A 288,358-nucleotide genomic window follows, 5' to 3' on the forward strand; every position below is an offset into this window, starting at 1 on the left:
CTGACCTCATCCCCATTCAGTGTGAATGACATAGGGACAGCATACTGCAGCGTGGCCCCTTTGACTGAAGGGTTTATAAGCAAGAGAACCTGCTGACCTTAGAGATTGCCTCCTCTGAGAAAAATGGAGATGTAGTACTGGGAATGTGGAACAGCAGTCATTAGAGAATTAGCACATCATTGTCTCTGGTGTTTGTCTCATATTCTTTGGTTTCATCAGCTGGGCCAGTAGGAAATTAATTAATCAGGAAAATCCTCCTCCCTACTATATGTAAATGTGAATTGAACTCCAGGAGGGTGGACCTGCCAGCACTTAGTAAACTTTCTGATGGAGAGTGAGCCTAGATTTAAGACTAGATGAGTAAATCTGGTAAAGTGTCTAGAAGAAGACCAAGCTTATATTCCATATGTATGTGTGTGTATAAAGAAATTGCTGTGGGTCAATATTCACTTGGGAGAGGGGGTGAGTAGTAAGGAGAGAGAAGCCACAAGGAAGCATCAAGCTGGGATGTGGGGCTCCAGTGCTAGAGAAATCCATAGAAAACAATGGAACAAGGGAATTTATTTTAAAATTGAATTAGCTGAAAAGCCTAGGCACACCTAGTTAGTCTAAGGAGAAATCTTTCATAAGATTTAACTCTTATTTACCTAGCAACACTATTTTTGTTATTTCTGCTTATTATTCTTCCTAATGACTCACATCTCTACAGTGCTTTAATGTATACAGAGCACTTTCTCCCATCAGTCCTATGAAGTTGGTTCTACAGAGTATTATCTCCATTTTACAGATATAAAAAGAAAATTGTTGGCAATCAACTGTGACAGATCTCTTAGCCCAGGGATCCAGGAGACTTTGGTCATTTGTGGAACTTGAGTTCACAGAACAGTAAAATTTAGAAAGGAGTGAAAGGGAGAAGACCCTGGGACCAAGGGCAAGGTCCTTCTAAACTGACTATGGTGAGCAAGGTCAAAGGGTCAAATCTTACACAATAAATAAATTTTGGGTTGTATTTTGCAGAGTTCTGAACCCAGCATGAGTTTGTGAGTTCTCAAAGCTATTTCCTCCAAATTCTTGCTCCAAAGAGAATGGGGGAATAAAGTAGCAGAGGTGAATGGGGGAGGCAGGGTAAAATCTGGGATGAGTCATGGCTAGGGAAGCCATGAAAAGGTTTTTTAATTTCCAGTTGACTAAAGATTATGAGGAAATTAAATTCAAGGGCTTCTCAAAACCTAGTGGGGAAGTTTCTTACAGAAGGTTCCCTCCTTACTAGAGGTGAGAACTTGGAGGTATTAACTTGGAGCAGAAAGTGTGTGTGTGTGTGCGTGTGTTCATCGTTTGTTGCCAAAGAAGACCATGCCGTCAGAGAATTGATGACATGACTTGCACTTGACTTTGTTTTAAGTGATAGAGGGCTGTGCAGGTCACCAGCCTCATTTCTCCTCCAGAGCCATCTGGGTCCAGTGACCAGATATTTATCAGGATGACTGGAGATGACCCAGGATGAAGCAATTGGGGTTAAGTGACTTGCCCAAAGTCACACAGCTAGTGAGTGTCAAGTGTCTGAGGTGAGATTTGAACTCAGGTCCTCCTGACTCCTGCACTGATGCTCTATCCACTGTACCACCTAGCTGCCCAGAGCAGAAAGTAGGTCTGGAATGGAGTTCCTTCCCTTCCTGGTCCTAGTACTCAGAGCACTCCATTTGTGTTCTCTGAGAACCCTTCTTGACTTTCCCTTGCTCTTCCTGACTTTTGAGGGGAGATCATCTGTAATTTGAAGTGAGGGATCATAGAAAGTTGGATGGGGAAGGCACCTAAAAGATTGGCCCTCATTTTATAGGTGAGAATGTGGAGGTTATGAAATCCAAAGGAGGGCTGGAGATTTTCCAAAGGTGCTATGTCAAATCCTGGCTGTGTCCAGACTCTCTCTCATGATCCACTCTGCACCCCCTGGTAAGAGCATAGGACATTCTCTTCCACTGTTTGTTGGATTTTATTGTTCGGCACTTCAGAATCTTGTGTCCAACATGGAAGGATAAAGGGTAGAGTGGATGTGTGGGTGGAGGGAGAGAGATTATATTGTACTGGGGTTTTCAAGGACCTGTTATCTGCATTACAGAGGATGTTGATGTCTTCACACTGAGGAAGAGATGCTGGCTAAGACTTCCTTTGTACAAATGACCTGCTTCCCTCCCTGGGCTCTTTCTCCTTCACATGGAATTTTCTCAGTCCAGTAGATCTCTGACCCTTTTAGTTCAGTCTGCTGTGAAGCCTTTGAGACTTGTGATCTTTCCAAGGCCCTGGTTCCTGAGTTCTCAGAATAAGATGGAGAATGGCCACCTAGTAGAGTCCTGACTCTGATCTCGTTACAGTGGATTGCCTCTGCTAGGGCCCAACCTTGTTATAATCAAAAGTGGAATCTCCAGCGTTCACAAAACCAAAGAGAGAGCTTGGAGTATCACAAGCAGCTAGAATTGGATAGGTCATCTCTCCCAGTTTTTACCCAAGTCACAAATCCTGTCCATAATATCCCCAATAAGAGGCCATTTGGCCTAAGAGCCCATGTCACTCTTTTCCTATGATTGAATTGAAATCAACACTTTCTATAACTTTTACAGGTTCTAGATCTAGCTAAATTTATTCCACGGAATAAAGTGTTGGACTTGAAGTCAGGGAACATGGTTCAAAGCCCAGCTCAGACATTTACTGGCTGTGTGACCATGGGCAAATTATTAGACTCTCTATAATTCACGTTCCTCATCTAAAAAGTGGAGCAGATAATATTTGCACTTTCTACTTCACAATTGTATGAGGGAGGCACTATGTAAACATGTAATAGGAGGTTTTTATTTAATGTGAGTCATTATTATCCCTGAGGACCATTCTGACACTCCCATCCCGTGGTGAGAATTGATGATTTCCAGACCCTAAGACAAGACTGGTCATCCAATGCCAAGTGATTGGTTCAGACTAGGGACTTAGGGCAGTGATACAGTTAGTGCTTTTAGCTGGTGGGACCATTTCCAGTCATCCTGATGTATATCTTGCCATTGGATCCAGATGGCTTTGGAGGAGAAAGTAAGGACGTGATTTTGCACAGCCCTGCCTCACTTAAAGCCAATTTACTTGCAAGTCATGGTATCATCTTCTTGATTTCATGGTCCTCTTTGAGAACAAATGACAAATAACAGCATCTTTTAGCTGATGTGCAGAGATGGAATTCCCAAGAAAGTGTCATTCAAGCAAGGTCATCATGGAGAGGTTGGTGGCTCCTATATGATGCTCCCCTCCAAGGCTGCACCCAGGGTGATTCTTCTAAGTGCTTTTCACCCTGCTTTCCTACTCATGCTACTGTTGGGGATCGAGGCTTCAGTTTTCTTGACTACATGTCATTCCCCTTAGCTAAAGTTTGACCTCTTACCCCCAAATGACCTGATCTCAATCTATTAGGCTCCCCCTCTTACCTGTATCCCTTTTTTCCACTCCATCACCATTCAATTCTCTTACTTTTCTAGTTCTTCCCTTGCCCCTCCCAGTCTGAGTTAAAAGGAGCAACAAGAGTCCCAAAAAATAAAATATGGAGTCTGCCAACTTAGCTGCTTGGCTAGATGACTTCTGGTCTCTCTTGACTTACTTCTTTCACTTTGGTCCCTAAGCCTTGAACCACCCACCCTCTGTCCTGCTTTGCCTCCTCTGTAAACACATACTTCTCTCCTGATTGCCTCCAGGTAAAGTCCTCATATTCTGGATTTTTCCCCTTTTTGCTTCCTGTCCACACTCAGTTGTCTAAATTTTTAAAATTTTAGTTATCCAGGTATTTGTATGTATGGATAACCCTAAAGTAATTTCTATTCCTAATTTCTATTAGCATTTGGGCTGTTTTTATAAACCTCCCCCTCACCTCCAAAGAAAATTTGCCTTCCTAATTTTATTTTATTCAGGCTAAAGCTAAAATTATTTTTATTCTCTGAGTATATTCTTTTGATGGCAAATTGGCTGGGGGAAGGGGACCTGACCACTCTCAGGGCAAAATTGACCACAAAGGACTTTGTGATAGCTATATTTGTTTCTTGACTTTTGGGTTAGGTTTCTGAACAGCTCCTAGCATCCTCTTAAGAACTCAAACTCAGCAGACGCTGTTTTGACCACAGCCATGTTTAAACATGCACACTTTGTGTGCCAGCAGCCAGAGCCGCAGTGACAGCAGGAAGGAGGCAGTGAATGAATGGAGAGGAAAAGGGGTGGGGAAAGGTGGGCAAAGGAATAATAATGAAAACTAGCAAAACCGAGAAGTCTTCAAGGATGCCATGTTTACCACTCTAAGGTTTCCAAAATGATTTTTCTCATTTGATCCTCACCTATGAGGTAGGTCTGTCACCCCATTTTACAGAAGAGGAAACTGAGACTAAGAGAGGTTAAGTGATTAGCCTGAGGTTAATAGGCCAGTAGGTGTCTGAGACAGAATTTGAACTCAGATCTTTCTGTCTCCATGTTCAGTACTCTATCCACTGTGTGTACAAGAACCATAGGGAAGCGAGTGACCCTCCCAGGTTGGGTGGCCCAGACCTCGCAGCTTCCCGAAGCTGGGGAGGGAATTGCTTCATTAGGAGGCCTGACTCCCTCAGGCTCGACTTGCTGCCAGGGCTATGTCTAAGAAGGGTGTTGGGTAATCCTATTGTATGACCCATCCCCACTTCCCTGTCCTGGCTTCTTAACATTTTTATCTTAGTGAAGCTCTATTAAAAAGAACATTCTCTTGAAGGGGAGAAGAAGGGTATTGCAAGAGGACAGCATGCCATCTAAGGACATATGGAGGAATGGTTGTGGTTTTTAGGCAGTTAGCCCCCACCTTGCTTCCTGGCTTGTGCATGTATCAGCCTCTCTGTCTCTGAGTCTGTCTCTATGTCTGTCACACACACACACACACACACACACACACACACACACACACACACACACTCACTCACCTAGCCACTGAAGGCAATTATCTTGATTTCCTCTACCTTGGGGACAACTCTGGCCCCAAGCTCTCTTAAGGGATCCTGCTCCTCACCCCAGCCTCCACCCTAGCCCTGCTTACTTCCCAAATGGAGGACTGAGACGACCAATGCTCTGTCGCCAAAAAAAGAAAAAAAAATCTTTCTTAGTAGAAGCCAAGATTCTAGAAGAGAGCCCACTCTAGGGAAATTGCCTGCCAAATTATTTCAAGGAAATGGCATTTCGACAGCAGTCACAGGAGGTTTTCTTCCCACTTCCTGCCTTCTATTTCAATCTCTCTCACTCTCTTCTTTATCTTCCCGTCCTACCTTTTCCCCCCATTTCTATGGCGTGCTCCCTCCTCCTGAGTCAACTGAACCATTTCTTTCCTATTGAAAATTCCCAAGCCTTTAGCCATTTAAAATTCCTCCCACATACCCTGCCAATTGCAAATTCCTCTTATTCAGGCTCCTGATAGGACAAGGTGTGGAATTCTGGAAGCTAGTGGTGAGTCAGGGAAGGAGAGCAGCTGAACTAGCAGCCCCAGGGAGGCCTGGAGCACCATTCCTCATATCCCCCCAACTCAGAAGGTCAGGGAACCAATGAAGACTGACTGAGCTGAGGAATCAGGACACCTAGATTCTTAATCCCAGCCCTGACACAACTTAGTTATGTGACCCTGGAAAAGTGTTTGTGCTTCTCTGGGCCCCATTTTCCTTATCTGTATGAGTAGGGTTTGGCTATTATATTTTTACTTCTCTTTAAATCCACAGCACTTAGCACTTTATAACTTCTTGTGGACTGACTGACCAACTACATGAGTTGGAGAACCCTTTCTGCTCTAAAATCCAATGAATTTATGATTTCTGCACTCCCCATATGTACATTTACTCCACCTTCCCACCCACACACACTCACACTTCAGTTTCTCTGTGTATTGTCTCACTCCATTATATTGAAAGCTCATCGAGGACAGGGACTGTTTTTCTATTTTGTGTATTTGTCTTCCCAGGGTTGGCATGGTGCCTGGCACCTAGTAGGTGCTTAATAAATATTTATTGACAACTGATATATATGTATGCATTGGTGAGTACAACACAATAAACCTATGTACATAAACAAAAACCCCAGGACACATGTATACATGACTCATGAAAGCCCATTCTACCACAAGACCCAAACAAAGTTCCAGTTACTCAGCTAAGAGCTACCCAAACCTACTACTGAGTAAGATCACAGAGCCAGTCAGGCAGAAATTGCCTGACATACAATGTCACAGGAGCATATCTCACAATATCATAGGATCATAGATCTAGAATCTAGTCCAACCTTCGCATTTTACAGAAGAGGAAAATGAGGCCCAAGTTGATGAACTCTCTTGCCAAAAGTCACAGAGGTAGATAATCAAAAGTGAAATAGACCCCAAGGAACTTTATGAAATAACATTTGTGAAGTGTTTAGCATAGTACCTGGCATATAGTAGGCACTTAATAAATGCTTGTTCTCCACTCCCAATCAAGGTAAGCAACATTTGTATAACCTTGGGTCCTCTCTACCTCCAATCACCTTGTATCGGATGGATAGATAGATGATAGAGAGAAAGAAAGAAATATAGACAGATAGAACAGATACAGTGATTGGAGGTAGGGAGGGTCCAAAGTGATATGTGTGTATGTATATACACGTGTTATTTACATACAGAGAAGTATATATTTGATCCTACAGGTAACATAGGTAATAGTTTTAGAGCCACTAAAATTTAGTATGAAGGGACATGGTAGGGTCAGACCAGTGCATTAAGAAAATCACTTTGATAGCTGTGTAGATTGGAGAGGAGAGAGAGACTTGTGTCAGGTATACCAGATTAGAAGCAATTGTAGTAGTGATGGATGAGGGCCCCAGCCAGAGTGGGTGAGTGAAGAAATGGGATTGGATGAGAGAAGTGTTGTGGAGGTAGAACCAGCAAGATTTTTTAACTGATTACTGTGTTTAATAAAGGAGAGTGAATGGCTGAGAATGACAGTTTGAGAACCTGTATACCTGGAGAGAAGAAAGAAAAGATGAGGAGCTCCTTTTAGGATGTATTGAGTTTGACATCCACTTTCAAAAAGTCCCATCAGTAGTTCTTGATGGGAGAGTGGAGCTCAGGGGAGAAATTTGGGTTGTTTACATAGATCTGGGAATCATCTAAATAAAAGTGATAATTAGATCCATGAGGGTTGATAAGATCACTGAGAGAGTGTGCAGAGAGAGGAGAGAAGGAGGCCCAAGACAGAACGTTAGAGTAAAGAGACTGAGGCAGAGTGGTCAGATAGGTAGGAGGAGAACCAAGAGAGAGCAATGCCCCCAAAACCCAGAGAGAAGGTAATATCTGGGAGCAGAGGGTGGTCAGCAATGTCAAATGATGCTGAAGAGCCTAAGAAAAGGTGATCAAATTTATCAATTATGAGAAGTAAGTAGCAAAGGCACAATTCAAGTCCAGGTTCTCTGACTACAGATCCAGGACTCCTTCCTCATGAAGTACACTTCAATGTCCCTGTTTGGGTTACATCTTAAACCTACACTTAACTGATAAACTTGTAGTACCCACCACTTGTCTCATGAATTTTGGCCCCTGATTATTCCTAATTGTGTATTTTCTTATTCACTGCCCTGCATATATTTGAATATGCATCTTATCTTACAACCTAGACTATCAGTTCTGAAAAGCATTGTATCTCAAAATCATATGCTTCTCTAGCCTCCCAACAGCTGCCCAGCGTAGTACCAGATTCATGGTGGCTCCTTAATATTTATTGCTGAGTTGAATTGAAGAAAGCTGTTAGTTTTAATTTCATTTTGTCTCAGTAGAAAATTGTCTTTCATTATCATTGTAAATAAGATTTTGCTTTTATGTTTCAAAGAGCAAAGAGGACCCCTCAGATGGCCTAACACTAATCTACAGTAAGAACACCAGATTAGGAGAAGTGGGACCCCAGAGGATGAATTCTAGTTCTGTAACTTACTGACTGGTTGTCCTTTGAAAAGTCATTTCAAACCTCTTAGGTTAAGAGCCTTAGTTTCCTTATTTGTAAAGTAAAGAGGTTGGACCAGTTGACCTATAAGGTTCTTTCCATCTCTAATATTCCCTGTGACCTTAGGCAAGGGAAGCATCATCTATATGATGAGAGAGTTGGGCTAGATGGAATCTAAGGTCCTTTCCAGTTATAAATCCTATAGGAAAGTGTCATGGGTTAGCACAGGGCCAACATCCCTGGAGGAGGTTGAAAAGGGATGGGCCAAAGGCTCCAACAGACAACAAATTGAGGTGATTTGCTTCTTCTGTCTCTAACCTGAGGGACTCCAGAAGGGAGACATTCAAGTGACATGAATTAGACCAGCAATTTACTTTAATGTACTGTCAAGTGGCCAGGCTGCCTCCTGGAAAAGCCAACCTGTTGATGAGAATACCATCACCCTCCCTGTCAGACACGTGCAGCATCTATCCCCTTTCCAAGCAGGGTCCCAAGCCAGGGTGGATGACCTCAGTCACTTCTGGGCAAGAAGGGCTTCTTGATACAATAAAGTAACAGAAGGTGGGACAGGTGTCGCACTGGATTGGAGTCGAAGGTTAGTGGAGGGAAAGTGATGTTCATCAGAAATATCTCACTGGGTATGGGTAAAGGGAGGGAAATTCCCGTTTGGGAATGTGATCGGGATAAATCCTTCCTCGGTGCCCTACCTAGCTAGACAAGGCTAAGATTTCAGCTGTCAACTCTTCAGTTCCAGCAGTTTTCAGGTCCAAAGGGAAATTCCCTTATGAGTGACAATACCGGTTGTGCTAGATCGCCTTTACGTTGACGATTGAGTAAAAGAACTAAGCATGGGATCTGGGAAGAGGGGAGCGAGGAGCGAGGGGGATGGGAGGCAGAGATGAGAAAGGCTCTGAGTTATTTTTACCAAAACTTGGGATCTCGGAACAGAAGCCTGAGAGAAAGACCGAGACAAGAAGACAAAAAGTTAAGGGCTGAAGCGGGAAGGAGGCGGGGGTGCGGGGGTAGGCGTGTGTGGCTGTGTGCGCCTATGGCTCGCTGTCTGACTAACTGGCCCCTTTCCAAGGTGATTTCCCATAAACCACATGCTCCGAGAGGCCGCTTTAAAAGGCCGAGCCCGCCTGGGCGAGTGGCGCTCAGCTCGGCTCCAGAAAGTGAAAGTTGGACTCGGGTCTCCGGCAGCCCGCAGCCCCACCGAGCCGGGCCGAGCGTCGCTCCTGGATTAGCCCTCTCCTCTGCTTCCCCAGAAGCCCTGGAGCCCGGTCTCCGGTGCTCCGCACGACTCAGCCAGGCTCCGCTTGCTCCCACTCCGGCCCGGGGCACAGCAGCCCTGATGACCCCACGGGGCGCAAGCGGGAGCTGCCCACTCACGGTAAGCGCCCCTCCCGAGAGCCCCCCGGCCACGGAGCTCCCGCTGGCCAAAGCTTACTCGCTTCGGGCTTGCCTCCCATCTTTCTCCTCCCGCCCCTTCTTTCTTCGTTTTCTCTCTCCTGATTTCCCCCGATTCTGAGCAGCCACTGGCAGGGAACATGGGGTACTTCTGCTGTGTCCTCCTCCACCCCAGACCCCTCCTGCCACCGCTATTTGCAGTGGTTTACGTTGCCTGTTGGTTGATCAGTTAGCTGCAGGGGTGGCTTCAAGTTTGTGCCAAGTCCGAGAGACGCAGGGAGGTATGTGTCTTAAAGATGCTTGTTCTGGCCGTTCCCCTCAGAGGAAGACGGTGGCATCAGCGCAGTGGGTGAGGAGGGCCTTTGGCTAGACTTAGGGTTGGAGCCCCTCCGCGTGGTTTGGACTGTGCCACAGACCACTGCTAAATAAGATGGGGGGGGGGGGGGCGGCGGCTCTCTCTCCTCTTTTATCTGGCTTGCTGCCTGGTGCCTTATCTTGGGACTAAAGAAGCCAGACCGTTAGAAGGGGGACAGGGGCAGAAGGCCACGGTTCTTGCAGCTGGAGCAGCATTTGGTCAGCAGCCAAGTGAGTGCTTCCTAGCTCATAGGATGCCCAGATCGGTGCCAAGCAACCCGACTTCTGTAGCGAATAGAGGAGAGTTCAGGCAGAGAACTTCGTACAGGCAGGCAGGGACATGTCTCCAGAAGCTGACTGGTCTGAGGGCGATTGGGTCTCCTTGTGGCCCCGAGAGCTTGCCCCCTGCTAACTCTTTGAGGGAACAGAGATCTTTCATGGGACAGCTTAGCCTCCCTCACATGAGTTAGGTCTGGAAGTGGCTGGAGAAAGTGGGAATAAATGTTGCTCCAGTTAGGCTGCAGTTTAAGGCAAAGAGTCAAGAGTATGATTAGAGTGGGCCCCGTTTAAGGATGTGCCAGAGAGAGGTTCTCCCCCCCCCCCCCCCCCCCTCCAAGGCTGGTGTCTGTAGATAGGTCAGCCTAGCTTAGCTCTGCAAGCAGTGGGTTCGCAGAACAGCATCCCAGGATTGAGATGGAATGAAAAGCTCCCAGGCTTCTCGTAGATTGGAGCATAGGGATGCTTAAATGTATGAGTTCCTCGTGGTTTGTGAGAAAACTCTTTCCCCCATTATTCTGATGGAGTTCTCTCTGGAGCACCTAATACAAAGAGGATACCAATGGAGAACTGGGAGGGAAAAGAACAAGGAAGATCTGATAATAAATGGGAGAAAAGGACTGAGAATCAGCATCCTGCCTGAAAACACAAAGATTGAAAGAGAAAGAGATGGAAAGATGGGGATGGGATTGGAAGAGGTGAGGGGCAGAAAGGAGGGGTGGGATGACATTGGTGAAAAGAAGAGGAAAGAACTGGAACGGGATAGAATGCAGAGAAGCAAAGAAAGGAAACAGAATTAGGAGGAAAGGGAATGGGAAGAAAGAACCCGAATGAAAGGTGGAACGTCCGAGATTTTGAGGAGAAAGGTTGAAAGAGAATAGGCTAAAGGCTTCTTTTCACTTTGGCCTCAGCTGGGCTGCAAGTTGCTGTTCTGAAAGGGTGGGTAGGGATACAGCTATCTGAGCCACTAGCCCTGCCTGTAGCAAAGATTCCTTTCTGAGAAAGGGAGGTTGGGAGGGGAGAGGGAAGAGAGCTGGCCAGATGCAGGCTAGAAAGTTAACCCTTGGGTGCCCATTCACATTTTAGTAAAGGACAAATGCTGAAGGGTAGAAAAGTGCTGGGGCTCCTTCAAATACGTTCACTGCTGACTTCGTTAGCAAAATCACAGTTACACTTAGGGCCAACTCTGGCATACAAGAGGTAGTTGATTGTCTGTAAATATGGAGGATGCTTATGGAGGTTGCTTCTCTATCCAATACACTGCCCCCCCATTACCACTATTGTATAAATTTCATCAGAAGCAGTTCATTCCATTGAATTAAACATTGCCCTCTCCCTGTAGTCCTTTTCTAAATTGCAAATACTCCTTGGAAGTAGAGAATGAGTGCCTGGCCTGCCAGTGGGACAGAGTATATCACAGAGAGGGAGTGTTTTGTGGCAGATAGAGCTCAGGACTTAGATTCAGGAAGACCCGAATTCAAAACCCACCTCAGAACCAGTGACCCCAGCCAAGACCCATCTGTGGGCCTCAACTTCAGCACTTGTAGAAATGAGGGAATTGGACTTAATGACCTTTGAGGTTCCCTCTAGCCCTAAATATTTGCTTCTATGATTATTCTGGGAGATAAGATATAGGTTTAGAGCTCTGGGGAGCTGAGGTGGTGGTGGGGTAGTATCTCTCCTCTAACATCACGGATCTTTCAAGGGTCAGTTCTGATTGCCTTATCAACCATCAATATCTTGAGTCTTTCCATAGCAGGGCATAGCCTTGGTATTCTGAAATCTTGAACAGAAATGTATTCCAAAACTTCCCTTCTTTCCAGTTCCACTTTAACCTTTACCAAGTTATTAACACTGATAGTGATATCCCAGATTCCATTGATACTCTGCCCCTCCATAGAAGCATCCTTAGCCTGGGATAGGGTCATGTTGGCCAAGCCTTCTGCTTGTGGTCTTACTAAAGCAAGCCCTGAGATTTCCAAATATCAGATCCAAGATACTGGTTCCAAAACCTGAAAAGGGGCATAAAGGGAGATTTGCTGGATCAGTCCCTGGATTCTATTTTACTCCTGATCTATAGGATCATAAATTTAAAATCTGAAGGAACCTCAGAGGCCAACAAGTCTAATCCCCCTTTTTTATAGATGAAGAGACCAAGGCCCTGAGAGGTTAAAAGGCTTGTCTAAGGTCACACAGCTAATAAGTGCTAGAGATGGCATCACCTATAGGCTATGTGACCTTACTCTAAATGTCCATGCTATCTCAGGATACCAAGTGATTGCCCTTCTCCCCAAGGAGTACCCTCTCTTCTTCTGTTCTGGGGTTGTCACCAACATTTATCACTATACTTACCTCTTCTCTATTTGAATCCTACACATCCTTTAAAGACCAGACCATGTCCTGTTTCCTCCATGAAGTCATCTTGTTACTTCCAGTGCATTCTATTCTCTTTCTTCCCTAAATACCCACAGCACACAGTGAACCATATATTTGAATACTTTTGGGAAAGTCATCCTATGCTAGGTTTGCATAATTCTCTCTATATTTTTCTAACTTTCTCTAGTTGTTCTAGGTGCTTAAATTTTGTCTCCTCCATAGAGCTGTTGTGAGGATTAAATGAGATAATTTATATGAAGAGTGTTGCAACTTTAAAGACTATATAAATACTGTCTGCTCTTATTATCACCTACGTTATAAACTCTAGCCTTTTCTTTCATTCTCTTTTCCCTTCTTTGCTTCCTCTTTTCTTTATCTCTGCCCTTATTTCTTACTGTCATATCTCCAGATCCTTCTTTCATCACTCTATCATCTTTATCCCTTCTTTCAGGCCCTTCTTTCCATCTCTCACTCCTTCTACCTTCATCTTTTCCTCTAAGTCTGGCTTTTGGTTCTCTGTCCATTCCTTCTGCCCCCATACCTTATGCATTTCTTGTATCCCCTACAGCATATGCACTGTGCTGCACACATAGCTGGGGAGGGAGGAAGAGACCTGTCCCTGAGCTCCAGGAAAGTTCTCTGTTCAACCCCCACATTTTATATTCCTGGGGTGGGAGAAGTGGGAGCGATCAGCTTGCTAGTTGTCAGGAAGGCACACCAAAGAACCCAGGAAAAGCCTTTGTGTCTCTCCTCCCAATCCCTATTTGGAGAAAGTGGAACCCAAGATAGTAGGGGAGGTGGGGAGAGATGTCAGAGATCCAGAGAGATGAGAAGACTGTGAGGAACAGGAGGATGTCAGAAGTTCTTTGTCTCCTGCCCAACTCTCATGGAGCATCTTCAGAGACTTGGAATGTAGGGCAGGTGAGAACCTTCAAGAAACATGCTAGGGAGAAATCTAGGAGTGATAAGAAAGGAAGCTCAACATGATAAATGGCAGCTAAAGAAAAGCCCAGGGAGCCTGGCACCTCTGGTTATGATTAATCTGTTGGGTTGGGTCTGATGGCACACCCATTGCCCTGGGGTCTCTGGCAAAGGGGACTGACTGTACAATGAAACTAATTCTGGACAATAATATTTTCCAGGGGAAGAGCCAGAGGCTAGCCTGAAATGGGCAAAGTAGAGAAAAAGAGAGGAGGGTTGGTGTGGGAAAATACTCCAGGTTCTCCAGGTCAGAAACTAGAGTAGAGCTGGGGCATCTGTCAGTTAGTGAGGTCACAAAGTTCCTAGCCTTATTCTAAGTGGTTTGAGAACAAAATAAAGGATAGATACAACTCTTGTCTTCAAGGAGCTTATAATGTAATGAGAAAGATAAGATAGGCTAGTGTTGCCATTGGTAGAACAGAATGGAATTAAGCACACTTGGACTAATCTGAACAATTTGATTTTGGAACTGTAGTTAAGAAGGGAGGACACATGTGACATGGATGTGCCGAGTGAGGCTACAAAGGCATGGGGAATTTGGATTTGTGGGAACCAGATATTTTGGGGGTGGAGAAAACAAGAAACTGATCCTACAGTTGACAGAATCAAGACTATTGTCACTCGATTTCTGAGGAAGACAAAAGGGGTGACCAAGGAGCAGAGGTGAAGTTGGCCCCAGTGTCATGGGATCCCTTCTTGAATCTCCTTTGGCCTTCTTTATTTCAGACATGGCTGGGATCTTGGCTTCTGCTGGCTTGTCTCCTAGTAGCCTGGAGTTTTCCCTCTCATGGACCAGAAACTTGTAACCGTCTTATTATGGAAAGTCACCTAAGGATGCTACAGGAGCTGGTGAGTATATGTCCAGGTTCTCACCCCTACTCCAAACTCCTTCACCCTTTCCCTTGGGAAATTGGTGTAACTGTAGGATCAGGGGTTGGGGGAGCAGGTTCAAGTGAAGAGGAACTCTAGGGTAGAGAGAGGCAGGTGAAGACAAGTCCTTACCCATCCTCCCTTTCCCCTTGAAGTATGGGAAGGGAGAGGAAGGCATTGCAGCAGATAAGACATGCCTGGGTGTGAAGGTGGTAGGTGCCAGAGGTACAGGAGGTGAGAGAATGCAATCTATCTGTATGTTAAGGCAAAAGTCCTAGAGCCATAATTTAGGTGGAGGGACAAACTGGGCTTTGTCCCAGGGCTCCCAATTTAGGGAGTGCTGACAGCACATGTCTGTCCTCTACATAAAAACAACAGAGTATAGTGCCTGGTTATTGAGAATAACTAGTTAAAATAGAAAGTTACCTCCCTCAGAGTGCCCTTCCTCACCCCTTCCCCACTATCCCTAGCATCTGTCTCCCCCGACCTGTCATTTTCTCAGCCACTACCTCCAAGTTCAAGAACTGAGAGGACCAAGTTTGAGATCTTTGGGCAGGTTGCAAAAAGTTCTAGTTACAACTTTAAAATGTCAATTTTTTGTGGTCCTTGACTTTCCCCTGGCTATGAAGAGGACCAGAGGGAAGAAGGGAGCCCTGGGCATTGACTTCCCATGTCCTTATGTACAATGTTCTGAGGATTCTCTGCCCCTTGCCATGACCTTAGTTAATGATTGCCCAGAAAAGTAACCCCAGGACTTCAGCAAACATTTCTGGTCCTCTCTCTGTCTCAGCAGGATGTCTTCCTGGAGGGAACTTCCCAGGGCCTCCAACCAGTAGTTACTCCACACTGATTAGTGCATGCAAATGTTGACCCCAGGATGGACCCAAATGTACCACTGGCCTGGTACTGCCCTAGAAGACATAATTTTTGATCTGTGATGAAAGGGAAGGAAGAATGTAATATGGATTTCAGGAGGAGAGAAAGCTCTCAGACCATACTTCTAGAGGAATATGTATATTCTAGTAGAAATACACTGATTCTAAAGCCAAAGGAGCTGAGTTCAAATCTTGGCTCTCCTCCTTCTTATCTCTGAGACTTTGGGCAAGGCCCTTCATCTTTTGGGGCCTCAGTTTCCTCATCTCTAATATGAGAGGTTCAAATGAGATGATTTCTAAAGTCCCTTGCAAGATGATCCCAGGATCTTCTCTCTCCTCCCCAGCTCTCCCCTTGAGTTTTAGGGGCCAGGCTATCTCTCTATAATCCAGAGTCCTCTCCAACTTGTTCTTGGGATTTAAAGGACCCTCAGAAATCATCTGGTCCAACCAATGGATGATGAACAAGAATTGGGAGAGACAGATGTACAGCCAAGCTGTCCCTGTGGCCATAGTAGGACTTCTACAGGGCTCAAGGAGCAGTCCAGAGGGGGTATGTGGGCACTGTTTATGAAGTCAGGCTCCAGACCACCGAGAAGGATGGCGTCAGGCTGGGTCTCATTTGTACCATTCCACAGGCTCTTTGGATCTGACTTCCCACAAACTCCCTCTTCTGCATATCTTCCCCCTCCCCAGGATTCTATGCTTTCCAGGTGATGCCCAAAGAGACTTGTTCTCTGGGTCTCCAGAGAAGCTGCCCCTCACTCCTAGATGTGGGAGATGAAAAGAAAGAATTTCTTGTCCTACTTTTCTTCCCCAAGAATACACATAAACCTGAGGGGGAGGCCTTCCTACTGGTTCAACAGATCAGCCTCTCTCTTCTTGACTCCATTTTCCCAATGGACTCTTCTGTATGTTCAGTGAAGTTTCATTGATAGGATGATGCTAGCTTCCTCAAGAGGAAATTCTATAGTGCAGAGAAGATGGCAGGGAGATGCCAAAATATCTTTCCCCCCTACATTAACCCTTGAGTTCCTATATGCAGATCCCCTGAAAGACTAGGAAGGCCTCTCTCCTCTCTTGGCTCAGCCAATGTCCTATTCCTCCTCTCTGGGGTCTTCCAGACATTGATGAGGAATCATGGTTGAAGACCTTCTCCCTTCACTGCTCTTTTCCCAAAAAGATGGAGTCCTCCTCTTTTCACCTCTCCTTTCCTCACCCATATGCACACTAAAATGTATTTATAGGATTGGATTTAGAGCTGAAAGGAACCTGAGGAATAATCTGTCCTACTTCTCCCCACTAGGGGTGTGTGCATGTGTATGTGTGTGTGTGTGTGTGTGTGTGTGTGTGTGTGTGTGTGTGTGTGTGTGTGTGTGTGTGTGTTTATAGTTAAGGAAACTGAGGCCTAGCATGGGTTAGCATCCTGCTCAAGGTCACACAGGTAGTAAGGAGAAGGATTTGAACCTAGGGTCTCATTCATCTTCAAGTCAATGGACATTTATTAAGTCTGTTCTGTTTACCAGGTATTATGGGGATGCAAAGACAAAAATGAAAGTATCTCTGCCCTCAAGAAATACAATATTCCATAGGGGAAGGCCTCATGCACACAATATAAACAAATAAACATCCATAAAATAAGCACAACGCAATTTAGAGGGGAGAGAGCAGAATCTGGGGGGGAGGGAAGAAAGAGGAGGAGGAAAAGGGTCATGAAGGGCCTCTTGGAGGTGGTGGTGTTTGAGGTGGACTTCAGAGGAAACTTGGGATTTTAAGAGGGAGTACTTTCCTGGCAGGGGGTATGGTCTATGCAAAGGTACAGAGATGAGAGATGGAGTGCTGTATGTGATCAAAGAATTGGGGGAGGGGGCAGTAGCCACTGGGGGGGATCAGAAAATGTCTCTGGTTAGAGATAGCATTTGGATTGAGCCTCAAAGGGATCGGATGCTATTTGTATTCTACCCTCCTGCCTTGGGGGGTTATACTCTGGACCTCCTCCAGTTACTCAGGGACAGACTGAGATCTGATCTGCCGGCTCCATCTCTTTCAGATTGACAGCCAGATGGAAACGTCCTGCCACATTAACTTTAAGTTTGCAGACCAGGACCAACTGGTGAGTGATGAGTTGGCTCAGCCTGCTGAAAGTTGGTGAAGAGCTCTCCCTAATCTTGACCTTCTGTAGTTGTCAGAGCAGCAGAGCAGCCTAGGGTGGGGTGTCTCTCCCCTTCAGCAGGCTTGGCACATCCCCAGAGTCTAGGGCTGTAGGCTCACCATCAGACCCCTGTTGTTCCCTCATCTCCTCAGATACTAGAAAAGAAACAAATGCAGGTTATTCTCTAGGCCATGAAAGGGGGCTGTGTTGCATTCTGAGAATAATTTCACGTGAGCCTAGAGGACTAGAACTGGCCAAGGATTCAAGAGCTGAGGAGTTCTTGAGGCTCTGAGGTCTGAGGAAGATAAACCCCTAGACTGCCACATTGGAATCCATCTAGAGGCTGATGATTTTTGATCCTGATAGGGAGGGGAAAAGACAGAGTAGGGAAAAGAGAGAGAGAGACAGAAAAAGAGAGAAGGAGAGAGGGATAGAGAATAGAAAGAGAAAAAAAGGGAGGAGAGAGAAGGAGGGAAGAAGGATGAAAAGGGAGGAAGGGAGACAGAGAAGGATGGGGGGAAGGGCTGGGTTTTGGGCTCTGCTTTTCCCAGAAACAATTTTCAGACTCCTGTTTTTCAGAAAGATTCCATCTGCTACCTTAAGAAGGCATTTCCCCTGATCCAGGATATTTTTGAGGAAATTATTCGCTTCAAGGACAATTCTCCCAATTACAATACCTCCAGGAAGCTGCACGAGCTGTACTTGAGGCTGAGGGATGATGGATGTGTCACCAAGGAGCATGAGAAGAGAGATGAGGTTGGAGATGCAGCCTGTTCCATGTTTTCATCATCCCTCCCATGCCCCTTCACCCTACCCCCAAGTAGTAGAACAAGCAAGGGGGAGAGAAGGAGGGGAAGGGGAAAGGCCTGAGGATGGAGAAGGTAAAATGCAACCCAAAAATCAAGAAATGAGGGCTTGCAGGGACTGGCCATCTCCAAAGGAAAGAGATCCCTCTCTGGGATACAGGTCCAACTTGGTTCTTGGCCTCATTGAAAAGGGAGGAATGTTGGGGATCTTCTGGTAAGCAGTCCAACTCTGCGTCCTTGCTCTTTAAGAGTGAGGTGATTAAAACTTTGGGGGCAGATACTACCTAGCTTTCCCTCCCCACCGTGCTCCTCCTTCAAGCACACCAATCCCCTGCCAGGACCATGCTCCCTCCCCTCCCCAATGTTGTACACCTGTGGAGGATACTGGCAGAGGAAGGAGAAAATTAAAGGGAAAAGACACAGAGAGAAGGAAGTAGGTCCCTGCTTGGGCTCTTGGCTCTTTCCAGGTCTTGGCCTCCTCTTCCTCCTTCCAGCTGGTAGTGTTCCTCTGTGCCCTCTTATTCCTCACATTGGGGGAGGTTGCTAAAGCCCTGGGGCTCCTCAGCCTGCAGCTGTAGGGTGGTGGGTGAGCTCAGGTCCTGGATGCCTCCATCCATCTCCCCTAATACATAATCTCCAGCCTGGACAGCCAGTGACGTTATTTCCCTCATCCAACTAATAGTCCCATTTCAATTCAGAGAAACAGAGGCAGGCAAAACAGGACCAAGAGAGAGGGGAAGATCTCTGTCCAGCACCTTCATCAGGATGTTCCTTTTCTCTTCTCTCTCTTCCTTCCCCCAGGCCTGCATTAAGACTTTCAATAACACCCCAGTCCAGATATTGGAGAAGGTCCAAAATATCTTTGTAGAAACCAGGAGACTGCTTAATAATGACTGGCGTGTCTTCAACCGGGATTGTACCAGTAGCTTTGACAAATGTGTCAACTCAGGTAAGAGAGGGCTGGGGGATGCCAGAGGAGGGGGATGGGAGATGGGGCCTCAGAGGGGCAAGGGGATTAGGGGTCCCTATGGGGGTGGGAGCAGCGCAGAGCAGTCCCTGGATGACTGAGGTAGCCCTGGGACAGTGACTCTGCCTGAGCTCATGTGTGTGCATATGAACATGTGCTTGTGGGGGGATGGTTTTTATGTGCTCCTGGGCATTAACAGTCAAATGTGCTTTCCAGTCTGTGCACACACGCACACATGCTTGCTTGTCTGTGCATCTACAGATCTGAGGGGCCCAGGGAGTTGGAATGTTGAGACCCAAATGTAGAGGGGGTAGGGGATACACCTGGGCACCAGTGTGTACCCAGAAGCCTTGTGCAGGTCATGGCTAGAGGTGCCTGGATTTAAGACATGGGGTTCAGGTGAGAGCACGTTCCAGGAGTCAAGGTCCTTGCCCTGGAAACCCTGCTAGCAATTCTCTGGGATGGAGATGATTCTGGAAGACCTCCACCCCCACCCCTGCCCAGGGAAGCCTTTCCTCCACCTCCCCAAGCAGGTGTTAGCTCTAGGGGCAAGATCAGGATGAGGGGGGAGTATCACTTTGAACTCCAGCCCCTATGCCCAGCATACATGTGCCCTCTCTGTCCTCGTCTCCATGTCCCAATGTCATGCGTGCCAGCTTACCACACCTGTCCTCATTCCCTGTCTCAGCCAGTGCCTCTCTGATCTCTATCAGAGATGGGCACTGACCCTTACTACTCCGCCAGATTCTAGGGCCCCTTCCTAGGAGTGGCCACAGCCTCACGCTTCCTGGTGATGGCTAAGCACATGTCACATTGCTCCAGCGGGCCTGGGCCTCAGGCTTTCTCACTTGGGCTCTGGCCTGTCCCTTCATACTGACTGGCCAGCCAACTCTCCCTCTCTTTCTCTCTCTCCCCTCTCATGTTGCCCCCTGGGTTCCATGAGCCCATCTCTCTGCTCTCTGGTGTGCATGCAGTGCTCTGGGCTCTGGATGTGAGTGCCTGGCTTGGAGAGCATTTCCCAGCCTCCCTCACCTGGCTGCCTTAAATCTGTGATCTGGGACCTAGAATCTCAGGGTGGCTATGGTCCTGTGCTAGATGTTCCCATAACACCCCCTCACCCCTTAACCAACTCCAGCCTTCTTACTGTCTTACCTGTCTCCTCCAAAGCCTGCTTCCCTTGCTCTCTGGTAACTGGACTTAACTCTTTCCATCTTTGTTTCTGGATGGGCCATATCCAGTTGGCATCCTCTTCCCTTTTCCCTTCTCAGTAATCTAGATGCTGAGTAGGGGGTGGTGGTGAGGGGACCCCCAGCTTTGTTCTCCCTTTCTTGGCACCCTTTGGGAAAGCTGTGCTATAGGCTGGTGACTCTATCTCCTCTCCCCTCCCTCTCTCTCTCCCCCTTTCTCCCTGTGGTTCTTTCAGATGTGGTGACCAAGCCTGATTGCAACTGCCTGTCCCCCAGAACCACCCCTAGCAGTAAGCTGGCCTCTGTCCCCATCCATAGCTCCCTCTCTCCCTCCACAGCCCCAGTGGCCAACTTGGCCTGGGGAGACTCTGAGGGGACAGAGGGCAAACCCCTCCTGCCCAGTGACCTGCCACCTCAGACAACAGCCCAGGGCAGTGCCAGGCGCCGAGTCCCCCGGAGCACCTGTGGAAGCGTGGACTCAATGGAGACTACGGGCACGCTCTCTGCTTCCCAGTTCCCAGTGGGATCTGAGATGGAGGCTGGGAGCAACAAGTCTCCCCCTGACTTGTCCGATTCCCCTAGGATAAAGGGCCTTCTCAACTCTGAACTCGACACTGACTCAGCTCTAGGGGATGCCTCAGGTGATGTCAGCCCTGGGTCTCAAGAAACAGAGGCTCCCCTTTTCCTTTTGGGAGGGGGCCCTATCCAGACAGGGACCACAGATCCAGATGAGCTCCTCGCCACTCCCTCGACGCCTGTTCTTGCACAGGGACTGCTGGCCCAAGTGAGGAATGACCACCTGCAGGATGAGGGCAGTAACCCATTGGCTGGCCAGGCCAGAGATTATTCATCAGAGGAGATGGATGGAGGTATCCAGGGTCTGGGCTCACCCACTACCCAGCTGCTGCACTCTGAGGAAACCCAGGGCATCTCCAGCTTATCCACTCAGCCTGGTTTCCCCAGAAGCCTCTCCTGGGGCATTCCCCGACCCCAAGAGGAGCTGCTGGGCAAGAGAAACACTAGGGTCCGGAGGAGCCCTGCCAAGCTGGAAGGAGGAAGAGGAGGCCAAGGTTTGGAGAGAGGCGAGGGCCCAGGCGGGGCCCACAAGGGCTTTAACTCGCTTCCTTTGACTGACACAGGCCTCAAGAGGCAGAATGTGGGAAGCCCTGAACTTCAGCCCCAGGGTTCTTTCTTCTCTGTACTGGTATCCAGCATCCTCCTAATCCTCCTAGCAGTGGGCGGCCTCTTGTTCTACAAAAAGAGGCAGCGGGTAAGAGAGAGGAGGGCTGTTTGGAAGGAGGGAGGGGATGGGGTATGTGTTTGAGTTGGGGTCAATGTTAGGCTTGAGGTTAATGTTTAATGTGGGATCAAAGCCTGGATTGGAGTTAAATATTCTTCTCAAGTACAGGACTGAACCTTGAGAGGTCATCTTGAAAGGGAGATGGGGTATGGAAGGATATTCATAGAATCATAAACTTAGACTGGAAAGTGACATTAGAGATAAGAAGAGGAGAAATCTATGGAGTGACTAGACTGATAAATCAACAAGCATTTATTAAATACCTACTGTGTGACAGGCACTGTTTTAGGGATACAGACACAAAGAATGATATGATCCCTGCTTGCAGGAAGCTTATACTCTAATAGAGAAGACAAGTACACATAGAAGAAAAAGAGGAAGACTTCCTCAAAAAAAAAAAAAAAGACCACCTCAAATGTCAAGGATATGAGGGTGGTCAAAACTCAGGTATGGCAGGAAATTCAAAGACATTGAAGACAGAGAAGAAACAATTGGGTTTAAATGAGAGATTATTAAAGGTCTTAGTGGGTACAATTTTTATGGAAGCATGGAAGAAGAACCTGGACAATAATAACAGCTAACATTTATATAGGCCTTTAAGGTTTGCAAAGCACTTTATAAATATTATATTATTTTATCACCAAAACAACCCTGGGCAGTAGGTGCTGTTGTTATCCCCATTTTACAGAGGATAAAACTGAGACAGAGTTTAAGCAACTTGCTCAGGGTCACACAGCTAGTTAAGTCTCTGATACTGGATTCGAACTCAAATCTTCCGGATTCTGGTCATTATCTACTATGACTCCTAGCCACCTAATGAGGGAATTCAAAAAGAGTTGGATAGGCAGCTCCTCTAAAAGGGTTTGAGATGATTAGTATGAAATAGAGGAAGATCAGGAGGAAATGAATGAGGGTGAACTGATCTAAGCATGTTGATACTCTAGTAGTATAGCAGGGGAGATAATAGCGAGAGAGAGAGAGAGAGAGAGAGAGAGAGAGAGAGAGAGAGAGAGAGAGAGAGAGAGAGAGAGAAAGAGAGAGGAGAGAGAGAGGAGAGAGAGGAGAGAGAGAGAGAGAGAGAGAGAGAGAGAGAGAGAGAGAGAGAGAGGAGAGAGAGAGAGAGAGAGAGAGAGGAGAGAGACAGAGAGAGAGAGAGACAGAGAGAGAGAGAGGAGAGAGAGAGAGAGAAAGAGAGAGAGAGAAAGAGAAAGGAGAGAGAGAGAGACAGAGAGAGAGATGGCATGAAAATTGGAGTTGAGATCCTTGATATGGGAACCAGCATAAAATGGGAGCTGGGGGTGCAAAGCAGGATGGAAAGCCCAAACTGGGGTCAGAGAATGAAAGGACAGGGACTACTGTGAGACTGTCCATCTGTACAACTTTTGGACACTCCTCTGGCAGGCAGGCAGGCAGCTTTATGGCCTAGGTAAGTGGGATTAGATTTCTGACAAAACCTTTGAGGTCCTTGTACAAGAAGAGTCTGGGAGGGATGACATTGGCGTGGAAAGGGGCACAATGTCCAGGGCTTGTCCAGGTCGGAGTTCATCCTATCCCCCTCCCCATATGAGCTGGTGTGCTGGATGGATGGTGGGAGGAAACTTGGGAGCTCTTCATCTAGTTCTCTTAGAAGATGGGGAGTGGGAAGGGAATTCTCTTTCCCTTACTCTACCATTGTCCTCTACCCTAAACTAAGCTTGCTATTTCCTTTCCCCAGAACCGCCAGGAGTTACAGCCAGCAGAAACATCTATGGAGCAGCCAGAGATCAGGTGAGTTTGGACATCTCTATGACTTGGGGTTGGCCACTTAGAAGAGCCCTAGGTATATTACATGGGGGAAGGGGGTTATCCAACTATTATTTCTCTAGATTTGGAGGAGAGGCCCTTATCTTGAATTCTGTTGCTATTCAGGGAATTCACTTGTTTGGCTTTGAGTACCCCCTGTTCAGTAACGTTAAATGGTTCGCGTATTGTGATGGGGTGGGTCAGGGAAGAGGGAGACCATACTATGCTGTAGTTTCTTGGCCAGGAGTCTGCAGCTTTTTTGCAAACTGTCCCCAAGGATGTCTCAATATCCTGGGTCCTTTGAAACTAATAATGCTAGTGAGAGTGATTTGTTCAGTAGCTTGCCTACTGGGCCCGCTGTCCCCCTACTGGTGCTGAAATGTCATCCTATCTTTTTCTTCTGCCAGAAACCCCCTGAACCAGGAAGAGGACAGACAGGTGGAGTTGCCAGTGTAGAGGTCGTAATGAGGTGAGGACCTGGCTTTGAGTTCATCCTATCCTCGCCTCCCCTCTCCCCATATGAGCACTCACACACAACTCATTATTATCAGTGGCACCCCAATCCTTTCCCCACATTTTTGACTCTCCTTTGTCTCCCTTTGTCTTTTTGTTTCTAGTCTATGACCAAGTTCTGCTGAGTCTTTTAAATCTTCCTTTTCTCGTAGCCATTATCCTAGGCACTTTCATTATTGCCTCTTGCATGAATCATTGCCAGAGATTCCTCTGCGTTCTTTTGGCTGACAGTTCCATTCCCCATTCCCCATTTCCTATTCCCTCATATCCAAACAGCAGCTAAAATAACATTCTTCAAGGACTACTTCCATCACATTATTGCCCTGCTTAGGAGTTTCTGGCAGCTTCATACTGCCACCCTTATGAAATCTTTGACTGCCTGTAGATATATCTCACCAACTTCATTTCTCCCTCCCTACAACTCTACAAAATTCCTCCACTTCAATCAAACTCATATATTTGTATCTGCCCACATGTGATTTGCTCATTCCCAACTTCATGCCTTTAGAATCATAGCAACTTAAAGCTGGAAAGCACCTTATAGGATATATAGTCTAACCTCCTCCCCTATGCAGGTATCCTTTCTCCAATACCCTTGACAGATGGTCATGCAGTCTCTCCTTGAATACTTCCAGTGACCTGGAGTTCACTACTTTGCAAGGCAGACCATTCCATTGTTGAATAGCTGTAATTATTATGAAGTTTAAAAGAAAGGGTTTTTTTTCTTAAATTAAGCCAAAACCTACCTCCTTGTGACTTTTCTTCCTATAGGCCTAATCCTGCCCCCTTTAAAGCAGTAACAGATAAATCTATTCTGTCTTCTAATTGATAAATCTTTCAAATATTTGAAGACAGTTATTATATTTGTTCCCTCCTCCCCCATTCAAATACTAAGTGCTATTCTCCATGCTAAATATCAATTTTCTCAAACATTTCTTATTTGATATGGATTACAGACTCATCTTGGCTATCCTTCTCTGGACATAGTCAATGTGTACCTTAAAATGTGCCACCAAGAACTTCACAAATGTGATCTGATCATTTCAAAATATAATGGGACTACTGCTTTTCTTGATCTGGACATTATCCTTCCACTCAGGCCACATTAAAAAAAATACAAATTTTTAAAGCAGCTATGCCACACTATTGGCTCATCCTTGACTACTGGTCAACTAAAACTTTCTGGCTTTTTTCATATGAACTGTTGTTAAGATAGGCCTCCTTCATCCTACATTTGGGCAATTAATTTTTTTAGCCTAAATACAGAACTTTACATTTATGTCTATTCAGTTTCATCTCATTAGTTTCAGCATAAAGTTTTGAATTTTGATTCTATTATCCATCTGGCCAGCTCTGTGTTTTCTGCAGATTTGATAAGCTTACCCTCCACATCTTCATCCAAGTCTTTAACAAAATGTTGCACTTCCTTTCCTTCTACATGACTCCCCTTTCTGTTTCCAATCTGTGTCTCTCACCTCCTTCAAAACCAGATTTAAAATGCCCCTTCTCCAATAAAATGTCCTTGTTTGAACCACTGACACCGATTGTTCCTTTACTTCATGACCCCTAAGAACTTATGTATTCAGTTGATACTGTATTAATTTGCTCTTATTTGGATGTTACTTTGTAAGTGTTTTGTAATGGATCTTCTATATGTAATATTTTTCTATCTCTTCAAGTAGATTGTGAGCTCCTTGAGGGTAGAGTCTCTCTTTTCTCTCTTGTTTTTTTTTGTACTCTTTCTGACCCAAGTGCCTAGTACAGGGCTCTACACTTAGTGAACACTCAATAAATGTTATTGACTGAATAATCTAGGGCAAATCACTTAACCTCTTTGGGCTTCAGTCTCCTCGTCTGTAAAATAAGGAGGTTGAACTAAATAATGCCACTCAGCTCTAAAGTCCTGTGATTCTATGACTGGCTCATTGACTCACTGACTGGGAGCACCCTTTGATATTATGGACATGTGCCCATGTTAATATCTGAGTGTGGACGGTCCAAGGGGATAGCACTAGAAATGTTGGGAACATGGAAAATGTTCAAAGCCATCGGGAAGGAAAAAAAATAGCCAGTGAGGGCATCCTGTCCATGGTAAAATTATGTGTTCCCATGATCCTCCTTTCCCATCTCTTTCCCTCTCCAACAATAAGGTGGCAGTAATAAGAGGACTGAAGGTGAATGGGCAGGGATCTGGGGGGGATAATGTTGCTCAGTACCTGCCCCCCAACCCTTCTTAAACAGCCCTTTAAACCTTCCTGTTCCCTTGGTTTACCAGCTTGGTTTTTCCCTACCCCATGTCCCAGCCCTACCTTTTCTGAGCTATCACTCACAAGATTCTGTCCCTGTGGACTCAAGATAAGATTTGGGGTGGGGTGAGGGCAGCATGGGAACCCTAGCCAAACCCTCCAGCCAGTGAATCTTTCCCTCAGGTAATTCTTGGGCCCAGTGCCAGCATCCTCAGGGACACTCAGTGCTAGCCCCAACATGATCATTTTTATCTTCTTGCACAGTCTGTTTCTTGGTCTCAAAACATTCCAACCATAAGGGACCTTGAGACTGGGGCATGAGGAAGTGGGACTTACCCAATATATCAGACCCCCAGCAGTGTTGGTATCCTGGCATGATCTTAGTCTGGCTTTTATCCAATTTATGATATCACTTGGTTTCTAGTGCAGACCCACTTGATAGGGAGAGAAAAGGGGATGGGCAGACACTGTGGTCCCATCTCTCCCCTCTTTAACTCCCCTTGAAATACAAGAGCTGTGTCAGCTGAGCCTGAGACCAGTTTGAGGGTGAGGCTACAAGCTGGGTCTAAAGTCAAACGTTTGGTCAGAATCCAGGGGATTTCTGCTCTGGGAACAGAGTGCTCTGAGAATGCTGGGCCTAGCTATTGGACAAGGGGAGTTGGCAGGGTGGGGATGACATGGAAGGGAGGTGAGTGCCAAATCCCTCTGAGCCCAGAGAGGCCTTGACCTCTGAGTTCTAATTCCATATGGGAAAATGAGAATTTCCCTGTTTGGGCCCTTCTGTTGCACTTTTCGATTCAAAGCCATGGTCTTTTTATCTACACATTCCCTGTATTCCTTCATATGCAAAGATGGCACTTTCTAGGGTGCTAGATACCTGAGGGAAGGGGTGGAAAGCAAAATTCCCTTTCCCTCCTGGAAAGAACATTTAGTAACAGAAAGAAAGGAAAGTGAGGCACCTAGCAACAGAAATAATGGGAACTCATTTTGCCCCTTCCCTAGACCCCCAGTGGGCCAGTTGGAAGAAGCTTCCTTCTGTCTGATAAGTGACCTTCCCCATTGCCCCTTTTGTCTCCAGTGGCTGGAGCCTCTACCAGTGCCTGTCTGTTGCCTTTTCCTCTCCTCTGGCCCCTGGTTTCCTTGGTGGAGACAGGAGATGAAGCCATTCTGGGAAATCGGCAGTGGTCTGGTCTCCTGCCAAAGAATCTGGGCCCTTTGTGGTGACTAGGGTGGCTTGGAAGGGGAGGGAGTGAGGGGAAGGAAGTTCTTTCCTGCAACAGCCATTAATGTCCCACAGGAACGCAACCCCCATCCCCATACTACCCCATTGCCTCCCTCCACTGGTGTCCCTAGAGACCTCTTCTTCTTTCTTTACCTCCACCCTGCTCCATGCTGACCAGCCTTTTTTCTCTCCCCTGTAGCTGGGCCCACAGGACAGTCCCTCCATGGGAGGAGAAGCCATGGGGGCTTCCAGACACCCCTCCCAAGCCCGTTCTCCCAGGATCTCAACCTGCCCACCACGGAGTCCCCCGGCCTGGACTGGACAGGACAGGAGCAGGCGAGGGGGGAAAGCCCTCTACCACTCGTTCTCTGTCCTCTTACTCTTTATTGACTGAGAGAGGGAGGGAGGATGCACAAAAAGCTACAGATATTTATTATGCTGATGATGATTTTGGCCCTGGAGGCCATTCATGCTTCAGGGAGTGCCAGCAAAGGCATGCTCAGAGCCTTCTGCCCTCAGAGACTGACCCACAAGGCAGCCTGGGGAGGAAGGGTGACCTTCGGCCCCCTCTCTTCCTGCAGTACCCTCCAGAATCTGAGCCTGGACCAAGGGAGAAGAGGGCTGTTGGGTGGAAAACAGCCTTTACGTAGATGTTTTGGGGGGGAGCCCTGGCTGATGTTCCTCATTGCTGCCAGGAAAAGAGCTTTTCAGGGAAATGTGCACCCATCTTATTTATGAAGCGCCAAGAAATCCAGACTCCCCAGCAAGCCAGAGCACATCCCAAGAAGAAGGAGTGCCTCAAGGCTCCCAGCTTAGACTTCATTTCCCAAGAAGGGGTGCAACCATCAAGATGGGAGGAAGAGACACCTACACCCTGCCATGGGTCTACACAGAAAGCTGGGGAAGTGTCTTCACCCTTCCTCTGAACCAGTGCTCTCAACTCCCTTTGAGTGATAATTTTGGGGCCATAGCTCAGAATAGCTCCATGTCCCTTTGAGTCAGGGCTATTCCCCAAATCCTGACACCAAACAAGATCTGTGTAGGAAAAAAAAGACCAGAAATCACCGTGTCCCAACCTACTCCCACCATGCCCTGGGCTGTGCTTCCATCTTCCCTCACAATTGTTAGCTGGGTCCTAGAGTGGCCCTGGAACAGCTGGGTAGGAGGAACCAGCCCTCTGATGAAGGAAGTCTTTGCACTGTGAATATTGAATCTTCTTGCTGTACTGTCCTGACTTCTCCCCATAAGCAACGTGTGTCAGTCCCTTTTCCCTACTGTTCTTTTGCCTTCTGTGCACATGAAATTGCTGAGCTGGTCTCATGATGATGAAGGGATTATTCCCCCACCCTTCCCTGCACTACCATCTTTCAGTGTCCAAACACGATAGGTACCATGGGCTGGCTCCCATGGATTCAGGTTCCCTGGAGAGAAGGAAGATGACACCCATCAGTCTATCTGTTATAGACTTTGTCTTCCTTCTTGGAGGCCTTGACTCCTATCTTACATTTTGACATTCCAAAAAGTAAAAGGATAGAACATTTTTTTTTTTTTAATGACTGAAGTGGAGGGAATTTTGAACCTGTGTGTATGTCTTTGGAGGTGGGGATTGGAGCTGTATCCTTGCTCAATCTCTTTTCCTTGAACTGTCTCCCATTTGACCAATCTCCTTGTTTTCTTATCCCTTTGGGAGAACTGAAGAGCAGCCCTTCTGAATGGTTAGATTTCCTCTCCCTGCCGATCTCAATGTGATGGGTTCCTCAGTCTTGTTTTCCCCTCAAACCTTCCCTCCTGAACTCAGCTCTTCATTTTCTCTCTTTCCTCTACCCCTTATCAACTTTCTTCCCAGTCCTTCCTGTTTCCCACTCCTCCTCACAATCTCTGCTTTCTCCTCCTTTGCTTCCATGTTCATCTCCATTCAGACTCCTTTCAAGTTGGGCCCTGCCCACCTGGCTCATCTGACGCTCCCTCCCCAGGATCAGTCCAGTGTCTCGGCAGAGTTAGGGAAGAGTTAGCTTGGCACCCTCTTGGAACTTGTTACAAAACTCCACCACTGGTTTAGTGACTTGGAGCCTCAGTTTGTTCATCTGTAAAAGAAGAGTAACCTCTGCCCTTCTCCTCTGCTATGTGGGAAGGGGTATGAAGTCATTAAATATTGGAGAAGTAATGAAGATGGGGGGAGGTGGTGTCTCTTATGTCTTATTCTCTTTTCTTTATTCCTCCTCCCCTCACCAATGCCTTACTTGTCCTCTGTCTGTCATTTTGCTAGGTTTTATACACCCTCAGAGTTTTCCTAAGCCTTGTTAAATGGGAATCTTCAGTGTCCTTTCACCCCATTCATGCTGCGTCCCTAGGGCAAGGGGAGCTGGATTCCCTACCTACTACTTGGGGTGCAGAACTACATCAGAGACCTTCTAGAATCCAAATCCACCCACTGGGGGTGGTGATACCTCTGCCCCAAGAGGGAGCTCTGGGAAGAGGGTTGACTGTGAGGACAGAGCCAGGCCTACAACAAGAAGAAAGCTCTCCTTGGGCCTCAGTTTTCTGTCCTCAGCATTTTCTTTTTTGACATCTATTTACAACGAAACTTTGAAGACATAGGAAAATATTTTTGTTTTCTTTTAAATGTATACTGTACAAAAAAGGTCAAAATAGTGAGCCCAACATTCCAGATGCTCTTAGTCCATTGGCAGGTGAGATGAATGGTTCCTCCTCCAGACCTCAGTATATCCCTCCCTCTGTCTCTTTTGTCCTCCGACTGAACCCCCACCCCACTTCCATAGGGAAGGCAAGAGGAGCTGGGGCCTTGCACTGTATGGTTGTTTTTATACTTGGAAATGGTGAATTATTTTATATATAAAGTCATTTAAGAATTTATTTAAAATAACTAGGAAGCTGCTTGTATATTTAATAATAAATGCAGATAAAACCATGTATGTGTCGTGACAAGAATTCAGTTTGAAATACCAATGAAACCTGGGGGAGTGAAAAGGAGCAAGCAGTGACTTCTGGGAAGAGACACAATGCCGCAAGATTCCTCTATTGCTTATGAATTTGGGTCAGGGAGAATGAGAGCACTGTTTCTCTAAGATTGCAGGCACTTTTATCAAGTGCCAAACATAAACACATCTGTATCCTAAAGTACCATAACACATGCATCCATAAAAATGGATGGAAACCAGTGGGGGCCCTAAACGTGCTGTCTTGGAAGGTAATAAAGTCGTTGGAAGTGCTTTATATACATATGTGTTATGTCTCTATACACACACACGCGTGCGCACACGCACATACATTTGGACTAGCTTGCCCTGGAAAAATGATTGGTTATATTCCACCCCAGTATCCTTATGAGGGCTCTAGGAACCTTCAAAGACTCCTTCACTTTTGGACCCTGTTCTCCCAGTGGCTCTCAGAGTTCTGGGCCTCTATTTGTTGAACAACTGGAGCAAATTAGTCTTGGAGCTAAGAGAAAATCATTGGCAATGCCCCTGAAGACCCCCTAATCAGGGGGAGCAACAAGGAGTGGGCAGAGCCAGTTGGGAGAGACATGAGGGTACAGAAGACTAGAGGCTAAGGTTTCCAGAATTCAGTTATAAGGACACTGGTTCTCCATGATGAAGGAAATGACTTAGGTAGAGTGTGGTACAAGGGTGAGAAACCTGCCTCATGTGGCCACATGTGGCCTTCTAGGTCCTTGGGTATGGCTTTTCAATTGAGTCTAAATTTTACAGAACAAATCCTTTTATTGAGGGAATTTGTTCTGTGAAGTTTAGATTCAGTCAAGGGTCACACTTGAGGATCTAGAGGGCCACATGTGGCCTTGAGGCTGCAGGTTCCCCACCCCTGGTGTGGTAACTTCCCCAGGACAGACCAAACCACACACCAAATGCTGAGCTGTTTGAGGGGGTCAAGAAACGGGGCCAACCACACGCACACATACATAGAGGCAGAGTGCACAGAGTGAATTGAAGAGGATGGGATCATATCTTTAAAAAAAAAAAAATGAAATCAAGCAGTGAGAGAGAAATATATTGGGAGGAGAAAGGGAGAAATTGAATGGGGCAAATTATCTCTCATAAAAGAGGCAAGGAAAAGACTCATTAGTGGAGGGATAAAGAGGGGAGATGAGAGAAAAACATGAAGTCTACTCTCATCACATTCCACTAAAGGAAAGAATAAAATGCACACTCATTTTGGTAGGAAAACCTATCTCACAATACAGGAAAGTGGGGGACAAGGGGACAAGCAGGGTGAGGGGGATGACAGAAGGGAGGGCATGGGGAGGAGAATGCAATTCGAGGTCGACACTCATGGGGAGGGATAGGATCAAAAGAGAATAGAAGTAATGGGGGACAGGATAGGATGGAGGGAAATATAGTTAGTCCTATACAACACAACTATTATGGAAGTCATTTGCAAAACTACACAGATTTGGCCTATATTGAATTGCTTGCCTTCCAAAGGGAAGGGGTGGAGAGGGAGGGAGGTAAAGAAGTTGGAACTCAAAGTGTTAGGATCAACTGTAATGTTCTTACCACTAGGAAATAAGAAATACAAGTAAAGGGGTATAGAAAGCTATCTGGCCCTACAGGACAAAAGAGAAGACGGAGACAAGGGCAGAGAGGGATGATAGAAGAGAGAGTAGATTGGTCACAGGGGCAATTAGAATGCTTGGTGTTTGGGGGGGGAGGGGATAAAAGGGGAGAAAATTTGTAACCCAAAATTTTGTGAAAATGAATGTTAAAAGTTAAATTAAAAAATTAAATAAATAAATAAAAAATTAAAAAAAAAAAAAGAAACGGGGCCAACTCTGGGAAGTGGGTTGAGAGTTAGGGACTCTAAACTTGTCCTCAGCAAGAGGGTAGAGTGAGAAGCAATTACATTTTCCCCTTTGTACACCCATTGCCTTTCCTCAGTGGTGTTTCTTCCTACCATATTCCTACCAATGTCCTCACATCTTTCTCCTCATTTCCTCCTACTAAATCTCCTCTCAGAACAGAATCAGATCAGATCATTGACCCCAAGATGTAAAGGTTAGCTTGACTTCGTGTGATCTCTACCAGGAGTATTTGCTAAAGTAATGAACCTCTAATGTAACTATACTAATAGTACAGTTTTTTTTAGTAACTACATTTAGGGGTATGTATAGGAAGCAAAGTGAAATCCATTTGAGGAGTAGTGGGGCAGTGGGGCCTTCTAGAAGTCCAACACCAGATGGAGCTGAGACCCTAAAAGGAGTTATCCCTCTGAGGGAAGCCTTAACCATGTGGCAGTGGGAAAGGTCAGTGAGCACCTCCTGACAGAGATAAGACAAAAAAATTTTGGAGGGTCATGAGAGAAGAATCCAAGAGGGCAGTGCCAATCTAAGCTTAGAAAGTCCAAGTTTGGGTCAGGAAGGACATACTGTTATACTCCTGTCAGGTCTAGGGTATGGAAGAGATTGGGGTTGAGTTAGCAATCAAGCTGCAAAAAGAGCAGGATCCAGCAGGGACATTTCTTTTGGGAAAGAGAGCAGAACCCACAAGTTATTTGCAGGACAGTGAAAGGTTCGGAGATGTTACAGGGAAGACTGGGGGAAGGGAGTAGTAGGGAAACTAAAGGGAGAAAAGAGTTCCTGCTCAGCTTAGTCAGAAATTCTGGAAGAGTTGTTGGTTGACAAAGGGTATTTGGGAGTCCCTGGCTTCATGCCTGCAGGCAGAGAGGTTAATCTAAACCCTAGACCACTATCCGGCCAGAAGTAGGAATGGTGAATCAGAGGGGGCCAGGGAGAATTCTGAGGTTAACCTCACACAGACTGAGTGCCCTAGAGGGAAGGCATCCGGGACAAGAAACATTGGGGTCTGAGCCTGGCATTATGGGATGATTGAGAAATAACAAGCAGAACCTGAGAGGGGGTGTGTGAAATGGGAAGTCAATCAGTCGAAAAACATTTATTAAGAACCTACTATGTTTCAGACATTGTGATAAGCACTGGAAATATAATGAAAGGAAAGGTACTGACTAGTTCACTACTTCTTAGATACTAAAATGCACCAGTCCAACCCACCCTCCCCCACGAGAAATGGTAGGTAAGGTCCTCAAGGAGTTGTCAAGGACAGAGTAGCATAGGGGGTGGGCATCTTCTCAGGAATATACATGAGAAAGAAGTCATATCTTTTTCTGGACAGTCATTTGATAGAACAAGAATTTGAAGGAGTAGAATTTGGCTTCCTTCTTTCCTTGCAAGGCTTGTGGGAGGTGGGAATGATTAATCTTTGTTGCCCTGAGCATTGGGCATTGTATCACTTTCCCAACAGGAAGTAAAGCAAGAACCTTTGCCAGGTGACCACTGGCCTGGAAATCCTCATTCCAAACTTTTGAAGTCAAGGAGGAATGGGGCAACATCTCCAGGCCATTTTGAGAGAGGGACAGATATGGCTTTGGTTATAGCCTAGTAGGTACTAAATGCAGCCTGGACACATTCACTGTGTTTTGTATGTCCCTACTTGCCATCATTGATACTGGTATCATGTAACTACTGCCATCATGGTGTGTGCCATGTGCTACTTCAGCTTCAGAGAAGTGAGAACACACTTGGACAGATATATAAATGGAGGAAAAGGGATCAATGGATTAATGATAATGGATTCGTCACTTACTAGGTACCAGCCACTGTGAAAAGTGGAGGGAATACAAATACCAAAAGAAAAATAATTCTTGACCTCAAGAAGCTTACCTTCTAATAAGAGAAGATAACCCATTCGAGGGGATGGTGGCCAGGGAGAGGGAAGTTACAGTGATGGTGACTGGAGTCACAGAGTAAGTGATGGCCATGTACTTTCTAGAAATGGTCATGCAAATTTGATTTCTATTCCTAAAGGGATTTGTAGAAAGATAAGGGGAAGGGAGGGTATTCAGGTAGTAGCTTAGAAGGAAAGTGGCCAGAGAAAAGGAGTCAGCATGATGGGGCTGGGTCAGGATAGGTATGGAAGGCTTTCATCAGTTAGGAGCACAAGCCCCTAGGTACAGAGCTAGAAAGTTTGGTTATAAGAATGGCATGAAGGTATTAGGAGGGAGGCAAGACTCAGAGAGCCAGGGCGGAAAGAGAACTTAGAGGTCATTTAGTTCAACTGCATTATTTTAAATATAACAGGGTTTTCCTGTGCATGCCCAAATCACCTAAGATGGAAGCATGTGGGACTGGGAACAGTCCATTCCTATTGGTTGCATAACTATTGTTGGTGCAGTTGTAAACTGATCCAGCCATTCTGGAGAACAATTTAGAACTGTACTCAAAGAGCTATAAAACTGTACATACCCTTTGATCCAGCTAAATGGGACTAGGTCCATATCCCAAAGAGATCAAAGAAAAGGAAAAAGGACCCATTTGACAAAAATATTTATAGCAGCTCTTTTTTTTGGTGGTAGAGAATTGGAAATTGAGGAAGTGCTCATCCATTGGGGAATGACTGAACAAGTTACGGTATATGGTTATAATGGGACATTATTGTGCTGTAAGAAATTATGAAGGGGATGGTTCCAGAAAATCCTGGGAAGACTTATTTGAACTGACTCAAAGTGAAGTGAGCAGAATCAGTAGAACATTGTACATGGTGCCATAGTAATGATAATCAGCTGTGAAAGATTTAACTATTCTGATCAATACATTGATCCATGGCAATTCCGAAGGACACATAATGAAAAATTATATGCATCTCCAGAGAGAGAACTAATGAACCCTCAGTACAGATTGAAGTTTTTTTCCCATATTTTTATATATTTTTGCTTTTTTTGGTTTTTTGCAAGATGGCTAATTATAGAAACATGTTTTGCATGACTTCACATGGCCTTCTCAATGGATGGGAGAGGGAGAAATTTGGAACTAAAAATAAAAAGTGAATGTTTAAAAATTGTTTCCCTGTTTGTTTGATCCATGTCACCAACACTAAATTCACCAGGAAATAAGGTAGAGACATCTCAGGGTGTGTGGCCAATGGAGAATGTAAAAAGGCAGCTCCAATTTCTGGCCAAGGACAGAAATCTCTTCTCTGGAAGTTTTGTTTTTCCATTTTTTTCTGTTTTCTTTTGGTTTCTCACCATTCTCTTTGTTTATTGTAGGATCTAAGGTGGTCCCTGATGTGTTTGCTTTGTTTTTGTTTTTTCTGTATAGTAGACTCTAGAAGTCTACCACTCCTCTCACCTATGCAGTGAGTATTGGCCTAGGTAAAAATTCTACTCCCCTGTGTCTCCATGCTGGCAAAGTTTTTTGGCATCATTCTTACTTTTCCTGACCACAAGCTTCTTGGATAAAACCATTGGGAATCTATTTCCCATGCAACTAATTCAAGGTTCAATGGAGTCTAACCAGGTCCAAGGGAGCAGGAAAAGCACCTAACTTAGCGTATGCCACAAGAAATCAACAGACTCAGGAGAATACAACAATAGGTCTGGGGAAGGAGGTGAAGGGGTAGAGCTTGTGAGCATGAGGATTACGGGGAGAGGTATTGAGCTTGAACAAGTCAAATGGAGATGTTGCATTATTGTTGTTTGTCTTTCATTTTAGAAGAGGACCATGGCATCAGGAAGGTGATGCCATGACTTGCAAGTGAACTGGATTTCAGTGAGGAGCACTGGGCAAAGTCACCAGCCTCACTTTCTCCGTGAAACCATCTGGGGTTCAATGGCAGGATGTAGATCGGGATGACTGGAGATGGCTCTGGATGCAATAGGAGACCTTGACCTTTACCCAGGTCTCAGTTTGACTGAGGCAACAACCATTCAGTAATTAAGGCTGATAAGACTGCGGTAAAAAAAAAAAAAAATGACCTGTTTCATCTAGCCAAAAAAAATCAATCTAGGAGGGGAAGACCCTCAGGGTTTCTGGCCAAAACAGAAACAATTACTATTTACACTCACTCTGAGCCATCAGGGCCCAAATAATGACCAAGGGAAGTTTGGTCTGGGACCTATTGCTAGCCCATCAATGAGAGCCAGAGTGATTTGGGTTTAAGTCGTGGTCCTTAAGAAGCAAATCTAGCCAATAAACCCTAAGATACCTCGTGAGGTTTCAATGATCAAAATTTACATTCCTTTGGGCAGAACGCCTGCAAGTAAGGGTAGGATACCCTATCTGGATAGAGGGAGAAAGGAAGGAAAAGAGAGAGGGAGGGAGGAAGAAAAGAAAGAAGGAAGGAAGGAAAGGAGGAAGGAAGGAAGGAGGGAGGGAGGGAGGGAGGGAGGGAGAAAGGACTTTTTCCTATTCTTGAGGAGGAGTTAAGAATTCAGAGAAGTCTGGCTGGAACACTTAGCCTATTCTGCTATCAACAGCATCATTATTCCAGGGAAGCCCGATTCTCTTATACTTTGGTATGGTACGGTAGAATCACCAATGGACTTGGAGTCAGAGGAATGGAGGTCAGACCCTAGCTCCATCACTGACTGTGTGACCAGGCTTAAACATCCACATCTATAAAATGAGGAGCTTAGACTAGATGACTAGATGACTTCCATCTCTAAATGTATCATTACCTGCGGGCATTGCTTCCTTTCATGCCGGCGCCTAACCCAGGCCATCCAATTCCACAAAGGTGTGGGACAAGGAACAGGAAAAGGTATTTATTATACATAAATGGGATGACATTTGTAATAATGAAATAACATCGTAATAAATGTAATGATAGTAACAATGAACATCTATATAGTTCTTTATTATTTAAAAATACTGATATGAATGAACAGAAAGTATTAAGTACTTATCATAAGCTATGTGCTGTTCTAAATGGTAGGGATACAAATATAAAAGCAAGACATTCCTTATCCTTAAGGAGTTTATCTTGTAGCTGGGGGAAAATGAATACTAAAGCATGATGGCTAGGGAAGGGTGTTTTAGGGAGTTATAGGGGTTAGTGAGTGGTGCCATAGGAGAGCCAATTGACAAGCCTTTTCCAGGCTTGATTTGATTACTGAACTCCGAAGAAGATGGAAAGAAGTGAATGCTATGGTAGTGGTATGTGTGGGGCAGCAGAGTGGATGGCAAGGAGATGGCTTGGTGGATAATGGGATGGGATGTAAAGCATGATCTGGGATGTGGGGCTATCTAGACATAATGGCTAAGAATTTAACAAATACTTTTCATTCAGTCAATCACTCATTCATATCAAGTGTTTTTTAAACCATAAAGAACTATACAAATGTTTATGTGTACCTGTCCTAGCTTCCCTAATCGTCACAGCCCCAGCACAGTAGACTGGAAAAAGAAGCTGGATTTGAAATCAGAAGACCTGGTACAAATACTCATTCTACTACTTATTATCAGTATGACTTTGGACCAATCCCTTAACCTTTCTGAGTCTACCTATAAAATGAGAAAGTTGGAAGAGGTGACCTATGAGACATCCCTCCCAGTACTAAAACTGTTTGAAAATGTCTGCTCTGCTTCTCATTGGCCCATCAGAGTCTTCGCTACAATACATGTGACAACTTCAAAACTTGGATGGATCTGTGATTTCATCTAAGAGGAAGATCACCCACCACACCTTTGTGTCTTCTCATCTGGTCCATGCCCTGTAAATCCCTCACAGAGGATCTGCCCAATGTTCTGAAAATCTTCTAGGTCATTCATTGTCAAAGTATGGTTCTAGGACCTCTTTGAATCCCTGAGATCCTTTCAGGGAGTCCTTGAGGTCAAAACTATTTTCATAATGATACTAAGATTTTACTCACTTATTTAAATACTACTTCCTTTTTCAGCTACATATCTCTATGAGGACAAATTTTCTTCAGGTATTTCAACCATAACAATATACAAAGATAGATTGAATGCAGAAACAGATATAAGAATCTTCTATTAATCTAGACATTAAAGAGATTTGCAAAAAATATACGAAAAGTGCCACTCCCAAATATTTTTTTGTTTTGGAAAATGTGGTTATTTTCACAAAAGTATATCATTTATGGTACCATGTAATGGGTTTATTATTGTTATTTTAAAATGATTAATAAGTAGATATTTTTAAATTCTATCTGTTTTAATTTCTAACATGCTAAATATTGATAGATATAATCACTTGTATGTTAGGTGAAGCTGGCATGTACTGACTCTGGAGGGCCAAATGTTAAATCTTCAGTGTGAGTACTAATATCTCAGAAATCAGCAAACACTACAAATTAGAGCTTGATTTATTGTTTTGTTGACCATATAGACTAAAGAGAATTATGGAGATGTCAGTAATGTAGATTAAACTTAAAATTATGTTGGTCATGTATATATACATGTGTGTGTATTTTTTTTCCAGAGCCTGATCTCTGTTATTAAGCATTTACCAGCCCATCTTTGAACATAACCTACAAAAATAAACCTGCTTTGCAATCCTTTGCAGTGTCTCTGATAGAGTTTTTATGATTCTTCTTGCAAACAGATCACTATCATTAATACTCTATACACTTCTCATGCCCGCTATGGGTCTCTCCATTGTCCTCTGTGTGACTTGAAGCTTTAATTCTTTGGAAACTAGAGTATTTCATGCTTCATTGACATATATTATCCTCCAAATGATGAAGTTAAAAAGATAAGCTTTCCATTGATTGGGGAATGGTGAAACAAACTATGCTACATAAATATAATGGAATATTATTGAATCATATGAATAATCAATATGAAGATTTAACATGAACTAATCTAGAGTGAACCCAAGAAGCAGGAAAATAATATACATACTGACTACAACAATTTAAGCAGAAAAAACAAAGACCCAACCCTGAATTCTGTGTAATGGCAAATTTGACCCCAGAGAAGAATTGAGAAAATGTACTTGCTTTCTTGTCCTTTTTGCAGAGGTAAGGGATGATAGGCATGGAAATATTACATATAGTGTCAGACACAGTTATTGTTTTGGTTGCTTTTGTTAAACTACTTTTTTGTTCTTTCATTCTGTTAAAATTTTATTTTTTTTATTCTAGACAACAACTAGAATGAATATTTACATTTACAAAGTAGAACACAAAAAAGAGAATTGTATATGAGGATATGAATTTCTCTCATACACACCTTGTTTTTTCCTTTTAAATGTATAATAATTTTTTTTAAAGTTCCTAATGTTACTTATGAGATCAATAAATTTTTGCTTTCAGTTTTGTTAATCTCTTTTTTCATTTTCAGAATTTCAAATTTGGTATTTAGTTGGGGGCTTTTGATTTGTTGCTTTTCTAGATTTTTTTAGATTTGTGTCTAATTCATCAATCTGGTATTTCTTTCTTTTGTTGATGAAAATATTTAGATAAATACCTTTTCTCCTAAGGACAGCTTTAAATACATCTCAAAAGTTTTGGTATGTTATCTCATTTCTTTTATTTTCTTTGATGAATTTTTCTATTACTTCTATGATCTGATCTTTGACCCACCAATTTTTTAGATTAAATTATTTAGTTTTCAATTAATCTGTACTCCTTTCTTCAAAAGGCCTTTTATTGAATAGAGTTTTAGTGTGTTGTGATTGGCAAAGGATGTATTTAACATTTCTGCCTTTTTTGCATTTGTTTGCGAGGTTTTTAATGTCCAAGTGGTACATGGTCAATTTTTGTAAGGGTGCTAGATTCTGCTTAGAAATACATACCCTCCTTTCTGTTCCTATTCAATAGTCACCAAAGATCTAGCATATCAAACTTTTCTAAAATTTTATTCAAGTCCTTAAATTTTTTCTTGTTTAGCTTTCTGTTAGGTTTTTCTAGGTCATCGAGGCAGCCCATTGTCACAGTTTTATTGTCTACTTCTCTACAATTCCTTTAAATTTTCCTATAAATATCTAAATGCTATGTTGTTTGGTACATATGTGTTAAGTATTGATATTTATTCATTGTCTATAGTGCCTTTAAGCATAATATCGTTCTTCTATTCATCTCTTTTAATCATGTCTGGTTTTTTTTACTGTTGCCTTGGTCTGAAATCATGACTGTTACTGTTGCCTTTTTTGTTTTGCCATATCAAACAAAATATGCATTTAAAATAATTTTTTTTAAAATGGACTTTTGTTTCATTCAGAAGCTTAATGTAACTACCTGGTTCCAATTAATTTGTAATACTTTCTTCAAAGATCTTTCATTGAATTCTTTCTTTAATTCCAAAAGACAATCCAATCTGAAGTCTTCCTCTATTTCTGTTCTGGAATCAGTGTATTATCTATCCTTAATGTCATAATTTATGCAATGATGGAGCAGCTCAATAGGCTGTCTTTCCAACAATGTGTCATAGCTTGGATGAATCAAGTCAATAAGTATTTCTTAAGCAACTTCTATTTGCCAAGTACTGTGCTCAGCACAGGAGATTCAAAGAAAGACAAAAACAAAATAGAACTGTTCCCACTCTCAGAGAACTCAGTCTGATGGAAGAGAACACAGACAACTATGTGCAAACAAGGTATGTAACAAGATAAAATGGAGATAGTCATGGAAGGAAGGTACTAGCATTGAGGGACACCTATCTGGTTTTTCCTACTTACATGATTCCTTAGGAAATTTCAGAGAGTCAATGAAAATATTTGGTGACAATAATTCTAGTAAAAATAGCAAAATAAAGAAATAAAGCCCATAGAGAGCTACCTTTTTTTAGGATATTACTAAAAAAAAAAAAACCAAGGAGCAAGATATGGAAAGAGAAATTACGTTAAAAATAACCACAAAAGGCACAAAGTATTTAGTTATCAACTTATCAGAGCACACAGAGGAATTAGATAAATGTAGCTACAAAACATTTAAATAAATGAAAACAAATAATTAGATATTCATTTTTCTTGGTTGGGCTTCACCAGTATAATAAAATTATGATGCTATCTAAACTCATTTACAAAATTTATCAATTTAGCGCTGCATGAGTCATACTGCTGAAGGGATACTTTATATAACTAGACAAAGTAATGAAATTCATTTGGAGAAACAAATAAAGTCTCAAGGGAAATCATTATTAAATGATTGAAGGAGCAATGAATATAATTTGAGAATTCTTAGATCTCAAATCAGTAGTCATCAAAACTGTTAGGTACTATTTTTAAAAAACAGAAAAGGAGATCAATGGAATGAACTAAACAAGACTCAGAGCAATTGAATACTGTAGTCTAGTGTTTGATAAACTCAAGGACACAAACTTCTGGGGAAGAAGTTTCTACAAGAAGTGGGAAAACAAGAAAATAATTCTGCAAAAATTAGACAGACCATCATGTTACACTATGTAATGCAATAATTTCTTACTGGATTTGTGACTTAGATATAAGAGGTCACCTTATTTTTTAAAAAAATTAGAAGTTAATGGAAGGAACTTTTTGCCCTTTAAGGTTACAGGGAGAATTTTTAAACAAGTAACAGAAATAAACAGAAATGTCTCCCCATCTTCTCTCAGGCCAGACCTCTATCACTGGGTTATACCTCTGCAATTTTTTTCATCACTTATCCTTGTATATGTGGTTTGTTTAGTTGCACATAGTATGTATGTAGTTCAGTTAAGACTACTTCCCCCAAATCAACTTCTCCTTCCTCCCATCTCTATCCAACTCCCCCCCCCTTACTTCACTGCATTACTATCATGATAATTTCTGTCCACTTATTTAACTTTCCTAGTTCAACCCAGATAAAGAAGAGGTATATGAGATCCCCAGTCCCTCAGTAATCTTCTCAAGTCTATCAGTACTCTCTCAATTATACATCTTTAATTCTTTGTAGTCACTCACAATGATAAAGCATCATCAGAAAAACACCAATTTTTTAGAAATGTTCCTTTGATTCAGGAAGAAGCTTAGTCAATGAAAGCACTATACAGTTCCCCAAATATAATCCATCCCATTCTCTACCTATTTCATTATGTACCCAGTAAGTGTCCATTCACTGTCCCTTTCTAATCAATCAATTAACAATCACTTATTAAGTATTGATTATGTGCAAGAACTGTTACAAAACATTGGTTGGTTGTCCATTGTTAGGAGGACTGAAATGACATCACTATATTAGAGTCAAGTTATATTCTATCCAATCAGAACAAAACAAGCTCAAAATGCTCTACCACAGGTCCAGCACAAATAGTCCCTGTGAACATTTGGAGTAGATTCCCTAAGTTTGCATATTTTTTGGTTTCTTTTGAGCTTACTTCAATTCTGCTCTGCTCATAGAGCCCAGGTATCCTATTGCCTCCTGGGCCATCTCCAGTCATCCTGATGAATATCTGGTCACTGGATCCAGATGGCTCAGGAGGAGAAAGTAAGGCTGGTAACCTGCACAGCTTTCCCTCACTCAAAACAAAGTCAAGTGCAAGTCATGTCATCATTTCTCTGATGTCATGGTCCTCTTTGAAAACAAATGACGAACACAGCTTTCATTATTAAAAAAACCATTTTTTGTGTGATTGTGGATCTTAATTAAAAGGTGCTTCAATACCGCAGGGCTTATTTTATTTTAAATGTTTAAATTTATTATATTTATCATTAATTTATTGTATTTGTATTTATTATATTTAATTTTTATTTATTATTTTTATTATATTATATTATATTATCTACAAGGAGGAGGATGTGGAAGACCTTACTTTCTGTAGGGAATCTCTATTCCATTTGTACTCTCTGCTCATCTTCCCCATCATGGTTGCAAGTACCTCTGGCCACCATATCTTTTTTAATGCCAATTATGATGTTAACAATCAGAGGAGAATTCAAAAAGTTATTTCTGTTTTTGCATCTTTCAAAGAAACATTCATGATTTTTAACATGCAAAGGAGTCATCATGTTGGAAGATAACCTATAGGACAGTATTTTGTTCTACTGAATCACAATTTCTTTTTTGTAATTAACAAACATTAAGCACTGTGAGAGCTTGTATTTTCTACCTTTTCAGAAAGTTATGTAACTGTAAAGATGTAGTTTATGGTAGAATATGGTTCATAAAAAAGCCTTCCTGCTCCCATCTCATAACATCTCTAGGATATCTTCTATGTTTGCAGATTGTTCTCATAAAGTTTGCATAGAGATAAAAATGTAGGCATATAGATCGATAATCACTGTTTTCCTCTAGACTGTTTTCCCCATTGTTGTAATGACTGCTATGGTTTCCCCCAATTATTCAGTATCTTCCCTTCTTTCAGATATCTCGAGAATCAAAGGACTTGATATGTAGTAGCCTATATTCCATGGGAAAACTGGATTTTCTGTCACTAAAAACATTTTTTATGATCTATAAAAAGTCATATTAAAAGTGTCCCTTGTAGTCTCTTGTCTAATTAATCTGAGGTGACTCTCTACATGACCTATCCATTTCCTTAGATCTTAGTGTGCTCTAAGGTTAGGGCAGGAGAGGATAGAGTTTGGACAAAAATTTGATGGCTCTTATGCTTTCCCAGATGTGACATAACTAAATTACACCTCTTCCCTACTTCAGTCCAGAGCAATCTAGACAATGTTTGGAATACATAAAGATGAACCTGGATGCAAGAGACAATTTATAAGGTAAAGTCTCCTTCCTATATTCATGTTGCCATCATGTGGCTAGGGCAACATATGAGTTCAAAGGGTAGAAATAAACGTAACATAGCTTTAATGGTCAGCGCAGTTCTTTAGCTTATGGGTCAAAGAATCATAGATAAAAGCTCTTGAAGGGACCCCAGCAGCCATTCTTAGTCAGATCATTACTGGTCCGGAATCTTCAACACAACATCCCCCAAATTGGTCATCCAGCCTCTAGTAAATTCCCTCCAGTGTAAGGAAACCCACTACCTCTCAATGAAGCCCATACTTCTTGTTTTGAATTGTTCTAATTATTAGGATTACAGTCCTTTAGATGACGTCAAAATTTTATCTTTTAGGGACTAACCTATTACTCTGAGTTTTTTTTTACCTCAGAACAAACAGAACAAGTATAACCACTCATCCATATGATAAACCTTCAGATGCTGGAAAACAGCTATTAAGTCCTTCATTGACCTTTTCTTATGTAGGCTGAACATTCCTGATTCCTTCAACTTATCTTCAAATAGCTTTGTCTCTAGTCCTCTCACCATTCTGCCTGTCTTCCTCTGGCTGAGCACCAGCTTATCAATGCTCTCTTTAATTGGATCTGTGATTTCATTTATTTGGATATTTCCTAGATCACAATTCATCCATGCCTGCCCATCCTGGGTAACTGTCCATGTCCTCCCAAAAGTTCCCCATAGAGGGTCCACCACACATGCTCTGATGCCAGAAACACAAACAAAGGACGAACACAGCTTCCTTACTTTCTTTTGATATTATGAGCACACAGGTTGACATTCATAGTTGTCTACTATACAGCTATATACTACTATACAACTACATACTACTATACAACTATGAGTGTCTACCTGTCATCCCTAACCTTTGTCATGTGTCCAACCCATCTTTTCTTTGTGCTATACTTGCTCAATAATCATATACTGAGGTTCATTTATACCCACTATTTGTCTTTCTGTTTCCCTCTGTTATATGTATATATATACACACATATACACATACATATATACTTACATATATTGTATAATATGCATGCATATGTTTAACATGTATATATGTACATATTCAATTTAATATATGCACATATGATATGTACATGTGTATATTGATATATATCTTCAGTTTTTATATATGCATGTATGTATTTATACATATTCAATTTTGTTAGAGACTATTGTGCTCCATATCTTACATTCATGCAACAGCAATGAAAGAATATTGGTATTCAAAAGATAGGCTTTTGTTTCTGGGAGAAGCTTAGGGTCATTAAGGAAGCACTGGAATTTCTTGAAGGTGATTCGACTGCTTCCTCTTTGTTCCTGTTTAATTATAGGCCTAATTTGTCCATTTGTACTATCTGTTCCAGATATGTGTGTGCATCTGTATACTTATGAACAAGTTTTATAGATTATCTGTTCTGCTGCATATCATAATCTAAGTAATAGACATACTTCATCCACTTGATCTTTGCTCTGTGGATGGTCAAGTCTAACTCTTTTTTAGGGGGACTTTTGCTCTCTTCCAAGAGGCTCTGAAATGTTCTGTGACTTGATACAATGGGCATAATTTTCTGGGTAAACTGGAGCATTAGGAAAACCTCACTATCTACAGGGAATCCCTCTTTAACTTGGACTCTATGCTAGAACTACTCCATCATGGTGACAAACATCTTTGTGGATCATACTTCTGTCTGTTTTATGTCTCACTTGCTGTTTATAATCATAAGGTTGTTGAATAGAGTTGTGAAAGGATCACCATCTATTAATGCTCTCCCTCTTCTACACACACACACACGCACGCACGCACTCACACATGCACACACATGCACACACACACAGAGCTAGTTTTTCCTTGAAGAGTAATAAAGCTATCCCAGCAGAGACTTGGCCTCTGGGACTATGGCTTAAGCTATGTTTTCCTTAATGCAGCTTTCTGGTGAATGTGTTGATGTGGCTTCCTGATCACATAAGCACATAAAAAGGCCCACCCACAGGGATCTGGGGATCTTCAGACTCTAAAGATGTCTCCAGAACATGGGAATTATCACATTCTGCACAGTTTGAACAGATGTGTTTCCATATGGAATATATGTTGAATATCCTTTCTGTGCTATGACCAAGTAAATCTACTTTTGTTAACTATTGGATGACCTACAGATACACCAAACCTAAGTTCACAGGAGATAGGCCTGAGTCAGGGGCACCCATGGCAAGTGCTGCTTTGTTATAACTTTCAAGTAATCTTAAATGATTTTGACATATATGTAGGAGACACCTTGTCAGGTCTATCCATACTCTTCCTAAATGTGGTGCCTAGACTTAATATTTTCATTTCACAGAGAAGGTAGATGAGTTCTAAGACTCAGAAGGGAATCTTTAGTGGGTTTACTTGTGGGAGAAGTCTCTTCACTCCCACCCTACCCCCATGCCTTTTTCTTATTGCAGGAGTCCAAAAGACAGTGTTCCAGAAAACCCATTGCGTCTGACTCATTTGTTTTCCAGAAGTTTGTTTCTGAGGAGGCGAAGATCCCCAGCTGTCAACAGCCTGGCTAGGTATTTATTTCTCCTGTTGATAGCTCCTATGATTTCATTTATATCCATATGGCATATCACAATGGACCTGGATAACACAATAAAAATGACGGCTAGCATTTATATAACATTTCAAGGTTTGGAAAGCAATTTATATATATATATGTATATGTATATATATATATATATATATATATATATATACATATGTGATATCTTTATATATATAGACACAGAGAGAGAGATCTCTATATATTTACATATACATAGAGAGAGATCATTTGATCCTCCTAACACTCAGTAAGGTAGGAGCTATTATTCTCCACATTTTGTGGATAAGGAAACTGAGACTGAGAAATGTTAGGTGATTTGCTGAGTTCCATACAGATAATAAGAGTTGGAGGCAGGATTTGAACTTATATCCTCCTGACTGCAGGTCCAGTACTCTATCCGCTGGGCTAACTTGCTACCTCTTGCCTTGTTTCTCCATGAAGCTGAGAATGATGAAACTCTCTGAAACTTCTAAGCCTACTCTGCTGGAAATTGGAAAATAATTACGGACCTGAAGTATAGTTAGTGGAGTCTTATGACCTCAGTAAATATTATCACAAGCCTTGGACCTCAAATGTTCCTAAGTTTCTAGGTTTTCCCACAAGGGGAAATGGAGGCCTCTCCTGAACCTCCTTCTTCCAACAGTCTGACTGCTTGAAATTGTTGGAGGGCGAAGGTATGGTAACCCCATAGCCCACAAAATTTCAGTGTGTTTACAGAGTTTTGATCAAGTGTAAGTCAGTTTGATGAGCTGAAAGAAGAGAAAAGAATATACATACATACATACATACATACATACATACATATGTATATATATTTCCACTGCAGTACTTTCTTTGTAACACTGAATTTTTTCCTTCTCTGAGTTATTATGTGATTTACTGGGGGCAAACAATCTACAAGCATTTATTAAATACCTATGGCATTGAGAAGGGAATAAACATTTATTAAGTGCCTACTATGTGCCAGGCACTATGTTACAAATACTATATCTTGAACCTCATGATGACCATATCAGGTTGGTGCTATTAAGATCTCCATTTTATAGTCTAGGAAACTGAGACAGAGGTGAAGCTATTTGCCCAGGGTCATACAGCTAGTAAGTGTCTGGGGCCAAATTTGAACTCCTGACTCCAGGCCCAGCACTGGGGATACAAATACAAAAGAGAGGCACCCCCCTTGCCTTCAAGGAACTTACATTCTAATAAAGTGACATGATACATATAAAAAAAGAAGTGGTCAGGGAAGGGAGTTTAGGTCTAAGGATTCAGAGAGATTCTAAGAGACAAACTGAGGCCTGGGAAAGACCTTAATTTACAAAGGCCAAGGTCTCCCACTGCATCCTGGGCCATCGATAGTCACCTTGACTTTTGTCTTGTCCCAAGACTCCAATGACTCTGGAGGAGAGAGTGAGGCTGATGACTTTGCTAGTTCTGCCTCTTCACTTGCAGGTCAAGACATCACCCCATATCCCCATCACTCCCATGACATCTTTGATCCTTTTCTAGAAATAAGGGTAAAGAACAACAGAAGCGCAGACTTTGCCATACCCTTCTCAGTACCAAAGGTAGTATGGATTTGATTACAGCTAAGTCTGATTAGTATGAATAATGAATCTCTTTTAAGTGGTCTCATTAGTTGAATTCAAATTCACATTGCATATTTCCACTGGGCTGGACTGAATTGCCGTATTTAATTATAACTTGGAATCTCTTTAATTTGAATAGGTGAGACCACTTCACAGGATTCATAATTCAAACTAATTGGGACTTTGTTGTATTGTTTGAAGAACATGATAGAGAAAAGGAAAGAAAGAAGGAGGGGGAAGGAAGAAAAGAAGGAGGGGGAAGGAAGAAAAGAAGGAAGGAAGGAAGGAAGGAAGGAAGGAAGGAAGGAAGGAAGGAAGGAAGGAAGGGAGGGAGGGAGGGAGGGAGGAAAGAACAAAGGAAGGAAAGAGGGAAAGAAGGATGCATTTATTAAGCACCTACTATTTGCCAGGCACTGTTCTAAGTGCTTTACGAATATTATCACATTTGATCCTCACATAAACCCTGGGAGGTAGGTGCTATTATTATACCCATTTTATCACCGAGGAAATGGAAGGTGAGGGAGTGGGAATTATGCAGGGCAGAAGGCATCCTGTGTCTGAGTGAATGGTTGGATGGGTTGCTCTAGATACAAATCAGCATTCTTAACTTGATATCTGCAAACTTGTGGCAGATCTATATTCAATACAAATGTTTTCCTTTGTGATCCTATGTATTCTATTTTATATGTCCAGAAATATTATTCGGGGAAGGTTTTGACAGACTGCCAAAGGTGTCCATGACACAAAACAAGTTAAGAACCTCTGACACAGAGAGTTGAGGTGAGTTTTTACTAGTCAGGATAGCTCAGTCCCAGGGCAGATGGAATCTGAAATTAACTCTCCTGAGCAAAGAAGGATCTTCTCTGCAGTCCATTTCTAACCAAAATCCCCCTGCTTGTCTTTGAGATCCAGAATTTCCAGTAAGGCAACCACACCTGGTAAGCTCATTTAAGACTTCTTGGATCTCAGGTTTCTACTCTATATTACTTTAACTTTCATTTCCTCATAGGCATTATCTGCAACGAAGTATGATGCTAAACAAAGGAATATGAAAAGTGGAATCAACTCCATGGGATATCATAGCTTCAGAGGGAAGATTCAGAGATCAAGCCCCTTGTTTTACAGATAAGGAAATTGAGGCAACAAAGACTTTCAGCCTCTCATTTCAGAGCTAATTCTCTTTTCACTATACCACGTTTACTCAGAATTAAATTTCACCAGCTCTTTGAGAGCCTACTGTGTGCCAGGAACCACACCATTGATATCACAGATTGGTCATGTCTTTCCTTCACCCATCATTTCCTTGTCTATTATATACTTTATGTACATAATAGACAAGGCAGGCTCATTGTGAAAACCAAGAGACATTTGGAAAGTGCCGGACACAAGACATATGATATACTCTATGTGCATAGATGTGTGCCCATGGGTCACCCATTGTTTTATGTTTACTCTATGGAGGACACATTTTTTCCTAGTAAAATTTGTTTCACTTCCAATAAAACAACCTCTCCAGAATATGCTGGACTCACATGTCAAGCTTTGGTTGTTTTTAAAGAAATCATAAAAGCCCCATAAACATGTTATTTGTTTGCAGGCACTTTGAGACTAGGTTTAAAATCTCAAGCCAGCTGGAGGTTTTCACAGAAAGGACTAGTTACTAATGGATTAGTTGACTGAGTGAATTGTGTGTGTTTGTGTGTGTGTGTGTGTGTGTGTGTGTGTGTGTTAAGTTGACTGGCCATTTTAGTCACAAGATTATAGATTTAGATATGGAGCCTTGACATCATCTCATGTAATCTCATTTAACAAATGAGAATACTGAGGTTTAAGTGACTTGCACACAGGTAGCAAATGACAAAGGGAAGATTTGAATCTGGGACCTCTGACTCCAAATCTATCATTCTTTTCAATAGATGATACTGCCCAGGGTCCTCTCACTCCAAATTTCTTTCTATAACATCACGCTGCTTTCTGTGGAAATGCTAAATCTGATTTGTCCCCCAAACCACAGCCTGAAGTAGTATAACTAGTCTAAATGTCCAGCAACACTGAGTCATTTTTATGATCATTACCAGAGAGTTTAAACCTCCTGCTCATGGGCTGAATGCAGCCCCTACATCACTCCTAAATGTATCTCAAACCAAATGAAAATGTAATTGGGAAATATTTAACAAAATTAATAAAAAATGCAATAAAACTGATGGTGCTATATTTTAAAAATAAATCAGTAGAGATCCTTATGTATGTATAGTGGCTCCTGTTTCCATTTGAGTTGGGTAGTAGGAGGCTCTGAATATGACTGCCCTTTCATATTCCCTGTACCCACACCTAAGAATGCTGAACTTAGAATCAGCCTAGGTTCAAGTTCACTTCACTGCTTATTGGCCTGTGACGTTGGTCAGTCTCTACCAACCTATTTCCTCATCTGAAAAAATCAAGAGAATGATATGCTATTTACCTTACAGGGTTGTTCTGAGGCTCAAAGGACATGCTGTGTGTCAATGCAATACAATTCATAAAGTATTCATTAAGCATTTACTGTGTACCAAGTTTTATACTTGTGTGGTTGTATGTAAGATATACCTACTAAATGTACAGGTGCAGCTCATAAGTAGGTATGGATGGATGTGGTCTGAGGACTACTCCTCTTTCTCTGTAAAGAATACTGATTTCTGTCTTGAGAGAGAGCAGGAAAAGGGTCAATGTTGGGCATTCTTTTCTCTGATCTGAGAGGGGTACCAGACTATAGTTTAGCTATCAGCTCCTACTAAATACAACTTTGGGACATAAGGTTTAGTGCTCCCTTAGCCTGAATGCCTTTGTCAAAACTCCCAGACTGATTCTTTTGACGAGGCAAACTAGGCTATCTTTTGCCTCAGTTTTTACCTAGCCTTTAATCACTGTATGGGTGTTGCTTCAGACAAACTGAGACCTAGGAAAGACCTTAGCTTAAAAAGACCAGGGTCTCCCACCGCATCTGGGCCATTGCCAGTCACCTTGACCTCCGTCTTTCCACTGGTCTCTGAATGACTGTGGAGAAGAGATTAAGGTTGATGACTCTGCATAGCTCTTCCTCACTTAAATCAATTCACTTGCAAGTTAAGACATCAGCCTCCTGATGTCATCAGTCCTCTTTGAAAATGAAGAACCAACAGTAACAAGTTCAGACCATTCCTGATTCAGGATTTGAGAGGTAGCAGCATTTAGTGAAGAGTCCTAGCCTTGGACACTTGTACTTCTGTCATAAATTAGCTGTGGTGTTACATTATTTCAGTCTTGTCCCACTCTTGGTGACCCCATTTGAGGTTCTCTTGGCAGAGATACTAGAGTGGTCTGCCATTTCCTTCTGCAACTCATTTTACAGATGAGAAAACTGAGGCAAGCAGGGTTACATGAGTTGCCCAGGGTTACACAGTTAGCAAATGTCTGAGGGCAGATTTGAACTCATGAAGATAAATTTTCCTGATTCCAAGCTCAGTGCTCTGTCCACTATGGCACCACCTAGCTGCCCTAATTAGCTGTGCAGCAATCAGCAAGTCTCAGTCTCTCTGAACCTCAATTTTCTCATCATCTTCTTTTTCTTCTTGGGGCTCTCTATTTCACCCACTCTGGAAGGAAAGTGGTCAATTGTGGGCCTAATCTGAATACTGATCAGCTTTAACCTGTTGTTTTTCCAACCTAGGCTGATTTGTCCCTTCTTAGGCATCCTGGTGGCCTTATACTCTTGGGGACTCACCATATTCATGCTAGACTTAGTGGAATATTTGATTGGCTTTATCACTATTCTAACTGGCTGCTTACAACTCCTAAACTCAAGAAATTCACCAACTTCAGCCTCCCTAGCAAAGATAAACTACAGGAATTTGCCCAACCTGCATCTAATGCTGTTCTAATCTGAGTTGACATTTATGTAATTAACTACAGGAGAAATTTATTGTCTTCCACTATTAGCTTCTATTCTCTGGTGACACCAAGCCACCTTCTCTGACTACCTGTGAAAGTCCAAAAATCCTAGAGCTTATGGGTATCTTGAAGAACTGGAAGGTTCACCTGTGCCACCTAGCCTCTGTGTGGCTTAAACTCACTCCTCCTTACTTAACCACAATTCCCTGGTAGATTTAGAGTCCAAAGATCTGAGTTTGAATCCTGACTCACCTGATAAATAACTTCTTCAGATACCTGAGCAAGTCATTCAACCTTTGTCTGCCTCAATTTCTGCAACTGTAAAAAGGTGATAGTAATAGCACCTATCTCCCAGGATCTCCCAGTGCTTTGTAAGTCTTAAGTGCTACATACATTAGCTATTAATTTTAACCATTAATTTCCAGACCCCATGTTTGCATTCTCCCTATATTTCTGGATCTCTCTGAATTCTTTTCTGTCAATGCCTAGCACCTTGCTGCCTGTGACATCAGAGATGGCAAACCAACCAGGCACACATGAGTGAGAATTGCCTTTTCCTCCATAACTCCATGACCTAAGCAAACCACACAACATTGTGGGAGTGACGGAACTCCACATGTCCCACCCATCAATTAAAGAGAGTGACAGAGTTCCCCAGCTGTTAGAATGAAGGATATGGTGGGGAAGGGGACTCAGGTTCTCTCTCACCTGGTTAACAAGAAGGCACAGGAGTATGAGGTAAAGCTGTTTTTCTCTCAGTTGGATGTATTCTTAGGTGAAGTATTAGAGATAGCTATGACCTTGAGATCTTCAAAATTTGATTACCTCACTTAAATCCAATTCACTTGCATGTCATGGCATCACCTTCCTGATGTCATGGTCCTCTTTGAGAATGAAGAACAAATAGCAGTAACAGCAAACTTCTAGAGGTCCAGAAACAGCCCATTTCAGAGTTTGATAGAAGTCAAACCTGTACATGCTAAAGTCCCGAGGTGTGACCTGCTTGACTCTACCCAGCAGCAGCTCAACAAAAGGAGCAAAGATGCTGGGTGTGGCAGCAAAGGAACAAGTTGTCTGTGACCATGCCGGCTCTTGCCAGCTCTCAGCTTTCCATCTGCAGCTCTTTTTGGTTTGAACTCCAAGGATCATAATGCCATACTTAGGGTAAGTTGATTACCTGGAATCTCCTCATCATGCTGTTTAACTCAGCTTTGGATGCTCAGTCCCCTCCTAACTTCCTCAACTTCCTCTCTCCTGAATTGGAGGGCTGGGGTGTTGAATGCTTAACTCTTCACAGAGCTTTCCTTCATAGAGGGCAGGGACCTGGACTTTCTAGCTCACTCTCTACTTTCCACCTGCAACTCTGTTTGGTTTTGAACTCCAGGGAGCATGATGCCCCTGAATCTGCTTGCTAGCTTCATTTTGCATGTTGTCTATCAGACTGTAATCTCCTTGAGAGCAGAAATTGATGTTTTCTTGTTTGCATCACCAGCACTTAGTAGAGTGCCTGGCACGTAATAGGTTCTTAATAAATCTTTACTGAATTGAATTGAACTTGTTGATGTGAATGTTTCGTAGCAACAGTTTTATATCTAAGCCTTATTCCCCCTAGGGATGAAAGCAGTAGAAGGGAGAGCATGCCTCTGATTTGAGAGGGTGATGTTTTTATACTTTGGTTTGTACTATATCTTTTTTTTTCTTTTTTTTAGCAAATATCTCTTTTCATCTTAGGGATGGGGAGGGGAGGGAGGTATAGAATTTGGAATTCAAAATTTTTTTAAAATATTAAAAAATGCTTTTTGCATGTAATTGGGGAAAATGAAACATTATTTTAAAAGGTGAAAATGAATGAATGATTAAACAAATAAACAAACAAGTGATGGATAGATTAATGGAGTGATGGAACATTTGGCAAAACTGTGCCCCATTCTAAGGTAGCCTCTCTGGAGGGCTGCTACTGATTCCGTTCCTTTCTGACACAACCATTCCACTTTTCAACAACTCTGATGGTTTGGGATTTTATCCTAAATGGAAATTAGATTTGCCTCTTGTCATTTTCCCACCCATCACTTCTCATTCTGTCCTATGGGACCAAGTAGGCTAAGTCTAGTTCCACTTTCATATTTCAGAATAAGGTTAATTTTCTACATTTGGGTTAAAAACAAAAGCCAAATACAGGTTTTGCTAAAAGACTGCAGTTGGTAAGAAACAGATGTTCAGGCTTTAGGAGACTGCAGTGGCTTCTAGGTGACTCATGCTAAGTCAATATGAATCAATTCTGTGTGTGTATGTGTGTGTGTGTGTGTGTGTATAAAAGAGAGAGAGTGACAGAGACACACAGACAGATAGACAGACAGACAGAGAGAGACAGAGAGAGAGAGAGACAAAGAGAGAGTGTGTTAAATAACTAATGAGGTTACATAAATGTGGCCATAGAGTGTCCAGTGATAAGACTCCGTTCTACTCAGGCTACCTCTAGAGTATTATGTCTAGGATTGGGAGTTATATTTAAAAAATTTTTTTCAGGGGTGTTATATTTTAAGGATGATGACAGGCTGAAACATGTCTAGAGGAGGACAACCATGATAGTGAGTCACCATCAGGGACCATTGAAAGGATTACAGATATTTAACCCAAAGAAGAGAAGCTTTGGGGAGAACATGATAGTTGTCTTCAAATATTTAAAGGATTGCATGTGAAAAAAGACTTAGATTTATTTTATTTGGCTCAACAGGACTGTGATGGGAGCAATGGATGGAAAGTCATTTCGAGGCAGATTTTGGCTCAATGTAAGGGAAAACTTCCTGACAATTTCAGCTGTCCAAAGGCAGAATGTTTCTAGATAAAGTTAATTCTCTGCCATTAGAAGTGCTTAAGGAAAGGTTAGAGGATTGTTTTGTATGGGATTTATAGGTTGGATTAGGCTAATTCTATTGACAATTTATTGTGATTTTAGTTCTCAGCTTTTACCAAGCTAAAATCCCATTTTCTTTTTGACTTGTACCCGGAGGTCTAGGTTGCTCTTGGATTTACGTTTACCTTTATGAAAACAGCCCATTTCCCATCCCCACACCCTTGCCCGGGCTGTTGTCAGTAACTAGAATTCAATATCTCCTCACTTCTCTTGGAATCCCTCATTTTCTTTAAAACTAAGCCTGAGTTCCACTTGATTCATGAGGCTTTTTTGATCACAAAGTAGCTAGTCCCCACCCCTCAAAAAATATTCTGGATATCAGATCTTTAATCAGAGAAATTCACAGCAAAGATTTTTTTTCCAGTTAACTGTTGCCCTTCTAATTCTAACTGACGAAACACTCAAGAAGGCCAAGCAAAAGGAATACTGCCCAATTTCCCCCACAACTGCTCTAACAAAATTCTAAATCTAAGGAGAAATCACAGTGGTGCATCTTTGAAGTCCAAGACCATAAATTCATACCACAGCAGAAACTGTGAAGCAAGTGTGGGCCGAGATCACAGACTTAGTCCCCAGGGTTCCAAACAGGCAGCAGGCAAGGGTTTCCCCAACAGATCAAAAGCTTAGCCTCAGGCCTAGAATGAAACTAAACCCACAGTGTGGACTGGGGTGTTAGGAGGCTCAGATGAGATAGGGATGTAAAGCATTTTGCAAACCTTAAAGGGTTATAGAAATGCCAACTCTTGCTGCTGCTGCTGCTTCTGTTGATTTTAACTTATAGCACCCAGTCACCAGTCTGATGATGACTTCATTCCCTGAAATTTTTGGTGCACTCCTGGTGAGCTCAAGTCATATTTATAGAGCACTATAAGGTTGAGCTAATAAAAGTTTAACAACTGGGGTCATGGGTGGAGGGGGAGGAGTATGCAGTACACTTTAAAGACAAAGTGCTTTCTTAAATCTAGACAATCAACAAAAACCCTATTTTGTAGTGATAGCTGATTTCTGAGGTGTAAATGCTCACACTGAAAATTTAACAATTAATTCTTAGAAGCTGTCTCCAACACACCGTTAACTATGGATCACCTAGTATGTATCTTGCAGAATAAATCTGAGGCTCAACCAATAGTGTTAGATCAGTAGGGTGGGTTGCCTAGCCCAAGTTCCCTAGAATGAATTGTGGGTTCAGCCCATGGCTCAGGTTAGCAAGGAGCATGGAAGTGTCCCAGAAAGGCTAGATCAAGGACTCAGTCCCAGACCGTCTGTTTTTTCCAAAAAAGGAACAGAAGAAGAAACAGTCTCTAGGATTGGACCAGCAGCCCAGGGTTTCCCAAAGCAGATCAGAGATTCAGTCTAGGGGTCAGAGTGGGGTTAGATTAGCAGTATCCCCATAGTCTATTGGGTACTTAGCCCTGGGCCTAGAATAGGGATCAGCCCCAGCTTCAGTCACACTGAATGTGATGAACCTTTCAGCTAACCAAAAAGGGGCTGAGGCCAACAGTAGTTACAGGATGCAACTAGACAGTAGTCTAATGGAGTGCCACCCAGGGGCAAGTCTGTAGCTATGTTACCTGAACACAAAGCAGTCTATAGCCTGGAAAGTCCAAGAAGGCAGAAATTTAACAATGCCCTTGATCTGACCACACAGGGGCTGCTGAAATATTAATTACTAATACTAATTTGTTCCCAGGTCAAATCATTGCTATGATTCTTATAATGAGTAAAACTCAGTACCTGAAGAATGTAGCCTCAGATTAGACTGGCCAAGATATACAGGCCACAACAGTTCTGCCAGAAGTACACAGAGTCTGATCCTAATAATACAAAGGCCCAACCTGGGAAATAAGGCTGGAAGAATGAGTAAATAACAAGATAAAAAGATATTACAATGCCAAAGATGATGAAGACACAAACCAAGAAGAGTCTAGCCCTCAAAACACAACTTGGTCACAAGATCAAGTAGAATTCCTACCATAAAGGAAGTCAAGGTTTTTAAAAATAACAATATAAGTGAGAAGAGAATGATAGAAGAAAAAATGAGATAAGAGGTAAGAGTCATGGAAGAAAGACCTAGAAAGAGAATGAGCTTATCACAGAGATATAAAACCTTACCCAAGTAATAGATTTTCTGAAAATTAGAAATGGCCAAACAGAACTTATTGACTCCATGATAACAAGAAATATTAAATCAAAGTTGAAAGATGGAAAAAATAGAAGAAAATGTTAAGGAATCTCATATAAAAGCAACTTACTTGGGAAAAAATTATGAAGAGATCATTTAAGAAAAATTGGACTCAAATATCTAAAAGTCATGACACCCCCCCAAAAAAGAACCTGGTTATCATCTTTCAAGAAATCATAAAACTATACACATTAGAACAAGAAGGCAAAGCAAAAGTAGAATCTTGACTACCTCCTGAAAGAAACCCTAAATGAGAACTCCCAGAAACATCACAGACAAAAATCCAGATCTTCTAGGCCAAAAAGCAAATTAAAAAAACAAAGAAAACGCTGCTGCAGATTGCCAGAAAGAAAGCGTTCAAGTACAATGGAACCGCATGAACACAAGACTTAGCAGCTGCCACTTAAAAAGGAACAGAGGACACGGAACATGATATTCCAGAAGGCAAAAAATATGGGCTTATAACAAAAAATGATTTATTCAGCAAAACTAAGTATAATCCTACAGGAGGAAAATTTAATAGAGAACTTCAAAAAGTTCCTGATGAAAATGTAGAGCTAAATAGTAACTTTGAAATATAAAAATATAAGAGTAAAGAGAAATATAAAAAGGTAAATTGTGTAAGTGAACAACTGGAAAAGATTTGATAGGGATGAAAAATTTACATTCTAATGGGGTGGGCAGGGCATGACACAAATGGTAGGTAGCTAGGTGACCCAGTAGTTAGAGCACTGGGTCTGGAGTCTAGAAGACCTGACGTCAAATCCAACCTCAAACATTTAATAGGTTTGAGATCCCGGGAAAATCCTGTTTTTCTCAGTTTTCTCAACTGTAAAATGAGGATGATAGTAATAGTACCTACCACCTAGAATTGTTGTGAGGATCAAATAAGATATTTGTAATAATGCAATGTTGCAATATTGTTCCCTAGATAAAAAGTGCTATTTAAATGTTAGCTATTAAGTATCCTCTCAGAACCTTGATGTCAGCAGAGAGCTAAAGAGAGATTTAAATAAAACAGAAGGACTTTGTTACGTTTTAACGATCTTAAAAGAAGAAAGGAAAGAGAGGACAAACAGAATGCACTGGAGAGTAAAGGAAAAGTAAAGGGGTGGAGCTTAATACTTTATATAATCAGGGGATGCAAGAAAATAATGATAGAAAAATGGCAGGAGTCTGTAGAACAGATGTCACTTGAATCTCACTTCTATCTAAATTAGACAAAGGAGAAAAGAATAATAACCTCAACTCAACAGAGAAATGTAAAAGAACTAGAGGAGTAAATAGAGAGAAAGAAAAGGAAAGATAAATTTAAGGAGGGATTACTCATAAGCAAAACAAATCCTCAACTCAGAGAGCGGGGCTTATAAAAAGGATTTAAAAGGACAGAAAAAAGAGCTAAGAACCTCTGATTGAAGTCTGAATGAAGTGAAAGAAACAGGACACAGAAGCAAGATGTTATTGTAGCAAACAGTGGTCTCAAACATTTGGAGGTTCAGGATCCCTTTACTCTCTTAAAAATTATTGAGGACCCCAAAGAGCTTTTGTTTGTATGAGATGTACTTATTGATATTTACTGTGTTAGAAATGCTTTTATTACTATGAGAATAGATTTGACTTCCTGGATCAAGCAGAGGGCGTACTTCTAAGCCACAACTGTTTTCTTCTTTATAAAGAGGTCATGGGAAGCAAAGAGATGTGAAAGGCATAACAGAATAATATAGAGGGAAATACAAAATTGATAATCATAACTGGGAATGTCAGTGGGATAAACTCACCCATAAAGCTGAAGAGGAGAGAAGAATGAATTAGAACTGGGATTGGCAAGTGGTCCAAAGGTGAAATATAGGCTGCCACCTGTTTTAGTTGGGTTCTCAAGATAAGAACAATTTTTGTGTTTTTAAATAGTTTTATCATATCTAAAAATGTAAAAAACTATTCTTAGCTCACAGCCCTTACAAAAACAAAGGGCATAAGGGATGTGGGAAGATGGGTTTGGCCCACAGTCCATAGTTTGCAGACACCTGGATGAGAAAGCAGAATCCAAAAATATGTTGTTTATAAGAAACACACCTGAAACTCAAGGACTCCCACAGGGCTAAAAACTAAGGGACTGGAGCAAAATTTATTCTGCTTCTGCCAGATTGAAAAAAAAAAGCAGGAGTAGCAACCATGAGACCAGATGAGGCAACTGGAAAGATAGACACATCCATTTTTATCCCCTGGTTATCCTGCTTATCCTTAGTTTGGTCAAGGATGCTTGCCCTGTCCATGGTTATGAAATGTAGCTTTTTCCCAATTCCTCTAATTTGCTTATGATTATATGATTAGATAATATATATTATATAGCATACATATGTGCTTATGATTATATGATTCTAATTCTTATATTAGTGAACAAATGCTCTGCAACATCTGTGAATCTCCAAGTTAAGACTTAAAAACCTAACTTGGTGATTTAAAAGTTTATAGCCCAAAATTGTCCCTTTTGATACTTCATCTTTCATAATTAGGTTCCAAACTGTAATTAATCCCCTCACCCCACCCATACACCCACACCTATATGACTTTTTTTCCTTTCTGACAAAACATAAATCATTTGAACAATTGCCTTTTTGTCGAGGTACCAGCACCCTGATAATTCTAGAGTTGCTTTTCAGAGAAATGTAATTTTGATTTGAGACCCCCTGCAACGATCCAGAACATGTATTTGACCAGTATTTGACCTTTAGACTTCCAATAGGCCTTAGATATTCTTCCCCAAAATAGATATAATAACTATCTTTATTTGATTAGGCCAATATTGGTTATGCTGCCATCAATGTGATTTATAAATGTATAGTTTTCTTTGTAGTATCACCGGAGACATTCTTAGTTAGCCTGCCTCCATTCTGGAATAGCATAGTAGAGCTGAGAGGGGTGTGGGATATCATCTTGCCCCACATTCTCATTATACAGGGAGCGAAATAATAAATCATATCTATATAACACTTTAAGATTTACAAGATGATTCTGTGAGGTAAGCTGTATGGGTATTATTTCACCCTGGTGACACAGAGATGTTGTTTGAAGTGGTTTGCATCTTGAGGAAGGTGAGGCACCACTCCTTTAATAAATGTTTACCACGTGTCAATCTAAGTGTTGGTGACATAAATAGGAGCAAAAAGAAAGATAATCTCTGCCTTCGTGGACTTTGTGAATGAAAGAAGATAATACACAAAGGGGAACCGGAAAGAAAAGGGAGAGAAGGGAAAGTACCTCCATGTGGGCACGGTGTGGAAGTCCAGAAAGTCTAAAACCTAGCAAGAAGGGGAGTGAAGCTTGACCAACTTGACTCCCCTCCATGATAGAGGCCCCAGGAGGAACTTACCAATGGGAGAAATGGGCTGGCATGGTGCATAGATGTTTCATGGTGAGGAGGCCCCAGGTACTGAGGAACGTTCAAAGGCAAAATGTGGTGTTGAAATCCAAAAATTCCCAAAATCTCAGAAACACAGTTGGGAAGAGAGGAAAGAGAGACTCAAGGAATATAGCCTGGTATAACAAGCAGAAAGAGCTGTGGGATTTATCATCAGAACATCAGGGTTCAGATCTTCACTCTGCTATTTATTTGTGTGAACTTGAATTTGGGGAATTCATTTATCTTCTCTAGACCTCAGTTTCCTTATCTGTAAAAGGAAGAAAGGTCAGTATTCTAGATCAGTGGTGTCAAACTAAAAGAGAAACATATTCTTGCATGCCCATGCATTGACTTAAAAAACCACAAATTAACATTATGAATGTTGTATTGTATTTTTATTCATTTTGTTAAACATTTTCTTTTTTTTTACTTGGTAGAGTTTTTTTAAATGATTTTATTTGTTTTCACTTTTCTACAATCATTTTCATATATCTTAGATTTTTTTCCCTTCTCTCTCCCTTCTTCCCACCTCTCTCCCACTCCCTCCCAGAGATGGCATGCAATTTTATTTAGGTTCTACATATACATTCTTATTAAATCCATTTTTACCTTAGTCATGTTGCATATAAGAATTAAAATGAATGGGAGAAACCATAAAACAAAACAAAACATAATACAAGAAAATGGTCTGCTTCATTCTGCAATCCAATCCTATAGTTCTTTCTCTGGATGTGGAAGGCTTTTTGCCTCAAGAATTTATTGGGAGTTTTTTAGGTCCTTGCATTGCTGTGAAGGACTAAGTCTACTGGAAAAATTCTTTGCACACTGTGGTTGTTGCTATGTACAAAGTTTTCCTAGTTCTGCTCCTTTCAGTCAGCATCAGATCATATAAGTCTTTCCAGGATTCTCTAAAGTCTTCCTGTTCATTTGTTCATACCACAACTTGTTCAGCCATTCCCCAATTGATGGACATTCCCTTGATTTTCAGTTTTTGAACACCACAAAGAGAGCTGCTATAAATATTTTTGTACATGTGGGACCCTTTCCCATTTTTATGATCTCTTGGGGATACCCCAAGCGGTATTGCTGGGTCAAAGGGTATACACATTTCTGTAACCCTTTGGGCATAGTTCCAAATTGCTCTCCAGAATGGTTGGATCAGCTCACAGCTCCACCAACAATGAATTAGTATTCCAACTCTCCCACTAAACATTTTCTAATTGCATTTTAATCTGGTTTAGACTTTACTTGGGAGTTTTGCTAGTATCACGAGGCCCTTCATTTGAGACTCTAGATTAGAAAATCTCTAAGGGCTTTTTCTGTTTCAAATCCTTGTTATTCATCCTTCATTTTTGAAGAGGATCAGTGACATCACTGAGGTGATGTTCTGTCCTATAAACTTACTCTAGGGCACTTAAGTAGGCTTTAAAGTTTTCAAAGTACTTTGCAAATAATTATCCCATTTTATTCTCACAACAATCCTGGGATGTAGATATTATTACCCTCATTTTACAGACAAGGAAACTGAGGCATATAGAGGCTAGTGGGCCTCATCTAGCTAGTATGTGTCTGAGGCTGAATTTGAATTCAGATCTTCCTAAATCCAGATCTAGTGCTATCCACTGAGCTGTCTAACTGCCTCTAACTAGGCCTCATCAAAGCCAGAAATCTAACTGATCTATGTCTTCTGGATCAAGTTCAAGCATTCTTTCTACTCTCCCCTTAAATTTAAATGTGGGGAAGTAGAGTGATTTGTGAATGATTACACAGTTTATACTTACCAGAGGCAAGATTCAAACCCAGTTTCTCCTGACTCCAAACCTAGCACTTTCCCTCAAATACTGCACAGCCTCTTGAAATTTAAAGGAAAACAAAATGAGGATATTAGATATATTAATGTTTATACAAGACAGTGGAAGCTGAGAGAAAGCAGCCATGGATTCTGGAATAGCTGGGAAGTTATTTCAGAAGGACAAGACCATCAGCCAAAGAGGGAAGGAGAGAAAAAGGGATGCTGTTAAGAGGAGGTCAAATCATGGCAGACACTGAGGACAGAGGCAGAGGGGATTAGTGAATGTCTGGGAAAACTGGCATACTAGAAAAGAAAAGAGACAGCACACAGGCTTCCTTTTCCAGAAGGAAAGATATTTAGAATCAAAACAAATAATTTCAGAACTGAAAAGCTCTTTCTTCTCACCTTTTCCTCCTGGTCTCCCTAGTTTCCTTCAAGAGTCAGTTCAAATACTGTTTTTGAAAGATGCCTTTCATGGTCTCTCTCTTCTTTCCCCCAGCCTGACCTTTTGTGCTCTCTCTCTCTCTCTCTCTCTCTCTCTCTCTCTCTCTCTCTCTCTCTCTCTCTCTCTCCCTCCCTCTCTCCCTCCCTCTCTCCCTCCCTCCCTCTCTCTTTCCCTCCCTCCCTCTCTTTCTCCCTCCCTCTCTCTCTCTTCCTTTCTCCCTCCCTCTCCCTCCCTCCCTCCTTTCCTCCCTCTCTCTCCCTCCCTCCCTCCTTTCCTCCCTCTCTCTCCTTCGCTCCCTCCTTCTTTCTCTCCCTCCCTCCCTCCCTCTCTTTCCCTCTCTCCCTCCCTCCCTCCTTTCCTCTCTCTCTCCCTCCATCCCTCTTTCTCTCCCTCCCTCCCTCCCTTCCTCTCTCTCTCTCTCCCTCTCTCCCTCCCTCCCTCCTTTCCTCCCTCTCTCTCCCTCCCTCCCTCCTTCTTTCTCTCCCTCCCTCCCTACCTCTCTCTCTCTCCCTCCCTCCCTCCTTTCCTCTCTCTCTCCCTCCCTCCCTCTCTCTCTCTCTCTTTCTTTCTCTCTCTCTCTGTCTCCTTTCTTTCTTCTTTCCTTCCTTCCTTCATTTCTTTCTTTCTGTCTCCTTTCTCTCTTCATACACATATATATTTGTAGTATTTACACAGTTTTTTGCATGTTTTCTCCTCTATAATGTGAGATCTTTGAGACAGGGACAATGTTTTTACTTTCTTTGAGCAGCCCCTTAGGCTCTGAGGGTCCTTCTCCTAACTGCCACTTGTAATGATAAACTGAGCTCCCCAGAGAAGGTTACATCTCTCCCTCATGTGCTTAGGGGTATCACTGAGTGTTTATGGGGTCCTTTCTAACACCATTGGCTGAAGTCCCCATTTCAATGTATTCTCCAAAATATTAATCACTAGTTACAGTTAGTATCTCCCATCTATCACTTATATCGTCCAGGGATCAGCACTCCAGTTTCCATTAACCAAATTAAGCTTTTGCAAGGGGGTATTTATTGAGAAGATATAACAGGACCAGAAGGACAAACATTTCCCTCCAATATCCAGGGAGCACTCTCTCCCCTATTCCACTTCAGTCCTAGAGAGAATGCATCAAACTCAAAGCAGTTTCTACAAAGCATTCATCCACCAAGTTTACTTCTGAATGTGGCATGGCCAATGGATACAATACACCTTCTTGGCTGCCTTCAATCCACTGCTAAGCTGGGTCAGGCAAGCTTGGGACTTCATTCCTCATCAGGCTCTACTGCTTAAAAATCCCAACATGGACTCCCTTCCTAGTTTTCTGGTGGCTTGGTCTCCTGACCTTTTAAGATAACAAGGTTACAGCCTATTCCATTCCATCTTTAATATTTCTTCACCTAAGGCAAGAAAGAACAGGCATCACTGGGACAGAAGGAATAGGGCAGTGTGCTCTGGCCAAATGTCCTCAGCGTAGGTGGAGAGATGAATGCCCAAGGTCCCTCTCTAGCCAGGAAATATGAAATGACTCATCCAGGTAGCACCTGTAGTTTTAGTTCTAGCTTAGTAGCCAATCAAAAGGCTTCTCTTCTTCATATGGTAAGCAGACTGGAAATAATCCCTGCCCATACTCTAAAGTCCACATGCAGCTTGCATCAACAGAACACATGTGCATGCTCACAAAGGCTGGGCTCATTGACCAATCACTCCCTTCCCCATCATGTTAAGTTCCTGGTACATGGTAAACACTAATTAAACAGTTGCTGATTGACTGATTGATTGAAAAGGAACTTAGAGATCATTTACCCTATCACTTAGAACTTTCCTGTTCTGGAAGAAAAAAAACTTGATAAAGGGAACTGAGAAGAATCCAGAGAAGATGTAAGGCATTTTAAGGGCAGGAATCCTTTCCTTTTGACTTTGTATAACCTATGGAAACTCTTGGGGTCTTCATCCCAACTCCCACTTCCAATGACAGCCAAGTTCTGACAGTTCAACTAGCTTCATATCCCCGTCAGGGTTCAAGTGGATATTCCTGAGGGGTCAGAAATACTCTTCTAAATCTGTTAACTCAAGCAGTGTTGCATCCAATGTTAATCATCAAAACCATTTGACATATGATGTTAATTAATATGAATACGAAAGAGATATTTACTGAAAAGATACAGTAAGAGTAAAAACACAAAAAACATCATTCCTGGACCAGGAACATACTCTCCTCTTTGCCACCTCAATCCTTAGGAAGAGTAAGACTCAAACGTCAACTGGTTTCTGCAAAACATTCCTATCGTAAAGTTCTCTTCTGAATATGACACAGCCAGTTGGCAAAGTAGCTCCTTTGTTCTCAGGACACAGTAACTTGGCATCAATCCCTTGCTGGACTGAGTCAAGTAGGTCACTCCTCAGGGATGTGTGAATGTCTAAGGCTCAGCTTCCAGCAAGTTCAAGTGTGGATACCGGTTTCTGGACCTCTCTGGTTGGTGACTCTCCCAACCTTTTGAAGCTCAGAAGTTTGTTGCCTCATCTGTTCCTTCTCTATTATGCCATCACTTAGCAGCATGAGAGAGTAAACACAGCAGAGAGAGAAAAACACCTCTGCCATGCTCACAGTCACATCAACCCCAGTGAAAAGAGTAGGCCGTTAGCTCTCTCTCTCTCTCTCTCTCTCTCTCTCTCTCTCTCTCTCTCTCTCTGTCTCTCTCTCTCTTGGCCATTGACACTATCTCTCAGCCACTGGCACTATCTCTCTTTCTTCAATAGGAGGCCTAGATCAGTAGTTGCCTCAAACAATACTAAACATGAATTCTCCCAGGATTGGGGCCCTCATATGTCAGTCCCCACCAAGATCTAAACACATAGTAGGCATTTGTTGCTTATTGAAACAATAGAACCACTAAGTGTGGGTTTAGTTGGCTGTGGAAGAGGAATAATTTTGATCTCAAATGGAGGGATAAGTGGAAAACCAGCAAGAAAGTACCTAAGGATTGGGACTGCAGAAACCCACTTGTCAGCCTGGGAATCGAGCCTGCGGTAGTAGTTGATTAAGAGCCTGTCTCTATCAAGCTGGAGCAATGGGACAAGTTTTCTGAACTTGTCCAGCTTGTTACCCCATTTCCTCACATGATAGTAGAATGGTTTATACAGCTGTCTAAACACTCTAAACAGCTGGCTGAGCATGTGTGGTGCTAAAGATAGACTACAGAGAAAAGGACACTGGTAGGGAAATGAAGGGGAAAACCGACCTCTCCAAGAATGATGTTTGGACACAAACTACTCTCCAGCCCTGGGGGTGATTGGCAAGGGGGAATGAGAACTGTCCCTTGTTGCCCTGGCTTTGTTTTGTCACTAATTCTCATATATTATTACTTCAAGGATCTAAGATGTCGCTGGTGTGAATACTCTACCTTCTAAGGGAGGTTGAAGAACCTCATCTTACCTAGTAGGCAGTCTTTTAGACCAGGATCCATTACTCTTCTTTCAATCTGGTGATGAGCTTCTCGGGACTTAAGTAGGTGACTTACAGTTCATGTCTGAGCCTGCACTAATACAATTCTGTCTTGTTTTACTTTTCCTGAGCTTTGCTTTAGCAGATTCAACCAGCTCCCTGAATAGCACGGGACAATTATTTAACTGTAAGCAGGCAGAAAGCCTCCTGTTCTTGCTTCAACTGGCTCCTGACATTTCTTTGCCCTTTTCCAATGTTGCTTGGCTTCAGATCTACGACTTCAAAGTCTACTCAAGATCACATCACTATTCTCTAGTTGTTGTATGAATCCAAGGTTAAAAGCTTAACAACCAGCTCTCTGAAATAATAATGATAATAATAACAATATACTCACAGTACACTTTTAAGTTTAATCCACTTTTAAATACAATTAGAATCTGATGGGGGAGACAATATGCAAAAAAATATATACGGAGCAAGCTACATACAAGATAAAAAGGAAATAATTAATAGAGGGAAGGCACAGGAATTAAGAGAGTTTGGGGAAGAGAAGGCACTAGAATTAAGAGAAGTTGGGGATTACATTAATAATTGCAATTAAATGCAGATTAATGTAATACATCTGATCTGCATTACATTTTCTCTGTCCTTTTCTTCAGTCTAGACAATTAACAAAACAATAAATCAATTACTGCCCTGAGGGAGAACAGGAGAGAGGTCAAGGTTAGGCATTCTTTTCTCTTGTCTGAGAGGGGTACCAGACTAAAATTATATATATCAGCCCCCACTAAACACAGACTTAAGACTTAGTGCTCCCTTAGCCTGAATGCCTTTGTTGAAACCCTGTGTTCTGTCCAGAAACCCTGAGAATCTTCCCCTCCCAGACTGATTCTTTCAAAGTAGTCTATCTTTTGCCTCCCGACCTTTAATCGCTGTATGGGTGAGACCTGGGAAAGACCTTAGCTTAAAAAACCAAGGCCTCCCACTGCATCTGGACCATTGCCAGTCATTCTGACTTACTTCTGTCTTGCCATTGGACTCTGAATGACTCTGGAGGAGAAAGTGAGGCTGATGACTTTGTGCAACTCTATATTACTCAAATCCAATTCACCTGCAAGTTAAAAACATCACCCTCCTGATGTCATTGGTCCTCTTCAAGAACAAAGGACAAAGAACAACAGCATTCCTTCAACGGTATTTCTTTTAAACCCCTTCCAGATATGGGTGCCTACAGGGTGAGATCTTAATTGTGTTGAGATGCTTTACTTTAATAAAGAGTAATTGAATGAAAGGGGCAGCTACGTGGCACAGTGGATAGTGTATCAGTCCTAAAGTCAGAAAGATTCATCTTCCCAAGTTCAAATCTGGCCTTGGACACTTATTAGCTGTGTGACCCTGAGTAAGTCACTTAACCCTGTTTGCCTCGGTTTCCTTGTGTGTCAAATGAGCTAGAGAAGAAAATGGCAAATCATGCCAGCATCTTTGCTGAGAAAATCCCAAATGGGATCACCAAGAGTCAGACATGACTGAAATGAATGAATAACAACAAATTGAACAAAATAGGGATATTTAGCTGGGAGAAAACTTGGAGTAGTCAGGCAAATGACATAGTTTTCAAATGTTTGAAAGGCTTTCTTGTGGATAAAATTTAAGACTTGTTCAATTGGATCCACAGAATAGAATTAGGAACAATGGTAAGAAATTATGGTCAAAAAGATTTTTATTTAATGGAAAACTTCCCAGCAGTTAGATTTGTCTCAAAATGTAATGCGCTATCTTAGAGGAGTAATCATTTCTTCATCAATGCTGAAAGTATTTAATCAAAAGCCAAATGGCTACTAGATGGGACTCATGTTTGGAATAAATGTCCTGTGGATCCATATGCTTCCATTTAGAATCACAAACCCTTAAGGGTAGAGGAGATCCTGTAAATACCCAGGGTCATCTATTCTAAGATCTTACCCAATACATTAATCCCTTCTACAACATCTCTATCCAATAAAAAAGGAAAATGACAGTTGTTGGAGGATATGAATAGTAAGATATGAGTATAGTGTTGTTGAAGCTATGAAATGATCCAAACATTCTGGAAAACAGTTTGAAACTATATCCTCCATTCTGCTCACTGACTTTCCTGACCTCCTTTAAGTCCCAACTGAAATCTCATCTTTGCTGGAGGCTTTCCCCAGCTCCTCTTAATTCCAGTGCCTTCCCTCTGTTAATTATTTCCTATTTATCTTATATGTAGCTTGCTCTGTATACATTTGTTTGTAGGTTGTCTCCCCCATTGGAGTGTAAGCTCTTTGATGGTAGGGATTGCCTTTTGCCTCTTTTTGTTCACAGTGCCTGGCAGAGTGGGTGCTGAATAAATGTTTATCAATTGATTTATGGATATCCATAAATTGTGTATACCCTTTGATCCTGCAGTGCTAATACAATGTTTATCCCAAAGAGATTAAAGAAAAGAGAAAGGTTTCCTTAGTATAAAAATATTTATAGCGGTACTTTCTGTTGTAGCAAAGATTCAGAGACAAATTGGGTGCCCAGCAGAGGGTCAGTCAACAAGTACTTATTTAGAAAGCACTTTCTATGTACTAGGAAGTATATTAAGATACTAGGTATTTTAAAAAAAAGGTCAATAACAGTTTCTACCCTCAAGAAGCTCACACTCTCTTTTACTTTTCAGGCTGTATGTGACACAAATGAAAAGTCATCTCAGATCGAAAGGACAGGGACTCTTGGAGAGGCTTCCTGCAGGAAATAGAATTTTAGCTTGAAAGACAAGGAAGCCAAGAGGCAGAGGAGGGGAGGAAGAGTATTCCAAGCATGGGGGGACAGTCAATGAAAAGGCATAAAATTGAGAGATGAAATGTCATGTTTGAGGAACAACCCAAAAACCAGTGTAGCTAGTGCAGAGTCCTTGAAGAGGAATAAAATATAAGAAGACTGGAAAGATAGGAGGGGGGTGGTTATAAAGATTTCTAGTGGTAAGTGACTGGCTTATGACCACATAAGCAATATGTGTTACAGACAGGATCCTGACTGAGTCTAGGCCTCTATCCACTCTGCCTGTGGATATACCTCAGTGTATTTTGTCTGAAATAAATAACCTGTTCTATTGTGGTACATGAATGGAATGGAATGAGATTGCACAGTAAGATGATTTAGACAAATCTGGGAAGACGTGGCATGGAGTGATACAGAGTCAAGTGAGCATAATTAGAACAATATAGACAACTACAGCAACTGTAAAAGACTTAAAAAAGCTGATTGAGGCAATGACCATCATGACATCAGAAGACTGACGATCCCTCACCCATCCATCTTGGCAGAGACGGGATGGGTAATGACACAGAATGAAGCCTATGTTTTCACAGCCTGTATGTGGAATTCTTTTGTGTGATTCTACTTATTTATTATAGAAGAGGGCTTTCGGTTTCCTTTTTGTTGGGGAGATGAGAGAGTAAGTGCTTTTATTACTACAAAAAAGAGAAAAAGAAAAAGCATCAAGGAATCAATCATTAAGAAATAAACAGAAAAGAGCAGAGAGATGGTCCCATGGAGACACAGACAAATAGAGAAGTGTTAGGACTACTGTGTTAAATTTTAATTATACCCATAAAAAGGGTATACCTGGTAGAAAAAAGATAAACTGTATAAGAGTTCACATTTTTCATATACTTCATTTTTGTCATTTTTACATATAAAAATGTTCATATTTAAGTTAATAAAACAAAACAAGTGTAACCTCTGTTTCAGGAACTCTAGGAATCTTATGTTTCAATTTGGGGGTTTATAAAGTTCTTTTTTTTTTTTTTTGGCCCAGGCCTATCGTTTCTTTGTGGTTAAACACTCCCAGTGTAGAAACTACCTCTGTGATACAGATCAACCATTCATTTATCACTTGCTCTGAAACAGCTGCAGGGAGTTGCTCAAAATACTTTGACGGTAAGTGACTGACTCGTGATCACATAAATAATATGTGTTACAGACAGGACTTGAACCTGTTACAGACAGGATCCTGACTCTGAGTCTAGGCCTCTGACCACTCTACCTGTGGATATATCTCAGTGTATTTTGCCTGAAATAAATAACCTGTTCTCTGTAACTTTGGGACAGGATGAGAAAGAACCTGTTTCTCTGGAAAATAATTAAGCCAAGGACACTGAGTTCTTTGTGGATGGATTCCCCACTAAAGGCTAACTTTAAAAGGGTCAGTGAGATATTACTCACAGGAAAACTTTAAGTCCCTGAAAAAAGTCCCCCAACTTGGGTTCTTTGTCATTCAGGCCTCTGTCTTCACTTTCAAACTGTTTCCTGTGAATGTTTTGTTCCCAGGGTAGACCAACAGTTGTTGATATGCATTTTGGCTACAGGCATATTGATTTTAATGATGTGGTTGTTTTATTGCCAGCTGATGAAAAATATCTTGTGCTCCTGGAAGGGCTTCAGTGATTGATTATGCAACTCACATCCATATTTTCCCAACAGTTTTGCCATCAAACCTGTTCTGTTTCCCCATCTCCTTTGCTGTAACATCCCACATCTTGGGATCATGTCCCAAGAGTGGATCAAGAAAGTCTCCTGTGTAGCATTTCCAGGGGTTCAGTTCTATTCTTGGCTCCTTTGTCTAGCAAAGTGAGAAGTGCCTGGCAAAAAGATAGAAGATGTTGAGGCAAGTTTCGGCAGGCCCCAGTTCTTGTCCCAACTCTGCCAGTAACTTATTTCATGACTTTGGGGAAGTCATTTCTCTCTGGGTCTCAGTTCCCTCATCTGTAAAATAGTGGGGACTATCTTTAAGGTCCCTTTCATTGAACGTTGTCCCCTTCCCCACCATACTATGGAGGGTTAAATGTCAGCTAGACAGAATTTATAACGGTAATAGCTGAAGGGAACCTTGGAAGTTATGTAGGCTCACACCCTTAATTTACAAATGAGATTTTTGGAGTATTTACCATTTGATAGAGGCAAATTTCTTTAAAAGGGGGAAATATTTACACCAAACGACAGCATTGCTATGAAAGGAGACGATAGCAGTTAGAAGGGCCAGGGCAGAAAACCATGACCCGGCTATACGTTTCCAGCACCTTGTTATCCTCTACAAGAGTAAGTACAAAGCATACTGGGTTGGGAGTCAGAAGACCATAGTTCAAATCCTGGCTTTGAGATTTACCAGAAGTATGACCATATAGAAATAAAAATCTCTCTAGGACTCAGATTTCTTCTATTTAAAGTGAGGCCAAGAAGTTTGATGAGATGATCTGCAATTCTGCCCTGGTCCATTTCTCTTCTATGAGTTAGCAGGCTCTCTTAGGGGAAGTGACTTAGAGTAAGGTCTTTCAGCGATTGAGGGCCTCCTATGTGTAGGGCCTGGAAATACTAAGGAAGGAGAGGCTAACTGTCCTCAGGGAGCCCCCCACCCTAGCCTACTTGGGGAGACTGAAGACAGGCACATCAAAATAATGACACTTACAAGGAAAACACAAACATAAAAACTTCAATATGATTCCACAAGTAGGCCCCACCTCAGCTTCTTTAGATAGCATGTGAAGACATCTCAGGACCCCGAGTCAAAACTAGAATGAAGGGCGTAGAGATCTGAAGGGATGAGAACAGCTGAAGTGGGAAGTCTAGACTTTACAGGTTGCAATGATTTCTCTGTTCAATGCTCCCCCTTCTCCCCTCCCCCTCCCCCCAACACACATATAACTCCTCCTTGTTTTTCCCCTCAAGAGTCTCTGGATAATAGTAACACTATGTACTCAGAGCTCATTTCATTTAGCACTCCCAGGCCCTTTATAAGCCTTCAAGATTCCCAGCCCCTTTCTTAGATATAGGGAAAACTGAGGCCCAGAAAAGGGAATTACTTTGCCAAGAATTTAGGAGGGTATGGAAAGTGGGTGATTGTTGATATCTGTGGGAGACCCTGTTAGATTGCTGTTCTCTTAAACCAGAAAGGCTGTGTTGACCCTTTGTAGCAGGTTCTGTTTGTAGTCTGAAAGAGGCATTAGCTCATGCTGGATGCTAAGTAACTCTGCTCTCACTGTTGTAGAATGGGACAGATGCTGGGAAAGAAGAAACTTAACTCTTTCCCCCGGGATGAGGATGGGCTGGCATCTGGATGGGGCCTGCTAGAGACTGAAGCCAAAGCAGAATCTCGGGGCTCTGAGGATTAGGAATAGGGTGGGGAGAAGGGGAATGTTTTGTGGAGTCTGGTAGGCAGAGGAGTCTGAGGAGCACACAGGCAGCATCTCTCTCTCCCCTCCAGTCTGGTACAGCTGGTGAGAGGGCTAAGGAGAGGGTAAAAGGAGAATGAAATGGTTAATAGTTTGTTGAAAAACAGGGAGACTCCCTCCTCCAGGGGCCCAGCTGGCTGCAGAGATGTGAGTAGAGGCTCCAGCGGGTGATGCAATGCAGGCCCGCCCTGCACAAGCAAGGGCAAGGGAGGCTAGGCTTCTCTCTCCTCTTAGCTGCCTCTGCGGCTCAGGAGCACCTTGAATTCTAACACAGCTGCCAGACCTAAGGGACAGAGGTCTTCATTGGGTCCTATGTGTTGGGCAAGATTGAAGAATTATTCCTTTACTTCCCCCACCCTTCAATTTCCAACTGTATTCTGAACCCAGGTCAAACTTTGATCGCCCTTATCCTTTTCTATAGTCAGCCACTTTGATTACCATTCACCACTCCTTTTTGGTATGCTAGCCCAGGGCAAAGTACCAAAAGGCTAAGGTATGGAAATGCTTGTCTTATTTCATTTAAAAAAAAAGATACCTACTGAGTTATCCCATAGTCTTTGCCAATTCTTTATTTCAATTCCCATGAAGTAAGCTCCTGTTCCAATCCTGGGTGTAGATGTGCATGTGAGAAAGCAACAGAAGGTGTTTCTCAGCTCTCTATTATCCTGGTACCACCTGCTCAGCTGTCCTGCTCTTCCCTAGTCTCAAGAGAAAAATAACTAGTCTAGGGTGTTGGGAAGACAGAGGAAGAGTCCAAAAAACCCTTGGCAAATCCAGGAGATTTGGCAAGCCTCAGTTGAACCCTGGCTCCAAGTTCTTCCTCATCACCCAGCACTGATAAAGTGTCAGGGACAGTGAGGGTGGGATAATTTTGTTGGAGAAAGCAGATTTAGCAGCTGATAGGTATTAAGCACATGAGTAAAGACCTGGAAGGTTATCTGACCACCAGTACAGGAATTTAGGACTCTGGATTTCCTTTTGGAGATCTGGCAGAAGTCTGGTCAGAAGCCAAGCTTCTGACAGGCTTTATAACTTCCACCTTGGCTCAGAAATTCTTTCTTCCTCTTCTCTTACACACACATACACACACACACACACACACACACACACACACAGGCACATTCATACATACCATACTTATCCCTCTACCCCTACTTTATTCAGCCCATAAAAGCATAAAAAATAGGATAATAAATTGTAAGGAAAAAACAGATCCCTTGAAGGTGATTAGTTGCACTGTATGTCACTGGGATATCTTATCAGTCATAACTTTATTAGGCTGCAATGCTGAGAATTAGATAGATTTGTCTATTTATCTATCTACTTATCTGTAATTGTAAATCCTGAAGCCATATAAAGTCGTGACTGTGTTTTGTGATATGTATGTGCATGCAGATGTATGTTTATAAAAAGGATCTCTGACAGAGTTCAACAAAAAAGGCATTTGAGGAGACGGTGGGGCTACTGTCTGACCACAATCTGCTGAGGGTTTTTACACTTTACCAAGGCCTGGGAAAGGAGCAGATGCTCCCAGCTGGGGCAGCTCCAGGCCCCAAGGCAGAGAAGCCCAATCTCAGTGCAAACAAACACTCAGCCCCAGCAATAAAAAAGACTTGCAGTCTCTACATACTCGCCTGTATTCCGGGAACCCGGGCCCAGGAAGTTAACCCTGTGCCAATAACCAATCCCTCTGTTCGGATCCATAGCAACAGCTTCTCTAATCCCCTTGCCCCACTCCCTTCAAAGCCCTAGGCTTTCCAGCCTAGTCCCAAAGTCTGGCTAAGACATTTTTTTTTATCAAGAGAAACAATGAGGGATAGTGGAAAGTAGGCAGGGGACCTGGAGACAGGAATTTTTGATGTGCAGTAGTCCTCATGTCCAACTCTTCATGACCCCATTTGGGGTTTTCTTGGCAGAGATACTGGAGTGGTTTGTCATTTCCTTCTTCAGTTCATTTTACAGATGAGGAAACTGAGGCAAACAGGGTTAAGTGATTTGCCGAGGGTCACCCAGCTAGCGTCAGAAGCCAGATGAACTTACGTCCTCCTGACTCCAGGACCAGTACTCTATCTACTATACCACCTAGCTACCCCTTGACATAGGAAGACCTGGGTTCAAACCCTGCTTCTGACACAAGGCACTGGGTGAACATAGGCAAGTCACTAAACCTCTCAGGTTAAAGCAATCTTTGAAGGCTTAGAGTGCCTTCCACACTAGTGGCTCCCCATAATGATAAAATCATTGGTCTAAGTACATAAACATATGTACAATAGGGAGTTTCCTGCGGCAATCTTTCCCTACAAATGAACAGTAGGAAGATTCTTTGGGACCTACCTAGCAGTAAGTGCCTCCACTTCCTTTTCTCTTTTCTGCAGTCTGGTGCCTCATTCAACTGAAAACTACTCTCTCCAAAGTTACTAATGATCTCTTAATTGCCTAAGCTAATGGCCTTTTTCTAATCCTCATCCTTCTTGACCTCTCTGCATCCTTTAACAGTGTGCGTCCCCCTCTCCTCCCCAATACTCTCTTCTCTCTGCGTTTTTCATTACACTGATCTGTTTTCCTCCTCTTTTGCTGGATCTTCATGGTCATGCTCACCATGGGTGTCCCCCAAGGCTCTGTTTTAGACCCTTTAGCCTTCTCCCTCTACACTATTTCACTTGATGATCTCATCAGCTCCCATGGGTTCAATTATCACCTCTCTGCTGATGATTCTGAAAATTACTTTTCCAGTTCTAACCTCTCTGCTGACCTCTAGTCTGACATCTTTAAGTTTTTCTTGGATGTCGCCATCTGAACATCCTGGGCATTTTAAACTCAACAAATCCAAAAACTGAACTCATTTTCTTTCCCCCCAAAGTCTCCCCTCTTCCCGACTTCCTTATTACCATCAAGGTCACCACCATCCTCCCAGTCATCCACACTCACTTTTTCATCTCTCCCCATCCCCCATATCTCATCTTGCAAGTCTTATTGGTTTTACATTTATAACATCCCTCATGTATGCCTCCATCTCTCTTCTGACAATAATATTACCCTTGTTCAGGCCCTTAGTATTTCACAGACTATCACAATAGTCTTCTGGTTGGTCTTCCTGCTTCAACTTTCCCCCCACTGCAGTCTATCCCCCTCAGCTATCAAAATGATCTTCCTAAAGTGCAGATCCAACTATACCATGCTCACCTACCCCCATTTAATCAATTCCAGTGGCTTCCTATTACCCCCAGCTTCTAATATAAAATTCTCTAATTGACTTCTAAAGCCCTTCATAACCTGCCCCATTTCTACCTTTCCAGTCTTCTTACACCTTATTCCCTTCATACATTCTCTGATAACTGACAATGATCTCCTTCCTGTATCTCCAACAAGACACTCCATCTGTCAATTCTGCATTTTCTTTGCCATGCCTGGAATTCTGTCCCTCATCCTACCTGCTGGTTTCCCTGGCTTCCTTCAAGTTTCATATAAGATTCCACCTTTTACAAGGAGCCTTTTCTGATCCCCCCACTACACATACATATTGCTAGTGCCTTTTCTCTGAGAATACCTCCAGTTTTTTCCATAAATAACTTGTTTTTATAAAGTTATTTCTATAGCACCTTCCCCATGTGAGCCCCTTGAGAGCAGAGGCTTTTCACTTTCTATCTCCATCACTTAACATAGTCTTTGGCACATAACAGGTACTTAATAAATATTTCTGACTTGATTTGACTGTGGTGTTAGAGAGTTACCTGATATTTTTAAAAGTAAAACAATTTGCCCAGGGTCACTTATTCAATATGTGTTAGAGGTGGATTTTGAACCCTAGCCTTTCTGGCTTTTTGACAGTGACATGATCTTCACCTGGTCAATATTGGAAGGAGTAGCAGGGAGGAGAAAGAAAGAGAGAAACTTCTATTCCCCCAATAAGGGCAATTCTTTCCCAGTAGTCTTTTACTACTGGGAGGAGGAAGAGGAGGAAGAGAAAGAGGAGTAGTCATCCAGGATTTGACCACTTTGACTGACCTCCTGATGGGATATGTGATTCTAACCCAGCTTTCTGTGTTACAGGCTCAGAGATGTGCTTGAGTCTTTCAGCCAGTTATAAGAAATTTCCTTCATGGGTCATCTGCTTTCATTCAAGTTTCCAAATCCCTATAGTCTTTTCACATTTATTAAGGATTTAGTCACACCCAGTTTTCTTTTGATTACATAACTTGGAATGGGAGTGGAAACCTTCACTCTGACATAATATTCTTTCTGTCATGTCACAGAGATCGCTTTTGAATCACAAGGATGACACGTAATCTGGGTACTAAACCCTTAACCCTTGTGTCCGCAAGGTGATGCCTTCCTCTCTCTGGCACAGTGAGACGCTGCTCCAGTACATAATTGATCCTGCTGCTTTCAAGGCCCTCTTTCCTGCAGCCTGACACCTGAAGCCATAGCCCTATTTTGCCAAATGAATTTGAAAGCTTTCTCCTGACTTGCCCAATGGGTAGGCCCACCTCCTCACTAGAATGGGGCTCAAGAAGAGATGAGTTAGGGACTTGGAAGGTAGAGGCGATGAACTGGGTCAACTGAAAGTAGAAGAACAAGAATTTAAGGGAATTAAAGCCTACAGGTGAGTTTCTCCTCCTCTTCCTTTCTTCCTCCTCCTCCTCCTCCTCCTCCTCCTCTTCCTCTTCTTCTTCTTCTTCTTCTTCTTCTTCTTCTTCTCATCCTCCTCCTCCTAGAAAATATTTTGTTTTATTCTGTATATTTCCTCTTATGTCTTAAATTTGTACTCATTATGAGCATGGTTCTCCAAAGTATAGGTTGTCCACTTGAACCATGGGACACAAATTAGGGCATGCCATCATACTCCCCATTCTCCCATTTCCAGAGTATAAAGTAAGACTAACCTTTGCTGCTGTTTTTTAAATATTATTTATTGAATTTTTTTGTTACATTTTTGAGTTACTAGTTGACTTCCTTCCTCTATCCCAACCCCATGTTAGAGAAGGACGATATTTGATATAGATATATATGTGAGTCCATACAATACATACTTCCATATATCAGTTCTTTCTCTGAAGGTAGATAGCATTTTCCTTCATAACTCCTTCATAATTTATTTGAATGTTCACATTATTCCAAGTAGCTTAGTCACTCACAGTTACTCTTTGAACAATATTGCTGTTATTGTATACAATGTTTTCTTGGTGCTATTCCGTTCACTCAGCTATTGCTTTTACTTGTAACAGGGGGCCTGGGTTTGACCAGTGAGAACCCAGTCCTTATGAGCATGTGCAGTATGTTTCATGGTTGCAGTCCCCACATGGACTTCAGAGCATGCACAACTATGACTATTTAAAGATTCTCTAAATATATGGTAAATAATTGCACTTTTGATTGGAAACTGGATGTGTATTTGAAAGATACTAACTGGCCAAGCTTTTTCCTTTTTCCTCCCCAACTGTGTGATAGGATAAGGAGTATAGTAAACCTCTGGGTCAGGAAAGAAGACTTAGACTTTAATCTCCCCAAAAGTGGCCATGAATATGGGCCTCTTTTCTTTGTTGCTTTGCATTTGTTCATTCTTGGTCTTAGATAAAATGGGATAAGACTAGGCTGCAACCTTGAGAACCTCAAAAGTTTGGGAGACCAAGGTATCAGAGTCTAGGAAATGGGATTTTGTGTCTACTTGGGTGTGTGAGAAGCAGAAAGCCCAAAATCTCTGCTTGACCCAGCTGAGAAGTGGATTGAAGGCAACCAAGAAGTAATGACTACAAATCATTCGTTGGCTATCCCACATTCAGAAGTGAACTTGGTGGGGGTAATGCTATGTTGAAACTTCTTTAAATCCTAGTCCATACTCCCCAGCTTCCCAGTAGCTGAGGCTGTATAGGGGAACGTATGTCCACAAGTGTTAAGAGTAAATGTTTGTACTTCTGGTTATATCTTCTCAGTAAATATCCCTTTGTAAAAGTGTTATTCATTGGTTAAATGAAACTAGGGCACTAGGTAATACTGGTGGTTAAAATAAGGGAGAACACACCACAACTGGGGCTTGAGTTGATAGAATTATAAAAGACTCACCCCACCTCCCACCCCTTCAGAGATCCCTAGGACAATGAGGGAGATATATAGCCTTGCTCAGTGTTCTGACTCTTCTGTGAAAGTTTGGATGAGGATCCCTGGAGCTTATATTGACTATATACTGTTAGACATGTTTGATGTATTGCAGTTTTGTGAACTGATCTTTTTGCCCTTCTTATAAAATCTTTGTCCAAGGAGACAGGGAGGGAAGGAAGCATTCAGAAATTAAACTGCTGTAAAAACAAACTATAGCAAGAAAATTAAGATTAAAAAATTAAGTAGCAGTTTAAGTTGGAACTGTCAGAGTAGACAATGATTAGGGGAAAGTAGGAGCAGAGAAAATATTTGCGGATAAAGAGGGAGAATGTATCTATCCAAGAATGCTTTAGATCCAGTCCAAGGATCCTGCTACTGTATCTGTTTCTATGGTTACTACCTGGTCACCTCAGGTTGACCTGATTCCCTCCCACAGAATAACTTCTAGAATTGATGCAGTGAGTGGCCAATGGGGACTGAGAGAGCATCAGGAAGTTTGTCTATAATAGCAGGCAGGTAGCAACTTATAATAGCACTTTTTCTCAGTGGGCTTGAAACGACTAGAGAACTGGGGTCCATAGAGAGGCTTTACTTGAATGTTCAGTCAAGGAAAGAGAACTGAATAAAGAAGCAGGAGACCTGGCTTTGAATGCTGGGTCTGCCACTGACCTACTATGTGACCTCAGACAAGGCACTTCATGTCTCTGATTGAATCTTGGTTTCCTCATCTGCAAAATGGAGATAGCAATTATTGCACTCCCCTGTTGAAGCCCTATTCCAATGCTTCATGGTGTAAGGGAAGTGATGCTGGGTTCCTGAAGGCAGTGCTAGCAGAGGACAAGCTCAGGCAGGTCTTACACAAAGCTGGAAAGACTTCAAGCACAGTCCTGGCACATCTGTCATCTGAGGACAGCCAGGCTGTATTTGTAAAAGCTTTTCACTAGGCTGAACTCAGAATGATGGATTTTTCGACCATGGCAGCTCCTGAAAATAATCTGAAAGAACACTGAAGGGCTGAAATCTGTATTGGTGGATGGAATGCTCACCATGAGTGAAGGGAATACCCATGCTAACAAAATCCTGACTGAGAGATTGAAGGAAGCAATACCTGCACAATCTACCTGATAGGATTATCGTGAAGAGAGTACTTCATAAGCTATAAAATTGCTGTTACAAATCCAAAAGCTCCTTCTCCTCCTGTTCCTCCTTTTGACCTTTCTCCTAGTCCTTCATTTTGCCTCCTTCTCCTCTCTTTCTTCTCTTTCCTCCTTTTTATATTCCTACCCACTTCCCCTCGTTTTCACATAGAATCATAAAATTTTAGAGTTGCAAACTAGCTAGATGGCAAAGTGAATGGAGTGCCAGGCCTGAAGTCAGGAAGACTCATCTTTCCAGCTCAAATCCAGCTCAGATACTTACTAGACACTAAGTATGTGAACGTAGGCAAGCCTCTTAACCTTTGCCTACCTCAATTTCTTCATCTATAAAATGAGAATAATAAATAAATAAGCAAATAAATAAATGCCTCCTAACCTTCCCCTCAAGAAACAAGTTTCAGGTTTGCTCTATTTCATTTCTCTTTTTCAGGTCTTGGTGCTCAAGCTATAGTGTCCTTGGAGGCAGGAGCTCAGTTCAAATGTTACTGCCAACCAAGCAAGGAAGCCTTAAGAAGTTAGGATGCTGGGACACAAGCCCAGAGGAATTTTTCACTTGGAACCTATATAGAAACTGAGTTAATCTGTGAATCTAATCTCCCTTTCCAGAAATTGAGATGGTGTAAGGGAGATTATATCTCCCAGGTGTTGGAAGGGAGGGAATAATGGTACATTTTTTCTTGCTGTACCTTTGAAGTAAATATTCCTTTTTAAAAATTAATCTGATTGTTAAGTGGCTAAATGGAACTGGAGCATAGGGGACCCCTAAGACTGGAAGAACACAATTGGTGAGGACTAGAACTAGTGGGAGATACTAGATATTAGAGGCCACCAATCTGATCTCAGACACTTACTTGCTGTGCCACCCTGGGCAGATCATTTAATCCTGTTTTTCTCAGTTTCCTCATCTGTCACATGAGTTGGAGAAGGAAATAGCAAATCAGTTCAGTAGTATCTTTGCCAAGAAAACTCCAAATGGAGTCACAAAGAATTGGATACAACTGAAACAACTGAACAATGATAACACAGGCCCCAAAGAGTTCTGGAGAACTCTAGAGAAGGGGTGAAATATAACATACATGACCCAGTTTGCTAATCTGTAAAATGAGGGGCTTGGACTGCGTGACTTCTAACATCCTTTCCAGTTCTATGATCATTGTACAACTACTTCACCAACAAAGAATGTGAGACCTTGATGAGTGGAGCCCTTGGAGGGGTGGGAGCAAGTCTCCTACGCAAAAATACATTTAATAAACTTGGTAAAGCCTGGGTGGAAAATGAGTTCACACACACACACACACACACACACACACACACACACACACATACACACAATCTACATTGCAGCCACACTGCCATATTTACTGTTACTTGCACATATTTTTCATTCCTCTGTCCCCCGTTCCTGGAAAGCCCTCCCTCTTCACTGCTGCCTCATGGGATCCCTAATTCTTTTCAAGGCTCAACTTCAGTATCATCTCCTACAAGTGATTTAATCCCACTTCTGCCCGTGTCTGCAGAGGTTATTCCTGAGGGATATCCCTGCATTGTCCATTGCATATACAGAGGAAGAGGCGATTCCTTATTGATTGAATTAACGCTAAGTAGTCACCCGGAAGAAGGACTTGAGGAGATGTGGTTAGAGAAAGGCAAAGCATGAAGTTCTGAATGCTAACAGGAGCCCCTTGGAGCTACAGACATGTAGAAGAGCTCTGAACATATCACTTGATTTCAGTGCTTGCAACCCTAGAGACTGATGGTGGAGAGCAGATTCCCCGGGTGAGATTGTTCTCGATCTCCTTGGTTGAGTGAAGTGTTTTATCCAGATCCCAACTGAAGAACCTATTTATATATTCTTTGGTCTATTATAGCCTATATCAAAAACCCCTGGTTTCTGTTTACTGTTTTTCATAGATAAAAGGATTTCCCTTCTATTCCCTGTTTATGATGATCATTTGTACATGCAGTCTTCAGTGGGATGGATTTAAACTAGATATTAACCTGACTGTTAACCTTCCTCTTCAGAGCAATCCGGCAAAGTGGATACCTAGTAACCCCAAGGTGTCATACCTCCAGACTTAGAAGTATTCAAGGTGTTGAGGATAAATAGAATTCTAGCCCTATATAGGCTAGGGACAGAGCAAATGTCCAAACAAGGTCTTCTTTCTGATCTCTTTAAAAGCAGAAATTACAGGGTCCTTTGGAGGAAAAGTGAACTAGATGCCAGATCAGATATCTATCCATGTCATATCTGAACCAGTCATCTTTATATATTTAGACAACCTATTATGTTATACATTTATAATTGTCATATAACATCTTTATGTTCCATGGCATATACATATTTTATATAGTATACATAGCATATATACTGTGTAATACATAAAAATATATTTAGACAACATATTTAGATTTAATTCTCTCAGTTGCTAGTGATTTCTCCTTCCCTATCACTGACTATTTATTTGTAAATGTCATATAGGGCATCTAGGTAGCTCAGTGGATAGAGTACTATTCTTCCTGAATTCAAATCTGACCTTAGATATTTATTAGCTGTGTGACCCTGGGCAAGTCACTTAACCCTTTTTGCCTCAGTTTCCTCATCAGTCAAATGAACTGGAGAAAGAAATGACAAGCTACTCCAGTATCTTTGCCAAGAAAACCTCACACAGGGTTGGACATGATTGAAAAATGACTAAACAACAAGAAATGTCCTATATGAATTTATATGTGGATATTTTGCATACCTGCTGTAGAATATACAATGTGTGAGCCATGTGTACTGTCTCATTTTCATGTTTATAGTTTCAGTTCCTTGCACATAGCTTAGAACACTGTAAGTGTTTTAAAAAATGTTGATTGATTGGTGGCAGAGGTGGTTGGCCATGTCTCTACCAGCATTTCAATTTAATTCAGCAAACATTTATTAAGTGAAGTGTGGAAGGCACTAAGAATGTAAAGATGAAAAATTAACAGGACCTTCCTTCAAATATTTATATTCTGTGTTGGGAGGAGGGATATGATATGTACAGAGATAGGTCTAATGCAAGATAAGGAGTGACAGGGACAAGAAGAGATCCAAACCAAATGATCTAGAAAAATTTGAATAAGGCAAAGTCACTTGGACCTGGAGACATCAGGGATGCTACAAGGAGGAGATAGAATGTATGCTAATCTTTGAAGAAAGAAAACAGGATCACACAGAACCAAAGGATCCCAGATTTAGATCTCAAAAGGACAAAATCCAACTTCCTCATTTTGTAGATGAGGAAACTGGAGTACAGAGAGAAGACAAGATCCTTTATTGGTAGCCCCTGGATATAGATTTCACATGTAGAATACCAACAGTTAATTTTAATGGGAAATCTAAAAATGATGATTCTTAACATTTTTTTGCATCTAGCCCTTTCCCACTAGTGGACCATTTTTTGTTTTTGTCTATGTAGCTCTCTGGGCTGCTTCATAATCTCAAGTTGGGTGCTCAGAAAGGGAAATAATCTCAGGGTTCACATGTCTCCCATGTAGCACCACCTTTCTAAAGCTATGGCTTTCAAACCCCCACTGATGTGCTTCCCATTAACTAGCCCATTATAAGCTATCTAGTAGGTCAACTAGGAAATTCTAGGCTATGCATGTCCTTTTTCCTAAAGAGCAGAACTCTGCTTAGAATTTGTGGATTCTTCTCCACTTGCCCTCTCAGAGCCTCTACTCTAAAGTCTGTTATTCATTTCCTAACATGAGGTGAGAGAGCAGTCTTTCCTTTCAATACTTCCTGATTCAAGGGTGTATCTCTTCAGTGAAACACTTTAACTTATGGTGACCATTTTGTCTCTGCTATTTCTTCCTCTTATGTCTCTTTGTCACTCACCTATTTCAGGGCCTCATTACCTTTTACCTGAATTTCATGCGTCATGTCTCTTCCCAGTCCGATCTATACTCCACACAATTGCCAACATGATTTTTTTTCTGTCCCCCATGCCTATAAGTGTGTCTGCTTGCCATGGCAAGTGGGGATCCCATTCTCCACTCAAATCACACAAAAATATACAAAATTATTGTGAAGATGATTCTACTCACCATCAGTATGTGAAATATGTGCATGTTTATGAACAACATGAAATCCAGTAGACTTGAAAGATGAACAGCTCTTGTTGTGAGATAACGCAGCAGATATCACATCCAAATAGCAAATCCTGTGTAACAAGACTAGAAAATGAAGGTCAGCTTACCAGAGCTGGATAAACATTTTTCTGGAGTGGCCACAGTGGTGTGGAGTGCTGTGAAGCTGATATAAGTTTCATAATCAAAACTAACCTAATCAAGTTTGTATGTATCCCAAAAGCACTGAGTGATAGGCTTATCACTTGCAGGAAAATATCATACCACCTCCATTAGTGCCCCTGCCATGATAAACCCTGATAAGATCAAAGAAAAATTGTATGCAACCCTAGAGACTCTCATCGTTAATGTGTCAAAAGAAGTCAAATTTGTAATTCTGTATAACTTTAATGTCAGAGTAAGCACAGACTGTCAGATGTGGCAGGGAGTCCTTAGGAGGAATGGAGCTGGACACAGTAACAGCAATGGTTACATACTATTGAAGACTTGTACTTCAATATTGATGACTTTTCATCACCATCTCTGTCTTCCAATATTCTAAATAACAAAATGGAGCAGAAAAGGTGTAGGCAGTTTTCAGAGATTTGGTATATCGTGCTACCTTTTCTCATTTGGGTCAGAATACTTGCAAACACTAAGATTGGTTTGATGAAAATGATGGGGGAATTCAAAAGCAGCTAAATGAAAAAACAAGAATTAGAGGTTTACCAGCAGGATAGTTCATCTGTGTCTAAGAAGACAACATTTAGCTCCATCAAAAGTAAAGTGCAAGTGAAGCTTAGAGAAATGCAAGATTCTTGGCTCAGTAGTAAGGCAGATGAGATTCAGTTTTACACTGATAGTAGCAATCCAAATTTCTTTTATGATGCACTGAAGGCCATTTATAGGACAAAGAACTATGATTTATCTGATGGAGCCACACTGATTGGTGATAAGGAGATGATTCTGGAGAAATGCACTGAACACTTCCGTAGTGTTCTTCTCAACAGAATATCATCAATCAATGCTGAAGCCACGGACTATATACCTCTCTAGCCCAACTTCCAATTGAATAAGAGGTTTTGAATGCCATTAGGTTCCTTTCATGTGGCAAAGCACCAGGTGCCACTTTTGTTCCAGCTGAGTTCTATGAGGCAGGGGTTTCACTGCTCATGCAAAAGTTGACTGAAATTTTCTGGGTTAAAACACAAGAGAAGCTTATCCCACAGGAGGTCAAAGATGTCTCCATTGTCCATCTCTATAAAGGAAAAGGAACTAGATTGTCCTGTGACAATCAAAAGGGGTCTCTTTCTTGGTCCTTGCTGGCAAGATTCTTGCCAGAGTCCTCCTTAATAGGCTGATCCTTCACCTGGAAAATGGTCATCTACCTGAGAGCCAGCATAATTTCAGAAAGGGCTCCAGGAGAAATGCCAGGAGCAGAACAGAGAGGTCTATACACAATGTTTGTCATTCTGTCCAAGGCTTTTGATACTGTCAGTCATGAGGGCTTATGAAAAATCAAGGCAAAATTTGGTTGTCCAGAGAAGTTCAGTATCACATGTCAGTTTCATGATGGAATGCTTACATGGTTTCTGGATAATGGACAATGCTCTCACACTTTCCCAATCACCAGTGGGGTGAAGTAGGGCTATGTACTTTGCCCATGCCTTTTAGCATGATGTTTTCAGCCATGTCAGACACTTTCAACAAGGCACCAAGGTTAGCTACCACACTGACAGTAAACTATCTTGGCTATAAGCCAAGACTAAAATGGAGGAAGAGTTGGTGTGTGACTTTTTGGTCCAGATGATTGTGCAGTGAGATGTAACAAATTATGAATCAATTCTCTGCTGCTTATGCTAGTTTTGGTCTAACAATTAACACTAAGAAAACAGAGGTTTTAGGACCTATGGATGGGTATAATCATTTTGGAAAGGAATTTGGAATTATATACAGAAGATGTGAAACAGTCCTTGTCTTTTGACCTAGATATACCACTATTAAACCTATAACCAGAAGAAATCAAAGAAAGATTAAAAAGGTCTTATATTTACAAAAAAGAAAGGAAGGAAAGCAGAAGGAAAGAAAGAAGGGAGGGAGGGAGAGAGAAAGAAAGAAAGAAAGAAAGAAGGAAGGAAGGAAGGAAGGAAGGAAGGAAGGAAGGAAGGAAGGAAGGAAGGAAGGAAGGGAAAGAAAAAAGAAAGGAAGGAAGGAAGAAAAAAAAATAGATATCAGTTACAGCAAATGGAGAAATTTTGAATTCTGTGGATAAGTTCACTTACCTTGGGAGTATACTTTCCAGGGATGTACAAATCAGTATTTGGGAGGCTCCAGAGGAAAGTATGAGAGAGAGGAGGTTTCAGCAAACTGAAGGTCTACAGCACCTTTGTTCTGATGTCATTGTTGTATGCCTGTGAAACTCAGACAATATACCAGCATCATGACAAAAAATTGAATCAGTTCCATTTGAATTGTCTTAGGAAAATTCTGAAGCTCATCTGGCAAGATAAGGTAGCAGACATTGTGTTCTTTCTCAAGCTTAAAGGCCAACTATTCAAACTCTATTGCAGAGTGCAACTTTGAGTGGCTGGCCATGTCGTTCAAATGCCAAACATACTTTTGTCTAAAAGACTACTTTATGGAGAACTCACTCAAGGCAAGCAGTCAGAAAAAGTCATACAAGGACACTCTCAAGGTCTCTCTGAAGAACTTTGAAATTGATTGTGAGATATGGGAGACACTGGCAAAGCACCGCCTAAATCACAGAAAGTGCTGTGCTCTATGAGCAAAGCAGAATTGCCGTAGCTCAAAAGAAATATGAGATGCACAAATTTCAAGACATCTCCACTCCAAATTTTCATATGGACTTTTTGTGCTCAACCTGTGAATCTTCCAAGCTTGTACTGGTCTGCTGAGCTGCAGTGGACACACTATACCTTGACCCCAACATACTGATGTCATTTTAGTCCTTTTCAAGAACAAAGGACAACAACTATTACCTCTGGAACAGGGGTTCTTAATTTATTTTGTGTAACAGACCCCTTTGGCAGTCTAGTAAAACCTATGGACTCCTCAAAATATCATTTTAAATGCATAAAATAAAACATATAGACTTACAAAGACAATCAATTATACCGATATTTAGTAATCAAATATTTTTTTAAAAAACAAGTTCACAGAGCCCAGATTAAGAAACCTGCTCATAGGATCAAATATGAAATCCTCTGTCTGGCATTTAAAGTTCCTCACAACCCAGACCCTATTTTTCCAACGTCCTTACATTTTACTTTCCTCTCCATACTCCTTGTTCTAATCATACTAGCCTCACATACAATATTCCTCTCTGTGCCCCTGCATTTGTCCCCCATTCTTGGGATGTCTTCCCTTCTAATCTCTGTTTTGTGGGATGCCTGGTTCACTTTAAGATCCCACTGAAGCACCACCTTCTGCAAGGTAACTGGGACTGGCTTGAGGAGCATTCTGGGAAGGAGAAGGCTGAAGTCAAGAGTTGAAGAATCTGTGAAGAATGGACATGTTCATCTTAAAGGAGAGAAACCAGTCCAAAGCTTGCATCCAAAAAATGCTGGTCCTCTTTGCTTTGGACCAGTGATTTCAAACTTCCATAGAAATAGGAATCACTAAGCCAAGCCATACATAATGATCCCTACAGGCTGTATATTGACATAGAAAACCACAAATACACATTATCTATGTTCTTTTGTAATTTTTAGAAATTTTGTCAACTATTTCTCTTTTACATTTTAATCTGATTCCAACATGGAAGTGTTGCAAGCAGAGTGTTTGACACTTTCAATTTTGACTAAATCTGGTTTGAGTGAAATGATCCCTCAAAACTGTGTCCCCTCCCCTGCTGAAGGGAAGATATGAATGAATTGCAGGCTCGTTTCAGCAGGAAGACATTAGAATACCACTGGTTGCTGTGGTTGCCCTATCTCTCCAGATCAATTGCCTTCTCCTCCTCCTCATTGAATGCTTTGTTCACTCCTCTCTTCTTCTATTCTAATTTGTTCTTTCTGATAGTTATTTTTTTTAAAAAAAGCATTTTAATGTGCTAGCCTTGTTTGAGGAGCACTGATAGTAGAAAGGGAGAAGCGGAGAGGAAGGGAGAGAGAGAGACAGACAGAGAGAGAGAGACAGAGACAGAGAGAGGCAGAGAGAGACAAAGAGAGAGAGACACAGAGACAGAGACAGAGAAAGAGAGAGAACTAGGCTGGAATAAACACAACAGACCCATTCAAGTCTCATTCTGGAAGACATATCCTTGGAGTCAATGTAGCTGGGGAAACTAACATCCAGAGCAACACCACCAGTACTACACCATTTTAAAAATTAAGTCAAGACAGAAGCAAGAGAATTATTACTAAAGAACAGAGATAGTGATTTAGCACAACTCAATCATACAACTCTAGCTAGAATAGGATCCTAATAGTGAGAACAGAAAGATGGATATAGGAGAGGGAGGATGAGGTATGAGTTTTTCGTGGCTTCCTCTACACCTGGCACTCAACCCTATTCATCAAGAGTGGTGCACTTAAGCCTCATTCTGTTACTCTGAATTTATCTCCAATATGCTGATTTATGTATATATTGTCTCCCTCATTAAACTGTAAATTCTTTGAGGACAGGGGCTGTTTTTACTTTTTCTTTGTGTTTTCGAAGATTAGAACAGTGCTGGGTATATAATAAGAGCTTAATAATATATGTTGATTGATTTATTCTCCTGTTGATCTATGAAGATAAATGATAGGGAAAAGGTATAGAGGCAATTCAGGCAGTGGGGGCAAATTATTATCTCCGATGGCCTTGAATAATTTACCTGATGCAGAATCACTTGCTCACATCTGAAAGGGATTCACTTGGTAGGGCATAGAACGATCAGTTAGCATATGAAAAGGATTGATCTTTTAGAAAGTATAAATGACAACCAGAGTGAACTACCCAAATATCTCTGTTACTTACCCCTTAAAATATGCAAATCTGATGAAATCTGAAAGGGGTACACCCTTACATTTGTTTTTTGCAGGAGTTTTTTGTCCTTTTTGTGATATGGATTCCTTCCTTTGGCAGTCTGATGAAGCCTATAGGTTCCTCCTCAGAATAATGTTTTTAAGTAACTAAAGGAAATTCTAAATTTTGATTGTAAGTTAGTGAAAGTAAAATGTATTTTTTTTCTAATCTAAGTTCACAGACTGCCTCTTCCACCTTCAAAATCTGTTGATGGGACCCCTTGGGGATCTTAACCCAGGTTAAGAAACCCTGAATGACTCACCATTATATTGGGACTCTAACCTCTCAGTCCCCTATAGACTGCATAAAAAAGTGAATATGACATTAAAGAAAATAAAAATGAGAAGACAAAAATGACTGCGCTTACAGAGTTGCACTGTGCTGATCATCTCCTCCCCCTTTCCCCACCAAGTATTCTGTTTAATGTCCTTTGTGTTCTGATTTTTTTCTCTTTGATATACATTTTTTAAAAACTCAAAACCACATTAACGACTGTCCATTTTGGAACCATAAGACAATTTGAAGGGTCTTAAGGGATTGGGTTTCAAGATGTCTGAAAGATGAAAGGATTCTTGAATTTTCTGGCAAAAATCACAAGTCTTATTATTGCCAAAAACAGGTGCCCATGCCTATAACTACTGACCTGTCTACTTTCTCATTTATATAAAATAATAACAATAATATCACTTATATGGTGCTTTAAGGTTTACAAAATGTTTTTGAAATATCTCATTTTATCCTCACAGCAACCCTTGGTGGTAGGAGTTTGTGTCCTCATTTTACAGTTGGGGAAACTGAGACTGAGAGGTTAAGTGACTTGCCCAAGGTCACACAGCTAGTAAGTGTCTGAGGCTGGATTTGAGCTGAGGTCATTCTGACAGCAGGCCCAGTGCTCTATTGACTGTACCACCTAGGTGCCACATGTCTAGGACAATCTATACGTGTCTAAGCCTAGCTAGGTGCCTAGAGCACGGAACTTGGAGCCAAGACAACCAAGATAATCCAGCTTTAGATACTTATGAATTCTATAACAATGGGCAAGTCACTTCACTTCCCTCAGTCTCAGTTTCCCCATTTATAAAATCTGGATAATTATAACCCCTATTTAACAGGGCTGTTGTGAGAACCAGATGACATTACATATGTGAAGTGCTTTACAAGCCTTAAAGTGCTATATAAATGCCAACTAATATTGTATTGATGATAAAGATGATGATGATGATGATGTTACTGTCTCAAGGGAAGGATTCTAAAAATTGAAGGGGAAAGGAAGGTGTATATTTAAGGCACAGAAGGACGGCCTATGAGAATGTACAAGGCAAGAGAGGGTCCATTGAATGCTGGGAACAACTGATATCTACTTTGACTAGAATGTTAAAATTCATGAAGCCGAATCTTGTGAAAGAAGATTAGAAAGATAAAGTGAGAACAGGAGTCATCATGGTTCCATTAGGATTCTAGAGAGCAGAGGGGTGGGTTATCTAGATAGGGGAAGGAGAGAATAGCATTTATTAAATGCCTACTGTGTGCCAAGTAATATGCTACCCACTCACTTTACAAATACAATCTCATTTGGTGCTCACACCACCTTGGAAAGTAGGTGCTATTCCTGTTTTACAGTTGAGGAAACTGAAGCAGGATGACTTAGCCAGGATCACACAGCTTGTACATGTCTAAAGTCAATTTTGAACTCAGGACATCTGCACTCCAGGCCTGCTACTCTTATCTACTGCACCACTGAGCTGCTTAGATGTATCTATCCTGGATATATCTACTGGTTCACATATTTCCTGATCATAGGATCATAACAGTAGAGTTGACCTTTGGGGCAGTTATCCCTAGGTTTTCGCTTCTGTCTCACCACTGGTTCATGAGACTGTTTATTCATTTATATCTTGATCTTTCTTTTCAGAAGGATTAAAGTATAGGTAGAAGGGTAGGGTAAGGAATGTGTGTGTGTGTGTGTGTGTGTGTGTGTGTGTGTGTGTGTATGTGTTTGTGTGTGTGTGTGTGTGTGTGAGATCTAATCAGTCATTCCTCAATGTCCACAGAAAGGCCTGGAAGGACTCTGAGTGTGGGAGTGTTGGTGTGGCAGAGGGAGGTTGATCTCTCAGCTCCTCTCTCAAGACACTCCATCTATCACTTACCAGCCCTGGGAGTTCTTTGATCCTTTGATGCAGCTCGGTGGGGTGGATTGCAACCATCCATGTCCTCTACAGCCCACTGACTTCCAGGAATGCCCCAGCACCTACCTTTCGGAGCCCTCATAGAGGACTTGGCTTTCCTTTAATTCTATCAGCTTACATTTCCCTGCAGAGTGGATCACTAGCTCTCCATGGCCCACCCCCTTTTCTCTTCTGAAATGACAGGGAGATTTTAAGGTTGACTCTAGGTCACCTCTCACCAAGGCCTTCCATAGTGTCTGGCCAGACTAGGAGGTACTCAGGTCCTAAGTGCAGACTTCTACACCCTTCTCTATTCCTGGCTCTGTTATTTATATTGATCTGTGTTGATGGATTGCCTATGTTAAACTTGAATGAAAGCTAGTAACAGTAAAAAAGTAAGCTGGGTCTCTGCCAGGGGGTTGTAGGCACTAGAATTAAGAGGGTTTGGGGAAGGCTTCCAGTAGCAAAAGTGTTATATGTAGAATTTATCATCATCATTATCATCGAGACCTCAGTAACCATCTATTCCAACCTTCTTTTCTCATGAATTGTAGAAACTGAAGTCCAGAAAGATGACATAGTGACTTGCCTAAAGTTGCCCAAATAGTAATCAACAAAACTGGGATTTGATTCTAGGTCTTCTGACCCCAAGACTAGTGCTAACAGTATTACTGCTCTTTTCGGGGCAGTTTTCTCTCTCATAATCCCTCACCTCTTTTTATTTACTTTCTACTACATTTTACTACTGCTACCCTCAGCTGTTTGACCTCGGCTTAGATTTTCAAGATTAGATTGACACTTTCCTGGATGCCTGTAGTATCCTTATCTCTGGTGTAGCTCCTAACTAAGGAGAGTTATTCTAAAGAAATGGGTGAGGAAATTCAATTTAATTCAATCAATATTTATTAAGTACCTCTTAGGGACAAGGGCCTGTGCTGGACCCTGGGGGCATGAAGGTAAATCTCACCGAGGCCCTGTGTAATTGTAAATTGTAAATTGTAACTTATGGAGTTTACAATTGCAATGAGAGGAAAAGATCCACCCTGAGAATAACTATGGGAAAAAGAGAAGTTGTAGTAAGGTGTGTGTGGGGGGTGGGGGAGGGTTTAGAGTGGAGAGAAGGTGGAGAGTAGGAGGGAACTGATATGATCAGGGAAATTTCCCATCAACACCATGAGCTTGCTAGAAGAGGAGACTTTGGGATTTTTATACCATTTTCCTATGAAGGTTATACATTCTCCACTTAGCATGAAAAGATTGGGGATGAAGTATTGTGTAATGGACAACTGAGTGTGGGACCACCCTCAGCATTGTATAAAGATAAACAGAAAACATGCCCTACTTTCAAGGAGCTTACAAAAAGCCTTTGAAAGGAATCTTCATTACAAAATACTGAAAACATTTTACTATTTTATACTTTTCCTTTTCAGAATAGACTTGGGTTCCAGGAATGAACTCTCCCTTCTAACTCACCCAGAAGAAGTTAACAATGGCTACCTTGGACAGAGGCAAGTGGGATCTTCAAATGCTCCTCACCCACACAGCCCTTGGACATAAAGTTCCTGGTCTCAGTCTTGAAGAAGTAATGGACAAATTTTAGCCTAGAGATAACTGCAGTGGAGAGGGGAACCACATGGTCCATCTGGTGGGAATTTTGAACCCCAGCCTCTTGGATAGAGGAAAGGGGCCTTCATAGGCAGACCAATCCTGCAATATAACCTTCTAGAAAGAGAAAGGGGAGCTTTTGGGGAGTATTAGCATCTTGAAGAGACATGAGGAGGTCTGAAGTTGTCTTCTAATGGGAGACAAAGAGATTTTGGATAGCACTAGTCTCTCAGAGAGAAGAGGAGAATGGCACATCTGACCCTGGAAACTGCAGGAGAAACAGGGGAAGCCATGAGAGGAAAGAGCATGAGACATGAATGTTGCCTTCTGCTTTTGCCATTAGTTACTCAGACAGTACAGGCTCAATGGTAAATAGGATGGGGAAGGAAGTGGGGAGGGTTGTCTCTTTGGTAAACCCAAGTTTATTCCCTTCTGAAGGAAGTCCAAGCCCTCAGAGTGGCTTTATGAGTAGCTTTTATAAGCATTATGCCTTTGTGGGTCTCTGGACTAAAATGCAAGACTCAACAAAAATATCTGGGAGTTGCCACACTATCATCCTTAAGTTCATTTCACTTCTGAGGGGAGCTTGAACCATAGAGTCTGAAGCCCCTCCTGGATCACTGCCATGTCGTGGTGGCATGACAATCCCTATTTGTGTAGCTCAAGGAACTATACCATGCAGCGTTACCCAAGATGGACAGGCCAGGATGAGAGTTCAGACACTTGAGAAGGAAAGCCAAACCACTCTAATATCTTTGCCAAGAAAACCCCATGGACAATACTAAAATGATAAAAAGAGATGACATTGAAAGATGAACCCCTCAGGTTGGAAGGTGGCCAATATGCTACTGGGGAAGAGCAGAGGGCAATTACAAATAGCTCCACTATGAATGAAACAGCTGGACCAAAACTAAAAAGCCTCTTAGCTGTGAATGTGCCTGGTGATAAAAGTCCAATGCTGTAAAGATCAATATTACATAGGAATCTGGAATGTAAGATCTATGAACCAAAGTAAGCTAGATATGGTTAAACAAGAGATAAAAAGATTAAATGTCAACATCTTGGGTATCAGTGAACGTAAGTAGATGAGAATAGGTTAATTTAACTTAGGTGATCATTACATACACTGATGTGAGCAAGAATCCCTTAGGAAAAATGGAGTATCCCTCATAGTCAATAAAAGGATAAGAAAAGCAGTACTGTAATCTCAAAAATAACTGAATGATACCTGCTTGAATCCAAGGCAAACCATTCAACATCATAGTAATATAAGTCTATTCTCCCATCACTGATATCAAGAAGCCCAAAGATGAGCAGTTCTGTAAAGACTTACTCCTTCTAGAAATAACACCCTCCACCCCCCAAAAAAATATCACATTCAATGTAGGAGATTGAAATGTTAAAATAGGAAATTAGAAGGTAATTGCAATGATAGGCAAGCTTAGCCTTGGAGTAGAAAATGAAACAGAGCAGAGACCAATAGAGTTTTGTCAAAAAAATTAGCTGGTCATAGCAAACTCTTTCGGCAATCCAAAAGGTGACTCCGTGCATGGACACCAGAGAGTCAATATTGAAATCAGATTGATTATATATATAAAATACACACACACACACACACACACACACACACACACACACACACACACACACACACACACACATATATATATATATATATATATGTACTTTGCAGCCATAGAACTTCCACATAATCAGTTAAAGCATGACCTGGAGCTGACTGGAGCTCAGATCATGAGCTTCTTATTTACAAAATTCAAACTTAAATTGAAGAAAGTAGGAAAAACCATCAGACCATACAGGTATAACCTAAATAACATCCCTTATCAATATGAGGTGGAAACGATGAATATATTTAAGGGATTAGATCTGGTAGCTACAAGTGTCTGAAGAAATATGAACTGAGGTTTGCAATATTGCACAGGAGGCAGCAACAAAAAAAAATCCCGAAGAAAAAGAAGAGTAAGAAAACAATATGGTTGTCTGATGAGGCTTTACAAAGAGTTAAGGAAAGAAGGAAATCAAAAGGGAAAGGTGAAATGGAAAAAAAATACCCAATTGAATGCAGAATTCCAGAGAATAGCAAGGAGAGATCAGGTTTTCTTAAATGAACAATGCAAAGAAATAGGAGAAAACAATAGAATGGGAAAGATAAGAGATTTCTTTAAGCAAATTAGAGATATCATGGAAAAGTTTTGTGCAGAAATGGGCATAATAAAAGATAAAAATGGTAGGAATTAATAGAAGAAGAAGAGATTAAAAAGAGGAGGCAGGAATACACAGACAAGTGTGGTTACTGATCTAGAGCCAGACATCTTATAAAATGAAGTCAAGTGGGCCTTAGGAAGCATTGCTGATGATAAGGTTAGTGAAGGTCATATGGGATTCCAGCTGAGCTATTTAAAAATCCTAAAAGAGGATATTGTTAAAGTACTAGACTCAGTATGTCAATAAATTCAGAAAACTCAACAGTGACTTCTAGATTAGAAAAGATCAGTTTATGCCCCAATCTTAAAGAAAAGCAATGCCAAAAAACATTCAAATTAGCAAACAATTGCTCTCATGTCACATGCCAACAAGGTTACACTTAAGGTTCTGCAAGCCAGGTTTCAACAATATGTGAATCAAGAATGACCAGAAAAGCAGACTGGTTTTCAAAGAGGCAGAGGAACTAGAGACCAAATTGCCAACATTTCCTGGATTACGGAGAAAACAAGGGTGTGCTAGAAAAACAACTACTTCTTCTTGATTGACTGCACTAAAGCCTTTAACTGTGTGGATCACAACAAAATGTGGCAAGTCCTCATCAAAAAGATGGGAGTACTAGATCATCTTACTTGTCTCCTGAGGAACCTGTATGCAGGCCAGGAAGCAACAATTAGAACCAAACATGGAACAACTAATTGGTTTAAGATTGGAAAAGGAATACAACAAGGCTGTATGTTGTCACTATATTTATTTAACTATGTACAGAATACATGATTTGAAATGCCAAGCTGAAATTACATTTGCTGGGAGAAATATCAACCATCTTAGATATGTGAAAGATGCCATTCTGATGGCAGAAAGTAAACAAGAATTAAGAAGTTTCTTGATGAGGATGAAAGAGGAGAAAGTGAAAGCTGACTTGAAGCTTAATATTTAAAAAAAAAAAACCAAACCACTAAGATCTTGGCAACTGGTCCCATCACTTCCTGGTAAACAGAGCAAGGAGAAATGGAAGTAGTTATGAGATTAAAGCTTGAGGTTAAAGATCACTGTAGACAGACTACAGCCATGGAATTAGGAAACTTTCTCCTTGGAAAGGAAAGCTATGGCAAATATGAACAGCATACTAAAAAGAAGAGACATCACCTTGCCAACAAATATTCAGTCAAAGCTTTGTTTTTTCTAGTAGCAATGTATGGCTGTGAGAGTTGGATTATAAGGAAAGCTGACCACCACAGAATTGGTGCTTTCAAATTGTGGCAATGAAGAAAACTTTTGAGAGTCTCTTGAACAGCAAGAAGATCAAATCAGTCAATATTGATATACAAATTAGTTCAGATCTTTCACTGGAAAGTCCACTATTGAAGCTGAAGCTTAAATACTTTGGCCACATAATGAGAAGACAGGATTCATTGGAAAAGATGCTAATGCTGAGAAAGATTGAAGGCAAAAGCAAAAGGGAATGGCAGAGGATGAGATGGATAGATAATGCCATGGAAACAATAAACATTCATTTGCACAGACTTCAGAAGATAATAGAGGAGAGAAGGGCCTGGAGTGCTATAGTCCATGAAGTCATGAAGAATCAGACATGATTGACTGAATGAACAACAACACATATCTGAAAGACTCAAGAACAGCCCCTCCACCCCCACCCTACTCCCAGGGAAAAGGCAAGACTTGTCAGAGAGGGAAAAGTATATTGACTGTTTGTGAATCTGTTCTTTAGATTTTTTCTGCGTTTTTTTTATAGCATGGAATGTACCTGATATAGATATTATTACCTGGGGTGCCTTTAGGGGTAGAAGAAGCTTTTAGGCATTAGCTGTGTTCAAGGCATATTTTAGATTTGTTCAGAGGTAACTCTGGGTGGAGGCAAAGTAAGATGAAGATAAATTGATTTCATGGAATCATAGATTTATAGCTGGAAGGTATCATACAGATGTGAAAGGAAGGGAAAGAGAACAAGTATTTATTAAGCACCTACTGTGTACCAGGCATTGTGCTAAACATATTACAAATATTATCTCATTTGATCTTCACAACAACTTTGCTAGCTAGGTGCTATAATTATCCCCATTTTACAATTGAGGAAACTGAGGCTGAGGGGGGTTAAGTGCTTACCTGGAGTCACACACCTAGTAATAAAAAAAAGAATAAGAATAGCTAACATTTATATAGGCAATACACTAAGTGCTATACAAGTTTTACCTCACTCGATCCTCATAACAACCCTTCTGGGTAGCTACTATTATTATCCCCATTTTACATTTGGAAAAACTGAGGCAAACAGAGGTTAAGTGACTTGTCCATTTAGTTCACAGATGTCTAGTAAGTGTCTGAGACTGGATTTGAACTCAGGTCTTCCTGACTCCAGGCTATATGCTTTCACCACAAGTTGTCCCACTTCTTCATTGTAAAGTTGAGGAAAGTAAGGCCCAAGAGAGGTTAAAGAACTTGCCTAAAGTCATACAGGTAAGAAATTGGTCAAGTCAAGATTTGACCAGTACCTCTGACTATAAATCCAGCATTCTTCCCACTTCATGCTTTGGTAGAGTAGCTCCCAAGGTTGAGCCTACTCTCTGTAAGCTCAGAGTTAGAGATACTGGTCCATGGGTTACAAGTGTAAAGTTATTCAAAGAAAGTACCATAGGAAATCTGAGGAAGGAGATACTACTTTCATCTAAGTGTGGCAGTAAATAAGGCATCCTGGATGAGTTAAGGCTGGAAGGATGGGAGAAACTTTAATAGACAGAGATAATAATAATAACTCAAATTTATATAGCACTTTAAGATTCAAACAGCATTCTGTGTTAATAAAGGAGGAAACAAGCACTCATGGAGATGAAGTGATTCACCCAGGGTAACTCAACTGGCAAGTATCCAAGCCCACATGATAACCTGAGTCTCCTAATTAAAAAGTTGGTGGGAGGAGGGAGGAAGGAGGAGGTTGATTCTACAGATGGAGAATAATGTGGGCATATTAAGCAAAGACTTGGGAAGTAAGACCAAACAGAGGATAGTTCAGTTTGGCTAGAATGTATATGTGAAGGTAATTAGTATGGAAAAAAGGTTGGAAAAAGGAAGTTTGAATCAGAATATGTAAAACCTTGAATGCCAAGATAAATGATTTATTATATAGGTAATACATATCACTGACAATTTTTGAGTAAAAGAGTCACATGATAATCATGTAATTGTAAGTATGTCTAACCCCAACTAATGTAACCCCAAAAAGGCCAGAGTAACTCATTGATTCAATCAATCAAAAGTATATACCAGATGTGAACAAGTCTTTAATTGATTTAACAGAAGGAAAATGATTTGCTTTGATATTAGATAAAGATGGGAAATACCTTTTGATTGTCCAAAATATTGGACACACCTCTGGGCCTACGTATAAGACTTCAAGACAATTTGGAATCAACAATTCCAATAGCAGGCCCATTTATGAGCAAAGGAACTTCATCCAAGTTTCTGAAAGAGAATCATTTTGGGGCAAGTGTTTTTCCCTTTCACCCAAGGTCGAGTAATCCTGAACTTCTATCACAAGCTCTTACCAGTGGCCATAGTCAGCAGCTGTGTCCACTAGAGCCATAAGAGTTGGGAAATAATCAAGCAGCAACCTTGAGATGGACATACTTAGTAATTTTGTAAACTTTCTACAATCTGGAGAGGTCTTAGGGTAACAGCTGGTATTTTCTTGTTTCCCAGCATCTAAACAGAATCTGGGGAGAGACTGTAGGCAGCAATTGAAAAGTGACCTGACCCAGCAGAGGAATGGCCTAAGAACAGACTGACTCAACCTAACAGCAATGCCTTTCTCTCTTTGAGGAGTTAGCCCAGCAGATAAGATTTGTCCATTACCGATGCCATTCCCTGCAGCGAATTGCATGAGTACTACACAATAGAAAGAAAGAATTTCCAGTGGCCAAGAGTTATGCGGTATTTTTTCACTATATGTATTTCCTATGCATATGTCTCACTTGCTCTCTGAGTTGGAATCTATTCTGCCCAAGAGACCTTGTGCTTACAAAGTGATAGAATGTCCCACTCTCACCCTCACCCCATTTTAGAGGGATTTTAGTACCAACTGTTCTTACAATGTCATATAAGTAAATACCTTTTCTAAAAAGTTAATTGAGGATACTGGCTAATTACCAACAGAAACCACACTGGTAGGGGCTCATAGTTAACAGTCTAGTGCTAGAAACTCAACTTCTTATAGTTATCCTTAGAACTTTGAGGGGGATTATAGTCAACTACCCTCTGTGGCTGAGAGTTATGGGAGTTGGTCTCAGGGTATAATTTAAGCATATAAAATTGTATCATAGATACAGAAAGACCTTAGTCAACCCCTCATTTTATACATGAGGAATCTGCGGCCAAGGAGATTAAGTGATTTAATCCTTTTTTAACGTGTCCTTGATCTTTTATCAATGTAGACTGGCACCTGAAACTTACAGTTTTTGAAAGTTGCTTTGAACATTGAAAGGTTAAATGATTTGCCCAAAGTCTTACACCCAGAATGTGACAAAGGTAGAACTTGAACTCAGGGTTTCCAGACTCTGAAGCCTGTTTTCTACCTACTAAGCCACACTGACTCTGCATGCTGATACACAGCAGAGAAGAGATTTGAACCTAGGTTCCCTTACCCTCATAGCCATCTCTCTTTTCAATCACCTTATATGAAGAAACTCATTTAACCCCAACTACTCTCAAGTTACTTTAAACCAGCTATTCTCAAAGTATGGCCTGGGGATAGCAGAGGGGTCCCTGAGACTCAGTGGGTCTTTGAGGTCCAAATTAGTTTCATAAGAACACTAGAATGTTTTAATTTTGAACGCAGTAAATATCAATCAATATAACCCATATAAAGCTCTTCTTTTTTAATTAAATATTTTCATTTCTAACACAATAAATATTGATAGCTACAACCCATATAAAAGCTCTTTGGGCTAATTTTTGACAGTGTAAAGAAGTCTTGAGGTTAGAAAGTTAGAGAATATAATGGCTGGTTCTTATGGGTACAACTTCCCACCCAAATAGAAACCTTCACCATCCAGTTAAGTCAAGTAGAGCACACACTATGATCTCCTTATCCAGGGCAGCGGTCCCTGGGTATTTAGGCAGATGTGTTCTTTCTCTCCCATTGGACAGGTAGGATTCAGAAGAGCAGAAGTGATGCTGGAGCTTCTCTAGGTCTTAGGACCCAGGTCCTTCGGGTCCCCTGTAAGTTATTTGTGGATGACTTCACCAGGCACCGTATGAGTGCACTCTGCGCCCACAGAGCAGACGGGACCAGACCGGAGGAGGCTGACCGTGCCTCGTGCTAGGGTGGGGCACCCAGTCCAAGGCTCATCCAAGGCGGTGACTTTCTCCTCCACTCCCCACCCTTCCTGGTCCTTCAGACCCTTTCCCAGTGGGCTGCAGAAAAAGTCAGCTCAGCCTCCAGTTGTCAACAGGCATGGGCGGGAGGACCGTGGAGAAATACGGCTAAGAAATGGGGAGAGGCAGGCACTGCCCATGAGACAGAGGGCCACCGGCTGGGGCCGAAGCAGCGACCCCTTGGTCTGAGCTCTCTAAAGCGGAGGGGGCCGAAAGCAGGATCTTTCTCCAGCTCCCCGTGCCTCCTCTTCCCCTCTGGGACCTTGCATTTTTACTTCTATACTTGATACATTTTATATAATTAGATGCTAAAGCGCTGGCTCCTTCAAAGCCTGGAAGCCCCTTGAGGGCAGGGCTGTTTTGTCTTTTCATGGCGTCTAGCACACAGTGGACGACCTGTAAATGCGGGTTGGTTGACTGACTTTCTGAGACTGGTTGGGTTCCCTAGCACGGAGAGCAATCCCCGGCTCCCCACACCACGCTTAGCGCTCCTCTGCCGGCAGGACTTTCAGACACGTGCGCTGTAACTCCGCCCCCCCCTCCCCCCGCCCCGGGGGCGAGGTGCTTCTGCGAGGGCTCAGCGCGCCACCTGGTGCCTCTCCAGGATCGGTTCACTCTTCCCCTTTGAGTGCCCCAACTGCCGCCTGGGGGAGGGGAGGAGGAGGAGGAGCCGGGGAGCGGTTTCTAGCGTCGGGCGCGTGCGTGTTGTCGTCACTCGCTGCCCGGAGGCTTTCCCCGCCCTTCCCTTCGGCGCCGGCTCCCCAGGGCTGCCAGTCCTTGACGCGCCCCCCGGCGGCCTCTGCCCTGACCGTGCGTAGTTGCGTGCGGCGCGCGAGCGTGCGGCGGAGGCGGCGCGGGCCGAGAGTAGCGCGCCGCTTCTGTGGCTGGCCAGGCGCCGCGGAGCGAACTGGGTGCCGGCTCCGCCACCTCAGCGTCCGCTTCGCCGAGCCCAGGGCTCCGGTGTCCGCCTAGTCCCGCGGGGGCGGCCGCTTTGGGCGGCCCGGCGTGCGGGCAGGCCCGAGGGCCGGGGGCGGTGTGAGCTGTGAGGGGGGATCGCGGGCCGGCGGGCGGCATGTCGGTGCCGGATGCGATGCCGCTGCCCGTGGCCGGGGTCGGGGTCGGCGAGGAGCTGAAGCAGGCCAAGGAGAAGGAGGACGCCGAGAAGTACTCGTTCATGGCCACCGTCACCAAGGCGCCCAAGAAGGTGCGGGGGCGGGCGGGCCCGGAGGGGAGCGCGCCGCGGGTGGGCCGGGCCCGGAGCCGGGGGAGCTCGGGGTGACGCAGCCAGGGCCCCCGGCGCTGACGTGTGCGGGCCGCCCGCCGCTCGGCCGGCCCGGGCCGCGCTCGCTGGCTGCCCTTTGTCGCTTCGCGGGCTTTGTCCCTTCCCTGCCCTGGCCCGCGGCGATCAGCTCCGAGGCCTCCGAGTCGGGTTCCACAGTCGTACCTGACTTTCCGCTGCTCCCTGGCCCGGGGGCTCCCGGACCCGGGATGGGGGGCGGGCTGGGCTGGGCGGGGAGGGGAGAGGGTCCGGCCCCTGGACAGCCTCCCCCTTCACCGTGTCCACCCCGGCCCTGGCGGCGGCAGAGCTGACCGCCCTATTCAGGCCGGCATCCCCCTTGGGGTGGCTTTGGGGGAGGGGGAGGGTTGGGCGGCGCACCCTGGGAATCCTTCTGGGGGATGCCCCTCGCAGTAACCCCGAGCCAGAGTGAAGACCGCTTGCACCCGGCTGGCGAAGGTAATGGTGAAGAGACCAGCCACCATCCCCGACCGTGTTCTGCAAGCTCCTCTGACTGTGAATTAACCTTTAGAGGTTGGTAACCACTACTACCATGGACCCGGGGGTCCGAGAGACCCACTGTGTGCCTCCCCAAGACCGAGCTTGTGGCAGGGGTGGGCGGTAAGGAATGATGGATTGATCATTCCTTGTTGCACTTATTGAGGCCGAACAAGTTGAATAGTTATTTATTTATTTGATCTGTTTGTTTTTGCGTTTTGGCTCGTTTTTTGGCCCTCGGGTGAGATCAATGGGTTTTTAGGCCAGTTAACTCACTGACTAGGAGGATTTGGGGGGGCTAATGCAGGCGCGCAGCCGCCAGTTGTGGTTTGACTTTCCACTCAACCCTGACCTCAAAATAAAAGAAGTTGCGCAGAAGAGAGGTGACTTTCTGAGGCTGATGGAACCTAAGTCAGTGCTTTCAGCTCCCTTTTAAAGACAAAAATATTTCAGGGCTCTCTGTTTTTAAAACCATCCCCGGGCTGCAGTACTTGCATAAGCTCAGCAAAGCAGGGCTTGCAGGAAGACTAGATAGTACCCTCTGAAGCTTTTGCACCTGATCCTGTGCAAAGGAGCGAGCCTTCCCATTTTGTTTTTTGGAGGAATTCTGTTTTACAATTCAGAAACTGAATTAAGAAGCACAAAGCCTTCATTGTGTGTGCTATATCTGTTCTCCAATAAGGTCTTACTCGAGGAAAGCCTATGTTTTCTTTAAAAAGGATTGAGGGAGTTGTTCTTTGTGCTCTCTGGAAGCCTAATCTTGTTCTGTGGGGTTGTAACCCTTTGTATTCTATTTTATTCATTGGAGTGACTGTCCCTTTACAAATAGAATATTTATTTTTAGTTAAAGCATTGAGATGAGTCAGTGGTAAAGCTGTGGAGGTACCTTAGAATTATAATAAAGCCAGAAGAGAACTTAGAGATCATCTAGTTCAACCCCCTCACTTTGCAGAGGAGGAAACTTGGGAAAAGTCATCCAGTTACTTAATGGTGGGTCTGAGGCTAGAGCGCAGGCCCTCTGGATCCCAGCACAATGCAGTGCTGGCAGCCTGGCAACAATGCCTCCCCTGGTATCCCAACTTCCTAGAACCTTGTTCTTCCCCAGTAGGCCCTTTGAATAGCTGTCACAGAGTTAGGTGCTGTTGCCCTTTAACCTGATAGGCACCCTGGAAATCTCAGTTGCCTGAAAGTTCACCTGGGCTACTTGTACTTGTAACTTACTAGTATATTTACTGAGAGTCATTCTCTCTGCCTGAAAGGACTGGGTGCTAATACACTTAACCTAGTGATCCAAGCTAAGTGTTCCTGATTTCAGACTCATTAGCAAAAGGCTACTCAATCTCTACCAGAGATGTGGTGGGTTTTCATTTACTTGTAAACGTGTCCTTATGGTTCTCATTAACTTTGCCCTTTCTGAGTTTTATTATTCAGCTTTTATGCAACTATTTAACACTGAGTGCTTTATGACGACTAATTATTCTTCCCCCTAGTGATAACCAGGAGCATTCATTTTGTTAATGGAGCAGTTAAGGACTGGTTCAAGGTCACATACCAAGTCCAGCAGAGCCCTGGTGTTAAGAGCTTCTCAGTTTTACATCAACCTCTGTCCAAGTTACTTTTGTACCCCTGCCATGTTTGAATAACTTGATTTCCTTCTCTTTGGAAAAACTAGAATAACACAAGCGATATAATAAAATTAATTACCAAATCTAATGGCCTGTTTTCAGTCCTTGACTTTTTTTGGCATTTGCCACAGCCGATTACTAACTTTTTACTGTGTAACTTTCTTGTTCTTTGACTTCAGAAATACCAGGCTCTCCTGGTTCTGACACCTTTCTTGTCTCAATGGTTGCTGTCCTCTTCCTGACTCCAGTACCCACAAGGTGAATGTTCCTCCCAAGAGTCTGCCCTTGATTCTGATTTTTATTCTCTTCTTTGATAATATCATTGACTTTAGTGACCTCAGATGAGGAAATAGGCACAAAATGGCTAAGAACCTCAATGCAAAGGCTCTCAAATGTGTCTGTATGTAGCATTGGGTTTCCACCCCCCCCCGCCCAACCTCCCCACCATCTTCATTTCCTTTGATTTTTTTCCTCTGCATCTTTGCTGATTCATCATCTACCTTGTGCTCCCCTTAAGATTTTGTCCTGGGAACTCCTCTCACTTTACACTTTCTCCCTTGATGATCTCATCAATTCACAAGGGTTTAATTGTCATCTCTTCTTAGATAACTCTCCAACATACAGTATCTGATCTCTCCTGAACTCCAATCCCACATCACCAATTGCCTGTTCAATACCTCTTCCTGCATGTTTCATTAACCTCTCAGATTCAGCATGGCCAAACTGGAATTTATCATCTTTCCTGCTAAACCCTTCCCTTCTATCAAACTTGACAGATTTACGGAGGACACTACTATCATCCAGTCACCCAGGTTCATAACTTTAATTCTTGAGTCTTCTTTCTCCCTCACCTCCCCATAGTCAGTCACTTGCAGAGTCCTGTGATTCTAACTACAAAATATCTCTCAAATCATTCATCATTTCAAGTTTAGGCTCATCACCTCTCACCTGGAATGTTGTAAAAGCCTCCTTAATGACTCCTGCTTTCCATCTCTTAACTTTTCAATCAATTCTGGATTCAGCTATCACAATCTTTCTAAGGCATGGATCTAACCACATTTCACCTGTTGAAAAGTTGTCAGTCATTTCCTATAATAAAATACAAACTTAGCCTGACAGTTAAAGCTCTGGCTCCCACTTTTGGCATTTCATCTCCTATCACATATTTGTACAAGTTAGGCCTCATGCCTGGAACTCTGCTTTTCAAGATTCTTGTCTTTTTTTTTTTTTTGAGGTTGACTTTAGTTATCTCCTCTAAGAAGCTTTCAATTCCCCACCTTCCTCAGTTGTTAATGCCCTTTCCTTTTTCAGATTAATCTTCTGTGTACTTATTTACATATATGTTTTATTGCTGCAGTGAACCCTGAGAACAAGTATCTTTTCAATTTTGTCTTTGTATGCATAATGTTTTACACACAGTTAATTGAACAAAAATTTCCTACAGGGCATCTTAATCTGGTATCCCAACCAACTCAAGCCCAACAAATCTAAAACCAAGGGATATTATCTTTTCAGGTTTTACTACTTCTGTCCATGGTACCATCGTTCACTTACTTTCTCATTCAAGAAAGGTAGCATAATCTACCGTGAAAAGCACTGGAGTCATTGGATTTGTATTGAAGTTCTGCTGTCAGCGTCTTATTAGCTAGGTGATCAGTTAGCCTGTGTATCTTCATTTCCTCTTCTGTAAAGTGGGGCTAACAATAGGGCTAACAATACCTGTGGTATTTAATCTCTGTTATGTTTGAAGCTTTTTGGTTCTCTCTCACGTCACTCACCAAACGATTCCACTTTGGCATTTTTTTACTCCAATCCTTTCCCTCTTCTCTGTTTCCCCCCTACTGCTACTCTAGTACAATTCTTCATTTCCATCTACTTGGACTGCTGCAGTAGCCTAAAAAAAGTCTTCTGCCTCTGTTTCTTTTCCATCTAGCCCATCCTTCATGCCACTAACAGACTAATATTCCTGGTGCTCCATCATACATTCCCAATCTTATTCCATATTATTTTCCTTCACACTTTACTCAGCTTCAGCTAAACTACTAATTATTCTCCATACATAATGAACTATTTACCATGTCCTCTATTTCTGTTCTGTGTTGCTATAAACCACCCTTTCCTTATGCCTGCCTTTCATCATTATTCTTTTCCATCAAGGCTCACTTTTCCTGAACTTTGGGGTGACTCTCTCTGTTATCCTTTGCCTGGTCACATTCTGCTTTATATTATAATTAATTTATGTACATTTTATACCCTCCAGCAGAATTCTTTGTGGAAAGGAACTGTCATTTAAAAATTGATTGTGACCCCAGCTTCTGGCAGAGGACTTTGCATATTATGGGGTTTTGAAGTAGGAATGAAAGATAGAAAATAATATGCTGGACTTGGCCTGTATTAAAATCCTAACATTAACCCTAGCCATGTGTCATGTCAAGTCATTTTGCCTTTGTAAGCCTCTTTCCTCATCTATAAAATGGGGATAGTGCTTATAGAACCCTACCTTACAGGATAATTGTGTGGTTCAAATCAAAGAATGTATGTGAAACACTTCACAAACTTGTGCTTGCTGTATAATGGCCAGTTGTTATTAAATATTGAAATAGAAATCTGGGTATGTCACTCTACTAAGCTCCCTTATCAGTGATCCAGTTAAGTTCAACTCTTGTTTCATAGTCCAAGCTCTGTGCAGTCTTACATTACTTACTTTCCCAGGCTTATCTTATATTACTCTCCTTTCCAAATATTCTAACAGCCAACTGGACTGAAGATTCTTTGTCTTCTGAACAGGGCCTGCCCTATCCTACATCGATGCCTTTGCCTTGAATGTACCCCCCTTTGCCTCTAACTTCCTTTTCTTCCTTTAAAGTCCAGTTCAAGCACCAGCTTCTCAGTGAAACTTGTCTGGTCTTTCTGCTGAGAATGATGTTCCTTGGACCTCATAGTACTTCGTTCTGTACCATTATCAGGTGGTACCGTGTATTACCCAGTTCATATTTCCCCTACTAGATTATAAGGTACATGCTGTCGGGGACCATTTTTTATCTAAATTTGTATTTGTACGCAGCAGATGTTAAATAAATATATGGTGAATTAGATTGAACACTGGAACAAAAGTCTCTAGACGTTACCCCCAGTTTTCACCAAGGGCTTTTCTGTGGGTCTGTACCTAGTAATAATGTTAGTCAAACTAGATAGTACCCAGGTATTTTCTGGTCCTGAAATCCCTTAGGAGTTAGGGGCACTTCTGGGACTAACATGAATATAAAGGTTTGTGACTTTCCCTACTAGTCATGGAGCAAACCAAAATCTTTCACATGTATAGTGTCAAAATGAACAGATCTATAGTTTCATATTCCTGCTCTGATCTCTAAATAGTTGTGGATGTGATTGTCAGGAAGGAGGAAAAGGTTAGCGTGGATAGACATGGTGGTTATGTTTATCTTTGAAGTTTCAGATAGGTCTCAGTGACCACATTATTGTGTGTGTGTGTGTGTGTGTGTGTGTGCGTGTGTGTGTGTGTGTGTGTAGTAATAAGCATATTGATACTAGTTTCAGAAACATTTTTAGAAAGTATCAGACTCAATCAAGAGACCTGGATTTGAGTTCTGTTTCTGACCCTTTGTGATACTGAACAAGTTATTTAACTTTGTTGTGCCTTAGTTCTTCCATCTGTACAATGGGATTAATAATTCACTATCTACCTCACAGTGCTCTTTAAACGTTAAAGTACTTTATTTTCATATTTCATGGCAGAGAAAATCATGATTTTCTTTTGATCCACACAGTATAGTGCATTGAATAGTTTATGATCTTTGTCCCAGTAACATCATAGAGAAGTAGAACAGTATTGTCCGTGGGCCTTCAGATACTGACATTATGTCAGATTCTTATAACCAGTCCTAAGATTAGATGAAGATGGTTTTGGACTCATTCAGGTTCCTCTGGTCCAGCAGTGACTGGGGCTCAGCCAGTTAAATAAACCTCAGGACTTAGACTGGATTGTCCTTTAAAAGATAGGTAGGGTATGGTTGGCTTGGAGTATCTACCCCATTTCATTTTCTGCACTCTGTAATTTATAAACATTTGTGAGAACAAATCTGATTAATACTTTGTGTTGTAAATCAGATGTGTTTTGGAGGGAGAGATGAAAATGACTCATTGAATAGATATTTAACTTATATGGCATGTTACGCTAGTTTATCAATAGGGTCAGCTACATCTTCTGAAAAGGATCAGATTCAGTCCTGATAAGTGCTATTTGTATGCTAGACTGGTGGGTATAAGCCAGGATATCATTAAGTCTTAATTTAGGATTTTTCCTTAATGAACTCTGCTGGCTGTACCTTTCACTAAAATACATCTCAGACTGGTGTCCCTATGTATAAGAACTCTACAATTTGTCTTAGGTGTCTTCTATCCAGAGATGATATAATAGGATGGTTTATCCCTGCTCAGCTTTCTTCTTGGAGTCTATCTCTATTTTTAATTCTTATCTGTGACCAGAGTCAGTAATTGATTCTTCTGTACAGATACAGAACACCCTTCTTTCCAATAATAGGTTAATGCAGTAGGCCGAAGTTCAGACTCTTTGGGGTAAGTTGTCTTGCAGAATGGAAAGTCTTCATTTTTTATCCTCAGCCTAGATTCCTATTTGGCATTCAAAGTCCTTCTTAACCTCCCCCTATTCTTTCCAAGTCTTCTTTCCATTCTTACATTCCCTCTCTATTCCCCCCTCCCCCCCTTCAATCAGTCTAGTCCTAGTGATTCCTGGCTATTTAAAAAACAAGACACTGTATTTCTGCTTAGAGCATTTTCTCTGGCTGTCCCCATGCCTAGAATGCTGTCCTTGCTCATCATGTCTGCCTCCTACCTCCTCTGGCTTCCTTCAAGTCCTAGCTAAAATTTCACCTTCAGGAAATCTTTCCCACTACTTCTAGTGCCCTCCCTCTCATAATTGTTTCCTATTTATCTTATATATAACTTGTTGGTACACATGTATTTGCTTGTCTCCCCCATTAAATTGTGAGCTCCTTGAGGTCAGGGATTGTCTTTTGCCTCTTTTTGTATTTCCAGTGCTTAGCACAGTACCTGGTAAGTAGTAGATGCTTCAATAAATGTTTAGCAACTGACTCTGGCCAGTCACTCTCTCTCACCAAAGTGTTTCACACAGGTCACTCAGTCATTAAACATTTATTGATCACAGTTAATCCAAGTGGAACTTATTTTTATAAAGTGGCAGGGATGTGAAATTGCGGTGGGAAGATCTAAATTGGGAAGGGACCTCAAAGGCCATCTAGCTCCTCCTCATTTAAGGCCTAGCAGGGTTAAGTGTCAGGAGCATGACCTTCTTTCTCCATGTCCTCTACTCAAGCCTCTGCAGCACTGAATGCAACACTGAATAGGACTGAAAAGATATGAGTTCTATTTGAGGCTCTGCTATCAACTTTGGCTGCAGACTCTGGGCAGATCCATTAACTTTTGCAGCCCTTGATTTTCACATTTGTGAAATGAGGAGTTTGGACTAGGTGATGTCTAGATCTAACTTCTTCACAAAATTAGATCCCTTCCATTAGCAGTAACTACACAACTAATCTGTTGAATAACCTAATTTGGTGTATAGTTAGTAGTTCCGTGTCTTTTTTGGCTGCAGGTGTCCAGTGGAGGGCCTCAGAGATGTATGCTTAGCCTTGGGCTCTTTGACAATTTATTATTGACTCAGATAAAGGCATATGTGGCAAACTGTTGAAGTCTACCACTGACTTGAAGATAAGAAAGATGACTAACTGGATGAAAGGGTCAGGAAGCAAAAAAGATCTTGGCAGGCTTGAGCATTGAGCTTAATCTTAATAAGGTGAAATTCAGTAGGGCTAAATGTAAAGTCTTCCACTTGGGTTTAAAAAGTCAATGTTACAGGTACAGACGGGGAGGCATGGTTAGACAGATATTTGTATAAGTTGGGTACAAATTAGCAGTGCGATATGATAGCTGTAAAGCTAATGTGGTCTGGGGCTGTGTTTGGAGAGACTTTGATTCCAGAGTAAGAAAATGGTAGTTTCACTGGGCTTTACTTTGGTCACAACACACCTACGTTAACTGTGTTCACTTTTGGTTGCCACAGTGATGCCTCTTTTGTTGACTGGCATTTGATGACCAGCCTAGGAAGTACCAAGAGGCCTATCACTAAGTTGGCTGAAAGGTTGATGAATTGATTTGATCACAGCAACTGGAGAAAACCATTCTCCAAGTTTTAGAGCACCTGTGATGTGTTGGTTGAAGAGGGGGCTCAGATGTGTAAAATTGTGGTTCACAGAATTTGTGAAGGAATTAAGCACTGAGTGCTTCCCTACCACTGTCAGTAGTAGACACCTCTATGCTCACTCCCTAAGTCACCACTTAACACTTCGGCCTACTTGTCTCCATTGTCATTTTTCTGCTTGGCTCTCTCTCTTTGATAGTCCTTTCCTGCCCATCCTCATTATTCTCTGTTTCTGTCTACTTAAATATTTCTGAAATACACAAAGCAGAGATGTTCTAATTACTTTATGCTTCTTGATAACAAACTTCATTGTGCAAAGGAGAGTATAAGGCACAAAACTTAGACATCTATGGGTGGAGAAGGGACTTGTAGTTCCCCTGAACAATAAAAATAGGAATAGTTCAGGCAGGCATGACAAAAATTGCTAATAGATGTCTGGAAGACTCTGGTGCAGCAAGAAATTTTTACTGGACTAGTGATCCATGTTTTCTTGCTTCCAAAGTTCTTGAATTATAGTTACCCCAGGGAGTATTTGGGATGTCATCCTTATAACATGTACCCCCACCCCCAATCCTTACTTCTAGTTACCCTGTTTCCCTCCTCAAAGAACAGCTAACTCCTAATTACTTTTTAACATTTCTTGCTTTAGGGATTTTCTGTTTTTGGCAGTTTCATAGTTTATACTATGTTTTATGCCCTGTATCATTTTAATTACTTTGTACCTCTCTCCATATGACTTGTTCTTCAAGGCATTCTTGATGGTATCTTATTTTGGACTGCACCTGTGATTTCATGGGTTTAGGGAATTCTTGATGAGGAATATTCTCAACCAATGCAGACAGATGGGCACCTTTCCTGCAACTGTCAGAGAGGTGCCCAGATCATTGAAAGGTCAGGTGACCTGTCAGGGTCACACAGTCTGAGGCAGGGCTTGAACTCAGGTCATCTTGCCTCCAAGGTCTGCTCTGTATCCTCTAGGCTACCCTGCCTCTCTTCTGATATCAGAGAACTGCTACCTTAGCTGCATTTTGTTAGTTGTGACAAACTGAGGTATAGAACTGAGGTATAAGTAATAAACATTTGTTGCCCAATAGGATACAAAATGAAAAAAGTTTGACAGCTACAGGTATAATAGGGCATTCATAGTTGTGGAGGATATGAGGAAATAATAAGCAGAAGTATGTTAAAATGACTCCCGCACATCCAGAGAAAGCCCTTTCCCCTGCCTCCATCCCCGTTTCGCATCATGAGAACCTGCCAGACAAATGCCTTGTTTCCCTGCCAGTATGACTCTGTCACTTGACCTGAGAAGTGCTTTGTGCTTTCCCGTTCCAGTCCTGGCCAGTTTACTTCTCTTTAGAGCTGCAGTCTGTGCTTGGTTGTGCAAAGGAAGTGAAGCTTAACCAGAAGGGGCTCTGAGCAGCCCACGCTTCCATAGTGTTCCTCACAAACTTACTTGAGGCAGGATTTCATGTAACCTAAGCTGCCCAGCTATAGCATACTCTGATAGCCCTACATTTTTTTCTCTTTCTCATGAACTCATAAATGGTGGCATCAGTTGAAATCCCACTGAGCCTGTATACTCAAGGTGCCAAAGAGAACACTGATGTGCTGCTACTGCTTTCCACTTGGTACAAACAGCTCTGCTCTGTGTGGGGAGGAAGAACAGGAAGGACTGGGATGGATTGATGGGCACAGTAACTACCCTTTGAATGAAGCAGTATCTGGGGAAATAGCCTATCTTTATGAATCTTCTGTTACTCATTTTAGTATTTGAAAGATCTTTAATTTCATCTTTGTGGTCACTCCCTTTACCAATTTGGATTGCATCCCCTTCATACTTTGGAGGATGTAGCCCAAACATATACTTGTATGTATCTATCTGTCTCTATCTCTGTATGTGTGTATATGAGTACCTTCCTCCCCCTAATGGAAGGCAGCTAAGACTCACTTGACTTGTGACTCTCTAAAAGGATTCCAAGCCATATAATTACTCATTTGCAGTCCCTGGAATCATTGCTTCTGGATATAAGAATGAATTTTCATTCAGCATTTTCCCTTTCAGGCCTTGGAACACCAATGAAGTTCTCCATGTATTTGCTCTGCAGTTGGGATTGTTCCCGGTTTCCCAGGAGCCTCATTAGAGATGCCTTGAGGGTTCATCTCAGGAACTGAAGTAGTGCTGATGCTGGCATTTCAGCAGAATTTTTTTTTAAGTTGTTTTGTATTGCTACCTCAGCATTACTCCTTTTTATGAGATCTTTGAATCACCCTGGGGGTCTAGATTATAAATGTGACAGATTCACTGTACTAAAAGAAAATGAATACATAAAATATTTTTGCTTTTTCATTTCAGAAGTAGTTGGTTTTCCAAGGGGTACGATAGTATCTTCTTGCTTGATTATTGGTTTTCCTCATAATAGATAATATATATCTAAATCTTTCTCTTGATTTGACTATTTTTTTCCTGGTCTTCAGTTTCTACAGCTGTATGTGGTCTTCTGTGGAACTTGACTTGGCCACACTATCCCAGGAAGTGGCTCGCTTCTCCTTATCTCTCTTGCATATTAAAATAGTAATAGCATTTTACATTGTGTGAGTGGGAATTAATTTGTTCTTTGTATTGGTATTCCCTAACACCTAGCACAGTGCTTGGCCTGTAGGCATTTAATATATACTTATTGATTGATTGATTGATAGATTTGAATTGAGCCACGTAGGTGAGAGAGTCCTGTAAATTTTCAAATGGCTAAGCAGAGTATTATATCCTGCCAGAGGACAAGAGGCTTGGAAGGTGCATTTGACAATGTAACACCCAGCATGATATGAAAAGCAACTTGGTTTTCCCTAGACAAAAATGAGAACATAAAGATTGGTGACAAAGGCTCTTAATTTAAAGTAGAGTGGGGGGAGGGGAGGGGAGTGAATCTGTGAGAAAAGTAGTAATTGGTCTGGAACCAGTGGAATAGCTTGACCTGTTGGAGAATATGTTGGTCAGTGAACTGCAGAAATGGCTGCATTTGCGTAACTGGCCAGAATTGCTCAGATGAACAAACTTATTCAGTAACCATCATGTTTGTAGACAAATCCTGATCATGATGGTTCAAGCTATTGTATATGCCTTGGATGTCTTTGATAAGTGTGTGTGTGTGTGTGTGTGTGTGTGTGTGTGTGTGTGTGTGTGTGTACACATACATGCATAACATTTTTTTTTTGATCAGCTATATTCTGGAAGATGGACCAATCCCTATCTTAGACAAGAGCTGAGAATGTCAAGAAACCTTTGGCACTTGAGGTTTTTTTTTTTTGTTATGTCAATTTTTATTTAATTTTGCCTTTTGTACATGGTCCAAGTAGCACTTGGAGTGAATGGACCTCTAGGACTTCCTGCTTTGGAAGAAGAACTCAATACTTTCCTTTACAGATGGCAGATGTGTCCAGTTGCTCTGGTAACTAATTGAGTTTCTTCTCTGTGACCAGGTGGCATCCAAGTTGGAGAATACTATTTGATGCCTAGTGTCTGGGAACCAGATCTTTGAGCAGGCAGAACACGAAGGTTCCAAATTCACATCTCATGGAAGACAGTCCAGCTGTCCTGTGGTGCTGGACCGGATGAATTGTGAATGTTAAATACATTGATCAATACAGTGGCCTTGGTAACAGGCTTGTGGCTGCTGTAGAATCTGTTTACTCCAGGTTTGCAATAGAAAGGAGAATAAACTGGTAGGGGAACATGATGTTCTGATTGTAACAAGCTGTATTGTAATACCAGAGGAAGAAGCAAACTGGAAGTGGCTGACCCTGTGGGCATCTCTATGCCAGGATTTCCTAACGAGAAATACAAATATTCTGGGTGGTTTACTGCCCTTGTCTGCCAATTGTAAATGGATTGGGATTTGGAGAAGTAAGTCTTGGTTGAGCAATGGAAGTGAGAAAGGAGTGCTAAAAGCCCAAAGACTAGATAAAAGAACACCAATTTGGGGAAGATACCTCTCATTACATTCCTCACTTATGTTATTTGGATCTGGAAATTAGTGAAAAGGTTATATCTTGGCCCTGCCAGTCAGCCAAAGGAACCCCTCCAGCCTCTCAAGTAGGGGGTTCAGAATTCTGCACATTCTCTTCTGGTTCCACAGGGAGAGGATTAACTGAGTACAGAGCATGTTTGGAATGAGTTCATCTTGCCAGTTCTTACTGAAATTGGATTGAGTTATTGTGAATATAGTCTTAGATCTCTGTTAGACAAATTTTCTCAGTAATGTTCTTTTAAATCTTTTTGGATAGGTGTGCCATCTGTTTCTGGCAGGTGGAGTAGATTCCCTGGTATCCCTGCCTCTTTTTTCCTAGAGATTTTAGATTATGCAGTAAGGCCAAAGGTGCTAACATGAATTCGTTTTCCAGAAATTGGGTAAAATCTGGGCTGAAGGTTACAATACAGATATTTGTTGGTGGGCTTTTGAGGCCTTTGGGGTCTGTAAAAGGTGAAGGTTCTTCCCAAAGGGGAATGGCCTGAAATGACTCTACCTCACTCCATCCAATTCATTTTTCCCCTGTCGTTTTCCATGCTGTAAGATACAATCTAAAGTGGCATCCTTATGACATGAAGAGCAGTCCTCAGTTAATGACCTTCAGCTATAGAATTCTTATGGCCCGGAGTGAGAGCCTTGCTGAATCTGGTAGAGACTAAAGATGAAGAGCTTAGGATGGGTGGTAATTCATCAGCTAGAGATGAATCACCTAACTTACCAGTGTATATTGAGAGTACAAAGAAGGGAGTTTCTTTCAGGGTGAAAAAAGCTGGATAATCTGGGAAACTTTGTCTTATTCGTGTAAATATTAGCATGCCTCTGGAAGACCTGATAGTTATTATCTTGATAGAGCAGGCAAAACCTGCCTCTGAGTTCGTCCAATGTGTGACATACCACAGAGGCACCAGAGCTTGTGAGGATGGATTCTATAGAAAGACAAAGTTAGATTTGGAGGTTGAAAACTCTGACCCCCCTCAATATTATATCCGTCTCTTCTCATTACTCTACACTCTGGTCTTAACTTAGCTTTATAAACTGCCTCAAGATGGTCTGTTTCAGGCATCTTCTGGTTTCTGTACCTTAGGGACTAAGTGGAATTTTCTGTGCTCCCAGACAGACAGCTGTATGCGTACTGTGTTTCAAGGCCAAAAGTACTTTTTGAGGGGGAACCTAAGTCTCTGCTAAATACAGAGGATGTTTGGGTATAATTGTTTCTATTCCCTTCCCAGAAAATCGCAGGGTTGGGGTGGGGAGGTTGTATCCAGTTCAAGTTGGATTTCAGCATATGTATTCTAGGATTATAGATCTAGAGCTGGGGAAGACCTTAGGTTACAGCTAGATCAACTTATTTTTCAGATAAAGAAACTGAGAGCCAGAGTGATTTAGTGTTTTAGCCAGTGCCACAGAGGTAGTAAGTAACAGACACAGGATATAAACTCAGGTCCTCTGACCCTGGAGCTAATATTCTCTCTCTTCCATACCATGGGAATGCTACTTTAAATTTTCCAATCTCACAGAATGTAGAAGTCTCTCATTATTTGTGTTTTGAAGTAACACTCCCTAAATTAAGGTAGATTACTTCATTCTTTTCTTCTAAAAATCATTTTAAAAGATTTCTCTAGAGAGAAGTGCTGCTCCATCAGATGACTCAAGGGTGGTCTCAGACTTTGGGTGGTAATAATAGCTAACTTGCAACATTTATATCTAGAATTACCAAGGGCTTGATGTTATACATTGTCACTTGATTCTCACAGCCCTTCTATGAAATACACATTACAAGTATGAATATACTTATTTTTACAGGTAAGGAGCTAGCCAAGAGGAAAGGCAGTATACCAGAAAGAGGACTGGATTTGGATTCAGAAGAAATGGAAAGTTGAAAACTGCCTCTGACTCTTACTAGACCATAGGCCAGTAGCAGAAGTAGAAGCTAAACTCTAGATAAGATGACATGTTTCACATTCTCTTGTATTTTTTCATTCTTTTGATTTTGTTTTGTTATTTCTTTGGTGTCTTATATTGTTACTAATTTCCCTTTACCTAATTTTAGTTTTCAAGAAGTTATTTTCTTAAGTTTTTGATTCTCTGTTTCCAGTTGGTTGACTTTTCATGATTTCTTGGATTGCTCTTGTTTTTTTAATCTAATTTTTCTTTGATTTCTCATTGATTTTTTTAAAGTCGTTTTTAAGTTCTTCCTGGAATTCTTTTTTTGGGACCACTTGACATTTCTCACTGAAAATGGAGTGGGTTTTTTAGCTCCACTCTCTTCCTCTGAATATGAACCCAGATTTTCTCTAGCCTCATAGTAGCTATCTATGGTTAGGTTCTTTCTCCTTTGCTTACTTATTTTTTTTAAATTTTGTTTTTAGCAGCTATTATTATAATCAAGTTATAGTCCTGAGATGTGGGGAATGATGCCCAAGCCTCAGGTCCTTCTTTTATTTTCTGAGCTCTGTCCCAGAGCGCAACCTTGGGCCCTCCTTTCTACCCCAAAACCATGGCTAGAGTCCCCAGCTATGCTGTCCTCCAAACACTCTTGCTCCTTGTGGTCCCGCTGATGGCTACAAACTACAGCTGTCCTTTCTGCCCTGGAACTGAAACCAGGAAATCTGCTCTCCAGCAAGTGCCCATAGCTAACAAGCTCCCCTACCCTCCCTCTGTTATGGCACTCAGCCCATTTGTGCTAGTTCTTTACCCCCACAATTGCAGAGTAGCAGCCCAGGACCACATCTGGTCAGTGCAGCTATGTTTGGCACCCCTCAACTGTGGAGGGTCCTTCAGTCTTCTACTTAGCTATCTGACCGCTCTCCCCCCCCATCATCCATGACGTGAAAGTTCCTGAGGCTCAGGCTACTTCCCAACCCAGCTACCCCCAGGACCTGTCTATTGATTTCAAAGACTGGGTCTAGAGGTGTTTGCACTTCACTCAGACCGAACCTTCACCCCTGGAAGTCGAGTCTTTTCTGGGGTCTTCTCAAGTTGTCTTAGGAGGACAAGTGCTCCCCCCCACACACACACACATACACTTTTGTTTATTTTTGATGCTCTATATTCACTTAGAGGTGATGTTCTGTCTGTTTTTTGTGAAGGAAGTTTGGAGAGCCAGAAGTTTTCTGACCTAGTCTGCCATCTTCCCAGAATGTTCTCCTAGATAGGGCTTTTAAGATTTGTAAAGTACTTTCATGGATAGTCTCCTTGGAATGCACAGTAACCTTGTTAATTGGGTGCTGTATCAGAGAGATGAGATGACAGCTGGCTTAGAATGGCCTTTCCTGATGTCAAAGCTTAGTGCTTTTCCCATTGTACCACACTGCCTCAGCCCCTGAAGCTATTAAAGTCATTCTCTTCTACTTGGGTGAGCCATTTCTGAAAACATCTTGTAACTTGACATTATAGCAAGAGATATTAGTTCTGTGGAAAATTGGGGAGACAAAGACTGGCTGACACCCAGTTTTGATCACCTTACTTCATTTAATGTTTTGAAAATAACTTTTTTTCCATTGTCATACATTTGGTTTTTTCCCACATTTCCTCTTCCCTCCTTTCAGGGGGAGGGAGTGAAAGTAGGGGAGTGGAATCCCTTGTAAACTTAAGCATAATCGAACAAGACAAATTCTCACATTGGCCATGTCCAAAAATTGATGCCCTGTTCTGAATAGTAGTTCATCACCTCTTTGTTAGGAGGTGACTACCGTTCTTTGTCATCAGTCCTCTGGAATCAATGATCATTGTGTTGATCACAGTATTTCATGTAATATTCAAAAAATACTGAAACATAAGATTATTTAATGGAATTAATAGTGTGATCAAAACTCTAATAGAGAAAGGGTCATTAGGTGGTAGGAGAGGGATGTAGAAATGATGTAAAGGCACTAAACACAGTTACAGGATTGTAAGATCTTAGCTCCAGAGGTAGTTAGGGCCTTAACAGCCTTCTGGTCCAACCCACTCTTTTTACAGGGGAGGAAATCACAGTGACCTGCCCAAAGTCACATAATAACTCTGTCAGAAGGAGGATGAGGTCCTTTCAAATCCAGAGCCCGTATTCTTCTGTACCCTGGTATTTGCAATTTTCCCCAGTAAAATATAAGTTCTTTGAGGGCATGGAACTTTTTATTTCTACCTTTATGTCCCTAAAGCCAAAGATGGAGCCTGGCACACTTAAAAATAAACCTTCTGGCATCAGTGGTAGTAGCTACCTGTCTCAAACTCATCCAAATGCCTTTGACATGCTACTAAGACCCAGGTCTTACTTGCAAATCTGTTATAAAATAATTTGAGATTATTATTATTAGAAATAATTAGAAAACTGTAAATCTGAACATTGATCATAGTATATAAAGTATGCATATATGTGCCAGTATAATTTGAAACTGTAATTGAGGTAGTAAATCCAAGGGCAGATGACTTCATTCTCTGTACTTCATTTTTTAATCATTTGACCTTTTCCTCTCAACTTGATTGCATTCAATATTTGCATTAAATCAGAATTTAAATGGAAAAATTAACCAATTGAGAATTTTCATTGTTTGTCATGTCTTCTCAATAGATTATAAGCTCACTGAAGGTGGCAGCCTTGCTGTATACTTTTTGTATGCCTAGTTAGACCTGTTGTTTTCAGATGGAAAACTTTCTCCAAAGATGAACTTGTGCCAGCTCCAACCAAGTTAATAGTAACTGCTGTACTTTTGGAATGAAAATATGTATTATGTATTATCATTTGTTGTTAAAGTGAAATTGACAAGAAGACATGCAGTTATCCATTTGTTTTAAATGTTTCCATCTTCTCTAAGAATCCAGTGATACCAGGTGACCTAATAAAACCACCCAAACTATGTCCTATTGGTCGCTGAAGAAGCTGTGATGGAAATATTTTAGTCTTATTTTTTTCCAACCTATTCACATTTGCAAACAGCAACATTTTACTACCTTAGTTACTATTTTATTTAGATCCTTAAAATCAAATTTATTTTCTCTACTGTTACACTCTGATTGTGTTTCCCTCCTGTTCTCTTTAATCCAGGGCTTTGTAAGGAGTGATAAATAATGATTAAAAAAGCGGATGGTTCTGTTCTGTTCACCTGTGTGAGAATACTGCCCACTGTTGGGAAAAGCTGTCCTATTGCTTCACAACTGCCATCTGTAAGAAGATAATTCTGTAGCTCATTTACCTCTTGGCACTTGGTGCCTTTCAGCTTTAGTTAAGCATGACCTCTCTGGTATTCCAGTGGCTCTACGATCTTACTTGCGTCGCTTTTTCCTCCAACAATTTAGGGCACAGCTCTCATGGATTGCCCATCCTGTATAATTCTTGTCCATACGCTCCAATAAATTTGCACAACTCAGCTTTCCTAGAGGAGGATCTGATTTACAACTGCGATTCATTCTCTCAGTAGATTTGGTTTGTTGAAAAGCAACTTTTAATATCACTTCAGTGAGGGTACCAGATCAGAGGGAGGGTAATGCTGCCTTTACAATCTTGTTAGCTTCTTACCTAAGAAACTACATAGCTGGCTACTTAATATAAAGTCAGAAAGCCTAAGTTCATTTGACACTTTGGCAAGATATAGATCAGGAGGACTGGTGATGGCCCAGGATGTAGTGAGAAATCTTGATCCTTTTTAAGCTAGACCTTTCCCAGGTCTCAGTATGTCTGAGGCAACATCCGTTTAGTGATTAGGGTAGGTAAGAAATGAGGCAAAGAATGGCCTCTTTTACCTATTTAAAAAAAATCAGTCTGGAAAAGGAAGACCCTCAGGATTTCTGGCCTCGACAGAAACAGTTGCTAAGTTTACGTTTACTCTGAACCATCAGAACCCAAACCAAGGGTGACCAGGATAGGCTTGGACTGGGACCTATTGTTGACCAGTCAGTGAGAGTGATTTAGGTTTAAGGTGAGATCCTTAAAGAAAGGAAAGTAGCCTGTAAACCCCAAGATATCTTTCAAGGTTTCAGAGACCAAAATTTATATTTCTTTGGGCAGAGCACCCGCAGTTAAGGGTTTGACCCCCTATGTGGACAGAGACAGAGGAGGGAGAGGAAGGAGCGAGCTGCATTGCCAAACTGGCTAATTGGGTCCCCAGTGGGGGGTGTTTGTCCTTCCTTCTTGAGGAGGACCATGTTGTGGGGAAATTGATGTCAAGATGTGCAAGTGATTTAGATTTGAGGCAGAGATGTGCAAAATCACCAGCCCGGCATTGAAGTCATTGAGAAAAGAAATAGAATGCTGGTGAGGATTGTCAGGTAACAGACACCAGTGTTTGGATTGGATGACCAACTTGAATAGCATGAACATTAAAGGAGGAGAGATTGCTTAGTGAAGGAGGTAGAGGGAGAGCCTGAAATAGAGGGGGTGGAGCAAGAAGTATTGCAGCTCTCCTACTATGACTAGTGAATGAGAGAAAGTATAGCCAGTACTAGAAAAGCTGGTGGGGAAAGTCATATTATCTGGAGAGAGCTGTGTGTCAGTGAAGGCAAAAAGATGGAAATAGTGAGAAAGGAAGATGTTTAAGATAAAAGAAAGTTTGTTATTATTGGCATTCTTAGCTGCCATATCAAACTGTTGACTCATGAATGAGCTTTCAGCCCACTGAAACCTCCAGATCTCTTTCATAAAGTCTAGTCAGAAATATATATCCATGTCCAATGTGGAAATTTGTTTTGCTTGACAACACATGTTTGTAATGGATTTTAAGTTTCTTGCTTTCTCAAGGGGAATGGATGCGGGAGAGTATGTGGACCTGAAAATAAAGTAAAATTGAATTTTTTTTAAAGAAGTATATTCATGCATCTCCAATCTTATACTTACGAAGTTCATTTTTTGAGCCTAGCCTAAATCTTTGCATTTATCCTTATTAAATTTCATCCTGTTGAATTTGGTACAAAGTTCTAGCCTGTTAAGATGTTTTAGATTCTGACTGCCATATACTGTATTAATAATCCCTCCCACTTTGGTGTCACCTGGAAATCTGACCAGTAGGCCCTATGTGTATATCCAAATCATCTGACATGGATGGATACTGTGGAAAATTTATGCAAAGGCTTAGACAGAAATGACACAGAAAAAAGATGGCTTGGTGAGGTTATGATTTACACTGGTTGTGGGAGTCCTCTCACTCATTAAATCATATATCTACTAGATGTCTAGGAGGAAAACAAAACAATCTCATTTTCACTGTTTCCCAACCAATACCAGTACTCTTCAGTATATCAGAAAGTTCCATTGTTCCATTGTCCTGAATTTATTTCCCCATATCTCTTTGTGATCTAGAGATTTGAGAGAGGGATGACTTTGATAGGGAGAGAAAAAGAAAGATGGCTGACTATAGGTCTACAGCATATATGCACATTGATCTGTGTGTGATTGGGAGTAAAAGGTGTGAATGGACAGGGGGTTAAATGAAGAGATAGCTGGAATGCTTCCCAAGTCTACTCTAGCATTTTCACAGGGGTATAGAGGTCTGTTATATTGGAAGCAACATGAGACCCAGCTAAGAGATCCTGGTCTGGGGTGTGACTTTTTTCACTAAATCCATTCCATTCTTACTCACTGGCAAAGTAGGATAATATTACATTGTTCGTGTCACAGGACTCTAATGAGGAAAGTTCTTTAAACTGTAGACAGTATATTAATATGAGTAATAGTAGTTACAAATTGTAACTGTTGAGGAAAAACTTTCCATATTGGAATGGACAAGTATTCTTTATTGTCCTTCACATCCTCTGTACTGTAGGCAGTCTGTGGACCTGAATTGTTTGATCATCCTCATCAGAATATTTAGGACAACTAAACTAAGTATGGGGTTTTTTTACGAGAGAAAGAGAGGATGGATAAGGTATAGAAGCAAACAATGTTGCCCTGAAGCAGAGGTTCACATGTTCTATGTTTCACCTTTTCTTCCCATCAGCATGGACAAGAGGATCAGGTTGAGTCCCATTTTGAAGGGAATGTTCCTCCTGGCAGGAATTAGACTCTAGCTGTGTGTATGTTGTATCCTGTTACTGTTGAGACATGGCCTGGGAGAGGTGTGGGGGTTGGGGGGAGGCATGCTTTGATTAGTCAGCCCCCTTCTCTCAGAATTCGGGCCCCATCTGGGGAGACTGAGAACTTAAGAAACTTGAGACAGGGAGAGGGCAGAGCTGGTACGTGGGCAGGGAGCAGCCAGAACCCACTGAGACTCAGAAGACCAGTTTACATGCTGGGAACAGAAGAGGTGGTTGCTGAATAGTTGTGAATTTTATTGACTGGCTTAAACATTCATTGAATTTTCTAAGGAACTGTGCCAAAGATTGCTTGGTATTAGAGAAGAGGAAAGCTTTGAGAAGACTCACTTTACTTTATCATAGATCATACTGGGGTACGTCAAAGTAGATTTCTACAACTTACACTAAGGTTTTTGAATTCTTGTGAGATGTGAGTTGAGCTAGCTTCTGGTAAGTATGAGGAAGATTGATAGTTATATGAATTTGCTGTCATTCAGATTGTTAGATCTCTTTGTTCTGTGATAATGCAGGTGAGGGAGGGCCCAGAGTGGACTGTGGAGCTGGGTTTGGGGGAGGCTCAGTTTCTGTCCTCTTGGACCTTAGCAGGAAGTTGAGTGATTGAGCAGTGGCTATATTGAGGGGAATATGAAACATCCAGGAAGTGAGTGCTTTCCCCCAAAATGTGCCCAGCCTGCAGAGTAATAAATCAAATCTATATAGCAAGCAGTTTCCTTGCAACCTTAAATAGGTGGTGAGTACTAGCTATATTTTATTACAGACATTGAGGCTTTGAGATGTTATAGGCCTCAAGTATCCAAGGTGGGCTTTGAATCCTAGTTTCCCCATCCCCACTCTTTTGTGTTAGGCCTTCCTACTGCTCAACTACTGCTCTAAGACTCTTATTTTTCATCTCTCAGGTGTTTTTAACTTTTCTGGATTTCCCATGATCCCTTCTTTGACCTGTGTCAGCCTTGTCACTTTCATGTTGAGTTACACCCAGAGTTAGTGCTGTTTTAGCCAGGCCTTTGGCATTCTCTGTCTCGCCCTTATTCTCAAAACCTAGAGACAGTTTGCTACTGTAATAGTCAATCTATTCCAAGGAATTTCCTTTGAAATACTTAGGCTAAACCTGATCTGCTTTTTAATTATCTTCATCAAAGCAAATAAACTGGATTTAGGCTTGATTTTTAAGGGAAAGGGTCAGACTGACCTGAGCTTTGCTGATACGATGTTAACTTAAGTAGGATTTTGGTGTTCTTATATATTCATTTGTGAAGGTTTTTTAGGAGTTGATAGGTATATAAGATAAAGAGTTTTAAGTAAAAAGCAAGTCTATTCATGAATACCTTATCAACTTTAAAGTCTTTAGTCAGCATCAGAACACCTTTCCCTTTTTACTCCCTCCTTCACACCAAGTAGTCTCTTTAAGTGTTAGATATAAGAGAAACAGAAGCAAAGTATTTAGTTAAAATACCCTGCTTGACTAGACTTGACTATAGTTAACAGCAGCTGTCAGTTGTGGAACTAGCTTGGTGACTCAGACTATTTTTGGTCCTTGTCCTTTTACTTAAATTTTCATATGTAGCTGATAAACTTAGGGAGCTCCACCCCCTTGAAAGGCTTTTCTTGAGATCTTAGAGAACTTGTGACATCAAAAAGTTACCTTTGGCCTTTCAGTTTATCACATGAAGGTGAAGGAGTGTTGGTGACTGACACCTCTTCCTCTGGCTGTGATCATGACCAGTGGAGCTGGCAGGCCAAGGAAAAGATGAGATTAAATGCTGGGCCAGTTGTGAGACTGTCAGCATCAGGAGAAGACAATCATTAAATCTTTGTCATGGTTTATTAGGATTCTGTGCACTTCATATGTGAGAAGCATCTGTTTTTGGAGAAGGAGAAGTTGGGGGCAATACCCTGGAATAGTAAACTGCTTGTGATGCTGTCTAATATTTTTAGTTTGGACAGATTTTGCTAAGCTCTAGAGTACTGACGAGCTTTGTATAGAGATTATAGCTGTTAATTCATTCCTCAGTTGCTATAAAGAAATACATTGCTGACTTTCAAAAGCCTCTTTTAAAAAATAATTTATATCTGAAATCTAATTGCAAATGACACCTCCCTCCCCTACCCCAAAGGGTAGGTGATATCTGAGAACATGCCCAGAACCTTATGAAAAGATAGGAGCTGGAGAGGGAGATCACAGTGAGAGGAGAGCAGCTTCCGGGTATGCTAGTGTGGGGAGACTGGGGAAGGGGCGGGCTATCATACATATTAGGCTGTTGGGAGGTACTGATTGCTTTGACTGTGTTTTGTTGTTTTTCCCACCAAAAATAAGAGCATATCAGGACAAAGGATACTACTTAAGAACTGGATATAATCTCTTTAGTAAAACTAGCTTTGCTGACTGTTTAAGTCATGTGATACTGACTGGGAAATCCTATCTGGAAGGGCAAATGCTGACCTGTGGAACACTTCAATAAGGACTTTCTAAAAGGCAGCTGTGCTGTTGGCATTTAAGTGATTTTAAGATTAAAGTTTTACACCAAACCAAAAAAGTATCCTTTGACTTGGCTTGCAGGCCAACTTGTTAATCAGGCTCTAGTGCCAATGTGTACGTGTCTGTATTGGAGTTCTCGTTTCATGAATACTAGGGGTAACTTTCCTTTCTTGGATGAGTAGCAGGTTTTTCTTTAGCCCATGTTCCCATACTGGGTTTGAGTTTACAGAGTAAGAAAGGTGATTTGGTAATAATGTTCCTACGAAGAGGAAAGGGTTTTGAAAAAAAATAGAAGGGGGTGGGGGCCATTCCCTTACTTTTCTTTAGAAATTGTCTGATCTGACACCTTCCAAGGTACAATATGGCTCTCTACTCCTCCCTTTATTCCCCAGACTTGCCTAGTATAAACATATCTTTCCAATTACATATTATGTTAAAGAGGATTTTAAATAAATGTGTCTAGGCTTTGGTCTCCAGGATCTTGACCTTTCATTTTTGTTGATGTTTTATCTACTTGTAATTCTATGTTGATTTTATTATGTAAAGGTTTGAAAACCTGTGACTCTGTTGCCACTGTGGCATAGTCCTGCCTTGTGGTTCACTGCTGCACATTCTGGTCATTCCTGACCTTCATATGACTTCATGTCTGTTCAGTCTTGGACTGGTACATATCTAGCTCCCAAAGTCATACTTTCAAACCTGGTCATCAGGAACAGAGACTACCACATGGATGCATGCATGTAAAAGGAAGTAGGATGCTTTTATAGCTTTAAACAAATAGAATTATTATTTCTGGTTTGAAGGTAGCTGCTCATCAGCAGTGTATAAAGATGGCTTCAGAGATTTGTGGGGATATCTGATTTAACTGACCTAGCAGAAGAGGTTTGTTTTGTTTTGCTTTGTTTTTTAAGAAAGGAATAAGGTATATATGCAAAAAAAAGCTTCTTTAATTCAGATTGGAGTAAAGCACTATAATTCAGGAGTTTTTCTTTGTACTATCTTTAAAAAAGATTTTAAAAGTAAACGAATAATGTAAATGAGATTTTGGGAGGAAGACTTAAAGTATTTAATAAAAGTTAACTGTTCCTGAATTTCAGAAAGTCATAAGTAATATAAGCCATTCTTTTCTGTTCGTTAAGGTCAGTCTCTTTAAGGCTGATATTCTAGTCTATTCATAAGGCAAACATTCTAGTTAACTTATGTTCTTTCATAACTTCTGCATAATTTTTGAAATACTCTATAATTTAAATTTTTACCAATTCAGGTTTTTATTATAGTTGTTTTTTCTATATGGCTTCTTGTGTTGGCATTCTGATACTTCAAGTCTAAGAGTTTCTGAGGCTTCACTATGGATTTTGTAAAGTAATCAAAATCTGTGGGATCACAGGAAGATCTTTGCTTCTAATAGCTTCATGTTTTACAATTATAACTAAGCTATTTCCCAAAAGGATTGTAGTGACCCTCAGTACAGCAGACTGCTAAGGGAGATGTCCATAATGAAGAAAGGAGATTAATTGCTGACAGTTGGTACTTAGAAGGGAGGGTTGGACAAAAGGGAAATTGATTTAGTTAAATATTATTAAAGTTTGGAGGGAGGCAGGAAGGAGGAAAAATGGTGGTATTCAGATTAAAAGACAATTTGTAAAAGTTGTCATGGAGTCTAAGGCAGAAAAGCTTCCAAGCTGTCTGGTCAGAAAGAGGAGAAAGTGACCATAACAGGTTCGTGGGGGCCTGTTCTCCCTTGTCTTCTGGCTTAGTGGAGACCATATATTTCCCTAGGAGACAAAGTTGTTTGTTGTCTTATTTAATAAATTGGGGTGCATTTCACAGCACTGTCTACTTACTACAGTAGCAGGAATGGTACAGAGGAATTTTCTGGAAGCAACTGGGACATTTCCTGTGTGGTTTTCAACTTTTTCTCTTTATCCCATAGCAAATTCAGTTTGCTGATGACATGCAGGAGTTCACCAAGTTCCCTACCAAAACTGGCCGAAGGTCCTTATCTCGTTCCATCTCACAATCCTCTACAGACAGCTATAGTTCAGGTAGGTATGAAGTTCACTTTAATGTTAATTCCAGGTTTCCATTACCAATTTATTTACCATAGAGTTCTTCACTGCCCTTCTTGAATATGAAAATACAAAGCCAATAGCATTACTATTATTGCACATCATTGTGCTGGTCATTAGAAATTGGTGGAGAACATCACAGTCAAGCTCATCTATGAGGAAATACCTTTCTTCCTTTCAGCTGAGCTGAGGCAGGTTACCACGTTAAACCAGCCACATTCCAGTGGAAGCTAATGACAGAACAGGCTTTGAAACAGAAATATGTGTTCAGTCCAGAACAATTTTTTAATAAAATAGACTTTGACCAACTATGTTGTGGGACCTTTCCCATTCTTGCCCAAGGCTAATTGATTTAGGGGAATAGATGTTGATTTGAACTTTTGAACTCCTTTAATTTGCTAAGGTAATATTTAAATTGAAGCATGTTACCAGAATGTTCCATATGAATATCTGTTGTTTGGGGGAAATTGTAATGGGAAATATTGTGCATTATTTATTATAATCCCTTATATATAAGGAACTGCTCAATAAATTCTTTACTGAATTTGGTGTTGAGAAAAAATTTCTTTCCAGATGAAGTTGTTTGCTTTTTAATCAGATAACAAAAACTATATTACTCAAAATGTTTCTCTTTTTGCTTTTACTGTTAAGAAGATTGGAGCTAAATTTCATTGTTCATTTATAATAACTATCTTATCCCAGGAAACTGGTAATATTTATCTGGTCCTTTTGACTGGTTTTTCTTCGGTTTATTTTCAGAAGTCTAATTTTATATTTTGCTTAAATATAAGCTTCTTCAAATATGTATCTCTGTGTACATATATACATAAGTACATGAATACATATAGCAAGTATGTGTGTGTTTCTCTCTTTGACTTCATTAGGGTAAATTGACAGGAAGCCATCATCTGATAGTTTCATGAGTAGGCAAGTACTTCTGTAAGCAGGTACTTTTCCAACTATTCAGACCCAGATTCTGACTTCAAACCCAACTTTTCTTTTCCTTTGGGGAGATAATGCATTGCATAGAATTAGATTTTAACCAAAAGCGTCATGACTCTCATTGTGCCTTTCATTCCCTAACATTAAGTGATTGTTCTGGGACTTGGGGAGATAGAAAAATGAGTATACTAAGATGGCTGTTGAGGTCCCAAATGGATCCTACTTTACTGGATCTTATAGATAAGACAAACGTGGATAACTATAATATATTGCATAATAAGTGTCTTAGAGAATCAGAAAACACATATGAGGCCTGGGGCTCTAGCAACCAGGATATCTGGAAATACTTCCTGAAGCAGATAGTATTTGAATTGGACTTTCAGTGATGCTAAGCAAAGCAGGTAAGGAGTGGGAGGAAGGGTATTCCATATGTAGTTAACATTGTGTCTGTGGGGCAGCTAGGTGGTGCAATAAATAGAGCACCAGTGCTGGAGTCAGGAGGACCTGAGTTCAAATCTCACCTCAGATACTTGACACTCACTAGCTGTGTGACCTTGGGCAAGTCACTTAACCCCAATTGCCTCCTCCTGAGTCATCTCCAGTCATCCTGATGAATATCTGGTTACTGGATTCAGATGGCTCTGGAGGAGAAGTGAGGCTGGTGACATGCACAGCCCTCCCTCACTCAGAACAAAGTCAAGTGCAAGTCATGTCATAATTTCTCTGATGGCATGGTCTTCTTTGGCGACAAAGGATGAACACACACTACTAACAGTGTGTCTGTCCAAGGGTCAAAGGATAATATAGTTGATTGGAGTATTAGAGGGCATAGTAAGCAGTAATAGGTAAGGTAAAGCTGGAAAGGTAGAGTGGCACTAGGTTATGGAAGGCCTGGAGAGCTGGGCTCAGGACAGTGAACCTGTTTTACTTTTCCAAATGAATCACAGAATCTTTTGCTGATCATCTTTTTCCTTATCCTCCCTATGTCATTAGAGGTACCATAGGACATTTAATCCAACCTATACCTGATCAAGAATTCCCTTAACACCATCACTGAGAATGGTCGTCTAGTTTCCAGCCTTTATCATATGTTACTCTCATTCTTACATCCTGTAGTCCAGCCAAACTACCCTTGCTTTTCAGCCCTTACACACAACACTCTCCTTTTCAATAGCTCTTCCCCTGGTATGGAATGTCTTCCTCACCTCTGCCTCTTAGAATCCCAAGCACTGGCCCCTAGGAGCCTTCCACCCTAAAGTACTTTCTGTTCATTTTGGATATATTTTGTAGACATGTCTATCCTGAGAGAATGTCAGCTCTTTGAAGGAAAGGATGGTTTCATTTTGGTCTTTGTATCCCCATTGCCTAGCATAATGCTTGATTGACTGTACCTAAAGATCAGTGTTATCTCATGAAATAGCTCATTCTGCTTTTGATCATCTCTAATTGTTAGAAAGTTTTTCCCCCACAAAGGGCCAACATTCTCTCTACAACTCTCATTTCTTATTCCTTGTTCTGTCTTTTGAGTCCCGTAAAAAAAGCCTTATTCCTCTCATTCATGATAGTCCTTCAAATACCTGAAGATAGCTGTCAGTTCTCTCTGAGGCTTCTCCAGGATAAGTATCCCTTATTCCATTAACCACTTTGTTTGACATGACTTTGAGGTGCCTCTCAATCCAGATTACCTTCCTTTATGTGCTACTAATAGTCAATATCCTTCCTAAATTGTGTATTGAGAAGTAAACACAATAATTATAGCTATCTTGATATTTTATCTTACCAGTAAACTATAAGCTCAATGATTGGAGGGACATGACCTAGCCAAACTACCTTCACCAATGTCTGGTACAGTGCTAGGTGTGCTGAGTGTTTGTAAATTGGCTGAATTAACTTGTGGAATGAGTAATCCAAATAAGATGTGGGCAAGGTAGAATCTCCTTTACTTTGGCTGCTGTCCACTTCTCTTAATGCCTTCTGAGATCACACTAGCCTTTTGGACTGCCAAAGTTCATTACGGACTCCAGCTGCACTTGGGGTTCACCAGAACACTACATCTTCTCATGAGGACTGCCTTATTTGTGCAGTTGACTTTTTGAACTTGTGGGATAGGACTTGACATTTGTTTCTATTAATTTTCACCTTATTAAATTCAGCCCATTATTCCAGCCCATGTAGATCTTGGTTGCCAAGTATCATCTGTTTCATTAAATATCCCTTTCAGCTTTTCGTCCTCCGTACATTTGATAATTGTGATATCTTTGTCTTCATTAAAATTATCATTCACTGATAAAAATAGAACAGGGCTAAAAGTAAAACCCTGAGGGTACTTAGATATTCCTCCAGATCAACATGGATTTATTAATCCCCACCCTTTGGGTGATAACCAACCAGTTCTAATACCTCTCTAGCTATATTAGCCTGCTTGTATCTCTCCAGTTTGTCCATAAAAAATATCATGAAGGACTTTGTCAAATGCCTTGTTGAAATCAAGATATACTATGTCTATTTCATTCCCCTGATCTGTCAGTCTAGAAGGAAGGAAAGAAGGAAGGAAGAAGAAGTTAATTTCCTGTGATTTGTTTTTTAATTTATCAAACATTGGTTATCCATTAGGCACTGCTCTAGGTGTTGGGGATATAAAGACAAAATGAGCAGTCCTTGCCTTCAAGGAGCTTAAATTCTACTAGAAGAAAGCAACATGTAACAATATAAGTAAATGTGAAATATGTCCAAAAGAAATGCAAAATAATGGTTGGGGGTAGGGGGAAGGAGGGGGCGTCAGCAATTGGAAGAGTGAGGCCTTTTGTAAAGAGATAAGACTTGAGCTGAATTTCATAGTGAGCTAGAGATTCTGAACACACTGGTGAGGATGGGAGAGAAATTGAGGCAGAGAAGGCAGCCTGTTCAGGATCCCAGAGTGAAAAGAAGGGAGGTTGAGTACATCTGACAGGGAGGACAGTTTGGCTGGAATATAAAGGATGCCGGGTAGGGAGAAGAGTAACACGTCAGTCTGGAAAGAGAGTTTGGATCTGAATTATGAAAGATTTAAAATGCCAAAGAGCAGTTTTTATTTTATCCTAGAGGCTACAAGAAAGCCACTGAGGCTTCTTAAGTCTAGAAGTAACCCAAGCAGACTTGTACTTTATTGTTCCGTCTGGCAGATGCATGCAAGATAAAGGGGAGGGAGTATTTCACTTGTTATGAGTAGAGATAGTAGTGAGGACCTAAAACCAGGGTGGTAGCTGTGTGAAAGGAGAGATGATGCATGTCAGAGATGTTAGATAAGTAGAAGTGGTGAAATTTGCCACTTGGCTAGGTGGGGGGTTATAGGAAGGAGATAGAGTGAATAATCAAGAGTGACCCTTAGGTTGTAAACCTGAGTGATTGGAAGGTTGGGAGTGTTTTTAGACAAAAACCAGGAAGGAAGTTAAGAGGAGGGCTAGGTTTAAGGGAAGAAGTCTGTTTTGGATACAGTGAGTTTCTGATGCAACAGGACATTGAGCCAGGAAGTCTTGAAGGCAGTTGGAGTAGGAGTACTATATAGTTCAGGATCGAAAGTTGAAGGCTCAGTATATAGGTCTGGGAATCATTTGTACAGAGCTAATAGCTGAATCCTTATGAGCTGATGGGATAGCCCAAGAAAGTTAGTGAAAAGGGAGAAACGGAGGGCCCAGTCTAGATATATCTCCACAATAGGGTAGGGCTTGGAGAATGATCTTGCAAAAGATACTGAAAAAGCAATCAGGTCGGAAGAGAAATAAGAGGCAAGCCTGTCATATTCACTTAGGGAGGAAAGGACATTCAGGAGCTGGGAAGTGGTGATCAAGTGTTGGGGGCTATAGTTAAAGAAGCATGAGAGTTGAGAAAAGGCCATTAATAACCTTGGAGAGAACACTTTCTTTCGGTGGTAGGAGAAAAAACCATATTGTAGAGCTGAGGATTGAGTCAAAGGTGAGGAGAGATAGACACAAATGTTGACCTCTGTATGTTTTTAAAACTATAAAGTACCTTACAAACATAGTATTTATGGTATATTGATATTTATTATAGTTTTTGAAGATGTGAAATACATAGATATATCTATATAAATATAAGGTCATATTATTGCAGCCATTATTAAGCATCTGTTATCACCACTTCCTTGGGCATGCTCTTCCTAATGAGGGGTGGTACCTGCCCAACAGGCTTCTCCCTGCCATGTAATTGCCTCAGTCCTTCACACCCACCCAATATTGTAGCCTTTTGTCCTTATCTCATTTAATCCTTGCAACCACCTGATAACTGAATCGTTACCTTAATAATACCTGACCTTTGCACAGCACCATTAACTAGACAAAACTGCTGCTTCATTGCCTCTTTGGTGCTGGAAATGGGGAAGCAAAGAGAGAAGTCACGACTAGTAAGTCATCATCAGAAAAAGAATCCTGTCTTGTGAAGATATGCTGATCAAGCTGAGGCAGCTAGGTGATGCCATAACGCAGGGCTTCTTAAACTTTATCCACTCTAGGTCCCTTCAGTGCTTCTTAAACTGTTATAGCTTACAAAGTGGTGGACCCGTAGTCATTTGGAAGACCTGAGTTCAAATATGGCCTCAGACAATTACTGGCTATGTGACCCTAGGCAAGTCACTTACCTGCTTCAGTTTCCACATCTGTAAAAAGGGAATAATAATGGCACTTCTCTCACAGGATTGTTGTGAAGATCAATGAGATAACAATTCTAAAGAGCTTAGCACATGCCTGCCACACAGTAAGTGCTACATAAAATTATTGTTGATACACATTGACTGTGATCCTCCTTTCCCACTTATTCAGCAACATTATTAAGCATCCATTATGTAAGTTGAATCTCAAGCTGAGCTTTATAAAGTAAGCTATCAATCTGGTCCGCATGTTCTGCTGGTATGAACATACTGAATTACTGGCTGTTTATGCATTTAACCTTATTCCTAGAATGTACATCTCTGTTCTTAAAATCCTTCTCTTCATTTGGGAACCAGCTCAATCAGCACTTCCTTTGCAAAACCTTCCTTGATCTCATCCTACTCAAATTTTCCTAGAGTACTTGGTCTTAAGGCATTTTGCCCCTATCCCATTCTGCCTTTTGCATTACTCATTTGTCCTCATTAGATTATGAGTTCCTCAAGGTCAGAGACTCTTTTTTTTAATCTTTTTACTTTAGCCTTTGGTCAGTGCCTTGCTTTTAACAGGTGCTGCATAAATGTTCTGTGAATTTAATCAAAAGGCTGTTTGAAGGACGAAAGCTTCCATGAGCAAGGGCATCTAGAGAAACACATCCATGTAACATTAGGCAAAGTGCAGCTGATTCTAAGAAAGAAAGTGGCTCAGTGGTAGTAGAAGATGCAGCACTGAAGAGAAGACAGTGGAGGACAACTTGTGTGACCCTCTGTATGATGGGTAGCTATTCCTGTTAAAGACAGCTAACGGGCTGTTAGAGGGTAGTAGTGTGGTCCTATTGGTAAATTGAATGTGGAAGATTCCTGGCATTCAGATGAGGCTGAAGGGACATTGGGTTAGACACAGATCATTGTGTCCAGCTTAGTCAAGGGAGAGAGGACTAGGGGTAGAGGAAGTGTTACGGGAAATGTCCTGAGATTCAGAGAGGAAAGAGGTGATTGGAAAGAGATGCCCTTTTGGCTTATCCTCACAAATTTCCTGTAGACACACTCTTAACTTTTTCCCAGACAGGCAGTAGAACCTAAACTATATGTCTTCTGTCTTATTTTCCCTCTCAGTATATCCTTTGAACACAACCTTCTGTAATCCCCATTAAGATTTCATTGTCTCCATGCAGTTTTCCTCTTTAGGAAAATGCCATTGCTTTTATTAGTACTGAATTTTTTCCTGGGACTCTGCCAGATCTGTTCATTATCAGAATTAGCAACAAATATTACATTACTTTGAGTCCTTTGGAGGTATCAGAGTGAAGAAAATGCAGTGGTTTGATAGTGATGGCACTAAGGCCAAAGGAACATCAAGGTAGGTAGGATGACAGCCAAATGAAAAGATAGACAGTAGTTCTGACCATGTCACCTGTTGAGCTCTGGAGGTGAGAATGAATGTGAAACTTGTCTTCTGGCCTTACTGATAGTGCCTTAGGTGGCTGGCCTGTGTGGAGTTTGGAACTGAGATTGTCCTGTTGTTATTGCTTTCCTTCCCGGCTCTAGCTGCATCCTATACAGACAGCTCTGATGATGAAGTTTCCCCTCGAGAGAAGCAACAAACCAACTCCAAAGGCAGCAGCAATTTTTGTGTGAAGAATATCAAACAAGCAGAATTTGGGCGCCGGGAGATTGAGATTGCTGAACAAGGTAAAGAAAGGAAGAGGATAAGGGAACCTGCTGGGTTTGGGGATTAGAAACAACCACTTCTGGGTGTAAGAGTCTCTGAGCCAGTTAGTGGCTTGAAGCTAAGCTGAAGATACCTGGGGGAAATGTAGCATGCTCAGCTGCCAGAGCAACCCTTGAGTTTAGGTGGAGCCTAAAGTCTTTCTCTTTTTCCCTATTTTTTTTCTTAGCATATAGTAGGCACATTTGAATGCCTTTTTCTTCCTAGCAGCATCACTGTAGTGATCTGACCCTACTGTGTATCAGCTCAGTAAAAAGCCCACTTAACCATATTGTAACTAGTTCTCCATGGTCCCACAGAGGTAACAGTCAATGAAATTTCCAGTGTAAGAAGGTCTCCTAGAAGTGTCCACCCTCAGTTATGTGAGCAAGTCAGCTTTAAGTTAGGGTGTGGTTGACTGAAGAGTCTTGAGTGGCTGCAGCACCCTCTCCTGGAACAGCCGTAAGAGGCTGAAGTCTAATCAGTCAAACCCTTTGTTTCAGGTTAGCTTACCGAGGAAGTCTTGAGTTATCCTTGTATCAATTTCACATTTCAGGCATATTCTATACAGGGAGGGAGTCGGGGAACCAAAGAGACCTTCACGATGGGGTGAGACAGAGCATGGAAAAGCAGAAGCAAGTCGCTTCAGCTGAGGGTGAAGTCTCCCTTCTTGGTCTGATTTGTATATGATATCATTAGCCAAACTCATCATTTTTCCCCCAATGAGCAACCAGAATATCTCTAGTTTCACCAGTTTTGAAAATCTGCTACTTCTGTTTGTCATCTAGCTGGGAGCCACTCTGTGCTACCTAGTGCTTGAAGGAGTGCAGGAGATCAATTTCCAGGTGCTTCTGTGATAACTTGCTCACTCTAGCTCTGCCAGCCTCATCACATGTAGTCTGTAATCATTGTGGGAATGTGCTTGGTGCTTCTCTGCCTTCCGCTACCTGGCCTCAACTGGACTTTCCATAATGGGTCTTCAGTGTGTGAACTTGACTGCCTCAGAGTGCATTTTGGCAGAATTGGTGAGATCCCTAGTGCAGTCCTAGCTCAAATCTCTGTTCTTTCACAGACATGTCTGCTCTGATTTCACTCAGGAAACGTGCTCAGGGGGAGAAGCCCTTGGCTGGTGCTAAAATAGTGGGCTGTACACACATCACGGCCCAGACTGCAGTGAGTAAATACATTGGGGGAAATGGAAGGAGCTCATGATAAAGTAGAGAGAGAAAAGAGATGTGCTAATGGTTAGCATTTAGCTCAGATTCTTCCATTTCCATCCTCATCTAACTAATCCTCGTACTTTATTAGGTATTAACTTTCTGTTACCAAAGGATTGGATTTTCTATAGGTATCAAAACCTTTGCTTATATAACTCACTTTTTGTATACCTGCTATGAAGAGCTGAATTTGCAAAGCAAAGATGTTAAAAGGATTTTCCATATTCCTTTATGTAGCAAGGAAGATCCCTTGATGCACTTTAAAAATAGTACTTGATTTATACTCTGAAAGAATATATCTTTTATATAAAGTAAGATATCCCTCTACTACTTAGTTTGTATTCTTTTATTTCTGTTTAACAGTTGTTGCATCAGAGTTTGTGGGTTGTCTTCTTAATATCTTTTGCATGCCACTCTTTGTCGTGGTCCCCCATTTCTCTCTTTGTTTTCTTACTTGTGTGCACAGGTGTTGATTGAGACACTCTGTGCCCTAGGGGCTCAGTGTCGCTGGTCTGCCTGCAACATCTACTCCACTCAGAATGAAGTTGCAGCTGCATTGGCAGAAGCTGGTAAGTTGGTCACGTTTTATACTATCTTTGCCCCCAGAAAGATACCTAAGCATAATTTCTTGCAAGTAGTACAAAAGAAAAGGAACAGAACTGTCTTATGATTTAATTATGGAAGGATTTCTATAAGGTTTGAGGAGGGGAAATTTTAGTTTCTTGTAGTTCATCCCTGGTGTAGAGTTATTCTTATTAAACAAATCCTAGAGTTGTGCCTAGTTTTGGATGTCCCTTTGAAGGGATACCACCATTTCACATGAACCTCCAGTTATTCAGGCATTCATTGATTTAGCAGCTTCCTTACTTGGAGAAATATTTCTGCCTTTATTTCATTCTTGTGATGCTTAGAAGTCAGATGTTCTTCATTTTATAACTGCTTTCTCAGGATCTTCAAGTGCTTAGACTCAAATGTTTCAATCCTTTCACCAAAGTCATTGTCAGACTCACAATGGTATTTTGGCTCCTTTGGCTTTCAAGTCCCTCCAGATAATTGTTTCGTTAGGGCTCTTTTTCTTCCTGTGGGTTTCAGGAGCTGTTTCTAGGAGACACTTAACCAAAAAGAAGGAACTAATTGTGTTTGTCTTCTTTCCAGGTGTTGCAGTGTTTGCATGGAAGGGGGAATCAGAGGATGACTTCTGGTGGTGCATTGACCGCTGTGTGAACATGGATGGTTGGCAAGCCAACATGGTAAAAAGCAAACAGAAGTATTCCCTTTCTGACCTCTGGAGAAGCTGTTGCATTTCTCCTTTCCTCTTTCCTCAAAATATATGACTCCCATTACTGACTATGTTCTAGATGTCTTGTTGTGTCCATTGATTGTTCCTTTTAAAGTGTTTTATTTGGCAGTTGTCAAGAAAGGGTCCAAGGGTTGGGTATAGAGTTAGGGGAAGAAGAGGTAGTAGCTAGATGCTTCTGGCTTAGAAATCCTAGATGGGAAATTACTCAGAGATGTCTTTTGGAGCATGGATCTGGCCTTTCTTCCTGCTTCAGAAGCTCTTGTGTTGCATTAAAGAATTCTGAGACCTCAGGTCACAGGGAAAAAATAGGTTATGCAGAGCCTACTGTCCAGTTTTGGAACTAAGACCCAGAGTCTAGGAATCTTTGGTTGTGGTCCTGTTCATGTGAACAAGGCCAAATATATCTTCCCTATGTGAGCCTCTTTCCTCCTAATCGTAAGAGGCCACTGTTGGACTCACTGTTGGTTCAGAAAGTGGGTCCAAAGTTCCCCCAGCGTTAGCAGCCTGAATGCCCATAGAAGTCTTCTGGCTGTTCTGTAGATCCTGGATGATGGGGGAGACTTAACTCACTGGGTTTATAAGAAGTACCCAAACGTGTTTAAGAAGATCCGAGGCATTGTGGAGGAGAGCGTGACTGGTGTGCACAGGTAACAGCCTCTGGGGTAGTTGCCCCTCTTGCCTTTGCCTCAGCAAATTTCTATGTCATTTCTGCTGGGCTCTATGTTAAGCCTGTAGCAGAGGTTGAGAACATTTTCGCTAGCCAAAGGCAGACTCTTGAGTTTTCATTTTTGAAAGATGGGGGGCCCTAGAAGAAGGTTGCTTCCAATTATGATCTACTTTTTTTTCTCCCCTTGATTCAGGTGAGTCTAAGGAAATGGCATCACTTTTATAGAGAAGCTTCTCTAAGCCTTTCTCTAAAAGTTATAAGTGAGGAAAGGCAAGGAATAGGCTTTTATTGGCTGAAATCTTTGGGAAGTAGGGGTGAGAAGGGTAGGGCTGGGCTTGGAAGGGAATTCATGCACTTGTTCCCACATTTCATTTTCATTCTGTTAATTTGTGTTTGTGGTTTCTCCCCCTCTTAGGCTGTACCAGCTCTCCAAAGCTGGCAAGCTCTGTGTACCAGCCATGAATGTCAATGACTCTGTTACCAAGCAGAAGTTTGATAACTTGTACTGCTGCCGAGAGTCCATTTTGGATGGGTAAGTAGAGACTGCAAGTATCCAACCTGTGAGGAAGGGGAAGAGAGAGAACTTGAAGCTGTCATGGGAAAGACCATAAGTTTGGGGTCAGAGGATCAGGTTCAGGTCCAGGTATGAAGTCTCGTGCTGCCACCTGCTCTGACCCACAAGAAAGTCATTTTTACTTCACTTGACCTCTTATTTCCTTATCTGTAAAGTGAAAGGACTGGAGTAGATGGTGTCCACTCTCTTTTCCAGCTCAGTCTTGTGATCCTATCACTTCATACAAATGACAGCAGCAACCTTTCCTCACCATCTGACCCTTTATTACTTTACTTTGGGCAGGTTTCTGAATCCCATTTCAGGAGACACCAGTTTGGGGTCCCCTACCTAAGGCACCCTGATCCTATAAGGCTCCCCCAGTATGAAAGCCGCACACAGGGATTGCCTTGAATTAGCAGTATTTGAATGGAGCCTTCATCTTTTTTCCACAGCCTCAAGAGGACCACAGATGTGATGTTTGGAGGAAAACAAGTGGTGGTGTGTGGGTATGGCGAGGTAACTAGCTGGTATTTGTTAGCCTTCTTTGAGCTCCCCTCCCTCCCAGTTCTGCCTACTAGCCCTTAACTCATCCTTTACTGACTCCTGTAATGAAACTTATCCTACAGAAATTTATGCAAGACAGAGGAATCTCCCTAGGATTACTACTGGCTTTGCATATACTTTAGATAATGTTTCCTCATTCTTGTAGCAAAGGGTTTTTTTACCCCTAGCTGTAGATAGGCTTGCAAAATTGGTATATTTCACTTGGGTTATGAGCAGGGTGGGGAATGAAATGGAATGTGTGCATCCTGTTCCTTAGTGATAGTAGCTTTTTATTAGTTTTAGTTCAGCTGAATTCATTTTAGCTACACTCTGAATAGTTCATTAATGGCTGTGTGGAGTAAAGGTCTAAATTTAGGGTGGTACAGATCATAGCTGATTGTCTCAAATGAAACAAATCACTGTTGTGGGTTGTTTTTTTTTCCATTGTAAGCCACAGAAAATCTGTGCTTTGCCTGAACTATAATTTTATGAACTAGCCTTTTTAAAAAACAGAAACAGAAAACTAAGGATGAGCTGCCAACTCAGTTATTTGCTGTTTGTAGCACTGGAGATTCTGAGCTCTTGGGGGAGATAATAACCACTATTAAGGTTATGACTTACCAGGAGGGCTTACCTCTCTAAGAATTGTGTACCTTGATAGAGAAAATATCTCTGTGGTTCATGGAGTCAGGAATCACATGCCCTTATTTTTTGTCTCCCTGTCTCCACCCCTATCCAGGGGTCTTAGTGATATTATGGTTAAAAAAAAAAGTGGGAGTGAGGTTCTTTTTAAGGTCATAATCTCTGGAGTAAGAGCTTACAGATTTTTATGGAGTGAGAGATAAGATTGTGTTTGCCTGACCTTGGCCTGGTTCACCTAATAATTCCCTCCCCCCATCTCCTAACTGTTTCCTTGCTTGTTTTCACCCTTATGGGCATTCTACTTCTGTTGTAAATTACTGGCTTGGCATGGTGTACAGTGTATTCTGTATTAACTTCTGCTCTACTTCCATTCTCTAGATTAAATTCATTTGAAGGCCTTCAGAAAGGCTTACCAAGAGGCTAACCCTTTCTGAACACTTCAGCCTTGGAGGTGTGAGGGTCCAATTTCTTTCTCTTGCTTTGCAGGTGGGAAAGGGATGTTGTGCTGCCCTGAAGGCCCTCGGGGCAATAGTCTACATCACAGAGATTGACCCTATCTGTGCTCTTCAGGCCTGGTAAGGAGCAGAATGTCACCAGATTTAGTACTAGATTTCCCCATGTAAGTGTCTATCTTTGAATTCCTCTGACTCTGTAAGTTGATAATATCATTCATACTGAAGGGCATCAGAAGAAATGTATAGGATATAGTTTGGAAATCTGTGGCTAGTCTAATAAATAAAACTTTTTGGGTAACCTCACTGTCATAGTCTACAGGCTATCCCTCTTGCTCAAATTAGAGTCTTGGGTTAAACTTTCAGAAGAACAGTCACTAGCTCCACATAGCCTGTTATGTGTGATTACTGTGAAGGTAATACTAAACCTGACTCTAGGTATGTCGGAGTCTCACATTTGAGTGGCCTGGCTTCTGTTTTACTGCCTGCTTGCTTGCTTATCAGTCTCTTTCTTCTTCCAGTATGGATGGGTTCCGGGTGGTGAAATTAAATGAAGTCATTCGACAAGTGGATGTGGTGATAACTTGTACAGGTAGATGTAGAAGCTTATGGGTCTGGGTAGGAGGGCTTAAAACTTAGAGCACAAGTTCTTAAATTGTGGTCCAGGGACCCTGGGGATTCCCAAGACCTTTTCAGGGGGATACTTGAGACAAAATCTATTTTTGTAATTATGCTGACATTTTAGTTTTTAATATAGTAAATATTGATAGATAAATACATAAAAACTAAAGCTCTTGGAGAGCCTTAATAATTTTTAAATGTAAAAAAGGCCTAAGACCAGAAAGTTTGAGAACTGTTGACCTAGAAGAACAGGCAAAGTGTGAGACAGTCTGGCATTTGAAACTTGTGCAAGGCAAGTGAGGCCTGTGTTTAGTTTTATGCTCTTGTGAACTAAAAACTGGGTCAATGGGACTTATAAAGGATGGGAAACTTCGACTCCCTGTTGGCTTCTTTGGCCCACTTAGCCTTATAACTAAACCTAGAGGTCCCTTTTTCTTTTAAATCTCAGAAAACTCCACCATACTATAGCTAATGCCAGAATCATTCAATCTTTTCATTAGTACCTTTGTTCTGTAGTCTACCTTTATCCCAGTTACCCTTTTCTTCCCTTCAGGAAATAAAAATGTAGTGACCCGGGAACACTTGGACCGAATGAAAAATAGCTGCATCGTGTGTAACATGGGCCACTCCAATACTGAAATTGATGTTGTAAGACTCCTCTTTCATTTGAATCTGAGTGGCCACTGCCTTAGATATTTGTTTCCATTCTCTTCTTTTGTTTTATAGCTACAGTTCAACTTGTTCTCTCCCTTTCAGACAAGCCTTCGGACACCGGAATTGACATGGGAGCGAGTTCGCTCTCAGGTAGACCATGTCATTTGGCCGGATGGCAAACGTGTTGTCCTCTTGGCAGAGGTATTCTTCCAGAAGGCATCTGGCTTTGATGTGGGATAGAGATATCTGTGTATGGCAAGAGGATAGAGACAAAGTAATGGGACTTTTAATGGTTGTCTATAGTTGAGTTTGATATTCTGGAGAAAGCTGTTAACCAGCTCTTGCTCTTTAACCCCTTGGATTGAGGTTTATTTACAAAGGGAGCACCAGGCATTAGGGACTGGGCAGAGTGGAGGGTAGGGGTAGAGAAAGGGGGACAGGGACCTAGACCTAAGATTAGAACAACACTCTTTACTTTTCTTCAAATTGAGTCTAGAGAGGCTTTGAATCCTGTCCAATAATAGGCTGTCCTGAATTTACAACCAAGAGTAGCAATAGAACTGATCTCATCATTGTCCTCTACTTCTTGATGCATTTTCAGGGCCGCCTGCTTAATCTGAGCTGTTCAACAGTTCCCACTTTTGTTCTTTCCATCACAGCTACAACCCAGGTATGTCAGTGGAGGCCTTGCCTCCTTCTCTTAATACGGGGATTAATGGAACAAGATAGAGTTCCTATAACTATAGGGGAATTTATACTAATTTTTGAACAGATGGCCAGCTGCTATCTCTACCACATGCCTGTTCTGGACTCCTTCTCAAATCATCGCTAAACAAGGGATAATCTAAAATGCTCTCCTAAAGGAAAGAGGAAAACTCAACATAGCAGAGTTAGTGCTTGTTGTCTATTTGAAAAACAAGTGAGCTGTAGAGTTTTGTTTCATCTTAACCCTTGTTCAGGGTTAAATAGACCCTGTTCATGTACTATTGGCTGATATCCAGCCAGTGTGTTGAAAAATCATACCAAATAGAATTTCTTATAGATTCATGTTAGCCTGGGCTAATGCTCCAGTGCAAATACTGACTTTTTCATCTTTTCTCATTTTATCCACTACAGGCCTTGGCTCTGATAGAACTCTACAATGCCCCAGAAGGACGCTACAAACAGGATGTGTACTTGCTGCCCAAGAAGATGGGTGAGTGCAAAGCAGCAGGGATTTGTCTGGACTGTCCAGCCATCTGCATCATTGCATAATATTCCGAATTATCCTTATGCGGGCAGTACCCAGGGCCTGGCGTCAGGAAACTTGAGTTCATGACCTGGCTCTAGCCCTTCATAATGGTGCTTCCCCAAGTAAGTCCCTTAACTACTGTGGGCCTTTGTTTCCTTATTTGTAAAATGAGGGGAGAAATACCAGCATCACTTGCCTTAGGAATGATGTAAGGAAAGTGCTTTGTAAACAGTGAAACTATATAAATTTGAGATTGTTACTGGCTTTGTGAATTTTATCTTTTAATGGATGTCACTGTACAAGGTAACACAACTTCATTTCCTTTCTTTAGAGGGGGGTGCTATCCTAGTAGATCAAGAGCATGCTGCAGATATATTTTACCTAGATCATAGCAAAACAATTTGACATATTAAGTTATTCTCATGGACAAGATGGAAAGAAGTGAATTAAATTATTAATACTGTTAGAATCAAAATTAGTTGAATGGTGGCTAAACCGAAGAGTAATCATTAATGGTTTGATGTTAGGAAGTTAGAAGATAAAAGACAATCTTTAGTGGAGTGCCCCAGGGATCAGCCCTTTGGCCCTAAACCATTTAACAATTTTATCAGTAACTCTGATAAAGGTACTGCTGGCATGCTTATCCTATAGCAGATGACACCAAGTTAATAGAAGTAGTTTTTAGCACATTTAGCTGTCAGTCAAGATCCAAAACAGTCATGGCAAGCTAAAATAATAGGCCACATCTAGTAAGATGAAATTTAACAGAGATACATGTAAAATCTTATGTTAGACTTGTTCAAAAAAAATATACTTCACAAGTAGATTGGTTGCTGCTGTTTGTCCTTCATTCTCAAAGACATTGGGGAGGTGATGCTATGCCATGCAAATGAATTGGATTTAGGTGGGGTAGTGCTGTGCAAAATCACCAGACTCACCTTCTCTGGAGCCATCTGGATCCCAATGGCCAGACATAAAATCAGGACAACTGGAGATGACCCAGGATGCAAGCTAAGGTCTTTAACAGGTCTCAGCTTGACTGAGGCTGTGCCAGACTCATTCATTGAGTTAAGAAAAGAGGAAAAGAATGGCCTCTAAAAAAAAGAAAACAGACCAGAAAATAAAACAGATCTGGGAGGGGAACACCCTGAGGGCTCTGGCCAAAACAGAAACAGTATTTCCATTCTTTCTAAGATCAGGGCCCAAACAAAGACCAACTAGGGCTTAGCCTGGGACCTCTATTTCAGTCCAGTCAGTGAGAACCTGAGTGATCTGGAGTTAAGGTTGGCCTTGAAGAAATTAGAAAAAAAGTTTCAGAGATCGAAATTTACATATAGATTGTGGAGATGTGGCTAGATAATACTGTTACAGCATTCATCTGAAAAGGTGGCTGTTTGGTGGACTCCCAGCTAGATTCACCCAGCCTTTTAGCCAGCAATTCCCATGGCTATTTTAAGTAAGGACCAAATGAACATTTTATACTATAGTTAGTTACACCCACCAGCTGCGCCTGCCATTGGGAAGGAGCCAAGAGCAGTGGAAGGTAAGGTAGCTCAGGGTCCTCATGTGGAAGCAGCCAGCCTGTTCAGCTTCCTTCTTTGCTCTGCCTAGATGAATATGTGGCCAGTCTGCACCTGCCTTCCTTTGATGCCCACCTGACAGAGCTGACAGATGACCAAGCAAAATATCTGGGACTCAACAAAAATGGGCCCTTCAAGCCCAATTATTACAGGTATCCTTGGGAGAGGAGGGAGTGGGAGGGAAGGGGATGGAAGCCCCTCTCCAAGCCTAGCCCACCGAGAATGTGGGCCATTTGAACTGAAGGCTACTGCTTCTGAAGCTGCAAAGAGGTCTTACCTCAGATGGTGTAAATAAAGGAGGAGGTAGTTAGGGTCCTAGATTGTATTATCAGAAATAGGAATTTGTGAAAGAGAGAAATGCTGAAGGAGAAGGGAGTCTTCCTGCTTAGGGTAAGCCTTTCCAACTAGAGCCATTGAAAGGAGTGGGAAGTATGTTAGTGTTGCAGATAAAAGGCCAGGACTGACCAATTAATCTCCTTTTATTGCAGATACTGATGGACCATATTGCAGAGGACCAGTCCACACAGAACCACATAACTTTTAAAGAAATATTTTTTAAAATAACTTTTATTTTCATTTTACTCTTTTCTTGAATTTCTTTTCGCTGTGGTTTAATACTCTTTTTCTCATGTCTTTGTCTGTCTAAGCTCGCTAAACTGCACAGGGATTTGTTTCCTAGCTTTACAGATGAAATTGAGGGTTCAAGATTTCTTACCCTAGTCACTACAGAAGGAATTCATTTTCCTAGCTAGGAGGGGTGATACTTTCCTATAATTACCTTTACCCATCCTGGGGCACCTTAGTCTTAAATGGGGTACCTTAATAACAGAAAACACTAAGGTACTCTTTTCTATGTGGAACAATCTGCAATGTCTAAATTGCCTTAAAAGAGCCCATTTCTTAGCTGCTGAATTAGGGCTTCTTCACAAGTGTTGGAGGAGCAAAGGCGGTACCTCCCAGCTGGGTAGGTGAGATGTAGGCTTTGTGCATGTTCATTGATTTCCCTCAGAAGTCGAAGGCCCTGTTTCTTGCGTAAGGCACCATCACTGGTTCAGAGGAGTGCTGGCTAGTGGATGCCTGTTCAGAGCCCGGCTGCCCACCCAGACCAGAGCACATCCTCCTCCACTCCCAGGGCGCCTTCTGCATTCTTCTCTAGTTTTTAGCCAGACTGCACCTGTCTCAACTGAAATTTCTCTTTCAATATCAGTTTCTGTTGTACAATTTTTTTTTAAGGAAAATTTTTAGAGTTAACACTTGTGGAACTGCTTGGCACTTGGTAGGTGGCAGTCCCTCTTTCTCCTTTAGAAACCTGATAGGGAGGGTGCAGAGCCATGTCTAATCAGCTGCTGGGCTCAGACTCCATGGGAGGCCTCTTTGTTTTTAGCCCACAGTTTTATAGTGTCAGTAAATTGGGCCATAGCTGCTCGTTCCATCAGCTCTTCCACTGTATTGCTTGTGCTGAAGGTGAATTTATTAAACAGTCTCTCAGAATAAAGCACTGATTTGCTTTTTGAGGCTGTGTCCCTAAAGAGCACCTATCTGGTCAGCTGCACATCTGTCCCTGAACACATCTGGGGTAGCTGGTGGTAGGGAGAAAATTGGTAGATGAAACTGGGGTGAGAGTGATCTGTCTGCAGCTTCAGGCTGTGTTGAGATTAGTCTGACATTTCACTCTGGTGTCACTTTTGATTGGTGTATCCAGCAAAAGGAAATTAAGGTCTATGCATTCAAAGTACATCCATTCAAGGCAAGGAATGTGACTAGTAAGTCCTGACTTGTACTCATTAGATACCCACAGAGCCATTTTCTGAAGCACCAGAGAAATACATCCTTAAACTACACACTTAGCTTGCCAGTGTCTCTGCATGGTAAACTGAACTTTGGGCTCAGTAGCTTTTAAGTACATACTTGTTCAAAATCCTAATCACCCTCAACTAGCTTTGAACAATGGTACTATTGAGCTGGTTCATAAGTTGGTTTTGGGAATTTAGGTCTTTGATTTCTCTACTGCTAATGGTCAGAGAGACAGAAATTATAGCCAGGAACACAAGAAAAGAAAGCTTCCATCCTGTTCTTTCCTATCAGGAGACAGTGCCTCATGCCAAAATATTTCTCCTTTTCCTCTCCTCTTCCTTTTTACCACATTCAATCCTTTATCAGTGTGACCATACTTTCTTCTCCATAGATGCTATTGGAGCCCCATTTTCCTAAGGCAGACCCAGTTTGTATCTGTTCTTCCAAAGAGAACAGACTATTACCCTCATTAGGAGGTATTCTGACCATCAGTGTCCCCACTGACTTTCCCTGTTGAAGGGAAATAGCCCAGGTTATGCTACCCTCTGGCCTACTTCCCTGCTCCCATATCTATTACTTCGTCAATAGGATTATTAGATAAGGGCTCCATCTCTGTTCAAGCCATGTAACAAAGGACATTATAGAATGAGGTGTCGTAGATCAGAGGGAGCATGTGGAGAGCAACCTGGGTGGAATAGGTTTATTTTGTATATGAATGATTTTTAATGAATGCAATATTAATCCTTGCAGATAAGCAATAATCATTAAAGTCGATTAGAAAATTCCTGGTAATCTGCCTCATTCTTGGTGGGAACACAAAGGTTCTTTATAACCTGTTGCTAGAAAAGAGTCATTTGTCAAAGCCACATTCACCAGCTATTGATTGCCCATGTCTGCTATGTCCAGGGTGCTGCAAAGGAATTGAAGCTATATAAGATATGGGCTCCATCCTCAAGGAGATAAGGAAAAGAAGGAGGGAAAATAACTAAATAACATCTTTGATTTACGGCAATTATGAATGCTTTCAACTAAATGCAGTAGAAGTACAGAAGAGGAAGGAGCTGGTCAGACCGTCAGAAATGTCCATCTCTGGCACCAAGAATAGCATGATGGATATCATCAGCACAGAAGCCAGAAATAATGCCCATTGTTTTTATTTTGTCCTGCCAACCACTGGCCAGGGGCCACATGAGACCTGCATTGCCCATTGTGGAGACTCAGAGAGCTTGTGACTTGTTCAAAATCACCTCTCTATTAAGTGATGGAACTGAGACTAGCCCAGGTCTTTGCCTAGTGCAGTGATTCTTAAAATTTTTGGTTTCAGAACTCCTTTATGTTCTTAGAAATTCCTGAATACTCCAAAGTGCTTTTGTGTAAGTGAGTGATTTATATATCGATATTTACCATGTTATATAAAGTGATAAAATTTTTAAAATATGTATTGATTTTAAAATAATAGTAAGCCCATTGCATGTTAGCATAAATTACGTATTTTGTGAAAAACAATTGTCCCAAAACAAAAAACTTGGTGAGAAGAGTGGTATTGTTTTGTATGTTTTTGCAGATCTCTTTAATGTCTTGCTTAATAGAAGGAAGTTGGATTCTCATCTGCTCTTGTATTGTCTGCTGTGATACATTGTTTTGGTTGAAGTGTAAGAAAATCCCACGTCACACAAATAGGTGATTGGAAAAAAGAAAAGCATTTTAATAGGCAAATGGCATGTTAGTAGTATTATGAAAGACATTTTGACCTCTTGACTCTCAGGGACTCTGTGGCCTCTAGGGACCACAGTTTGAAAACCACTGGCCTAGAATATTAGGTTGTGTTAGAGAGTTGTGGGGAAATAAGGCTGGAAGGTCAAGTTGGGTTCAGATTGTGACGGCTTTCAAATCCTTGAAGCATGAGCTTTTTCCCAGTAAGCAGTGTGGAACAATTGAGGCATCTTGAGCATGGCAGTGTCACCATTAGAGTAGAACTAAAGGAATAGTCATCTGCTGGGCTGTGTCTCTGGGGGCTTGGAGAGGCATGAGTCTGGAGGCCAGGAGAACAGTAAGGAAAGATCACTTTAGTTAAAGCTTGAGGCTAAGAATGAGATTGGAAATCACTATCTCCATCTCCAAAAATAGAAGAACCCACTTTTTCCAGTTTACTTCTTAGGACTTAGAGTTCTAGAGGTGGGTCACATAAATAGGACTCATTGGGAAAGTTGCTGTTTGGGACCTTTTGTATGTTAAAGCTACAGTGGAGAAAGGTATGCACACGGGAGTGGTGACTGTGTCTGAGAAATCACAGTTTATAGAGTGCAGCCATGGGACAGTTGGTTTACATGACCTTTCCCCAATCAGTAGTAATGATTTGAAAATGAGGCCCAGAGTAAGAGGTAGAAAGCAGGAGAGGTTCTGACAGGGTTTTGGTTGGGGGTAGGGGATGGAGGTGGTATTGCTTTAGTAATCAGATCTGACTGTGCCAGTAAACTTCAATGGTTCCCTTTTTAACCTCTGGGATCAAATATAAAACAATCTGTTTGGCATTTAAAGCCTGTTCCAACCTGACCTTTCCAATCTTGTTACATGCTGTTATGATCCTACAACACCAGCTTCTTGCTGTTCCTAGAACATGACACTTGTCTCCCAGCTCAGTGCCTTTTCACTGGCTCTTCCTTGGTCCTGGAATACTCTCCCTCATTTCTGTCCCTGGATTCCTCAGCTTCAACGCAGCTCCAAGCACCTGGGCATGGGACTATCCATCCTCACCCCTTCAACTGTCTCAAGCCTTCCTTCTGGCTGTTCATATCTCGCATATACATAGTCATTTGCATATTGTCTCCTCTGTTGGAATATGACTTCCCTGATAGTCTTCCCTGATAGGGATCTTTTTTTTCCTTCATGGCTTTTGCATACTACTCTGTACAGGATCTGGCGTCTAGTAAGTACTTAATGCTTATTGACTGAGGAACTGAGAATTCCCAGACTGACTGATTTGGCTTCCCTTCGGCATGGTTTCTGGAGATCTGGGTTTGAGGGTACAGTAGCTGCAGAGTAACATGGATGATACAACATGGAGAGTGCAGCATGGCAGAAAAAAAGGCATCTCCAGAGAATAACTGGGAGTAGGGTTTGAGGTGATGACTGCCTCGTTGGCCCTGAACAGCAGCCCAAATTGCCTCACTAGTCCTGGGAGATTAGGATTTGGTGCCAGAGCAATGTTATCAGTGGGCTCTGTTCCTGCTCCTACATGGTACCTTATCAACTTGTGCTTGCTTAGAGGAAAGGTCCCCGTCCAGGAATGGTTCTCCACTGCTGCCATGAAGGAAATCCACCAGGTGGCGCCCTTTCACTCCCTTGTTATTTGAAAATGAAGTAGCAAGGTTATACTGTTCTTAGGCTAGTGAGAAGTCAGGGTTCCTGGGAAGACGAGGAAATGTTGGTTTGCTGTCATTCCCAGGTAGCCCTTTTCATCCACCCTGGGCTTCAGCAGGCAGCCCCTGCCCCAGTAACTTCAGGTCACCATGGCCCAGACGTTCCAGTGAATGACCCATGGTTCCCTGTCCCTTACCACTGAGTTGGGAATGTCCTGGGTGTTTGACATCTGGGCAGGGCATCAGGGCACATCTGCCACCCTATTAACCACCTTGTGAGAATCACGGAGGTCATTTTGTCCTGCTAAACTTAGGCTGTTTTAGTTCAGAGTTAGATGGTGTCAGAAATAATAGTGGGGTGCAGTTATCCCATGAGAAAGCAGGCCTTTAGACTAGGTGGCTTTTTCAGTATGCTGTGCTTATTAATGGAATATGCCTTCTCTACCTTCCACAAACTTGCTGTAAATGCATTAGTTATATGGTGTCCCTCCTACAAGGAAAGGATGTAGCTAATTTTGCTTTATTTTCACTCCTGCCATTTTTATGGGGCATTTGGCAGGATCATAGATTTGGCATTGAAAAAGACCAAAATAGATGGCTTCATTCAGAAATAAGTCCTATAGAGCCACCTGCTATATGTGCTCATAGTTAAGGTGAGGCAGATCCATTTTTCAGTAAGCTGCACCTCTTGCTCCTTCTCTCAGGAGTGAGTGGCCTATAGGCAATGGTGGTCTTCCCCCCACACACAGCCAGTTCTGATTCCTTCTGGACAAGGTCATTCAGTACAGGTGATGAACTTTACTATTTCCAAGGCAATGAGCCTCTGGTCTTGGAGCGAGGCACTTGTCCCATGTCACAGGGTTTGGGTCTGGACAGAACTCTAAAGCAATCTAGTGGCACATGAAAGGCAGTGTATCTTTATCTTAAGAGTCACAGATTTAGAGCTAGAGGGCACCTTAGAAAGTCATAGTACAAACCCTTCATTGTACACATAAGGACAGAAGTATGTGGGTTGAACTAGGTCCTTTTAGCTCTAAATTTATGAATCTATTGTAGGAGGTTATATTCTAAAAAGAATTTCCCTTAACTTCCTGAATCAGTATGATTCATTTGGAAGAAACTCTGATAGATACCTGGGTGATGAGTTTGTCTTGGAAAAGAACTTTAGAGGACACAAGTTGGTGGCCCTTCAGATGCTCTTGCGTTTGTTTGGCTAAGGAGAGAGGTGACTTGCTTTGATGAAGCTTGACTCTTAGAGATTTTGAAAGAATATATATTTGTAGTGGGTCATTTTCCAAGGAATGGAAGCAGGCCTATTGCAAAGAATTGTATCATCTGTTGATGTCAGAACCAAATGTCAATTTGCATGTGATTTGCATGTTTGGATTAACAGAGAGCCATCCTTAGCCCTCTCCCTTTCCTGACCAAATCCTTCATCCTGGTTGTCAGTTTTGCTTGGGCACCAGCCTAGAAGAAATGCTGGTGGGGCTCCCCAGGCTATGTTCCTGGCAGTTGAGAGAGGGGAGAGAGAGAAGAAAAGGAAAGAGATCCTGAGATTGTGAGTCGGAAAGGACCTTGGAGATCCAGCCAGTTGCTCATCTTGTCATTTCTACTCCACAATATCTCTTCATCTGTCAGCTTTCCATTCATGCAACCATTTTAGGCTCTTTGTCTCTAGCCTGGACTGTTATAGAAATCTGATCATCCTGCTTCAAATTATTTCCTCTTCACCCATCTTCCACCTAACTGCCAAAGTAATTCCCCAAAGCATAGACTGGGCTAACCATGTCACTATACTCTTCTGTTACGTCTAGGGCTCCCTATTATTTCCAGGATCAAACTTCATTTAACATTGAAATCCTTTCCAGCGTGGCCTCAACCTGCCATGTATTAGTCTCCTTTTCCAACTCTGGTTCAGCCAAACTGGTCTCCTTGTTTTCTCACACACAACACCACATCCACCCACATCATTCTTTTTCTCCCATCCAACTGTCCTTCCTCACCTGTTTCTGAGAATCCCTAGTTTATGTCAATGCTGGAGCGGAACCTCCCACATCAGACCATTCATGAGTCCCCCAGCTGTTGGTGAATGAATGAATAAAGCATTTTTAAGCACTTGCCTTTTTTTTAAGTAAAACACTGTGCAAAGCACTGGAGATACAAATAGAAAAGTGAGACAGAATCTTTTCTCATAAAGCTTACATAGAACATATATAAAAACTTCAACAGTATGTCAGACTCTCAAGGTGCATCAGTAAAGCAGGCGGTAATGCCTCTTTTTTAAAAATATCATTTCCACTGATAATACCATATCATTTTCTAAGGTTGACCCATTGGAGAAGGCCAAGGATTGTGGTGACAGAACTTTATTTTCAGGATCTTCAGCAGAAACAGTTGCCAGGCTGCATCTGAAAAGAGTTGCTGGAAGCATTACCATTTCCATGGCTCTTAGGTTCAGGGCCCTGGACTGTCTCTATCAGAATCTGAGGAAAAATGGTGGTCAAGGTGATGGTGGTACATACACATGATGCTTCTTATCTCTCCTTCAGGGCACCTCAGAACTTCAGCTAGTCTGGCAAACCTTCCCAGCTAACACTGTGTGGGGGGAGGCCAGGCATTCTCTTTACCTTTTATGTACTTTGTATATATGCCTGTGTTATCTCCTAGAATTTACCCTGGTAGGGTACAAACCAGACCCCTGTTTTCATTGGAAAAGAGAACACCCCTCACTGATCAACAGTACCTAGAAGTGTGTCATTTCCTTGGTATAGGGAACTCCCCCCACCACCAGAAAAATCCCCAAACAAAAGACTCCAGTGCAGGCTGACACTTTTTTAGCATCTTAAAGGTTGGGGAAACTGTTTTAGAAGCAAGAATTAGCCCTAGGTCTTCCAAAAGTCATGGAGCTGGAAGGAACCTAAGATGCCATCTGATGGATCCATTTTACAGATGAAAAAAGGGAAATTACTTCTGTCCCATGGGACAGAGGCACCAAGATGGCACATGATGACGACTTGCTGGCCTGCTGCTAGTACACTGGCCTATCCCCTCCCCCCACTTCATTTACTAAGAAGGAGGCCTAAGTGGGAGGCAGAGAGGGGGCAGTGGACCTCCAGTCTGACTCCCCTTGGCCGCCCTTTCCACTGACCCTCCGCTGGAGAGCTCAGAGCAGCGGTCAGCAGGGTGCGAGGTCAGTTTCTTCCAGTCCAAACGAGCTTTGCCTAACAAATAGCATTGGAAAATAGTGAGCCCGTAACCTGACTCTGCAGCCAGGGGGCGCCATAGTAACCAGAGCGGGACCTGGAGCCACGAAGACCCCGCCTTCTGAGTTCAAATTCAGCCTCAGACCCGTACTAGCAGTGTGACCTTGGGCAAGTCACTTCACGCTTTTTGCTTCCGTTTCCTCACCTGTAAAATGAGCTGGAGAAGGAAATGGAAGATCACTTCAGCATTTTTTGCCATGAAAACCTCAAATGGGGTCACACGACTGAAAAACGACCTACCAACTACCACAGTCCGACCGTGCGTCGTGTTGCGGGGCGCCCGAGAGGTATTCCAGGCTAAGACACCCTAAAAGGTTGCCGCGCTCAAGATGGCGTCTCCCATTCACCGCCACACTCATTATGGCGGAAGTGAGGGGGCGCGGCAGGGTTAGGGGTCAAATCTCGCGAGAGAAGCGGCCCCACGGCCATGCGAGAGTTGGGCTGGGGCCGCAGGAGCCAAGATGGAGCCGGGAGGCGGTGGGCCAGGCCCTCTGATCGTGAACAACAAGCAGCCGCAGCCCCCGCCGCCCCCGCCTCCCGCGTCCCCGCAGCCCCAGGCCGTGGCCCCGCGGACCGCCGGCGGCGGCGGGGGCGGCGGGGGCGTCCTGCCCGGGGGCAAAGGGCGGGAGTTCAACCGCAACCAGCGCAAGGACTCGGAGGTCAGGGGGGGGGCGAGGGCGAGGGCGAGGCCGGGCCGGGGTGGGCAGGGGCGGGGCCCTGGCGGGGGCGGGGCCTAGGAGCGGCCGCTGACCGGGCGCTGTCCGTGCGCTGTCCGTGCGCTGTCCGTGCGCTGTCCGTGCGGCGGGGGCCGGAGCCGGAAGCTGTGCGAGGCCCGAGGCCCCGGGGGCTCGGAACCGCGGCGGCCGTGGGTGGGCCCGGGGCGACCTCGGCCTCCCGGGCTGAGGAGGGAGCTGGGCGGCGCCCTCCGGAATGGACCGACGCCCTCGTCGGCCGCGGTGCCCCTGCCCTCGGAGAAGCCACTTGAAGGCCGGCCACCCGCTCCTCCTCCTCGGTCGTCGGGCCATCTTCGCCTGGGTCACCTCCAATCTCCCGACCTGGGTGTGAAAACCAGAAAGTGCGCCTTGGCCCCGAGCGCCGCCCTGGCTACGCCCGAGTCATTCACCGGCTCGGGAGTAGTTCCGCCCACCGGCCTCATGAATGAAAATACACGTTGGGGTTTCCTTTTTTTAAAAATTAGGTCACCTTAATCAGCATATTCCCCAGCACTTCGCTGTTCCTTGGAGAATCATGCTTCCTGAGATAGTCACTGGGAAGGAGAGGGGACCGAACTCCTTCACCAGGAATTTTCTGACCCGGTGGCCGAGGGAGGCAGGCGTCTGTCAGGGAGCCGGCTCTTAGGGAATGTTGTCACATTTTCAGTAGTTCGGTCTTTAAAGCCCCAAACTGGCCGATCTCAGAGGAGCCTCACCGTCGGCGAGACGGTGGTGATTAATTCAGCCAGTCTGTATTGGCGGCCTACCCAGTCTGGATGAGGAAGGCGCCCAGCTCTGGCCCCGCTCTGTGCCCGGCCCTGTGCCCGGCTCTGGCCCAGCTCTGGCCCCGCTCTGTGCCCGGCTCTGGCCCAGCTCTGGCCCCGCTCTGTGCCCGACCCTGTGCCCCGCTCTGTGCCCGGCTCTGGCCCAGCTCTGTGCCCGGCCCTGGGCCCCGCTCTGTGCCCGGCCCTGGGCCCCGCTCTGTGCCCGACCCTGTGCCCCGCTCTGTGCCCGGCTCTGGCCCAGCTCTGTGCCCGGCCCTGGGCCCCGCTCTGTGCCCGGCCCTGTGCCCCGCTCTGTGCCCGGCTCTGGCCCAGCTCTGTGCCCGGCCCTGGGCCCCGCTCTGTGCCCGGCCCTGGGCCCAGCTCTGGCCCCGCTCTGTGCCCCTTGTGTGACAGGCACCGTGAGAATGCAGGAGAGAGGGGCCAGGGAAGGCCGCCCGGAGCTGGCGTTGGGTCTGAGGCTGACCTTGGAGGGGGGCCTTTAGCACGGGGCCCTGTGCAGTGGTGAGGAGGGCCCGCAGGTAGCGGCAGAGGGGGGCAGAGAAGAAGCGGGGCCGCGGAGTCCCAGAAGATCAGAGTTTGGCTTTAACCCGTCGGCAGTGAGGAGCCACTGAAGATGGGCAGCGTTGGTTGTACGAGAGGATAATTAATGGCGCAGCGGTATGTTAGATGGACGAGAAAGAGGAAAGAGTGGGGACCCTGGAAGCAGCACTGCCTTTGACCGGCTTATTACCAGTGTGGGGAATCCCCACCGTTCCGAGCCTTGGTCAAGTGAGTGACTTGCATTGGATGATCTCCAGGGACCCTTCCAGCTTTCAGTCTCTGGTCCTGTGATCGATGGGGAAGTGTTGGAGTCGAGAAAAGCCTGAACTGGTTGGTAATGATACAACAGAGGAGGCTTATGGAAGTAGAATCCACGAAAATGGTGATTGGCTGGTTGTGGAAGGAGAGGGAGAAACTCAGCTAATTGCCTGAGTTATTTGAACCTTGAATGATTAGGTACGTTAGAATAAAGAAGTCAAAAGAGGAGCTTGTGTCCTTGAGAGGAGAGATAAAAGTGATGAGTCAGATTTCATGTATGTTGAGTTTGAGGTGTTAGCAAGACATTGATTTAGAGATGTCCAGAAGAGAGCTGAAAACTGGTCCAAGGTCAGACAGGTTAGGACTAAAAGAGATTTTCAGTTATCCCCGTAAAGGTGATGGCTAAAGTAGTAGGAGTGGATAAGTGTATGTAGAAAGGAAGATCCTTGAGGGAGATCCCCAAGAGGCAATTTGGAAAAAATGCTGATTTTAGAGTCATAGGACCTAGATTAGAAACCTGGTTATTTTCAGAGTATGAGCTCAGACAAGTCTTTCCATTTCTCTTGGCCCCAGTTTGTAAAATGGGGGATTTAAATTAGATTATTTTAAAGACACTCTCCAGCTCTAAATCTTGTGACCTCACATTTACCTGGGTAAGGAGAAACAGAATAATCTAAGAAGTAGGTGTAGAAACAGAATGTGATATCACAGAAGCCAAGGAAAAAGAGAATTTCAGGGAGGGAAAAGTGAGTTGTGTCATGCTACACAAAGTTCAAGAAGGGTTCAGACTGAGAAGAAGCTCTAGAAATGACCTTTATGGTAGTGAATTATATGTCATAATTCAGAAGCAATTGCCCATCTCCCTAGTTAGCTGTCAACAGCGTGCTATAGAAATGTTTGTCGACACTTCCTCCATGTGCCTCAATTTTTACTAAGATCCAGTAGATGAAAGTTTGGACAGTTGGAAGACAAATGTCGCTGTTATTCGTCCTTCGTCTTAGAGGTTACCAATGCACCATGGGTCAGTGTCTTCACTCATGGGTGAATTGATTTAAGTGAGGCAGAGTTGCACAAAGTTGTTGGCCTTACTTTATCTTCCAGAGTCACCAAAGTACAGACACATGTATCTAAAGATAGAAAGCAGGCCCTATGTAGATACTTTTTTCCCCATTTACTTATGGTTTCTACCTTTCTTCAGAATTGTCTGAAAGTCATTAAACCTAGAGCTCAGGTTCAGTTCTGGAACTCACATTTCTTCCAAAACCTACTTCTCTGCCAGCCCTTTCTGTTTCTGTAGAAGACACTGTCATTCTCCCATTCACTGCCATTCACAGCCTTGGCATTAACTTCAACTTCTTTCTTCTGTACCCCACACATCCTGTTACTTGCTATCTTGTTTCTGTGACCACAACACTCCTCTCATCTGCTCCCCTTTCCTCTCCTCATGAAGTCTGTGTAGTTCAGAGCCTCATCCATTACCTGTTTCCTGGATTATTGTAGTAGACACCAATTGGTTTTCCCACTCTCAAGCCTCTCATGCTAATTCATGCTCCTGATAGTTGCCACTGATTTTCCTAAAGGAGAAGGCTTACCATGTCACTCAGTAACCTTTTCCCAGCCTGGTCCCAGCCTGTCTTCCCATCCTTGTTGTCCCAGCTCCTTCTCACTCTTCCATCCAGCCATACTGGCTACCTTACATTCCCTTCTCTCTCTCCCTGCCTTTGTCCCCAAAAGCATCCCATATCTGGAGTGCATCACCTCCTCCCCTCTGCCTTTCTGAATTCCTTCTTTCCATCAAAACTCAGGCCCAAATACCACCTTCTACAGGAAGCCTTCCCTGATTTGCCCAGTTACTAGTACCTCTCCTAAATTACCCCCCTCCCAATAAATAGTTTTTATTTTGTATATACTTGTATATGTACGTGTTTTCTCCCTTCCCCCCAAACATAAGCTCTTGAGGTCAGGAACTATTTATTTTGTCTTTGTATCCCCAGCATCAAGCACATTACCTAGCACCATCAATAGTAGACATTTAATTAAATACTTGGTAATACATGGGTACCTCTTTATAACTCAGTTGGAGGCATAATGATTAATTATAATAATAGGTTATACTTAAGTAGTGTTTTACAGTTTATAAAGTTGCATTTCTCAGAATAGACTTGTGAGGAGGTAGTGAAAAATAGTGTTTTTCCTATCTTACAGATAAGGAAACTGAGTCTCAGGAGTATATCAGACTAACTATGTAGCTGCTCAAATGAGATAATCTGTGGAAAGTATTTGCAAACCTTAAAACACTGTATAAATGGTAACACTATTTGGACACACTATATAAATAGGTAAAATAATAACCAGGGTTCTTCTGCTTGTTATTTATAATTTAATGTTTGTCTTGTCATTTCTCACATGTGTTTTGTGTCCTCAACTAGACCAAAAATAATTTTGGGAAGCTTGTTTCTTTTCATCCCCCATTGACTTCCTACAGAGTTGATGCTTAATCCGCACCTGTCAGCTTAACACCCTGCAGTCAATTCACATTTTTTTCTGCTGTACTTTGAATATTGAGTTCTACTCAGCAGCTTTTCTATGTGACTGCTGCTGTGTTTCCATCAGTCGGATCTCAAGAGTACTTGAGACCAAAATACTTCAGTAGATTTTTTGCTGCTGAGTGTGTGGGGTGTGGTGGAAAGAAAGGCTTCCTAAATTTTCAGGGTGGTGGTGGAGATAATCCTGTACACATGTGGGTGCTATATTAGAGGCTGTTATGGAAAGCATTAGATGTATCTATAAAGCATAAGAGATTGTTTTACTGTATCACTTGAATGACTTTTAGGAGGATTTATGTTTTTCCATTTTAAAAGTACGCAGAATATAAAAAGTGCCTCTTGTATTAAAATATTTCTTATTCTCAACAGGGCTATTCTGAGTCTCCAGACCTAGAATTTGAATATGCTGATACAGATAAGTGGGCTGCAGAGCTCTCAGGTAAAGAATGACTTTTCTTATTGGTTGGAAATTTTCTCCTGACTCTAAATAATTAGTGATGTGATCTCAGACTTGGAATGAATAAATCCTACCCCCTGAATAAATCTTTTTAATGTTTTGGGGAAATGTTTAGTTATTTGGGTCAGACACTGAATATGTCATGACTCCCAGTAACTATGATCGTAAATTATTGCTTCCCTTTTATTAAGCATCTGTGGGTATTTAAGCCAGTTAGACCGGCAGACTGTATCCCTCAAGTCAGTCAACAGGCAGTTATTAAGTACTTTCTTCAGACCAAGCATTGTGCTAAATGTTTACTAGGATTATAAAAGAAAGCAAAAATAACCCCTACCCTGAAGGAGCTCCCATTCTAATTGGGGGAGACATCATGTAAACATCTGTGTACAGAGAAAAATTTATAAAGGATAAATTTGGAGGTAGTCTTAGAGAGAAGGAACTATTGGGGGAGGGATGTGGAGAGAAATCAGAAAGGGTTGGTATAGAAGGTGGTATTTTAACTGTGACCTGGAGGAAGTGTTGATGAGAAGGGAGAGAAATGTCAACATGTGGGACAACTAGTGAAAATGCAGACATCGGAGAGATGGGGACTGGTGTGTTTGAGGAAGAGCAGAGAGGCCAGGGTCACTGGATCATAGAGGACGAGGAGAGGAAAGGAGTGTAAGGGGACTGGAAAGAGAGGAAGGAGCTAGGTTTATTGAGGAATTAAAAAAAATTTTAAAAATTTTTTTTGAATTTTAAATTTAAATTTAAAAACCTTTTAAAAGCCTGGAAGTAATAAGGGGCTGCTAGGGTTTATTGAGGGGGCAGAGGTGACATGGCTAGAAATCTGTGCTTTACAAAGATCACTTTGGCAGCTGAGTGGAGGATGGGTTGGGGGAGGAGTAACCAGTGTCAGAGGGGAGAAGGGGCCATATACATACATATGTACATACATACATACATATATATGTATATATATGTGTACGTATGTATATATATATATATATTATACACACACACACACACATATGGAGAAGGGGAGAGTCTGTGAAGATGGAATTGACAGGACAGCAATGACTGGAGGTGGGGGGGGGGAGGATGACAGCTAGGTTGGGAAGATGGAGGTGTCATCAGTAGTCATAAGTTTGGAAGTCTGGAGAGCTAAATGGATAAAGTGGGAGCTGGGCCTAGAGTCAGGAAGACCTGAGTTCAATTGTGACCTCATATATTTAGTAGCTGTGTGACCCTGGGCAAACCGTTTCACTTCTGTTTGCCTCTGATTTCCTCATCTGCAAAATAAAGATATGAATAGCACCTATTTTGCAGAGTTGTTATGAGGATAAAATTGATAAATAAATATTTGTAAAGTGCTTTGTCAACCTTAAAATGCTACATAAATCCTTTGTAGAGTAGAAGAGTGGATTTGGGGAGAAGATAACAAGTTCAGTTTTGGAAACATTGAGTTGGAGATGTCTATTGGCCATCCACTTCAGAATGTCTGGTAGGCCTCTGGAGATGTGAGGCTAGAGTCAAGTTTGGATAAATAGGTCTGAGAATCATGGGTATTAAGATAACATCTGAAGCCATGGGAGCTAATGATGAGCTCACAATGATCAGCCAACTTAGAGATGAATGCTTCTGATCTCAAGCCAAGCGAGAGTATTGAATCAGTCCAAAGCATTTACACTGCTAGAAAAACAACTCTCCCGTAATGACTCGAATATGTGAAGGATGGCCTATGACATTTAGTAATCACCCATAGTACCGTGAATGGACAAGAAGTAGCTTGTACCTTGAAGAGACCTATTCCAAGACCTATTCCATTTAGCCTCTTAAGAGGCTGGTTGGAAGTGAGGATTTGAGAGGTTTAATGTTGTGTGTTACCTGCGTCTGGTGGTGCTTTAACTTTTCAAATCACTTTTTAATCAAAATACCCAATGGCAAGTGGTCTCATTCAGTTTGTATCCTTAAAGAAACAGGAGCAGAATATGAACCTAGGGTATTTCTCATTTCTCTGGAATTGCTAAGACATCGCTATAGCTAATAAGCCTTTCTTTTTGGCAGAACTTTATAGTTACACTGAAGGACCCGAGTTTCTGATGAACCGAAAATGCTTTGAGGAAGACTTCAGGATCCATGGTGAGATGTTTTTCTTTCTTCCTATCCTTGTTTTCTCTTCAGCCTGTCACCTAAGGGCTATAGTAGTTTATGTTTTCTTTAGTCATCTCTAGATTTCAGGCCTCTGAACACACAGGCACAGCTTCACAGGTCACTAGGCAGTGGCTCAGCTGGACCCCATGTAACTTAACTGCTCCTAAGTGCTCTGGGAGGGACTTCAAAAAGTTAACACATTGTAAAAATAAAATTTAAAATCTCTTTCCATTTATATTGTTGTTGTTCAGTTGTTTGAATGACCCCATTTGAATGACTTGGCAAGGATACTGGAGTGGTTTGCCATTTCCTTCTCCAGCTCATCTTACAGATTAGGACACTGAGGCAAATGGGGTGGACTAGCCCAGGGTCACACAGCTAGTAAGTGTCTGGGACTGGATTTGAACTCAGGTCTTCCAGACTCCAGGCCTAGCACTCTATCCTCTGTGCCACCTTTCTGTTTATAATCATGTTCAATACTGGTGAAAAAAAAATCAGCATTTCTGGTCTGGACAGTCATATCTTTGGGCCACCAGATTGAACTTTTTTTTTACACAGGGAATAACTTTTTGTTATGTTCTCTGACACTTCTGGTCATGTTGGCCCTCCTGACTATAACATATTAAAGTTATATACACTCCAAAACTTGGCTTTTCAACTTTAAGGCTAACTAAGTCTTTTACTTTATAGTGGCAGATAAGAAGTGGACCGAACTTGACATTAACCAGCACCGTACCCATGCCATGAGGCTCTTGGATGGCTTAGAAGTCACTGCCCGGGAGAAGAGGCTCAAAGTGGCCCGAGCAATCCTCTATGTCGCCCAAGGTCAGTGGGGCTACCATCAGAGGATGTGTGGCTTCTGTGTATTACAGTTGTCCAGTGAAGGCAGCTCAGAGCCATCAAGTGATGACCTGTGTCCTATATGTGTTTCTAGGTACCTTTGGCGAGTGCACCTCTGAATCTGAAGTTCAGGCGTGGTCAAGGTACAATGTCTTCCTGCTCCTGGAGGTGGGCACGTTCAATGCTTTGGTGGAGCTCTTGAACATGGAGATCGAGTGAGCACTTTTTATCTGGGATTTAAATAAAGGAAGGGCATGTAGAAGGACCCCTCCCTGGCTTAGAGTCCATCAAACAGTTTGGACCAGTAGGGTTAAACCCCGCTAAAGTAGCTCCACGTTGACTTAGAAAACTACATGTTAACATGAACTCTGTTCTGTTGTATTTTTATTTGTTTTGATAACTATTTCCCAATGATATTTTCCTCTGGTTCTGGAGCATTGAGGACCACAGTGAGGTATGTTTGACACCTCGGGTCTAGACCACCAGCCCCAGAGAATGGCTCTACTCTCCAGCCTTTACTCATTCTTGGGAAACAACAGAGGGAAAATCCTGATTCACATTGTCAGGACTAGGAATAGTCCCCAAGAGAAATCACTGAAATAGCTCCATCCATTTTAACCAGAAGACTTCTCATTTATTAACTCTGCTCTCTAGTAGAAGACCTGGTGTTATGTTTACTTGATTTTTTTCCTCATTAAAAGGGGACTAGGCAAATATCTACCATACAAATTGAACCCAGGCTTGCTTCTAGCCCCTGTTAGGGCTACATTTGTTTTGTCAGGTTCAGGAGTTTAAGTCTGAAGTGACTAGTACTTGGCTAGACTAACACAAACAAATAATTAAAACTAACCTGGCACACGTGGTGATCCAGCTGATGAGTACTCTGAATGTTGCCATTATCTGAATTATTTAACCTCATCTTTCATGGAGCACCTACCCTTAGGAATCTGACTCTTTCTCTCCTGCTTTAGCAACAGTGCAGCTTGCAGCAATGCTGTGAGGAAGCCCGCCATCTCCTTGGCTGATAGCACTGACCTGAGGTGAGCTTTCCTGCCTGTTTTCTTTGATGAGGGTCTGGCAAGCCTGAGGCTAATGCAGTTTTAGCTTGAGTTGGGAAATCTAACCACAGTGGAGGTCAGAGGAAATTTTTTCCTTCCATTTGTATTTCTCCCATGTACCTTTATCTTCAGAGTATGATGGGACTTTGGGTATGCAATTAATGGGATGGTGAGAGCCAAGGGTAGTCAGGGCTGTGTGCGAAAGTAATATAAATGTACTATGTCAGCCTATCTTGTAAAGCACATTCTTGTTTCCAGAGATGGAGCCTTTATGAACAGATGTGCCAAAAAGAAGCCACCAAATACCAGATAAAAGACGGTATTAAGGAGATGTTCTTGAATTCTTCTTTGGGCAGGATTATGCTAGGAAGAGCAGAGATACCCATAGAGTGCTCTAACCTTAAGAGATATTCCATAAATACCTGCTGACTAAAGGTCCATAGATTGCTTCTGAATTGGAGAGGATAATGAAGCTTAGGTCAGAGCCTTTCTCTGAATTTTAAAAAAAAAAATGCTCCAACCCAAGGCTTTAGACAGCTCTTTCTGCTGTGGTTTAAGCCCCAGATACCTCTTCATCCTTATTGCTTCCCTTGCAATTGCCATGACCTTCCTCCCTCCCTACTATTGTCTCCCACCCAATCCTGGTCTCTTTCTACCTTCCCCACCACCTAGGCCTCATTTCAGCTTCTACTGGTTCGCCCCTTCCTTTGACTCAGTCCCTTTGGGTATTATACTTAAGAGGAAAACTAGGTTCCTAAAATGCTTTCATAATTAAGGTTGAAGAAGCTGAGGCACTGAATAGGAGAGATGGATAGCAGCTTGATTTTTTATCATGGGAGACTCTGATTTTGATCCCTTCACACATCAGTACCTGTGTTTCTGCAGATTTTAGAAGTACATTTTTTAAATAGTGTGTGATGATGTAGCCCTTATTTTCCACATCCCATTTTCTTTATGAACTGGCTTTTGTCCTCAGGGTACTGCTCAATATTATGTACCTGATTGTAGAGACTGTCCACCAAGAATGTGAAGGTGATAAAGCTGACTGGAAGACCATGAGACAGACTTTCCGAGCAGAGTTAGGTATGACTCCTATTAGCATGCTGTTAAGTCTATATGAATGACTGGTGGCCAGTTTCACTGGCAAACGTTACAGCACCAAAGGGATGACTCAGGGGTGTCTGTGTCACCTCCAGGTTCTCCCCTGTACAACAATGAGCCATTCTCCATCATGCTGTTTGGGATGGTGACCAAGTTTTGCAGTGGACATGCACCTCACTTCCCCATGAAGAAAGTTCTTTTGCTTCTCTGGAAGACGGTATTGGTAAGAATCCTGCCTTAGAACTGGTCAGAAGAGATGCCACATGCGGCTAATGTGACCCATGAAGACTTGGTCTCCAGATCAGAATGTAGATTTGGAGAATGTGGCAGGAGATTGTATATTCTCCATACAGAGCTGTTTTTGGAGTAGTTCTTGGACCTGTAGCTTGTTTGGGAGTGAAAGTGATTGAAATTAAAGCCAATATAAATATGTCCTCCTGTTAAATGTCACCTGAAAGGATTGAGAATTAACAGTGCGCCATCCTGCAGCCTCTTCAGTCTGGACGGTGAAACCCGACCTGTGTCTAGAGAGGGGAAGGAGTGGTGCCAGGGGAGAGGGCCAGGCCTGGAGCCTTTCCCATCCCTGGAGAAGTAGCTGGGTGACAGGGTGGGGCTAGGACTTTATCTACCACCTTAGCACCCAGGAGATCACTGTCCTCTGGGTAGATGAAATCAACTCTTCACAGAGCTATGAGCAACTCCTTAAGTGTAGGAGGAGCCTAACCAAAACTACCAGTGAGCATTTCAGGCTGGGCATTCTTAACACTTTTCTGGTTTACTCCAATCTCACCTTTATTGTTCATGCTGATAACTTCCTTCTTGTGATTCTCTCTAACCATACAGGAAAATGGAATCACCCCCAAAAAGTGAAACTGCCTAGATGTTACAGGGTTCTTGAGGATCAGCCAAAGCCTTTCAGGCCTGAGGGTTTGACTTCCCTGGGGACGGGTTAGATTAAACTTCACATGTTATTTCACTTAGGAGGAATTATGAAATATTGTGTCTGTGTCCCATTTTATTTAGCTTTTTCTTCAAAGACCTAAAGTTGGAATTCATTTATGATTCTGTAAAACATAATCCACACACCCTTATCAGTAAAACTTTTGTGCTCACATACCCACAATATGTATATATTTATACTATTATGCTACTGTACTATATATATTTTTTAAAAAAAGAATTTAAAATAGCAGTAAGGGTAGAATAATATTTTAAATTAATGTAAAATTGTTTATTAATGGTACAAAAGCCTTTTTGTTCTTCCTAATTTATGTTATTGTTAGTGAGAGCAAAAAGGTTTTTGTACCTTTGATGTGTTCTTAATATTTTATATGATAATAATAATTTAATAAGAGCAGTGTGATGGAATATGCTTTATAATTTTTTAAAATCTTGGTTTAACACTTTTTTATTTAGCAATACAAATGAATTACGTTTGCTTCATTTCTTGCTTTTAATGTCTGTTGTCACTGAAAAAGATACTTCATAGTGATCCATAGATCCAAATGAAAGAAGTGCATAGTTGGCAAAACTCACAACTTCGTTGTTCTTATTTTTCAATCCCTCCTACTAGTTATGCATTTTTTGTTGAGATTGGACTTGTAAGTTTTCATTTTCCCAGATCAGTCAGCTGCCTTTGCAAACTAATCAGAAGATGCATTTTTATATTTTAACAAATGCATTTAAAAATCACCAAAACCATTTGAGAGAACTTATAAACAGATTACAGAATTCTACTTCTAAACTTTCTAGGGTGTATATATGGGAGCGTGTTTGTGGCTGATACCATTTTCAGTAGCAGAACCTTAGTTTAAAATGTCTTCCTAATCATGATTGTTTCATACCATCACAGATCACGCACAATGTACACACTGTCCGGTTCACTGATGTCAGTAATAAATAATTGATAATTTGACTGACTCCTTGTCAGCTTTAATTAGATTTCCATTGTCTTTACTTTGCAGTGCGACAGAGGAAGCTTTGCTTCTCAGCAGAAGTACCAGCTCTACATTCCCTTATTACACACTTGGGCCTGTGTTGCTAGTGAGCTAGCATCTAGGCATCTGAGATGCCTTTGCAGGAGTTTTTTTTAAGCTACTTGCTCATTTTATGAAGATTAATTTAGTTCAAACTCGTTAGTGTGACGTGTGAATTCACTTGAGTGCACATGTAAACTGCATTATGTCACAGTATATGGAAAAGGAATGAATAAGGGTGCCACTATTAAACCCTCCATGCTGTGGAACCCCATTCTTTTCTGAATGTTCTCTGTATGCCACACATGACCACCTGACATTCTGAGTGAAGATGTCATTGTCAAGCCATCTCTTAACTGTTAGTTGAGCTTAATTTCTTACTTTGTTAGATTAAAAGAGAACTATAGGAGAATGTAAAACAGTTTCTACCTATACCTCCATTGATCATCTTGTGCACTCCCCTTCGGAGATCACTGGTGTAGGATTACACATACTTCTATTTAAGCTTGACAGGGTGACTTTGCTGTTCCAGAAGCCCCCAGATCTTGCATGATTGTTCAGCTTCTTTTCTCCCCTTTGTGGCTTATCATTCCGCTTGTCCTAGTAATTTGGTGTCTTCATCCACTGTTGGCGCCATTGAGCTTCCCTCAGGATGGATTATGCTCTTCTTCAGAGAGTGCGGGACTGCGTAAAGATGAAGGTTAAATGGGCACTTTGAACCATTTCATGCAAGTCAGGAGAGCATGTGTTGACCTTGCATGGTTGGGATGGACAAGTATAAACCCCTTAGGCCTGGACACTGAGCTAGCTCTGAAGAGGCTCATGGTATCCACTCTCTTTTCTAGTGCACACTCGGAGGCTTCGAGGAGCTCCAGAACATGAAGGCAGAAAAGCGTGAGACCTTAGGCCTTCCCCCTCTGCCTGAAGACAGCATTAAAGTCATTCGAAACATGAGGGCAGCCTCCCCTCCAGCTTCGGCCTCTGACCTCATTGAACAGCAGCAGAAACGGGGTCGTCGAGAGCACAAGGTTAGCAATGGGACAGGGGCAGGGAATGCCTCTGCTGAAGTAGGAGGTGGTCCCTCAGAAGTCACTGAACAAGGGGCAGTCCCTGGCAGCTTTTAGGATTTCTCATGGTTAGGGCTTTCTCGCTGATGTTCCTAACATTTTACTCACTCTGACCTCAGGTGCCCTTTGTCTTTCCAGCAATCACTCATTCTTGGATCTCTTCTCTTTTCGTTTTCTGTTCGGCTCCTGTTTTCAGGCTCTCATAAAGCAAGACAACCTTGATGCATTCAACGAGCGGGATCCATATAAGGCCGATGACTCCCGAGAGGAGGAGGAGGAGAATGATGATGACAACAGCCTAGAGGGAGAGACATTTCCCCTTGAGCGGGATGAGGTGATGCCTCCCCCTGTGCAGCACCCTCAGACGGACCGACTTACCTGCCCAAAGGGGCTGCCCTGGGCCCCCAAGGTTAGGTGAGTCTTGAAGCCCTGACCCAAGGGGAGCTTCCTTTGGTCTCTCCACTAGGGGGAGATGATGTTTGTATTACCTGTGCTTGCAGGGCAGCCATGTGTCAGCCTTCAAGGTGTACATGTAGAACAGAGAGAGGGCCAAAGCATTAAGGCAGACTTGTTCAGAAAATGCCCAGCAATGGCACTTAGGTAGTGTTGGGGATTGGGGCTCAGAGATTAGTTTCCAGGTAAGGAGGAGCCTTGCAAGAAGCCCCAATTTCTCAGACCTGGAGAAAAAGATATTCTCCTGCCTTTCATCAGGGGCTCAGTGTGGAGTATGGATTAAAAATAGATTGTGAATTTTTTTTAGAATGATGAATAAAATGTTTAAGATAAAGTCTTCATATATATGTATGTATGTACACACCCATATTGCTAATTCATAACATAGAAATTGATAAGTGTTTGAAAATACACAAAACAAAGAAAAAGGGAAACATACGAAAAGGTGGAGAAAGGTTTCTCAATCCAGGCAAACTTCCAGTTTTCAGGAGTCTATAAAAATGATGAAGAGAAAGCATCAGAAGGAGACAGGAGACTTTTTTCCTCAGCTTTTCCAAAACTGAGCATTTTCCTTACCTGAAATGTGGGAAACACTGTGGCTAAAAGAGGAAACTTTCTTTATTGCTATAATGCATGTGATTTCTTCTTTTCTTGAGATTTTCCTGTTCATTTAAGTTGATAGAAGCAAAGAGCAGGATCAGCAGTTTGTAGCTCCATTTGTAATTTAAATTAAACCTGTCAGTAGCTTTGTAGTTTATTATCTGAGTGAACTCCTTTTAACATAGCAAATATAATTTTAAGAGTAAAATAAGTTTTAAGTAATATTCCTTATAATCCTAAATTAACAGTTTCTTTAGATCTAAAGAACCTTTAACAAAACTAAATATTGCTAGACTCCCCTCCCCACTCCCATTTTTTTTCTAAAAGAGAAAAACAAGGCAGAAGTTCATTCCAACACCTGCCTACCACCTGCCACCCCAATCCCCTCTGCTCCACACACACATCCGGAAAATGTACATTTTAACCTATCCAGTAATGAATCTCCTTTCCATCTATGGCAGAGAAAAAGACATTGAGATGTTCCTAGAATCCAGCCGAAGTAAATTCATTGGCTACACGCTGGGCAGGTAAGTGCTGACTCCATCTGTCATTGCCTTAGTGGAAGGAATTGATGGGTTCTTCTTTCCCCTTGCCCCGCACAGTGGAATGCTTTGAGGCCTGCTCCTCTGGCCTTTCTTCTTTTGAATATTAGATTAACTAGACTTAAAAGCAGGAGATGCTTTGTTTTTTTTCTCCCTTCTAGTGACACAAACACAGTGGTGGGACTTCCCAGGCCGATTCATGAGAGTATCAGGACTCTGAAGTTGGTGAGTGCCCTGAAGGGACTTTGTGGTCTGTATGGCCCTGATGTTGAGGTGAGGAGTAGGAATCTAGGGAGACTTGCTTTTCAGACTGGCTTTACAATCGTACCTCATTTATTGGAGAATGATTTGTTTCCCATAAGTAAATTTACTAACCCCTGAGGCTCATGCCTTCACATACCCCAGACTTGACATTTTAACCACGTTGGTGGGCAGTTTTCTCCAGCAGAGCAGTATGTACTCCTTAACCTTCTTAAACAGAAGGCACTGAATTCAACCTTGCTGTTATACCTCAGGTCATCCTTTCGAGCATATCTCATTGCTAGAATGCTCTCAAACTTGTTGAAGTGCCAGGGGTTTCTTGCCATTCCCCTCCATGGATCCACTCTGATGTTTTTGTAGGTTTCTGTCTGCCATGTGTAGCTTTTTCTTCTTCCCCTTCTCTGTCAGGCTATCAGCTGTCTCTCCTTGTCTGACCTCAGGACAGCTACCTTTCAGAGTCCCCACCATAACATATACTTCTCTGCTCTGAGGTAGGAAACCAGGCAGTGAGAGGGAGGTAAGAAATGCCCATTTGAACCAGGCTTTGGCAGCAGACTCTTCAGCCCTTCTTAAATTTGTATTTCAAAAGAAAATATTTAGAAAATTAGCTGCTTTGTGTCTGTCTCCTGCTCAGAGTGCAGTGGCAGAGTGTTGTTGACATGAGTACATTCTTTCCTTTCTTCCACACTAGCACAAGTACACATCAATCGCAGAAGTCCAAGCCCAGATGGAGGAAGAATACCTTCGCTCTCCTCTCTCAGGGGTAAGTGGAAGGCAGGCACCCAACAGGCATTTATTAAGCACCTACTGTATGCTGGGCACTGGGCTAAGCACCGGAGATACAAGGAAAGGTAAAAAGCAGGTCCTGCTCAGTCTGGTGTTGAAGACAGCGTGTAAGAGGGAGCAGGAAAGACTTCCTATAAAAAGTGAGATTTAAGTGGGACTTGAAGGAAGCCAGGGTAGCCGGGAGGCTAAGATGAACCGGGACAACACTCCAGGCTGGAACACAGCCAGAGAAAATGCCAAGAGTTGGGAAATGGGAAACAGTAAGGAGATCCAGTGTCCTTGAATCACCGAGTGTAAGATGAAGGCATAGAGGGGCCAGGTCATGCAGGGCTTTGAACACCAAATAGGATTTTCTATGTGATCATGGAGGTGAGAAGGAGCCCCTGTAACTGATTGAGCAGGGGCTGACATGGTCAAATCTGGGCTTTAGGGAGATCATTTTAGTGTCAGAAAGAGGATGTTTTGGAGTGGGGAGAGACTGGAGGCAGTCAGGTCCACCAGCAGCTACTGCAATAGTCTAGGTGTGAGGAGATGAGGGCCTATACCAGTGTGGGTGCAGTGTCAGAGGAGAGAAGGGGGAGTATTCGAGAGATATTGTAGAGTTGAAATGGACAGGCTTTGGTGCCAGATTGGATATGGTGACAGAGAGAGTCAGGAGTCCACGATAGCTTCTGGGTTGTGAGCCTGAGGGCCTGGAAGGGTGGTGTTGCCCTCTGCAGTAATAGAGAAGGTAGTAGAGGGACAGGGTTTGGGGGGAAAGGTCATGAGTTGAGTTTTGGATAAGTTCAGTTTAAGATGTCTGTGGGATGTCCAGTTTGAGCCATCCAGTTGGAATTGGCTTCCAAAACCCCCAGGTTCCTCTGCCCTTTGGGAGGCAACAGGTTAATTAGAGGGAGTCTTTCCACCTGCATTTCAGTCTTCACAGAACCCCAGTGAGACATATCACACAGCAAGCTTGCCCAGGTTTGATCAGACTTGGAGATTTTATTTTTATAACCTTTTATATTAATAGGGAGAAGAGGAAGTGGAACAAGTCCCTGCTGAAACTCTTTATCAAGGGCTCCTCCCTAGCCTGCCTCAGTACATGGTGAGTGATTTTTTTCTTTTTCAGCCAAGGTGTTCTATATGTGCCCCCTCAAGCGATAACATCATTCAGTCTCCATTCATAGATGAAAAATACCTGTTCTCTCTTGTTCAGTGAACTTACATAGCCAGGTCACTATTGCCTTCTTCACCTACCTGGGAATATAGAGAAAGAACTCGACATTGGTATTTTGCCTTTTGATCCTAGACCATCCTGTGTTCTTTCTTCTAAATATCTTGTTCCCACTCCAGATTGCCCTGCTGAAAATCCTGCTGGCTGCTGCTCCCACTTCCAAAGCCAAAACGGATTCCATTAATATCCTGGCTGATGTCCTACCTGAGGAGATGCCGTAGGTATCATTCCTGTGAATGGAGTAGGGGAGGGTCAGCTTCTCGGTGCCCAAGGGTGCCCTGGATAGAATTTAATACATTGGCTGGTCAGAGAACACTGATAGTAGAGCTTTGGACTAGGATTCAGGAGACCTGGATTTTAGTCTCACTGCAACTGCGAATTGTCTGGGTGCCCAAGTACAAGACATTTACCTACCCTCTCTGGGTTTCCATTTTATGATCTGGAAAATGAAGTGAGGGTAGGGCATGGGATTATGTGATTTCTAAGATTCCTTCTGGCTTCATGATTCTGTGGCATCCTTAGGATCCAAGCAGCTTGCCAACCAGGGTGGTGAACCAGTTTCAGTCAGGGTATCTCTTTTTAGCTAATGGACTTGTAAGCAAAGTTTTTAAAGTTATAAAGGGAAATTCTTGGTCCCCCTAGGGCAGTGACCTCTCATCTTATTCTAAGAGTGCGTTTTTTCAAATTAGAGATCTTGTGTGGGAATGGGGGTGGAGAGGGGCAGTGAGGAGCAGGTTGGTAGGAGAGAAAATTTAAATTTTAAAAACAGTTCGATCTTCTTTTATAAACCACTTTAAGGTTCGCAAAACTCTTTATATACAAGAGAAGGGAGTTTGTTTTTTGTTTTGAATCTCTAGCCTGACACATAAGAAGTACCTAATAAATGTTAGTTGGTTGATTATCTCATCCTCACAGTATCCCTGTGAGAAAACTACTTATAGGGTTATTATCCCCATTTTACAGATGAGGACATCAACCCTCAGAGGGATTAAAGGACTGGCCCATGTCCATATAACTAAAGGTTCACCAAATAATAACAATTCACCTTTGTAGAGCACTTTAAAGTTAACAGAATATTTATTTTTCTCATAACGATCCCTTGTAGTGGGGGCTTCCAGTATTTTCATCGGCATTTACAAATGAGGTAACTGAGGCTCAGGGACGTTAATTGACTGAGGTTATAGAGCTGGCTAGTGTCTGGGGTGACGTCCGTTGCTCCATCCTTGTGGGGGGCCTTCTGAGTCACATAGTGATAGCTGGCGTTTATCTAGTACTTTAAGGTCCCCCTTTATTTTAGATCAGTCAGTCAAGTGTCGGGCACCTGCCCAGACAATTACAAAGAAGGAAACAAGCCCTCCTTAAGAGGACTTTACATTCTGATGGGAGAGAACACGAATACAGATACAGGAATACACAGCAGGAGTATGAAATGACTATGTGCTGTTTCTTAAGTAGATGTTGGGGAGAGAGGTCACTAGCAGCTGGTGATGATCAGGCAAAGTTCTGTCTGAAAGGAAGAGAGGGCCTCAGGGAGGTGAGGTAAGGAGGAGAACTCACTCCAGACATGGGACAGCCAGTGTGAAAGCCCAGAGATGGGCCCACCTGAGGAGCAGAAGGCTAGTTTGGATCACAGACTGTGGCAAGCTGAGTAATGCCCAACAAAGCCACAAAGATAGGTTGGGCTTTGAGGCTATGGGGTCTTTAAAAGTTAAACAGAAGGGTTGATATTTTATCCTAGAGACAGTAGGAAGCCACTGAAGCTGCTTTGAGTCAGGAAGTGACATGGTCAGTCGCTTAAGGAAAATAATGTCGGCAGCAGTATGTAGAGTGGGACTGGAGTAGTGAGAGCTTTGAGAAGACTGTTCAGGAGGCGGTTGAAATAATGTAGGCAAGAGGTGATGAGGGCTTAAACTCAGGGTTGTTGGAGAGAGGGAGCCTGATGGAAGAAGTGTGAAAAATACCTTGGTTCTCCTAAACCTTTGAGGGAGAGATAGTAATCCTTACTCATAGAGGCCCCAAACAGAGGAGTGACTTATCATTAGTCAGGGCAGGCTTCAGCCCCAGATCTCTCTGGCCTGGACACCCAATGCTTTTTCTTTGGTGCCATGATTCATCTCCAAATGGAGCTGCCATTTCAGGAGAAAGGAAAAGAAAGGAATTTGTCCCTACTCTGTTACAGAACAGGTCTCAGTACCAGGGAGGTCATGAGAGAAAATAACAGTATTTGATGGGGAACAGTAGGGAGATCCTATCAAACCTTCTGAGGTTTCTACTGACCAAATGAGATTCCATAAAGAGAAGAGCAGCCAAGTACAAGCATCTCTGGGCAGCCACAGTGTTGCCAAGAGGTAGTAAGGTGGATGGATCGAGTGTCTGACACCATTGCCCCTTCTGAAGACTCTGGGCTGCCCTGGCCTCACCACTGGGCCGTGACTAAGTTGGTTGTGCCTGCCTTGTGTTTCCAGAACCACTGTGCTACAGAGCATGAAGCTGGGGGTGGATGTGAACCGCCACAAAGAGATCATCGTGAAGGCCATCTCTGCAGTGTTGCTGCTGCTGCTCAAGCACTTCAAGCTGAACCACATCTACCAGGTACCTGGGTGTCCTCCCACCTCATCCTCGGCTTGGGGCCCTGCCGTACTATAATCTTGAGCCTGGGGTGTTTAGCTGGAAGAGAGGCTTTGCCCAACAAACAACTCCCTGGCAACATCAGGGTCTAGACTGCAGGGGCTTCCCTCACTGCCTTCTCTGGTTTCAGTTTGAGTACATGGCCCAGCATCTTGTGTTTGCCAACTGCATCCCTTTGATTCTGAAGTTCTTCAATCAAACCATCATGTCATACATCACTGCCAAAAACAGGTAACGAGGGCCAGGGAAGGGCAGATAGGAACGAGGACAGTAGGGACCTATTCCAGTTGGGGATCTCACTTGGGCAGCAACAAGGTCATGGTTCTATTCAGGAGCCAATTACTGATCTCATGGCAGGTGAACCAATCCATAGCACAAGGCTCCAGTGGCCCAGAGAGCCCTTTAAACACCTGCCTTCCACAAAACAGTCTCTTATCAGTACCGGCAGTGCCAAAACTATTTGGGCCTTATGAAATTTGAATCTTTAACCCCCAGGGCACCAGTTACCAGGGTTTAGGATGTGAGCTTCACCTGGATAAGGCAAAGTCTGCTAGACAAGAGGTGATTGGAATGTTGATGCCTCTGAAAGAACAATTGACAGGAAACTGATAAGAGTATTTTGTGTCAGATGTCTGTAACTGGGAAACTGGGGAGTGAAGAAGGTAAAACACTCTTCTTTCCTACAGCACATTAAAGAACAGCCAGGATTATTCCCAAAGGCATCTGTCAGCAAACATTTAAGAGCTATGTGCTAAGTGCTAGGGATACGAAGAAAGTCAAAAACAGGTCCCTGTCCTCAAGGAAATCATATTTTAATAGTAAAGATAATACTGCAAATAATTATGTACATAAAAGAAATATATAATGTAAGTGATAAATAATCCTGAAAGACAGGGAGGAAGGGGCTGAAAGGCCTTTAACAGAGGGTGGAATTTGAGCTGAGTTTTGAATGAGCTCTGCTGTCAGGGTGAAGAGGGAGAACCTTCTGGGCCTGGGGGTCAGACAGTATAAAATCATAGACTTCGGAAATGGAGTATGATGTGGGCGGAACTACAGGTAGCCACTGTGAACAGTAGAGTTTGTGGAGACATGATGAGACGTGAAACTTAGAGGAATCACTTTAGCAGCCAAGTGGAGAGGGGAGGCCAGTCAGAATGAGGCTGCTGTCGTGTTCCGGGTCTGCAGTGACGCTGCTGCAGGAGGGAGGAAAAGGGACATAGGCACAGAGATTGTAAAGAGGGAATCGACAAGATCTGACAACTCTTTGGGCATGTGTAGGATGAGTGAAAGTGAGGAGCCTGGCTGATTGAGAGGTTGGTGCTCTTGAAAGTAATGGGAAAGTCTGGAAGAAGTGAAGGTTGGAGGTGAGGGGCAGAAGTGGGGGTGGAGATAATGAGCTCCTGTTTTGGGTGAATTGAGTTTGAGATGCCTACAGGATATCCAACCCAAAAAGTCCAAAGGGTGGGGGATATGATGTTCCAACTCAAGAGAGACTCAGCATCTATAGATCTGAAAATCATCTGTGCATAGAGATGATAATTGAACACATGGGAACTAATGAGATCACCGCATGAGAGAGCTAACCTTTGTGTAGTGCTTTCAAGTGGCTAAGCACTTTGGGAATATTGTCTCACTCGATCCTCACACCAACCATGGGAGGTAGTTGCTGTTATTATCCCCATTTTACCTATGAGGCAAATAGGTGAAGTTTCTTGACCTGGGTTGCACAACCAGAAGACTGAATTTGAACTCAGATCTTCTGACTTCAGGTCAGCACTCTACTAAAGGGAAAAAAGAGGACCCAGGACACCTGTGCAAGATTACTGTTAGCTCACACAGTACTCTCCCAGAAAGCCCCTGGGCTTCCCTTACAAAGGTTGGTCTTTTTTTTTTCTTGACCCCTCCAGTATTTCTGTTTTGGATTACCCTTACTGTGTGGTTCATGAACTGCCAGAGTTGACAGCAGAAAGTTTGGTGAGTGAATTTGTTTGTCTCTCTGATGGGGAAAGAGGAGGGTAGTCAACTGGATTGACCCTTGGCAACTTGGAGCCTAGTGGAAGACATCATTGTCTCTGTCCTAAGGTTGGAATTGTCCCATAAGACAGCCCTCTTTATTTCTTGTGAAGGCCCTTCTGTGGAGCTGAAGAAGGAGAAATGAGGGCTTTCAGAGAATAATCACACTTACCACATTTCTCTAAGGCCTTGGGGCTTACTTTGACAGAACAACCCTGTGAGATTCTCCCCATTTTACATACGAGGAAACTGAGGATCAAAGAAAGCAGTGATGTGCGCACTGCTGCACAGCTAATAAGCTTAGCTAGACTCCCTGACTTCTAGGCCTGTGCTTTGTCTATCTGCAAGCTCAGAATTCAGGGAATACCAAGCTAAAAATCTCTTGGGGTCCAGTCTGGGGAAGGTAGCCTATGTTACCCATAGCGGGTAATTCCAGGGCCTCAGTGACCAAGACAGGTGGAAGGAAATCATTGCTTTAACTGCTCCTCCCAGTGCTCTGAGTCACTTCCAGAAGCCCCTGCTTCTCATCCTGGGGAGGTAGTGCTCCTCAGGGTTCCAGCCTTCGATGGGTAGACACCCATGGGCCTCTCTTGGTGCTCAATGGCAGTGGCTGACAAAAGCCCTTGTCTCACCATTTGTCTTGGCTTTGTCCCATAGGAAGCTGGAGATAATAACCAGTTTTGTTGGCGGAATCTCTTCTCTTGTATCAATTTACTTCGGATCTTGAACAAGCTAACAAAATGGAAGCACTCTAGGACCATGGTAAGTGAAGACTGTCAAGGCCATTAGGTGTGAATATCAGAGCTGTAAGTTGTCTCATGTCCCCTTACCCTCCACATGGGCAACAAGTCCCTTGAGCCAAGTTGGAGAGTCTGGCAAGTGAACCAAATTCTTTCCCTCTAGGTTTCCTATATCCAAATTATTTTTGTTTAATTGATCTCCTCCTGAGTTGGGTTATGCAGGGAGGCTCAGCTCATTTCAGTTCCTGGAAGATAGACCTTTTCATCCGTTAGAAATAGGAATAGGAACTAAACTTGTCATTTCATTGGTATCAGGAACTTCCAGGTAAAAAAACTCTTCTACTAACACAGGTCTTAGAGAAATGCCTGGAGCCCTGAGAGGCTGACTTAATTGACCTCAGGGCTACACAGCCAGTATTGGTCAGAGGTACGATGTGAACCCGGGTCTTCTTGGCTTCAAGGCTAGCTCTTCACTCTACTAGCTGCCATATATATTGGACTGAATGAATTAGGAGCATTAACTAATGTGTTTATTGCTGCCCCTGGACTGGGCTCTAGATGCTGGTGGTCTTCAAGTCAGCACCCATCCTGAAACGGGCCTTGAAGGTGAAGCAAGCCATGATGCAGCTTTATGTGCTGAAGCTGCTCAAGGTGCAGACCAAGTATCTGGGGCGCCAATGGCGGAAGAGCAACATGAAGACCATGTCGGCCATCTACCAGAAAGTTCGGCACCGGCTAAATGATGACTGGGCCTACGGGAATGGTGAGGGGGAGGGGAGTGGGGGGGCAGAGGCTGTGTCTGGGCCGGTCTCCTCCCCAGTCACAGGATCAGGGTCTTAGCACCACAGAGAAACCACATAGATCATTTCCTCTCTCTCTCTCTCTCTCTCTTTCTCTCTCTCTCTCTCTCTCTCTCTCTCTCTCTCTCTCTCTCTCTCTCTCTTCTTTTTTTTTATTTGCTTCTGTGCAAAGAGGCAACAAAAGCCTCTTGGATGGAGGAATATATTAAAAATCTTCAGGGATGTGTGGAGGAGTGTTGAATTTTCAGTTGGGAGGCACTTGGGAGCCAGATCCTTGAATTTTACAAAGGTAGAAACAGAAGCATATAAGGTCACACAGTAGTAAGTAGCAGAACTAGGCTTGAATCTCACCTCCAGCACTTGGCAGCTGTTAGGCCTGGGCTCATCTCTTCACCTCCCTTGGCCCCAGGTTTTTCATCTGTATGGTGGTGGCGATAATACTTCAGAGTTGTCATGAAGACCAGCTGAAAATAATGCAAACCTATCCATGCTAGGTAAAGTCAGCTATTAGTAAAAGTAATCATTTCCTCCTTTAATTACTTACTTGTGGGCCTCAAGTTTCCTGTCTGGAAGCTTTTCCATGATCCAAATGTATCCTATAGCATATATAATATTCTGCACATAGTAAAACACTTAATAATTGTTTGCTAAATTGAATTTACATGGAATATTGCAGTCTCTTATCTCCTCTCCTGATCTTTCACATCCTTGAAAATTTTCATTTTTGTAAGGCCTCCGTTGGCCCTTCACGTGTCACCTCCCCGCCAATAGTTACAATGCTTAAGGCGTTCTGGTTTTTAAACACTCATTTGTCCTTCGTTACTGAGTTCATGGTGGGTAGTGTACAACAAGCCCCCAGTAAGAGTGGCTCCTCACTATTACTAATTCTGCTCCCTCCTCCTCCTGCCTCAGATCTGGACGCCCGACCCTGGGACTTCCAGGCAGAAGAGTGTGCACTGCGTGCCAACATTGAACGTTTCAACTCTCGAAGGTATGACCGGACCCATAACAACCCCGACTTCCTGCCTGTGGATAATTGCCTACAGAGTGTCCTGGGCCAGCGGGTAGACCTCCCTGAGGACTTCCAGATGAACTATGATCTCTGGCTGGAAAGAGAGGTTTTCTCCAAGCCTATCTCCTGGGAAGAGCTGCTGCAGTGAGATTTTGCCCAAAACCCGTGGCACCAAGTGGAGTCTGATAATGATGCCACAAGCCAGATTCTGCCTCAAGTGTCCCTGTCTGGCTTGTGGCCACATTTTCTGCAGTGCTGCTCCTTTTCCTCCAGGTGGCAGTGTGGCTTTGTGCGCCATCTTTACAAATTCATTGAGACCCCTGGGCTTGATGTAGGGAAGGTTCTGGATTTGGTTTCTTTCTTGGTGGTGGTTTCCCAGTGTCCTGCCCAGGAGGGATGTTCTTCTGCAGATCGGAAGGATGCCACCTTTCCTTTCCCATGCAACACTTGGCTGGCCATGACTGCCTGAGTAGCTCCAGGCCAATGTGTGGAGCCCTCTGACCCCTTCCCATGGCATCCTCTAGATTTCAGGTATAATCCACCAGCTCTGCCAAAACACTAAGCATGGTGGCCTGCCTCGAAGAGGGGTGAGAGGTCAGCCAGGAAAGCACTATTGGGGCTCTTAGCAGGTGTGGTCTGACTTCTCTCAAGCCACCTTCTAACTTCCTTCCAAGCAGCTATTGCAGAGGACAGGGCTGCTGCTGCCTTAGTACATCTGCCTTGGACAGGATTGGGGTGGGAGACAGACATTCCCCTCAGACAGGGAAACTGTCTTCCCCCTCTATTTGCAATGTTCTGTACATATCTATATATATCTATATCTATATCTATATATCTTATCTATATATATATAAAATATATGTGTGTTCTGTTGTGTAACTCTGGGGTTTTAAGTGTATTTGTGTATTTTATTTACATTAAAAAGCCAAAAAATGACCATTGTTTTAACTTCAGGGAATAGTGAGACCTGTGTCAAGTCTGCCCTCCCTCCCCCAAATCAGCTCATTCTGGATGACTTGGGAGCTTGCCTCCTGGTCCTTGTTGCTGCCGTGGCTTGATCTATGGTGAGAAATGGTAGATAGCGTCAAGACAGAATTGGGGATGAAGAAGAGGGGCCACAAGGGATCTATCCATGACCACCCCCCCCATCTCTGCCTTCTTCCCTACCTTTTCCTTCCAGCCCATCAGTTCTGCTGTGACATTGCCCTTCATCCTCCTTTGGAGAGGTGACGTGGGCTAGAATCCTCTAAATAGTACCTGTACTCCCAGGGTGAGGTCTTCATAGGGCTGGGGCAGCAGAATTCCTTTGGTGTGTGGATTGAACTAGATGGCTCCTGAAATATTGTGACTGTTCTCCATGCTGACAGACATCCATCTGATTCCACTGTCTCATCAGAATGACCCTCAGGGACTTGGAAGGAAGCCCAGTGGAATCCAACAGTCCCTAAAAGCCTCTTGGGCATTGAAAAAGCAAGGGTGACATGTGCTCCGTTCCAGGAGCTCACCTGTCTTCCAGGGAGGGGTCAGCTATCATATTCTCAACAGGCCTCTTCTAGCTTGCTTTCAATGACTTGACCATGCCCTATTTCCATCCAGAGCCCAGGAGCCACACGAAAGTCCTTAAATCTCTTCCCCCTGTCCGCAGTCCGAAGCCCACATCCTCCTGTGCCCCTGAACTCTGATCTCTGAGACCTCAGATGGGCACCTTTCTCTTGAGCTTCAAGAGATAATCTGCTATTTCAGCACCTCTCAGAAGCAGAGTTGACTCTCTGAGCCACGGGAGGGGAACTGGTGCCAATTTTGTGGTCTCTGCAGTTATGGCCTGTGTAAAACATAAAGGCACTGTGATTGGGTGGCCATTTGCCCAAAAATGAAATGTGCTTAGGAAAAGGGAAATTGATGTTGCTGGTTTGCATGATGGAATTTCTGCTACTCCCTGCCAGGGTGAGGAAGGAGGCCCTTGGGTTTCACTTGCGGGCAGCTGGTAGTATCTTGATGTTTCGTCTTTGCCACAATGCATGTGTCCTTCAGCTCATCCAGCCTGATTATTTCCTGCTTCCTTAAACCTGTCCTTCTCAACTTTTCTCATATCTTCCCTGATGGATACAGTAGCATCCTAACATACTAAAACTGAAGGAGTCTTAAAGATAATCTAATCCATCCTCCTAATTTCACATTAGGAGCCTAAGGCCCATAGAGAAGGGACTTGTCCAAAGCCATAGGGCGAGTTCGTGGCAGAGCTATGGTTCAAATCCAGGTTTCCAGATTTCCAGTCCTGCGCTGTTGCCAGTGTACCATATCACCAGGTACTCTTTAGGTCATGTCTCCTGCCACCTCAGTGCAATGCTCTGCCAACCATGCTTTGCAAATGTCAGCCCAAGCTTTCTAGGTGTGTTCTTGGTATGAGTAGGAGTGCAAAGTACTTGATATTAGTGATCAACATGGTTGTACTAGGTACTCTTTTTTGTAATTGAGATTAGGTGGCTTAGGAAGCAAGACTAATCTAATGTGAGCACATCAGGCTGAAGACCGTTGGGACAAAGGAGCAAGGCTTGACAGATGGATGAGCTAACAAGAAATGAGCTAGCCCAGACCTAGCCTGTGCTGGAATAAGTTACCCATTTCTTGTAAGCCCACACATTGCAGGGCTTGGGGAAACGTAAGCCTCCCTAGAACACATTGAGGAGAACCTGGAAGCCTGGCCCAGTCTCCCAACCAGCCAGCCCCTTAGAGAAGGAGTGCTCTCTGGGACCAGGAGTCCATTCAAAGCATTTGTTTCCAGTAAGTGTGTCAGGCCTTTGCCAACTCCAGTCCCTGTGGCCCTCAGGGTGGGCTGGGGACTGCAGAAGGTCTAGTCTTTAGGGCTATAATTCAGGTTGATGTGTAAATAGTTGGGAATGAGGAGGGGGGATTAAATGTCTCTAACAAGAAGCAGTTCCTATTATTGGTCTAAGCCTTGACCTGTAACTTCAAATAGTTCCTGAGATTTCATTCCCCTGAGGCTGAGGTTCAGAAGCCATAGACAAAGGAGAGGGGAGAAGGGAGGACTTGGGAATTGAAAGTATGTGGCTGTGAGCTGGGAAATGTGACTCATTCCTACCTCTGGTTTCCTAGAGGGTGAGGTTAGGAGATGGAGCTTCTTTTCCCACCTTCTCTCCCTTTCCCTAAATCTCTCACCCTACTCCATCCAGGAGTGTGTATTCCCCAAGGCACTTCTGGGGGAGAGTAGAAGGCAGCGCTCTGGGAGTCCTTGGTGAGAACAAAACCATCACTAGGTTATGGTATATCAGAATTATTGGTCAGAGCTTCAAGCTTTAGGGGCGGCATGTTTCTGAGAGACAGAGGAGCTGAAGCTGTCTCCTGCCTGAGGAAGAGAGAACTGCCAGCTGGTGCTGAGATCTGAAGTTCTTATACATGCTGGGCCTATATCTTTGAACTCACAGCTCAGGACGTCCTTCTCTATCACATCCAGAAACAAGACAGATAAAAGGGTTGTTCAACCCTCTACACATCATCATTGCAGAAAGACATTAGAAAATAGGGAAAGAAGGAAGGAAAGAAAGAAAAAGAAAGGAAAAGGAGGAAGGAACAGAGGGAGGAGGGAAAGGAAAGAAGGAACAGAGGGAGAGAGAAGGCAAAGAGGGGAGGAAGAGGGAGGGAGGAAAGAAATAGGCATTTACTTAACACCTACTATGTGCCAGTCATTATGCTAAAAGCTTTACAAATACTTCATTTCATCTTCACAACAACCTTGGAAGATAGGTCTTATTATTATCCCCATTCTGCTGTTTTTGAGGAAACTGAGGCAGAAGCTAAGTGACTTTCTTAGGGTCACACAGCTAGTGTCTGAGGCTGGATTTGAATTCAAATCCGAATGACTCCAGGCACCTAAGTGATGTGTGAAGTCAAGGTCCTTGCCTTGTTTTTGCTCATCTGAGAGCCATCTGCTATGTGCCTCACCATCCACTCTTCCCTCCCTCCTCTGGGGTCTGGTTGGAAAGAGGTGGCTTCTGAGAGACATTGGATCAGGCAGCCTGAGTCCAAGAGCTAGCTTGGGAAGTGGGACTCCAGCAGCTGAGAGCTGAGCTCTCCCAGGTCCAGAGAGATAACCCTGGGGAACAGAGGAAGAGCAGTCTGAGAAAACAAGCCCAGGGCTAATGGGAAGCAGGTGGAAGGCCCTGCAGCTGCCCCTGGCCTGGGAGGATGGTCTGACTCCTGGCTTGAGGATGGCCTGAGGAGAGGGAGACTTGTCAATTCAGAGATAAGCCTGAGAAACAAGCTCTGAGGATGCCTATCCATATTCATTATATGTGAAGCCAGCGATTGTAAAGTTAGCTTTATGTTCATTTAGCTGTCACCAGATGAAGAAATACGAGCTGTGGGCAGATCTCCCCTGGACTGGAGCCAGTACTAGTCCTGGCCTCACTGCCCTCCCCACCATTTCCATCTTGTTCTCTCTCTCCCTGTCATTATCTTGGTCTCCCTGACACTTAGGACTGTCTCCCATCCTCTCCTATTCTCTCTGTCTTCCCCTTCTCCTACTTCCTTTCTGGCCCTGTTCCCTCTTGGCTCCACCCCCAGTCCCACCATCTCCCTCATACACTGTCCTTTGGAAACAATATATCCTGCTGTATGTGTTCTGTTTGTCCATCTCTGCCTCCATCTCTTTCCCTGACTCAGGAGTTAGAAGTGCCAGGCCCATATACACACTATTATTGGTTGCTTCCTGAAAGGGGAGTGGGAGTGGGGTGTCAGATTCTAGCAGAAGACACTGAGGACTCTCTTCATTCACGCTTTTTCTTCCCACTAAAAATGGATCTCCATACACAGAAATCAAATAAATGTTGCATTGAATCCAGTTTAATTGAAGTGGACAGATCAGGACTACAAGTCTCCTGGCCTCATGTAAACACTTGAGGGTCCCAGGAATGAAGCCCTTAGAGACAGAGGGGATTGACATATTGGGGGAAAGTGAGCTCAGGTCTGCAGCCCTGGAGAAGGTGTATGTGGAGTGTCCCCTTTGTCTTTGAAACCCTGCTTCAACCTTGCTTACACAGGGACTTTCTTTTTCTATGCTCTAAGGAATGCTTTTGTACTTATGGTGGCTGGGAGAGATGGGAAATGGCTCTAAGGGATTCCAAGTCCTCTTCACCATCCTTCACTGGCAGATTATGGAAGATCTTTGTCCTCAGGCCCCCACTGTCAGCTCCCTCTGAATTAAAGCCTGGGAGGGAGTGGAGTTGGGGGCAAGAGCTCTGCAAGAGGCAGCTGATTTCAGTCCACTGAATTAAGTAGGCAGAGATTTGCTGAAAGACCCCGGTTTCCACTCTGGCATTTTCTGCTCTGTCCACAATGCCTGAGAATGAAGTTACCCAGCAAGACATGGAAACCTTCACACCGACCCCCAGAACCTACGTTCTTTAGGGCCACATGGCACATTTCCCAAGTGGTTTCAGACCCTTCCCATCACCTCTGCCATCAGCCCCTCACACTTACACCCTCTGCCCAGCTCCCAAACTCCAAGACAACTCATCAGGATTGATAAGGCATTCCCATTCTGAATCCTGGCACTCTGATTTCTGAAGTCAGAAAAAGAAAGAGAATAACAAGAGGGGGGAGCAGTGCCAGTTTTTTCCAGAGACCAAAAGTGGGGGCAAGACTGGGGGTGCCTGGGTCCTGTCACTGTCTCCTCAGCAGGAAGATCTTGGGTGGGGAATCTGACCTGGCTCCCAGTATGCACTGATTTCTCTGCCTGACCCGACAGGAGATAAATTGGACTGTGTGGCTTTGTGCCATTGGATTTCTCCAGGCCTGAAAGATGAGGAGTTAAGGAGGGGGTGTTGAGAAGAGGGAAGCTGAGATTTTCTGAGCGATGTGCTTGTGTTTACTGCAGGGGTGCAGGCGCAGGAGCCTGCATTTCCCTTGCCTGAAGAGATAAGGCAGAGGATTGAATGGTTAATACCCTGAAACCACAAGAAAGAGCCCTGGCTTTTGTCGATGCCCCACAGCTCAAGAGGTTTGGAGGAGTCTCAGACAGGCTGAGACTTAGGGCTGTCTGGGAGCAGGAAACAACCAACTGCTCTCCCATCCCATGCATGGCAGGAAACCCTAAATACCACCCCCCATCCCTCTCCACCCCCACATGCATGCACACACCTTCCTTCCCAATATCCCTTAGAGAATGCTGAATCTAGAATCAGAGAATTGGGGTTTGTTTGAATTCTGGATCTACCTTGCATGACCTTGGCTAAGTTGCTCATCCTCTCTGGGCCTCAGTTTCCTTATCTGTAAAATGAGGGAGTTGAAGTAACATTCCGTTCCAGCTTCCAAAGGTGGGGAGTCCACTTTCTAGGGAGGCAGCCCCATGCCATTTTTGGACTGCCCGAATTGTTAGAAAGTTTTTCCTGCTTCTAGTTCTGACTGCTAAGGCCAAGCAGAACAAATTATTTCCCCTTCCACAGGAAAGCCCTTTAAATATCTGAAGCCACACTCTTAGGCCCTGCTCAGTCATTCATGCCTACAAGGACACGGGGCCAAGGCCTCAAGCCAGTGGGGCACAGATGGACACTCCCTCTAGTGTCAACTCTAGTTATTCAACAAGAATTCATTAAGTAATTGCAGCCTCCACTGCCAACTCTCCCTGTCTGATTCTTCTAGGGCAGTAAGCAGTGGTCCAAGAAATGGCTAAGGAAAGATCATCAAAGTCAGAAACCATAGGATCATAGATTTAGAACCGAAAAGAACCTTAGGGGCCACCAAGTCCAGCGTCCTCAGCTGGGATGAGAAAACCAAGGGACAGAAAGGTTGTCATTTGTCCTAAATCACACCGCTAACACAGATCTGAGGCAGACTTTGAACCCAGGTCTGAGGCAGCTAAGTTGCTCCAGGCCTGGAGTTAGGAAGACTGGAGTTAAAATCTGATCTCAAACACTTTTTAGTTGTGTGACACAAGGCAAATCATTTAACCCTTTTTGCCTCAGTTTTCTAAAATGAGCTGGCATAGGAAATGACAAACCATTCCAGTATCTCTACCAAGAAAACCTCTAATGGGGTTATGAATGGGGAATGGGGGACATGACTGAAAAGGACTGAATAACAATTTCCTGACTCCAAGTTTGGCACTTTATCCACCACCTCCCAGTTCCCTCCCTTCCTTTCTCCCAGGAGTGGGAGTGCCAACCTTGGCCCTCTTTGGAGCAAGACATTGCCTGGGCCAGGATCTCCCAAATGAGTAGCTGAGGAATATGTATGTGTCTGGGGGAAAGACTGTCAGAATGTGATTAGGGACTAGTCAGAGGTCCTCAACTCTCTTCCCAGCTCTGATATCTATTAGCCATGGGACCCTGAGCAAAGCATGCTGCCTTCCTGACAATCTTCCCTCCTCTATAAAACAAGAAGCCCAGATTAGATAATCTCTTTAAGTTCCAATACTCTAAGACTTTGGCTTCATGGCCCTACTGGGGGAAGGGGTGTGGATAGCATTCCTCATGGGAAAGAGGGACAAGCTAGGGGCCTCTACTTCCCAGGTGATGATCCCCCGACATCCCGTGCTAGATTGAAAACAACCAAGGACTTAGCCTGAATGTGTCAGAAATCAATCCTCTCTTTAAAAAACAACAACAATAACAACAACAAAAAAGAAAGGCTTTTATTGTTTTTGACAAATGACAAAATCTTCGCAGATTTTTTTTTTTATAAAATAAGGGTGATTAGAATATCATGGGATCAACATTTATTTGATGTCCACTAATGGGGACACCATGGAAGAATTGGGTCACAACTCTTATTTATGGAGGAGTGGGTTCCAGGGTTTGGGAGGAGATGGTTTGGAAACCATTGGTGTTCCCACAGCAACAGCCAGGCACAGTTCTGTCATGGTTCTGGACATAAACCATGGGAGGGCTCACCAAAATTGCCATATTTGGTGATTTCCTTTGGAATTTCAGTTCCTTGGGGAGCCAGGAGATGATTCCACAAACTAATGGGGAAAATGGGCTCAGGCATGGTAGGATGAGGGCCCAGAGGAAGAGCCTCCCCAAATACCACATCTATTCCTCTGGGAGGGAGCTAGCCCAAGATTTTTGAGAGTAGGGGTAAGGAAAACTCAACATCATGAAGTTCTTCTCTTCCTTGAAGATTTTCAGGTTGTGACTCCCACCCTATTGACTAAGGATTTGGACCAGGAGATCATGCTATTGAGCCATCCCCATCCCTATCCTATCCCATCCCATTTCACAAGTTTCTCCTTACTTCCTTTTTTCCTGCTGTTGACTGGGAATGGAAATAAGAAACCTTTAGAAGTTGGAAAATGGTTATGCCCATCCTCAACAGAATGGTATAATAAAAAGACCTAAAGAGGACCTGACTTCAAATCCTGACTCTCTCCCTTGTTACCTGGGTGACCATAGGTAAGTCATTTAACCTTCTCCAGGCCTCTTTTCTCATCCGCAAAATCAGTGATTGTACTAAAGGACCCCTATGGTCTTTGCCAGCCTTAAGCCTCATGCTGCCAGCAGAAAACATGGAGCAGGTCCACCTGTTTGAGTGGAATCCTGTCTCTTCTCTTATTACCCTTCCTACTGCTTACTATGAGTTTGGGGTTCACTCAGAAGGATGTATGTGAAAGTACTCAGGAAGTTGTAAAGAGCATGGTACGAATGGTGCTAGCTTGGCTGCCCACTCCTATTCTCTCATTGCTGTCCCTCACTGGAGCTCACTAGATCCTTCCTTTCTTCTTGTTTCTCATTTTCGATGGAGGAGATTCTGAACATTCTGTAGCATTCACCAACCTAGCTCTTACCTCATCTACCTGGGGCCCCACCCCAACCTGGAGTCAAGACTTCCTGCATCTGGGAGGTAGCAGGTTGAATGATGCAAAGCTTCAGAGGAGGGAGAGCAGTTGTTTCCTGCATCTCCTCCAGAACTGGGGAGATGGGAAGCAGTCTAGAAAAAAAAGGGCAAGGGGACCAAGCAGCTATTGAAAGGCTCAGGTGGGTGGAAAACTATTGTCCTCTCTATGGAGCTACCTGGGAAAGAAAGGAAAAAAAACAAAAAAGAGGAAAGGAAAGAAGGAAGGAGAGAGGAAAGGAGGAAAGAAAGAAGGAAGGAAGGAAACAAACTTCAGTCTGCTGCTGGACTTGGGGTGGGCACAGCTGTTCTCTCTATGGACCTCTCTGTCTGGGGGATAGGGAGGGTGAGGGAATGGCAGACCAGGGGTAGATGATGTGCCCTTTCTGGTATCTGGAAATTAATAAAGGCAGAAATTATCCCTCCCCTGTGTATGGGGGTTGGGGTGGGAGGAGGTTAGATTAAAAGGAAGGATTGGCTGCATCTGATGAGAAAAATCTTTAGGGCAGTCCAAGGAAGTCCAGTCTTGGGGTGGCCTGATCACGTGGTCCAATTGAGGAGAGAAGGTGACTCTTTGGGCTTCATCCTCAATGAGACCAGACTGGGAGACTTGTAGTCACCATCAGGGGCTGTCTCAAAGCTGTGGCCCCCCAGAGCTGGGGAGAATCCATGGATGGAATAGATGCCCGGAGGAGGTCCCGGAGAGGCTGGCACGCCCATAAAACCAGCCACATTGCTGTGGGAATGGGAGTACGGTGACGTGCAAGGGGATGGAATTCCCTCTGGGGACATCAGACAGGGGCCTCCTGGGCTCCCCGACCCTGGACTGGGCCACAGGTTACTTTGCAGCTGAAATGAGAGGTAGATAATGCATTAGCTTTTCAAGTCAACACTCAAGTGTTTAGCACATATTAAGGCATTCGCTGATCCTTTTAAGTACAAGGCTTTGTGTGCTAGGCTCTGGAAAGAAACTAAAATGCAGTCATCCCCACTTTTTTCCAAGTCTTTCCAAACCCAGCTAAGAGCCTCTTGGCCACTCACCACCCACCACAGCAATGCTCATGGAGAACCCCAGTGACATCCAGGGCATTAATTTCTGACAGGGCTCTTCAAAATGATCTGTACCAGGTTCTTCATTTTACAGGTGAAGAAAGTACGGTTACACATTACTTAGTAGTAGAGTCCACGGCCAGATGCCATCTCTCTTCTGACTGTCTAAGTGCCTTCTCCCCATCACCTTCCACCATGGAAGTTTGGTAAACCCTTGGGATGAGGAATGGGAAAGAGGAAGACAGGCAGACTATCTGGAGGTTAGGTCCTTGCTGATCCCCTCCCCACCCAATGAAAAACAATGATAGAAACCCATCTGGACATAAGGCAGTATGGTCTACAAAGTACCTGTCAACCCCCCACTCCTACCCCTTCCTCCCCAAACACTTTGGAGTAACTAGAACAAATCTTACCAACACCATTCTGTATACAAGAGAAAGACATCTGGGGAGAGTGAACAGGGTGCTAGCCCAGCAATTAGGAAGATTTGACCCAGCCTCTGACATTTGTCAACTTTGTGGTAGGGTTGAAACTCTCTGGTCCTCAAGGCAAGTCTCCAGGATTTATCTCAAGTTATAGAAGGATTATGATCTATAATCATAGAGGATGCTGTCATAACAAAGAAACCACAAGCCCAGGACATCTTCAGACTAGGACACTGAGGTTTCTAGGTAGCTGGGTCACAAAGTGGATAGAGTTTGGGCCTGGAGTCAGGAAAGCCCCAGTTCAAATCTGGCCTCAAATACTTACTAACTGTGTGACCCTGGGTAAGTCACTTCATCCTATCTTGTCAGTTTCTTCTTATGTCCAATGAATTGCAGAGGGGAAATGGCAAGCCACTCCAGTATTTCTGCCAAAAAAACCCCAAAAGGGGTCACAAAGAACTGAACATGACTGAAAACAACTGAACAGTGACATCCTCTTTATACAAATGAAGCAGAGTGGTTCAGTGACTTGCCCAGGGTCACACAGATAACGTGTATTTCGGTCAGGATTTGAACGCAGAGAGGTAGGGCTCTCTATTCACTTGGCCACTCACTACCAACTATCTAGTGTTTTCTCCTCCTATTCTCCACCCTCAAAAGCATTCAGCCTGACTCCTTTTAGAGACAAAGAAAACTGAGTCCCCGAGGTCATCAAAGACTTGGCTTGTTTGCGCTCCACCAGTGTTTCTCATGAGACGATGGACAGTGGGTTAGCCCAGTGAAATGGCTCCTGCCCACACATTGTGGGGAAGCAACTTACCAGAGTCTGAGAAAGAAAAAGAGGTTCCAGGAGATCTCAGACAAGGTGGTGACCAGAATGGACTCTTCAGTATCCTTCCTGCACCCTGACCTCATAGGGAATGGGGGTGGCATGGGGTGGGGAGACAGGAAAGAAAAAAGGACCTCCCCTTGGGTCCTTAGGCCACTTGAAAACCTATCCAAGGGGATAGAAGGGCCAGCACTATCCTTCCCTCTCTCTGAACCTCAGTTTCCTCATCTGTAAGTGGGGTTAACAATGCTTACATTACCATTCTCACGACTGTCGGGTGGAAAGTATTTAAAGCAAACTATGAGTCACAATATAATTATTGTTAGTACCCAGCTCCTGGCTTGTCTAGGCTGGGCCAGGCTGAAGGTGTGGTCAGTGCGGCAAGTGGTTTCTTTATTATTCAATTCAACAAACATTTATTAAGCACCTATAAGGGGTGAGGCACCAGGCTAAGCACTGGGGATAGGAGGGGAAAAACAAAAAAAACAAAACTGTCTCTAACCTCAAAGAGATAACGTTCCACTAGGTTTCCCTTCTCTCTTCCGTCTCCACGTTTTCCTGATTCCAGACAGCTTAAATGCTACCTTCTCAAAGAAATCTTTCCTACCTCTCCCTCTGAACTTAGGTACACCATATATATCTTGTATGGACATAATTCTTTGTAGGTTGTCTCTCCCCCGATTCAAATTAGAATTTGAACTCCCCAAGAGCGGAGAGGGTTTCCCACAATGCTTTGCCTAGACCCTAGTACAAGGTAAGAGCTTTGAAAATGTCTGTTGACTGACTGTCTTGGTGGGGGATATAATATGAAAAACAGGTAAGTAAATACAAGATCATTAGGGGTGGAGAGGGGAGAGTACTAATAACTAGGGAAATCAGGGAAGACTTCTTATCGAAGGAGCCTCCTTGGCTCTGATTGTCAATGGACTAAGTACAGAGGACTCTCAGGCTCTAAAAAACTGAGAGAATTTATTCTTATTTTTCCAGGGAAAGTGACTGTAAATGCTTTGGCCCTGTCTGGATTACGAGGAGGAAGTACAGTAAAATGGGAGGTAGGAGGAATCTTTATATAAACTTTTGTGGTGTCTTCTGTGTTGTTGATTTGAATTATCCTGATGACCTTTATTTAAAAATTTGATTTTAAAGCTTCTATGTCCCTGTGGCTGATTCTTTCAGGTGATGCAGTGGGAAGGGAAATATGAAGGAAATGACTGGCTGGGTATCAGGCTGGGATGGTAGAACTGGTGAATGAATGAATTTTCTGTGGCCTCCAAATCAGCTGGAGGGGAAAGGGAGAGGGCATTTTAGGTCACTGTCTCTTTCAGGAAGCCATAAGACAGACCTTCTCCCGCCCCCCCCAACCCTACCCCCTACTTCTCAATGGTCTGGGAGGGTGGAGACGTCATGATTCCTTAGAACTTACTTAAGAAACCTTGAATGTCCCTCAATCTAGGAATGAAGAGTTGATTTAAAAAATATATTTATGAACAACTAATGACCTTACCCTAGTGTGCTATTTCTTAATTCACATATTATTCTCTACTTCAATGTAAGCCTAGAAAACACAGTGTTTTGTTGAACATGGAAAAGGAGAAAGGGGAATGGGGGGATGGGGCTGCCCTAGAGGGAAGTCAGTGCAATGCTGGAACTGAATGCTCAAATTTCATAGAATCTCAGAATAGAAAAGAATCCTGGCCAAGTTTGTTAATCTCTCTGAGCCTCAGTTTCTTTTCTGTAAAAAGGTTGTTGTATGTATCCAACAAGGAAAAAGGATCATCTCTACCACAATCTGACAAGTGGTCACCCAGACTCTCCCTGCAAACTCCAGTAAGGCAAGGCAGGGGTGGGGTAAGGCAGAGGACCCACCTGCTCTCTCCTAGGCTGCCCATTCCACTTTTGGACAGCTCTAATTGTCCCAGTTTTACCCCGATATCTGCCTCTCCAACTTCCATAGGCTGCAGCTGGTTCTGCCTTCACGAAGAGGGCAGAACCCTCCTCCACAAGCCAGTCTTTCTAATATCCAAAGGCAGCTTTCATGCCCAGCCCCCTTCCCCCTACCCAACCCTGATCTCTTCTTCAGACTTTCAGCATCTCCACTTCCTTCAACCAAAAAACTATAAAGCCTGGGGAACAGTCACCCATCCTTTTTTCCAGCAGATGGTGGAGCCGCCAACACAGGGGAGGAAGAAAGAGCCCCAACAGTTCTCCTCAAGAGCTGAGACTAGCACAGGTGAGCTGGATAGTTACCTAGAGCCCAACCCAGAGAGGACTCATATGACCCCTTATAAATGCACTTATTTCAATGCTGGGAAATTCTACCATCGCTGGAGTGTAGCTAATTATTTTGTGTTCATTCAAATTGTACATATTATGATGAAGGCTCAAAGTCTCTAGTGAATAGTAATGAACAAGGAACGAGTCAATTTTAATATCTTGCCTAGGGTTCCTTGTCCCTGCTCTGCTATTATTATTTTTTTCCTGGTTGGCAAAGGAGCTTTCACTTGACTTTCCCTTTTTCTTCTTCTTTCTTGATGCTTAATCACAGTGGACATTCTTGCGCATCCCTCCCCCACCCCCATGGAAGCACTGAAACCTTAGATAGGGTCCTTAAGATTCCAATTCCCAATGGAGAGAGGTAGGTTTTAGTGGGAGGAGAAGGGGGGCAGGGTTATAGTATATCCCCGGGTTCCCAGGGACTGTGTCTGTCCTTCACCTTACCTGGGGATAGTTGTCAGTCCTGGGCAGCACTGATATATCATAGGTGGCTGTGAAGGGGTTCCTCACCTCCTGGATTTTCCCATATCTCTCCCGTTTCCTCCATTTGGCTCTTCGGTTCTGAAACCAGACCTTTGTGGGGAGGAAGAAAAAGGAGAACAGAGGAAAGATGGGGAGCTCCTCTCATGAGGCAGCCAATTGGGAAGGGGATATAGGCTCCACAGGATCACAGAGCCAACTAGGAAGGGTGGAAAGCCTGGAGGGCAAATAGCCTGGAAAAAAAGGACCTTAAGAGGACAGAGTGGGAGGTGGGTGTGTCCTCATGCAGCTTTGGACTATGGGGGCTAATAAATCTACAAACCACTCACAACCAAATGAGTAAGGGGATGAGAGCTGGGAGAGACCCAAGATAGAGGAAAGGTTTTATTGGCCTCCTCCAGACCTGAGTCATTCTTCTAGATGTTTTTCCAGGCCTCTGGTGTAAATATTGCTAACGTGTGTGTGTTTGTGTGTGTGCGTGTGTGTGTGTGTATCTATGTCTATATCTAGATGTATCTGTATCTAGGTGCATCCTTGTACATATCTGTGTACATTTGTGTAGCTGAGCATTTTGTGAATACCGTCTCTCTGATCAGGAAAGATCATTGATTCAGAACAATAAGGGATCATAGTGATCATTTCGTCCAACCCCTTCATCTTATGGAGCAACTAGATGGTGCAATGGTTAGAGCACTGGGCCTGGAATTAGGAAGACCTGAGTTCAAATCCAACTTCAGACACTTACTAGTTATGTGACCTTGGGCAAGTCACTTAACCCTGTTTACCTCAGTTTCCTCATCTGTAAAATGAGCTAGAGAAGGAATTGGCAAAATCACTCTACTGTCTTTGCCAAGAAAACTCCAAATGGGCTCACGAAGAGTCAGACACCAACAATGACAACAACAACTCCTCTGTACCCCAGCACTGGGGAGTGACACGTGGAGCAGACATCCTAGGTGACAGAGGACCCAGTACATCCCGAGGAGCAGGGGTATGTACCACTACCTCCCCCATTCCTCTAGATTCGTTACTTTCTTGTTACTCAACTGCCAGTCTCCAAACCAGCCCTGACAGCATTGCTGAGAAATGGTTTACAAACTGGTTCTCTTCCCTGTCCACCATCACCTACGCCCAGGCTCAGGGGCAATCACTTGTGTAGCTTTTTATTACTCAACTCCATGGAGCTAGAGTGGGAAGACTGAATGAGGAAAAGATACCTTTATCAAGGAATATGTATTATCTGTCTGATAGGTTGCATAGCGGATGGAACACTGGACTTGAGAGTCTAGAAGACCTAAGTTCAAATCATTCCCTTGTTCTTTATTAGCTCAGTGATCCTCTCCAAGTAAGTTGCCTTCCTTCAGCCTCAATTTTCTTATCTGTAAAATGGGGATAATAATAGCATCTACCTTCAACTGTTCAATACATTTTAGCTAATGTTATTACTGAAAGATTCCCAGTTAGCCACAGAATGCTGGGAAACCCTAGTGAATATCCCCTCAGGACAGTGGAAAGAACACTAGATCTGGAGGCAGGAGACCCAGATTCAAATCCTGCTTCTGATGCTTGCCACCTCTAGGACTTTGGTCCAATTGCTAAACTTCCCTGGACCTCTGTCTCCTTGTTTGTAAAAGGAGGAGACTGGACTGCATGTTCTCTGGTTCCTTCCAGCTCTGAATCTATCATCCTATTTGAGAGTCTGAGGAGAAGGAATGGGTGTGGGGGTGGGGGAAAGGAATGTCTCCATCTGTCTCCTCATGTCTAGAACAGGAAAAAAAAATCGTTGTTTTGTGTCCATGTACTTGGATACCAGCTGAGATGTCCCCGGGGCTCCAGGTTTCTGAAGTTGTTTTTATCTCTAGTTTTCTCCCACCAGGGGCTATGGGACACTGGGGGTTCCACCTCATTGTGTTAACTCTTTGCTGGACCTTAATGTAAGGATTGGAATTTGGGAAGGATTGAGACAGTGGGATTTGCCAGGGCTCCTTGTGATGGGCACCTGTAGGACACAGTAGCCTAGAGGCTCGTGCTCAGGGGTCCCTCTCCTTCCCTCTCTGTGTCCCATCACTATTCACTCCTCTTCCGGGGGCACCAAGGCCTCACAGATAGTTTGAGCCTCCTCCTCTTGCTTCTGCTCTCCCTTTCTGGAATTAGCCCCTCTTCTTTCAGAGCATCTCCTCATCCCTGTCTTCAAAGCAGTCTTTCAGTCAAAGGCTCTCTCTCTGTGTCTCTGTCTCTGTCTCTGTCTCTCTCTCTCTCCCTGTTTTCCTTCCTCACCCCATCCCCATCCCCCAACCTGGCAGTGGGCTTATAGCAAATCTGGGCTTTGCTTTCCTCTGGTGTCTTAGTGGTGCTGGGGGCTTCTTAATTCAGAAGAGATTCCTTGACCACTTGGATTCCAGCCCTACTTTGTGGGTGCTTGGGAAAATCTAGGTGAAAGTTTCCTCTTATGAACAAGATGTAACTTATCAGTTTCCATAGTCTCAGGCTCCATTCTCTCCCACTCTCTAACTCCTCCCCTTATGCCCAGATCTTGGGCATAAGATTTTTAGTTTCTTCCAGAGCCCTATCCAAGAAGCTAGACCAAATCCTGGGGGCCAAATCCCTGGGAGTGGGAGAACAGATGAACCAGACTTGTTATGCTTGGAGCCTTGCAAGAGTCAAGAAACCAATGAGAGTGATAGTGTAAGATCCTCCTGTCCCTGGAGATCCTACTATGACACGCAACTACTTCTCAGGCAAGATGTAAACCCCTCTTACCTCTCCCCTTCTTCTGTCCCACCAAACAGCCAAGCTTCTCAGTTTAGGGATTTGAGTATGTCACTACAGCCCAGTCAGAGAAAGGGTTTTCTTTGATGTCCACGTCCCAGAGACATCACCCATACCTGTGAGGTGTCCCTTTGGGCCACCATCGATCTCCACCCCTCTGTGTCTCCCATCTCCTGGTCTGTAAATATGAGGGATTCCAAGCAGTGACAGAAAAAGAAGTGACCTAAGCCTCCAGGGAGCCCTCTCACCTGTACCCGGGCCTCAGTCAGGTCGGTCCTAAGAGCCAGCTGTTCTCTTGCATACACATCAGGGTAATGGGTCTTCTGGAAAACCTTCTCCAACTCTTCCAGCTGGAAGGTGCTGAACGTAGTACGGTTCCTCCGTTTCTTGTTTTTGCTCTTGGGCAGTTCCATTGAGTCAGTGAGCTGAGGGCTCAGAGCTCCCCGGAGCCTGGCTAGGCAGGGTGCTGGGGAGCCTCTAAGCTCTGGCGCTCCCTCCAAGGGGCCTCCTGGACAGTCTAGAGGCAGTGGGGGGAAGCTGATGACTTTGGAGACCTTCTCTTCCGCTGTAATGGAAAACACAAAGGGAGGGATGGAAAGGGTACTCTGGGGTTTTGTGGGTGGAATGGGGGGGGGGGATATTGACGTCTCCTGGCTCCACCTCCCCCTCCCTCCTCAGTAGGCGCCTGGCATTCTGGAGGGCTGCCTGTGGAGGGGGCCCTGGGGGAGCATGTGCTCTGTGGTCTAGGCAAGAGGAAAACAGAACAGGGAACAGGTCCTAAAGTATCTGGAAGTCCAGGGGAAGGCACTTCGATGTGCCTCAAGGAAATGTTCTATGTGAATGTCTCTCACAGGGTGCCAGGCCTGATGCTTATGTCTGGGAATGGCTACCCTGGGCTGGAGGTTGGTGAGCAAAAGTGTTTGTTAATGAGTTCCCCCCACCCACCCACCCCTGCTCTGACTAGAAGCCAAATCCTGATTTCAAGCAATCTTATTTCCCATCCCCTGGCATCTATTCCTCATTATGACCAGGTATGCCAAAAAACCCTAGGGACAAACTCTGAACCCCAAACTCTCAGAATTAACTCAATGTCTCAAGTTAAACCAAAAGAATCTACCTCAAGGAATGAGGTTCCCAAGAGTTTGTCTCTCCCTATCCCTATCCCCATCCCAATCCTTGGATCTTGACTCTGTTGACTAAATTTAAAACTGGAATTTTCTTCACTGCAGTTGAGCTCAACAGAAATGGGGCCCTCTGAGGAAAAAAGCCAGTGAAGAGGATTCCAGACCCTGCTGGGTCTCCAAATGACTCCAAGTCTCCTAATGGGCGCATCATAGGAAGGAAGTCAAGAGCATACAGGAATTGTGGGAGGTCATGATAAGACCAACAGTAAGGACTCAAATGGAACACAAGGGAAATAGTTGGGGACAAATTGAGGAATGACGGCAAAATCTCTTCCCTTTCTACTCACATTCCCTTCTCCCCATCTCCTTTCTCAGCTGTTCCAGCCTCCTCCCCCACAACCCAAAAATTAATGAGCAAGGGGTAATCCATTTTTGAACTGGGAACTATTCCTAGCATCTCCACTCTGAAATGTTAACTCTCTCTCTCAGGAAGCACTTGTGGAGATCCGCCATGTTCTGAGAACGATGAAAATAGGTCACAGTCATCTCCTCCTTCCACTCCCATGGACAACAGACCCCCAGAAGTGCCCCCATAAAATTCTCCTCTTTGCTATCCCAAGAGAGCTATAGGAATAACGTACCACTCTCTTATTCTCACATCCCCCTTCCCTGTCACTGGCCCCGTTCCCAGCAGGGGCCCACCCTCAATCCCCTCAGAGGTCCAGTGGAGAGAGGCAGTTTCCTGGGAATTTTGGTGACAAGATCACATGGCTTGCTTCAGGCTAAGGGAAGCTAGGGAAGGCCCTAGGCAGAAGGACCAGAGTTTCCATTTCCTATTTTTGTGTGCCCCCTTCTCTGACAGAAGACACAAGAAAACTGAGGCATATTTTTCTTAACATTAGCAAGCAAAACTTTTCTTAAAGGCAAGCAGCAATCTGCCTGGGGAACTGGAGAGTGGCTTGTAGAGTGTGGTTTTTTATTGGGGGATGGGTGGGGAGAGTAGGGGAGGTAAGGAGGAGCAGCACTGTCCCGAAGGCACCAAATCTCAGTCTAGAGGTCTAACATCTAGGGGCAATCATTGAAGCCCACTCTGGGGAGGTCTTGATCAGCAGGACAACAAAATTTCCCAGGCATAAGAACTTCATTAACAACCGGGGAATATATGCAGAAGGATAATGGCTTGGAAATACATCTCCAATTCCTGGCAAAAACATGCAGATACCATTGTTTGGAGAGCTGCTTGAGAAATAGGGCTTAGTGGGAGTATAGGGACTCTGGTGGTTCACAAAAAGTGTCTGTTTTGGAGATCCATCAGGAACCCCAGATCCAGATGGATCTTGGAAGAAACCAAGGATTCAGCTTAGGGAAAGTGCAGCATTGTGAAATGTACTTCACAATGGGAGGAAGGGGGAAGTTGGGGAAAGAAAGGGTATTTGCCTTAAAACAGAGGTACCCGAGATTGTACTTTGTCCACCCCAGGTTGTTCCTGCTTCAGGTGTTTTACTTCCTCTCCCCACCCCTTCCTCTATCCTTAATTTCCCACCCATTATGTCCTCCTTTCGACTTTCTGGAATTCCAGTGTGTGAGGGCTCAAACAGAACAGAGCTCAGTTTAGTTGTCCTAGGTAGGATCAGACAGCAAAGCTATACTCTTGCTGCATCCCCTCCCCCTCCTCCAGCTAGTCTTGATGAAAATGAGAACTTTGAAAAAGGAGAAGGTGGAGCCCCCTCTCAGCTCCTCCGCAAGGGTGTGAGAAGAAAGCAGGGCTCAGGGTAGCAATTCTCAAGGGTTTTCCTCTGGTAATTCAGGGCACCCAAAGAAATTATGTCTCTGGCAATAGTCAGTGGGGGATGGAGAAAAAGAAAACCTCATGTAAAGGGCTGGAGAGAAAAAGATGCCAAAAGAAAACTAGAAATGAAAGAACATGTAAAAGACAGATTAGTAGTACAAGTCCATGCATTAAAAAAAAAGTAGACAGTATAAAGCTTTATACCTTATAGTGGAAATGGAAATTATGAGCGAAAGAAAAGGTGGAGGAAGCGGGGAGGGATGGTGGAGACCTAAAGAAACCCTTGGGGTGACGCAGGCATAGCCCCCATATCTGAATTCTGTACTGTCCCCACCCTACAACTCTGCGGTGTTCCACCTGAAGGTCAGATCTCTTCACTCTCCCTTTGTGCGCCAGTTTTCCCATAACATCAGCTCCAGAGCTGTCTCTCTTTTCAGAAGGCACTTTAACACATTTCCCTTCCTGCTCAGCAGCTGGATGAGCGCTGTGTCGAAGGTGGACGTTGCAAAGCTGCAAATATTGCCTTGATCTAAGGGGGGTAAAAGTCTTAACGAGGAACTCTATTCGAAAGTGGAATGAACTTAGGAGAGATCGTGGGCCCCCTCTCATAGGAGGTGTGGAAGCAAAAGCTGGGTGGTCCCTTGCCGGTAGGATGCAGACGGTGCTTCTGTGTCCTGCAGGTACGGGTTAATTAGATTACCTATGAGGTCTTATGCAGACCTAAGATTCTTTGACTGTGGTGTGTCTCTCCTCTCTTGCCTTCTGGACCAGCCGCACGCTTCCAAGTCCGCACTTAGAGAGCACGCGGAAAGGAACTAGTAGAGATAAGGGAAAGGAAAAGGGACCCGGAGAAGGAGTGTGAGCACATCCTGCGCAGTGTAGTGCATACGCGGATGCAGGAGCAGTGGAGAGAGGCGCTCAGACGAACTGAGGAGCAGAGCATAGAGTCAGCGTTGGTCTGTTGGGGAAGCCAGATGGGACGTGCTCCTGAAGTGTAAGACTGGAGTGAAGCCCCGACAGGGCATTGAGTTCAGAACTGGCTTTGGATTGGATACTCAGTAAGGGCAGCGAACATCGCACGCGGGATGTGAGCTGTGAGAAGAGGGTACGGGTGTGAATGTGTGCTGCGGAAGGTGGTATCCCGTGGAGCAGTTTTGGAGAAGAGAAGACGCAGTTCTGTGACTGTGAAATCTGATTGTCTTTAATCTCTCGTAGGGGCCCGGACATCTCTCTTTCTCTCTCTCTCTCCACCCCCACCCCCACCGCCTTGTGCTGCCCGGGTCGAGGGGGCTCTCTGTCTTCGGCAGCCTTCCTCACCTCCTCCTCTGTCCTACAAACCCCTTTCCATCCAGTTCCACTTGGGCGCTACGATCTTGCGGGTTTCGGACGAGGACGGTGCAGGAGCTCTTGGAGGACGTGATCTGGGCCTGGACTCCTGGCTGGAAAGAGCGCTCTGGAAGCGGAGATGCTCGGTGGGGCCCGAGTGACTGAGGAAAGTCGGATCGAGGTCTTCATGGAGCAGTGTCAGTGGACAGATTTCAGGGACGACATCAACTCCATCAACTTGGATGGAGAAAAAAAAGTTACATCTTTATTTTCACTAGCCTTTAAATAGAATTTAGTATTTCCTTAAATTATCTTAAAATGATATTCTGGGGAGGGGACGTTTACGACAAAGCAAAAGTTAGAAACTCTTGTTTTACAGGGAGTCCCGTGTTCCTTGCTCTCAGGGATGACTCTAGTTCCCAGAGCGGGGCCAGCCTTTTAACCACCCGCGGGGGGCCGAGGCCCGGGCTGGGAATAAGAACAAACAACATTTACAGATTAGTCTTGCTTGATCCGGAATGCGTCTTCCAGCTCTGGATTCGATTCCAGCCCTGAGTCTTGAAAGCTGGGCCCTGGGGCCCTAGTTCGGAATCCAGCCCACGGGGTTTGGGCGGGCCGGGCCGCAGAAGGAACGTAAAGGTCCCTACTTCTGCTTCACTCCCCTTTTGGTTCCCAAACTAATCCCACAAAGAAGCCAAAGTTCCCTCACCCTCTTCCTGCAGACAGAGAGGATCTGAGACCTGGAAGAGAGAAGAGCCCGAAGTAGGAGGCCCTGAGCCAGACTAGAGAAGAGAAGGAAGGGGAAACCCAGTCGGGAACGGGAGAAGCAAAAAAATAAATAAATAAATAAAAGCGGCTGGGGGAGGCAGAGTGGAACCGAGGCCTTTTTCTGAGAAATTAACCCGATTTGTAAAGACACCAATTGGGCCAGATGGGGAGCAGCTGCACAATTACTGGTCTCAACTGGAAATCTTTCGAGTCCGTTATTAAAAGGCTCGGGAAATGAGGTGACCTTCCCCATCTCTCTCCACCACTCGGCAACTGGATCGGGTCTCCAAAACAGCTGCAGCCACAGTCTCGGGCTGTCCGCTGAGCATCCGAACTAGGGACTGGCCCTTTGGCTCTCTCCCCGCGGACTCTCGGCTCCTGCAGGTTTGCAACCAAAGCGCCGAGAGGTCAGCTTTTCTCCGCGTTGGAAAAGGGGTCAGCGTCAGCGGTGTCTCGAGACTTTCCGACGACATCCACGGCTTCCCCATTATTTATACTTTTCCATCCTTCTCTTTTTCATCTTTCTTTGAAGCATTTCTTTCTTGTGCTCTTCCTTGAGGTCCGCTATTTTCTTTCCTCTCTGATTCTTTTTTCTTTCTTCTTTTCCTTCCATCCCCACGCACTCTCTTTTTTAATCTTTCTTTCGTTCTCTATTCATCTCCCCTCTTCTTCCCGTTCTTTCTCTTGTTTCTTTTTTCTGTCCTCTCCCGCTTTGTTACTTTTTCTTCCGTTCCAGCTGTTTTCTCTTAATTTTCTTTTCCCTTTTGCTTTCCTTTCGTTTTCTCTTCCGTCTTTCATGTCTTCCTTTAGAAACAAATTTTTTTTGTGCCGACATTTTCGGCACTCGCTGCGTTTCCACTATCTTCTTTTGCTTGCTTTAATTTTCGTTTTTTCTTAAACTCTCCCAGTCTCCTCCCATCCTCACTGCTTGATGCTGGTTTTCTACGGTTCTTCCCCCGCTTTTCCTACGGTTGCTGGAGTTCAGGTCTTTGAGATGCTCAGGGGTTGCCCATGGCCACAGCTTTGTTCCCTCATCTTCTTGGCCCTTTCAACGGCCCTGCATCACCCACATACAGCGTAGTAGCTTCCCAGGCTCGAGCACTGCGGAAACGCCGACCGGGGAAGCCAAGCAGGCAGTCCTATTGAGGGCAGTGAAAGGTGGAAAGCGGGAGGAGGGGAATTCTTGGGTCCTCCGGGGCCCCCCTCTTTGCTGTATCAAGCCAGGTTTTACCACCCCAGTGCGGGCCGCCGTACCTGTTCCACCTCTGCTGTTTACAAAGCAGTCTGGCCCCTCAGTCTGCTCGGGGATCTGAGGAGCCAGGCCAACTGCTTCTCATTAAGTTCCAACTGTGGTTTTTATCAGGAGAGCCACTTTCAAAGAACGCAGACATGAAGGACTGAGGAGTCAATCATTTCCTACAGTTGACCCCCCAGTCCCTTTCTTCTCTCGCGCTCAGCCCAGGACGGGGGAAAAAAGCAAAGACCGAGGTGAGAGGATTGTCTTGGTTTGGATGGCCAGTCGGCTGGGGACCTGCGTAGGGCTGGGAGGTAGCTCGAGATTCTTTGGCAGCTCACACGGGTTGGGCCACAGGTATTAGAGGAGCAGGACGCTCTCTCAGGGCAGTCTCCTCTCTTATAGATGGAAGCAGGCAGTTTTGAGATCCAGGCCTCGTTGACTCCTTCGGCAGAGCAAAAGACTGGAGTTATCCAAGAGGCTACTCATAGATCTAACGTGCAGATGCGAGACAAACGGGAGTACGGCAAAGACCAGGGCCTTCCCTGCGCTCATGACTCAGCCAAAGGTTTTTTGGGGTCCGATTTCCCTGGTTCACTCCAGAGACACCGGAGGGTGTTTGGCTGCTCTGTGCCGCGCTCTGCTCTCTCGAGATACGACCCTCAGCCTGGGATCGATAGCCTCCACGGAGGCAAGAAACAAATAAGTTCTCTGGAAAAGATAAACAGCTAACCGACAAGCGACTCGAGAACCCAGGCCCTGGGCACATCCCGAGGAGGAACTGGGATTCCTCTATCCAATTCAGGAAACCCGAGCCCTAGACTGATAGAGTTCGAAGTAGAAACAGCGGGACAGTAACTCTAACCTCGGCGAGCCAGTATTTGAACAGAAAACAAACAAACATTAATATTATGGCCGAGAATAACCGAATAACCGATTGGACAACTGCCCCTAGGAGCCAAGTCCATGTCGCTGCTTTCTGGAGAGCCAGGCCCTTCTGATGCTGGCAAGGGGAGAGGGAAATTAAGGCAGTGTGGAGAAGGGACCTGAGGACTGGCCCGCGCCTCGGCTGAGAAAAGGCTTGCGGGGGAAAGCTGGAGCTGAGAACCAGAGGAGGGCCGACATACAAAAGCCTTGCTCCCTTCTGCCAGGGGCTTCTCGCACAGGACCGGACCGACCCATCCAAGTCCAGAGATCTTGGGCGGCTTACACGCCACTCCCCCCAACCTAGTTTGTCTCACACAATCGGCCTACCACAATCATACCCTCGGGTGGCTCTCGCCGGCACCCCCACCAAAATCTCCCACTCTTCATTCTCAAAGCACCCCACTACACCCGTAGCAGCAGATTTCAGTTCTCCGGCCGGGCTTTCCCGGTTCCGACGGCTGCTGAGGGCGAGGGGATGGGAACAAAACCCTTCGGATGGCTCTGAATCGTAACCTGAACGGAAAGAAAATGTGGTCTTTGCAGGGTTGAGGAAAGAGGGAAAAGGAAGCGAGGGCCCCAGAGAGATGCGGAGAGAGGGACTCTGGGTCCCTAGCTTCCTCGCTGCCCCAAGAGTCCGCAGAACTTAGTCCAGCGTCCCCGAGTTAGTGTCTGTCTATCCCCTTACCGACCATAGCCTCCCACCCGCATTACCTTCCTCAGGGGCCTCGTAAAAGCGCCTGCCGTTGAGGGTCGACCCAGGCCCGGGTTCCTGCAGGTACTTGGCAGGGGGCTTGGCTGCCTCCGGGGAATAGGGCTCCAAGGTTCCGCAGGCCGTCGCGTAGCGAGCAATCCGGGACCCGGGGAGCGGAGCTGGGTGCAGATGAAGCGGGGGTCCTGGGGGCTTGTCGGCCGCCGCTGGGTAAGCACCGGGACCCGCGCCATAAGGCAGGCAGCGCTCGGGCTCCATGCAGGCCTCCTGGGGGCCCGGGCCTGGGCCCGAGGAGACTATGCACTTGGGCGGGACGGGCTGCCGGGCCGGCCGGCTCTGGGACTCGCGCTGCCCTAGCGGGATGTGCGCGCCAAGGGGGGAGGGACCTGGGAACTGGGCCCCTGAGCCCCCGAGAGCGGCGCGCGCCGCGGGGGGCGGGGGGCGGAGGGGAGGGGGTAGTGTTCCTCCTGACTTAATCCACTAACTATCCACGTCACGTGCGGCGGTGCCCCGCGCGGGGATTAACCCCTCGGAGGCCGGATACATCCTTCTCTAGCCACCCTGTGACCAGTTTTCCGAGGTGAGCGCAGCTTGCCGGCGGAGTGTGGGAAGGACCAAACAACCCTTACCCAGGTCCTATGTGGAGTGGGGAGCTGTGTACTAGAGGTGGGATGAGAGGTATGGAGTGTGCGCTTGGTCAGGGAGAGGTCCTTTCTTCTTCTACCCCCTCCCCGCCCTCAGTCTCTGCCTGACCAGCACCCGTGGCAGGGACAGCCTTCCAAGTCCTAGACCTGAACACCATGGGAGAACATTGCTTACTGCTTGCCACAAGCCTTGGGGTCTAAGGGACACTCGGAGACCAGACACTGGAAAACAGGAATCCAGTTAGTCCCTCACCGCCACAAACACCTAGACCCCTAGGCGAGTGAGGGATACTGTGCAAGGGCAAGACGTGGCTCTCAGTACTTGATTTCCCCTGCAACTCGGGGTCAGCTAAGGGAAGCAACTCCCAAACCTCAGACTACAGTAGTATGTGCAGCCTTAGCGCTAAGGTCTCCTCTGCTTTGGGATCCTTTGCATCCCTGTGGAAAAAGAGCTGAGGGTATTCTGGGAATGCCTCCTCTTCCGGAGTACATATGGACTGTAATGGTGGTAGCTGGGGCTGTGGAAAGAGCACTGGATCGGGGTTCAGAGAATCCCCATGTTTCCTATTTACCTTGGAACAGGTGGAGAGGGCAAGCTCAGCAGTTTCTTTGCTAGGAGAGCTAGCATTTACCTCGCGGCCCACAAAGTCTGGAATGCTTCCCTATCCCTGAAGAAAAGACCCTTGCAGAATGCTGAGACCAGTCTGACTACATCAGGCATCTCCCTCTGCTTTTGAAAGAATGCTAAGGGTAAATGTGATCTAACAAACCATTGAGCAAAGAATTAAGTGGGAGAATCAGACAGTGGTTTTGGCTGTTCAGAAGAAAAAAAATTATAAATAACCAAGGCAGCTGGGCAGAAGCTTTCTGGGCAATGACTTTATTGCCCCAACCTCCTTCCTGAGACCTCACTTAGAATTAAATTATTCTAGTCCTCCAGAAACTAAAGCAAGGTGATGGGGAAAGGCAGGAATTGTTTGTATTTCAGTTTGATTTTCATTTCTTAGAGAAATTCAAATCCTGTCCTAGTGCAAACACCCCCTTCTCCTTCTGTAGATTTGAAGGGAGCTTCTTGGCTGTCCTCAGCCAAGGCTTAACTGTAAATCAGGACCAAATAGGAACCGGAAACCCCTATCCTCAATCTGAGTCATTAAGCCATTATTAAGCATACCTTGAGTTCTCTGAAGCTTTATTGGTTTAAACCCCAGGTTAGAGCATTACCAGTATAAGAGCCCCTAATCACAGGAGCGCAGACCCTCACCAGCACTTGGGACTGAGGCTTACTTGACAGTCAGGCAGTTAGTCAAAAAGCATTTATTAAGTACACGGTATGTATCAGGCACAATGCTAAGTACTGGGGATACAAAGAAACAGAAAAGACAGTCCCTGCTCAGGAAAAGCTCACAGTCTAGACTAAGGAAAAATATAATGATGTACAAACAAGATATAGATAGGATAAATTGGAGATAATGAACAGAGGGAAGATACTAGTATTAAGGGGGGGGGGGGGTCAGGAATAAGCACAGATAAGGAGGAAGAGTATTCCCCGAATGGGAGAAAGTCATCAAAAATGCCTAGAGCCCTTAGGTAGTTTCGTGCAAGGATTATTCTGGAAGCCAGTGTCACTGAGGGTGAGGAATAAGGTGTAAGAAGACGGGAAGGTAGTAGATGGTCAGATTTTGAAGGGCTTTGTATGCCAAATATTTTATATTTGATCCTGTAGGTAACAGGGAGCCATCAAAGTTAATTGGATGGGGGTGACATGGTCAGATTTGTACTTTAGGAAGAACAATTTGACAGCTGAGCAGAGGATGGATTGGAGTGGGGAGAAACTTGAGTCAGGATGACTAACCAGCAGGGTAATGCAGTAGTCCAGGTGTGAGGTGCCTGCATTAGAATGGTGGCAATGTCCAAGAAGAGAAGGGAAGTGTACACTAGAGATGTTAAGAAGGTAAAATAGGTAGGAAGCACTTGACAACAGATTAGATGTGATGAGATGTGAATGAGAGAGAGTGAGGAACTTAGGATAATACCTAGTCTGTGAGTCTGGGTAACCATCAGGAAGGTGGACAGTTATTATTTGACAGTAATAGCAAAGTTTAAGAGAAGAGTTAGAATTGGAGTGGGAGTTAAATTCTTTATCTGGATTTCTACTCATCCCTTACTAGGAGAAATTCCATTTCTGGGACCTAGGTAATCCTAGTTCCTGGAATCCCTCTGGACAACAGCTTAGACAGACTATTTTGCCCTATAACTAGGGCTTTGGTTAAGGATGTATGAGTACTGGTTCTGGGCATCTCTTTAATAGAAGTTTTTTGAGTTTACTAAATCCTTATGAAAGGGTAGGGTGATGTGGTGGTTAGAGGGACTGGTTTCGAAGTTAGGAAGGCCTGAGTTTGAGCCCTGTCCTTGACATGTCCAGTAAGCTGTATGCCCATAGGTGAGACATTTACCCTCTTATGGCAACTAGATAAGTTCTACACCAATGGAATCACAGGACTGGATGATGACAAAACATCCCTAGGGATTGAGGGTTGAGACAGAAGAGAATGAATCACAAGAGTGATATAAAACACAGCTCATGTCCTTTAATGAGATTAAAATTGAAGAGAAGAGGTTAATTTGCACATGAAAAATGGTGGAAGGCAGATGCCCAAAGCTATGGGTCAGATAATAAGTGTTATAAGATATATGGAGATGGGAGCTGGGTTCATTAGTAAATGATCTTGCCAAAGCCAATTGGATGCTGGTTTGTTTCCTTATCTGAATTTAACATGGCTGTCAAGGAATGTGACTCTTTGAAGTCCTAGACACCAGTATTCTCCCCTCCCTTCACCCCTCCTTTTCTTTCAAACCCTGCACTCCCTGATGCTAGGCTGTCATTTGTCCTTTTCCTCTTTAAATACTAATATGGGTGGTTGGATCCAGGATTTGCTATATAAAATACAGGCCTGGATGATCTAGGTCCCACAGTCAACTTCCAACTTCATTCTATCTGTATAGACATGGTTTTCAGTAACTAGATTAATAAGCTATTTCAATCCAGCTGGTTCTACTGATTCTCCTGACTCAATTTCCCCACTGACACCTGGCAGACTTTAAGTCTCACTGAATGCAAGTTGACCATCTACTCCTGCCTGGAACTGACATGAAGTTGGGGAGATATTGTTTCCCTGCAATGTCCCTACTCTTGGTGGCAATTTCCTATGTCAAAAGGTTTGTAAGCTTAATATCAGATCTATTAAATTATAGATTGTTGGTAGGGGAACATCCGAGGTTAAGTCTAAAATTAAGCTATTAGGCTTAGGACTTTAGACCAACAACAATAAGTTGGGGTCCTTTAATTCTTAGTAATAGTGTGGAGACAATTAGGTCAAGGACTTATGAAGTTAGCATACATAGCTATTATTTGTGTCTCAGTTGATCAATGTTAAAAAAAAAATCATTTGTGGTCTATATTGTAAATGCTTTAAAAGAAATATCACCTGACCAAAAGTTAGAATTGTTTTATGTGATATGAACTGTGTTAAAAATGAAAAAAAAAAAAGAATTGGTTTTAAGAAAAAAACCAAAAAAAAAAAAAAAAGTGTGGGAAGGGACCTCAGATCCTGGACCAGTCATTCCAGTCATTGAAGTAGAGTTATCTGGTAAGTAGGAGCTAGGATGTCTAGATTCTGTTCTTGGCTCTGCCACTGACATGTAGAATGATTCATTATTGTATGGTGGGGAAGAGTGCAGGGATGAAGGACAGTTACCCACAGAGGATGGGATTTCGAGCAAAGAGGGGCTTTCGAGGTTTAGAGATCCTCTGTTTCACTTCTCCTTACCAAGCATTCTGGCTTCAGTTTTCCCTTCTGAAAGAGATTTCATCCTTCTCCTTGGAGAAAAAGGAGCTCTTTTCTACTGAGTGCTTTGAGGTCTGTGGAAAGAGTATTTCCAAAGAAGGTGATGATGATAACTGACATTTATGAAGTACTTTGAAGTTTGCAAAGCACTTTACAGAGATACCTAACATTTGTATAACACTTTAATGTTTGCAAAGAGCTGTACATATATGATCTCATTTGATCCTGATAAAAACCCTATAAGAAAGGCACTCTGTTGCACAGATAGGGAAACCGAGGCTGGGAGAGGTTAAAAGACTTACGAAGTGTCACAGCGAGAAGTTTGAAGTCCAAGAAGTATGTGAAGTTGTTTGAAGCCCTGTACTTCTGAACACTGACAGAAAACTGAAAAGCCAGTCCTGTTCGAAGATTTATATCTCACTGGTAGCTCAGGGAGGAGAGCTTTGAGCCTGCAAGAAGTGACTTCTTATGTAGGCAGGTGGAAGAATCCCTTTGGAGGAGAAAGACCATCGAACAACTTGGCTCCCACATCAGTATCCACATATGGGGTCTCCCTTTTTCCTCCTGTCTCAATTCAATTCTACTTAATAAAAGACATGCCACATGTTATTATTATTAATTATTATTATTATTGATAGAAGTAGTAATGATGGCTAGCATTTATTAAGCACTTTACAAATATTATCACATTTTATTCTCACAACAACCCCAAAGAACTAGGTGCTGTTATTATCCCTATTTTACAGATGAAGAAGGTAGACAGAGGTTAAGTGACTTGTTCAAGGACACACAGCTAGTAAGTGTCTGGGACTGGATTTGAATTCAGGTCTTCTTGACTCCAGGTCCATCACTCTATTCAAGTCCATTGAAAAGCAGAGAGCTGACATCCACATTATTCAGGCTCCACAGTAAAACAATAAGCAAAGCTATCCTACCTTGGAGGAAAAGAAATTTCCATTGGATATATCGAGATTGGTTGGTTAAATGGTTTCAGTATTAACTCCTTGAGTGCAGGGTCTGTCTTTTGTCTTTTTTGTATCCCTATTTCTTAGTACAATTTCTGGTATAGAATAGGCGCTTAATAAATGCTGATTGACTGATTGACTTTGCAGATGTGGCCTTTTCTCTTTTCCATGCGGGAAAACAACAACAACAAATAAACTAGGAGTAGAGAAGAAATCTCCCGATACAAATGAACGGGGAATGGAGTCAAAATCTGGCTTCTGGGTCCCAGACTCACTTGCAATGTTGAGAAAATAACCCTAAGTTTCTAGATTTCCTCCTCAACCTCCACTTCCCTTAATTTGCAACAGATGAAAATACATTCCTAGTTTTTCATTCCTTCAGATGAGGTGGGGGTGAGGGGTGAGTGGATTGATTAGAACAAGTAATCCAGAGTTTGCAATTCTCTGAGTCCTTACTAAATTTCTAAAATAGTCTCTGGAAAGGGTGCACCCAGCCCCTTGTGATGAGCCCACCATAAAGTTTTTTGGGGGCTGTGGCATCTTCTTGGCGATGATCCTGGAAAGCCCTGCTTTTGGTTCCAGGGCCTCTGCCCTTAATTTCCATTTATTTATCTCTAAATACTGACATAATCACTAAGATCTCTGACCTTCTTGGAACACTGGTCCTTGCTTGATGCTTCTGATCTTTCCCCCATCTTCTACTACCTCTGCTGTCAAAGGATATTTGGTGTATCCAATTGGCCTAGGGGAGTCAGTTCCATAAAGGGAACCCCAGCTGCATCCCTGTGTGTGCTGCATTACTAGGACAGTGATACTGGTGGGATTTAATTCTTGTAGCCCTCTTGCTTCCATCAACTCCAGGCTACACATATGTCTTTTCTAGGGTTTATTCGCAAGGAAAAAGAATAATATGAAAAATATCAAGAATGCATTTTGGGGTACATGTGAGTAATTTAAAACAATACTTTACCTAACATAAATGGAATGACGTGCCCAACTTGCTAAGCTGGTCTCCAATTAAAATTACTTGGGTTTAGCTTCACCAGAGAATGATGCCCCCCTGCATTGACTTTTGGGTTCCCTGGGTTGGTATTCATTCCTCATTTTACAAAGCTTGGTTGCTCCACTCACCTCCTTAAAGTAATCATTATCCTAAGTAAATGCTATGCTTCACAGCACAATAATTGAGTGGATTGAACATTGGACCTAGGGCAGCAAGACCTGAATTCAAATCCTTCCTTAGACAATTACCATGTGTGACTCTGGCCAGGTCACTTAACCTCTGCCTGCCTCAGTTGCCTCATCTGTAAAATGGACATAATAATAGCATCTACCTACAAGTGTTACTGTGATAATAAATGAGATAACCTTTGGAAAGTGCTTGGCAAAACTTAAAGTGATATATAAATGCTAGATAAAGATATTTTTAACAGCACTTTAATGTCTGCAAAACAACTACATTATCTCTTTGGAGGTAACAATAAACCTATGTTGAGAGGTCACATTAACCTCGTTTTACAGATGAGGAAACTGTGTCATATTCCTGATCACACAGAAGTGGTCAAGGCAGGATTTGAATCCACATCTTCTTGATGCAAAGTTTAGCCCTATCCATTATTTTTTCAAGTGTTTCTTCCTCCTTCTTTGTTCAAAAGGAGAGTGAGAGGGACCTCATAAAAGAGATACTATGACAGTTGCATCTATCAAATAAATAAAAGAACAATTCAACCATTTAATCCCCCAAATTCGTTAAAAAAATTCTTTTTGTCAATCTCTTTTAGTAAAACCCATTTATTATTTTCTCTCACTATAATAACTCACACATATAGAATTTTTAAAATGTATTTATTTTTAGTTTTCAGCATTCACTTTTATAAGATTTAGAGTTCTAAATTTTTCCCCTCTCCTTCTCCTCCTCCCCAAGACCACATGCAATCTGATATAGGCTATACACATACAATCATATTAAACATATTTCCACATCAGTCATGTTGTGAAAGAGGAATCAGAACAAAGGGAAAAAACCATGAGAAAGAAAAAAAAAGAAAGAGAGAAAATAGCATGCTTTGATCTGCATTCAGACTCCATAGCTCTTTCTCTGGATGTGGATAGCATTTTCCATCATGAATCTTTTAGAATTGCCTTAGATTCTTGGATTGCTGAGAAGAGCTAAGTCTCTTCAAGTTGGTCATCACACGATGTTGCTGTTACTGTGTACAATGTTCTTCTGGTTCTGCTCACTTCACTCAGCATCAGTTCATTACACAGAATTTTCATGAAACTACCATCCAGTGGCTCTAGAGAGGAAGACTTGGATTGTTTTCTTTTTCTGTTACAATACTACCTGTGTGAACTTGGGCAAGCAAACTCTCCCTGCCCCGGGTAAGCTTACAAAACTAGAAATTACAGATCAGTTGCCAGTTTTCACCAGTTGACAGAATTTCAGAAAGGGAATAATGGGCTATATGCAATTGGTATAATGTGGACTGGGATCTCTGCTTTTTCTGTTAAAAGGAACTCTGAATGTGGATATTTTCTCTACCAATAGGAGAGTGGCCAGGTAGTACTGAAGTTATATGACTTGTCCAAGGCCATCCATATAAATTCTAAAGCTTACAAAGACCTTTTCTTCCAACAAACTTTTGAAATAGTCTAAATTTTGTTATCCCCATTCTACAGAGGAGGAAACTGGAGTTCAGAGAGGATGTCACCTACCCAGAGCTCCTGAGAGTTAAGTAGAGAACCTATATCTCTTAACTGGGCAACTTGACTCTCCAGCAAGGATTGACTCCTCTGTCAAAAATCTTGGGAATCAGGGGAAGTAGATTCATAGCTTTGGGCTCCTCCAAAGGGAAGGCAGTTGGTATTACACTCCTTCCATTCAATTCAGACACTGAAATCTTAAATAGGTTCTCCTGGGAAATCTGGTCTAGAAAATCCGAGCAGCTTATTTCCCATTAGGAACATTTTTCCTGGAATCTGGTCAGGCACAGAAAGGGTAAATAAATCTTCAAATCTGGCTCTTCTAACCCACTCCTATAAAACAAACTTTACTCCTTGGTTAGAGAGGCCACAGTTAGAACTGGCCACAGCTTCAGCAACCCAGGCTGCTGCTCAGGCTCTGTTCTTATTGGAGGAAGTAGTTTAATGAACAGAACATTAGCCTAGGATCCTGACTCCTGGGATTCCTCTGGAGAGCAAGTCTGGACCGACTGCCTTTGCCTCCCCATTAGAATGGCCCAAGATGAAGAGGATTGCTTGTTTAAGGAGAACCCAGAATGTGTTTATCGTCTGGGAGAGTGTGATGAACATATGATGTGTCTGCAATTGGCTGATGGACTCCTATGAAATCTTTTGCTTCTTCTGGAGCTCCTTCTCCAGGTCATTTTACAGATGAGGAAACTGAGGCTAACAGGGTTAAGTGAATTGCCCAGGGTCACCCAGCTAGAGGAGTCCCTGATTCCAGGCCTAGCACTCTATCCACTTTACCACCTAGCTGCTGCTATAGCAAAATAATGCTTAGCGCATTTGATCTGGAGTTATGGCATCTTTGTTCAAATCCCATCCCTGCCATTTATATGTGTGACCTTAGGCAAGTGACTGTGAGTCTCACCTTTTCTCATCTATAGAATATGGGGGTTGGACTGGACAGACTCTTAAAAATCTTTCAATAAAACATTGGATAGTAGTTACAGTGATTCTATACAATGATTGTATCCACATACATGCCAACCAAAGGGATGGAATAGGGCTAATTCAATAACATTCTACAAACAATTAAGCACCTAATGACAGATAGGCACTCTACCAATGACACAAAGGGAGAAAGAGATCACTTCCCTCTAGAAGCCTGTAATTAATTTAGGGCAATTCATTTACACAGAGGAAAGAAAAACAATGAATACAAACAACTAAAGAGTATGCTGGAGTCATCTTATTCAGGGTCCTGATTGCTAAATTTTCAGTGTTAACTTATACCTTGGAAATCAGCAAAGATTGCAAGTCACAGTTTGATTTATTATTTTGTGGATTGTCCAGATTGGAACAGAGTATTGTGAAATATGTCTGGAAGTGTAGACTGAAGCTAGATTGTGAAAGACAAGCTGAGGATTTTGTATTTTATCCTAGAAGGCAGTGTGTTGGTCCTTCGTTGCTGAAGAAGACCATGCCATCAGAGAAATAATGACATGACTTGCACCTGACTTTGTTTTTGAGTGAGGGAGGGCTGTGCAGGTCACCAGCCTCACTTCTCCTCCAGAGCCATCTGAATCCAGTGACCAGATATTCATCAGGATGACTGGAGATGACCCAGGATGAGGCAACTGGGGTTAAGTGACTTGCCCAATGTCACACAGCTAGTGAATGTCAAGTGTCTGAGGTGATATTTGAACTCAGGTCCTCCTGACTCCAGCACTGGTGCTCTATCCACTGTACCACCTAGCTGCCCCTAGAAGCCAGTAGATAGCCACTGAAGATATTTCAGTGAGTGACATGGTGAGACATTTGCTTTAGGAAGATTATTTTCCACTTGTTGTGTGGAAGATAGTTTTGGAATGGGTAGATAACATAAATCTGAAATCCAGATAGTCCAGATAGGAAGTGGTAAGGGTCTGAATTAGGTTGGTAGCCATTGTGAGTAGAGATTGATGTGAAAAAAAACTGTAAGAGGAATAAATGATGAGATTAGCAAATGATTCGTTACTCTGAGGTGAGGAAGAGTGAATAGTTTCAAGGATGACTTTCCAAGATAATCCATCTGGGTGACCAAGAAGGTGGTGATACCCTCTACAGAAAGTACAGTGTTTAGAAAGAGAGGTACAGGGAGAAGTTTGGAACATTTGGGGTTTGAGATACACACCTGTGGGACTTCTAGGTGGAAAGATCCAGCAGGAAGTTGATGTCGTGGGACTGGAGCACAGGAGAGAAAGATCAAGGCTTTGTGAAGATTAGAGCTTAGTTTCAGGTAAAGATTTTGGAGTAATAATAAAAAGAGCAGATATATGACACTTTTCTGTTTACAAAACACTATATATTGGGGGGAGGAGCCAAGATGGCCGAGTAGAAAGATACACATATGCTAGCTCTGAACCCACAGCCCATAAAATGTCTGTAAAGAGGAACTTCCAACAAATTCTGGAGCAGCGGAAGCCATAGAGCAACAGAGTGGGGGAGATTTCTGTTCCAGAGAGCCCTGAAAAACAGACAAAACACTATACATTTACAGTTGCATTTGCTCCTCACAACAACCTCATTGATATGGCAAGTGCTATTAGTGCACCCATTGTACAGATGAGTAAACTGAGTCTCCAAAAGGTTAAGTGACTTTCCCAAGGTCATGGATCCAGAAGGCATCAGAAACAGGATCTAAACACAGGTATTTCTGACTCCAAGTTCAGAGCCACAGGCACAATAATTGAACATGAGAGTTGATGTGATTTTCAAGAGAGAATATGTAGAAAGAGAAAAAGTTCCTAGGATAGAGTCTTTGAGACACTGGTGGTTAGGGGCCATGTCACCATCTAGAAAAAAAGAAAGACAAGGAGGAAAAAGATAGAAGGAAAACTTAATTACAAAATTTTCTACCCTCTTTTTAGATTTCATCTTTCTTGACCTACTTTCTCTTCTCCTTTGGACACTGTGGACTATCCCTTCCTCTTTGATACCCTCATCTCCCTTTCATGATGGAAATTTAGCAATTGAGAAATCATTGGAAACCTTGGAGAAAGCAGATTTTTGTCCCCTGTGTTGGGGAAGGGGTTAGAAGCCAGATCCACAAGGGACTAAGAAGTGAGAGGTGAGGGGGTAGAAGCAATAAAAGTAAAAGACTTTTTCTATAGGTTTGTCTATAAAATGGAGGAGAGATCTCAGACAATAGCTTAAGGGAATAGCATTAAACTGAAGTGAAAGATTTCAAGGAGGAGGAAGATCTGTGCATTTGCGGGCATTAGAGGAGTCAATAGATAAGGAGAGATAAAAGGAGAGTGGAAAGATTGAAGGCACAGTTTTCCCCAAGCTGAGGACTTGGGCTTTTGCTGCAAAACCTTGGTTCCAGTCAGTGAGGGAATCCCTTGAACTGATTTCAGCAGGAAATCCATTGGTTCCAGAATGTAGGCTTCAGATTTGTTATTTTACAGTGTTAACAAGTATGTAATTATCACATTTTAGGGGCCCCTCAGAGGAATACAAACAATACAGCTTGTACACCCTTAGCAACAGGGAATCTGAGCATGGAGGTCCAATTCATAGGAACATCCATTTGGGTCCAGTCCTCTCTTCAGAACTGTAGGTCAGTTTTCCTGGACTGGAGAGTATACAAAGCGGGAATTTCTGGAAATATTTCTGGAAACATAGGCTAAGGGTATACTGGTATTGGCGAACTGAATTTTTTATATTTTATTCTAAAATGAGGAAGGGAGCCATTGAGGATTCTTGAGCCAGTGAATAGCATTGTCATACTTATACTTTGCTTTAAGAAAATTATTTTGACAACTATGTAAAGGATAGTATGGAGAGAGAAGATATTAGATACTAGAAATCCAATTAAGAGGGTGTTGCAGTAGTGACAAGAAGTGGTAAAGTCCTGAGCATAGACTATGGTCTGGGGAAACCCTGAAGCAGTGCCTGGAGCTGGCTCCTTGTCCTATTTGGGCATCATGTATTTTGTGCTGCCTTAGCAAACAAATTCTTCAGGATGAAGTGCTGCAGGATAAAGTGAGGGAACATGGACAACATCTTCATTATTCAGGGAGAGGAGCCAAGGGAACATGAAGAGGTCTCTGTCAGGCTTTCCATTCTCATTCACCTTATAAGGTTGAGTACGTATAAGGCGCTTATAAGCATTATGAAAACATGCGCCAAAGGAACTACTTGGAGCTAAAGAATCTGACGAATTAGCAAATTCTTATAGTTTACATTTACATAGCACTTTCCTCACAAAAATCCAGTCTGGGCATGAGTTACTGTCTTCATTTCACTTTTGCAACATTTTTTCAAATTCTCCCCCTTCTGTCCTCTGATGCTACTGCCCCTTTAGTGCCAGATTTCATCACCTCAGGCCTGGATTATTACAATAGGCTGATAGAGGGTCTGCCTGTCTGAAGTCTCCTCCCTTCCCAATCCATTCATCATTCAGTCACCAAAATGATTTTCCTGAAGCGCAGGTCATGTCACCTCCCTACTCAATAAACTCCAGTGACTCCCTATTGATTCTAAGAACTCCTTGGTTTTCAAAGCCCTTAATCATCTAACCTCTCCCCCGTCCCGCCTTTCCACTCTTCTTGCACCTTGTTCCGCAATGCAAAGTCTTTAATCCAGTGTTGATGGCTTTCTTACCGTTCCTCACACAAAATACTCCATCTCTCCACTTTAGGCATTCTCTCTGACTTCCCCATGTCTGGAATGCTCTCCTTCTTTACCTCTGCCTTCTACCTTAAATGTGCCTTGTCTTTTTTATTCCCCACCTATCCTGCTATTTCCCCCATTCAGTTGTGAGTTCCTGGAGGGCAGGCACTGTCTTTCACCTCTTTTCATATCTCCAACTTGGCACATAGTAGGTGCTTAATAAATGTTTATTGGTTGTCTGGCTGAGATGGGGTCATTGAGGCTCAGGGAATTTGGTGGATGTCTCCAAACTCATGTGAGTTGGCAGGAACATCAGAGGCCTCCTACTCCTACTTGGTAAGAACCTGAACAAAAGATCTGAGACCCCTGTGTAGACAGAGAAAAGAGGAGATCTTTGTAAAACATCCATGGTTGGTGGTTGAGACATAAATGAGAATCCACCCAAGAAGACTCAGAAGGAGTAGGAAGAGACCCAGGAAAGAGCCGAAAGGAAGAAAAGAATATTCGGGAGGAAGGAAAAGCCAACAGTATCAAAAGCTGCAGAGAGGTCAAGAAAAATGAGGACTGGGAAAAGTTCAACAATTTAGCAACCTAGTGATCATTAGAAATCCTCCCCTTTCCTCCATCCGGAAGCAAGTGATCTCAATTCCTTCTGCTCCCAAATCAAGTGCTGCTCTCACTTGGACATACTCCCTTATAAATACAAATAGTATTACTTCCTCAAGTTCTGAGAGTCATGGTGCCTGAGTGGTTCATCACTTCATCAAGAAAATGCTTTTTCCTTGATTAGGGCTAGAGATTTACAGGGAGTGGTGCAGGATCTTTGCCAAGTAGAAGCATCTGATTGGTTTCTTGTTTCTGATGTAACACATAGGGAGAAGCCAGGGACTGGTCTGCTAAACTTGGTTATATATGTAGTGATGTTCTCTGGTACTACTCTTTATGAGCCAGGATGGCTACTTCAGAGTTCCAGAGGGTACCCTGAGAGATTTGTTGATTTTTCTTTTTTTCTGCTATCAGTTCAAACCCTCACAGTCTGGGTTGGAAGAGTATCTGGTAACTATCACCTTGGCTCCATCAAGTCAGACTTCACAAAGAGATATAAGAAGAATATACAAACATTTCCCTCTACAACCTTGGGGTCATAATCCTCCTTACACAGTCTTGGTCTGAGAGGGAGATTAGGGAGTTCCTACAAAGCATGGTCCCACCGAGTTCATGTCCTGATGTGACATGAGTGATGATTGAGACTGATGATTAGGTCTCAATACAGGTGGGCAGAGGTCCTGAAAATCACTCCTAAAGGTTCTTCTCTTTGTTCCTCAGGTCATATCTGTGAAGGCCAGACTCCCGTCTTTGGAACTTAGAAGGTTATAGACTTCACTCCCTTCACCAGTCGCCGAGTTCCTTCTGATCACTGAGGTGAAGAGAGAGTAGCTACAATCACAGATCATATTAAGAGTCTCCTCTTCACCACGTGGTGAGTCAAGCAGAACCAGTTATAGAACATCAAAGCAGGCTCCCATCTCTCCAAAGCACTCTCCTCACACATCATCTGTATTCTCCCAGAAGCAATTCCCTAGTGTCCTCCATATGGAGAAACCACCTTAGCCAGCTGACGAGGTCTGTCGGTGCTCCAAACCCCCATTACGTATACAATATGGGCTTGGATGTTTTTAACATGAAAAATGACAGAAAACATCAGGGTGGGAGAAGGAGTGAGGCAGAAGGAGGAAGTATGTCTCAAGCAGAGACATTCAATTTCCTAGAAGCCTTCTGGACCCCAAAGAGCTGCCCTGCCTTCCCCTAACTTCAAGCAAAGGTTTCCTCGGACCACATACTATTCTCCTCCTTTTTTCACTTCCACTAACTTGAGCACTAACCTCAGGTAGCATATATCAGCACTTTGTGAGTTTTCTGGGTAGTCATGTGCTTCTGAAATCATGTCGAGGAGAGGATCGATTGTAAATATCTCACACAGGATTCCATGTTTAGATTAGAGGATGTCACATCATATGTGTGTCACATCACATTCCATTCAGAAGAACGTTTGTCAATGCAATGAATAGACTGAAGTCTCACTTCGGGGGACAGCCTTCTGGACCTGGAGTCAGGGAGTCCCAGATCTGAATTCCAACAGTCACTTACAAGCTGAGTAAACCTAGTCAAGGTCACTGACCTATCCAAACCTCAGTTTCCTCACCAGTAAAGAAGGAAATGATGCTAGTGCATGGTCAACAGGGTTGTTGATGAAAAGATCAAATAAGATCATGAATATATATATATATATGTACATATCTATTGCTTTTTAGGGAGATGGAATGAAGATGGGAGCTAGGGATAGAGTGAGTGAGAGAGAGAGAGAGAGAGAGGAGGACAAATGGAAGGAGGTCAGAAGGAATCACAAACAGGACAGCTTTAAACGTTACATGTGAAAGTATTTACATACTTTTTTTTTTTTTTTTTGGTGAGGCAATCAGGGTTAGTTGACTTGCCCAGGGTCACACAGCTAGTAAGTAACAAGTATTCAAGGATTTGAATTCAGGTCCTCCTGGTTCCAGGGCTAATGTTGTATCTCAGGGGTAGGAAACTAAACTTCACAGATTTCACAAACTTCACACACAGTTTGGATTCAGTCAAAGGGCTGTACTTGAGGACCTAGAGAGCCACATGTGGCCTTGAGCCTGTAGGTTCTACACCCCTGCTCCATCCACTGCACCACCTAGCTGCCCCATTTACATACTTTAAAAGAAAAGCAAGCATACATAATAAAGATTCATATTTTCATGTATAATCTTTTTTCTGTTCTCCATTGAATATGAAAATTGTCATTTTGTTCAATGTCTGTTCAGAATTTTAAAAATTAAGTTCTTTGCCAGCCTTAAAACTCTATAAAAATGTGAGATACTGAGATGGGGGAAAAGGGGAGTGTGCTGTTCAAATTATGAATTACCTGTTAACTTTATGAGATTACAGAGTTCAGACCTTTATCTGAAGGGCATGACCCACTGAGGGAGATGTGTATGTAGGGGCACTTTGCTAGAGGACACAGGGAATTCCTGTCTTTGGTTTTGAGTGACTGAGGCTGCCTTGATGATTACTGTTGACTGCAAGTCAATGAGAATGGGATGGGGAAGGAATGAGTGTTGTCAGAGGAGATCTCATAGGGGTACTCCAAAGCTTTTCATTCCCTTTTTCTCTCTGATTTCTAGACTGAAGCACTACCATATAGACCTTCATCCTTGGAGAGAAGGGACTAGGGTTGCTTCTCTACTCCCAGGTGGAATAATAGCAATTCTCATGAGAAATTTATGGTGCTTGCACGAGACCTAAGAGGAAAGTTCACAGACATTGTTCCTGAGACCTAATGTTTTGAGTAGAAGCGGGAATGTTTTGGATTCCCTAGGCATCATGATTTTGTAATCTAGTCTTCTAGACTGAGAAAGGAGATACCTTGGGTAATAAAAACTTTTTGAGTTGCTTCATGAGTAAACCCAAGTACAAGACTTCCTGAGTTTGAGAAGACCAACATTGGTCTTCTACAAGGAGATAGATTCCTCAGCTGGAATCCAACATGGCTCCTGCAACTGGAGTCCTTGGTGCATAGACCCAAGGAGAACTAGACCTTGTCAGTTCTCCTTGTTATTGCTGATAGCTGCTTTGACAATAAATGTCCAAGGTGAAGGGGGTTTTTATTTAGTAGCCCCCAAAGTATGTTTACTATTACAGGGGTGGAGAGGAAATCCAATGGAATATTTGAATGTTTTATGTATCTAGGAGAGGTGGGGTTGTATAGTGGATTGAGAGCTGGTCTTCAAGCCAAGAAGACTTGGTTTTAAGGTTTGTTTCTAACATATACTGGCTGTTGACCCTAGGTAATCACCTCTAAATTAACCTTTCATCACTCTGGTAAAGTTTCTAAGATTAAAAGTTGTAGAGAAAGTTGCTGAGCTACACTGATTAAGGATGCCACCTCAGTTGGGCATTCTCCAGAGCAGTGGTGTCAGACTGAAATATAAATGGTAGTGCTAAATTGTACATAAAAATCCCTTTGGGCTACATATGTATGCTTACATAACTCATACGTGAAACAGACTTGGAAAATCACATATTAACGTCGTCTGCATTCTGTTGTATTTGCATTTATTTTGTTAAATATTTCCCAGTTACATTTTACTCTGATCTCAAGCAATTAAATCAGAAATCTAGACCTAATTCTAATCCCAATATATTAATTCATGAGCTCTTGTGAGATGTTTGCATGTTATATATTTTTGGTGAGGGTGAAATATAGGCTGTTGCATATCTAGTACCCATATTTTACGTTGAGTGCCTGTATGGGAGTTGGGGACCTTGAAACTCACATTTTGGGAAGACTCAGACACAAGTTATACCCAAATCTTACTTAAAAAGAAGTTTTTACAAAGGGAAATTTACTGAGAAGATATAGAAAGGACAAAAGTTGAATGCATTTTCCCCATCACCTAGTTGTATATTCTCCTTTATATTGTCTTGTCCCTAGGGAGAATGGGCTCAACCTTACCTTAAGGAAGTTGCTGAAATGCATTTACTCTATCAAGTTCATTTCAAATGTGAAATAGCCAATAGATGAAGGGCTCTCACTCCTTGGATGCCTTAGATGTATTGCTATGCTGGGTCAAGCATATGACTCAAGACTTTGGAATTCCTCACTGGTTTGACTTTCTACACAATGATGTGGACTTTAGCTGCTAGACCTGGAAGGTTCAATCTTGTGACTTTTCAGAGCTCACAAAGCAGAAATCTTGTATAATACTCCTTTACCTTAGAAGAGGAAAATACAACAGAGACAAAAATAAATCTGTGAATAGGATGGGGAAATAAAGGTTCAAGGTCGGTCTCTCTCTCTCTCTCTCTCTCTCTCTCTCTCTCTCTCTCTCTCTCTCTCTCTCTCTCTCTCTCCCTCTCTCTCTGTCTCTGTGTCTCTGTCTGTTTCTCTCTGTCTCTGTCTCTCTCTCTGTCTCTCTCTCTGTCTCTGTCTCTCTCTCCCCCTCTCTCCCAACCAGGAGATTTACAGCACTCCTCACTCAACTACAGCCAGGATGCAGAACCTAAGCGTTGTTTTGGAGGTTTCTTTAGAGTAAGAGTCATGAAGAAATTGAAATGGGCCCCAGATTTCTGCTCCTCTGTGTGTGTGTGTGTGAATGTGTGTCCATGTCCCAGGATCCCTCCCCTATGGGACGATAAATTATTATGATTACTCAGTCTAAAGGGAGGAGTCCTAGGAGTCCTAGATTCATACATGCCCTGCAAGATTTGCTGAAGTAGTTAAAGCAGTCTTTGGCCAGGTCTCTAGGACCATCTGCCAGGAACCCTAACATAGATTTAGGGTCAAAGTGACCTTGGCAGACCCAGCAAATCTAATAGCTCATACATCTAGCGCATCAGATAGCTATGAGGCTTAGTGATAATGTTTAACCCGAAATAGTCTAGGCACTCTTGCAATGGATGATGCAAGGATTAGAACTAAAGGAGAAATTCAGGACAATTGGATGAGGGTGATGACTCAAAGCTCTAGAAGATTTTGTTGGGGGCGGGGTTTAAGTGCAGGATAAGATAGAGAGTAATTGAGGGTCTAGATCTATGATTTCATGAGTATAGTGAATTTCCAGTATGGAAATCCCTGCATATGTGCAACTGATCCACAATTTTAGCCATTTGCCTGGGGAGAGATGCAACAACCTGCCCATAGTCTCACAACCCATTTGTATCATAAGTGAGACTTGAACCTGGGTCTTCCTAGCTTCAGAACTGACCCTTTGCCTATTATACCACAATACCCCATTATGTGTTTACTTATTTCTTTTCTTTTTATCTCTCTTTTTATGAGGCAATGAGGGTTAACCGACTTGCCCAGCATCACACTAGTATATGTCTGAGGTCACATTTGAACTCAGGTCTTCCTGACTCCAGGACCAGTGCGTTATCCACTTCACCACCTCACTAGCTCTCTTATTTCTTAATATTATGTAAGACGTCCCCATTGAAGAGGATGTGGGCTCCCTTATAGTTTTCATGGGGAGCCATGTTTCCCTGAAAAATAGTTTCAAAGTTAGTTTGGACAGAATATTGTCCTTAGCAGAAGACAGGCTGATCATGAACAGTCATGCTGAGGAAGGAGGGTGCCTGTGGATTTGGAGAGGTGGCAGTTCATGGAAGAAGGACCATCCTGAGGGGTAGCAACCCTCTTCTTAGGTTGTCCTCTTCCACAATCCTGAAAGATATTAGGGCTGGACCACTTTACTTTCAGGTGGTCTGGAGGTGATCACATCACCAAAATAGGCAACAGGAGTGGGAAATGAGGCACAGAGTCAGTAGTAACCGTAGAGAGGAAATGTACCCAGTCAGGGAAAAAGCAGCCCCTCCCCCCAAATCATGTCGGGAACAGAATCTTATTGGCCTCATCCTGATTATGGCTCATATGGGAGAGGAGAGAAACTATTGTTTGAATAGGTGGTAGGATCACAGATCATCTGATTCAACTCTCTCACCTGGTCTAGAGAATTTCCAGAATCATATTGCTTAATCATATCCATTCCTGGCTCCTCTTCCTTCTCCTCAGGCTGAGGTCACTAACACCTTCTACTTTACCTAGGCTTTATTGTAATAGCCAGGGCCCCTCGCTCTGTGAGGTCAGCTCCCTTGGTCCTTCTGTGTGCCTTATTATCCAGGGATCCCAAGAGATTGATATGTAATAAGGAGTTAACCTTCCTGGTATTTGTTGCTCAGTGGTGTCCAACTCTTCCATGACCCCATTCGGGATTTTCTTGACAAAGATACTGGAGGAGTTTGCCATTTTTTCCCTCCAGCTCATTTTACAGAGTAGGGTTAAGTGATTTTCTCAGGGTCACCCAGTTAGTAAGTGTCTGAGGCCAGATTTGAACTTAGGTCTTTCTGATTCCGGGCAAGGTGCTCTATCCACTGCACCAGCTAGCTGCCCATTCTTGGCTGCTATCTAACAACCTTATCCTACTGTTCTCCTGGGCTGTCATGATTTTTGATACACGAGTCATCAGTTCTGCTAATTTCCTTTCATTTCCAGCACATGAGGTTGGATAGAATCTCTTTCAGAACACTGTCTTGATGCTCTCTAAAGGAGAGACCTTTGGGCACTCTTCCAAATGTCAATTCAAAAAGGAGAAAGTCTTGTGAAAGGAACTTTTCGGAGCTTTCTCTGTCTCTGGAAACAAACAGCACAGAGGGTAAGTTTATCAGTCCCAGTCTGAGGGGTCACTGCTCACATAAATCTTCCTCATCTCCTTGAAGGTCCCATTAAACTTTTCTGCCAGCCCATTGGTTTGAGGGTGGTAAGCTGACATTCCCTGGTGCCTGATTCCAGTAATGTTTCCATCGACATTCCATTATCACAGACAGGAAAATTAAACCCTGGGACTGATGGTATTTCATGCGGAAACCCCAGATTTAGAAAAACCTTCATCAAAGCTTGGGCTCTGACTTGGGCATCTGTTTGAGGTTGACAGGATGGCCTCTGGGTATCTCATGACAAAAATCAAAGCCAGCCAAGCAATGTACTTCTTGCCCTTTTTAGTGGGCATAAGCCATGGACCAATTAAATTGTACTCCATGTGGAATCATGGAGCTAGAAGGGACTTGAGTCCATAAAGTTCAACCCCAACATTTTACAAACGGGGAAACTGAGGAGACAGTGACTATCTCACTCCAGCAGCAAGTCATGAAAATCACAGAATTTTGGAGTCAGAAGGAACCTTAGCAATTATTATTGCTAATCACACCTGAAACAATCTCCACCATACCATCTCCCCCCCAAGTGGTTCTCCCTACCCTGCTTATAGATTTCCAATGAGGGTGTACCCAATACCCTTCCTGGGGCAAGCCATTCTACTTATAGGAATTCTAGTTATTAGGGAATATAATTATAACATAATAATAATATTATTATAATTATTAGGGGAATGCTTTTCCAGATATCAAGTCCAAATTTGTCTCTTTGCAAACTGTTCTTCCCTGCCCCCCCTAAACCCCTCCCCTCCACAGCAGGAGCAGCAGCTAGATGGTGCAATACATAGAGCACTAGGGCTTGGAATCACGAAGACATCTTTGTGAGTTCAAATCCAACCTCAGACATTTACTAGCTGTGTGACCCTGGATAAGTCATTTAACTGTGTTTGCCTCAGTTTCCTCATATGCTAAAAAAATAAGCTGAAGAAGGAAATGGTAAGCATTCTGATATCCTTGTCAAGAAAACCCCAGATAGGGTCACAAAGAGTTGGACATGACTGAAACAAATGAACAACAGCCCCCCACACTCACGCACATTGCTTTGGGTTCTGTCTTTTGGGTCAAACTTTTGTCTCTACGACAGCCCTTCAAATACTAGAAGACAAACCTCATTTCCCACCTAAGTCTTCTCTTTACTAAGACAAACATTTCCATTTCCTTCTCCACACTCAAACCGGCCATATGCAATCAGTCACAATTGAATGTCTTGCGTTTTCTATCTTTAAAATGTCTCTACTATGTGTCCCCTTCTCTCCTCTGACACTGCCCCCACCTTGGTGAGGGTCCTCATTACCTCAAGCCTGGACTATGACACTCACCTGCTGGTTGGTCTCCCTGTCTTATCTCTTCCCCACCTCATTCCATCCTCCGCTGATGTCAAATTGATGTTCCTAAAGCATGAACCAGAGAGATCCACCCCTATCTTCAGTCAACTCCAGTATCTCCCTATCGACTCCAGGATCAAATAGAAAAAAATCTTCTGTTTGCCTTTTAAAGTCTTTCACCACTTTATCTTTCCAATCTTTTTCTACCTTACTCTCATACTACCCCATGTTCTGTGATCCAGTAACACATGACATTCCATCTCTTGCCTTGAGGAATTTTCACTGACTGTCCCCAATGCCTGGAATTCTCTCTCTCCTCATCACTATCTCCCAGCATGCCTAGCTTCCTACATGTTTGCAAAAATCCCACCTCCTCCAGAAAGTCTTTTCTAGTCCACCTTAATTGCTTGTACCTTCCCGCCATGGAATACCTCCAGTTTCTCCTCTCTGTATCTTGTTTGTACAAAGTTGTTTGCATGTGATTCCCCTCCTCTATTTGACTGTAAATTCCTTGGGAACAGGGACTGTTCTCTCCCTTTCTTTGTATCTCCAGTGCTTGCATGTCACAGTATCACCTCATGGTCCCCTTTGAGAAGGAAGAACAAACAACCTCCAGTGCTTAGCATCGTGTCTAGCCCATAGTAGGCCCTACAATTCTAGTTGACTGACTGGACCAATCCTCCTATGACATGGGCTGAAGGTTTTTCATGGTCCTGGTTGTCTACCTCTGGATGCATCCTAGCTTAAGGATGGTTCTTCCTAATCACAATACTCTGTATGTGAGTTAACCAGGTCAAAACACAAGCTGCAAGTGCTCATGGTACACAGAGCCCTGGCATTTCAGTCTTATTTCTAATCCTGTCATGACTATGGCAAGTCAGACCAAAGTTCAAGGTCCCTTTCTAGTGGAAAGGCAGGGCAGAAGCATTCATTTCAACGCCACAAAGCACCCACTGGCACTATACTAGAGCTTACATTCTACCAACTTATAGTTTTCATTTCATTGGTTTATACAACACCTAAGCTAGCCCTGTCAGGACATCCAGGATATATACTGGGCTGAACTCTAGAGACACTAATGCTAGCAAATAGGGGCCAGTTCAAGGCTCCCCTTATTTGCTGACAGACTTCATGGTGTAACTCAGACCATTATGAACTATATTACGGGATAGATATGGCCAATAATAGGCAGCTAGGTGCTGAAGTGGATAGAGTGCTGGGCCTGAAGTCAGAAAGATTTGTCCTCCTGAGTTCAAACCTGGTTTCAGACACTTCCTAGCAGTGTGACCCTGGGCAAGTCACTTAAGTCTGTTTGCCTGTTTCCTCATCTGTAAAATGAGCTGCAGAAGGAAATGGCAAATCACTCCAGAATCTTTGCCCAAAAAACCCCAAACTGGGTCACAAAGAGTCAGATACAACTGAACAAAAATGGCTAATAACAGGCAGACCATTCTACTTTGGAACAGGTTCAGGACTTCAGAATGAGTGTGTCTGCGTGTGTGTGTGTGTGTGTGTGTGTGTGTGTGTGTGTGTGTGTGTGTGTTGGGGAGGGACTTCCCTGAGACTGGAAATATTCTTTATGAGGTTACCAGGAGACATTGCTAGGTGGATTTAGGCAGCTGGCCTCCACTCCAGCAACCCCATTACATTGTGGGACAGTCCCACTGGACAAATGTCTCCCAGGAGTTCTGGGGTACTTTGGCTGCTGTGAGGCCAGGAATACCTTAGGTAAAGCAAAACCTCTAGACTATTGTTCCTCAGAAACCAGGATGCTAGAAGGGGAAGCCATTCATTCATTCATCCATTCAACAAATATTTATTAATCTGCCTACTATGTACAAGGTAGTCAGTCAGTAAGCATTGAAGTGCCTACCATGTGCCAGTCACTGTACTAAGCAGCTTCGGCTACAAGAAGAGGCAAAAGACAGTCCCTGCTCTCAAGGAGCTCCCAAGCTAAGCCCTGTGCTGGCTGTTGTAAAGACAATACCCTCTGTCCTTAAGCATCTCCAGTTGTGGTAAAGAACATAATGTTTTCACCTACATTACCTCCTTGGCTCAGGCTTTCGTTTGTTTTGAGTACCTTTGTTGCCCTAGGTAGGCAGCCTTGGGTCTCTTTAAGGGGTGGAGGAAAGGTCCTGGGCCAGTCTGGGCAGCTGAACTCTGAGAAGATGGCATCCTTTGAGGTATGAGCCAGCAGGTCCAGAAAGGGCATCCGGAGGCTGGTGGCAGTCAAAGCCTAGGCAGAGGAGTCTCTCGTGTGTACTAGAAGAGGGATTCATAGCAGCTGGGGCATTACTGTAGTTGTTTGCCTCCCTTACCCCTTCCTGCCTCCCATGGACCAGGGAGCTCTGGGCTCTAGGGACACAGCTCCACATAGACCTGGGAATGTTTGGGGGAAAGGCAGACCTGCAAGTTAACATTTACACAGAATCTGCAGGGCCAAGGGGCCAAATATAGAGCAGATTGATAAACTTCATAAAACAATGGGGTTGAGAGACGCTGCTGCTGTGCTAAGTACAAACGTCCTAAGAACCCATGCCAAGAAGATAAACAGCCCCCGGGCCTCTGGGAGGCGAGCCATGTGGAGACAGAGGCACATCAAAGTGAAAGCAGTTATCTGGGGGGCTGTGTATGTGTGGGGAGATTTGATCCCAGTGTGCTGGAGGCTTAACTCACAACCAGGGCCACTAGGGTCTGAACAATATTATTGCCTACTTGGATAGAGGCAGCATGGTGGAATCAATCTATCAGTGATCAGGCATTTATTAAGCACCACTCAGTGCCAGGACCAGGCAATCCAAAGACAAAAAAGTAACAAACCCTTCCCCTCTGCAGTTTACATTATAGTGCCTTTGGATTCAGATCTGGGTTCAAGTTTCCCCTCTGACACATACTAGTTCTGTGCACAACCCTGGGCAAGTCACCATCTCTAAGTGGTGTGGGGAACTCTCCAAAAACATTTCCAATGAGTCGGAAATCTATTATCTCTGAAGGGAGTTTCCACATTGGAATTCCATTCAGGGTTAAAATCGTAGGTCTCCCATCTATGGTCTTATCCTAGGTCTTATCCATTCCTTATCCAAAAAAATTATAGATTTTGAAATAGAAGGTATCTCAGAGATACTTTAACCCAACCTCATTCTTTTTACAGATGAGGAAACAGAATTCCATCGAATTAAAATGACTTCCCCAGGGTCATACAAGGAGGAAATGCCACTGTCAGGATTCAAAGCCATAACCTCTGACTTATTATTTGTTAGACTTTGGCAAGTCACTTAACCTCTCTGTTACTCAGTTTCCTCAACTGTAAAGTGAGAGAGGGGTAGACTGAATGACTTCTCAGTTCCAAGGTCCCTTCTTCTTGCTTTAAATCTACATTTTCTTTGTTTTGGGTTTTGAAGATGGGGGTGGGAGAAACCAGACCTGTGACTTTTATCCCTAAAAAGAACCTCAGTTTGGAAATGCCCTCCACTGATTTGGACAGAGCAACTTGTCTGCAGCTAATCTTCTTAAGCAGCTGCCTGGAACATAAAGGGTTAAGTGATGTTCCCCTGGTTCCTGAATCCAAGAGTAGTCCTCTTTCCACTATGCCCTCTTTCCATTTAAAGCTAATCTCTTAAATCATCAGTGTTGGAAATCTGCAATCTGCATCAGTAAAGGGACTTAGCTACCCACCAGCACGTCCATGCCTAGTAAAACCACAGATCCTCCCAATCAAATAGACATAGTCACATCTATATAGTACAAAGGGAAATGGGAGTTGCCAACAGGCTGTGATTTGAGATGGTATTTTAGACAGTTATGCAAGATCATTCAAGATCCAAATTAAATTCAATTCATATATCAACAAAGGTATTTATTACTGGTTACTGAGGTTTTACTAGTGCCCTAAACATCAATGGTGCAGAGAGTGATGAGCCTCAGTTGGTCTAAGGAGAAGAGGAGAAGGAAATTTATGATGGTCTACCCATAAAAGTGTTATTGTTTAGTCATTTCCAACTCTTCACGGCCCCATTCAGGGTTTTCTTGGCAGAGTTACTAGAGTGGTTTGCCATTTCCTTCTGCAGCTCATTTTACAGATGAGGAAACTGAGGCAAGCAGGGGTAAGTAACTTGCCCAGGCTCACACAGCTAGTAAGTGTCTTAAACCACATTTGAACTCAGCAAGATGAATCTTCTTGACTCTAGGCCCAGCACTCTATCTACTTCACCACCTAGATGCCCCATTTGGATCATTGCACAAAGCAAATTAAAAGGCATGCTAGGACCAGAGCCCAGCCTTCATACACCTGTCCAGTGTTCTTTCTACTGCATCACTCCATCCCACACTGCTTCTTCCACTTATTTTCCAACCAGTCAAACTGGGGGGGGGGGCATTTAAAGAAGGAAGGGTCATTTATTTTTATTATTATAGAGCCATAATTTAAGTTATTGTTATTAAGTTATACTTACATGTGTACCATTTTTTAGTATGAGCTATTCTAGTGATTGATGTACGCATTCCTCAAATGACAGCTATTTGGTTAGAAGATGTGGTCATTTGGTGACATGTAATTTCAGCTGATCAGGATCCTCAGGTCTAATGTCTCTCTGCTCTAACCCAAGCTCAGGTAGCCCAGTTCAGAAGGGTTCTTCTGTTGCACTCACTAATTTAAACCCCAGGCAACAGCTTTCACTGTCCTTCACCCCGACCCCCTTTCCAACTCAGAGACTCGATGCCATAAATAAGCCCTGCAAGCCTTTCTCTGTTTGGTTGGCTTGGCCCAGTAAACTCTCCTTGACACAATCAAGCTAAATGAGGTTGGACATAGAGAGATTAGTTTCCCTTATTGGCCTTCCTTCCCTTCCTGAGAGGATCTGCCTCTCCTCCCAGAGCACACCATGGGCACGGCCTGTTTCCAATATTGCATCAGTGTTTTCCCCAACGGTTTTATACTTTAATAGGGGAAGATTTGTTCTTTGTACGCAAAACATGTGGGCCCTTGTCAGAGGCCTTGAGAAAGAGAATTTCCTTCTACCAAAGCAATTCCACTGTCTCTGGGGCTCCCCTTGGTTTTTCCTGGTTTTGTAAGAAAATATCCCAGGGAAGGAAGCTGGAGGGAAGACAAGTACCCATACCCAAACCTTAACCTGAAGTTGGCTTCTTTCTCCAAAAGAAAGATGGGAATCTTTCTGCCAGAAATCTACATTAGAACAGAAGTGGACCTCCGAGATCATCAACAGGTACACAGGTTTACTAGCAGCTGCTTAGACATGACACTCCACCCCCTGCTTTGCACCAATTGGCCTCCTTCCCTGGAATGCTCCACCTCCTTCCTTCTAGCTCTTAGTTCTCTCAACTCCTTCAAAACTCACCTCATATCCCACCTTCATTTGAGAGACCTTTCCCTATGCCCTTCCTACTCCCCTGCCACTGATGTATCCTCCTCCCACATATACTCTGCCCCTATCTTGTTCATGTCTAGATATTTAGATACTGTCTCTCTCATTAGAATGTGCACATCTTGGGTGCAAGGACTGTTTAAGGTTTTTATTTTTTTAATTTGCTTTTCTTGATATTTCTAGCATTTAGTCCACTATCTGAGCACAAACTAGCTTAGTTTCTTCAGTTTTACAATCAGAAATTTTTCAAGATAAGATGCCCTCCATCAGTCTTCCTGATGCAGGCCCAGCACTCTATCTGAACCATCCAGCTGTCCTTGAGCTTGTTGATTGACAAGTCCAATTCCCTCATTTCTCAGGAGAGGAAAGTAATTGATCTGAGGTCACACTACAAGTTGGGACTAGAACTCAGAATCTAGATGCTCAGTACAATGTTCCTACAACATTGTGGTGTATAAGAGAAGGGTGGAATAGTAGATTAAATTCTGGGTTCAAATATTACTTCTGATGCTGGCTGTATGACCCACAGGTAAATCTTTTAAACCCTCTGAATTTTAGGTAACTAAGCCTTAGCTACTAAATTATTGATGAATTTGCTGAGGTGGAACTTTGTACCATGATCCTAAGAGGCTTTGAGCAAGATTCAACCTCTTTGGGCCTCAGTTTTCTCATCTGTAGAATGGGAGGATTGAACTTGATGACCTCCAATGCCCCTTTCAATTCTGAAATATTCAGTGCTATAACATCCCAAATCCTTGACATCTTGATTGTGTTGTGGAGTATTCATCCGGCCTCTGAGTTACTGACCTTTCTTAGCACCTCCTGGGCCAGCTCTTCCTTCCATGAGTTCCAAGGGAAAAAAAAAGACTGGGTTTTATATAAGGAACTTGGGGGAGGGGGAAAAGTAAAATAAACCAAATAATGTAAAAATACCCAGTTAACAAGTTTACAGATGGAGGGCATCTTGAGAAATTTATCTCCCAGGCACAATTGGCCACTAGCACATCTTAAAGGGGGGCCCTTTCCCCTTCCAAAGATGGCCCTTCCCTCACTGGCCCCAGAGATTCCTCCCCTGGGCTCTGGCTGAAATTCAATGACCCCAAAAGACCCCTCAGCTTCCCAGCTCATGGGAGTGTTTGGTTCTTTCCTTTTCACCCTGACCCAGGTTGAAATAATGAAAAAGCAGGTCAATCTGCCTTGCCTCAAATCTCTCCTTTTCATTCTATCATCCATTTGGCCAATAAAGTAATTTTCCAATAGCACATGGCACCCTCCCCACCCACCCGCCCCCCACCCCGCAATTATCCCTGCTCAATAAACTCCATTGGCTCCCTATTGCTTTCAGGATCAGATACAAAATGCTCTGTTTGGTTTTCAAGGCTCTCTCTGCCCTTCCCAAGCTGTTTTCCCCCTCCAGTCTTCCTACCTTTCCAATCTTTTTACACGTTATTCTCCAACTCTTTCATCCAGTGATTCTGGCCTCCTGGCTATTCCATGAAGAAGACACTCTATCTTTCAGCCCCCAGTATTTTTGCTTCTGGCTGTCACCAGTTCCTGGAACTCTCTTCCTCTTCTACTTTTACTACTGACTTCCTTTAAGTCTCAACCAAAATCCCTTCTTTTACTAGAAACTTTCCTCTTAATTCTAGTGTCTTCCCTCTGCTAATTATTTATTTATCCTATATATAGCTTGGTTTGTAGATACTAGTTTTCATGTTGTCCCTCCTACTAGGGACCTAGATGTGTCAGTGGGTAAATTGCTAGGCCTAGACTCAGGAAGACCTGAATTGAAATCTGATCTCAGGTACTTACTAGCTGAATGACCCTGTGAAAGTCACTTAACCTTTGTTTTCCTTAATCTATTGGAGAAGGAAATGGCTAACTACTCCAGCAGCTTTGCCTGAAAAGTCCCATACAGAGTCTCAAAGAGTCTGCCGTGGTTGAACAAATTCTGCTCTTAGATTATAAACTGCTTGGGGATAAGGACTATCTTTTGCCTCTTTTTGTGTTCCTGGTGCTTAGCACAGTCTCTGGCACATAGTTGGGTCTTAATAAATGTTTATTGAGTGGGTGAACTTACCACTGGGTCAAGGGCTTAAAAGATACTTGTCGATTGATAACACTGCCCTCATAATTGTACAGATCACAAACACTTTAGATATTCAGTAATAACATAGAGAATGAGAGGCATGGGGAGGAAGCAAACATTTATTAATCAATAAGCCCTTTACAAATATTATCTCATTTGATCCTCACCACAACCCTGGGAGCTAAATATTCCCATTTTACAGTTGAGAAAACTGAAGCTTAATCAACTTGCCCAGAGTCATCCAGCTAAGGACTGAGACCAGATCTGAACTCAGCTCTTCATGACTCCAGGCCCAGCACTCCAGCATTGCTCTACCTAGCTATATAGTGGCTAGAGAGATGGGTTTGGGGCTAGGATCTCCAGGTCCAGTTCTGGAGTCTGCCAGTGTGACCTAGTTAAGTTGTGTGTGACCTTAGTTAAGTTGCTTAACCCCAGATAATAACTCTCTAGGACTAAAAGTTTCAGAGAAGGTGACAACCTGAATTGGTAGAGGGACTTTCCTCACCTGGGAGTTACCAAGACCAGTGACATCATAGGTCCTGTCCCTGTCTAATCCAGACAATAGCTACTTACTTCAAGTAAAGGAAATTTTTGCTATGTGCATTCAGGAGAGAGGCAAATTCAAATACATCAGTATGGGAATGAGGGAATCCAATTCAGTGGAGCCTGGAGTCATGAGCTCCCTCAGACAAATGCAATGAGCAATAATCCAGAGCTTCAGAGAAGGGGATATAACCCATGTTTGGCTACAGTTTGCCCTGTGCTGTTCTCTTGCCTTTGGCCTTTGGAGAACTAACTATCCCATGGTAGGGTCATGCACCAGAATATTTAGAGCAGGGAGATAGCTAGATGGAGCAGTGGGTAGATCACTGAATCTAGAGTCATGAAGACTTGAGATCAAATCTGACCTCAGATATTTACTAGCTGTGTGACCCCGGGCAAGTCATTTAACCTCTGTTTGTAGGGTCGTCTTGTCCAGCCTCTTCTTTTTAGAGATGGGGAAACTGAGGTCAAATCTGGGGAAAGTGATTTGCTCAAGGTCAGATAACTACCAGTGAGAAAAGTGAAATTTGAACTCAAGCTCTCTGACTCCAAATCTAGTACTATTTTTCCTTTGAAGGAAGAAGCAGATCTCAAACATCTGTAAAATGAGAGGATTCAAGGTTCCTTACAGCTCTAAATCTATAATCTTATGTCTTCTAGATCTTCAGCTTCTAGCCGGCTAGGAGCCAAGGAACTTTTATAAGGATTTGGTGAATCCATATGCAAATCCATAAATAAGAAAATGATAGACTTCTGTAGACGGAAAAAAATGTTGTGGATTTATTTATTACTATTTTTCAAATGGATGCTGTTGTAATGAATTAAATACAACTCCACTTCAAAGCATTACTGAATTCATAATGGCCTTTCAACATTGTGAATTTTCTCAGCCAGTGGATACTAATAGTAGAAATGCTAACCATGTGCGGAGACCCATTCATATTACAGTTTTTTCATGTTAAAAGGGATCCTCATTTTCTAAAACTGTAGGAATTACTACACTTAGATGTTTTGGGTGAATAGCTATCCTAAAGGAGACAAATAGCTATATGAAACAGGGACCGCACAGACACAATTGCCTGAGTAATTTAAACAGAAAACTGATTTCCCCAAATTTCTAAATAAATGGAGAAAAAAGCCAGTTTTTCCTGGAGTTATCCACAAACTTCAGTTTGATACCTGTAGATCTAAGCTTAAGAAAGGCTGGATGTGTGTTTTAAATCACCCCAGGGAAGTGAAATTTATTCTCCCTTAAACTAGGAGTTCTTACCCTGGGATCTGTGAATTTTTTAAAAAATATTTTTGGTGACTATTTCAATATAGTTTTCTTTGTAATTCTATGTATTTTATTTTGTGCACTTAAAAAAAAACTGTCCTGAGTATGGGTCCTTAAGTTTGACCACACTGCCAAAGGGGGGTCCATAACACAAAAGTTAGGAACTGCTACACTAAATTGTGAAGGAAGAGGTTGAGCTGGTCCTCATGGGGAGGGGAAATAGAACAGCCAGAATGGGGTTTCCTCCCAGTTTTCCTAATACCTCTCATCTGAGGGGCCCTTGAGAGAGTTGTGTACAGTGACCTTCCATGAAATAAATCTGGGAAGGAGCCTACCCTATCAGGGCTGATCCTTTAGAGAGCCTGAAGCTGCTTCTCTTTTCCCAAAACATCTGGAACCGGGATTCCCAACATTTTGGGAGTGGCGACACCCTAGTGGGCTTTATTTGACTCAACATTATCCCACACTCCTTCTCAATTTTGCTATAGCTAAAAAATTTAAACTAAACTAAAATAATGCTGTCTTAAGAATTTCATATATCCCTGGAGATAACTGGGGACACGCAGGGGTGTTGCAAAATCAAGTTTATAAAGGACAGAACAAAGTGAGAATGCCGTACGGGAGAGAAGGGAAGGAGAAATGGTCCTTAGGAGGAGAGAGAGAAAAAGGCTTCTGGGAGTGAAATAAAAACAAACACACAAACAAAAACAAAAAAACGCCGAGTCCAGAAGTAGCTGATGAGTATTTTCGGTTATCTTAGTAAATAGAATCAGATGGATTTTAGATCATGTTTTAGTCTGATAGCTAACGAAGAACGGATACTCGGGAGAGGGATGGGGAGAATGGTTTCGTTAGAACTGTGTTCACCAAGCAGTCCTCTTGAAAGAGATCGTTGAGGCTACTCTCTTTTTCTGAAAATAAGTGCGGTTCCCTCCCGTCGGAAACTATAACGAACTTAAGGAAACCCCCATCCCTGTGCCTGCTGTTTTGTGTTTAGTCACTGAAAACCATCCTTCTAAGGCCGAAGATTTATTTTATTAACTAGCCCACACCTGAAAGTAATTGAGTCTTTCCCGGTGCCCGGACTGGGAGGGAGGGCTCCGTAGCTGGGTCTGTGCGACACCCAGACCTTAGCCAGGGTGCAGCGAGTGCGTTGCTCTGTCCTTTCTCCTCGTCCACCCCCACCCCATCCACCAATGCAAGCTGTTTTGCCGAGGCGCAGTCGGCTCTCCACCCCGACCCTAGGGTTTGTTGGTTGAGGGCGATGGTTCGGAACATCCTCCCTAAGCTTCCCCCTGGTATTTGCTGGCAGGAGGGAAGCCGCCCACCCCTCAGAGAATAGGCCCATCGAGGGGTGGAGAAGGACTGGAGTTAGGTAGGAAACTCCGAGATTTCAGCACTGGCTTGGTCCTTCATCCGTTGGCTCCCAGGACAGGACGGCACAGCCTCCCGCGGATTCGCCGCGTAACTGGAAGAACAAAACACCCCACCATCTCCCGCCACCAAAATAAAACACATTTTGGGAAAAATCAAAGGCATTCATGGGGCCAGGGCCAGGGCCCTTTGGAAGTGGCGCCGGGGTTCCTGGGCTTGCCTAAAAGAGGCTCTTCCAGCCTCAGCCCGGCTGAAAAGTGGGGGTCGGGGTGAATTCTAGAAGCCCGAGATGCCCCCCAAGAGATGGAGAGAGCCGGGCCCATTAACGCAGTGGAAATTTGCGAAGTTGTTGTGAACCTGAAGCCTCGTAAAATTTTAACACAAGCACTCACACTCGTCCTCATTCATAAACCTTTGGAGTTTTGTCTTGGGGTGGGGCGTGAGAGGTAAGAGAACGGAACTGGGGAGCAGAGAGCATCATGATGTCACTAAAAGGTTGAGGCGACGGGTGCCGATATTACCGATTACTCAGCACTCCTTTTATTTAAGAAGTCTTTTCTTCCTGGGAGGGCGGGTGGGAGCGGATGGCCCAAACCGTATCCAGCAAAGGCCAGAGCAAGTTTTAGAACAGACTGGGCAGGACCTGGTCTCTCTGGGACAGAGACAGGCATATTTATTTTTCAAGGGAAACACCCACATTTAGATCCAATCGAGGAGGGGGCTGCTGGTGGTGTCTCCCCGGGGATTTATTTACAGTGAATTTCATTAATAAACAGAGTGACTCGGTCAGTAACCTGAGTCTCACTGGGACTTCAGCTTAGGACTGTCTCCGTGTGTGGTGGAAGGGTGAGGGGTGGCGGTGGAGAGGGCTGGGGACACCTTCCTATTTAACTTTTATTACTTGGGGAAATGCCGTCTGCTTTCACTTTCTCAGGCCCTTATTGGAGTCGGCTTTTTGATAAATATTTGTGTGTTTTTCTCATCCTATGTCAGTAGCCGTTTCTATAAAGGAGCCAAACTGCTGTCTATGGCTCAGTGTTCTAGGGTATAGAGGAAATCTATAAATGTATATTTTGCCATATTGATATATGGAGGTACATAAGGGCTTGGATGAATATTCAACCTTAGTCCATTATTTATGACAAAATGTAGATGTTGCATTTATTATCCATTTTAATGTACATTAAACATAAACTATGCGGACATATAACTTTATTATTAATGAAATGAATTTGTACTTCTCCCAACATATGGGAGATTTTAAAAAATGATTGGAAACTGGGAAGGCATTATACTTTTATGATCCATGAGCTACAGAATTATTTCATTAGTTCTGATATAAAGGTCTAGACATATACATATATGTAGGTAAAACTGCACATATGTTCAAATGTTAGTACTGCCGACCATGAACTTCATATTTTTAAAATTCTTCCCCTTTTGTTTTAGGATGGACACAACAATATATGTCCAGAATGTACTTGGCCATGAGAGCGTAGGCTCGCAGTCTCATAGAGATATGTGTGCTCACGAGTGCATATACTCACGCACCAAAGGAAATGTACACAACCCAGAATAAGCAAATAAACCACAGAGAAAGAATAGTACAAACTGAAATACAGGAAATTGGATTTTAGGAGTGACTGGGGGGTTGGCCCTCCACTGGCCCAGATGCCCATGGAGGGTCTCAGGCCACACTGAGGCACACAGGTGGCCTCATTGTTGAGTCAAGCCAAGACTTTTAGTTGAGTCTTTTGAGATGGTGGGTGGAGGAAGGAGAAATTGATCGAGAGGTGGAGAGAGAATGTAAGGGAGAAGCAGAAGGAGACAGGGAGGGAGAGAGAAGGAGAGAAATTGAAGGAGAGACAGAGGAAGAAAGAGGGATACAGAAGGAGAGTGAAAGACAGGTACAGAATGAGGAAGAAAAAGGAAGCTACTGAGACACATAGAATTAAGGGAGACAGAAAGAGTGGCACGGATATATATATGGGTTAGAGACAGAAAGATACACAAAGATAGGAAGACTGAGAGAATGAGAAACAGAAAGAGAGAGAGGTGATTGAGACAGGCAGAGGGAAGCAGAGAACAGAAGCCGCCAGAGAAGGTAAGAAGGAAGACAAAGAAAGATGGAGAAGCAAAAACACTGAAAGAGAGGCTCCAGAGGGTTGTGTTTCTCACATTCCTTCAATGTGAGGGAAATCATGGGAAGTCTTTGTGGGGCCGCTTTGTTTGCTCCCAGACTCAGGATCTGGCCCCATGACTGGCTTGGTTCGCAAATAGTGAGTTTGCAGCAGCAGCAACAGCATTCTGAGCTGGGGGTGTCTGCCAGCCAGCCCTAAAACCTTTGGATTCTATTTAATTTTGGCCACTTTGATGATGCTCTAATTGTCTTCCAATTTTTCAATTTCCAATTTCCCTCATCCAATTCATGAAAGCAACTTCGTGCTTTTGGGCTCAGCGCTCTGCCTGGGGGGGGGGGGGACTTTAAAGTCTCCCTTTGATAAATGTCTCCATAGTTCCACAGCAATTTTCTTTACCAAATTCTTACTACTGATTGATACAGTCCCCAGATGTGCCCTGGAGAAAGAAATCCCAAGTCCCCCATGTCCCAGCCTGCAGGGGCAGAATCTGAGGAAACCAACTGGAGTCCATGGGAACCTTCTCCCCCCAACTCCTCAGGCAGCTTTTCTATTACTGTCTCGGCTCCTGAGTCTTCCTTCCAGCTCTGGACTGACTCCCCAGCTTTTACTTCTTCCCAGTAGATCCCTCCTCATCCTTCTAGTCCTCCTTATCTCCACTGTCCAGGTGTGATAGTGCTTTGAGTAGGGTTCTGGTGGTTCTGCTTAAAGTGGCCCATAGGAGTGGCCACATTGTATGACACCATTTTGAATTATATTATTAGAGTCGTTGTTTAGTCATTTCCAGTGGTTTTGACTCTTTGTGACCCCATTTGGGGTTTTCTTGGCAAAAACACTGCAGTGCTTCACCATTTCCTTCTCCAGCATATATTACAGATGAGGAAATTGAGGCAAACAGGGTTAATTGACTTGCCCAAGATCACACAGCTAGTTAAGTATCTGAAGTCAGATTTGAACTCACAAAGATGAGGCTTTCTGACTTCAGGTCCCAAACTCTTCCCTACCAAGCTGCCCATTATTAGAGTTGTATTAGTACTAATATAAATCCAGAGCAGCCATGTCAGACTCAAATATAAATGAGTCCCTGCAAGCCACAGATTGACTTAGGAAACTACAAATTAACATCATATATGTTGTATTGTATTTTTCTTCGTTTTTGTTAAGCACTTCCCAGTTACATTTTAATCTGGGAGTCTGGGGGGCTGCTTGCAGCCTGGAGACCATGAGTTTCATACCCCTACCCTAGAAATAATTTAGTCCAAGTTCCTCATTTTACACATTGGGAAATTGCATTTTTGGGGAGGTCAAGTGGCTGATTTGCTCCAGTTCATCTAATAAGTCAGTGGCAGAGCCAGGACTAGTGATGAGGTCCCCAGACCATTATTTTGACATTATTATACTGAATGACTCCCTAACTCAGGTGCTTTGAGCTCTTCCTACACTCTTATTTCTAGCCAAAGTGGACTCCCCATTTTCATCTTGCTCCCCCTTTCTTTCCTTGCATTCACACAACCTCTGCCCCACACTTGGGATGCTCTCCTTCCTTCTCTTCTAAAATTCAACTCAAGTATCACTCTTCCTTGAAGCCTTTCCTGATCCCCTGGATATAGTATTATTTTTTTTAACTTACAAAATTAGTGTAATCAAAATAATTTTTAAACCAAAGTTATTTGCATTCATTGAGTTTTAAAAAAACCCTACTAATCATAGCCACAAACATTTCTCTAAAATTATAACTTTGCAAAAGCAAGGTAGTTGGCTTTGTTTTTTTATTTGTAATCATTAAGTTAAGACAGTAAGTTTAGTAACCCTGTATTTCTTATTTGGGATTCTTATTCGTATTTCATATTGCTAATCCTGTTTTCATTTATCTGTGAACATGTAAACTCAGAATAGAGGCTACAGCTAAACTCTCAGAGGTCGGGGAATATCCCACTTTTATATTAGTACCTAGCATAGTACCTAACAGATTTTTTAAAATTAGACTGGTAGTTTTGCCAGTGTAGAGACCTTATGGTGACAAACGTTTTGTATCAATAAAGACTATACCTTTTCTTCTGGTCACATGGAAAGCACTTAATGAATTATTTTTAAAAATTGATCTTCCCCACTTTCCCCAAAAAGTGTTCTCTTCTTCCTCAAATTTTCTTGGAACACTTTGGACCTCCATTTTGTCCCTCCCACTCTTACCTGTGGGCATAACCTGTCGGGGCAGCTAGGTGGTGCAATGGATAGAGCACCAGTGAAGGAGTCAGGAGGACCTGAGTTCAAATCTCACCTCAGACACTTGACACTCACTAGCTGCATGACCTTGGGCAAGTCACTTAACCCCAATCCTGATGAATATCTGGTCACTGGATTCAGATGGCTCTGGAGGAGAAGTGAGGCTGGTGACCTACACAGCCCTCCCTCACTCAAGACAAAGTCAAGAGCAAGTCATGTCATCATTTCTCTGATGGCATGGTCTTTTTCAGCAACAGACAAACATACAATCCTAACCTGTCCCACCCTCTATTAGAGCATAAACTTCTTGAGAGCAGAAGCTATGTTCTTTTTTTTTCGTCTTTGAAGTCCCAGGGTCCAGGATAGTGTCCTACACCAAGGAAATGAGTAAGTGGTTAATAAATGCTTAAACTGCTTGTTTGTGATGGCACAGAATTGGAAATTAAGGGCATGCCCATCAGTTGGGAAATGGCTGAACAAGCTGTGGTATATGAATATAATGGAATACTATTGTTCAACAAGAAACGATGAGCAGGCAGATTTCAAACTTATAGGAACTGATGCTGAGTGAAGTGAGCAGAACCAGGAGAACATTGTACATTGTACATAGTGCATAGTAACAGCAACGTTATTCGATGACCAATTCTGATAGACTTAGTTTCTCCCAGCAATGCAATGATCTATGACAATTCCAAAAGACTCATGATGGAAAATGCTATCCACATCCAGAGAAAAAACTATGGAGTCTGAATGCAGATCGAAGTATACTATTTGCTATTTGGGGAGGTTTTTTCTTTCTCGTGATTTGTCCCTTTTGTTCTGATTCTTCTTTCACAACATGATTAATGTGGAAATACGTTTAACAGGATTGTATAGGTATAGTCTATATCAGTTGGCACGCCATCTTGGAGAGTGGGAAGGGAAGGGAGGGGGGAAACTTTAGAACTCAAAACCTTATAAAAGTGAATATTGAAAACTAAAATGAAATAAATAAATTTAATTTTGGAAAAAAATGCTTGAGCTGAATTGGAGAAGGGGGTGTTCTGGGTATTCCCTTCCCTCTCCTACTGGGGTAGGTCCTCAATTTCCTTTTTGGTTCTATCTTCTTATTTCCTGGCAGATTGACAAGCTCCCCCTTTGGTAGCTTCCCCAGGCCTTTCCCTTCTGGGTAATGTCCTTGGTCTGTTCCTGTGTCTGGTGTTCTTCAGATCCTATTCTCTACTAGGTAACAGTTAATCTGGTTAATGAATCCATGCTGATGGGTTAGTAGTTATAAATCGATTAATGAGTCATCTCTCCAAGGATGCATTTTAACTGCATTTTAATAGGGGCCTTCTGGAGCTATTATACTCTTAATAATCTAGTGGGGGTAATTGCAGGCAAAGCAGCGAGTTCATAAGGGAAATATTTGGGAGCAAACGGATCTTTTGGTGTCCTTCAAATCAGGACATAGTTCAATGGGCATGGAAATCTGGCAAAACAAAATAAAGCATAGTTCCTGAAACTTTCTGGGCCTCAGTTTCCTCATTTATAAAGTGGGGGCAGTAGAAGAGAGAGTCAGGTAGGACTAAATGTCCTCTAAGACTTTTTCTAGGTCAACCTTCTAAAAGTCTTTCTTCCAGCAGCCAATATTGTCATCTCCATCCTACAAAAAGGCACCCTCATTCTTACTTGATGTTACCCACCTGAGAAATAACTAAGGTAGGGCAATCAGAGCTCTGTTCCACAGTGTTAAAATTTAGAAGGTGCTTACTGATAGACAGATAGAAACTGAGCTGAACACTTAGTTAGCAAAAATAATTTGTTAAAAAAGAAGTTACTAGTTGGCCTTTATTAACCCCCCTCCCCAAGGTCCTGCCTCCCAGGTGAACTTCTCATTGACTCAGCCCCAACCTGTTTTATTTGTCTTCCCAGCCCAGGCCTCTCTCCCCAAAGTCAGCCTCTGGGTAGCTGCGGTAGAAGCTCAGGGGGCAGCAGCAAAGGGGATGTCCAGACTAGAGAGGTACACACTTATCTACTATTAACTTTATTTTATCATTTGCTAATTGCTCTGGGAGCAAAATTTGTTAGCTAAAGCTCTGGATTCATCCATCCTTTCCCCCCAGAATTCTCCCCCGCTATAGGACTCCACTTTACCAACTTCTGAGCTGGTGGCCAGATAATGGCTTGTCCTCAGGAGGTCCAGAAGTGGACTTCTCTCTCTCTGTCATTCCTTGAACCTGGCTTGTGCCACCCTGGTCCTGAATTCCCCCAGAAGAGGGCCCAGGAGAGACATTAGTCTCCCTGATTGGTCTGTGACTGACCCATTTTTAATTCCAATGAGTTTTAGTGAAGGAGTTTGGCCTAGATACAGAAATCAAAAGGACCTCTTGTCCCAAAGGTGAGGCGTTCAGGGCAAGGGAGAGATAAGGTGCAGAACAGCAAAATGCCACCAAGGATAAGATGTAAATAGCAGCCTAAGCCAGCCACCAGATACTTGGGAGGACAACTTTCCTGGAAACAATTGTTAAATTCTCATCTCATGAGCATTTGCACTTTGGAAATTTAGCAAAAGCCACAAACCAGGGCTTCCTTTATTGTTTTGTTGATTTTCTAGATTTAAGAAAGCGAAGAGAAAAAATGTTAATTCATGAAAATTAAACTTAAAAGTATCTCCTGAGCAAAATTTTTGGAGGAGAGGAGGAAATCTGATTGTTAAAAACATTTAACTAGTACACCCCTATCCTAAAGCCTGGGTAATACTCCTAACTCTGACCAGGCCCCTTTAGAACAAAGTACTGGTCACAAGGGGGCTGGGTAAAAGAGGTTGAATAGGGTGGTTGGAATCCCTCTCCACTTTAGGAAGAGATAGAACTCAATTCAGCATTTCCCTTTCTTGGGCATCCTTTCTTCATTGATACACTCCTGCCTCTTCAAGGCTTTGCTGAAAGGAGGATTAAGTCTTTGGGGAGCTGGATTGTGACTTAGGTCTTGGTACCACAACACAGTGAAGGTCCAGAAAGGACACAGTCCCCATGGGAGAGAAGGGAGCCATGTTGATCCCTAGCTTAGGATGGAGAAGAGAAGCGAGACCTTTCCCTGGGGAAGCAGAACCCAGTCTTACTGTCATATCCTTATTGCCCATCAACCAGCACCAGTGCAGGCCTTGATCCCACAGAATGTGCTTGGACCATTCTTTGCTATCTGAGTGACCTAGGGAAAGTTAATTCCCCTCTCTTGGTCTCAGTTTCCTCTTCTGTAAAGTGAGTGGGGGTGTCCTCACTCTAAAGTGGAGATGCCAGGATCTTAGGACTGCTCATCAAAGCTGCCACATAGCTTCTTTTGCTGTAAGGCTTGAGACCAAAGGATAAAACCCTCTGGGGCCTTCCACCCCCCAGCCCTCACCTCTTGCTGCTTCCTCACTCCCAGAACCTCCCAGACACACATGCAGCCCATTCACTATTGTGTTCCCTGCAGGTGGGACCTCCTGATTGGAAAAGGAGGAGGCTGTGGAGCCCCAGGGCCTGCAGCAAAGCAGATGGTGCTTCCCTGCTGCTTTGGGAAAAACAACCCGGCTTCTGTTTCCTACCCTAACCCTGGAATATCCGGGGACTGAAGCTAGGGTCCTGTCCGGAAACCTGCCCCCACCTCCTCTGGCCCATGGGGCTGGGAACAGGGTCATGGACCCTAGAAAGGGAGATGCTGGCCCGGTGCCTGACATAGATGAGTGTCGTTATTGATTCAGTATCTGAGTTGGGCCCAGGAAAGGCAGAAACATGGGGCTGGGCTGGGCTGGGAAGCTGGGGGAGGGGTTCTCTCTTGGGCTTAAAGTATTCTGTTTAGAGGGTAAGGACCAGATGACAGAAAACAGTCCACTCTGGCCCTCCCAGTCTTTGCCTCTCCACTCTGATCTTTCCCCAGACATCCTAATCAATGCATCAGCATATGGTTATTAAGAATCTACTGTATACTATGTGGTATAATAAGCTACAAGATCCTATTTCTGTCCTCAAGAAGATCATAGATAAAAGGAGAGAAAAATCATAATGCCTGCCCTCCTCCTCCAACCTTCCAAAGCCAGAGAATACAGGGAAAAGGGGTAGATATGGAATCAGAGAAATTTCTACTCACTGCCTGGGTGACGTTGAGTAAGTCATTTCCTTCTCTGGGCTTCAGTTTCCTCATCTGACAAATGAAGAAGTTGTTCTGGTTGCTCTCTAAGGTCCATTCCAGCTTTATATGTGGCATCTGTCTTTTGATTCACCTTCTGCCAGGAGTGTTCCCAACTCCCCATCAATGCTAGTGCTTTCCCTCCAGTGATTATTTCTAATTTATTATATATCTATATCTATCTACATCCTGTTTGTCCATACCTCTGAGCATGTATTCTCCTCAGCACCTGGAGGAGAGGGAATGTCTTTCGCTTTTTCTTCATATTTGCAGCACTTAGCATGGTGCCCAACACTTAGCAGTCACTTAATTGTGGTTGTAGTTCAAGCTTCATTTTAGAAGACCAATGACATCATGGGGTGATGTCTGGACTTGTGTGTGAATTGGATTTAAGTGAGGCAGGGTAGCACAGCCATCAGCCTCAGTGTCTCCTCCAGAGTCACCAAAGTCCACTGGCAAAACAAAAGTCAAGATGACTGGACGTAACCTGGGATGCAATGGATGACCTTGTCATCATCACTGTCTGACCAAGTTCTGAGTCTCCATGCTTTCACTGCCATTGGAACAAATTGTTCTCATTGCCTGTTGGGGTCCCCTAGACCACTTACGGGAACCCCTAACCCCGACCCAAGGCTCTTGTCCAGCAAGAGGCCTTGATCTCGTGAGTAATGAATGGGGCGGGAGACAAAGATGGTGGACTCCGTTTTATTCCTCTAAAGCACATACAGTTATAGTTTTACCTACGTACATTCCTAAGTACATTCCTAATCCCTACGTAGGACCTATCACCTATCACCTTTTACATTGAACCTATCACCTATCACCTTTCCTTATATGGGTGTCTTCTCCACTGGACATCCGGAGCCAGGACAAAGAACTGCCACGTTGCAAACAAGGACGAGACCCTTCCTCCTGAATCCATCTAGTTCCACCCCTACTGAGAAGCCCCTAGGTTATCTAGGCAGGCTCTCAGTGTGGCGTCCTGAAAATGGATAGGGGTCGGCTCTAACTCGTCCCGTTACAATTGCCCATTCCACTCTACCAGGGGATGCCTTCATGTACTTGGGGCAGACACTCCCCTAACTTACCAATGGGTTTGAGACCAGTCCATTACCCTCAACCTCGAAGGTTTAGCCTGCCTCCTGAGGTTGTACCTGGGTGTCAATGAGGAGCATGCTATAGCTTCTTGGAGAGTTTGGGGAGAGGTGGACATCTCTCAGGTGCTCTCAGGCTGCTCAACCCTCCCTTGCTCAAAACAAAGTTAAGTGCAAGTCGTGTCATCATCTCTCTGATGACGTAGTCTTCTTTGGCAACAACAACAACAAATGTTTGTTGATTGACTGAGAGCCTTAGATCTGCGACCGCCTCTCCCAAGGAGCAGTCTGACAGGGAGCACCAAAGGAGCTTGGAAGGAGAAATGGCTGTTGGCAGGGGTAATCAGGGCAGGCTTCATGGAGGAGGTGAGGTTTGAATTGGGAGAATGGAAACAGGTAGAGAAAAAGGGAAAGAGACTTTGATGATTTCCTTGTTATTGTGCGAACCCAGGCCCCAGCACCAGCCTGGAAAGGTAAGACCAGGTAATTATTAATTGCCCATTGCCCCAGAAATGAGAAAATTCTGGTCCTCTCTCTTAAAGAACATCATTATTTAAAAACAATATAAAACAAAAATACTGCAACCAAACCCTCAGCTGGGTCATGCCAATACAAAGGCAAAAACAGTTGGTTGGATTAAGACCCTCTCTACTCCCCCTCCCCCCATCCCCCAAGTCCCTTCCCTTTCTTTCCCCAGTAAGGTCTTTCTCTGGGGCCACTGCCCTGCCCTGCCTATGACCCTCCCTATCCTGACCTCTGGGGCTGCCCACTTCCCTTCCACTGGACCATTCCTGATAAGGAGACCAGAAACAGGTTTGACCTTTCAACTCCACATAGCTCTCCAATGAACCTAGAGCACCCCCGCACATCCTGGGTCACATCCTGAGATGCACGCTGCCTTCCCTAGGCAACCTGCCTCCTCCCTGGCTGGCATCTGGGGGAATCAGGAAGACTGCTCTGAATCAGCCAAATAGGAGAGCTCCAGCAATGCAGGTTCACCGGGTCTTTGGGGAAACAAAGGCAGCATCCTGGAGCTTCGCTGCTCCCGGGAGTTTAAGGGAATAGAACTGCCCCAAGAAACCCATTACCCAGGCCCCAAAGACTGGGTGTTTGTGGTGCCCAAGAAACTTCTCTGCCTGATGGTTTTCACTTAATTTTTACTGATTTTCTTGACCAAATGAGAGGTTTCTCTCTTCTTGTCCATGATGATCTGAGCTAAAAGCAGCCATTCTTTACCCCATCTTTGACTGAGTGCATTTCATGAGCCCTGTTTCACAGGTAAAGATTCTCTAAGATAGGGTTTCTGAACCTTTTTTTTATGTCATGGTCCCTTCAGGCAGCCTCATGAAGTCTGTTGGACCTTTCCTCAGGAGTAATGCTTTCAGATGCATAAAATAAAACACATAGGATTACAAAGGAAAACAATTATAGTGAAATGCAGTTATTAAACTATTTAAAATTTCAGTCATGGACCTCATAAAATCTCTGCATGGACCATGGAGAATGATCCCAGGGTAGTTTCCCTAACTATGCACACAGTCTTTAGCAGAGTGGTGAAAACTCCACCCTGATCATGCCCCCAGGAAACCTCATCATTAAGAAGTTCAGTATACTTTGAGAATGCATCAGTTCAGGTACTCACACCTCATCAATACCCTCTGTAATTTCTGACTCTCTTATTGGAGGGCTGATGGGCAGGGCAAACAACTCTTAGTTCTAAAGTGGTTCCCCCAAGTCAATTCCATGGGGAACTGGGCTGGGAAAGGTAGGAGTTTCCATTCTGTGGTCTCTGATAAAGCAACTTGGCCAGAAAATCCCCTGAAGAAATGGTATGTTGGCTACTCACAAGGCATGTGGTAGATGTTTAATCAGTACTTATTGATTGATTGATTCTTGGGGGAGAGGGGGTGATGGAAGACTCCAAAGATATCAACCAAGATTTGCATTTAGAGCTTTCCTCCCTTCCCCCATCTCTGGCAGTAGCTTGTGCCATGGGGGAAAGAGAAGAAAAAGGGGTCAGGCATTTATTAAGTGCCTACTACGTGCCAGGAACTACACTAAGTACTTTACAAATATTACCTGAATCATGCCCCATATTAGCACTGGGATACATCCTGTCTCCTTTTGTTCTTTCTCTCTTCTGTGTTGGTTTTGTTTTCCCAGTGATAGCTAACTCTCCAATATCCTCAGACCATAGGGAGTCTGCTTAATCAAATATTTTGGTTAATAGAGGTCATGCTACATGAGGGATAAATAAGACATAGATCACCAGTTTTTAAAGAACTCAGTATATGATAAAATTCAATTATCACCCAAATTACACTGAATATAAAGTGATCTTTCATTGTTGATTTAGAAGGCACTTCAGGATGACTTAGGGATCCTTGTTAACAAACTGGTACTGACTAGATTATGGTATTAGTCTTGTGGGCAGCCAGAGAACACCATGGTGCATAGAGCACCAGGCATGGAGTTAGGAATTCCTGAGTTCAAATCCAGCCTCAGACACTTATTAGCTATGTTTGTCTCAGTTTCCTCATCTGTAAAATGAGCTGGAGAAGGAAATGGTAAATCACATAGTGTCTTTGCCAAGAAAACCCCAAACTGGAGTCACAGAGGGTCAGACATGGCTGAAAAATATGAACAAAAACAACAAAAGAATTTTATAAGAATGCTAGATAACTGAGAGTTTCTATTCATATTATGTCGAATATTGTTGGACACATGCCATGCAAACAACAAATATTGACTGAATTGGATTGGATGGAACTTAAAGTGAGTTGAATAACTTAATTTATTATACATTAGGATCCTAGGTTCTACAACTAGAAGGGACTTTGGAGATTAATATTAATTTGACACCCTTATTTTACTGCTGAGAAAAGCGAAACCAACAAAAATGAAGTCATTTGCTTAAGGTCACCCAGCCACAAAATATTTTTCTGTGTCTTTACTGGTGTCTAACACTGGGCTGAACTCATAATTGATCATAATATGATCATAATTGATCATAATTCCACCATGATCATGCCTTCATGAGACCTTATCACCAGGAAACTCATCATACTTCAAGATGGCACTAGTTTTGGTACACACACTTCATCAATCTCCTCAGTATTCTCGGCCCCTCTGATTGGAGGGTTGATGGGCAGGGCAAAGAAATACCTCCCAAAGCTTCTTATAAAAAAGGCTCTCAGACCAGCCAACTCTTCATTTTCCACTAGCTGCACTCATTGGACCCTGCCATGTTCCCCAAGTGGATATTTTCTTCTTCAGGCTTTTCAGCTTCCTTTATCTATGTGTGCATGTGCGTGTGCGTGTCTGTGTGTGTGTGTGTGTGTGTGTTCCTTCATTAGATTGTAAGTCCCTTGAAGAAAGAGACTGTCTTTCTTTTTCTTATTTGTATCTCCAGTGCTTAATGGGTGCTTGGCACACAGTAGGTGCTTAATAAATGTTATTGACTGACTCTCAAATTAAGAAACCAGAAGGGAAAAGGGCTAATATTGCCTGCTGAGTACAGGGGTGTGTATCCCTACACAATTGTTTCATTTAGCCATAATATTTAAGGAGAGGAACTGATGGCAGCATTTGAAACAAGTCAGAACCCTATTATTTCTGAAGTAGTTCTGTATGTAGGAAGAGGGGAGGGGATGAACTCAAATAGGACTTTAGCGTACAGCAGAGAAGGTTGGCTTTCCTGTGTGCTCTGGAGATTCGCTGGCCCCTCTTGCGACAGGAGATTCCAAGAGTGAGCAGTGTGAATATTCTTCCCCATGATCGGGGCAGAGTCTGTGATAAATTTGTGCCTCAGATTTAGCAGGAACATATGGTTCTTCTATTTGTCTTCCATTCCACACGTGTCAATTTTGTCTCTATGATTTAAGGCCATTGCTACAGGGATGTAGAGACAGAGTCATTATCTCCGGGGGGGTCTTGTCTCCTCTGCCCCTCCAGCTTAGTACTACCACTACCACTTTTGTCCAGGATGCATGGAGCAGGGAGGGAGGGAATCTCACCCATTGCCTTTGTAATAGTGGCAATGATTGACTGCATACATGTGATAATTATTAGACCTTTTTTTAGGGACTTTTGGGGGAGTCACCTCCTGTCCTACCAAGTGGTTCCATGAGTCACTACTCAGTGACCCCACCTTCATCATCAGTTGGAATGACCCTCTTACCAATCTCATAAACAAAAGTAAAATAGTCCTTGCTCTCAGGAATCTTGCAATCTAGCCAAGAGAGACAACAAACACAATTATAGGTATTTACAAAGATAGCTAGGTGGTGCAGTGGACAGAGTGCTGGGCCTAGAGTGAGGAAGGTTCATCCTTCTGAGTTCAAATCTGACCTCAGACACTTACTAGCTATCAGTTCCTGAGCACTTCATTTAACCTTTGCCTGGCTCAGTTTCCTCATCTGTAAAATGGGGCTCATAATTGTACCTACCTTCTAGAGTTGTTGTGAAGATCAAATGAGAATCTATTTAAACAATAGCAGACGCTATCTTTAATAATCCACCCTGCTTGTTTTATAGATGAGGAAACTGAGGCATAGGGAGGTTGAATGACTTGTTGAGGTCACACAGACAGAAAAGGCAGAGCCCTGATCCAACGTTTATCTCTCCGACTTCAAGTTCACAGTTTTCTCCACTATTATCATACTGCATCTCTACAGGAACTTCCCAAGACACCCATGTAAACTGGAGAGGCAAGAAATCAAGTATCATAAATCACATTTTGCAGATAGAAATACTAGAGCTCAATGAAATGAGTTAAGTGTCTTGGGCAAAGTCACCCAGCCAGTTAGTGGCAGATTCAAATCCGAATCTTTTGACCCAAAGGCAGTTTTCTTTCTCTTGTCTCAAAGCTGCATCTCCTAAGGTGCTGAGCACAGCCCAGGTAGCTTGTAGGCACTTAATTCGTGCTTGCTGGTTGATTCAAGCAGAGGGTTCATTCCTGACCCTTGTAGGGAGGCTAGAAAGAGAATCGCCTCTTCTACAGAGTGGAGTCTTTGACTAGGCTTGGCATCAGGAGGTGTAAAGTAGAATAGGACGCATAGCACCAAGCATCTGAGGACTGGCCTGGCACCATCTGCTGGAAAGCAAGAACCTCATTGGCTGTTAGTCTGGGAACTAGGAATTTCTTAGCTTCCTCTGGGTCGTTGGTGGCTTGGCCAGGGGTAGCCCAGGACCATTTGTACACTATCTGTGACATCTTCCATCAGCCTCTAGCTCTCCCTCCCCTGCTCCCCAATCACAACCCTATTCCCACCCCCTTTTCCAGGCTCCAAGCCTGGCCTGTCTCTATGACCTCCTTCTTACCCTTTCCCTTTCCTTCTCCTCAGGTTTCCCTCCTGTCCACGTTGGTTTCTATAGTTGGAGCAAGAGGTAGGTGGGGGACCTGGCTAGGGGCAGAACCTCTCCGAAGGGCAGAGCCAGGGGTTTCTTTACCCACAAAAATCCATAAGGTTCCCCATTCTCCCAGCCCAGGACCAAGCTGGTTTATTCTAGAAGATGAGAGTCATGAGCCCAAAGGAAGTGTGTTTTCAAGTCATTCGGAGTCCAGTCTGCTCTCTGCCTTTTGGGAGTCTAGAGAGCCCTCTGGTATGGTCCAGTGTCCTCCTGTTCACTCACACACACACACGCACACACACACACACACATACACACTCATACACACATATACATACATACACACACATATGCACACACACTCACACACATACACACACTCACACACACTCACACTCACACACATACAAAATTTCCTGCAGATCAGCATGGGAGCCTAACTTGGGGAAGATGCTTATTCTTTTATGAGAACCTCTGTCACTCCAGCCCCCCCAAACCCACTTCTCGCCTGGGACCCCGTGTGTGCTTGCCCATTGTTCCCCTTCACTTGCCCCATCACCTACTCCCTGTCCTGTTGGCCCTCCCCCCCAGCTTTTCCCCAAGTCATAGGAATGTCCAGGAGCACCTGGCGGCTGCACCATGTTTATTGTTCTAATAAATACACTGCAGAAGGTCCTGGTGGGGGGCCAAGAGATCAGGGACCTGAGGGGCAGGGAGAGAAGGGGGGAGGGAATGCAGGATGGGAAAGGAGAGACAAAGATGTCATGTTGCAGTGGGAAGAGCCCTGGGCTCCCAGTCAGGAGTGGCTACTTGCCACCTTGGCTCTTCTACCTCCTGGCTGTGTGACCTCAGTGAGCTAGGGATGCCTTCTCAGCCTCTGCAAAAAGAGAGGGTGAGGCTCAATGACCTCCACAATCCCTTCTGACTCTAAGTCTTTGATTTTATTAATGGACAGAATCATAGAGAAGGGGTCAGAGGAAATGAAAGCCTGTGGGGAGTAGGGGTTAGTATGGGTATCAGGGAGAGGCAGAGAACAGGAGAAATGCCCTCCTTCAAATCATTTTCACCTAATCTTTCCAAAGTGTTCACTGGTCTGGGGCCCAGAGCTGGAAGATTCAGAGGTTATCTGGTTCAACCCCATTATTTTATAGATGAGGAAATAGACACCTGGAAAAGAAGTGTGGGTCACATGGTGTCAGCATTACAGGGTGGCCTTGAATTCATGTCTGCTGACCGTAGAACCAGGGGTCTTTCCACATACCATGATATCTCCTCCCTATTCTACCTCAACCCACTCAGGCCCTATCATCGGAACCAACAGAGCATTCACCCAGAATCCTGTGGAGAAGTCTTCACTTGGGGTGCATTGGCAGATAGGAAGATTGCATCTGTGCTTCCAGAGATACTGACCAATGATTTGGCAACCTAGGAGTGTGCCCAGGCTGTCTGAGTGAAGGTAAGTCCCAAGGATGCTTGTTACTGGTCTAGGACCTCAGAATTAGAAGCTTCCCTTCTTTGACAACTTTTTAAAGCATCTCTGGTCCACAGCAAGAACCCTGGCTCATTGTCTCCCAGAGTGCTCCATGTTCCACAGCGCCCTGAGCCCCACCAGTTTTCCTAGGAGAGAGCAGGGGTGTATGGCAGGGCCCCAGCTGGGAGGGAACAACTGGGCACAGCTCCAAATATAACCCAGAACAGTTGCTGTGGCCACATTTCTGCCAGCTCTGATCCAACTCCCCAGGGTCCTGGACCATCTCAGATCCCACTCAGAACTTGTCAACCTCACAATTTCCCAAGTCCCTCCCCTCCCTTCCTCTTTCCCCCCTTTGTGCCCCCCTTCCCTGGTGTCGACAGCAATTTCCTGCCAGGCCGGATGATAGGAGCCGGAGCCAGATCATGGGAAACCTTATGCCATGGTATCAGGCAGCCAGTGTCCCTTGGAGTCCCAGGACCTGATCTGAGACTGAGCAGAGCTCCCTGGGTGGGAGGAGGTGCCTTGGTTTCCCTCTTCAGGCACCCTCCAGCCAGCTTAAGCTTCCCTTTGCGTCCTCCCTTCAGGCAGCTCTGAGGGTTCCCTACCTCAGGCTGAGGACAACCTTCTTCCTCCTCTTTAGGGTTTGTGGGATGCCACATGCCATGATGGACCCATGAGGGGAGCCCTCCCTGGGCCCATTCTGTCATCTCCCACTTGCATGAGTGAAACCCCATGCAGCAATGCAACTGAAAAAGCATAGGGCCCCCCCCATCCCAGATTGGGGACCCTCACCTTCACCCTGGAGAGAGCAATATCCCCTCCCATGTGTTAGGGAACACCGGAAGTCATCGGATTTCAGACTAGAAGGGACTTTTAAGGTCATCTCTTATCTGAAGGAACTCAGATCCTAGAGAGGCTAGGTCACTTGCCCAAGGTCATCCAGGTAGTAAACAGCACACCAGGATTTGGATTTGAACCCAGCCAATCCCACATGACTTCCATTTATCACATCACCTTTAAGAAAGAATTTCTGAGCACCATAGGCAGGAGGGGAAAAATCTAAGATAAATGGAAGTGATTGTAGAACACTGAAAACAAATAAAATTTAAAAAAACTGGAACTTCAACTCAGAGGCTTCTTGGTTGCCATTGATCCATATCCCCTAATAGCCCCTGGCATTCCCTGAGGATGCCCATTTGGGCATCTGGAGAGTGACCACCCCCATCTTCTTCTTCCAATCTCCCTATGCTCCAAGTCCTCCAAGACACCATCAGTCTCTCTCTTCATTGTTCCAAATACCAACAATACTTAGGTATATGTCAAACCATGTCTTTTATCTGCTTGTTTCTGTTTCATATGTGAGGGTCTCTCTGGGAGCTCCCCAAAATCATGGAACTAGGTATTTTCCTTCTGTCCCACAAAAGAGGCGATACAGGATCCTGTATAGATATAGATATAGATAGATATATCCTATATATCTATATCTATCTATCTATCTATCTATCTATCTATCTATCTATCTATCTATCTATCTATCTGTCTGTCTGTCTATCTCTCTATCTATCTATCTATATCCTATATATTGTTGTGGGATGGAAGCCCCTTCAGGGCATTTCCATTTTTGCTCTGTATTTCTATCATAGTAGCTGGTACATTATAGCTGATTAATGGATGCTGGTCAAGTGAATGAAAGAATGGAATGAAAACAAGGGAAAGGAAAGGAAAGGAAAGGAAAGGAAAGGAAAGGAAAGGAAAGGAAAGGAAAGGAAAGGAAAGGAAAGGAAAGGAAAGGAAAGGAAAGGAAAGGAAAGGAAAGGAAAGGAAAAAAGAAAATAAAGAAAGAGACATTGCAGGCTGACTATGTGACTGACAAGTAGGGAGGCAGCCAAAAGAAAGGGACAGTGCCCAGAAAGGAAAGGACTGGTCTGTGGAGGGGATATGCCTACTTAGGGCTAAGGACTTTGTAGATTGTGAGTCTCTTACAACCTGGCCTCTTCCTTTCTCCAGTTTTCTTACATTTTATTCCCCAAGCCGTTCTCTATGATCCTGCTACACAGGCCTTCTTGTTGTTTTTTCCAAGTGACATTCCATCTCTTACCTCTGGGCCCTTGCACTATCTGTGCCCCATGCCTGGAATTCCCTCCCTGATTTCCTTCAAGATTCAGCTCAAATTTTACCTTCCACAGGAGGCTTTTTTTTTTTTTTTTGCATCTCCCAGCTGCTAAAGCCTTCCCCTCTTTCAATCTTCTCTATATATACCTAGTTATTTAAAGGTTGGTTCCCTCATTGGACTGTGAGTTCCTTAAGGGTAGGGATTAATTTTGCCTTTTTTTCATATCCATGAAGCTTAGAACAGTGTCTAACACATAGTAGGTACTTAAATGCTGAATGGTTTACTGAATTCAGGTCATTAAAGTTTCATCTTGAAACGTGCAAAATATTTATAGCAGTTCTTTTTGTGGTGGCAAAGAATTGGAAATTGAGGGGATTCCCATCAATTGGGGAATGGATGAACAAGTTGTGGTATATGAATATGATGGAATACTCTTATTTCATAAGAAATGATGAGCATGCGGATTTCAGAAAAAAAAAAACAACCTGGAAAAACTTACATGAATTGATGCTGAGAAAAGTGAGCAGAACCAGGAGATCACTACATAGTAAACAGGAACATTTTGTGATGCTCAGCTTTGATAGATTTAGTTCTTCTCAGAAATGAAACGATCTAAGACAATTCCAAAAGACTCATGGAAAATGCTATCCACATTCAGAAAAAGAACTATGGAGTCTTAATGCAGATCAAAACATATTATTTTCTCTCTTTTTGTTGTTTTTTTTCTTTCTTATGGTTTTTCCCTTTTGTTCTGATTCTTCTTGTACAACATGACTAATGTGGAAACATGTTTAATAGGATTGTACATGTATAACATATCAGATTGCATGCTGTCTTGGGGAGGAAGAGGTAAGGGAGGGGGAAAAATTTAGAACTCAAAATCTTGTAAAAGTGAAGGTTGAAAACTAAAAATAAATAAATAAAAGTATTCTTTTTTTTAAGTTCCAGCCTTAGTACCTAGAAAACAAAGCCTATTGGGAGAGCCCTTCTTATCTCAACATAGGCACCTGCGAATTTAAAGACAAAGACACCTTGAAGGGGGAGCTGATTGTGAGACAGCTACGTCTTGATGGTGGAAGCTAGACCAGTTACTCCAGACCTGGGAAAGAGAGCCCAGGTCTGGGTCTGTGCTCTGGCTGATGATCAGGTTCAAGTATTTTTCAGGGCATGGACCCCCATCTCTTCCTCTAAGACTGCTCCCAACGTATTTTCTCTTTCCCAAGTTCTTAGGTTCTTGAGACATGAATGAAGCTGTTCCTTCTCTCTTCTCTTCTTCTTAGTCTATGCTAAGTGTTAATTGACCCTGCAGGGTACAGAGCAGAGGGTTAGGAATAAACAAGAACTTTGTTTTCAGGGAATTTTCAATCAGACAGTTAAGACTGTCTATCACAAATGAGTTGGAAGGGACTGTTGGATTCACCTCTTCCAATTTCATAATTTTACAGATGACGAAAATGAGACCCAGAAGATTGGGGGGAAATCTTTGTGGCATGCTGGAGAGAGGGTTTACCCTGGGGTCAGGAAGACCTGGGTTCCAATACCACCCCTAACCCTAGCTGTATGGGCCATACCAATTCTGCACTTGTATTTCCCATAGTGACATACTTTTATAAAGTCTGTGCTCAGGAACAAAAACTTTGTTTCTTTCCCTTGCTTCTGTGGTACCATTCTGAGGTGTTGGGTCAGGGAGAAAGAGTATCAGATCTGGAGAAAGTTAACAGAACAAGATTTGATGAAATGAAGATGAATGCACTTTTGAGTGAGGAAGGGGGCATTCTGAAGTGGAAGGAATACTCTGAGGAACCAATTACTTCATTTTAAAACATTAAAAAAAACCACTAGCTCTGTGACTCTGAGAAAAGAATTGAATCTCCACATTTGTAACATGTGATAATAACATCATTAGCCTTTGTGGTCTCGCAGCGTTGCTGGAAGGTTCAAAAAGATAATATCTATAAAATGTTTTACAAATTTTAATGTACTGCTTAAATGTTGATTATTATCAACCTATTTGCCCAAGATCACATGGTGAGTTAGCAGCAAGAGCCCAGGGTTGGGAGAATCTCAGCATTGTTAGAGACCTCTGAGTCCAATCCATCTCAAACCCCCACAACCCTACTGAAAAGTGGTCTTCCAGTGGAAAGGAATGCACACCTTCCAAGGCAATCCTGTCTGCTTTGGGATCGTCCTAATTGTTAGGAAGGTCTGCTGACATCAAGCCTCCATTTACTTCTTCGCAATTTCTGCCCTATGGGGCCAAGCAGAACAAGTCTATTTCTTCCCTTCCCTGGATCACCTTTCACATATAGGAAGATGAATATCATATCCTTCTAAGTCTTCAATTCTTGAACATAACGTAAGTTGAAGAACTTTCACCATTCTGATTGTTCTTCTCTGGAGATAAGCCAAGAACTAAACATAATCCTCCAAAAAAGGTCTGAGTACCAAAAGACTGGTGCCTCTGTATTTCTGGAAACTGTACCTCTGTTCCTGGAATTTAATTTCTGATGAGCTTTTTTGACCACTGTATCATGTTATTGACTTTCATTAAGCTTGAAGTCCACTCTGACCCTTAGATCATCCAATGAATTGCTGTCTTAGCCACATCTTCCTGTCTTTTAAGTTTTTTCCTGAATATGAGATTTTAAATTGATCTTTATTCAATTCCTTCTAATTAATCAAGAACTTAAGACAATTTTTAATTAACATGGAAACTATACCTTTAGCCAACTAAGTGTAGTTCTCCTTTGAGGTTGATATTCAAGGATTAATGATGAGTATGTGTTCCCTCCACCATCCCCAGTCTGCTTCTCATCAACATGAATTTGTTGAATGTCTATTGTGTTCAGTGCACTTTGTGCCATCCAGTAGAAATGGAGGTAGGAAAGGTTGGATAGAAAATCAGTAGGACACTTAGTACCTGCCTATGAGGAGCTTATATTCTAATGTAATTAATGGGGCAATACTGATGACCATGTAATCAACAGAAACATCATTACAAAATGATAAAAAGGCAACAAATGAAATAAAGGACTCCATTGCCAGGGTCCTCCTCAAATGCTTCTTGGATAATACACTACTAGAATGACATTGACACTCTCAATACAGAAGTGGGTTGGCAGCTCACTTTCATTTTATAATCACAGAGTTGCCTAGGGCACTGAAACGTTTATATGACCAGTTAGTATGTGCCAGAAGAAGAACTCAACCCAGTTTATTTCTCTGACTTCAGAACCGGCCCTCTACTATTCCACCAATGACTTTCCAAAGCAGTACATAGTAGGGACTATTAAAATGTTGGTTGAACTGCATAGGATTGCTCCACACTTCATCAAATGCTCAAGAGTTGTCTGTTTCTCTTCTAAGGCAGCCCTACAAATACTAGGCGATCTGACCCAGGGAAAAGAATCAAGTCTTAGGATTCTTGAGAAGTGTTGGTGATGGCTTTGTCCCTCCCCAATCCTCAGACCTAGAGTCATTCCCTTAACATCTTGTAGTAGCATATACATACAGAGCTTGAAGTGATCTTGGGAATCACCCCATTTCAGTGGTTCTCAAAGTATTGTCTGGGAACTCCTTAGCATCCTAAAGATCTTTTTGGGGTGTCCTTCAGGTCAAAACTAAGGTGTTTTTAATTTCCAATATAGTAATCATCAATAGATATAACCCATATAAACAATAGTCCTTCGGTGGGAAGTTTCCCCAATATTTTTTTATTTTTTTAATTGAATTATTTTATTTGTTTTCAATGTTCAACAATCACTTCCATATATCCAATAATTTTTAAGAGTGCAAAGGGGTCCTGAGACCCAAAAGTTAAAGTTAAAAGTTAAAGGACCCCTGATCTAGTCCAATTTCCTCAGAGAGGAGAAAGCTGAGAGTCAGGGAGAAGTCATTTTCCAGAGTCACATAGGTCAGTAAGTAACAGAATTAGGACTAAGTTCCTGCTCCTGACTTCTTTTCACTATACTAGTTGGGTCACACCACCCATCTTCCCACTTCCCCCTGACCCAGGATTTGGTTTTGGGTTTTTGTTTTTGTTTTTTTGTTTTTTGTTTGTTTTTTACAAACTCTTGAGGGATTGAATATCTCTCATTGTTCTTTTTTTTCCTGACAGAATCTGGGCATCTCCTACTTGGAAATATATAACTGGAAACTCCTACTGATCCCCAGGGAGAGACCCTGCATTTGCACTTATGTCTTCTTACTCTGGATCTGGGATAGTTTCTCCTTTGAATCTGACCTTGGCATCTGTCTCTTCAGGAAGTCGACCTATATCGATTCTAGGGTATAAGGATTTGGCCATTGCTAGACAACAGGCATATATGATTACAGAATTCCAAGCCACCTCAGAGGCTGTCTCATTCAGACTTAATTTGAACCGGAAATGATCTACAACATACATAATGAGTGGTCATCCAGCTACTGCCTGAAGAGCTCCAATGTAAGGAGAACCTATTATTTCCCAAAGCATCCCATTCTACTTTTGGAAAACTAATTGTTAGGAAACTTCTCCTTATATAGATAAAAAAATCTGCCTCTCTGCAGATTGACAAGCCAGTATTGTAATACCTCACACTTTTCTAGCAAGGAGTCCGGGAGTAGTTAGAGCAGGTTATCCTCATTTTGTGGGGGAAGAAACTGAGACCCAAAGAGGCTAAGTGATTTGCCCCCCAAAAAACATCTAGTTATTGACAAGGGCAGGGCCTGGACTGGTCAGATCCTCTGAGGAAAACTCCATGCTTTTTCTACTATTTTTTTTCTTCTTCTCCCTTGACCCCCATTCCTTCATCAAATGATGAAGCCAATGTCTCTTCTCTCATTTGTCTCATCCCACTGTGGTCCCTCTTTCTAAAGGTAAGAAGATAAAGCCATCTCTTGGGGAAAATGATATTCTACTTAACTCCAGGGAGGGCTCTCACATCCTCTACCATTACCACTCAGACCTCTGCCTTGTTCCAGGACGGGGTTTGCTGGCAACCCTCTGAACTCTCCCCAAGAAACTGTGTCAATTTCTCTTTGGAGGATCCTGTGTCTTTCCCTTCCTCCCATCCTGTCCCCACCCCCTCGGCTTCCACCCTACCCCTCCTCCCCTCACTCTCTCTCATTCCCTCAAGGTCCTTTCCCTCTCAGACCCTTATCTGCTCCTGGGATCTGACCTTGGAATGCACTCCCAACTTGGAGTGCTCCTGACCCCAGGATGGCATTGCAACCCAGCCAGCCAGCCCTGGGGCCAGCTCCCAGCTCCTGCTCCCCTTCCCCTTTAAAAACCTTCATGTCACTACGATGATTAAAACAAACACAGCTCATATTTTTGTTCTTAATCCGATTCTTCGTGGGGCTCTCGGGGAAAGGGAGGGAGGATTGGATGACAGAAACACATTCCTGTTGCCCTGGGGCACCCAGGGAAAGGAAGCTCATATTGCCAGAATGCCACCGAATTGGTGGGCACTTGGTCATGGGCATCAGCCTCAGAGTGTTCCTGAGGGGCAGGATATCAGGAAGGGGGGAAGAAAAGGGCAAGTTCCATGAGGCATCTAGAAGCCCAAGGGGTTGGATTACATGACCCACAAGTTCTCTTGCAGCTCGAACATTTTAGGAATCTCTGAATTGGCCAGGCAGAACGCAGGGACTGGATAGAAGGCTTTATTCTTGAGTCTAGAAATGAGACAAGATCCTCTTGTCTCAAATTGTCCCTTCCCCTGACATTTCCTTCCAGTCATTTGGCCTCGGAGTCCCCCCAAGACAGACAGACTCCTTTCTCTGACTTTTTCTCTTCTTGAAGGGAAAACTTACAAGGCCTTAGGAGTTCAGGGGCAAGGCCCATTGTTCTTATTATGGGAATCCTAAGGAGACCTTGAATCAAATCAATCTGGTGTAGGCGGGATTCAAACAGAGGAAAGTCAAGGGAGAAGAAAAGGAGTGAGAATAGATGGAAGAGGAAAAGAAGAGGGGAAAAGAAAAGAACCAGAAATTTGTTTGAGCTGAAAACCTTAACTTGAAGTCTATAAATTCCCAATGATTCCATGGATCTATTTCAGGGGCTCCATATACTTGGATGAGAAAAATTACATTTTTCTTTTCACTAACATTTCATTTTCTTTATAATCCTTATATATTTAAACACCTGCTTCTAGAGCAGGGGGTACAGTGGATAGGGTATCTGCCCTGGAGTCAGAGGACCTGAGTTCAAATATGAGTTCAGACCCTTACTAGCTGTGTGACCCTGGGCAAGTCACTTAATCACAACTACCTCAAAAAAAAAAAAAAAAAGACGTAATTTTGTGATATTACTCCCGACGACCAAAGGCATTCACAACACCAAAAAAGATTGTTCTCTTTCCAAGATAATTTCATTTAGAAAAAAGGAAGGGGAAGGGGAGAAGAGGGAAAGGAAAGACAAGGGGAACTGAGTGGAGATGAGGAGAGGAAAGAAATGTTTAGAGAAAAGAGAAGAAAAATTAAAATTAATAATAGAATCAACATTTGTACAGGGCCTTAAGAGGCACAAATCATTTTAAGTATATTATATTATTAGGCTTCACAACAAACACCACCTCCAATAAGTGCTATTATTATAATATCCATTTTACAGATGAAGAAATTGAGGCTGAAACTTGCTCAGGGGTACCTAGTTACTGAGTGTCTAAGGCAGGGTTTGAACTCAAGTCAATCCTAGCTCCAAGTCCAGCGCCCTCTGTGAACCTACATGGCAAGAAGAGCGAGTTACAGAGATATAAGAAAGGAGAGAAAGCATATTATGTAGAAGAGAAAAAAGATAGGAAGGAAATATCACAGGAGAAAGAAGGAAGGAAATCAAGGGAGGAGATGCTTTAGAGAAAGGAGAGGCAGAGGAAAGAGCAGATCAGTAAGGGACTTTGAGAGAAAAGTGCAAGCCTTTTCTCAGCCTACCAGGAGGAAAGGAAGGAAGTCCGTGTGTGTGAGTGTAAAGGGTGGGGTCTACTGAAGTAAAGTTCCATAATTCAGGAGTCTCACTCCCCAGAAAAGGAGGCTTAATGTGGTCCCAATCCTTGGCACTTCTTTCCCCACTTCCCTCAAATTAAAGTGATAAGCCTCAGAGGTACTTCTAGGGCTGGTCAGGAATAGTATGTAGCCAGCAGAGATCTCCTTCCATAGAACGAAAGGGTGCTATAATTATAGCTAGATTTATAGAGTAGTTTAAGGCAGAGATGTCAAACATCCACCACAACACTCCTTAGTACTGACTGTTCCAACCAGATTAAAATGTAATTGGGAGATAGCTAAATACATAAATAATAATAAAAACACAGTAGAACATAGATAATGTTAATATGTCATTTTCTAAGTCAATACTTGGCCCACAGGGATCTTTATATGTAATTTAGAGGTCCCCGGTTTCTACTGGAGTTTAATACCAATGTCTTAAGGTTTGCAAAATACTTTACAATTATTTTCTGCTTTGATCCTCACAATAACCCTAGGAGGTAGGTGCTATTATTATCCTCAATTTACTGAGGAATATGGAAGTTAAATGACTTGCCCAGGGTCACACAGTCAGTAGGTTTCTGAGGCTGAATTGAATCTAGGTCTTTCAGTGTTCTATCCACTGTACCTTGTCTATCTTAGCTGCCTTGTCTAAAAGGTGAAAGGAATGGGAGATTATCTAGCCCAGTGGTGTCAAATTCAAATAGAAATGGGGCCAATAAACCATATATGAAGATTACTGCCATCTGTAAGCATGCTTATGTAGAAAACCACCTAATAATGTTATGTTCTATTGTATTTTTATTTATTTTCCAATTGCATTTTAATCTGATTCAGGGTATACCTTGGAGGGTATACCAGGATGAAATACTGGCTGCTGCCAGCAGGTAGTATTTTTAACACCTCTGACTAGTCCATACCTCAAAAGAAATACCCTCTACAATGTGCCAATGAAGTGGTTATTCAGCATTTACTTCACCACCTCCGGTAAGGAGGAACTCAGTATTCCCTGACATAGCTCATTCTGTTTTAGGATAACTTTAACTTTAGGAAGCTGGAATTTTTACACATTTCCCTTCCCATTAATCCAAACATTTTCTTGCTCCTTTGTTCCTGTTTTCCTTCATGGAATCAAAAAAAATGAGTCTTTAAAATACTTCAGGACAGATACTACTAAGTTCCCCCAAATTCCTTTTTGGTCACTGGCCACGTCCTAGAGCTATCCCAAGCAACTTTTGGTCAACCCTCTCAACTGTCCAGTAATTGATAGTTTGCTACTTCTTTCCCTAAAAACATCATTCCTTTCATTCACACATTTTTTTGGCAAGGCAATCGTAGTTAAGTGACTTGCCTAGGGTCACACAGGTAGTAAATGTTAAAGATCTGAAGCAGGACTTGAACTCAAGTCCTCCTGACTCCAGGGCCAGTACTCTATCCACTTGCACCACCTAGTCGCCCTTTATTCATAGATTCCTGTCAAGTGCAAGTCATCTCATCATTTCTCTGATGGCATGGTCTTCTTCAGCAACGAAGGACAAACACAACGATTTAGTCAATATCTATTACATGTAAAGCATTGTTCTAAGAACTGTAGGATATACAAAGATGAATAAGATACAGTTTCTGCCTTCATAGACTTTGTAGTCTATTATGAATTGAAAGTTGGGGCTTTGTTTACCAGTGGGGCATTGCCTTTGGTATTGGTGTCTTCTCAGGACATGGGGCTTTCATAGGCTCCTCCCTGACCTCATTACTTGACCTAGACCTTGACCTCCAGGCTTTTCACAGATTGTGGCCAGAAAAAAAAGATTTATCTCACTATGGCTTTGTAGCGGGGAGGAAGGAGAGACCTGGGAGGGGGAGAGTGAATAGAGGTGGCCTGTAAAAGTCTCCTGGATGCTGTAAATATGGAGCCTAGACTTTGAAAGCCCCCAAACCACTTTTATGTGCTACTTAAAGGGCTTTACTGTTGTGTTGCTAGAGTTTACAGGGAAGAGACTGAGGGGCAGAGAAGAAAAAAGTCAGCTTGTGGGTTGCTGGGAGGAATGAGGGTCAGTCTCGGTGGGGTGGGGGTAGGGTGAGGAAGGACAGTGGCAGGCCAAGGAGAAGTAGAAGCCACATCAACTAGACAGGGGAAATGGGGTGGCTTAGGACGGAGGCATTCTTGGGTCCTACTGCCTACTCTTAGATTTCCTTCTCCACCAGATATAGTTCTCACTCTTAAAAAACAAAAACAAAAAACCTTGCATGATAACAGGGTGATGGAAACTAGGATTGTCTTTTGCCTTTTGTATCTCCACCACTTAGCCCAATGCCTGGCACATAGTATTGCCTGGTGCTATAGGAAGGAACTAATTGTTATTCAGCCTGAAAAAAGATGATTAAAAGTGCTTTGAGACCCTGAACAGCTTTGTCCATTCTGCTACTCAGCAGATGCTTCATGAGATATATACTACATGAGTGAGTGGTTGAATGAATGAGCCCTGTGAAGGTACCCTTCAGGTACGGTGTGTACTTAGCTCAATGCCTGGAACACAGTAGTTGATTAATAAACGTTAGTAGATTGACTACGTTCTGTCATCTCATACAACTGTTCCCAGCCTACAGATGGGGAAAACCAAGGAACTAGGAACAGAAGGAACTTGTCCAGGGTCATTCAGTGGGTCAGGAGGCCAAATAGGAATCTGGATTCCCAGTCCAGTCCCCAAGAACAAGAGAAGGTTCTAAGATTCTGTGAGTTGTCACATTAGGTCTCAGCACCTTTCTGTCTCTGACTGAGGCACCAAAGGAAACAGCTTGCTGGTCCTCCCCAATGTCAACTTCAAAGGTGAGGGCCAGTCCTCTTATGTCCCTAGCTTCCCTTCACAGCCCTTTATGGGTCTGTTATCCATGAGTTTATCTAAACTTTAAAAAAATCTATTTATATTCCTCATCTGTACTACCTCTTAAAGTAATGAATTCCATAAGTCTCCTACATGCTGCCTGTGGTAGTTGAAATCAGAGGATTAGAGCTGGGAGTTCAGCTTCACCAAAACTCTCTGCTTATACATGAGGAAACTGAGTCCTCTTAGGATGTCGTAGGATTTTACATCTAGAAGTCCAAGGGACTATTGAGAACTAGGACAACCATCTCATATTACAGATGAGGAAACTGAAGTCCACTTATAGGTAGAAAGTAGCAGAGCTGGGATTTGATCCAGATCCTTGGATTGTAAGTTCAGCAGATTCTCCACCATACCAGAGGCAGAGGCAGACTAGAACCTAGGTCTCTTCCTATCCAGTCCAACGACATTTCTACTACACCATATAATACCATTTTTTTTAATTCCCTAAATTTATTTATCTCAAGTTTCAGTTGTTCTTCTTGGTATTTTAAATTTGGCAGAGTAGGTCGGTTAGTCACTCGACAAACATTTCTTAACCACCTACTATGTGCTAGACACCATGCTAAGAACAGATCTGTGTGGTTCAGGCTGATTGGACTTGGAGTTAAGAAGACATGGGTTTGAATCCTGCCTCAGACACTTTCTAGCTATATGACCTTGGGTAAGTCATTCATTCCCTGGGCCTCAGTTTCCTCATATGTAAAATGAGGAATCTGGACCTGATCACCTCATAGGTCCTCTTGAACTCTAAATCTATGATCCTAAGATTCTATAGATATTTCTCTTTTGTCATATGCCCTCTTGACCATTGTTTTCTCACATAGAAGCTGCCTCCTCCCCTTCCCCCCAACCTCCTCCATCACTTAGACTGGCCCTCATCCAGTTACCTTTCTCCCTCTTGTTTTGTCTGAGGTGTGCGGCAGCTAAAACAATGCACGATGTTTCAGATGTGGGCACCGAGGACAGTGTCTCCCTTTTGGACTTTCCCTCTCCCTCCACCATTTCCCCTAACCCACAACATGGCCTCTATATTGTGGTCTCTGCATTGCCTGGAGTCTGTCTTGGCCCTCAGGGGTCTCCACAATTCTTCTTCCATGCAGCATCTCATCTGTGACCTTATTGAGTTTCCTCCTGCTCTGGCCAACCAAACACTGCCATATGGGGGAGAATTACATTTCCTGTATATGTGTCAAAATATCTGAGCGGATGTGAAATAGATTAGACATGTATAAAAATAAACTTTTACGGGGTGACTGACTACTCCCCTCCAGGGGGAAGTCAGCACTCCCTTTTCATCTGGGGCCCAGAAACTTGGCCAAAGCTTTGGGGATCACTTCTTTCTCCCATTCAAGACCACCCCCACCCCTTCCCATTCTACTTCATCCTCTTTCCAGGCAGCATCCTATAGAACCAGCTCCTTCTCTGGAAAAGGATGATCCCTAGGGAGACTCTGACTGACCTCATAACAGGACTGAGGACTCAGAGAACCTGCATCCTGATGAAAAGACCCAGGAAATCTCAACCACTTCTTTCATGAGAATTATATGACAACATCTGCTGACTTTTCCCTCCTCTCATTTCTGGTTCATAGACCTTGTTGGGGCACACTGTGGGACAATAATTCTCCTCCAGTGGGATACTTCCCCGCTTATCTATTCACTCCCCAATTCTAGCCTAGCTTCCAGAGAACTGGGGGCTCACAGAAACCTCAGATAGAAAGGTCACCTTGGTTATCTTCTTGACTCCAGATGGCCTCCCCAATGAATCATGGAGAATCTTGAGGTGGGAGAGAGCTGTCTGGTGTAACTCACACACAGAAAAAGTCTTCATGACAACATTTTTGACAAGCTGCATCTGCTTGAAGATCCCCCTTACCTTGGGGTATCCCAAGGCTTGCCCATTTCACTTTGGTCTAGCTCTCACCATCAGTAAGGTTTTCCTGGCATTAAGCCTAAATATCTTTTTACAGCATCTTCCTGTGGTTCTGTTCTCTGGGGTCAAACCTAAGAAAAGTCTGATACTTCTTCTGTAGAACGATTTTTTAAGTGCTTGAAGACAGCCATGAGATGGGGGTTTTTATTCATTCCTGATGATTCTGAGGGAGCCAATATAGCCTAGAGTTACTGGAAAAACTTGTCCCCCTAGTTAACAACCTTTGTCTATTAACTCATCCCTTGGGTTGTAACCTAAATCCTTCCCAGTCAGAGTTCTTTTCTCCCCCTGGAACAATGCCATATGGGGGAGAATTACATTTCCATTTCTAGACTGGACCTCCAGAAACCATGTCCCCAGTCCCTGGGGAAAGTAATCTGCTCAGCTTTGGAACTCCTTCCTCTAGGACCAAGCCATGATTAGTCATGTAATGAAGGCATCTTGATATTTGTCCTGCCAAACACTGGGCCACTACCACCACCTCTTGCTCTAGGTACCAAAATCAGTCCAATAGCATGAATAGTATGCTAATTGATTAACTCATCGTCCCAGAGACTCTCTGGACCCAAACCCCAATATCCTTATATGTTTTGCTCCCCTCATTAGAGTATTAAGGACAGGAACCTATCTCATTCTTTACATCTGTATTCTGTGTTTACTTAGTATGGTGCCTAGCACAGAAGAAATGTTTAATAAATGTCTTTTCACTCATTCATTCATTCATTCATTCATCCTGAGGATTAATATCCTTTCCCCCTCCCTCATTCCTGGAAGACCAGAGAGAATGTTAGGCACTGAGCAGTAGAATGGGGACAGGGATGATTCTCAAAGCCAAGCCTTAAATGAAAGAAATCTTTCTGGAAAGCTTTTTGAGTCCTTGTCCTAGGGCAATTCCCAGAGAATCCTACCATTTTTCACTATAAAGACATTAGTTCTCCAAAGACTGTAAGACTAATGGCAAATGCCACCATGCAGGCAGCTGGCATTCTGGTAGACACTTGGTTGGGAGTTATATCAGGTATGTAGAATCAAAGAATCAGAGAATGTGGAATGAAGAGTACTGGTTTCAAGACTCAGGGGCTTGGCTTAGAATCTTGGCTCCAACATATGGTACTTACCAGCTGCGTAACCATGGGCATGCCACTGAAACTCAGTACCTTCATTCACAAAATGAGAGTGATCGTATTTGTATTACCTACTCTCATAGGGTGGTTGTGAGGAAAGTACTATTGATAAACTCTACAATCCTATGTAACTTATGAATGTATTAATATTAGGGCAAGAAAGGACTACAGAGATCAAGGCTCATTTTCCAGATGAAGTTCAGCCATGGGAAGTGAGTTTTTCAAAGTTGCACTGATAGCAGGACCCAAAGCCAGATCTTTTAAGGTTAAAGCCATATCTTTAGATTACATCCCAGCAGCTTCTCACTTTCTAACTGGATCCTCCCAATGATCTGATCCTTTGTCTTGTGGGACTCTTCCTCAGCATTTTGGGACACTTCAGCTCCAAGAGCTAGAAGAAACCAAGGCCAAATCTTTAAGTAGAGTTTCCACCATTTCCTAACAGCCAGATCCTGGGGATGGGGCTACTATCTGGCTAGGACTGGGGGATTCTGGGGAAACTTTTCTCTGGAGACTATAGTTTATGGTTTGCCTTTGGTTAAGAAACCTACCCCTGAGAGAGCCCTCATTCTTGTTTCTACTTTCTGTTTCAGTTGCCAAGGAAACCAGTAAAATATAAGTTCTTTGAGGGCAGTGACTACTTTTTTCATTTTTTCTTTGTGCTCCCAGCATCTTTCACAATGTCTCACACATAGTAGGTACTAAATAGTTATTGAATTAGAATGGAAAACATTTCTTTTCTCTCCATTCTATCCCTCACTCGTTTTTACCCCCATTATGGCTGATCCCTATAAAGAGATTTTCTATAGAAGCTGAGACCTTTGGGCTCTTGCAATGAGAAAGAATGCATCTTGTGTCTGAAATTTCAGCAAAACCAACACCACTTATGCTGCATCCTTCCTACTCTCCTTGCCCTGCCCCCCACAGCACCCCCTAAAACAAATATCCCCTTCACTTCACATAAGATAGGAAGCAGGTATATAGGCTTACTTCAGAATGTGTCCCAATTCAAATTTGAACATTATTGATAAACAAAGTTCTTTCTCTTGCATTTTTCATGGGATCTTGCCTCCTTTTAACATATGCACTGTCTTTCTTTCTCCCAGTGTCTAATAATTAGATACTGTCCTCTTCCTTGCTAAGGTCACCAGTACTCTTGGCTCTATCGCCTCCCATCTTCTCCAGCTGATACCTCAATCACCCCTTCTCCTCATCTCTAACCTCTAATTTCAGCCAGATTTTCCCTACTCCCTTCAAGTATGACTTGAGTTTCCCTACTCCCTGTCATCCCCTCAAGCTATTGAGTGTATCCCAAGAGACTTAATAGCTTTAGTAGCTTAAAGCTCCACTGAGACCTTTGGGACACTCTAGTTCTCTCTTCAGTCAAAGTCCTGAAACAAGCTTTCTACACTCATTGTCTCCACCTCCTCTCTTCTCATGCCTCAGACTTTTGTAATCAGGATTTGGAGTTTACTATTCAACTACTAATCTCCTAATTGCCCAATGAAATGGAATTTTCTCAGTCCTTATCCTTTTTTGACCTTTCTACTACATTGTATACCTTGGACCACCCTCTCCATTTAGACACTTTTTCCTTTCTGGAATTTTATACCATCGCTCTCTATTTTTCCTCTTCCCTTCTTGCCTAGCCCTTCCTCAGTCTCTTTGATGGCTTGTCATACAGATCAGATCCTGAAGTGAGAGGGTGAGAGGTTCCCAAGCCTCTGATCCAGAGCCTCTTCTTTTCTTTCTCTATAACTTCTCTTCTGATGTTCTCATCAACTCTCACTGGTTTAATTATAGCCTCTATGCAGATCTAAACGTTCCAGCCTACCTCTCTTAAGCTTCAGTTCCATATCACCAGCTACCTAGTGGATATTTCAAACAAGATGTCCCAAAGACACCTCATACTATTCAACATGTCCAAAATAGATGTCATTATTTCTCCCCCCAGAAAAGACCCCACCCTTCCCTCAAACTCCTTATTCCTGTCAAAGGTACCACCATTCTTTCAATCTCTCAGGCTTGTAACATTGGAGTTATTATTGGCTTCTCACTCTCTCTCATTCCACATATCCAATCCATTGCCAAATCTTGTACTTTTCTCCCAGACACCACTTAGACTCTCATCACTTTTAGACTAGGTTATTGCAACAATCTCCTAGTTGGTATTTTGTTGCTTAGATGTTTTTCAGTTGTGCCCAACTCTTTACAACACCAATTTGGGGGTTTTCTTGGCAGAGATATTGGGAATGGTTTGCCATTTCCTTCTCTAGCTCATTTTACAGATGAGGAAACAGATAAGGCAAATGGATTAAGTGATTTGCTCAAGGTCACACAGCTAGTAAATGTCTGAGGCTGGAACTGAAATCGTTTTCCTGAATTCAGGTCCAACTTTGACACCTAGCTGCCTCTATGATCTTCTGACCTATGGATATAGAACATAGTAGAACATAGTAGAACACAGTAGAACACTTGGAAAGAGGCAAGGTTTGGTAGACATGTTCCCTGACCTCAAAGTGGTTGCAATCTGAGAAGCACCCTTTCTTACATCTGTCATCATATTATCACCCATCTTCATTTCTTCATATCTTGATGACATGTCAAAATTCCCAGCATTACAGTTTATCTTTCAAATCTCATCAGTGAGCTCTCTCCATATGATAGGGTAGTATTTCTTGCTTCTGAGAATGGCTCTCACAAAGAGCAAATCTTAGTTATTTTGTTTGAATTTCTACTTGATTCCATCATGGAGAATAGCATTTGCTAAGTTTGTTTCTAGATTTGGGGATGCATCACCCTCTTTGATTTCATTTCCCCAAAAGAATCCACTGTGAAAATAGCAACCTTGACAGAAATAAGGATGCTAGCAGACAAAGCAAGTTTATCAGGGAGAATAATGAGTTGAATACAGGATATGTTGAGTTTCTGGTAGCCATGGAACAACAATGTAGAGATGCCATTAGGTAGTTAGAGACTTGGGACTTTAGAGCTCTGGGAATTCTCAATCAAGGCTATACAGATAGATTTGAGAGGGGCTAACTGTAAGGTTATCACAGCATAGGGCTATTTGAGCTTTCCCGTACAATTCTCCATAGCTTGAGGGATCCTGGAATGTGATAGGAGGAATACAATGGAATGGTACCTGGATGGAGTATAAGAGACTAGGGAAGACTTTTTTGAGGATCTAATTTGTACATGTCTAGATATGTTCATATTGTCTGCCTTGACTAGATTGTAAGTTTCTTGATGGCATAGATCATTTACACTTTTTCCTTTGTATTCCCCAAAGCCTAGTACAGTGTCTGGCACAAGGAGATAGTTGATAAATTCATAGGGGAGGAAGTCCTATATTTGTTGGCACATTTTCCTTTGTATTGCTGTAGCAGCAAGAACCCTGACACATCCAGGATGGCCTGCTAGCACAGGTTCTTAGAACTGCTTTTCTAAAAGAAAAGCAGCTTTTGAGAGGTCAACAATCTTCTTTAATCACATATATTAATAGAGAAGAGACAAGGAGAGAAATAAAGACCAACAGACAAGGCTTCTAACTGCCTGACCATAAGTGATACATAAATCACAGATCAACAGATCTAGCTGTCTGACCATTACATACGTACATAGTTACCAGAGAGATACACATCACATCTGAGTTTTCAAAGCCAGGGGGTGCTCCTTAACAGCTTCCCAGCATCTCATCTGGCACTTGAACCTTCTTCCAAAGAGTAATCCCCCAAAGCAAAACCTATATACATATACCTTTCAGAGCTAGAGGAGGGCATGACCCTGGGAACCCAGTGCATCATTAACAATTAACAAAAGGTGTGGGCCTTCCTACAAAAACAAGTCTCCCTTAATCAAGCTTCCCTTAATGGGCTCTCCCTGAGGCCCATTAAGGGGTGGGGAAGATCTTTTAACTTCCATTAACATTACATTAACATTACAGTTCCCCAGAGCCTAGCATGGCACCTGGCACAAGGAAACAATTGATAAATTCACTGGGGAGGAAGACCTATATCTGTTGGCATATTGGCATATGGAAAGAAGTAAGCAGAGAAAGGAGAAGGAAAGAGGAGAATGGGAAGAGGAAGGAGAGAGAGAGACTGAGACAGAGAGACTGAGAGACAGAGAGAAGCAGAGAGAGACAGAGAGAGAGAAAGATGGAGGAAGAGTGCTTAATACTTAAGAAAAGAAATGACATCTAGAGCAAAGTCATGCAGGAGATGGGAAGGATATGTTGAATGTTCCTGTCTGAATGTAGAGACCCAGTCTGTGTCTTTCTTCTGTCCTCCCTAAAGCCAGTGCCTGGACTGGGATTACACTGCCATGAGAGAGTCTATCCTTAGCAGAAGTCACAGGGGTTAACCTAACTAGAGGACTGATTATTAAATTTTCAGTATGAGCAGTTATATCCCAGAAATAAGTAAATGCTACAAATCAGGGCTTGATTTGTAATTTTCTTTATTGCTCTAGACTTAAGAAAATGCCAGTCTTCAGACTGAACTTAAAAGTGTTCAGAGCATAGCAGAGCCAGTTATTAAACACTTCCCAATACACTGATGAGTGTAGGGAATGACCAGTGGTGTCTAGCTGAGCAATTCAAAGAGGAAGATCTTCCCCCCTCCCCCCCCACCCCTCCATCCCCTATTGCTTCTTACTCTAAAAATCCAACCTTATCCAGAGCTCTAGATCTTGCAAGCCTGGCCTATTCACATGGCAAGACAGGAATATGCCAGGATGTTAGGAAGACATTGCCTTACCCTGGTCAGTCAGTCAGTCAGTCCTGGTTACTTTGGCTATTTTTACAAGATAAGAAATGATGATCAGGAGTAATTCAGTGAAGACTTCTGGGAATGTTAGCCACAGAACCAAAGAGCCAATTTAGTCCTATCCATCCCTGAACATATTTTTAAATAAGCTTTAGCAAGTGGAGGGGGAGGGGGAATCCCACTATCTCCTGAGATATACCATTTCATTTTTGCATAGTTTTAATTTTTTTAAATTTCTTTTGTAGTTCTCTTGTTTTTACATTATTCTTTTATATATCCACCCTCCCCCACCAAGAGACCTCTCCCTTATTACTAATAGCACCCCTTTGGACTATTGTCCAACTCATAGGAAAGGTTTTCCAGAGAACGCCCAACCTTCATTCAAGATACTTTGTGAGTTGACACACCTAAAACTATATAGTTTATGGGCTGCCATAATGTGTTTACCTTTTAATACAGACAGTTCTTCTTGCTTTATGTAAATTATGCAAATTTGACTTTATATAGAGAATTATGAAAGAAATCTACAATTGAAAGAACCGACAAACTAACTTACCTATACAGTCCTGTGCTCTCTCTCCTCTCTTGCCTCTTGGGGCTCCAAGGCCTCTCACCCCCCCCAAAAAAATATCTCTCCAAGTGAAAGCAGAAGAATGGATGCAAGGAGAGACCACTCTCACTTCAGCATCAAGGCTTGGCTTGAGACCCTCTGCATCAAGAGAGGAGTCCTTTGCCCTGACCTATGTGTTCCTCCTCCTGCTTTACATATTCTGTTCCTGCCTCCATGTTCCTTAAATCTAGTGCTGGTCCTTCCCTTCTGCTGTGGCCACTTCTTTTCTCCCTCCCTCCCTTCCCCACATCTGAAGATATCTTCTCTTGCCTAGAACGTAAGAGATTGATTGACTTGCTCAAGGTCCCTGAGCTCAGAGGTGAGACTTGAACCCAAGGCTTCCTAGCTTCCATTTGAACTCCCTATCTACTATGTCCTACAATCTCCCTTATTCTTGTTAAAACAAAATGGATCAACATTCTTTACAGTCACACCATGGTAGTAAACTATTGTGCTAAAAGAGTGTTCGTGCCTTAGAAAAATAGAGGAATGGAAGGTTGAGAGGTCAGTGTAAGAATAGGATTCTAGCCTGGGTTGCCATCTGACCAACTTGGTCCATCTGGGAGACTGGCTGGGTCTATAGGCTGAGGAAACTGTAAGCTTGTGTTTGAATCCACCATGGACAGAGATCCACCAGTGACACCTAGTGGTCACACCCACTCACACAGGAAGAAAATGGGAGCCAGAGAATTTCTCGAAGTCTGCAATTTCCAGTAGAGACTTCTAAATCTACTTCCAAACCTTTAAGTCTCTGGGATCTAAGTGCTTAGGCTTGCAGGATGCACTAGAGTTTGTACTCACGTGTGTGTATGTATCTTTGTGTTGCTGAGCAAGTTACTAAGTTACTTAAACTGTAATTCTGTCTGCAAATCCAAGGTTTTTTATCTACTTCCAGAGGAAATGAATAGGATGTTGAGAGTTCTGGAGACAGTGTTCTATAAGGATAGATGGAAGGAACTGGGAATGTCTCACCTGGGGAGAAGAAGATTTAGGACATGGGTGGGGAACCTGTGGTCCTGCCCCTGATTTAGGAGAATGGAGTGGCAGATTGTCTGGATGCTAAGTCCCAGAGGGCACGAGGAAAATAAATGGCAGAGACAGGTGTTTGATTCAAAATAGAGAAATTATGGGCTAGAGCAAAAAAAATATAGTGAATTCCCCATCTCTGCAGATCTTTTAGCTGAACCTGGATGACTATCATGGGGGTGAGGGGTGGAACGGGGCTGCGCAGGTATCCTGTTCATGTCCCTTTCAACTCTGAGATTCTTTATGATGCAGAGAGTGACAGGAAGGTCCAGCAGTCATTACAGATGCCATATCCAGGGTGAACCAGAGGGATTAGACATAATTGCAGATTGAGCATTGGAGCACCTAGGTTCTAAATCTAAACCCTACTTTGGAATTGATTCTCTTGGACTCACCATGCCTTTTATCTGTCTGTTTTCCCTCTGAGCCTGATGCTTAAGAAGATAAATGAGTTCCTCTCTTCTGGGAAGTAAGGTCTAAGAAATACCTACTTTATTAAGTATTTGTTTTTGAAATTTAACTCCACCTTCTGAGCCCTTTCCCTTCCCTTCCTTCAGTGTTTACTGATTTTATTCCATCCTCTTTTTTCTTCCTCTTATTTTTAACTGATGTGATCTTCCCTTATCTCTCCTCCTTTCTTCCCTCTGCATCTTTTTAAATTTCTCTCTCTCTCTCTCTCTCTCTCTCTCTCTCTCTCTCTCTCTCTCTCTCTCTCTCTCTCTCTCTCTCCTCTTTCCTCTTTCTATCTCTGTCTCTTTCTGTGTCTATGTGTATCTTTCTGTACTTCTCTGACTCTCTGTCCTTTTCCCCTTCCCTTGCTCTTTCTCTCTTCTCCATAGTTCTCTTTCTTTGAGAAACTTTTTGCTCCCCCCCACTCTTTCCCTTCCCTGTTTCCCCCCTTCACTTCTCTTCTGCAATTCTCAGTTCTCCTCCTTCCAGACTCAGTTGAAATCATTAAGGGGATAATCATCTTGAACTATAAGCCAGGGTGGGCTGGACTCATAAATTATCTCTTTGCTGAGTCTTTCATGCTGCCCCAGGGATCAGTAATAAACTATCCAGGAGAGCATTGAGTAGCACGGACTTCCCACAAGCCCTCTCCATTTCCCTTCGGGCTGGGAGGGTCTGCCAAGCTCCTCTGTGTTTTGTCCTTCATTGTTCTGACCAGAAAACCTTCATGGAAGGGAGCCCTCATCCCCAGGCTGGGTCTCTGTCTGGGATGAAGGGATAAAACCTCTATTAATGGTAGAGATTCTGTGTTGGTAGTACTTAGAGTTGGAAAGGTTCTTGAGAGATCATTTAGTCTACCTCTTCCCTTCCCCACCTCCCCAGTCATTTTACAGAGGAGTAAACGGAGTCCCAAAAAGAACAAGTGATTTTTCCAGGTCACACATAGAGTAAGTGGCAGAGTGAAGATTTTCACAAAGATCATCTGACTCAAGAAGAGCAACCTTTCCACCAACCTAAGGACTGCTGTATTTGTAAGGAAAGTGTGATACTATAAAGAAAATAGGGCTTGGGATACCACTTCGCCAGATACCCACCCTGCATATCATTTCAAAGTCTAACAGGTGGAGTGGGGGCCATATCAAACAGGGACAAGCATGAAATATTTTGTAACTATCCAAAGTCAGTCTTTCAAGGTAGGGTAGGTAATCACCATCACACACACGCCTCCACCCCATAAAATAGGACTTTAGTGGGTGATATTAGGAGAAGGAGGGGAGAGAGGAGGCAGAGGATTTTTAGTACTGTATAGCCAACCACGTGTAAGCATCTTCCTTTTTTGCCCCTGCCCTTCAGATGATTTAGGGAAGATTTTTCCAAACTGTGGGTGTGCCCCTTGGTGGGGAATTAGATCATGGGATGGGGGAAGGTACAAGGCACTGGTGTAATTGAATATTTATAAATACTACTATATTTACTACTACTACTATGAATACTACTATATAAATGCATTTATTCGATTATTATATATATATGTATACATGTTTTTATATCACCTTAATTTCCAATATATCTCCTCCCTTTGGCTATGGGAGGTGCTCAGGGACTAGCACCTCCAATGTGAGGGCTTACTGAGTCCTTTTCAGGGCTGCTCATCCACCTTTGGTATTTCCATCACCCAACTTCCACTTGTGGCTACAAGAAGCTGTCTTTGCAGATCACCTAAACCACGTTGAGAGTAACTAAACCAGAGGCCTCAAATCTTTTGATGAGTTAGGGAATGTTCATTCCAAGCATATGAAGACTTCCCCAGTAGAATGGCTGAGTAAGAACAATTTATTCCAACAGCTATGGAGTCCTTAGAGCTTGGTCAGACATTGAAGATGCCAAGGTCATCTACTGCATTCTGGGCCATCACTGGTTGTCTTAACTTTTGGACTTTGATGACTCAGAAAGAGAGTGAAGCTGACAACTTTGCACATCTCTGCCACACTTAAAATCCAGTTCACCCACAAACCAAGACATCACCCTGTGATGTTATTGGTTCCCTTTGAAAATGAACAAATAATATCTCCTTCCTTTTAAAAATGAAAACAAAATTCAGATACAAATCAACAAATTCTAACTGGACTCCCAGCTTCCAAGATCTTTCTTCTTTAATCTGCCTTCCACAGAGATGACAAAGTAATTTTTTTCTGAAACTTAAATCATCTTTCAGTTCTGGAACCCTTGATTAAATAACTCTGACATTGTTCCTGGATGGGAAGAGTCAATCTATTCCCTTACTCACTCTCTCTGTCATTTTTCTGACTAATGTTCCGCTTTCTGATCAAAGCACCCCTCTGTGTGCTGAATCTTGAATGCAGTAATTGTTTTTGCTTTTGTATAATGCTTGGCACATAGTGCTTAATAAATGCATTTTTTCATTCATTCAATTATTATCCCAATTAATTGATCTTCTGTTAATTGTGAGCTTCTGTTTAAACATCTCCATTTCTGGGAGACAATGAAGAAACCCCCTGTGGAAGGAATTTGGGGGTTCATCTTCACAGAAACTATTCTTTTTTCTATTTAAAAATGTATTTACATCTTTTCCTTTTACATGACCTATGTTTCCCCTTATATCACTAGCCATCACTTATAATACTTTTTTTAAAGAGGAAGAGAAAAAATTTTAGCAGAAGCAATCAACACATTGAAACATATCTGATGTCATATACAATGTTCTGCACCCATGAACCCCTTCCTTATTGAAGAAGCAGGAGAAATGCTTTCTCATCTCTTTTGTTTGGTGACAATCAATTATATTCTCACAACAGTCAGTTTTGATTGTCTTGTGGTTCTTTCCACAATGTCATATGCACTGTTTTCCTGGCTTGGTGACTTCATTTTGCATCAGTTCACATATGTCTTTCCATATTCTGTATTGATCATGTTCCTTGCTTCTTATAGTACAATAATATTCTTTTACATGTGAATACCACAATTTGTTTAGCTATTCCCTAATCAATGGATCCCTACTTTGGTTCCAGTTTTTTTAATGAAATGAATGAAAAGGTATTTATTAAACTTCTCCTATGTATAAATCACTGTGCTAAGCATCAGTGATACAACCAGAATAGCTGAGAAGTCTGCTCTTTCAAAGAGCTCCTCTTCTAACGGGGGAAACCCTGTTAGAACCATCTCGAAGGTTTCAGCTGTATGTCAGATGGAAAGGTCCTATGACCCTTAGGCTACAGCAGTAAAACAGAAAGTAATGAATCCTCTTTAATGCCTTTTCTACTGATAAAATCACAGTTGTTTTTGAAGTTAAACCATATGACAGTGTGAAGGACTTTTGTGAGAACTTAATTTTTCCTGCCATGAAGAGTTGCTATAAATATTTTAGAATATAGAGATTTTGTTTTGGTCAGTGACCTTCTCAGGGCATCTGCCTAACAGTGGAATCCTTTGAGTCCAAGGGTATGGACAGTTTAGTCACTTTATGTGTATAATTATGTTACAAATATTCTGAAGATCACCTGGCAGGATAAGATACCAGACACTGAGGTCCTTTCTTGAACTTAACTGCCAAGCATTCAAATGCTTCAGAGAGCACAACTCCAATGGGCTGGCCACATTGTTTGAATGCCAAACATACGCTTTCCAAAAAGACTATTTTATGAAGAACTAACACAGGGAAAGCATTCACATGGTGGTCAGAGAAGATATGCAAGGACACTCTCAAGGTCTTAAGAACTTTGGAATTGATTGTGTGACATGGGAGACACTGGCACAGGACCGCTCAGCCCTCATCAGAGAAGGTTCTGTGCTCTTTGAGCAAAGCAGAATTGAAGTAGCTCAAATGAAACATGAGATGCCCAAATTTAGAGAATCCACTCCAAATGTTCACATGGACTATTTGTGCCCGACCTGTGGTAGAACATTCTGAACTCATTTTGGTCTGATCAGCCACAGTCAGACACACTGTAACTTGACTCTAGCATAGTTATGGCATTTTGCTGCTGTTTGAGAAAGAAGGACAATGACCAACCATGGACAATACCATAGTTAGACAGTTTAGTTCCTTTATTTGTATAACACATAGTAATTTTTTCACAGCTTGGGGTGGGGAGGAGGTCAGCAGGTAGTCCAGAATCCACACCAGGACTGCCTTAGGGGGAGCCCAGCAATACCTTTCCAAGTGAGAAAGGACTGGGAGTGGTCAAGAGCCTTTGGAAACTCTACCTACTAGCCTGGGGATTGGCCAGACTCTGATATCTGCATAAGAGGTCTTTGTACCTTGAGGTACTTAATGCCAATACACCCCTTTCCAGTAGCAGTGGCCTCCAGGAAGCTGTGCAGTTAGAAGTCATGGATTAGAAGCTCCTGGCCTCTACCAGCTGGCCTGGGCTCTAGATCATGAGTTATTTCAGGTCTCTGTTTCCTCATCACCCTCCATCAATCCATTTGGGACACTGCTCTGAACTTCAAAAGGGTCCAGGGGGGATATGAGGCAATGACCTAATTAGAACCAGGTGTAGTTAATCAGGGAAGGCTTCATGGAAGGTTTTAAGCTAGGCTTCGAAGGAGAACAAGGGGAAGACACAGTGATATCATAGACCTCTTTCCTTTCCCCACCTGCCTTACCATTTTGTTGTTTCCAAACTAGCTTAATTGAATTTCCTCTCCCCAAAGTAGGGGACTTAAAGCCCACAGTGGGGGCAATCTACCCCTCCTACAAAGTCTCCCTCCTCTTTGCTTAAGTCACCAACCTCCCCCCTTCCCTACCAATCTTCACTCCCTAATTACTGCAATCTTTGTTTGATTACGTGCCCTGATTATGCAATTGCATTTTCTCATGTTAATTGCATAATTAAGACAAGCAATTACATGGGAAAACTTTAAATTAAAAAAAGTTATGAATTGTTATTCTGCACTCCAAATGCTATAACTGTGCTAAGAATGATACATTCCCCAGCATAGTCTCATCAGGAGGGTCAGTGCAGCCAAGGTGATTTCTCAGGGCACAGTTCCACAGAAAAGACTGTCCTGGCACAGAGGGGCATCTGCCATCTCTGCTCACAGTGCTGCCCAAATAAGCATCTCTGTCTCCTTTTCTAGCTAATGCAGGAAATCCAAAAGTACCAGTCCTGTAGGCTCTCAAGTACCAGGAAAGGAAACGTCTCCAACTCAACCTTTCCTTTCCTTTCCTCCTTCCCCTCCTTTGTGGATGCTTCCTCTCTTCCTTTATCTTCCCCTCCTTTCAAATCTCCCCTCCCCTTTCTTCTACACCAATTCTGGCTTCCTGCCCCCCTGTGGCTCTATTTGAAAGGCTTACAGACAGGTAATGACATCCCAAGCACCTTCCCTTTCCCTCCTGCCACTCTTTTGTCTCCTTCTAAACCCCTCCTGGTACTCTCTCCCTAGGGAAATCTTCCCTGATTAGCTACACCTGGTTCTCATCCCTGGCTTGTCTCACAGCTCCTCAGTCTGAGGTACAGTTTGCATGACATTAATTTGCAAGCATTTAAATATTTTTTGTATGTGTTTCGCACTATTTATATAGCTATCTCCCTAGTCAGGCTGGGAACTCACCCTAGATAAAGTTCTGTGTCTTCTTTTGTGCAAGGGGACCTAACTTTTTGCAACAGATGTATTCTTGACAAGTTCCATGTAAAATTCAATTTTGTAAATTGAAGGATATTTTAAATACACTCAAAGAATTGGATATTTAAAGAGCTCTAGCAGGAAATTTTGTTGTAAAGTAAAGAATCACGCTCTCATTTATATATCGGGTAAATCTGGATTTTCATATGGAACCCCTGTGCTAGAGAATCTCTCCTGACATTTGGGGGGATTTTCTTATTCTTTGACCCAGTCCCTACCTCAGAAGCACAGGAAAATATGTGTCTGCTATCCCTTCTCCCAGGATACTGAGAATGACTCTTTGTTTGCAAGCATGTACTTTACAGTACTAGAGAATATTTTATTCAGAGGAGGAATAAACAATAAAGAAATGCTTGTGTAAGGAGTATATACAAATAGAAAAGATCCCGGTTTTCTCCGTGTTGCATTTTCCAGGAGCTGCCATTAGCAGATGCTTCTAGTACAGCTCAGTGACCATGTGTCTTGGGATTGGGCAGCTAGATTGGCACAAACTCAAATAGAAATGAAAAGGTTAAAACACAGAATAGGAAGAAGAAATAGGAGGAAGGAGAGAGGGAGAGAGAAAAAGAGAGAGAGAGACAGAGAGAGAGAGAGAGGATGGAAAGAGGAGGAAGGTAGGGGGAGAGAGAGACAGAGAATGGAAGAAGGGGAGAGGGAGAGGAGAGGAAGAGAGAGAGGGGAGGGGAGTGGAAGGGGAGAGGAAGAGAGAGAGGGGAGGGGAGTGGAAGGGGAGAGAGAAAGGAAAGAGGGAGAATAGAAGGAGGGAGGGAGAGAAGGAGGGAGACACACAGAAGGGGGGGAGGCAGATAGCCACAGACACGCAAAGACAGAGAGAAACAGAGATAGAAAGAGAGGGGTGAAATAGAGGAACAAAGACAGAGACAAATGGCAGCTCTAAGTCCATGAGTTGCATCTCTTCTGTCTAGGTTACTGAAGTACCCGCTATTTCCTGATCCTCCTGAAGTTGTCTTTAGCTTGCAAGCTGACATGGGACTGTTCTATGAGAGGCTAAGAAGACTCCTCTCATCTTAGCTGATGCCAGGCCTGAGGACCTGATAGTGTGCCTGTACAGCACCAGGGATCCAAACCCTTTGTTTGGGACATTATAACTCTAGGACTGCCAAAGACTCTCCCATCCAATGCCAAGAGAAACTCTTGGTCACATACTGAGTTACAGCACCTTTAGAGGTCATCCAATGGGCAAGTCTTACATCTGTCTCTTCCTTGGCTCTCAGCACTTTACAATAAAGCAGTCCTGGGGAGTGCTCTTAATCTTTGGCTACCAGTGGGGCAGGGAGCAGGAGCACTGAAGGTCAGGGAGGATCTTGACAGATTAATTATGCTTGCGATACTTTGTATTTTCAACATTAGGTAAATCATTCTTGTCCTCAATATAATATGAAATCATGAAATAAATTCCTACTGGCCTAAAGGGGGAGAGAGTCAATGAATAAGGGCTTGGAGTATTATTGTGAGTAGTTTGAACCCCAAACCAGATAGATTGTCAGGGTAAGCTTGGGGTATTCTAAAACTTGTATGAGTTATTAGAAAATATTCTCCACTGAACAACAATGTCCCAAAGATCTCATGGTTGTGAGCAGTCAGGGCTCTCAGTAGGTATTGCTTTCTGGAATTCCCCAGCAGCTCTATGGGCACTGAGTATCTTTTAGCTCCTCATATAACTCTCCCTAGCTCCCAGAAGGTGGCATCCCATATCTCTCCATCCTGACTCCTATAGTTCCATGAAACTCCCAATGGGCAACACAGGCCTGTCCTTGAGGGGGAAAAAGATGCTGTAATAAACCTTTTCTTGGTCTCCTTTTCACTGAGTGCAAAGGAGGAAGACCTCTGAGGAGACATTGTTCTCTCTTCGTCACAGGAGCATAGATTTAGAACTGGAAAGGGATCTTAGGAAGCCACCTAAACCAGTTCATTTTAAAAAAATTATTTTATTTGTTTTCAGTGTTCTACAATCACTTCCACATATCTTATATTTTTTCCCCTCTCTCCCCCTCCTTTACCCTCCCTTTCCTCTCTCTCCCTGAGACAGTGTGCAATCTTATATAGGTTCTACACATACATTCCTATTAAATACATTTTCACCTTAGTCATGTTACACAGAAGAATTAAAATGAATGGGAGAAACCATAAAACAAAACAAAACATAATACAAGAGAAAATGGTCTGCTTCATTCTGTGATCCAATTCCATAGTTCTTTCTCCAGATGTGGAAGGCGTTTTGCCTCAAGAGTCTGTTGGGAATTTTTTAGGTCCTTGCATTGCTATGAAAGACTAAGTCTACCAGAAAAATTCCTCATACACCATGTGGGCTGTGCACAAAGTTCTCCTGGTTCTGATCCTTTCACTCAGCATCAGTTCATATAAGTCCTTCCAGACCTCTCTGAGGTCTCCCTGTTCATCATTTCTTATAGCACAATAGTATTCCATTACATTCATACACCACAACTTGTTCAACCATTCCCCAACTGATGGGCATCTCCTCGATTTCCAGTTCTTGGCCAGCATCAAGAGAGCTGCTATATTTTTGTACATGTGGGACCCTTTCCCGTTTTTATGATCTCTTTGGGATACACTCCTAGAAGCTATATTGCTGGGTCAAAGGGTATGCACATTTTTGTAGCCCTTTGAGCATAGTTCCAAATTGCTTTCCAGAATGACTGGATCAGTTCACGGCTCTACCAAAAATGAATTAGTGTTCCAACTCTCCTACACCTTCTCCAACATTTATCATTTTCCTGTTTTGTCATGTTAGCCAATCTGATAGGTATGATGTGGTACCTCAGAGTTCTTTTGATTTGCATCTCTCTAATCAATAGTGATTAAGAGCATTTTTTCACATGACTATAGATAGCTTTGATTTCTTCCTCTGAAAACTGCCTGTTTATATCCTTTGACCATTTGTCAATTGGGGAATGACTTGTATCCTTGTAAATTTGACTCAGTTCTCTATATATTTTAGAAATGAGGCTTTTATCACAGATACTAGTTGCAAAAATTCTTTCCCAGTTTTCTGCTTCCCTCCTAATCTTGGTTGCATTGAGTTTGTTTGTGCAAAAACTTTTCAATTTAATGTAGACAAAATTATCCATTTTTGCATTTCATAATGTTCTCTATCTCTTGTTTGGTCAAAAATTTCTCCATTCTCCATAAATCTGACAAATACATTATTCCTTGCACCCTAATTTGTTTATAGTGTCAATTTTTATACCTAGATCACGTATCCATTTGGACTTTATTCTTGTATCTGGTGTCAGGCATTAGTCTATGCCCAGTTTCTACCACACTATTATTCAGTTTTCTCAGCAACTTTTGTCAAACAGTGAGTTCTTATCCCAGAAACTGGGGTGCTTGGGTTTATCAAACATTAGATTGCTATCTTCCTTGACTGTGTCTTGAGTACCTAACCTATTCCACGGGTCTATCCCTCTATTTCTTAGCCAGTACCAGTCAACTCATTTTTCACATGAAAACTTTGGCCATGGTCACAAAGGAAGTCATTGGCAAGATGTGGGATTGTGGTTCCAAACCCAGTATGCTTTCCACTGTGCTACTCTGTAGAATGGAACAAGAGATATCTCATGAATCTTTTATTTCTCCCTTTGTAAGTCTTTTGCTGAATTCTTCCTCACAAAAGGCTTCCTAGAGTATGCCACCATTCTCTGTCTCCAAGAATATCCCAGTCACCATTTACCACATTCTAGTAGAGTGACTATACATTTTAATAGCTTTTCTCCCTTAGACAGGGAGGAATATTTTCTGCTGGAGCAAGTACTTGTTTGTTTAAAAGCACCCTAATTTTCCCCTAATTATATCTTTTAAATCCTAAAGAATTTCTCTGAGACAATTGTGTATAATTATTCAAATTAATTTGTCCTAACCACACTCATGCCAATGCCCATATCCTGACAGTCAAAGGTGAAATGGAAACTGGTGAAGACTTGAAAGCAAAGGCTCCAACCACACCTATGGTAAAGAGGGGCTCTAGGAGAAGTCATCCAGGCATTTTCTCATGACATATAACTCCTAGGTGAAAGTAGAGTGGGGACAGAAGGAACATCTGAAGTATTGACTACACCAATACTAAGTTGACTTTGGCAGCTGAGTTTTACAATGGATACAATGATGAATTTGAAATTAGTTAGAGTTCAAATCCTACCTCAGTCAATTACTAGTTGTGTAACCCAGGGCTAGTCATTTCACTCTCTCAGCCTCAGTTTCTTTGTGTGTTATGTTCCTCACAACAGAAAGCTGTGACCAATGACCTCTAAGGTCCATCTTAAATCTACAAACTTGTTCAGAGTGGGGCATACTTGCTGTCCAGGGTACTTAGCATAGACCTCTGCATAGAGAGGGAATTCAGAGCAGGTCCCTTTAATGATCTGCTTCATTCTCTTCATCTCCTTTTCTTGTGTCATCAACCAAACCCATCACAGGATCTCCCTTTCCCTCACACTACTTTCTCTACCTTCTGTTTTCCTTATATTATCTTTTCTTTCTTCTTCCTTATTTTACCTTCCTTACCCTCACTTTCTCTTTACTTTCTCTCTCCTCACATTGGTAATTATTTTTCAATTCAACAAACATTTATTAATAACAATAATAGCTAGCATTTATTGGGCACCTTCTACATGCTAGGTATTATGCTAAGCACTTTACAAATATTATTCCATTTGATCCTCATAACCACACTTTGGAAAGTAGCTCCTATTATTATTCCCATTTTACTATTGAGGAAACAGAAGCAGACAGAGGTGAAGTGACTTGTCTAGGGTCACACATGTAATAAATGTCTGAGGCTGGATTTGAACTCAGATCTTCCTGACTCCTAACCCAGTACCCTATCTGTTGTGCCACCTAGTTACGTATAACAGTATATTCCAGGGATGGGGAACCTGTAGCCTTGAGGTGACATGTGACCCTGTAGGTCCTCAAGTGTGGCTCTTTAATTGAATTCAAACTTCAAGTTCAAGAATTCAAAGGACTGAACTAAGACCTGGAGGCCACAAGTTCTCCATCCCTGGTAGTCTAACAGAGGCCCTGTTGACCCTATCTATAGAGGAGACCTAGGATGGAGACCAGTGGACCTAGGATGATTGTATGTACCTGTCAGGTCTGGAAACAATAGAATAGGAAGGCTTAAGGCAAGAGAAGTGCCATGGTAGCATGGCAGCTTTTAAGTTCTGTTTACTGGTACCTACTATGGAGTCTCTTCCTGTTCTATGTAGATAGCTAGAGTGAGAAACTGCCTCAGGTCCCTTCCAGCCACAGGACACTCAACCAAAGAACATTTAGTGTCAAGAACTTCTGTCAGGAAGAGATCCTGAGTCCAGGGCTAAGCATTACAAAGAGCCAAGAGATGAGCCTGAAGTTACAGCATCTTCACCTGACCTTTATGAGAAATAATTCATTTAGACCCCTACTATATTCCAGTCAGTATTAATCAGTTTAATGTTTTACGTAAATCATATAGGAATCCTTGAATTCTTATAGTAGGCCTCAAACTTTACTACTTGTTTACCAATTATGAAACACACTTGTGTAACCACAAGAATTCTGACAGATATCTCTATCCTGTTTTACTCTAATTTCATGTCGAAACCCAGCATGGGTGGGTTGCCTTGATGTTTTAGAAAGTCCCCAACTTTTTTGTACCTCTGGACCATTCTCTCTTGTCCAGCATGAACAAGTAACCATCTTATGACCACTCAGTCAGTGGAGGTGCCCCATGCTTCACCCCACCTCCCTCCTCCCTGACTGATATGTCATTTTTGGCCCCCAAGAGCAAATGAGATTCTGTATTTTGCCATGCCTCTTTTGCATAGTTGGGTATCAAGTCCTGTAAAAACAAGGTCTGAGAAGAAGGTGACATCTCAGGCCATGAGGAAGATCTGAGGTCTACTTCATTAAAGGAGACCATGGACCCTTTAATAAAGTGCCATTGGCTCAGAGCTCTGCCTTAGTCTCTTATCATAGGTTGGGTAATTTTAATCTTCACAGCCTGATGGAAAGGGAAATCAAGATCTGTCAATAAGCATATGTTTTCTATCCTTCTTTGACCACTTAGAGGAAAAGCAGCTATATAGAACTAAACAAACCAATGGTGCTTTCGGGGATTTCAAGGGGCTATATGTATTATTTGGGTGCTGCCCGTGTGAAGGAGAAGCTGTGAACAGATAGCCATGCAGGAGATGTCTCATTGTTCTTATTCATTCACTAGGTCATAGGTAAAATTCCATATACAGTTAAGCACACTTTCTGTCTCTTTCCATGAGGAAGGAACTCCATTATGTCAAGATCATATAATGAAGACACAGTGAAATATAAAGAGTTCAAGGAAGAGGCATGCTTTCACCAGAAGGATGGCAGTTGAAGAGATAATTATAATTGGGCAAATGCAAGTTAACCCCTTAGAAAGATGGAACCACATGGCCAACCAGAGAGAGAGAGAGAGAAAGAGAGAGAGAGACAGAGAGAGAGAGAGAGACAGAGACAGAGAGAGAGACAGAGAGAGAGAGAGAGAGATTTTGGCACTTCCAATAGGGTGGAGAGAATAGGTGCCAGGTAAGTTGGGATTTCCCAGCTCTTGGTCCTGTTGAAGAGTATTAAGCTAGTATCTAGGAGGGGTGTCTTGTGATCTGAAAAAGTTGTATGCTAGGTCTTAGGACTACAAACAGATGGCATGGATATTGTTCTGGAGCTTACAACTTAGCGAAAGGGTAGGGGGATGGTAGTAAGGCAGAAAGTATACTAGAGCTGGGTCTTGACAGGAGAGAGGAACTTTATAGGTGGGAATTGGTCAGATGGGGAGGAAGGGACTGTGTAAGACATGGGGGACCTCAGGAGCAAAAGACAGAAAATGGAGCATTTGATTAGAACAAAACTTACATGAAGGGGGGATTGTTGGGAATAAGGCTGAAAAAGATGGTTGGAGTCACATTGTAGAGAGATCTTGAATGCCAAGATATGGAATCCTTATTTATTCCCTAGGCAATGGGGAGCTACTGAAGGTTTGAGGAGAGAGGAATGATGTAATCACAGCAGTGTTATGTATATTAGTGTAAAAAGATCATTAGGAAAGCCAGACTGGATACAGTGAAACCCTTCCAGAGGCTATTAAAATAAACCAGGAGAGTAGAGATAGAGATCTGAACTATGGTGGTTTCTGTGAGCATGGAAAGTTCTACTTATGGTCTACTCCTCCCAGTCTCACCACCATCCTGTTGAGTGGCCTCTGTATGTCCTCTGGGGGATTGTGACCTCAAAGCAGGTCAGCCAATTGCAGCTCCTCTCCCGTGGACCTGGCCCCTTGTCTTTCAGTTGCTCTGGGCTTGTGTTTTCATTTTTGACTGTCAGGGCCTGGAGCTATCAGCTTACCTTGCTCCAGAGTATAATGTCAACTGACTCCATCTAAGCAAGTGGTGGTTGTGTCCCCAAAACACAATGTGGCTAACTGTCAAGCTTCTTTTAGGTCGGAGGTGCTTACTCCAAGTCTCAGAGAACGAGAAAGTATTTATGTTAAAGCGACTAGTGTCGAAACAGCTTCATGTTCCCGAGAAACAGCAGCGGCTACTCTTCAGAGGCCAGGTTCTGGCTGACAACAAGCGCCTCTCCGACTATTGTATTGGACCCAATTCTACACTCAATGTGATCCTCCGTCCCTTGGAGAAGGCATCCCCTGAGAGGTCTTCTCAGCCTCAGTCTCCATCTCAGTCCCTATCCTTGTGGCCTCAGGTTAAGCAGGTTCTGGCCAAACACTTTAGCCCACAGGATGTAGAAAAAGTGTTTAGCCATCTAAAAGAGGAGCACAAGAAGTGTTTGCAGCAGATGAGCCTGGACGACCTTGAGCGGCTCTCAAAACTCTTATTTTCAGAAGGGAAGCATCCAGGAGCCTCAGGTTCTTCTATCCAGTCCAAAGGCAATCTGGAGCCCCGAGGAGATACGAAATGTAATCTAGCACCCAAGGATGGCTTAAAACCAGAAAAGTCACCTGGTAAATAAACCTGACACGTCTGAAATTATTTATGATGTGGGTATTTTTTTGTTGTTAAGAGTATGTTTTCTGGAGACTTCTCTCTCCCCCCACTCAAATTCCCTTTTATAGATACCCTCACCTATCTTTTGAATCTTCCACACTAGTTATTGGAAGCTATGACTTCTAGTGAGCTCCTTATTGTCTCTCTGCCTTAGTTTCCCCTTTTGATAAAGTCATATTAAGTCTTCTCTACTGGGGACTCCAAACAGGAAGAAAGGATAGAAGTACATTTATACATTTCTTTGAGTTTACAAGAGTTAGACTCTAGAGCACAGGTTTTTAACCTAGAATTCAGATCCTTAGATTTCAGGGTCTCCGTAAACTTGACTTGGAAGAACTTACATCTTTATTTTCACTCACCTTTAACTGAAACTTAGCATTTCTTTCAAATACGAAGGCAATAAACATTATTCTGAGAAGTTGGGGCTTCACCAGATTGACAAAGGGGACCATGGCACCAAAAAAGTTAACAATCCCTGGAGAATATATCAAATCCTACACTTGACCTCTCCTCCAAGGGCTGAGAGACCTCCCTGTTTGGGGAAATTTTTCAAGTCATTTCAAGGATTCATGAATATTTTCATAGAGGCTCCTGCTGTAACCCAGAGGTGAAAGAAGCAGGTGGGGCTGTTTTATAAGTCATTGTGCTACCTCATCTGAAGTAGGGAAGGAACATTCAGCTCAGGTTCTTAGTTAATGAATGAACAATGAATTCATTAAATTATATAAATATATAATAAAAGCTAAACATTCAATAATAATAATTATAATAGCTAGCATTTATATAGCACCTATTATGTAACAGGTGCTATATGAAGTATTTTACAGATATCTCATTTGATCTTTACAACAGCCCTGGGGGATAGGTGATCTTAACTGTTATTAAAAAAATTTTATTTTTAACCTGCATTAAAAAAATTAAGTTTTGAATTCTCTCCCTCCCTCCATGGCAAGTGCTTTTATAATCCCTTTTACAGTTGAGGAAACTGAGGCAGTTAGAGATTAAGTGACTTGCCCAGGGTCATATAGCTTCATAAGTCTCTGAGGCTGAATTTGAACTCAGGCCTCTTCCTGACTTCTGAGCCCAACATCTATCCACTGTGCCACTTAGCTGCCTCCTGGCATATGTAGATTGAGGACAAAACCAGGAACATGCTTTGAGACTTGTTCTCATAAGGTCCAGGAATGTTACTGTCCTTGAAAGCTTCTGCTCTAGAGAGTAGGAAGTATGCTACTGGGCAATCTCTTTATCCACCACAAGATGGCACGCCTAGGTCCACATCCCAAGGCTTCCTCAGAGACTTTACAAACCACAGTTTGGGACTCTTGTCTGGATACCAATAGCTGTCAGCTCCTGCCCATATAAGAACAAGCTGGCTTGGGTTCCCCAAGATTCCCATGGTTCCCAGACTTCTATTCTCTTCCCTGGCCCAAGTTTATGTACTCCCGGGTTGAAAATACAGAGTTAAGCTTAAACTTGCGCTAAGAATTTCGGGACACCCTATGGAATGATGACTATAAATTATTTCATGACTTTATCAAAATGGTCCAACCCTCATCCTGCTTAGATTCTCAGCTCCTTCAGAACTTTATGTGACCCAAAGAACCGCACACTCGATTTATGGCTTAACCTTACTGAATGGATTCTAAAATAAAGATGCCCCATTATCACGTGAACCTGCTGGAGAGACCGAGAGCAGCTTCTCTGATTAAGGTGTAAAATCTCTCTATTCCCCACCCTCAAGAGCTGTCCTTAGCAAGGGCTGAATTCACTGCTTTATTTTTGCCAAGAGAGCAGTTATGGTAGGGAGTCTGGGGCTTGAGAGTGGGGAGAAGAACTGGGGATAGAGCAGCTTTTCTCAATGTCAAAGCCATTAAGAAAGGAAAGGGAATAGTACAGAGAGCTTTTGGTACTTGGCTAACAGTTTGCACAGGTGGATGTAACTCCATGGTCCAGGGGCCCCCATGATCAGGCTCAGTAGTTGCAAAGTCATTGCCAGCTGGAGTGCGAAGCAAGCTTTCCTGGCATCCCCTTCTGGACCTCTCCTGGAGAGTTTCCCATAAAGTAGATGACTGCTTTTGTTTTAAATGCCCCTATACAGCACAGCATTACACACCACACCAGCTTCTTGGCAGCTCTTTAATTTGTCAACTCCATTTATGTTAATCCTCTGAGGCTACGGAAGACACACACTTCCTATCTTTTTGGTGCCTCTAAAATGGAAATAATTTAGGCAAATACAAAAGGAAAGAAAACCTGGAATAAGCTACAGCTGTTTCAAATGTGGGTTAATCTTTCAGATTAATATTACCTGTAGTACCTATCCAGCATGGTTTTTGGAAGACAGTGTGACATCCCAATGTGCAGATGTGAAGCTATTTGGTGGTGTTATGGATAGTGTGCTGGACATTTAAATCTGTCCTCAGATACTAGGTGTGTGACCCTGAGCAAGGCCTCAGAGTCCTCATTGGTAAAATATATATTAAAAAAAGCACCTACCTTTTAGGATTGTTGTGAAGATAAAATGAGATAATTATAAAAGTAATTTGCAAATCTCAACACACTGTAATATAAATGTTAGCCATTATTATTAAATAGCACCAATTTTTGTATCCCCAGGGTTTATTCAGTGCCTGGTACATAGTAGGCACTTAGTAAATGTTTAATGATTGAGTGAATCCAATGTCAGCTATCATCATCATTAATGAGAGAGGGGCAGACCCCAGGTAAGGCCTCCATGGGGAATGGAACAACAGTTGTTTTGAGTGACCTGGGCACTTTCCTCCCTCTCATTCTGTGTTTTGTGTTATCCACTGGTGGGCTGACTTCTTGAAAGTCAGCTGGGCAAGGGGTTGAAGTGGGACAGCTATTGTGATGTGTCTTGATTTCTCTTTCTTTTGTCAGTAGATTATGGTAGGAAGTACATGAACTCTGGAATCAGAAGGTTATTCATCCTACCTCAGTTACTATCTGTGTGACCTTGGATAGATCATTTAAACTCCTTGAGTCTCAGTTTCCTCATCTGTAAAATAAGGAAAGGAAGGGAGGTGGATGAGAAGATCTCCAAGGTCCCTACCACTTCTACGGTCCTGTATTCTCATGTGCTGGGACTAACTTGACATATACCCCAGAGTCAGTGGTCAGCTCATGAGAACGATGAGTCTGAGACAGTGAAGTTCAGATTGAATTCATATTGAACAGGATTTTCTGAGTAAGCTTCTGAAGCTACTGCCACATGTTCAGGGGATATTGTATTGAATAATGCAATACAGTAATACAAGGTACTATATTAAACAATACAAACCTTGAACATTCAACTGCAGACATCAGATATGAGAACATTCAGTGACTAGGCAGACATATGCATAACTTGTCAATTGCAATTGGGTAGTGTTAGGACCGGTGCCATTATAATCATGCCACAGGGGCTGCTGCCAGCACTGATGGTCTTGTCCACTGCCTGAACAAGACATGATATTCAGTCATATCAACAAACATGAATTAAATGCCAAGAACTGTGCATACAGAGATGATGGGTGTACAAAGACAAATAGAGGGGATAGAGCACTGGCCCTGAAGTCAGGAAGACCTGAGTCCGGCCTCAGATGCTCAGACACTGTGTGATTCTGGGCAAGTCACTTAGCCCCCCTTCCCCAAATTAAATAAATACAGAAAAGCCTACCCTAAAAGGCACCTATTCTGAAATTTAGAGAGTTGCCAGGGGAAATGACAAATTGTGAATTACCCAGTATGACACATACAATATGTAACAAAGGTAAGACTTGA

At 43.0% G+C, this 288,358-nt stretch overlaps 5 protein-coding genes and 1 long non-coding RNA gene across 9 annotated transcripts; 5 read left to right on the top strand and 1 right to left on the bottom strand.

Annotated features, from left to right (window-relative positions):
- Positions 1-9,021: 9,021 nt before the first annotated feature.
- On the top strand, positions 9,022-28,111 carry CSF1 (colony stimulating factor 1). Its single transcript, XM_072644272.1, has 9 exons — positions 9,022-9,378; positions 14,109-14,231; positions 17,175-17,237; positions 17,856-18,032; positions 18,884-19,031; positions 20,473-21,506; positions 23,251-23,303; positions 23,726-23,787; positions 27,499-28,111. The coding sequence occupies exons 1-8, from the start codon at positions 9,037-9,039 to the stop codon at positions 23,772-23,774; spliced, it is 1,989 nt and encodes a 662-aa protein (XP_072500373.1). The 5' UTR covers positions 9,022-9,036; the 3' UTR covers positions 23,775-23,787; positions 27,499-28,111.
- Positions 28,112-64,929: 36,818 nt separating this feature from the next.
- On the top strand, positions 64,930-92,753 carry LOC140527379 (uncharacterized). 2 transcript variants are annotated; one of them, XR_011974782.1, is made up of 4 exons: positions 64,930-66,079; positions 69,843-69,964; positions 76,506-76,855; positions 92,224-92,753. It is a non-coding gene; the product is annotated as an uncharacterized lncRNA (long non-coding RNA). The 2 variants fall into 2 exon arrangements; XR_011974783.1 differs by lacking the exon at positions 92,224-92,753 and adding an exon at positions 79,936-80,324.
- Positions 92,754-100,830: 8,077 nt separating this feature from the next.
- Positions 100,831-145,572, top strand: AHCYL1 (adenosylhomocysteinase like 1). Of its 3 annotated transcripts, none has more exons than XM_072644274.1 (18): positions 100,875-101,216; positions 126,109-126,220; positions 133,374-133,517; positions 134,090-134,188; positions 134,606-134,706; positions 135,217-135,319; positions 135,906-136,000; positions 136,591-136,697; positions 137,133-137,249; positions 137,723-137,786; positions 138,942-139,030; positions 139,429-139,499; positions 140,082-140,176; positions 140,285-140,383; positions 140,784-140,852; positions 141,299-141,377; positions 143,025-143,145; positions 143,482-145,572. In XM_072644274.1, exons 1-18 carry the CDS (start codon positions 101,085-101,087, stop codon positions 143,486-143,488), a joined length of 1,704 nt encoding a protein of 567 aa, XP_072500375.1. In that variant the 5' UTR covers positions 100,875-101,084; the 3' UTR covers positions 143,489-145,572. The 3 variants fall into 3 exon arrangements, with proteins under 3 accessions (XP_072500377.1, XP_072500375.1, XP_072500378.1); XM_072644277.1 differs by lacking the exon at positions 100,875-101,216 and adding an exon at positions 101,800-101,822; XM_072644276.1 differs by lacking the exon at positions 134,090-134,188 and having other exon boundaries at positions 100,831-101,216.
- Positions 145,573-151,855: 6,283 nt separating this feature from the next.
- On the top strand, positions 151,856-176,870 carry STRIP1 (striatin interacting protein 1). The gene is made up of 21 exons (XM_072644273.1): positions 151,856-152,068; positions 156,621-156,690; positions 158,755-158,829; positions 159,532-159,666; positions 159,776-159,896; positions 160,653-160,721; positions 161,716-161,822; positions 161,936-162,063; positions 164,662-164,844; positions 165,080-165,297; positions 166,398-166,463; positions 166,640-166,703; positions 167,431-167,502; positions 168,538-168,612; positions 168,861-168,958; positions 171,207-171,333; positions 171,500-171,600; positions 173,277-173,343; positions 174,040-174,144; positions 174,681-174,885; positions 175,835-176,870. The coding sequence occupies exons 1-21, from the start codon at positions 151,871-151,873 to the stop codon at positions 176,080-176,082; spliced, it is 2,532 nt and encodes an 843-aa protein (XP_072500374.1). The 5' UTR covers positions 151,856-151,870; the 3' UTR covers positions 176,083-176,870.
- Positions 176,871-183,568: 6,698 nt separating this feature from the next.
- ALX3 (ALX homeobox 3) lies at positions 183,569-200,883 on the bottom strand. The gene is made up of 4 exons (XM_072644278.1): positions 200,488-200,883; positions 192,857-193,173; positions 189,804-189,932; positions 183,569-185,630 (listed from the first exon to the last, which is right to left on the bottom strand). Exons 1-4 carry the CDS (start codon positions 200,741-200,743, stop codon positions 185,322-185,324), a joined length of 1,011 nt encoding a protein of 336 aa, XP_072500379.1. The 5' UTR covers positions 200,744-200,883; the 3' UTR covers positions 183,569-185,321.
- An 82,985-nt stretch (positions 200,884-283,868) lies between these two features.
- Positions 283,869-284,557, top strand: UBL4B (ubiquitin like 4B). Its single transcript, XM_072638487.1, has one exon. The coding sequence runs from the start codon at positions 283,980-283,982 to the stop codon at positions 284,535-284,537; it is 558 nt and encodes a 185-aa protein (XP_072494588.1). The 5' UTR covers positions 283,869-283,979; the 3' UTR covers positions 284,538-284,557.
- The last annotated feature ends 3,801 nt before the right edge of the window (positions 284,558-288,358 follow it).

This window comes from Notamacropus eugenii, chromosome 2, assembly GCF_028372415.1.
Source record: "Notamacropus eugenii isolate mMacEug1 chromosome 2, mMacEug1.pri_v2, whole genome shotgun sequence".
In the NCBI taxonomy this organism is placed as follows: domain Eukaryota; kingdom Metazoa; phylum Chordata; class Mammalia; order Diprotodontia; family Macropodidae; genus Notamacropus; species Notamacropus eugenii.

What these genes read in the sequence shown, in the direction of transcription:
- UBL4B (XM_072638487.1), top strand. Translation starts at nt 283,980, where the DNA reads ATGTGGCTAACTGTCAAGCTTCTTTTAGGTCGGAGGTGCTTACTCCAA.
- STRIP1 (XM_072644273.1), top strand. Translation starts at nt 151,871, where the DNA reads ATGGAGCCGGGAGGCGGTGGGCCAGGCCCTCTGATCGTGAACAACAAG. An exon ending in ACCAGCGCAAGGACTCGGAG is followed by an intron (nt 152,069 to 156,620) that starts GTCAGGGGGGGG and finishes TATTCTCAACAG; the next exon opens with GGCTATTCTGAGTCTCCAGA. An exon ending in GGGGTCGTCGAGAGCACAAG is followed by an intron (nt 164,845 to 165,079) that starts GTTAGCAATGGG and finishes TCCTGTTTTCAG; the next exon opens with GCTCTCATAAAGCAAGACAA.
- ALX3 (XM_072644278.1), bottom strand. Translation starts at nt 200,743, where the DNA reads ATGGAGCCCGAGCGCTGCCTGCCTTATGGCGCGGGTCCCGGTGCTTAC. An exon ending in TTACGAGGCCCCTGAGGAAG is followed by an intron (nt 193,174 to 200,487) that starts GTAATGCGGGTG and finishes TTTCCATTACAG; the next exon opens with CGGAAGAGAAGGTCTCCAAA. An exon ending in GGACTGACAACTATCCCCAG is followed by an intron (nt 185,631 to 189,803) that starts GTAAGGTGAAGG and finishes CTCTCATTTCAG; the next exon opens with CTGCAAAGTAACCTGTGGCC.
- AHCYL1 (XM_072644274.1), top strand. Translation starts at nt 101,085, where the DNA reads ATGTCGGTGCCGGATGCGATGCCGCTGCCCGTGGCCGGGGTCGGGGTC. An exon ending in TGTGGTGATAACTTGTACAG is followed by an intron (nt 139,500 to 140,081) that starts GTAGATGTAGAA and finishes TCTTCCCTTCAG; the next exon opens with GAAATAAAAATGTAGTGACC. An exon ending in CCATCACAGCTACAACCCAG is followed by an intron (nt 140,853 to 141,298) that starts GTATGTCAGTGG and finishes TATCCACTACAG; the next exon opens with GCCTTGGCTCTGATAGAACT.
- CSF1 (XM_072644272.1), top strand. Translation starts at nt 9,037, where the DNA reads ATGGCTCGCTGTCTGACTAACTGGCCCCTTTCCAAGGTGATTTCCCAT. An exon ending in TAAGGATGCTACAGGAGCTG is followed by an intron (nt 14,232 to 17,174) that starts GTGAGTATATGT and finishes CATCTCTTTCAG; the next exon opens with ATTGACAGCCAGATGGAAAC. An exon ending in TCTACAAAAAGAGGCAGCGG is followed by an intron (nt 21,507 to 23,250) that starts GTAAGAGAGAGG and finishes TCCTTTCCCCAG; the next exon opens with AACCGCCAGGAGTTACAGCC.